The 246,328-nt window shown below is 42.8% G+C and overlaps 3 protein-coding genes across 4 annotated transcripts; all 3 read left to right on the top strand.

Annotated features, from left to right (window-relative positions):
• Window positions 1–3,121: 3,121 nt before the first annotated feature.
• BCO1 (beta-carotene oxygenase 1) lies at window positions 3,122–19,685 on the top strand. Of its 2 annotated transcripts, XM_027684998.1 has the most exons (11): window positions 3,124–3,306; window positions 6,466–6,594; window positions 7,874–8,003; window positions 9,314–9,461; window positions 10,308–10,455; window positions 11,441–11,661; window positions 12,521–12,778; window positions 13,918–14,017; window positions 14,827–14,921; window positions 16,508–16,619; window positions 17,259–19,685. In XM_027684998.1, exons 1-11 carry the CDS (start codon window positions 3,231–3,233, stop codon window positions 17,429–17,431), a joined length of 1,590 nt encoding a protein of 529 aa, XP_027540799.1. In that variant the 5' UTR covers window positions 3,124–3,230; the 3' UTR covers window positions 17,432–19,685. The 2 variants fall into 2 exon arrangements, with proteins under 2 accessions (XP_027540800.1, XP_027540799.1); XM_027684999.1 differs by lacking the exon at window positions 16,508–16,619 and having other exon boundaries at window positions 3,122–3,306; window positions 17,259–17,383.
• Window positions 19,686–22,439: 2,754 nt separating this feature from the next.
• GAN (gigaxonin) lies at window positions 22,440–63,491 on the top strand. Its single transcript, XM_027684985.1, has 11 exons — window positions 22,440–22,650; window positions 36,086–36,200; window positions 37,060–37,410; window positions 37,878–38,095; window positions 38,930–39,051; window positions 39,533–39,645; window positions 40,739–40,888; window positions 41,190–41,326; window positions 41,810–41,938; window positions 48,673–48,782; window positions 49,950–63,491. Exons 1-11 carry the CDS (start codon window positions 22,484–22,486, stop codon window positions 50,129–50,131), a joined length of 1,794 nt encoding a protein of 597 aa, XP_027540786.1. The 5' UTR covers window positions 22,440–22,483; the 3' UTR covers window positions 50,132–63,491.
• A 22,049-nt stretch (window positions 63,492–85,540) lies between these two features.
• Window positions 85,541–218,445, top strand: CMIP (c-Maf inducing protein). Its single transcript, XM_027685012.1, has 21 exons — window positions 85,541–86,327; window positions 156,110–156,235; window positions 166,407–166,457; window positions 183,764–183,925; window positions 185,057–185,098; window positions 187,528–187,590; window positions 189,001–189,081; window positions 192,205–192,308; window positions 192,877–192,981; window positions 193,838–194,191; window positions 202,072–202,137; window positions 203,218–203,244; window positions 203,709–203,757; window positions 205,230–205,337; window positions 207,873–207,989; window positions 209,403–209,543; window positions 210,475–210,522; window positions 211,256–211,402; window positions 212,883–212,988; window positions 214,089–214,159; window positions 216,447–218,445. Exons 1-21 carry the CDS (start codon window positions 86,031–86,033, stop codon window positions 216,498–216,500), a joined length of 2,319 nt encoding a protein of 772 aa, XP_027540813.1. The 5' UTR covers window positions 85,541–86,030; the 3' UTR covers window positions 216,501–218,445.
• The last annotated feature ends 27,883 nt before the right edge of the window (window positions 218,446–246,328 follow it).

Here is a 246,328-nt window from a genome sequence, read left to right as displayed (position 1 = left end):
ATTTTAATGAACAAATCAGTATTTGTGGTGATATGTATTAAAACTATGACTGTATATAAAAGAATGTAGTATTTTTATCAAAGAAATTGTGAAATCTCACAAAAATCTACTCCCCCCAAAAATTAAAAATCTCATAGAGGACATTAAAATCTCACAAAAATAGTTATTTTGGTCCAAACAATACCGATCAAAATAGTGTATGATCAAAACTGGTTTGATCCAAATACAATCTGGTTGAAATAATATATGGAAACTATTGTTATTTAAATTTGAACAAACTACATTATTCATTCGTGTTTGCAATTATATTGGGATAGTGCAAGAGACACATTCCTAAATAGTCTGGTGGTAGTTTTGTGAAATGAGATCATGCCAATTAAACAGTATTTAACAAAGATAAGAGCCTGCGTCTCCAGCAGATGCGATAGCAATCAGTGTGATTTCAGCAAGAACAACTCCTAAGTTCATATCAGGTTTGCTGTTGGAATTTTATTTGGTAGTAGGAGATAACAGTTGTAGTTGAAAGTTCTTAGCACCACTGAAAGTTGTATTTATCAAGTCAATTTGACCTTTGTTAATGGGCTTTAATTAGAACTCAGACTTTACAAGCAGAAGATTGAGATTAAAATAAATTAAGTACTATAGAGATAAGGAATTATATTGGTCTCTGAGTGATTTTTAAGGCAATGATATGCTTCTTGTTAAGTGAACCAAAAGTACAAAGGTGACACACAGCAATGACATTGTTGTACCAGAAATGTGGTTAACCAGCTTTGCTGTCCCTGGGAAGTACCACCAGACTGATGCTGGGCAGGGTAATTCTTTGCTCCAAAAATGTCTTCATGGCACTTTTAAAGTTCGGGAGAGAAGCTCGAGGCACACAGAGACTGGAGGGAAGTGAAAGTGAGAAAGAAGTAAAGAGGAAACAGCTTGTGGCCTTCACCACAGTTGTTTGGAGCAGAAAGAAACACAGTGAAGCAAACCTGCCCATGGTGGGGAGCTGATGACTTCAAAAATGTTGCCATGAGGGGTGAACAGAGAGAGGAAACTGGAGAGAAAGGCTAGAATTGGTTGGGGGAAGTTTTATAGTCAAAGGGGTTTGCAACAAGAAGAAATATTGTGAAATAATAAAATTAGACAAGTCACCTGATCCACATCTTCTGCTGGTGATAATTGCATATAATTGTAAATCAGTGCTTTGATATTTCTCCATTTCAATGTAAAAAGGGGGAAATTACATAGTTGGCAAGAAAATTCATCTCTCCATACCTTACTAAACTGCTTATTTGTCATTCGTGTGAGGAAAACAACAACAGAAGTGTTTTGTTGGTAAATGAAGTATCTTTTACCAACAAGCAGGAAAAATGAACTCTGCAAAGCTTCCTTATTTAAGCTGTACAAAATATGAGACAACACTTTCAGGCATAGACATTTGAAATTAGCTACCAAACACATTTAGATTGATTTCAGAAGCTGTTGGATATCTATAGCTCCTTGTTCTTCCATCCAAACATTTAACAGGTTTCCAGCTATCTCATCTTGTCTGACCTTTAAACTACATGAACAGTCATGGTGGAGAAGTCAAAAGAGGTTTGAATTAATCTTTTTATTTCTTGCTTGCTCTATGGAAATCTTAATACCACTACAGATAAGACAACTCACAGGTCAGATAATGAAAACTGCAGCATCAAGAGCTGCACTCAGCAATGGATGAGGATAATGAACACATTAAAGCAAAGCAGAACATCGTGGGCAGAGAAAATGTCCTCATGGCTTAGGGAAAGCAGAGTTGGGCAGCTCTGGTTTTTTGCCAGATCCTTTTCAGTCTCTAACACTGCTGAAAAATCCCTTACTTGACTTTGTGTATAAAGTAAGTCAACATCTCAATGCACACACACTCACTCTTTCTCTCACCTATATGCAAATCCCCACTTGCACATATATGGTGTACATGTGCATTTATGTGTATGTATCTGCATATGTGGATTTTAGTCCTTCCTCTCCTACAGCCTTCTGGTTCATTCCTGCTGTTTATTAATATTACTAATTCCAACAAGGTCTTATATTTTCTTTTTTAATCTTCTTTCTTATTTTGTTATCTGCTGCTCCTTCAGTGCTTTCCAAAGATGGACCAAGACATTGTCCTAGTGATCCCCTGGAGTGAAGATCAGCCATTGGACAGGCAGTGGGTTAGGAGGACAATGTATAATGAGTGTATCAGAGCAGTCTGCAGCACAAATTGTGTTTTGAATAGAATAAATATGTATATTTCTAAGAGCTCAGTCAGCTTTAAGAAGTGATGTTAAAACATTTTGGGAACAATGGTGATTTAGCTGACAAAATCAGATTTTAGGGTAACCCCATAGGAAATTGCATAATATATAATTGTGCAAAGAATCTCTTTATCCTTCATGGTCAATGGAGCCTATGATTTGCTCTGCAATCACATGCTTTATATTGAAATAATTCTCTTCCCAGAGGATTTTAAAATTAACAACATTGGACTCAGTTAAGTACCTTATCTAGAAACAAAAGCATGAAGTTAAAAATCTGCCTTAATTTAAATGAATCCTGCCATGCTTTCAGAGTGGTTTCAGGTCACATACGGGTGAATATGGTAGAGTGACTATTTGTGAAGAGATATTTAATTCAAAGATGTGCCACTCAGTTGACTCTGGAATAGCTTGGATGTTAAGAAATACATCCCATGACTGTTCAGCGATGATAATTTCTTAACTCATAGAATAGCCCAGTTCAAATCCACAGAATGAAAGGAAAGGATGATCCCCTGTTGTGAAGTGTTTGTCACTCCCAAAGAGCCAAACCCAGAACGGTGGGTAGAGATTTTTTTTTCTTCTCCTCTCCTTACCTGCCAGACAGGACAAGCATCACAGGCAGTGTCCAACATTTCCCTGGAAAGCTGCAGGGATGTTTCATCCCCCCTGCCTGTGCCTCAGCCCCGTTCATCGGGAGCAAACAGGCGAGTTACGTTTTTCTCACTTTCCCCTTTGAACCGATAAAAGAGTTAATTTTCATGCGAACGTGCAAGAATTACGGTGTGTGTGCAAGGGATTAAAGATCAGCTATTATAAATTGTCAATCTATAAGCCACCGGCCACCGGTTGCACTTTGACCTTATCTTTATATGTAACAGGAAAAAGCTGTTCTGAGGCCAGACAGGGGGGGAACCACGGCGGCGACTGGAGCGCCGGGCACAGCAAGAACCGGGAATGTCATCAGCCATGGAGGCACTGTACGGCAGGAATAAAGAAGAACACCCGGAGCCCATAAAAGCCGAGGTGCGGGGTAAGTGAAGGAAAATCTGTTCTAAAACGCGCCGCTGTTTTGGTGTTTTCCGACCCGTAAAAACTGCGACGCTTGTTCACCCCAGGCAGCGCTGGAAAGGGAAACCGAGCGAGGGAGATACGCGAGGGAATTTTGTTTAAAGGACTGATCTCAGATAATGTTTGTGAGTCTGCTGGGGGCTTTTTCTCACTTCACGGGCAATTCTGTGTACTTTTCAAAAGTCTATTTGAACAGGGCTCACCGAAGTTGGTGGTGAGGGACGAGAGCGGGATTTGATCTCGGCCGCTCCCTCCCCCATGGCGCTGCTCCGGCTTTCGGTTTCTTTCTCTGGAACTCTTCCCTCCCTCTGTCCGCTCCCACTCTTCCCTGGCTCCTGGGGAGGCTCACTAAAATTCGGGCTCGTCGTCAAGCAGCAGCACTGGCTGCCACCGGGTAGCGTTAAAAAGAGGGTTGAGAAGTTAATCCAGTAAAAACTGAGGAGTTTCCCTCAGCGGGACAGTTTAAAGTGGCTCTCTAGGGAGGAACGCTTGACCGGCCTGTTATTTGTCCTGGTTTCTTTTACTTTACAGAAGACTTTTTTGCTACAGCTACAGAAGAGGTTTGTTGCCGAGAACCCCTGTTTAATAAATCTCTGCTGTATTGTTTGCGATATGTAGTCCAAGAAATGTAAGGAATCTTACACTGATTGTGAAGTCACTTCCCAAGTACAACACTTAAAAAGGTGACAATTAAAACTTGCACGACTTTGTTGTTGTTCAGTTTGGTGGCTGAATGGGAAAAGATTTTGTGTCAAGTCAGACAAAGTGCTTTGCTATAATGGCCTTTCAATTATTTTATGCCTTTATGGGTTTACGCCTTTCAATTATTTTTTTCTCAAGATAACTACTTATTGAAACATTTGAAGTTGTTTGCAAACAAGCCATTTATCAGATCTGATCTCTATTATGCAATAGTTTATTTGAACAAAGACTGCATATTTCAGAAAATAAAGTTATGTATACAAAATATTCCTATATATAAAATTTCATCGCTAAAGAAAACTCAGAGAAAACCTTGACCTCTTTAAATATTTTGCTAGTCCTCAGCTCTGCCAATATTTTGGCTCCTTGTTACTCAATATGTACACTGTAAATATCAACTAGTACTTTTAAGATCAGCTGCAATTTAACCCATGCTCTCCATGGCAGTCATGTACAGCTGTGTCTGAGACTCTGTTGCTACAATAGTTAATAAATATCCAAATATTTGAGGGTTTCCCTGTGTCCTCACGTGGCAGGGAAAAGAATAAAGTCTAGATTTCTAAAGCAGTATAACACTTTAGGATGCTGACTGGGACCAAGTGTGATTTACCAAGTGATTGGTACCAAGTGTGAAATGGTTAATTCCCACTAAGATGAATTTTCATCTGAAAACTTCACTAGCTGACCCTTTGCTCCATGTTTTCCATACTGAAAATATGCCAGAAATTACACTGAATTGCTCCAGAAGTTTCAGAAGCTGTATTAAATCCAAAGTGCCTTAAAAAGAAGATCCTCTTTTCCCTCCGTTTATCTCTTCCAGCAAAATTATTTTATTGGCCTGTCCTGAAACTTTTTGAGCATCATTACTCTAATACATAGGAATAATCTCTAAACAAAATTTTTAGCCCTAGGAGCTGCAGGATGTTGCCTGAATTGCCCATAACATGGGAGAAATAGCAAAGCTTCAACCTGCTACTGCCAGATAACAGGAAGTATAGAAAGGGAAGTGGCAAGAAGAGAAACACTTGTATCTTAGGCACGTAAAAAGACAACTTGTTCAGCAGTTAATGGTCAGTAGTCAGCCAAATGAAAATCATGGATCTATTTTGAATATATGCTTTCTTAAGATCATAATCCTATTCTCTCTGAAGGATTTTTTTTCTTTTGCTAACTGGTGATTTCTCACTGTCTTCCCACCAGCTGTTTTTAGTTACTCAGGTTTTGTGCAATTACCTGTATTAAGGGTTAAACCACGTTCGTCATACACAAAAAATGTACTATAATTGTTGCTTTGGAATTTCTTGTGTCAGAGAGGGAAGTAAGGTTTGGTTTTCCAGGATCTTCTAGGGGTAAAAAAGAAAAAAAACCAGAAAATGAGGAAAAAAAATTCTTCATCTGTTGTGTCAACAATTTTTTATCTTCCTCATGTATTCCAGAACTGTAACCCTAATGAAGTTATGCCCTAATGATGGATGATGGCTGCCCAATCCCTGGAATTGTTCAAGGCCAGGCTGGATGGGGCTTTGAGCAACCTGGTCTAGTGGAAGGTGCCCCTGCCCAAGGCAGGGGGTGGAACTAAATAATCTTTAAAGTCCCTTCCAACCCAAACTATCCTATGAATCTATGATTCTAACTGTGTGGAGAAGCAGTATGTAATTTTAAATGTTCCCTCAGGAGGCATACACAAAGAGAAACAAGTGAGGCTTTTCATTTAATATCTGTTGTGCTTTTGTTCATCTCTTTAACCCCAATGACATTCTTTAATTGTTGTCATTCTGTGAGTCAAATGGTAGGTAATATTTTTCTTGCAGGGATTTGATGAGGAGCATTTCTGATTCAAAGCTCAACAGTACTTACATATTTTCAGTATAATATTCCTGCACTTTATTTGTGTACGAAGCACCACATTATGACTAATGTCACAAAAGTACTCCCAAAATGACACTACATTATGCTGTGTAATTTAATTAATGGGATTTTTACTGGAATTAATTTAGCCTGAAGTCTAAATTGATATCTTGAAGGCCAGTGCAAGTCATCTAACCCATAAAATATGTTTCTTTCTGATAAGCTCTAGCTTTTCCTGGCACGAATAAAGGGGTTGAAATGTATCGCTGTAAAATCTGAGTGCAGCAAAGAAAAGTCCAACTTTATTTGCATCCTGATAATTAACAAATTACATTCCAGCAATCTCATCTTCTTACAGCAATCTCATATAGCAATAGTCATGCAGAATGTTACATTTGTGAGCAGAGGAAATTTTGGTGAACCCAAACTCCAACATAATTGTATAGTACTGCAAATCTTAACACACCGGTAGTCTGTGTGACTATATGAAACCTTTGCCCTTCAGAAAAGTGTCCTGGAACAGGCCCCTCACCTAAATGAATGGCTACTGGTAACTCCTTTCTGTTTATAGGTCAGCTGCCCACTTGGTTGCAAGGGATCCTTCTGCGGAATGGCCCAGGGATGCACACCATAGGGGACACCAAGTACAACCACTGGTTTGATGGCTTGGCTCTGCTGCACAGCTTTACGTTCAAAAATGGTGAGTTGTTGCACATCACACTAAAAACAGCCCCACAACTCATATTTTGGTGCCTTACGTTGCTAATTCTGTTTTGAGCTGGATTAGAGCGTTTGAGGTTTTTTTCTGCAGAGTGGCTTGTGTGGGAACTGCTGTGGGGAAAGTGTCTCCAAGCAGCCTCCCACCTCCCTGTCTGGAGCAGGAGTGTCTCTGCAGGGCTGTTATCAGGGAGATGTTATATTGTCCTTTTTTCAAGAGTGCCAAAGTTCAGTGTTGACAGCACAAAACCAGCTCTGGGCAGGTCACTGCAGGGCAGCCTTTGCCTTCCACCCAGAGCAAGAAAACCTCTGCTGTTTTAAAATGGATCAGCCCTGTAATATCTGGAGATTTTCTGTTGTGGATGAACAGCCTAATTTCAGGGAAGACTGACATCCCCTTTGGGGATTTGGTTGCAGCTATAACAGCTGCCAGCAGAATAACTGGGCCACTGTGTCACTTCACACATCAAACCTCACTTAGGTATATTTGACACCCCTACAGTCCATCCTCCTGCTTGTCATCTTTATGGGGAAAACAGGCAGCTCCTCTATCCTAAACAATCACATTTTTTTGTTTTCTGTTAGAGCATTTTTCATTCATTCAACTGTTTTACAGTGTGTTTTACACCTAGATTCTTGTGGCAAAAAGTATGTATCTATAAAAAAAAAAAGGGATTTACTCTTGCCATCCTCCAATCCTAGTGCTTACTTTTTAGTTTTCATTTCTGTGATTGGAAGCATTAAATGCAACTGCAGGATCTCCTTGCCTGTCCAGATCTACATCCTTAACAAAATAACCTATAAAGAAATGGTCAGTGTTTTTTAAATTACCAGTATGTTTTAATTATCTAAAGCAAACAGAGCTCACTTAGTTCAAGTGTAAGGGGCCATTAAATATTTTAGGGCAGACATTGATTCCTTCAAGCAATTTGTTACTCTCTCATAACTAGATTTTGCCAAAACAGGAGATTTATCACACCTATATATGGATTGTATAATTAATCATTTTTGCACAGAGTGTTTTATTTTACTGGAACAATTTATCCAAATCCTTTCTTTCCCCTCAAAATCCCCCCAGTACTGCCCAAAAGTGTTGGGAGTCAGGGCATCTTGACAAATTGCTACCAATCTCACAAAGCCTGTGAGATTGTTCCAAACTGTTGTCAGCTAAAGGACAGCTGCTCGAGAAACTTTACCTAATTTGCTAATTTTCTGAAGAACTAAGTATAAAATGTGATGGAAACCTGTTTGTTGTTCTTCAGGTGAAGTTTACTACAGAAGTAAGTACCTCCGAAGCGACACGTACAACTGCAACGTAGAAGCAAACAGAATCGTGGTGTCTGAGTTTGGGACTATGGCTTATCCAGATCCATGTAAAAACATCTTTGCCAAGTAAGCAACACTTTCCCCAACCAGATTCTTCTGTCTGCTTCTCTCCCTGTTTACCCTGACACATCTGTACAGTAATAAAATTTGTTGGGCAAATTTACAGTTACTAAATATTGAGAAGGCCTCTGTGGATCAGTCTAAGGCAAACACTGTAAATTGATTTTGTCACCAATATTGGCTGGTTTATTCACTCAGTGCAAACAGATTCTGTAAAAAACAAACATTTTCTGTAAAAAACAAACATTTTCTTTCTCGAGCGTTTCGCAAAACTTATGATCCTCTGTAAGAGGAGAAGCAGCAAGAGAGGAAAAGATCACAGAATCACAGAATATGCTGAGTTGGAAGGGGCCCACAAGGGTCATCAAGCCCAACCCTCAGCCCTGCCCAGGACTAAGAGATGGGGAAGGAATTAATGCAGAGTCTATTCAACAAAAAGAAGAGAAGCATCAATAACTGCAAAAAATCAGAAAAGCTTTTTGGTTAAAGCTGATTTTACAGGGAGGCGAGGTGTGAGCCATCACGTTATCCTTGGTCTTGTAAGATTGGCTGTAGGTATTCCCTAACAAATGCCAATAGCTCACCCCTCTCTACTTCCTGGCTGAACCTCAAACATGATATTTGGTAAGAAAACATGCAGGAACAGTTCTTGCAAAACAGCTGATATGTTGCAAGTTGTTCCCCTGAGATCAGATGATTTTCTTCCCTCTTCCAGCAGTAATTGAGTAACTGGCATTTTAAGTTCAAAAGGGATATAAGCAAGTTTGTCTTGGCTTCCAGGGACTATGATAAAATCCTACACTAATAAGAAAAACTTTGGAGCCCACGTGTGAAGTTTGATCTTTGAAATCATGATTGTGATATGGGATAACACTGGGAACAAAAATATTCCTTCAGGGAGTATATGACTATCTATTTATGAAAGCATGCACTGAAAAACCTTCCAGATTTTAGGTAGGAACTGCTAGGCCAAATTTTCCCAAGGAAGGCACAGGGGAGTGTGTAATTAGCCCATCCTGCTAAAGCAGTGCCTGTGTTAGAGCTGACAGCAGGGATGGGCCTGGATGCCCATTTGTGCATGGAAAAACATTTGCTTGCATGTCCTTAACCCTCCCCCAGGCCAAGGGCATTGGAGAAGTCCATCTCCTTTTCTTTTCCACCCTTTCCACCGAGGCAGTGTGGGAGCTGCCAGGAGAGGGCACAGCAAAGGGAGACAGCCCCAGGTCACACTGCCCGGGGGACTTGTGCTCTGTGCAGGGGAAAGCAGCTCCAGCTTCCAGCTCTAACGAACCCATTGGGAATTTCCCTCTGTACAGGGCATTCTGCTATTTGTCTCACACCATTCCTGAGTTCACAGACAACTGCCTGATCAACATTATGAAAGCTGGGGAGGATTTTTATGCTACCAGCGAGACCAACTTCATCAGGAAAATTAATCCGCAGACTCTGGAGACGTTGGACAAGGTATAAACCTCTGCCTGTCCTTTTAGTTCCTTGTCTGCTAGTGAATAAAGTTTCCAGCTGACTGATAAGGATCCCTGAACACATGCAGGACACAAAGTATTTTTCTTCTGCTGTTGCCTTGCTTTTGAAATCACGGCAAAGTGAAATAGTGAAGGTACCAGATCTTTCAAGGACTCGTGAAATCAAATTTAAATCCCATGTGGTTTAGGAAAAGCGGGGCTTTGAGCAAGTTCACTTGTACATAATCTAGCAAGGTTGCAGGAATAATACCACAATCACATGATTATTTTGGATAATTGCCATTATTATGTATCTCAGTTATAAAATTATTTACATAATTATCAAGTCAGTAGGTCAGTTATATGACTACTTTTCAAGAACCTTATGCAAGATATTACTTAATTATCAAAATGGAATCTTGATATATAGAAATATACAGTGAGGTTTTTTCTAGCATGCAGTACAGTTTGAGTACAACTTCCAAAATTTAAATCAAACAGAAATCTCCAGCAGGTTGCCAGACCCACAGCCCTGTTAAATAAACTGATTCCAGGGTGAAATGGGAATTCACACAGGAATTTCTTTAGCTGATCCTCCCCTGGTGTTATGTGGCTGCAAGGGAGGTGTGACTGTTATTCAGATTCTGTAACTTAGTTTTAGCCTTGAATTAGGAAATCATTTAACTTAAGCCATTTGGTTTAAATATTTAAATTTCAAGGTCATTTGAAAATGGGGTGCCAATAAAAGGCTGCCGGTGCTAAAAAGCTGGTGGATTTGTGGTGTTAGCTGAGATCAATTTTAATTCTCTTACACTTCTCTCAGATCTCTTATTGTATCATTTTCCAGGTTGACTACAACAAATACGTAGCTGTAAATGTGACAACATCTCACCCACACTATGACAGTGCTGGAAATATTCTCAACATGGGCACTTCAATAGTTGATAAAGGGAAGACAAAATATGTTCTATTTAAGATTCCTTCCTCTGTGCCAGGTAAGATATGTCTTTTATTGGTATTTTCTAGAAACTTGTTAGCAATTTCTTTTCTTCTGAGGGTAAGGAGGAGGGATACAGCTCATCTAGCTACCAGTGGTATTCATTTTCTTAATTTCAATTTATTGTGAACTTCATGTTAACTGCTTAGCCTGTCTGGGCATGTGCTCTTACAAAGGTTCATCTTGAGTCCTGTACAAACAGGGTATTTCAGTAGGAAGGACCTTACTTTCAGATGAAGATTTTAAAACCAGTTTTCTCTATAGGGCAGTATATATAATTGGAAGTTGTAAATTTTAATTTCTTCATAGATGAAAATTCTCACAAAATGCTGATACCGTGATGATAGGGAAGCAAATCATACCTAATATAGAGCAAATTCCTCTCTAACCTGGCCTACCCTGGGCCTTGCTGAAACACCATCCTTTGTTCACAGAGCAAATCCTTTACTCTGTTTCCTTCAAATAATATTTTGTGTGTGTGTGGTGTTGTTTAAAATCAGCTGCTAATGGGATGCCTGTCCCTTGCTGAACAATCAAGAGGCCTCCAACAGCTGCAAGATCAGTTTGTATTTTCTAGCTGGGGCTCAAACAAAGTCAATATAGGTCAAGCAGGAACACCTCCTTAGCAGTTAAAAAATGTGGGGACTCCTTTTTGAACTCCTTTTAAAAGCTACTGATTTAAGTGAACACCTTTCTCCTCTATGCTGGAAATTCTGAAGGCAGTAACCAGTGGAATCAAATCCCAAGACAAGGGAGCTCTGCCTGAATGCATCTGGCATTGTGATTTCACTGTGTTGCTTCACTGGGATGCAAACTTCTATGTTAATTATACAGTAGTAAACAAACCACTTTCTTAACAGGAAAATGCAACTAAAAGTGAGAGGAACCTGTTCTTCTATGCATGGAAGAAATCCAAGCGCAAGTTTGGATAGGAACTTATTATAAATATATTTTTATTTTTGACCATTTTTGTTTCTATTCAGAACAAGAAAAGAAGAAATCTTGTTTCAAACACCTGGAAGTGGTTTGCTCCATCCCTTCTCGCTCTCTGCTCCACCCCAGCTACTACCACAGCTTTGGCATCACAGAAAATTACATCATCTTCGTAGAGCAGCCCTTCAGGCTGGATATTGTCAAAATGGCAACTGCTTACATCCGAGGGGTGACCTGGGCTTCCTGCCTTGCCTTCAATAAGGATGACAAGGTATTTTTCCTGATGCTGAGCAAGGGAATCAGGCAGGCCAGTGACCTCTTCCATGCTGTTCTGTTTCATCTGGTTCATTCATTTCAGTAGTCCCTCGTTTTTTTAAACCCTTGGCTTTCGTGTTGCACAGTTTGTTTAGAAGTTGTCTTTTTTTGAATGCTATCTCCCATGTCCAGAAATTTCACAAATAAATATGCTGAAGCTCTTGAGAAAGAGGGTAGTTTAGAAAGTAGGTACTGTTAGAAATACTGTGTTCTAGCAGAGAAATTCCAACCTGCACCAGCATCTGAGACACATCCAGTTGCTCCTGGCCCAGACAAAATGCTGTGGATGAGATCTGCTCTGGGGGCATTGCATGTGATAGAACCAAATTGGTGGAGCAGCCTGCACTGAACAAAAGGAGAGTCTTTCACTGTGGCAACTGAGGGAAAAAAACCTGTTTTCTGAGGACCATGTTTCCACTTATTGATGCTCTGGCCATCAATAAATGGGACTTGCTGGGGTACAGGGCATCAGCACAGAGCAGTACAGAGACCCTCGACCAAGGCAGATTTATTTAACTTAAAAAGAGAGCAGGGGATTTTCCAGGTTTTACTGGAAAATTTCAATCCTCAGCCTAGCCCAAAAGTAATTTGCAATAGTAAAAGGAGCTTAAAGCTCTTCCACACTCATTTTATTCCAGCATTTTTTGGCCTTCAGGTTGGAACCTCTTGTCTCCCAGCAGCAAACCCCGAGCTCTTACTGTGCTTCAGTAGAGAGACAGTGATTAGAATGGTGATGGTTACCATTAGAAAACAGTTTTCTAAATAGCTATTTGCTGACTATGAACAGTTTTCAATAATGTTTTTTTATCTTTCAGACTTGGTTTCACTTTGTAGACAGGAGGACTAAAAAAGAACTGTCCACCAAGTTTTATACTGATGCCATGGTGTTTTTCCACCATGTAAATGCTTATGAAGAGGATGGCCACATTATTTTTGATATTATTTCCTATACAGACAATAGCTTATATGACATGTTCTATTTAAAAAACATGAACAAAGACTTTGAAGAGAACACCAAGCTCACCTCCATCCCGACCTGCAAACGATTTGTTGTTCCTCTACAGTTTGACAAGGTAGAAAGAAAATGGCTGTTTAACGTGTTCTTTGATCAGTACTTTAAAATACATCAGTGTGATCAATGGGTGAATTACTAGTTGCCAGCCTTTATGTGCAAATTTCTGATTCTGGGATACACAAAATGGGCAGGAGGTTTGTTTTGTGTGTGTATTGTGAGAAATGGCAGCAAACAGCTGGACACAGTTACGTGGATCCAGGTGCTGACACCATCCCTTGTGGAGAACAGGGCTATTGGGAACGTGGCATTCTCTTACCAGGGAGATTATTTGTTAAATGCCATCAAACACAAGCAGATATATCACCTTGGCTGCTGGCTGCAAGGGCATGTGTGAGGTTTTTCACAGTCTGTTCACTGCACTTTACTGGAAGCCTGCATTTAATACACACACGCTCCCAACCATTGCGGTGGTTATATTAAAGTAAGAAGATTTCATTTAAGTGTGAGATACACCAGGAAGAGAAAAGATTTTATCTTTCAGTTTAATTTAAAACATCATTTTACATCATTGTTTGCACAGAAGATCTTATACTGCCCAGCAACTTGGGCAAGTTTCTGCCTGATACTTTTGGAATGGATATTACTTTTTCTTTCTACATCCTGGAATCTTGCTGCTTTGTTCATGTTTCAGAAACAGCTCTGCAGCACTGACAAAGGATGTGTTGGATCACACCAGCTGTTCAAACTACCCTGTGCAACCTTAAGAATTCAGCAGTAGCATATTAAAAGAGTGTATTACACCTATTTTTGCACTTGATTTTTAGCAGGTGCAAAAACCTAACATTGGTGACTTCTAGTGGGAATTTGATACCCAGTTCTTTGAAACCCATCTTCATTCATTTAATTCACAAATTTGTTGTACTTTTGGAACATAGCCACATGTATCTAAACCTTTCTAAGGACTCAGTGTGATTCAAAATGATTATTCTATGATATATTAAAATACTCTGAGTATAACAGGATTTCTCATGAAAACCTCACAATGTTACAAGATAAACACCATAAGAAGGATCTTCTTGAAAGCTGATTATTTGTTTACTCCCCACATTGTTTATATTAATATCAAACACGATGAAAAATCTAAATTAGAAGCATATCCTTACAGACACAAGGGTTTTCAGTGTATATCTCTTTCAGGACGCTGGAGTAGGTTCTAATTTAGTCACAATTCCCTCTACTGCAACTGCTGTAAAGGAGAAAGATGGGATCTACTGCCAGCCTGAAATACTGTGTGAAGGTGAGACATAACCATCGTACAGATCTCAAATACATTCTCCTACACACACAGAAGTGCACTCTAATAATGCCTGAGAGCTGTTCATATATGGAAAATCTTTATAAAGCAAAGGGAAATGACACACTTAATGACCATGCTTAGTGTAGATATTGACAGTATCTTTTTCTTCTTTACTGCCTTCCTCTGGGTCTATCCAGTAATACATGACCCTGAACATTTAAATGCCTGATGTTACATCAGTTTTGTGTTAATACAGGATCCCAAGTCTGATCTCACATCTATTAATAGGGCTTGCAAATCTACCTGTTACAAGAGTCATTTTAGTTAAATGGGTCTGTTATAAATAGCACCTTCAGTTTTTACTGTATTTTATAAAGATTGCCTTGAAAAGCGGATTTTTAACCTTTTTTCAGGGGATAATAACAGGAATATGCAAATAGCATATATTTACCTAAAGTGAAAGTAATGTCTTAGAATGGTAGCCTCCAGTTTTATCTCAGTTGTTCAGGTCATATATTTATGAAGAAATTAAAAAACCCACACCAAAAAAAACCTTCATGAATTCCAGTATAATGAATCCCTAAGAATGAAATATTGTCAGTTTTTGAACTAACAACCCTGGCTTAATTTTATTAACACCCGTCTTCTGCTTCTTAGAAATTCAGACATACAAACTCTATGCAACATCTTTATTAAATAGTGTCAGGGTTTTCCACAGGGCAAAACTTTCTGGAGATTGGTATATGTAAATGTACATTTCAGTTATTTTTCTTTTCTTGTTCCTAACTCTTGAACTTTATTTTACCCAGGGATAGAACTGCCTCGCATCAACTATGACTACAATGGCAAAAAATACAAGTATGTCTTTGCAACAGAAGTGCAGTGGAGTCCAGTTCCTACAAAGGTAAAATTAACATTTACAAAGTCAGTGTTTTCCCATTTGTGGGTCATTCACACGCAAAGAAACATGAAAAGCCTGAATTCTTATGAGGGTAAGCTCATGTTGTACCATTTCCCTGATAAAGTATTAATAAACTCAGGCTTCTTTCTCCAGCTTTCAATTCCCACAAAGACTCTTGAATAGTTACTGAGACCCTCAGTTTTCTGCTCTGTTGGGCTGAACCTTCTGTAATGTGCCAAGAGCTACAAAGGAGAGAGTAGGAAGAAGTACTGATAGATGTACATATTTAATACTTTTTTACCTTTACAAAAGCTAACAAAAAATAAGACATTGCAACACTACCTAATAAACTTTAAATATTAAAACAATATCTAATTTTTCAGAAAGCTTTCTATTTTATTGGCTGGTTCTCTATTAGAGGGTAGCAAATGCTTTGTTTACCTGTGCATGATGCCAGCTTTTCAGGAGACAGCCTTTAGTGTTAATATTTGAAGGTAAGAATGTTACACAGACAAACTCACTCTTTACAGTTCTTGTTCTGTGACTACAAGGCAGCACAAATTGAGGTCACTGTTGGTTCTTGTATATAATTACCACAACTGATTACAAAATAAAGCTGGATTTCTGCATGATGCAAGAAAATTTATTGCAGCATATTTGACAGAAGCTCAAACAGATCTGCAAGTTTGTGATTTCCAGTGTAGATAATCCCTGATTGACTTAAACATAACAAAAGAAGCTGTTAGGAGATTTTCTTTTTTACATCAGTTGCACTTTAATGAATGCAAGCACAACCACCACCACATATAATCCACATATAATCCAATATAATAAGGTAAAGTCTGTCAGTGAAATTGCTGTAATCTTGAAGTTAGACAAGAGAATTCTTCCAAATTCTTCCTCCACTAATCAGAATAGTTTCACTTTTGTGTAAACATATTTTTTTGGCTTAAGATCAAAAGGGAAAAGAATAGAACTGCATCTGTGTGGGTAGAGAAGAGGCCTTAATGGAATTGAACTGAAAATGCCAGGCATCCTCTCTGGCAATTGGTTTGGCCACTCAGTGAGATGAAAATCCACACTCTGCTCCTTCAGTAAATTCCAGTGTCTGCCCCACTGGTTTAATCTTTACCCCTCACTATGAATAGCCTTGGTTCTGGCACATGTACCCTACTGCACAATAGAAGGCCTTGAGAAATAGGGAAAATAATTCACAGGATTAGAAAATGTTTTCTGCTCTACTGCAGAATCTCAGTGAATTGGCACAAGGACTTAAATGTTCTGGGCCTTGGACTCTGTATAGTGAGGGCATTATTTACACTGAAGATCTCATGATCTGTTAGTATTTGTAAACTATAAATGGAAGGTGCAATTGTAATCTAACGAAATGAAAAGAACGTTGTGTGATTATGCAGCCACTAAATATGACTCCAAAATGTAACATTTTCCAGGTGTTTCCTTCTTGTGCCTTGTTGCTCCTCAACCCTTAGCACTGGTGCCCCCTGCCAGCTGTGTGTTCACATTGTACCTTTGGAAAAAGCTACTGTTGGGGTCACTGACGTTTTTCTTTTCTGGTCACAACAATTTAGATTGCAAAATTTAATACCCAGACAAAGGAAATGCTCCACTGGGGAGGGGAGGACTGCTGGCCATCAGAGCCCGTCTTTGTTCCCAGCCCTGATGCAAGAGAAGAGGATGACGGTAAAATAACGACAACATTCCGAAAGCTGGGGTTACATGAGTTTTGTATTAAATCTTACAAGTTTCATTGTTCTTAGTCAAGAAAGCTGGGTTCATGCTTCCACTGGGAGATTAAAATTAGCACCAGCCATTTTATTCCTGCAGACAGAAAACCAAAGTAACAATAGAGCAAAATCAGCTTCGTAATGTCTCAACGGAGCCATAAACAATAAAACCCGTGCTTAGGACTTTCCAGAGAGCCACTCAAAGATGGATTCATCAACAGTGGGAAGTCAGTGATGTTACCAGTGAGAACCAGTGGCACTGCAAGTATTCCTGTAATCTCCATCCAGTTCTGTTCTCAGCTGAGCCCTTGCAAAGGCAAATGGCAAACAGCTGAGAGGATGAGCCCAAAAAATACCAGGAACAGTTCGGTGTTGGTTTGCTTGTTTTCCTTCCCAATGAACTGCAGGCAGACCAGCAGAAAGCACAGAAGAGAAGCATCCATTAGTTCTTGAGCCCTCTCAGTAAACTACTGGATCTAGCAAAGCACTTAGTATTCTAAAACTCTCAGGAAATAAGACCTGTTTCCTGACAGTGTTCTCTTTCCTGCTTGCTGTAACTATTATATGCTTCTAATTCTTCATTTGTACATCACAGGTGTTGTTCTGAGCTGTGTTGTGAGGACTGATCCAAAGAAAGCACCCTTCCTAGTTGTCTTGGATGCTAAAACGTTCACAGAAGTGGGACGAGCCACAGTAGATGTAGAAATGCATCTGGACCTGCATGGAGTGTTTATACCAGAGCAAGATTTGAAGACTGAGACTGAATAAAATGCTGTTTGTCTTATTGCACAGACCGAGACAACCTTCTACTGAATGGGGGATAATATCCTTCAGGAACAACCTTCTCTTATGACAAGAAATGACTAATTATAATCTCTTCAATATCCATATATAATCTCTTATAAGAGATAGCAATGACTTTTGTTACAAATTATTATATGCACAACTGGTCTATCACTATTCCAAAAGAAGAATTACGAGTATGAAGTGCTAATGTTTTATACAACTCACGGGGCAGGGAATAGGAGACAAAGGTAGCAAGAAATGTTTTATTTGAGCAGGCTCAAGCTTTGTGAGGCAATGAAGTACTGTATTTATAGGGTGACGCATGGCATGAGTCACAGATGGCTGCAGGTCATGGAACTTCCATGGACTGTTGCAAGACTGCAGCTGACAATGAAAGTTGTCTCCTGCCAGAAGAACCTCATGTTAAACTATCTACTATATTAATAATTCATGACAGTGTATTCTCTTGGTGCTTGATTTCTTAAATTCCACCATAACCAAAGTATTATGTCGAGGTGCTACATTTTTCTTATCCAGAATCCACAATACTGCAGCTTTGCTAGTCATTTCATGGTGTATTTCGCACTTTTATGTTGACAAAACCAAGTAACTTTATTGAAATAGAGTATATATTTTTATGTATCATTCAATTATACTTTAGTGATACTCAGTCTTAAGCACTTTGTATTTAAATCAGTTTTCCTTGAGGACAGTATCTGACATTTCATGTAACTAGATGATTACGTTGTGTAAAAGATAAAAAAGAATTGTAGTATTTATTAATATTGCTACTCGTGTCTGTTAATAACAGTATGTATGTGAATGAGGGCAGTGTATTTCTAGCAGAATTCAATACATATGAACAACAAACTGTTTAGGGAAAGAGTGAAAGATCTAATCTAGTCTCATCTGAACCACACAGAAGCTGAAACTATATACAAGCTGTTGGTGCCAGAGCTGAGCATTTGCTTTATGTCTGCTTAGGAGCATCCCTGTTCTCACATGGGTTTATCATTGCCTGTACCTGATGCTTCCTAATAAAAGTGCCCAACTCTCACTAACAGGCACAATTAAAAAGTACATTTCAACATCAAGTTCATAAAGTGCCAAGTACAGTGGGACTGGTTTTTGTTACAGGAATGGCATTTCCTAATCCCCTGAGTGTATTTCTGTTTCCCTGTTCGGGGCATTGATTTTTCTTTAAATTGGAGCTTTTTTGCTTTGAATTGTATTTTCCTGTTGTAGATACCTTTACTGTTGGAGGCATCTTTACTGATGGAGAAAACCAGGTGTACATCCATCCATTTAGGTGTTCATCTGGTCTGTCCATATCACCACACTGCTCAGGTATCCCTCACTTTTATACACACATTCTCACAGTGTCTGTGCTGCTCATGCTGTTTTACAGGTAGGAAGCAGAATGAAATCGTTGTCATTTATTATCTCCCAAACACATGAGAATCTGGGCCTTGGTGACTTGTCCATGGTTACCTAAGATGTTTAGAGCAGAGCAGGAACTGCACCAACATCAGCCACGGTTCCTGTCTGCTCTGTAACAACTACAACTCCGTTTCTCTGCTTAAGTCTTTGCACTTTATAAGTATAAAGAATATACAGGCTATTTTTAATGTTAAAAAAAAAGTCACTGTGGTCAGGTTTAGTTAAAATATGCAGTTTTGGGCATTCAGAGGTTTACATGTTCCACAGAATGGAAATAAATACTTCAGTAAGGTGTGTCTGCAGGAATAGTCACCTTTAGTGTTTCCAAGGCATGTTAACACTAGTATCTAAGAGAACTTTATCTTCTATAGAAGAAATTGAATTCCATTTTTGTATGTAATATGGAACTGGTATGGAAGGAAAGATTTGTGATATTGGCAAAAGACACCAGCTCTGGAGTTGTTTCTTTTAATCTGAAAAAGTTTGGATTTAACAAGTGCCCACAAATATTTCTGAAACTCTAAGATGGCAATGAATCAAAAGTCTAGCTATTATTATAGATTGTATTTTAAGAATTTTTATTCAGAATTTCTTCTGTAGAACTCATAGGGTTATGGTTTTGGATGATCATGAGTTTGGACACGGGAATTAATTGACTTCTGAGGAACTAATTCTTACTGGTAGAGATGACATGATAGGGGAACACTCACCATAAAAGCAACCTGTAGTCTAAGAAAGTAAACCTGTTATTTACATTCATGCAGAAATAATGTAGAAAATAAATTGTAAGAACTTGTCTTGGGTATGATTTTTTAAACAAAATGGGCCATATTCCCTTGGTCAGCATTACACAGGACTTGATTAGCATCAACTCTGTAGTCAACCTGAAGGGAAAAACAGTGATGTAAATCTGGATTTGCCAATCCCAGTATCCTCCTGCAGCAGAGACAAGAGGGATAAAACCACGTGGCTAATCACAAATTTGTTCAAGAATGTTTTTAGTGGTTGCAATACTAATCTGATGAAACATTTACCCTGAATATGGTAACACACCATATCATTTCCAGGCTGACAGCAGCACGGGGAATGTAGATACGCTTTGCCAAGTGGCTGCATGGCTTGTGGGTTTTTTTGATGTGGCAACATGGCACGTGTTAATGAGTGTCATTTGGTTTGCTGCTGACAAACTGTATGAAATCTCAAGGGCAGAAAGGTTTGAGTCTTCTTTTGCACCAATTTAAGCCATAAATTAGCCCAGTAAAGCTCATGGAGTTATTGGAATGACTTAAAACAAATCTAGATTGAGTGACTGCAAATAAAACTAGTAAGGGTAGGTATCTCAACTGAAAAAAGTATATACTAGAGTGATAGAATCAGGCCATGGGTATGAATCATATCATTACTTCAGAGCTGTTACAAGTGGACCTCGGTAGAGTGGTTTGGTTTGTTGTTGTTTTGGTTTTGTTTTTTTTTACCGCGACTTTCATTAAATCGAACAAATAACAAGGTATAATAAATAATTTGTTCTCTAGAAGTGGGTATTATCTGTTACACCTTGTCCTGTTGCCCCACATACGCAGCAGGAGGAAGCAGAAACACTGTTTACTAGGACGAGTCAAAAACCAGAAATACAACAATGTTTTCCTGTGTAACAGGAGGCACGGAAACACACCAGTGTCTTTTCTTTTTAAATAACCAGGCCACTCAATGACAGCTTTTGCAATAATTCAAACCACTGTTCCCCTGGGTATGCAATTACCACAGTATTAATAACAAGCAGTCAAGGTGCAGCATGCTCTCTGCCTTCATTACCCTCAAAGAGAGCTGGGAATGTGTCCTCTGGATCTGTTGTGCTCCTCCTCATTCTACACTTGACATCCTGGGTAATTATACCCAAGCCAGAAGAAGTGGCCTTCTAATATCTGTAAATGGGTAGTATAACAATAAGTGTTGCAAAGTTGCTGGTGTTTCATGCACATTAGCATGAGTTTAGGCCTCCATGAAACATCCTCTGCTCCTAAAACTCTTGTTCAGAGCTGCACAGCAAACCTGGAGCCTGGTGCTCAGGTAAGCACTGTAAGCACTGGCTCAAAGGGGGCTGTGCCCACTCCCCACCCAGGCACTGAGAGCAGGGTTTGCACTGCGGGATCTCCACGTGTGGATGTCCCAGCTGCAACCTCCATCTGGACAACAAACCAGCATTGTGTCTAGCTGGGGAAGAACAAGGCTGCCTTTGTGAAGGCATTCATTTGGGGTCACTTCCAGATACCTTAATTCATTTTCCAAGTGGTAAAATGGAGACAGCATCAAACTGAACGGAGGGATAACATTTTGTCACATTTCACAGAAATGCAAGTAATAAAAGCACGTGACCCACCACAGCTTTGCTAGATCAGGCCCTCTGAAAATGTTACTGTCCCAGTGGAGCAATGGACAGTGTGATGTCCATCTGGGTGTTCCACAGCCTGAGAAATGCCAGTCCAGCTGTGCCCAGCAGCACACGGAATGAAGTGAGCTGCTGTGCTGGGTCCCTCCTGGCAGCACCGGCTGGGTGTGTGTTTTAGAGATCACAGCTTTTGAAACACTTTCACTCAGTGCAAATAGTTTCACTGCTTAAATACTGAATGCTGTTAAGAAAGCAGATGGAATCAAGTCATCTCTTAATGTGCAATTAAGTGTGTTAATCAACAGCCTAAAATTTAGCATGTGAACAGTCTTGAAGGAGATCTCCTTTGCTGGAACAGGCCGTGTTTCCAGCGGGCAGCTGTGGAAGGCGGCACTATCGCAATGAGTCTCGCTGTACTTAAATCTGATTCTCTTACTTTTCCTCATGCTAATGCCAGTCATGTTCATCTCCAGCATGCAAAAGGGAACAAATAAATAAATGTAAGACCAGTTTTACAGAATAACAGAATCAACTGGGTTGGAAAAGAACTCGGAAATCATCAAGTCCAACCTATGACTGAACACCACCCTGCCAACTAGACCATGGCACTGAGTGCCACGTCCAGTCTTTCCCTAGACACCTGCAGGGCGTCTAATCCAATGTCTAATCACCCTCTATGTGAAAAAATTCCTCCTGACGCCCAAGCTAAACCTCCCCTGGCGCAGCTTAGGACCGAGTCCTCTTGTCCTGTCCCCTGTTCCCTGGGAGCAGAGCCCGACCCCCTCGGCCCTACCCTCCTGTCAGGGAGCTGTGGAGTGACAAGGTCCCCCCGAGCCTCCTTTCCTCCAGGCTGAGCCCCCCCAGCTCCCTCAGCCGCTCCTCACTGGACTTGTGCTCCAGACCCTTCACCGGCTCCCCTGCCCTTCTCCGGACCTCCTTTAGCCACATTTCAAAGCCGAGAGGGGACAACACAGACACTTTCAGGGATAACACCCACACCCTCGCGGCCGCGCAGAGCTCAGGGTCCCTGCCCCGCCCCGGCGGAGGGGCGGAGGTGCCGGGGCCGGCGGGCCGGGCCGCCCCCGCGGGGCGGCGCGGGGAGATGATGCCGGCGGATGATGTCAGCGGCGGGCGGGCGCTCAGCCATGGTGTGAGGGCAGGGACTGAGCCGGCCCGGCCCGGCCCGGCTCGGCGGCGGCAGCAGCACCATGTCGGGGCCGAGCGCCGTGTCGGACCCGCAGCACCCGGCGCGGCTGCTGCGGGCGCTCAGCTCGTTCCGGGAGGAGACGCGGTTCTGCGACGCGCACCTGGTGCTGGAGGGCGAGGAGATCCCAGTGCAGAAGAACATCCTGGCGGCCGCCAGCCCCTACATCAGGTACGGCCGGGCCGGGCCCGCGGCCCCCGGCGGCCGCTCGGAGCGGGGCAGAGCCGGGGTTACATAAGGAGCGGGATCCGCGGCTGGGCAGGACGGAGCAGCCCGGGAAGGCCGGCGGGGGCTCTGCGGACCCTGCGGCGCCTCGGCCCGGAGTTGGCCCGAGCGCCCCGGGAGGGCGTGGGGTGTCCCCCTGTGGGGACATTCAAACCCTCCTGGACGCGTTCCTGCTCCAGGTGACCCTGCCTGGGCAGCGGACTTGGACTGGGATGATCTCCAGAGGTCCCTTCCAACCCTAACAATCCTGTGTTTCTGTGGGAGCAGCAGCTGGGCCGGCTCCTTCCCTCCTTTCCTCCTTCCCTCCCTCAGGCCGGTGCCGCCGGGCTCCTCCGCAGGAGCCGCCGTGTTCTCGGCATCGAACCGCTGCTTTTTCCAGGTCCCAGAGGCTCTGTCACCCACCGGGGAAAAAAATCCCCCCCCCAGCACCTGAATTGCTGCCAAGTGCCTGGCGCGAACAAGCGACCCATAAAGAACGAGCTGTGCGGATGGTCGGGGAGGTGTCCGAGGGGCAGCATCCCAGGGGATGCCGTGAGGAGCTGGGCCGAGTCAGCACTTTAGCATCATTTTTTTTTCTCCTTAATGCCTTTTAGCAAGACAGGGTGCTAGGTGGTGGTTATGTGTCCTGAAGTACATCGGCTTTTAAATTAAAAAAAAACAAAGAAACGGGTCTGTCTCCCCATCGCTTTTGCCCCTACACCATCCAAGAACATCCCTCGGAAATTGCCAGAGGGACAAAGCCCGGCCGTGCCAGGATCGCTGGCAGCTCTTGGCAGCGGGAGTCACCAGCATGTGCTGTCAGAACTGTGCCACTTGACAGCGAGTGCTGGGGAGGACGAGCTGCATTAGCACAGTCATGGTTTCTGATTTCTGAGCTGCTCCTGGGCTGTGTGTGCAGGGAAACCCAGATCCTGGGAAGTCCTGCTGCAGCCACTGACAGCGGTTTGAACCCTGTCACGCTCAGTGCTGACAAGCCCAGTCACATCAGGTAAAGAGAATATACCTGCCATGAGATGTTTATGATGCATATCTGCGTGTCAGAGAGGGTAAACAAAATGCACGAGTGGTTAGTTTCAAAGGGTTTTTGTTTTTAAGTCCTCTCATTTGCAGGTAATAAAGACATAAATTTTGTCTTCATGTGTAAAGTAGGAGCAGACCTTCAGTACCAGTTAAACACAGGATTATCATAAATCTTTAGCAGACTATTTGTAATGGTTGGGCATTTCTTCCAGGTGCTGCTTCCTGTGAAGTTGTCATAAAATCTGCATTTTTGCCCTAGGTGAGGATGGGGATTCTGTATGCTACTCTCCAAAAAAAAAAGCAACTTTCTGCAGTGTCATATTATCATCTGCTTCTAGGCAGTGTGGTATTTTAGGTGACCATCGTAGTACAACTTCAACGTTCACAAATACAAAAATAAACTAGAATAGGAAGCTGGCAAATAACTTCTAAATGGTGCTGACTGTGGACAGACTTAATGAAACAGTTCTCTGCATCAACTGAGCTGGCAGAATTGAGATATAAAATAAAATAAAATTCACAGAGAAGGAAGATCAGCAAGAATTTGCAAGAAAAGAAATAGTGGAGCCTGTGTACTAACAATAATTTTTTGCCAGTGCTTGTTTTGAGAAACAGGTTTGGAAGACTGTAGTGGAAGGGAAATCAAAGATGTGAAATTGAAATGAACCATTGATTGAATACTCTTCAAAAGACCTGAATGCTTTTTAGGTTGTTGGCCATCATGTTTTAGATGACCATATGCCTGACATTAAGTTTCAGAAAAGCTGCTGTAGGTGGTAAGAGGTCGTGTCCTTGGGAAATCTGCTGTTCTACTGTTACAGCAGGATGAATTTACAGGAAATGTGCTTTTTTTTTTTTTTAACTGTGAAAAAAAAATGCTTAATGAAAAGTTTTTGTAAATTATTCTGTGGGGAAGTAGCTCTTCACAGAATTTCGTCTTAAAGTGTTGCATTTTGTTGATCTCTGGAAAATGTACTGGGGAAACACGAGTTAATTGTGTGTGAGGAATAAGAGGGCCAGACACAACTACATTAGCAACAAAACTTGTAGTCATTAGAGTCGTGGTTTTTTTAAACTCAGAATTCTTCAGGTTCAAATCCCATGAAGGAACTCATTAACTATGTGTGAAAGTAGGTTACATGCATTAATATATAAATATGATTAAGTGTGGGGTGGTTTGTGTTTTTTTTTAAAGCTAACTCATGTCTTCTCCTCGGGCTTTCAAGATGTAAAGAACCAAAAATACACGGACCTAGTTCTTGTAGGGCACATTAAGGAACACATTTGTATTACCTACCTTTGCAGAGCCTAATTTTTACCTGCTGCCTGTCTCTCTTCTTTTTATCACTCCAGGATCTCTCTCTTAGTCCAGCTGGTCTTCACATTGGGTAGAATTGGTCAGGTAGGTTGCCAATGTTGGAGCATTATGTTTCCAGACAAGGGTAATGTTTCAGTGGATTTTTTTTGAGATAAAATTAATCTCCACCTTGTACCTAGTCTATACAAGTCCCATTTATTTTGAGTGTTGGTTTTGCAAAGGAAATCTGTGTAGGTTTCTATATAAAGAGTTATTGCAGGAGACTCAAGAATTTCCTGCCCTTGTATTTTAAGGGTAGCAGATTCCAAAGCGTGCTCTGGTACCACAGGCTGTTACAGACTCCAAATGCCAATTGATTCAGGTTGCTCTCATTTGAAAAATTCCAATACAAAGCTCAGAAAAATCCATTAACTAATTTCAGAAGTAAAAATTGGAAGAAAAGTGAGTGGTTATATGAAACTTGTAAGTGAAGCAGTGGGAAGTATGAGTTGATGTTGTGTTTTCAGTGTCTGGCTGTGTCATTATGTGCTGTGGCTGTGGGCAAGTTGGTGGGCGAGTTCAGAAACTGTAGGGTTTGCATGAGTGCTTAGTTTAGGGTGTGAGTAGGAAAATAAGTAGGCATGGACCTTGTGAGGGGGTGGTTGGGTGTGAGCAGAGTCTGTGTGTGCTGAAGGATTTGTGCAGCCACAGAGAGAGGAGCGTTACCTGTTTTTTAGTTTTGCATGGAAGCTGTTTGGCTGACTGGTTATGAGTAGGACACTTGTAAATTACAGTGATGTGTTTTCCCTCTAGTTATTTGGCAACTGGGTTATCCATGCAGCTCAAAGATGGCAGCTTCAGTGGGAAGGGACCACAGAAACACATGGAATGTTGCTGGTGTCGTGGGTCCCATCTGCCTGTCTGGTCCTTAGGGTGGCTTCTGCAAGTACAGAAAAACAATAAATGCCTGTTTAATTTTTAAATGTTCAGTCTGTGGGACCAGTAAGACTTTTAATTTTTGTGGTGGTTTGATTCTTGAGGTCTTGCCTCAGCTGCCTAATGCCAAGTGGCTCTTAGCCCTCCAAGGGCAGTAAGGTCTGGGGTGGTTGTGTGAATTCCTACAGAACTGCCTTATGTATACAGGTTTATCTAATCCCTCACTGTGCCCCTGGAGCAAATCCTGTCATTTGCAAAACACAGAAGTCTTCCTGCATATCTCTAACATCTTGTGGTATGTTCCTGAGCCTGAGAAAAGCAGGGTTCCTCGGGAGGAAAGTGCCATAGGACAAAGCGTGGTTTGGCTCAAAGTGCATCCCAGAGGAGTTAAACTGGAGCCAGGTTAGCTCTTGGTTTTCTCTTCTGGAACAAGTCAGCCAGAAGCCTGCACTTCTTTTGTAGCACTCTTTGTCCTGGCACTTGCCCTAATGTAGATCCAGTTCTATTGCCTTGGCTTAATTTATTTAGTTTGAGAGCCCGGTGTAAATTGCAGTGGCGTAAGAGGGCTTTTACCAGAACAAACCATGCTCGCACTAGTAAGTTTGGCCTAAGTTGTAGCACATATCCGCCAACCTTTTATAGGATAGACTTGGTCCAAGTATTCCTGGTATCCTCAGCAGTAGCAGCAGATGTTCCCATCCCAACAGATCTGTCACTGTCTGGCATGACTCGTTCCTGGCCAGCTGAAACTTGCAACTCTTAATATTTTGCTCGCTTACTGTCTGCCTGCCTGGATCACGGGGAGCATGTGGGAGCTACCTGAACAAAGAGGATATTTAAGCTCATATTCTTAGACAAACTTAGTTAAGCAGGGATTGTGCTGCTCTGTTAGAAATTAAATTAGGACGTTTTTGTTACCTCAGCGAGTTTTGTCTTTGATTTTCACGCATCTGCGTGAACAGATTACAGATGGCTGTTTGTGTTCTATACTGTTCCCCAAGGCTTTTTGAACTCAGTAATGGACCAGTAATCATATTTTCATCTTTTTCGAGATGAGCATAATGTAGCTAAAGGAGAATGTAAATGCAAGGTTAAGTTCACGTTATTTTCCATGCACTTGTAAATAACTGTAAATTGTAAATGGATTATGGTCAGAAATAACCCTACAGCATTTGCATCTTCTCACTTGTGCTGTTCAACCTTCTGACACCTCTAAAACATTGCAGGCCTTGTGAGACTCTGCACAGCCTCAAAATCATAACCTCTTTGCCAATGCCAAAATAGATTTCCATGGAGATGTGGTGGGATGTGCCCCCATCACTGAACTCCTGCCCTTTCCTCTGTGTGCTGGCACTTGGAGCATTTGGAATTGTCCTGAAGGCATCCTGCTGAGACACCATCCCTGTGTGAGTGTGTTTGGGAGCATCCTTGAGTGCTGGTGTGAGAAGTGGGACAGGGCAGTTCTTGTTACACCTGTTGAACAATAAATATTATAGAGCAAGGTCAGCTGGAAGCCAGTGCATGCCAGTAGCTTCTGCTGCCGATTTCCTGGTAGCTGTTTTGTTTTTATTGACATCCATAGAGACGTTTTGGGGTGTTTTAAAACTTTGTTTCAATTTGGGACAAGTACTGAAGTCAGGAACACAATCAGCAGCTGGAGCTGGGAGGTGTTTGATTGTCAGGACCCAGTGCTCCCAAGTCCTGGTTTAGCTGAATCGCTCTGTGCTTGTGCCAGGGCTGGTTCCCTCTTCACTGGGTGTGCAGGGCAATGTTGTGGTAACTGCACTCTCAAGGAGGGCTTTAAAGCCATGTTGCCTTCAAGGTTTCTTAAGAGAAGTTTGTTTCTGGCAGTCTCCTGGGAGCTTTGCAGCTTGACCTGGCAGTAGGAAGTCAGGAACAGATCAAGCCAGAATTTGCTTCCAGACTTTCAAAGCTGTTTTTCAAATTAGGCATAGCTTTGGTTTGGTTTTGATTTTTAAAAAATTGAACTGCAATGCTACCTATTATGTTTTAGTGATAACTGAGTTGTAAAGTCTCTGTAACTTTGAGGGGCAATAAATCAAAATAGTTGCCTTGGCCAGAAACTCTGCCTGGCACAAGCCAGAAGTGCCTACACACGTGTTATGTTTGGATAAGCAGTTGAGGGGCAACAGTGATAAAGGTGTGTTAAAAGTTTATGGTTTCAAAAGGGATTTAGAAGTCACTGTACCAGGCTTGAGTGGGGAGTTGTTAATTTTATTCCTGCTCCAACAAGCCCCTAAAGATGGCCTGAAGGGAGGAAGCCATAAGGCTCTTACCCAGCCCCAAATAGTAAAAAAAAAATACAGTGGGGCTGCTGCTACACGTCAGGCAAAGGGAGAACTGGGAATGAGAGCACCTTGTTTACCCAGGAGAACTTGAGATGAAATTTCTCGTCCTTTCTTTGTATCCGTGTGCCTGATGTAAGAGGCGAGTTGGGATAGAAGGTGTGGCAGGATGGAGCTGCTTGGGATGTCTGGGTAATTCATACTCTGTAGCTTGCCTTTACACCTGCATTAATTGCCTTGTTTGGCAGAACTTTTATTATTAAAAGAACCTTTTTTTATTAGTATTTTTCCTTGCTTGATTTAAAATGTGTTTTTATGGCTCTGAAGTTGCCGATGCGTCTGGAGTTGATGAGTCTGAACTGCTTGATTTGCGTTTTGATTTTTTTTTTCTTGGTGGGTCTTTTTTCTTCGAGCCTGTTTTGTTTGTTTTGGTCTCATCTGCAGTTACAAAAGGAACTTCTTCCTGGTGTAGACCGACAAAAACAAAAAATAACCAAAGGTTTGAAAGGATTTGTTTCTTCACACTCTGTTCAGGCTCTTATTCCATATATTGTACAGAGCTTTTTCTCTGTCCTGGTGCTGAGTACCAGCGTAGTGTTACCTGTGCACGGAGGAGTCTCCAGTCCTGTCTTTGTCTCCTGTATTTTATCTTTTCCCCTGCTTAATATTTATTTTGTTATGGGCAGCTTGCTTGTTGCCTATCAAGGAAGTATCTTCTTAATACCATGTGGTTGGTGGCTGGTTTATGTCCTCAGGGTGTTGGTTTACATCCCCTGAACAATGCAGGCTGCCTAGTGCAGCTCTTGTTTATGGACACAGTTCATACTCTGCATGGGAGACTCCTGTGCTGGTGAAATCCTGGGTCCTTTTTCCTCTTGGCTGTGTCATCACATTCTGTGATAGTCTTGTAGATCTGTGTTTTCCAGCTCTCAGCATATCCAGAGTTCAGGTGCCTCCCTCATTTGGATTCCAAACATCTTCCAGCTGTCCCACAATACTACTCATGCTCTAATTTTGTCCATTCGACTTCATACTTATCAGCAATTATGGAAATCTTCCTCTGATGTGGTGCTAATTTCTCCCATGTGCTGTAAGGATGACTGAGGTATAAAAACCTGGCTAATACAAGTTTTCTCAGCAGGTTCATTGGTGTTCTTTCAAATAATTATATTAGTAAGTCACAGGAATGTTTGGGTTATTAGAGACACACATTGCATTTCTTAAATGTTTAATTATAAGCTTAACAGCATGGGTATGGTCCTGCACTTGTTTCTTCTAAAAAGCATTTTTAACAAGTTTAAAAGCAGAGTTAATTTGAGAGAAGATGTATTTTCAAGTAAGACACTGTTCATTTCTCGGTTTAAAACTGTGTTCCGGAAATGTCTTCCTTTGCTATTCCAAGGAAGTCTTGCCTAATAGATGTAACACTGCTGGAAATCATTAGTTTGGTGAATGAACTCGAGTGTCATGTGGAGCAGAAAAATGCCATCAGTGTGATACAGGTTTAGTTCAGGAGGGGCTCTGATGAGTGATCCATGTGAACCAGCCTGCTGCCCACAGAGGAACAGGGATTAGATGTTTTTTTCCCACCTTTTAAAAACGAAGGGAAAAAAAAAACCTCAAACCCACCTTTTTAAATCCAGTGGCAGGTGTTTCTAACACAGGAAGGTACATCTTAGATGAACAGCCACTGCTGAACCAGTTCTGCTCAACCACATGCACAGGTGAGCCTGAGCTGTGCTTTGTGCTGTGACATGAGCCATGGGTGCCCAGCAGCTCATCTGTGTTGCTCGTGTTCGACTTGTTTGTGAGCTCAGCTGGTGCAGTTGCTTGGTTGTTTTCCAGCTTGGCTAAAGAAACTCAAAGTGAAATGAAAAGGCAGGTCCTTGGTGCTGCTGAGAAGCTCCCAGGGTCCGTTCTTGGGCACTGTTTGTCGGGTGTGTGTTCTGTCTACTTAGGGCTAACTCACATGTTTAGGCAAGACACACTGGTTGAGGGTAGATTTCCAATTTAGATTACAATCTAACTCTGGATGAGCTCAGTGTAATCAGAGTAATTTCAGATTTTCAGGGTAAACAAGCTCTTCACTGAGCAAAGCCTGTGAGCCCTGTACATATCCCCTGTGCTGCTGCTGCTGCTGAAGGAATTGCCTTGTTCCCTTTCTTATGGAGAGAAGGGGAAGCCACATTTTTGCCTGACTTAAACTTTCCAATAGATGAAAAAATTAGGTTATTCCTGGTTTTTGTTTCTCTTCAAGCAAAGCAACTTCTGCAGGTTTTTGTGCTGAGCTGTTAGGTGGATTACTTTGCCTTGAGATGTGATGTTGCAGTTACAGATAATCTTAAGGAGAGAGACATAGGAAAGACACAGAAGAGGCAGAGCCAAAATCCTCTGAGAGCTGGCACCCTTTGCAGGGTGTGGTGAAGACTGGCTTTTATGTGTGGTGCTAAAGGCCAGGGTGCGACCTCAAAGGAAACCTTCTGATTTGGTTGTAAAATATCTTTTTGGAGGGTGGCAAGTGGGTGGAGTGAACTGCTGCATCATGTTTTTATGTCTGACCTGTTTAATAGTGTGATTATTAAGGGGGGTTTTTTGCACGTAGAGAGACCAGCTTTCATGGGAGAAAATATTGCAAGGAGAAAGGCAGAGAAATGGAAAACTTCACCATTAAAATGGTCAGTCCTGAGTGGGACTTAATTAGATTTAACATGGAAAGCTTATACTTGAAAGACTTAAACCTACATAAGGAAGCCCAGACCAGGAGGAGACTGAATTGACCTTCTGTTTGCATCAAAAGCAGATTTTTTAAGTTTTCTCCTTACTGATGCAAAATCTCCAAGTACTCACTTGCCACTTTGGGGACTGAGTCATCCTTGTGAGTGTGTTTTAGGTTCGGTGCATGTCTTTGCTGGAAACATTTGTTGGAGGTACAGCTTCATTTTAGAACGCTAATGCTCTCTAGAGAAGGCCAAAACACTGGTGCAGGTAAAGGATATATCATCCAACCCCAATTTTATTACTCTTTGGTTTGGAAGGACGGCTCTGCTGCTTCACTATTGAGGTTTGTTGGTGTGGCAATACTGGCAAGGCTTGTGCAGACTGGCCCTTACGGTTAATCTGGAGCAAAATCATTAATTTGGCAAGACAGCTGCTTCCCAAAAGCCGAGTGTCTCCCTTGGCTCCTGCAGTCTGGTTCCTGACACCCTGCTCTGGCTGTGGAAGTAGGTCAGGGAACTGCGTTCGCGGCGCGATGACGTGAGAGCAGGTAAAAGTTTTGTGTCGCAAAGCATCAAACCCAAAGCGTCTGTCTCTTGTTTCCCAGATTTTTAGGTTGCTGCTCACTGTAAATATAAACCTGCTTGAGGTGGCTGTGGTCTGGAGCACTCTCACAGGCACAGTCTTTGCAGACAGGTGTTTGCTTTACCTGTTTAAGTACCAAAATACCAGCGCTCTAAGATTAAAGCGTTCCAAGGGTTGTGCTGTTGTTCTCTTTATAACTTATACCACCATTGTAAAAACACACCAGTTACCTTTTCTTAACAGTTCACAAATAAGGCAGAGATTTTAAAGATAAAAATATTCCCAGAGAATTATGTCTGACTCAGGAAAACAAGCGCAATTGGTGGCAGCTTTGAGTTCTTTGTTTGAATTTTCATTTTGTTTGCTGTTTGGTCTGGCTGGATTTTTAAAAATTATTTTTTTAAAAATTATTATTCCCCTCCTGTAAAATTTCATCTGTAAAATGTAAGAAAATCAAGTTTTCAGACACATGGACTCTTTTTTCAATGTGCTTGTCATTCATCTTAACTGTCCCACTGTCTGTCACAGGGATTTGGCTATGAGGTCGAAAGGATGATTGTGTTTTTCTTTGTTTTGCTCTTTTAAAATGACAGTAAGTTGGAAGAGCCATCTGAATTTTAACAAGAACTGTGGACAGTCTTAATTTACCTGTTGGTTTGCTTTTTGTTTGTTTTGTGGGGGGTTTTATTACTGTTTGAATTCGTTTTATGCAATTAGATGTGAATTGTCACTCTGGCAATATCAGCATCTGTCCTTAAGCCCTCTTTTAATTTTGAGAATTCACCTTGTTTATATTGCTTACACGTACAGAAGAGGTACTGGAATTTTTTTCCTCGTTCTGCCTTATGTAGTGTCATTTGAGATGACTCATTAGGATTGTATCCCTTAAGTGATGTGGAACAGCACATTCTAAATTTGTCACACAGACAACATCAAAACACAACATCAACCCAGTTGTTCTGATGCCACTTGCCCAAGGTGTTATGTGTGCCAAGCAGTTTTCCTGAGGAGGTACAAGAGTTTGGGGTGGATGTTGAACATTTATAGAACACTGTTTATGTTACTGGAAGCAATTTCAGCTTATGGTGATGATCTTAATTAAAAAATGGAAAATATTGGTTTAAAGCATGTTTGGAGTCAAGCTGTTCAAAATTAAATTACTTGATAGAACAGGATGGAGAAGTTGCCATGTTTTATTTCCCCCAGCTCTGTGTGTGTTTCAGTTGTGCTCCACTCCCAGCTCAAGGGTTTTCTGGTTGGCTGGGGGGGTTATTTCCTTCTAAATCTTGATGTTCTGGTCTTCCATCTGAATTAAGGAAGACCGAGGCAGCCTCTTCTGCTGTGGTTTGGCAGCTCGGAGTGCTTTTAAAGTAATTAGGAATGTTGTCCACAGGAGGCAGCTGTCACATGCATGTGTCAGAAGCAGCTGGGCTGCAGCTGGGCCCATCTCTGCACCTTGGGTTGCTGATTGCCACTTCCAGCTTTCAGCCTCACAAATCAGAGGCTGAGTAAATCACCCTGAGGAAGAGTGTGGTGGAAAGCAAGCATCCTCCTCCCAGGATGCTGACAGATTGGGAAGCCTCTGCTTAAGCATATCTAGTAACTTATTTTCTAAAGTGGAATTTGATAGAGGACCAGGGTTAAATGTTTCTCCATGTGCCCACTGTCTTTCTGAACTGGGAGCAAACATGTTCTTGTTCTGTCTGTGTTATGACAGGGGTGCCCAGGCCTCAGTTTGCTGGTGAGATGTGGGTGCAGGTCACAGCTGGTGCTGGGTGATGCAAGAGGAGACAGAGCTCCTTGCCCTCCAATTCATACCTCCTACTCTTCTCTCCTCATTCAGCTTTCTTTCCATTAGACTCACAATTTTCTTTCTTACCTTTTTCCAGCCCCAAACCTGGTTATAATATGCCCTTGCATCATGTTTTCCCTCCCCTCTTCCCAACAGGCAGTAGCTGTCCTGCAGTGCGTGACGTGAATGACAAGGAGCACCTCCAGCTGCCTTTGGGAATGGCTCCCATGTCATAGCTCAGAAATATTTGTACCAAAATAAATAACCTTGTAGCTTATTAACCAACAAATTAAAGTCATGTGACAGATGGATAACTATTGCTTCCCATGACACATGATAGGAGCAAAACTTAGTCTGAACATTTGCATAAGGTGAATGTTTGCCTCCATACGAGTGTCTGTAGCTGAAATCGTTTGATTTGTTTTCAAGTTTATTTTCCTGCTTTGGCTTTATGTTTTGGCCTGCATCAGGGGCTGAGCCCTTTCTTTTCAGATTACCAACTGTTGATGCCTGAAAAAATACACATTAATTAGAACAACTAGCCTGATAAGACCCAAAAACTCTGAACAACACTTTCTTGTTACCAGGAAGCGTCAGTGTAAAGTCCACGCAATGAGGTGATTTAGCTTGGGTGTGTGCAGGTGATGCTAAGATGAAAGTTAGATAAACAGCACTAGTCCTTTCCCTAATCTCCTTATTAATGCTGGCATCAACATGTTTATTATATACCTTGGGTTTTAAGCCCCACGGTGTGTTGGACTGTCCAGGTTCTGGGTAGATACTGCTCTGTGTTTGACCATACCAGCTACTCACCTGACACATATGAGATCCAGGTGCCATCCAACTGCCTCTCTTTTCTGCTGAAAGAAGCCACGTGCTGCAAACCTTGATATATTTTATGTTAAATGAAAAGAAAAAACAGTTTAATCCCAGGAAACAAGATACAGCTTTTGTTACAAACCAGGAAACCTAAAACTTGAGTGTAAATGGAGGTGGTAGTAGTAGTAAAATTGAGGTAGTTTGAATAGATTTGAAAACGTGTGTGAAGAAGCCTTTTGCTCTGTGTTGGAGTATAAAAGCCCTTTTAACCTGTGTTATATGCTCTGTAATTTCTTTGAAGTTTGTAGGCAGGAAAAGTGCACATTCCACATGGGCAAGGATGGCTCGAGCTGAGGTTCACGTTGTTCATGTTGCTGGAGATGTACATTTGGGTTAGAAATTTTCAACTGACAAGTTGTAAATCGGTGTCTGCTATTGCAGCATGTGCTTTAGTGGGAGTCACCTAATTTTCCTAATCTCTTTCCAAGTGTTAGGAAATAAACAATTTCCTAATCCATACCATGTTGTTGTTGTTATTTGTATTGTAACTTGTGCCCTACAAACACTGAGAGGAGCCGAGCACTGCTGTCTGCAGTGTAGGAGAGGGATGTGAAGGCAAGACCACAGACATGATTAAGTAAAGGGCTAAAATTACCATCCTTATTCACACTTAAAAATAGCTCCTTACAGACCAAGGTTTTATTTGATGTGAGTTGTAGCTTATTTTGTGAGAAACTAATTTGTTCTGATATGAGTAAGTAAAGCAGAATCTGCCCTGAGCTAAGTCCTATTTATGTATTAGTGTGAGCATGGATAGCAGAACACTGTGACAAACTGGTCACTTCCAGCTTAGCAAAGCCACAGCTTTTCACATTAAGAAACTAATTCTATCTAAGAATATATTCAAATGAATGTAAAAATGCTTTTAAGGCTTTTGTGTGCTGGGATTTAGATGTAGATATATAAATATACACAGAGGTAATGAAACAAGTTTTCTGGTCTTTGTATAATGTATTCTTCATTGCCTAAAGTGTGGAGAAGAGACATTCAGAATGATCTTTTATTAGCTCTTGTGGCTGTTTGCACCAGACTGGTGGATGCTGCTCACTTTTGAACTCTTCAAGTTATCTTTCCTGGAAAAAGTGTTTGCACAAACAGCTGATGGAAAGCAAAGTGTCTGCTGTGTTGTTATTATTAGTTCCCCATCTTTTCCCCCAGTCCCTCTCCTTGCTATTCAAAGGCACATCACAGTGCTCCTGGTATTTTTAAAGGAATTGCTCACAAGTGAGGTGTCCACTGATGCAGATGAATATTTAAAGCTCTGCTGAGCAGCACATGGGCTGTTTCCTGCAACTATGAGCACATGGCTTGGTTACAGCCAGGCATAGCATTAGGCTGATAACATCATAAACTACACAAAATGGTAATGTAGTCCAAATATTTGTGCTGCCAGTGAATATTCTGATCGCATCTGCTCACTCTAATTATTTCTTTCTTGGTAAAATGTTTGGGGGTTTTTCTTTTGTTTTGGGTTTTTTTCCCCACCTTTAGCAAAGCAAATTCTTGTCTTTCATCTGTCAGCAGAGCTGCTGTTCTGTTGGAAGGTCTGAGTGAAGTTTTTGAATGCTTGTGATGAATGAGCTGGGATAAAAAATACTTTGGCTCTTTGATGCCCTGGGTGGTTTGCAAGCCTAAAGTATTTGCTCAGTTTGGAAATGTGATGAACAATATCAGAGACCAGACCTACATCCTTTCCATGCTGATTCAAGGGACAGTTTTCACATCACATTGGAAGGTTTTAACACCCCTGCTCTGGCTCAAGTGACCCACAGCTAGTCTTTGTTTCTTCAGAAACAAATGCCACAATGCCCAGATTTTGAGCTTTTCTCTTTTTCTTGTCTCTTCTCTTAGAACAAAATTGAATTACAATCCTCCAAAGGATGATGGCTCAACGTACAAGATTGAACTCGAAGGGATATCTGTTGATATCATGAAAGAGATCCTAGATTACATCTTCAGCGGGCAGGTATGGTATTAAAAAGAACTAGACAGCAGCTGGACTGTTTGTCAAAATAACTGGGGTTTTAACACTGTCCTGAAAGATAAACCTGCTGAGGTTTAAAGCTTTGTGATGAAACTTCTGCAAAGTGGGGCTGTGCATGTGAAGTAGAGGCTCTGCAGTTGTGTCTGCTCTTCTCGTGCAGCCAGGGAGAACTTTAAAATTTAGAGTCAATGTCAAATGCTTGTATTAAAATTGGTGGCTGCTTTCAATAACCTGCCTTAAGGCATGCAGTCTGTGTCAGGTGTGAAAGAGAACTGGTTTGGTGGTAGCTGTAGAGATTGAGACCCCATCACTGGCCATTACAGTACATCAGGTGTCCTCCCTCAGTGCCCCTCGTGCCCACCTGTCTGGCCTCTTGTTGCTGCCACTGTGCCCCTCCAGATCTGTGTGCCAGGAGCCTCAGCAGGAGTTAAAGTTGGTGTGTCCAGTTTATTTGGAACCAGACTGACATTGCTGAACGAGTTTTAATTTTCAGCAGAAAAAGAAAAGGCAGATGTGGCTTGAAATTCTTTTCTGGACATGCATTTTTAAAAACATTATTTATGTATTGCAGCAAAACTCATTTTAGGCTCCCAGATGAGATGAACAATTTTATGGTTGGTTTCTTCGGGCGCAAAATTCTGCTCGACACCTTCTGCCAAGCAAATGCCTTTCCATCCCTGTGTTCATTTATAAAGGGGTAGCAGTCATATCAGTTTCTCCTAATTTTTACACTGGCATTAATGCTCCATTTTTCAGCCACTGAGATTGAGGGTAATGAATGCGGGCATGTCATGGAACAAATGAGTGATAGTAGCTATAACTTCTAAATTAATTCTTGCAGATCAGGCTAAATGAAGAAACTATCCAAGATGTGGTACAGGCAGCTGATCTCCTGCTGCTTACAGACTTAAAAACTCTCTGCTGTGAGTTTTTAGAAGGTTGCATAGCTGCTGAGAACTGTATTGGTATTCGGGACTTTGCACTGCACTATTGTTTGCATCATGTTCACTACCTTGCCTCAGAGTATCTGGAAACTCACTTTCGAGATGTCAGCAGCACAGAGGAATTCTTGGAACTGACTCCTCAAAAACTGAAAGAAGTGCTGTCGATGGAAAAGCTCAATGTTGGAAACGAAAGATACGTCTTTGAAGCGGTGATTAGGTGGATTTCTCATGATTCAGATTCCAGAAAGGTCAGGACATCCAAATGTTTGTATTTTGAATGTGGTGCAGATTGGAGTGTTTATTCTAATCAGCGGGAACTTGAAATAGAACTGTTTCTTTCAGGACTAATCTTGCACTTATGGAATTAATTGAATTTTGGCTGGAATGCAGACCATGGGATTGCAGTGAAAGGGTGAAAGCACTGTGGGTGATACATCGTTTGCTGCCTTTATTATTTGATAGGCAATAAGAAAAAAAAGTACCATTTTGGTATTTGATGATATAATCTGGTTTTTGTGAAGAGAAAGCAAGTAGCATGTTTATGGAGAAATTTTGTGGACTTGATGCATTTTGTTAGTAACATTGTACTGTATAGTTTATTACTTCTAAATATCAAAAACTCTTAAGTATTTGATAAATATAGAAGCATGTATGGGTGCCTCAGTGCTGTTGTGTTAAAGGTGGGTGATTCCCTGGCATCCCTGTCTCCCCTCAGGTTCACATGAAGGATGTCATGTCAGCAGTGTGGGTGTCGGGCCTGGACGCAGCGTATTTACGGGAGCAGATGATGAGCGAGCCGCTGGTGCGGGAGATCGTCAAGGAATGCAACAACATCCCCCTGACACCCCCCCAGCAGGGAGAGGCCATGCTGGCCTCCTTCAAGCCCCGGGGCTACTCTGAGTGCATCGTGACTGTTGGGGGGGAGGAACGAGTGTAAGTGTGCGGTGGCATCACAGTGCTCGCAGCTGGTGCCAGAGCCAGCGCCTGGAGTTCATGGCAGTGGAGAGAACATGTGCACCTGCTACTCTGTCATTTGGTTTAAGTTGGTCAGATGCACCTGAAATACCTCTGGGAATGATTCAGCAATAAATGGCTATTTTGTTTCTGACATTCCACATGTAGTAAACTAAGGGTAGGATGTGTTGTTTGTTCAGCACAGAACGTTGGAGAAACACCTTTCTGAAGGTCTGAAAAGAATCTGTAACAAAACTGAAATGCAGTGAACGTGTGCTTTTACTGTTTTGTTTATGATAGCTGTGAGTCAAAAAACCAAGTCATTATTGGTGCATCTGAGCTGCCAGATGAAAATTCCTGTTCTGCACAATAATCCCTTTCTCTTCTTGAGTACCCCCTTCAGCAGGGGGGAAGGTTCTGTCCTGTTTAAATAAATTTACCATTTAGATGTTAGCTCCTATAGAAGTGTAGTAAACCACTCATATAACATTTTGCATGTCAGTTTGTGAATCACTTTACTCAAACATTACTAATACACTCTGTGAGTTATTTTTAGCTGTTCAAAGTTCATAAGAAAGGGTACAGGAAGGTACAGTAGGAGTGAAGTGCAGCTGCTTTTTGTCTCCAGTCTGTACAAACTCAATTTACATGTTTGGTTTGTGGGTCTTCTCCTTACCAGGGCAATGCCACACGTGATGAATATACATGAAAATGTGAACAAACAAACTTTGGACACAAGTTGTTAACAGTGAACTTGTAAAACTCTGTCTTGTCTTTCTGTTTTTGTTTGTTCCCTCCCCACCCTGTGTTCAGATCACGGAAACCAACCTCAGTGATGCGGTGTATGTGTCCTCTTTATGATCCCAATAGACAGCTCTGGATTGAACTTGCTCCTATGAGTATTCCAAGGATCAATCATGGAGTATTGTCAGCAGGTAAAGGGGAACTTTGTATTTTTAAAGTCAATATTATGAAAACTTACCAGTGCCTCAAAATCTGAGATACAGCTTATAATAATAGATTTTCTGTAAGATTGACTGCACTGGGGTTATTTCATGCTTCCCCTTTGTCTGCCCAAAACTGTACTTGATTCTGTGAAAATCCCTGTCATCCGAGTGTCTTAAAATCACTATTCCCGCAACATTTTGTGGGAATCTGCTACATCTGTCTCTCCAGGAGTATTTCGTGTTTTAAGTAAATTCTGGTTGCTGCATCACTGAATATGTTGAACAGTATCTGCAGGGGTAGACTGGAGTCAGATATAAGTATGGGCTTTGCCTTCTCCAGTCCAGTCTGACCTGTGACTGGTGTGAATCTGTCAGTGAATTCCAGGATACAGCTCACCAGTCACGTTGTCTTGCTCAGTGTACAGGTGTGAGTCCTGTTCTTAAGATCATGTTACATTTTGTTTTACAGAGGGATTTTTATTTGTGCTTGGTGGTCAGGATGAAAACAAGGGAACGCTAAGCTCTGGAGAGAAATATGATCCAGACACCAATTCATGGAGTTCCTTACCACCAATGCATGAGGCAAGATCTCTATCTAACTGTTGGGATTTAAGTTTTTACTTTGGCAAAATGTTCCTTTTCTTCTGCAAAATTTTATTCTGAATCTTCAGTCGCATCTTACACATTCGAAATCATGCTGCAGACTGACTTCCTTTTATATCCTGTTGTTGTTCTTGTGGTCTGATTGCTGACTGCTGGATCTGGAAAAACTAAACAGTTGGTGAAGAGCTAACTGTAAGATGAACTACAAAATTTCAGGAGTTTCATAATGCATCAGTCATATAGTGTACTTAATGTTCTGCGTGTACTGGCCTTCTAAAACAAGAGAACTCTGAGATGGACAAAGGGATCGGACTGTGCAGAAAACATGGACAGAGGACTGGCCAACATACAGAACTTGGCTTGCACAGACATACTTAGGTTTGGTTTGAGTTAATGCTTCCTTCTTCATACTTGCATTCCATCAGAAAGTTAACAGTTTGTTGTTTGTAAACATATATCCTTAATACACCTGTGGTTTTATCTCTGTAAATCAGCACAGGGTGTTTGTTAAGAAATTGTTTGCCCCAGGATTTTCCTCTTTGCAGCCTCTGGTTGGCAAAGGCTTGTAGTTTTGGCTACATCTGTAGTTATGATGCATTAAGTTTCCTGCTTCCTAAGAGTAGGACTATGATTGTGATGTTCCCTGTTTGCTGTGAGACTGAGGGGAGTGTGCCCAAACATACAAAATAGAGGAGCTGCCTTTGCACAGATAATGAGTCTGAGTTTGGCTGCTATAGAGACCTGAAAGCAACAGCTTCATCGTGGAGACCATCACTGTGCAAACTGAAATAGAGCCAAGCTCTGTTCTTAGATTTCTGTGTGGTCTCTTTGGCTTCTGCTGCTCTGCTTTTTTTTTTTTTTCTTTTAATACCCTTTGTTTAGTTTAGTTGATTAAACTAATAATCTTATACTGGTGTTTAGGGCTTCACCATTAAAAAAACCAAACCAAAACAAACCCCAGGCATAATACCAATAGCACTTTGCAGACAGATATGCTGTAAAATAAGATTGTATTGATTTGTTCACAGTGGCTGTTACATTTTACAGTGTTGACTTTATTGGTATTCCTTAGGCACGACACAATTTTGGTGTGGTAGAGATTGATGGAATTCTATATATTCTGGGAGGTGAGGATGGTGAAAGGGAGCTGATCTCTATGGAGAGCTATGATATTTATAGCCGGACCTGGACCAAGCAGCCAGACTTGACCATGGTTAGGAAGGTAAGAGCTACATTGTGTAGTATTGCATTACTTATGGTTAAACAGGCAATTATATGTATATATATATAAATATGTATATTTTAACTTTTTTCTTCAAGTAGAAGCTGTAACAATCTCAAAATGAAAAGAGAGACAGCAGCTTCTTTATTAATATACCAAAACAAAACTCTGGCTGAGGATTGTTATGCCTGGCATTGTTTGACATGTGCTACAGGCAACCCAAATGCCTGCATGTGTATAGTTAGTTTTGAGCCTCTCAGTACTGTGTCATTTTGGATATGCTTTTTCTCTTTTCCATAAGATTGGCTGCTATGCAGCTATGAAGAAGAAAATCTATGCAATGGGTGGAGGCTCCTATGGAAAACTCTTTGAATCTGTGGAGTGTTACGACCCCAGAACTCAGCAGTGGACAGCAATCTGTCCTCTCAAAGAGAGGAGGTGAGTGAAAATGGAAGGGGGAACTAGATTGCTGTGTACAACCTTTTCTAACTCTGATGAGAGGAAATTGTCCTTTTGCTGATGAATCCCTGAAGATGGCCCATGAACTTCCCCATGACTTCCTGAGTCATGGTGGCTTGTAGTTAACACATGGCTGAGGAAAAGAGAAGCATCCAAGCAATAAATACAAATTTTGTAGAAATGCACTCCTGATGTTACAAGCAATACTTCCTTGATGCAAGATGAAAACTAGAAATTGTAGTTCAGTTGAAACCTCAGAATTTTTTTCAGAGATAAATACTTTTCTGTTTTATATGGTCTGAATTAGGTGCTTACAATTCAAATCTGTGACTCATCTCGTCTTCTTGGATATATAAGGAATCTGTGTGTGTGTGTGTGTATAAATAAAAAAGTAAGAAATGGTGGAAGTTCAGATGGTTTTGATATATTACATTAATATTTTCTTTTCATTTGGGTTTTCAGGTTTGGGGCAGTGGCCTGTGGAGTTGCCTCTGAGCTTTATGTCTTTGGTGGAGTCAGGAGTCGTGATGACAGTCAAGCCAGTGAGATGGTGACGTGCAAATCTGAATTTTATCATGACGAGTTTAAAAGGTAACTGGCTGCAGCTCTAAACATGGAAAATACGTGCCTTACAATCCTCTGCTTGTTCCCCCACTGTTGCTCCAGCACTTAAAAGCATATTAGGTCTGTGCTATGCTCATTTAATTTTTTTGATCCAGTTTGGCTGTTACTGAAGGTCCATCAGTGGCTTTACCCTCTAACATACCGAGCCTAAAGCCCTGGGCCACCATGTCAGTCTTGAGTGCCCCTGAACAGGACAAGCCCCTTGGTCATACAGGTAGTTTGTGGTTCTTCCCCTACACTCTGCAATTCCCCCAAGTGCAGGGTACTGCTGCCCCTACCTGTGCTCATGCCCAAGGCTTCTTGTGAGTGCTTATTAAAGGTGTTTTCCAGCCTAAATGATTCTAAGCAGGAGGGTATGTATGTACAGCGATATTTCTTCATGATCCAGTCCTTTGCAGCTTAGGGAATTCCTAAGGTAGGGATAAGAAATTTTGTGCATTTTTGCTCCACGCATTTATGGCTGATGTAGGTTTTTGCCCTAGGAAAGACACTATGGGTGCTATACATTCCACAGCCCCCTCTACATACTGTGTGGCTGATCTCCTTCTCTCTGTTTTGAATCTGCTTCCAATTGCTTCATTTGTTATCTCTTGGCTCTGGTAGTGGAATCCACCTTATTACACGTGGTAACTATTCAAAATGTTACCTTAGGCAGATTTTTTTTGTATAGTCACCTTACTCTCCAGTCATAAGACAAGCTTTGGTTCCTTCAGCAACTTTTTTCTTGCATATGACTATAAATTGGATGATTCTCTTTTATAAACTAAATTGAAAAAAGACTTTGTGGTCAGATGTTTCAAGTCTTGTTGACAGTGGAGAAGATTAGCATGTCTTTATTGGAAGATCAAGACTGATTTATGACAGTGACCTGTATAAAAGGACACAAAAATAGAATAGTAGATGTAAATTCATTATGTAATTTTCTTGCAAGATGTGGTTGTAAAGAGACTAATTTCTGCATGAAGAGGTCTTCTGTGCTGTTCAAAGTGATGTCTAAACTAGGTATAATCAAATGAGGCTGGAGAAAAACATCCTTTCAAGTGGATATAGGAAGCAGACAGATAAGAGGGGCTATTGCTGCTGATGCTCCCTCGTGTTTTCTAGACCTGTGGGGGTGGGGAAATGCTAAAAGTTTATTAACATTTTTGAAAGAGGTCTTTGAAAGGAAAAGAATTCTGGAAAGAAGTGCTCTCCTCTCTCCTACTTGCTGTTTTTAGCTGATTCACTTGAAATATTTCCAGGCTGATCCTCACGATTCCTCACCAGTGACTGTAAACCTGTCCCACTGGTTGGTAGAGGGTGAGCTTTCATGGATTTTGGAATCCTCGGAGGTTGCAGCCTTGGTGCTGCAGGTGAGTCCGGGGTGCCACCTGCTGCCAGCAGCACCCACAGCGTGTGCTGTGCTTGTGGCCGTGCTTGGAGGCATCCCCGAGCTGTTACAGGATTCAAATAAAACCGTAGTAAAAACCCAGTTGCTCCAGGTCTTGCTCTGCCCCCCGTGTGTGCTGGGTGTGTGGAGTGAGGGCTGTGCCGGGGCAGGGGCCATGAGGGAGCAGCAGGAGGAGCTGCTGGAAGAGGCACAGGGTGAGGGCTGCCCAGATACTCACATTTGCCTTTTTGCTCTGCCACTGCAGAGTCTGAGCCTAGAAATTTAACTCAGCTTTAGTGTGTGCTTGTGCTGCAGGCAAGGCACGGGTTGTGGGTGTTCCTTTGGAGACTGGGTGCCAGGGAAGGCTGGGATGACTCTGCTGCCTGGGGATCGTGCTCCCAAAGTTTGGAAGGTCTCGGTTCAGCCCCGGGAGGCACAAGGGGAGCTGTAACCAGAAGAGGGTGCAGTGTCCCTGTGTTATGTTCCAGCACTCAGCTCCAGGGGTCTGTCAGTTATCTCTGTGCAGGTGGGTGCTTTTCAGGGGGCCTGTGGCAGGGGCTGTGACACCTGAGCAGTTGTAACTATGTGGAAAAGGGAGAAAATGGCCATAAAGGGAATTCCCTTCAAACTGCAGTTAGCAAATATTTCTGCCTGCCCAATGCTGAGAGAAAGTACGTTGTTGTCCACTATTCTTTTCTGAAGTAACATTGCATCTGGAAAATGATCATAATTTCATTAAAATAGTGTTTCACGAACATCAAATGAAAGTGAATCGACTCTCTGGAAAATGTGAGGGTGTTATTTCCTGGGCTGATTGAGAAATAGCAGAAAACAAATCTAAATCACTTACTTCACTCAAAAGAAATAATATGCTTTTCTTAAGTCTGTGAAAACCTTATGCTAAGTAATGATGTGTGTTTGATGAGTTTAGCAATTGCACTTGCACGTGCTCTGCTGTGCATCAGCACTCAGGAGTAAAGCATAAGTGATACCATAGGCATTACCACAGGTGGACAATCTCTCTCAGTTCCTTAGTGCATAGTTACTGTGATGGATGTACAAAGGCAGGTTCTTCAACATTATGCAGTTGCTACAAGGTGATCGATTTATAATTGAAAAGTGCATTTGTTTCCTCAGCAAGGTTCTGAGACAAATACAGGGTGATTAGTGCCCCTTCAAACCAGCAGCTTCAAAAAGTCATTGTGAGGGATCTGAACCCTCAGACTTCACAGCACACAGACTTTTTGTAGTTATAGTGATGGAATAATACTGGAGCTGTCAGAGCTGAAATATCACATCAACAATGTATGTGTATGTTATTGGCAGAAATTTAAAAGTGTTGGGTTAACAGATTTGGGGAAAGGAGGAATATGTTTGCAAGGTGGTTTAGCAGCAGTGGGTCAGAGTCACAGCACATCAATTCTAGCAGTCTCCAACCAAAACTCACAGTGGTTTTTTAATGGTTACATATCAGTGTTCTGTGCTTTGTAACAAGCTACGGGCTTTCCCAGCTGTTTTTAAGTGCAGAACTCCATCATGTTCGCTTTCCCTTTGAATGGAGAGAACTTTTTGTGCTGTGAGTTGAACCATTGGATACTGCTGGGTTCCAGGTACGTGCAGCAGTGCACACCTGGGTCATCTGCATGAATTTCCATGTGTGCCTCAGGTCTCCTTCCCAGGGAGCACGGGGTCAGCACCACCCCAGGCACCCAGAGGCTGTGAGTGTCTGACTTGCAGGTTTTACTCCAGTGTGTATGTCTAAGTATGTACTTACAGCAGTATATAAACATATTAATTCCTGTAAGCTGCCATAATTCTGGCTTAAATTGGATTAAAGGACTGAACTTGTTTAATATTGTTTACTTTGACAGTAACTTACTCCAGGATAACTCACGGCGCGCAGTCTTTCAAAATTGTTATTCTAAACTATGACACAGAGTTTTCTAAAGACTGGGGATGTGCTGAGGTCTTCACACTACCAAAAAAATAAACATTGAGACTCCTGTTAAGCTGTGCTGTATAAACAAGTAATAAAATAAATGAAGTGAGACAGAATAGTAACATCCACATGAAATGTGGAACAGGATAATAGAGAAAATAATTCTCATATTTGAAGTACTGCTGTAACCGAGGTTTTTCAGTTAATAAATGTTTTGTCAGCCTGTCTTTGGAGTCATGTGCATGAGTGAATGTAAGTGAACCAAAGATAGAAAATACATCAGACTGCAGGGCTTTTGCAGGATGTGGATTTTTTTTTTCAAAGGCTATAGATTGAGCTTTGTTTGCATTGTATCCTGTTTTTTTAAAATATTGATCAAGCTAAAAACAGACTTAATAAATGTGAAAGTGGAGGATGGAGATGTAAAGGTATCCTTCACTCAGTGGTCCAGTGTTTTTACTCCATAAAAAGCAGGAAATCTTAACTATATATTCAAGACCTTGGTGGGTCAGTCTTTACTTCTACCAGAGTTCCCTATTCATAATATACTTTTTTGCATCACGTAGGTGTGTGGAGAATTGGATGATGTCTGTACACACTTGGGTTTTTTCTTTTTAATGTAGATAATTGGAAATATTTAACAGAACCCAAACTGGCTTTAGGATTCTTTGCAAGAGCTGCTGGTGGAGCTCTGTCCCTAGGAATAGTCCAACTGCCTTTTGCTGGTGGTCTGTAAGTGAGGTAGGATTTCTTCCTTCTTTTCATGATTCAAAAAAAGAATTATGAAAATTTGCAGGTATTAAGGGGGATAAAAGTGAAAGATACCTGTTCAGAAGCAGTACTTGGCAAAAACTCCTTTAAAACGTTCTTTTTGCTACCGGAACATTGTAAAAATAAGGAAGAGCTTTCAGCAGTATATAAGTAGTAAACTAAATAATCTTGTAACATAGTATGTGTAATTAGCAAGATTCTTCCATTCAGTGTGCAGGAATTTCATTAAAAGCAAGTGCTTATTAAAATGTGATGAGAACACTGCCTGATGCACTGTCAGAGGAGAGGAACATGGCTTTCCATTCCTTTGCAGGCCTCCTTTCCCAGCTGGGATGAGTTTGAGGTTATATATCTAGAATATGTTTGTTCTGTATCACATCTTTACTTACTTCCCACATGGACATAGAGCAGTTACCATCCTGCCTGTTCATTACAGCAGTGTGGATGGATCATTTGGCTTATATCACTTGAAGAGTGGAAAAAATCAAGATTCCTTCTCTCTTTTTTTTTTTTTTAAATTTAAGTGGAAGCACATTTCAGTTCCTGAGCAATCACTTCTGTCCATGGTTACTGTGGTACTTGCCTTCCCCCTGCTCCTCTTGGACTCGGTTTGAGCGGAGCCATCCCGGGGAAGTACGCAAGAGTTCTGTTCCAAGGACTGTTTGCAGATTCCTGAAGATTGTGAATTTTTGGTCGTGGTGTTTTTTCCATACTGTTCAAAAGGCAGGCACAGCCCACATTAAGCTGGAGCTTAGTCAAATTCTGATGAAACGTGATCCCTTGCCCTTCCTGTCTTTGTTCCTTCCTAGTTCTAACTGCTAAAGCTGCTGTGAGTGTTCCTGAAAAGTGGTGCCTGTTTTTTAAAGTGTACGTGTTGAGAAAGCTTCAGAATGAATTTTCACAAGCAACTGCAGATACTTTAATATTGTCCTTTGGTGCTGTGCTTGGACCTCACACTGTGGGTTTAGGTATTTTTATTTAAGCTCCAAAACCTTGAATATCTAGTGCAGATAAACCTCTGAACTGTTTTTTTTTTCCCCTTCCTTAACATGGTCCTGTGTTTACTAAAAAAAAGAAATTCCAGTCTTCCTTCTGCATTTCTCTGCCACTTACTCAGTTTTCATAGTTCTAGGTCACTTGCTGCTAAAAAGCAGTGAAAACACTGACTGTGCCCTCTTCCCACAGTAAGGAAGCTAATGAAATATGGTGCAAGATGTTTTGCTCTGTAAGAGAGTTTCTGAATCAGTGTAGAGAACTTCTCTTTTGTTCTGCTCTTAGTTCATCTCTCATCCTCTGTGACAGCTACAAACCATTGCCTCGCTTTCTGCAGGATGTTAATCCTTCAGTGTACAGCACAGACAAAATCATGGACAGCTAATCCTTTCATTTGCCCTTTAAAAATTGATTTCTGTCTCCAAGATAATTGATATGGAGCAGCATCTCCTTCAGTGCCAGAAGAGAGGTTTTCTTCTGAATCAGGAGTTCAGAGGATGCAGAATTTTTCATGGTCAGCAGGCATCTGTGAGGGCATTTCTGAACTTTTTCCCTCAAATTAACCTGGTATGGCCATAAAATACATGGGGTGATTTTCAGAGGTTTCTCAGACTTTCCTGTTCTCTGTAAATTATTTAATAAAAGGTGTAGGAGCAGTCACCTAAAATGGCCTTGATTTGTATGTCTCAGGGTCTGTACCTGGGAACTGTGAGAGCCTCTGCGAAAGTGCAGCAGCATTTTGTAGGAATTTGTTTCAGAACCAAAGAGGATGCTGACAACTCTAGGCAAGTGGGACACCTTTATAAACCAGTGTCCCATGTGGGTGATGAGTACATGCTTACCTGCTTTCCAAAGGCTTCAACATGGAAAACTGCTTTTCACTGGGTGGGATGATCAGGCTGCTGTAGTGTTGCAATGAGACTGTGCTTACAGTGAACACAGGAGACTTTTAAGATTACAGTAGGAGCTGTAAAGGGATTGAAAAGAGCCTGATATATGATTGGGAATATCAGATAATGGACATTTTTCTTTTCCAGATTCCCTTACCATTTTGATCTCCAGTCTTCTGTCCCTTGTTTGAAGCTGAGCATTGCCGAGTGCTGCATTCTTCTTAGCAGGCCCTTATAAAGCAAAATTAGAGAAGTTAAGGAATTATATGGGAGAAGGCACTGCTTAATAACAAGGTTCTGCCATAGCAATTTGTTATTTCCCCTAGTGTGGGTCATTAAGACTTATATGTGTTTATGATTTTACTGATTTTAAGAAAAAACAGCCTAAAATTTTCTCTGTAGGGAAAATTGACTGGCATAGCTGTTGGCTCTGACATGCCTGGTCGCTTCCAGAAGGTCACACTGGGTGGCTGCAAGAGGAATTTATTATAGGTAGATTACACAGATGAGTGGAGCAATTCTGAAATAAAGCAAATCCAGGATACAGCAGTACCAGTTGATTTTCCTGGCTAGGAGAAGCCAGGACTATTACAGTCTAAACAACATTCCCAGTACTTTTTACATAACAAATTAACACGTGCTCTCTGCTTTCGAGTCGAAGATTACAGTTACAAAAAGAATCTGGATTTATTTTTTTTTTTAATAATCACATCCTGTTTTTTAATTATTGTTTTTACAGGTGGATTTATCTAAATGACCAGAACCTCTGTATCCCAACTAGTTCTTCTTTCGTGTATGGAGCTGTGCCCATCGGAGCCAGCATATACGTGATTGGAGATCTCGACACAGGTCAGAAATACAACTAAAAACCTCTTGCTGCTTATTTTCTTCCAGTCTTTTAAATACTTGGCACTAAACATTTTAAGGATAAGAGGCTGGGATTCTGTTCTAAGTTGCTGTGGTTCACGGGGATTATGCTGGACATACAGAAACGTGCAGGTTGCTTTTGGAGTTCTTCAGAAACAAGTTCAGTGCAATGAGCATTGGGTGGTTTGGTTGATTAGTTTGAAGATCAGAAAAGAAGACTAGGAGTGTGTTAGTGCTTTTATCTAAATGTAAGGAAAACTATTACTGCCTGAGGTTGTGGCTTCTGGCTTTGTAGCAGTAAGCAGGCAGTTCTGCATTTTGGGGACATCACCTGGTGGCTCATATGGATGTGAGAGTGACTCTGGGCTCTAAATCCTGACTGAATAAATATGTGCTAACAAACACAGTCAGTCCTCAGCTTTCAGCATTTGGCCACGTACTGTAAAAGAGGTTTGGAAGACTACATGCTTTTGTGGCCATGTGTACATATGTAAGTCATGTAACAGGGCTTTCTGCAAAATGTAAATGAGGAAAATTCCAAGTGTGGTGGGTTTAAGTGGATCAGAGACATCACAGTAGTTCCCTTTTGACAATAACTTCAACCACCCCTCCAGCAACTGATCTGTGTTCCTGTGCATGCTCTCCTTCACGTGTTTGCTGGTAAAGGAACTCAAGCACAAGTCCTATGAGGAGAGGCTGAGGGAGCTGGGGCTGTTCAGCCTGGAGAAGAGGAGGCTCAGGGGAGACCTCCTCACTCTCTACAACTCCCTGAAAGGAGGTTGTAGCCAGGTGGGGGTTGGTCTCTTTTCCCAGACAACTGTCAGCAAGACAAGAGGGCATGGTCTCAAGTTGTGCCAGGGGAGGTTTAGATTGGGTATTAGGAAGACATTTTTTACAGAGAGAGTAATCAGCCATTGGAATGGGCTGCCCAGGGAGGTGGTGGATTCACCATCCCTGGAGGTTTTTAAGATAAGACTGGATGTGGCATCAGTGCCATGATCTGGTAACCACGGCGGTGTTGGATCAAGGGTTGGGCTTGATGATCTCAGAGGTCTTTTCCAACCAGGTCGATTCTGTGATTATCAGAGGTTAAACGCGGTGGTACCTACAGCACGTTTTAGGCATTTCCTCTCTTTTTTGTGAACTCAGGCACAAACTATGACTATGTCAGAGAGTTTAAGAGGAGCACGGGCACCTGGCAGCGCACGAAGCCCCTGTTCCCGTCGGACCTGCGGCGCACCGGCTGTGCCGCCCTGCGGATCGCCAACTGCAAACTCTTCCGGCTGCAGCTTCAGCAGGGGCTGTTCCGCATCCGCGTCCCTTCTCCGTGATCCGTGTGCTGGCAGGGGAGGAGACTGGAAGAATTCTGCGCAGCCCACCATAATCTAGCTCTATATAAAGGAAAAAAGCTGAGAAATTACAGCTGAAACTTACACTGTATGCTGTGCTTTGGTATGGTAACTGTTTTTGTTTTAAATGCTTAAAAAGCTTGAGTCTCAGTTCTTGTTTGGGAACAAATAACTTAAGTATACATTAAAAAAAGAAGAGAGGGGGGAAATAAAAGGGGAGAGCAAGGAAACACCTTCAGTCGTAACCATTTGGAGTTTAAACCATATTATTGAAGAAGGTTTTTTTTTTGTGTCTGGAACTGTGGGAATTGGTTTCCTTTGGCGAAGCTTATTGGAAAGCGGAACAGATTTCAGGTGCATTTCCCCTGAGGGGAACTGGTCCGAATAAAAGTGCTATCTGGGACTGGATAGCTGTAATACACAGGAGCTGTACAATAACCAACCTCCCTGGTGTGCTGCCAAGACTGCTGCTGGAGCCTGATGCCATAGGAGACGTTGGTCGTTGCACCTTTTATTTCTAGTCCTTCCTCAAAAAAGATTAAGGTCTGTGCCTAAAAATGGTGGAGGTGTGTACATACGGTTTTTCATTCATTTGCAATGGTTTCATTCCTACAAATACTTTTAATATATTTAAAAATGGACTAATCTGAAATGGATACAGTACATTACAGAGAAGTAAACTGTTTTTTTCTACGCTGTCATTCGAGTAGCCCGACGAACTGGTCTGCAGGTGGGTGGCATGTGCTTCTGGGTGGGCTTTGGTGGCTGTTTGCTTGAAGTGAAAAGGGAAGCGGTGTTTGGAACGGTTAGTGGTGATTGCTGCTTTTGGCAAAAGCAAAAAAAAAAAAACACAAATAGGTTGTGTTCCTTTTTACTTCAGATCACTTGCAAACTCAGAATGGTTTTTAAGCCTGAGGATCGTAGAACGGTGTGTTTTGTCTCTCTCAGAACAAAGGTGACAAAGTATGACAAGGATATATTTCTTTTGCAGAAAACCTGATTTTTGGATTAAGAGTTCAGGGAAATTTGAACAGCGACTTTAAATTGGGATCAAAAGTTTGTTTACTAATGGTTTCCGTGCTAAGGTACAGTCTTGTTTATTGCTGTCTGACTTGGAAAGCTGGGTTTTATGGCGTGGTTATAGTGAAGAACTTAGTATCTTGCATTTTTTTTCTTACTAAGCCTTGTTCACATCAGTAGCGATATTTAATTGCCTTTTTTTCGTAGTCAAGGTCAGCTGGTAGAACACTTTTACCTCAGTTTTTGATTTCATTATTGTTGTGATGGGTGGGACGTGACCTCTATTTATTTAAAAGGAATAAAATGGGAGAGATGGGAAATAGAAATAAGACCTCCTGCCCTTCAGAAAAAGAGATTTTGTATAACCAGTATTATAACTACACACAAGACTTTCCACTCTGCACCTTTGTGGACCTCAGACAAGCCAACCTCTGCCCTCAGTTGTGTTAGTGTAAACCTTTGTCATCTTCACTGAATCATCTTAGACATGCTGAACTACAATCCCAAACTCCTACAAAATAGTGATATTTCACTAAATAGTCCTTGAAGAGACATTCTGAAACTTCTGCTCGGTCCTTCCATAGCACTGATGCGTGGTTGGAATTACTCTGATTTCTGAGCAAAGGGGTGGGGGGGAAAAGAAAAGGGCAGCAGCCAATCCATTCACCATTATTTATTTTTTTATTATTTTTTACAATGCTGAAGTGCTGCAAAACTTGAACTATATACATCAATTTTCTGACCTATATTAGTTGACATATTAAAAAGTTTATATATTTATGCATTGCAGTAAACTTGGTGTGTGTATATATATGTCTTTAGATTTTAAATTTATATATAATGCTTTACTACAGAAATGTGAACCACTATTTCCATCCTTGGCTGTCTTGTGAAATAAATCAAGTGCTGTTAGTTTATCTATAAAACTTCCCTTTTTTGAAAAATCTTACATGGATCAATTTTTTTTTTTCTCAGACAAAGTGCCAAGATCCCATATTCAAAAGTGATGAATGTTCCTAAGTACCTATTTCACTTTTGAGCTCAGTTTTCTAAGTGGCTTGGAAAACTTCCGAAAACGTTATTCCGAATATTGCCGGCTGCTATCTCCCAAGTCCCTGTAGCTTCCCAGTACCCTTGAGGGCATTCAGCACCCAGAAAACATAAGTGATAAATGCACATATTAAATCCAAATCCTCTGTACTCAAGCAGTGTTTTGCAGTTAAAATTACTGAACAAAATGTTTACATTTAAAGTAGGATTAACAGTAGATATTCTTACTTTTTCTTTTTTTTTTTTTAACATAAATAAACAAATCTCTTGTGATTGGAGCGTGTTGCGAATGCACTTGGTGAGATTTGACCAAGAAGTTTAAGCCTCTTCAGCTGAACCAGTTGCAAACTGAATTTCTTAGCACGCGTGTGCTCGTGTCACGTTCTGTGCAGCCCAGGGACTGAGTCTCCAGGGACACTGGCTCCTGGAGTTTGGGGTGCATGCTCAGGCTGAAGATTTGAGCACTCCTGAGCTCTCAAAATTGGCTTCCTTGGTCTTGCTTAAGTGAATGGGGATCATTCCCCATCTGTGTTGTGTGTGGCTGATCCAGGAGCTGTTCCAGGCCCTGTGTGTGTAGGAGGGAAGTGATGTGTCCTTTGGGGTCTGACTCCTGTCTGTCTGCCCTGGTCTGATCTGCGAGTGCATCTCTTGGGATGTGCAATAACCAGGTTTCATTTCTCTCTGCATTTAAGGCAAGGCTTTGATGCCAAGACTCCCCTTTCTCCAGGGATTGTCCCGGGGATGGTGCAGGAGACAAGAGGCAGAGCTGACCTCTGATTTTCCTTTTGCTTTTCAGAAGAGATGGTCGACTTCAGTAGGGGAGGGAGGCTGTGATTCCAGAGGTGCTGAGTGGAGGGAGGTCACCAGTCTCCTGAGGCATTGAACATGTGAACAGCCACAGATTGGACTGGGCTCACTGGTAAATGCCACCACCCCAGCTGTCCCTGCACCCTGGTGTTGTGTACCCCTGGTGCTGTGAACCCCTGCGTACAATGGCTGAACCACATGGGAAACAACTCAGGAATTTTATGAGGTGCAGTCCAGGGGTTTTAGGTGGTTTGGCAGTTTAGAAACTTGTTTAAGTTGTCCTTGCTTGGCACAGTGGCCTTAATTCCTTCCAGCTCCTGAATCGGCTCTCTCCTTCAGCCAGGTCCTCCACAGGTGACTTTGTGAATGTTTCTCCTGGCCCTCTATCCCTGCTGTCTGAGGCTTCACCACCAGGCTTTAGGCACTTCCCTGGGGCTGAGAGTTCATCTCAGCATTGAAATGCTGATGGTTTTAGACCAACATTTGTATTTCTGCAAAGTGCCACTGACTCGGTGCCCGGCACACCTTGGACCAGGGCTGGGTCCTTGGGTGCACCTTGAGTCAAGCTCAGCACAATCTCAAACCAGGACTGGCTGGGCCACCTTGAGCTTGAGGAACTTGGGCTGGGCCTCTGTGTCCTTTTTCCTTCCCCTGCTGAGGAATTGGACAAACCCCAGCCACTGTCATCAGAAAATCACCACAATATGGGGTAGGAATTGTGGAAGATGGGAAGAGAGGTGGCTTTTTCTTCTCCCCTCACTCCATCTCTTACCACAGTTCCCCCCCCAAAAAAATTCCCTCTTCCTTTTTTTTTTTCATGTGACACAGGTAGTTTTTGGAAAAACTTTGGAATTGCTAATTTTAGGTTAAATCAGAAGTTTTGAGTGTACAAATAGGGGAAAAAAAAGAGATACTATTGTAAGCACACAAGCAGCATCCTCTGTGCTTGTTTTATATGTGTAGTCTTGTGGCTGCTCTGTACAGCAGAGAGAAAGATTTACAGAAGCAAAGGTGTAAAGTGCTGTTGCTCTCAGAAAATAAATCCCTCGGGTTCCTGAGGGAGGCACACACCTGGCCTTGGGAGATGCTCATATTCCTAAAGAGTCAGGATTGGATTTCAAATTCTTTCTGTTTTTATAACCTGAAGAAGAGGCGTCCTAAAGAGTCTTCTGTTTTGCTGTACCACAGCGAGGTCTGTCTGTGCTCAAATGTTTGATCAGCTAGTCCTTAAGTTTTAGTTGTTGTGAAAATGCTGTATCAACCCAGCTGCTCCTGGTCGAGGGGCTCTCCACAGCTTTGGGGGTACCTTGTCTGTGAGTTGAAGGCAAATGGATATGAGATTATGCAGCAGGATAGTGGTTGAGTCTGAAAACAAAGCAGATTCACCACCTCAGCTCACTGATAGCTGTGGGCAGGCTGTGCTTGGACTGCACAGCACGTGCCTGGCACACAGCCTGCCCTCTGGGGCAGAGATCTGGGTGAAAATAAGAGGTTTTTATCAAAGCTGCTGAGGCGCCTGGTTTACGAACTCCCCTCACAGAACACACCAGGCAGCTTAGTTTCTTTGCAATATTTCTTGTGCCTGCATGACTCAGTAAATGCACAAGTACACTCCTGAGGGATTTAGGGATGTCTTTCCCTGTTTTAACTGCAGTTCCTCTGGTTGTTCCATAAATACTGTGGCCATACAGCCTGCATGGGCTCTGCTAACGTGCGTGTGCCGTGCGAAGTGGAGGATGCAATAACAAATGCAAGTTGATACAAGTGCCAAAATTTTGGTTTACTCTGTGTATAACAATAATTCAGCTGATCTACTAAAATACAGAGATGCTTACAATTCACTGTGTTCCAAAAAAGAGCAGTGGTTTGGGGTTTTTTTTGGTTTGGTTTTGTTTTGTTTTTTAAATGAATGCTGTTGAAAACACTGTAAATTTTTAATTTTTTTTTAAATACTGTTCTGCAGGTTTGTGTTACTCTTCACAGCTGCCTTGAATATCACTCCATGTGATGGATATGGACACTTTGCTCTTTATTAGAGCACTGGTGCCATGCAAGTATATAATAAGTGGCAGCTGACAACAGGTTTTAGTATTTAAAATTCTAGGTAGTTGGATGAAGTGCAATTCGTTTGCATTACTCAGCCTGCAGTATCTTGGGAAGTGTGGCTGTGCCCAGGGACACAGACAGACCAAGGGCTGGTTTGGTGCCACTCACAGCCATGCTGTCAAAGGAGTTACATTTAATTTAGGGTATGGATCCTTCCTGCCTCTAATTTAGCATTGAGGATGGGGAGGGTTGTGTTCTCTGAGCTCTTTGGAGTACTTAAACAGCTCCTCCAGGTGGGTGGGAGGGGTGTTAATGACATCCGTGTGTGCAGGAGCTGCTATTTCCATCTTCTCTTGGAGTGTTTCCTTTTCCTGTCCCGGAACAAGTGCAGGGCTGCGTTTCGCTCGTCGCTGCTGCAGCCTTTTGACGTTTGCCATTTTCTGCTGCTCTTCCTTGTCTTTTCTTGGAGCTGGGAGCTGCACCTGTAGGTTCTGTGTTTCTGTGGCACACCACTTGTGAAGGGAAAGCACAGAGATCACTCTGATCCCTTGGGACTGGGAAGGTGACCCAGTAAAAGCTGAAGGCAGTGAGATTTGGGGGCAGCTCCACTCATTTTCTGTGGGGGTCACATCCACATGCTCTGAAGTTAATTGATAAGTTGGGCAGCTGCTCTCCATTATTCCTGTGGTTTCTGATGTGGTTTTTTTTTTCCTGTGAAATTCCTTGCTGTAGGAAGGATTGCAGCCAGGGTTTAAGGTGACACCTCTGATCAGCCATGCCCAGCATGACTCTGCAGCCTGACTGCTGTTGTACTCCAGTAATCAATTGCCTCAAAATTTTGATTAACAGGTAATCTAAAAACATGGACTAAAGCCATGTGAAGTGCCCAACTTGATAAACACCTGCTCAAAAGGATTAAAGGTAATAGGAGAATTAAACTATGAACTGCTACCAACGGGTGATTATGTTTTAAATTTGTTGGTGATACAGAATCATAGATTTTTTTTAAGTAGCTTATTCTAGGTAGCTGCTTCTTAGTTGTAGAAATATTTGAAATACATAAAGGGGTTGTTTAGAATGACATTTGAAGGTTATTGTCTTGAAAAGTGAGCTGGAAGATTGAAGCTTTTCAATGGCAAAGGCTAAATCTTGTTTGCCCGGTGCTTTTGCAGGGTTTCTGGTGAACAGAGAACACCTGCCAGGGCACATCAGTGCATGAGGGTGCTCAATGCCACTGCCTACCTGTGCCCTTGAATTTGCATAATGAAATGAGGCTGTTCCGAGCCCTGGTAAAAGCTGAGGATCTGATTACAATAATAAGATAGAAAGAAATATCCCCAATGGCAATAATTTTATTGATAAAACACGAAAATGCAATTATTTTTTTTTTTCAGATACTGGGTGCTTTTGAATCACCACCTAATGCCCTTGATTATTTTTTTTCTTCTTTGCCTTTCCTCCTTTTCACTTAATGCTAAAATATCCTCAGTTCTTGTCAAGGGCAGGTTTCTCTCCTCTGTATTTCCAACTCCAGGAGCCTGACAGACCCCCTGTCACAGGCTGTGCAATGGGCTGTCTCACCACTGCAATTTCTGTGCATTCTCTGTGCTGCCACCTCTGCCAACTTCAGAACATTAAAAAAAGAACCTGTAGAACAGTTTTGCACCAGAAGAAAGCAAGAGCTTTTTGGAAAGTCTAAATGTCAGTCTGCAGTAATTAGTGTGCTTTGAAAACCTGATCCCTGGCTGGGCTTGAGGTTCTCTCCTGAATGGTCTCACACTGATTAATCTGCTTTATCAATTTTATTAACCTGCTTTATCAATTCACACGTGACAGCAGGAAAGGATTATCATCCTTGTCACTTGTTTCACTGTTTTTAACTCTTAAAAAGCAAATTCTGCTTATTTATTAGAGTGTGTAAACCAGTACACCGGGGTATCTGCCAAGGTGGTCGGATTGAACAGAGCTGACATTCTGTAAAGCTCTTGTTAAAGTTTCTTTCTGAAGGGAAGCCAGGGAGTGCCCTCTTAAGAAATACTTTCAAACTCTTTCAGAACTGGTCTTAAACTGGTCCAAAGGACTCCTCTGGGTTGCTCAGAGTACCCGGGGTCTGTTGGAGCTTTTGTTTGCTTTGGGAAACAGCTGCTAAGTCAATTTTAAGCATTTTTTTTTCATCTCTGACTTCCCAAACCGAAATAGGCAAATAAAAATTGCTTCTTTTAATAGAAACATTTTTGTATTTAAGGGTTGGAGGCTGCATTTTTGCAATGTATGGTGAGTTTGTATTGCACCTTAGTTTAGTGGCTGTAAACAGCCATCTGTGTCCTGGTGGACTCCTGACAGGTACTTTTCAGTGCTTGGAGCAGAGGAGAAGTATCAGTAAAGCAAGATTTTCTGGGGGGGAAAGTCCCTATTCCCAGCTACCTCATTTTTTTTCCCTCGCACTTTGTCAAATCTTTTTGTTTTGTTTTAAATCGCATTTTGCCCTTCAATAAAATAAAAAACAAACTAAAAGCAGACAAGAAGCAGGACAGAATGGTCCCATTGCCCAAGGACAGTTTACTTTAATTTCATTTTAAATTAATGTTTCTGTACAAAAAGACCAAGGTTGACCTGCAGCTGCTGTAAAAAGTAAATAAAAATGTATATTCCTTGAAAGTAATTATTATACTTGGAAATGAGAGTAGCAATTGAAAGACTGTCCTGATGATTTTTAAATAGGAAAAGATCTGTTTAAAAAAATGGAAGTCTCTGCTCTTTTAAGGACAGATCAGATAGTTTTCTCTCTGCCTCTACTCTGCACTGTTTTGCCTGTGATCCATTATCTCAGTGGAGAGATTCACTGATTTTTCTGTGAAGTCTAATTGGGTGTTTTTCTGTGGAGTTCCCCATTTACTCACCTACAGAGGAAAAACTGTCGAAAATCAATACCCACCTTCTGTACCTGAACTCATCTAATTGCCCCTTTCTTTGGGATCTTCAAGTATGTGGGGTTTTGCTTAGCTTGAAGAAGTGTTTTCTTCTGCTTCTAAAGGTGCTATTTTGACATAGTTTTGAACTCCTTACACTGTGCTTGACTTCTCAAAGGACCGATATAAGCTGATAATCAGCTCGTGTTTATTCTTTGGGGTTTTTCTTTTGACTATTCAGTCTGTTTTTTAAAATACATCCCTTTTCATAAAGATGGCTCCCGAACTGTCAGAGGCCTTAATAATACAAAATGTAACGGGGAAATGCTGCCTTTTTCCTTTCTCTGTAAAGGCAAAACCAAGAAATGCTTCACGGGGAACATTTTCCTCTAAAATTTTAAGGAGCAGCTCATGCTTTGAGTTCAATGTAGCAAACATTCTACTGGCCACGCACGAATAGTAGGGACAAAACAAGGAGCTATTCATGCCCCTGCAGACTGAACCAATTAGCTGCTAATTCCAGAGCCTTCCATTGGCATCATGGTGGCTATTCTGTAAATATTAACGTTCCTGGGCTCGGTCCCAGGACCTGGCTCTGTGTTTGGGACACGCTGACCAGCGTGGCTGTCAGAGCACTGGGATGTTGGGCCGGGGGTGGGGTTTGACTCAGACCTCACCTGCTCAGCCCCCCGAGGGTGTGGGTGCCACAGAGGGTCAGGAGGTAGAAGGAGAGAAGCTCCCAAGAGCAGAGACATCAGCTTAGCAGGTCTGAGGAGAGGCTCTTGTAGATGCAAGCCATGGAGTAGAGAGATGAATTTTAGTCCTGTGTAGGAACTCTTTTGTTGTCCTTATTGTGCTGTTTTTTATTTGTATGTAATCTGTATCATCAGTTTGGTTTAGGGGTTTGGTAACTGCTACAAGTTTTTCATTCTGTGGAGGACATAAGTCCTACTCCTGCCCTGTGTGAAGCAGCAGAGAGGATCAAGGGTTGGTGTTTGAACCTGTCCCCTCTCCAGACAGCAGGTTATTGTCTTCCCGTAGGCTTCACAGTCCCAGTGCTGTAGCATTTCTCAGTTAATGTAAGAGCCCTTCAGCCTTTTGAGAAGAGTCCAGAGACTGCCTTGTCCTTCTCCTCCTTCCCATCTTGGGTGCTGCCCTCTGGACCATCCGAACTCATCCAGGCTGTCCAGGAGCCACGGGCTGTGGCCTCATGAGGAGCACCTGTGTTATCTGCAGTGCTGTCTGAAAAACAGCTGATAAATGAGGGACCCAGGAGAACCCCACTGCACTTGCAAGTCCCTGATCCTCTCACTTTAGGGAAGGCTGAAGAGCAGCATCATCCACTGCCTGTGCAGAGCCTGAGCTTTGCAGCTGCATTCTGGCAGCACAGGTAAGGACGAGCCCACCCTGCCCCCTCCATAAGGGTAACATATAAAGGATTATGGGCTGGGTGTTATAGGACAACCAATATTTTGCATTGCTTCTATTTAAATCTGAAAATACTGGGGTCTCTGGAACCATGTCTGCAGGCTGGAACCGCAGCTATTGGCCTAAATAACCGGGGAGCTCCCGGCTGCCTGGTTTTCCCCTCCACTTTTTTTTTTCTGAGAAACCAGAGATATGGAACTGCATCCCAGTTTGTCTGGTCACTGCTTTGTAATCTGAAGTGGAGCCTGACAAGCTGAGACTGTTCTAATTTTGCCTTCAAAGGGAAAAAGCAAAATTTCTTCACGTTAGGTGCTCTACCTTCAGAGTTTTCCCTCTGTAAACCATGTTTATTGAGTAGCATGAATCTTGTAGGATTGGGCTAAAGAATATAAATACGTATTATATGAATGATGACTAATGTATTTAGTCTGACTTTGTACGGTACAAATACTTTATTTTAGCCTAAGAGAATGAAATAACTACATTGAATAATCCAATTATGATGTTCCACGAATAGGAGGGTGTTGCAATGTGATGCCACATTGCTGCTGCTCTCGTAAAGGTTCGGTGTTCTGTAAAATCTAAGATCTTGATAATGACCAGGATATTGTCAGAATATATTGACACTTTTCCTACAAAAAATACGCTGGTGTGGTGTGGTAGAAACACTCACCTGGTCTTGTTTACTGTTGCTGGCATGCAGCTTGACAGCAAGGTTTGTTCCCATCATCCAGCTGTCATGCTTTGACTTCTGTGTTACAGATGTGTTTACTGCTACAGGCTCTTTGTGTGTGTACGTGTTCTGTGGGTCTGTCTGTGCTTTGTGTGGGAATGAAGTTTTTGCTTTTATTTATGTGTCCACCCCAAAAGTCTTCACGTGTTGCTTTAGAAATGAATTGGTGAATCACTTGGGACCAGGCTTTGGAATGCTCTGATTTGAGTATGTTGAGTTACTTCTGTTAAAAACAGGGAAAAATAAGATGTAAATGCTCTTTGGCCTCAATCAAACTATGCAATACAGCACACCAGAGAGCTGAATTCCTTGTGATACAGAAGATGTGCGGCTCCTGTGTCCTTCCAAGTCCAGTCCTTGGTCCAAGGTTAGGAGAACTTGTACTCAGTGGCTGCCCAAGAATCTTGTGTCCAAACCCACTCCAGTTTCCCTCCTGCCCCCTTGCCTGGCCCAGCAGTTTATCTGGGTCAGTTTATGGGTGTTTGACCTGGAATGATGTCCTGTCCAAGTGTGTCCCTCCTGTCCTCTCGTGGTGTTGTCGATCGGAGCTCGTCCCATGATCCCACCAGCGCGGCTTTTCCCGCTGGAGCGAGTTGGTGCCACTTCACAACATTTGCCTGTCTCAACTCTAGAGCAGGTCGGGTGTTTGGGGTTTGCTGTGCCCCTCTGGGTTGATGTTGTCTTGCTTTTATGTTCCTGTGTCGTTCAGTTGTGAGTCTGGTCCTGACGGCAAAGAATCCCCGTGACATCCCAAACCCAGTCCGAGTACGTTTTCATTTCCAACGCTTCTCTGTGTCTGATTTTGCTGCTTCCGTGGCAATTCAGGGATAAATGCCCACGTGGTCAGGACTGCTGGCAAAGGTTCTTTGTTCTCCCATTGATTCGTTTTTTCCAGTGAAATTTGTTCCTTGTGTTCCTCTCCCTCCCCCTGTTCACTGTCAGTAAAACGGGTACGCTGTTTTCCCTGCTCCTGCATCCCGTGAGGAGCTTTCATCTCCCAGGTGCTCTTGTCTTTTCACCTTCACATCATTCTCCATTTACTTAACCCACCCTGCACCTCACACTGCTCCTCCCTCCTGACTCCCTTTCCTATTTCACCTTTCTCTAATTCAGATGAACCTTGATTTCTTTTTCTGATTCCAAAAAGGGATTTCGGTGCATAACCTGGGAGACAGAAAAGCTCTCTCTGCAGGTGTCTGTGTGTATCCATTCCCTCCCCAACACACGCAGTGTGAAGGGTTCAGCCTGTTCCATTCCTATCCCCAGGTTTTCCCTAGTGTGAGGCAGAACACAGGCTGAAGCCATTTCTTATTTCTTTTGGTAGTTGAAAATATTTGGAGATTTTCTTCTTTGGAAATAGCTGCTGCAGATGAGCAGCTGGCAGAAGAGAGGGTTGTTATGCTTCCATATTCAGTATTTTTAATTGAGGAACAAATAATTTATTTTGGGAAAAAAATGTAAATTTTTTTGTATTTGTATGTCAAAGTGGCCTTTATAGGAAAAGCACATAAAATATTTAGATTAAAATTGCTTAGTTGTGTAATTTTAGTGGGGATTTTTGTATTGACAGGGTTTCTATGCATTTTTCAAAATATACTTGCTGTTTTGTGTTAGAATTATTGGAAATCTTTTTAAAAACATGTATTAACACATTTTCCATGGTTGATCCCTTTACTATCATTCCTTTTGAATACTACAAAGGTTTTAATTAACCCTGTAAATTAATTTTCCCCCACAAGTGTTTGCATTAAGTCAATACAATGAGTTATAGCATGGGTATGTAGCTTTAAGGGAATAAGCCTAATTAGTGCAGCTTAATTATGGAGAGATCTGATTGGAGAAGGGCGGAACGCGGGGTTTCAATTGCACTTAAACCACTGAATTAGGAAATTTAGGTTTTTGCTGTACCTCACTAGGATTTTATTAAACTGTTTCCATCCTGTATTGTTTACACTTGAGCATTGTTTAACTATGCACTGTTTGTGCAGTTTGCAGTTCTCCTTCATTCTGGTGGGATTATATGAACGTTATCAGATATGAAAAGTTTTGGAGTGTGTGGTATCCTCGTGGGTTTGACACGAGTTTGGGGAGGGAGGAGAGGAGAGTTAGATCCATTAGTGTATTTTTCCATTTCATTATGTACAAGTCTTCACATTGGCTGAGACTAAATAACTGAACTTACAGTTGAACTGTAAGTACAGTCAATGGTTTGGGGATGGGGGGAAGTGAAGGGGTTGCAGAACTCCAGGCAAAAAATACCCTTTAGTTGCACTGGGGTGCAACTGCCTCAACTGCCTGTGCAAAGCAGAACCCGAGGGGACACATCAGCCCCTGCTGTCACTGCTTGGATTTTCCTTTCTTTGCTCGAGGTGTTCCTGCAAGGTTTGCTAAGTGGACCCTTCCCGGGAACATCTGTCAACTGACACTTCAGTTTTACCATTTTATGTTTGTCCTTTTAGTTGTTGTTTCTCTTTCCCGAGAGATCCCCCATTGTCCATAGGTTAGTGTAGGTGCAAGCTTTCAGGTGTAGCACCAGACAAACATTGCATGGTACGATGTAGAAAAATGTGCAATTCTAATGGCACTTTGACCCATTGCTGAAACACTGGGTTTTGCCACTGAACAAATTCTCAACAATTGAAAACACTCTGTGTCTACATTAGATGTCTTGAAGGTGAAGCAAAGGGCAGTTACTCCAGTTGTACCCACGGATAATTTGGTATTGATTCTTTTTTTAATAGTTTTGTGATCCGTTTTTAGAAGAACACACATTTCTTGGTTTACTTTAGTTGCCATAAATTGCCCAGTGCAGAGCCTGGTCCACCTCCATCCATTTATTTTCATGGAGTAGTTGCACAAAAAAAGCGGGAACAGCAAAGCAGGAAAGCTGTTTGGTTACTCAGCAGTAACCTCCCTTGCAGATTTGTGGCTCACACACGGTACAAAAAGGGACACAGGAATTTTCCTGGATTCAGTAGCACTCGCTTTGTTTACGTGTTCTGTAGAACGTTGGGTGACTAAAGGGAGGTTCCCTTTTTAAAGTATTTGACTTGTGCTTTGAGGACTTAGTTGCCACTGTGCAAATTGTGCTGTAATATTGTACCAAGGATCAGTGAAAGTGTTTTATCTTTTTTAATGTTGTTTGTATTTGATCGGGTTTTATAAATGTAAGAAAACAGAGTGTTGTATTTTGATCTGAAATTTGCGTATGGTAAAAGTAACTTTGCTTTATGTATTGGAGGTTTGCTCAGAACTTGAATAATTTTATAGAAGGGTACAGACCAAAATTAATTGTCTTAAAGGTGTTTAATAAATTAACCAAATAAAACATTGATTGTTTGAAAACTTGTTAACTGCTCCTTCTGCTTTTTCTTTCTACTTTTGAAAGGAAGAACGTAGTTCAAGATTTTCTCTCAAGGTCTTATGAAAAGTGAAGAAAAAAAAAAAGGAGCAGTGGATTTTATAAATATCATCTCCCATGAGTTGTCTGTTTTATTATTAAACATTCCTACATGCCAGAAGTTTAATCAAAGGGGAAAGCCCAAAGGAAATAAATGAGGAGGAAGGGCTAAGGAAGCGAGGGGAGGCGGGAGCAGTCCCTCTCCAGCTCTGTCCAGGCAGTGAGTGCTGGTGATGGTCACTCTGGGAGAGATGGGAGTGGGAAGGAGCCTCTGCTCACCTGGAAAAGGTCTCGTGGTTGTTTGAAGGTCTCCGTTCTCCCCAGCAGTCACCTTCACTCGTCCCCTTCACAAATGCTGCTGCTTCCATGTGACCTTTCTGAGCAGAGGAGAAAAATCTGTGGAGTGTAACTGCTCCCAAGGGCGGGTACAAACTGCTCCTTCCAGGGCTGCCTGATATCCCGGCCCTCGGATGCTCCGTGGTGTGCAGATGTGACCTCTGCAAGTTCAGAGCCCTGCATGGTTTTAAGTTGCCAAGCAGCTGCAACTGCAGTTGAACAATATTCTTCCTTTGTGGCTGCTCCCTTCTTCTGATGTCCCAGCCTTGCCTCTGCTGGGGCTGCCTCCACTGGGACCAAGGAGCTGGAGCGAGGGTTTGACCTCCAGGAAAGTACCCTGAGCTCTGCCTACCTGTTCTTAAACAAAAGGACACTGAGGCAAGGCCAAATGCAAGGTAGGAGAAAAGGAAAAGCTGAGGTTTGGGGTAGCTTGGGCAAGGGGAGTGAAGGGGGAAGGCAGCAGCACACGTTCAAAGCAGAACCAGGTGCTGTAAACACGTGTTCTAAAAGAGATGGTGGGTACTAGGACAGAAAAAATGGATACTTGCTGCATAAACCCCTTTCCTTGCTTAGTTTCGCAGCCATACCAAGGTTCTGAACTGCCAGCCAGGTTGGTGCCTCCAGTGTAAACAGGGACTGATGATAGGGAATCTCATGTTGATTTACCCTTGTTGCTGGGGTTCCCATGGTTATGGCTGCGTAGATGGGCTCTGCCGTATCTCCCCTGTCTTACTGAGTCTTGGAAACAAAGACAGGAGGGTGAACTTGGATTTATCTTTATTCCATAGCCTGGAATCCTAACAGAAAGGGAAGAGGGCTGCTGCCTGGTTTCCTTTACCTTTTATGCACAGAGATATAACTTCTAAAGTTTCCATTTGTGCCTCTTTTTACCCCCTCGATTTTTTTCAAAAGCATCGCAGGAGAAATCCGAAAATGGTTCCTTAAAACAGGATTTCCAGTTGAGGCTCTTGATGCCTGGGAGCAAGGCCTCCCTGTGCCTTCTTATCTGCAAGGGACTTGCCAAGAAGGCAAGTTTGGGTTTGTGCAACCACACTTGTGACTCTGGTGCTGTCAGGGAGTCACAGCTGTTCGCTGGCTTCCACCAGCTTTCTCCTGGCAGGAATGTGCCAGGAGAGGCGTGCAGCTGGCAAACCTCCCTGCAGATTGGAGCTGCTCTGGAGGCATCTGGGTGTGTGAGCAGCCCCAGCTTTGCTGAGCCAGGTTCTTCCCAGGGCTGGTGCCTCCTAGGTAAGAGGTGGCATCTGTGTCCTTTGCACGGCCCAAGTCTTGGAGCCAGCTTTCAACAGGCTGAGTTTTCCAGGTGAAGAAGAGAGAGGAGGTGATGTGGGAAGGATCAGAAGCTTTGCAGAGCAGGTACCTGGCTCCTGGCCTCCAGAATCTCAAACCAAGCAGCGAGCCTTGCTGTTCCATGTTACTAAGTCAGCCCTTTGCACAATGATCACTGGAAACAGTAAAATTACCTGAGGAATAAATTGCTGTTCAGAATTCAATACAATCCATTGCTTTTTGCCTGGGAGCAGCTGTAAAGTCAGAGACAAAAATTAATGTGGAGTCTGTGGGGGCTTAGGAAAGGTGGAAGTCATTTGACCTGAATGTTGTTGCCACTCCCCAGGTTTTGCTGCTCCAGATGAGGCAGCAGGATCAGAGCTGTTACTTTTGCTTTTTCTCCAGTGCATTTGGACACGCACAGGCCAAGCTCTGTCACGTGTGGCCTCTGAGGAATCGTGAACCCCAACACCGTGGGCTGGGCTGAAGGAGTTGGCTAATGGAGAATTTACGGTAAGAGCAAAACGTATTTTTAACCACCAGGATATGCTTATCGTCAGGAAAGGGCAAGCAGCACTCCTATCTCTCCAGGGAAGGGGAAGTGTTGAGCGTGACTTTATTTTTTTCCAACTCCTTTTCAAACTCTGAAAGGGTTTTTTTTTCTTGCTGAGACATGTCGTTGGATTAAATCAGGGAGTTACACAGACATCAATCCTGGGTCACAGGTGAAAAATATTAAATGCCAGGCATGCAGTGTTTTTCCATTGCATGTGATGTACATTCAGGAAAGACCTTTGGAAAGAGTGCTTTGAAACGGGTCTGTTTTGCTTTTTAAAATACACCAAGAGCCTGTCCAGAAGCTTTTAATTTTTCAGGAGAACTTTGATGTTTTCTATGTTGAAGAGGAAAGCAGATTCTCCTCGTGGTACCCCACCCTGCTGCCTCTGGAACAAGCAGCACGTCAGGTGCCTGTGATCCTGGGCTGCTTTTTGGCTTGGGTGCTTTTCTCAGAAGGGGCCTGGATATGTCCCCTTGGTTGTCACTGAGCCTGTTTGAACTCTGCCACCCCGGGAGAGCACCCAGGGCCACCTTCCCTGGGCTCCTGAAGCGAGTCCAGGGTTCACCTTACTGGGCCCTGACATTGTCTACAGCCTGTGCTGTTCTCCCATTCCTTAATCCTGCCCTCAGACTAGAAAAGCTTTTGAATGAGACGCTGTGATTTCCTTGCAGGACAGGGTGACGATGCCTTTCAGGCCACCGAGGCAGGAGGGGTTCGGCTGATCCAGTAAATACCTGCTTGCCTGTTTTAGTCAGTGGTTGGAGTAACAAAGAAAAGAAACGCTTTGAAATGCTAAAAGCCGCCTGACCAAAGAGCCGGGCTGAGGGTGGTGCCGCCCTGCCCTGCCTCCTTCCATTCCCACGTGCACTGCCCACCTCCCCAAAACCAGTCCCGCCTGTCCTCCCGCTGTTCCTCATCAGCTGCGAGGCCTCCCTCTCCCCCCTTCTCCAGGCTCACTCCTGCCCTTCCTCAGTGCCCCCTTCTCTAAGGTGGCCGAGCCCTTCGTGCTCCTGCTCACACTCTTTTCTGCAGTCTCAGGTTTAAAAGCTGTAGCCCCCACACTGAAACAATCCCACAGTGCTGGAGTCTCCCGGGCAGTGGGTGCCATCAGTGCCCGATTCCAGTTGTCCTCAGGTTTTCCTTCAGTGACCTGGCAGGGATGGGGAGGGCAGTGCTGTGCTGCTCCTCCCCACGGAGTGGCTGGGTGGGTTTGTCCTAGATTTCTTCCCCTTGATATGCCTGTGTCTAAGGGTGAGTCATGCCAAGCCTGGGCAGAGGGTGATGCTCCCCCAGGAACTGCTCCCTCTGAGATCTGAATGCCTCCTTGGGAAGGGCTTATCTCTTCCCATCAGCTGCCTGTGGAGCTGAGGGCAATGCTCTCCTTCGTGAAGGGCTTGGACATCAGGTGGGGTGATTCTTTGCTTCTTGCTATCTGTGCTTCAGCAGGTTTCGCTGATTTGCAATTAAATCTTCTTTCATGTTGGTTTTAATTGCCTCCTCAGTTCCCCGTACTACAGAGTAATGCTGAAGAATCCATTTTCAACCCTTTCGGTTCATCTCCTCCTCATTTCAGCTGCGTCTGTGCTTTTCTCCTTGCTGTTGTAGTGTGAAATACTCAGGGAGAAATGCTTAAATTCCCTCATCTGAAAGTCATGTACCACATCTTACAGCTTGCTATGAGGCACGGCAATGTTCCTGGCTCTACCTGCTTTGAAGAGCAAACAAAGGAAAGCTGCAAGCACCACAGTGTCTGGTCTTGGCAGAGGCTTTGGAGACCAGCCCATTTTCATGGAAATTAGGCTGTTGCTATTAGTTTATTTTTTTGTCAGGACCTGAGCGATTCCTCAATCACTTTTCCATTTTCATAAAGCAGTTTATGAATCACATACACGTAAAATGAAGGAGTTAGCAAATGCTGCTTCCCTTTGATGTACAGTAATCTGGCCTTCTCGTTTTCAACTGCTCCCTGGAATTTTCCATCTTACTGTGCAGATTTCAATGAAAGGTAGCAAAGAAACCCCCCACTACCTTCTACTTGTTTAAAGAGAACAGGAAGGTCGTGCAAGCTAAAATGAAAACAAATCTGGTTTGCAGCTGAATGACACGTTAAGAAAGGAGGAAAGGGCTGAGGAAGAACATTCAGAGATGAACCCTTCAGGTGTGGGGCAGTGGAGAAGGTTAAATAGTCCCTGCTCAGAGACATGTGCTGGACTCACTTCTTGATATAGGAGTAACATCATGCCATTGTAGTATTTTCCTGTGTTGACTGTGTTCACTTTTGTGTCTTTAAACACAGGGATGTTCCATTTGTCTCCAGTTGGAGACACAGCATCAGCTATGCCACAGTATCAGTGCACCACAAACTCCATTCAATGTTTACAGCTTTTCCCAACTTTTTTCCTCATGCTGAATGGCATTTTATATCCTTGAGATATTAGTCTGGTGGTTGGCATAACCTAATATCTAACAATTTCCTACTACCTGCTGTTAACTGCTCCAGCTTTCTGGGCTCCTTTTCCCCCATAACCTAACCTGTTCCTTGTGTAGTTCAAATGGCACCACCCTCAGACCCTCTTTTGAGATGACAGATGCTCCTTGGAATTGCTTTTCATTGTACAAACATGTTGTTATAAAAGTCCTAAAGATTAACTTTTTCTTGCCTAAACAGAAGCTGGGAATAATTTGGGGGTAGCATAGGTCTTGCCTACTTTATCCTTGAGTTTGAAAAAGAATTTTTCATCTGTAGAAGTGAATTTGAACTGGAAGTCTTTTCTGTTTCCACTCTTTCACTGCCATTGATGGTGTGGTCAGAGAACATCTTCCTACAGGATTTCCCTGGCACGTTCAGTTCTATGGATGTACTTTGGATTTGTGGTTAAATGGAGAGGTGTCCTCTCTTTCTTTATGGTTGCATTTACCCATTGGGAAAAGACAGTTGTGTGAGTTGGAGAACACTAGAAGGATGTAGTTTGCTAGAGGAAACAGCCATCACCACAGGCACAGGCATCTCTGCCCCTGTGCTGTTTCTGGAGTAGTCTGGAAGGAAGGAACGTTCCACAATATTTCTTGGGCTGAATCAACACCCTGTTTCCAACAAGCGATGTCAGCGTTGCTCTTGTGGTTGACCCTGGGTTATGAGCAGCGTTAAGATTGCAAAGTAAGGCCCCAATCCAACAAATACTTAAAGCTCTGCTGAGGCTTTTATTTGCAAAATCTTTGCTCTGACATTGCAAGGCACCTGTGAACGTAGCAGACTGCCAGACAGGGAAGTGTTGCTTGGACCTAGAATGGCGCGTGGTTGAGAGCAGAACAGATTGGGAAATCTGAAAATCTGGAGGACCAAGGGAGCGTGTTCTCAGCAGAGCTTCTCACAGGATCTTCCACCACTCCCCCACGGTACCAGTTTATTAAAGAGACCTGAAAAAAACCCTAGTTCTTGCCAGCCTGGGTGACTCCTATCACAGCTATGACAGGTTTATTCCAGTTGCAAGTCTAAACAAGTTTCTCCCTCTCTCTTGAAGGTACATAATTACCAAGATCGTCCTTATTGCTACACCCGTTACCATTGCCTATAATCTTTGGGTATTTGCACTTTCCTGGCACGGTCCTGATTGGCAAAACAAAGCCTGCACGTGTGATAAGTTTAGGGTAAGAGACTCTTCTCATTAGCACTGGATGCCAGGAATCAGAATGATTAAGTGATTTGTCCAAAGCACAGAGTAGATTTAGTGTTTCTGCACTGCAGTCCTACTAAATCATAAATGTTACCAATTTCACAAATATTACCTAAAAATACCAAATCCTAATCTTGTAAGCGTGATCAGTTTCTATTTATAACTGAGGCCTCAAACCTTAACCATTTATTTCTTCCTATTAAAAATAGCTCCTAGAAACGTGAAATTATGGTAATTTAAAATTCCTTTGTGCCAAAAAAGTGTTGTTTGGCACCAGAAAAACATGTAAAATTTTATCTGCTTCCCTCAGTCAACTGTCCTTGGTTTGGCCAGCTGGGAGTAGCATACCTGCTGGTCTTCAGTGAGAGAGCTGCAGGTAACTGTCAGGAGAGACAGTGCTGGTGAACAATTACAAAAAACTAAGCAGAGATGAGGACAAATGGTCCAGCAATGAGAATTGGTTCTGGTGGCCTCAGTTCCTTGCCCATTGCACCTCTGCATGACTGGCAGGCCAGAGAGAGGCAGATCTTTGAACACGCCAGAAAGTCATCCAAGATCATCCTCTGATCTCTTGAATTCAAAGTCAGTTCATACCTTGGAGGAGATGCTCCTGGCAGGGGAGAACAGAACTGGTCTGCAGCGCTAATTCATGATGCCTAAGAGGCTCCCACCCCTCCTGTACAGGGACTGTTCCAGTACCTGCTGTAGTTCCAGATTATTTGGGGAGCAGAGCCGTCTCCACAGGGTGTAGACATGGGAAAGGGGGAGGAAAGGCTGCCCACGCAGTTGGCTGATACCATCAGGACCGAAAGGACTTTGCTTAGAGCTTCTGACACACAGAAGAGCCTGCTGTCAGCTGACTGAAAGTGAGACAAGTGTAATTTTTTGCACTGCTCCTGCTCTGAAACTCTCCCGTAGCTGTAGGGGCAGAGAGATATCTCCTCTTGCCACAGGGCCCGGCAAGATGCAAAGAGATCTCGCCTTTAATGCTCCAGTGCACAGCAATGCTGCTGGAAGGAGGAAGTTTGAACAAGATGAAACTGCTCCAGCACCTTTTGGCCTCCCTGCTCATACTCTTTGCTTTTCAGGTCATCTTAATCCTACCTTAAATCTACCACTCAGCAGGAACAATATTCTCCAGGGAAATGAGCCTGATGTGAATGCCCCTGAGCTTGTGATGACTAGAGGAATGCCGGGTCCCTTCCCTTTCTAAACAAGCCTCTCCAGGAGATTCACACATTTCAATTTGCTTTCACAAGACTACTTGGTGACAAGTGGCACCATAACCTTCTCTGAGGCTTTGCACCCAAAGCTTTATGCAAATTGCATGTAAACTTACTCTCCCCATGTGAGATAAGTGGTGCCTAAATGACATGTTTGTTGATGAATGTCCTGGGGCTCAGAGTGCCTTGTCCTAGCAGGGGTCCTCTGAGGCATGCACCAAATCTGGAGCATCCCCAAGGGATAGAGAATTTAGGAGTGCTGGTGACTCGTGAAACTTTCTGGGCCCCAACATACACTCTGAAAGTCCTCCTGCGGCAGCATCCAGTCCTCCCATATGGGGTTGTTCTGCCACATCAACATCATCATGGCTCTGTCCAGAAAGGAGCTGCCCTCACCCAGCACACAGGGAAACCCACAGCAACCCCTCAGTGGGAGAATTCCGTATGTGGCTGCTGTCACAGGCAGAGATGGCCTTGCTCCCAAAGCAGGAGAGCCCCACATGTCCTTTCTCTCTGGTGCTGGCAGGTGGTGCTGGCCAAGCCCCAGCCTGCACCCCAGAGCTAACACAGCCAGGGCCACGGCTTCTGGGGGTGCCACGGTGCTGCAAACACACATGCACTTGGTTATCTACTATGGAACAAGCACAGCCAGCTCCCCAGTGCTTGCACATGGTGCCAAATCCCACTTCCTCTGATGCTGTTTCAGTATTAGCAAGTCAGGTCATACATCTGATGGGTACAGGGACAGGGAAGTCTGATCAGAGCCTTTAACTCCATGTACGTCTGATGGGGGTCTGTTCCCTTTCTGTGGCTCCTCCTGGGCCCTGTTCTAGTCTTTTCTTCCTTCCTTTCATATTTTTTTAATCCTTTAAAAGGGAGCTGTACCTACAAATCACCATCAATGAGCAGCCCCTAGGACTGACTTCATCTGCTTTCCCCAAGCTCATCCCTGCTTGTGTTGCCATGTTGGAAAGGGAGACTGAGGTGTCACCCAGACCGGTGACTTTTGGGAATGAAGACTGGTTCATTGGGATTTATAGCCTAAGCTGTAAATAACAGGACCTGAATCCACGCTTCATTTATGCCTGGTGGTTTACACTGAGAGACCTGTGCAGGCTACTCATCTTGTTTTTTCATCCCAACTTTGGTGCAGCTTTCATGTCGTTCCGTGTCACGCCAGCAGAGAAAGGCTGGAGGGCCTGAAGAGCTGGGAAAGATTGGCCTCTCCTGTTCCTGTTACAGAGGCAGTAACTTCTGCAAGGGGTGAGGGAACAGGCAACATCTACATTCACTGCTCAAACCCGGGTGTCAGGCTATGGGCAGAAGAAGGAAGTGGCTGTGTCCTCTCCTCAGGTATTGGGGACCTCTGCTCTAGAACCACCAGAAAAGCCACAGGCAGCTCTCATTCACTACCCTGAGAACAACTGGACTGTTTACACCACCTTTGTCTGGAATGGGATTACATGCCACCCATTCAAACCTTAGTTTGCTTTGTCCCAACCTCCCTGTGCAGGCAATCCCCAAGTTACCATGTTGCCCAAAATGACTTGCCCACTTCAATTTGGATAAGTACTTGCTTTCCCAGCTGGCTCATTGTTCTGCTGCTAAATATTGCTCAGATATCCCACCCATGCCAAGCCTGATTTTTATCTGTGGATTCTGCAAGACAAGCTGTGGAATGCAAATAATTCCGGAGTATTTGCAGGTCTGTGCTGAGGAGGAGATCCCTGGAGCTCGATCCTTCTGTTTCCCAGTGAGTCATTATTGTTATGTAGGTTGTATTGCCCCACCACTTTGAGGTAAGAAATGCTGGGGTTTTACAGGCCACTTGTAAAAGAACACAGGGTCACAAAATCTCTGTGTGTGTCTAGCAGGAAACCAGCATTCCAGCGGCGATCACACTGTATACAAACCTTTCTTCCAAAATCTCACCCAAAATCTGTCTCTAGGCAAAGGCAGTGTCCCCTCAAGGCTTCAGGGTGCTCAAGTGCTTCGGGAAGGAATTCTGACTGCAGACAGCAACTGTTAGCTTAGCAAAGTCTAACAAAAGGCAGGCAGCTTTCTGCAGGCTCTTTTGTCTCAGGTGAGTAGTATAAAACTTTGCTTTCACTTAATAACCCCAACAACCAGGAAGGGGTGGGAGAATCATTTGATAATTATGTTCATTTGATAGAGCGCACAGAAATGTCTGCAAGTGCCTGCAAATTTTACTAACTCCTGAAGTTACATTCCAGTTGCTCTGGTTATGTGTCCTTTCTGCTCTTCTGCTGAACAAAGGAGGCAACTTTATCAGCTGCCTCTGCGAGAGGGATTTTGTGGCTTCCTTACACAGAACAAGGCAAGAATAGGTTAAAAAGCCTTCCCCCCCACGGTGCTCCTTCCCAAACAGCCAGCTATCTCTCTGCAGGCAGGCTGGGTGCATTAGGTGCTGTGCCAGGAAAGAATGATGATCCTCTTGCACCCACTCGCCCCGTGGGGAGGGCTGACCCAGAAGGGAGCTGTGAGAGGGCAGGGAGTGCTGGGTGAGAGGAGGCACTTCTGCCTTGTGAACAAAGTAAAACGTGTCTGATCACTGCATGGATCCAGGGCATCCCCACAGAGCTCAGCCCTGCATGGGAATTCTTATGTCTGGATCCAGGGACCTGAACGTTTATGGCTGCCTCGTCCTTGCTTTGAGTTTACTCCCGAGCTAATACACACCACACTGAAGTCTAGGCCTATTTTGCCACGGGGTTGGGTTTTTGCAAGGAAACATCCAAGTTTGCTCTGTTTGTCCATGCTTCATCCAACTTGCCTTATCCATAGCTGCTGCAGCAGGGATTGGTGTGAACACTTGTCCCTGGAAAGGACATGTGAGGTGCCACAGAGGTGGTGATCTGGCAGGACAAAGGGCACAGGTTTTGTGTTTGCCACTGATGATCTTACGCGTAGAGTGAGGGTTTTTCAGACTGTTCTGGAATTCCAAGCCAGGCAGTTTAGGTGATTTCAGCAGAATGAGGACCAGGATTTGACTTTAGGTACTTTTTCTTGCATTCACAACTAGTTTTAAAAGCGCTGGCAATAAAGAGCAAAATGTTGCTCACTTTAGAAAATGCAAAACCCATCCTGAGTACAGACTCTTCTATTTTCTCTATTTTCGTGCTCTGTTTGACAGTGGTTTCTGACTGACTTCCAGCAGGGCAATAGTCAACCTGACTATTATTTGTCACCTCCTATGAGCTAAATATAATTTGGATTTTATTTACCTCATAGTATTTCTTTAACAAGATGTGTAACTCACTCTCTGATGTAGTTTTTCCTGGAAAAAAGAACTCCCCACATTGCTGTCTTTACGCAAAATAAATAAAATCTTTCTGTCTTCTTGCCACATTTAGATCTATCTATATATATATCTCCCCGGTACACTGAGGAGATATCAGCTTGGGAATTGGCACTCTGAGGGTAAATAAATGAATTTACAGTAAAGCCTGGTTATTGTTTTTAAAGACCTATTGAAAGGAGAAGACTGTTCTTAATTTTCTCTCGTAATCACATTTCAAGATGTTTAGCTCATAAAGGTCTGTCAGAACATGGGGCCTGGACTTTTATCTTTGCTCTCCAGTTGAAAACCTGGAGGACACTCTGGTTTTTCACTCCTGGCTGTGGTCACGAGGAGAAGCCGTAGCCAATACGGGACAGGATCCTGTGGGCTGCTGCCACAGATTCCTTGTCCAGAAGTGAAAAGAGCTGTTAATCCTGCCTTGTTTGCTTTGCACACCACACCCTTGCTTATTGCCTACAATCTAAATTACAGAGGCGGCCAAACTTGCTTCCTGTTCAAAACAATAGCCCTGGCTGACACATCCCCTCGAAATGCACGGAGCAAAGTGCCAGGGAACGGCCTGGTGGGTTGGATGGGCCCCGGGGCTGGGGCTGCAGGCACCGGTGGTCCCCACAGAAGGGTCACACCTGCACCCCAGGCAGGCTGGGGAAAGACATAGGGGCTGCTGATAGTGTGCTGTGGAAAGAAATTACTTTATGGAGGGTGTTAATTAAGGGAAACATATCTGGAAATATGGGGAAAACTTCCTGAAAAGAACAAGCATGAACAGGATCATCAAAGGCTTATGAATTTAGTAGGAATTTCTATAGGGAAGCTAGTTTGTGAGTGTCCAGCTGTCTCAAAGTCTGAGTCATGCTTTTCTCTATAAGAAGGATGATATTGGTTTATTGCAGAAAATATTTTCATTAGGTAGTTTTCATTTGAAGGACTGTACATGGGGATATAAGTTCTAATTTCCTCCGTTTGTTTTACCTTTCCTAGGAAATGTGTGCAACAGTCTGAGCAGACGTTACTCGTGCTTGATAGCACTTATTGGGAAGAGCTGTGCTGCATTGGAGTCCCTCTGCAAACAGAGGATGGATAGAAAATAGCCCCAGGTATTTCTGAGGAACTACGCTGGATCACAGCCAGGATGTCATGGAGGATATAGGTGACATACTCAGCACTTCCATGGGCAAACACTGTTGTGTTCACAGTGTCTGGCTAAAGAAGGGCAGGACAAGCTGGTGAGGGCACATTTGCTGTCCTCTGAGTGCCCGGCTACCAGTGCCAAAAACTTCTGATTCTGGTCTATCACCACACGTCCAGTGGCAGTGTCTGTGGTCGTGGGACGTGTAGCAGCTTCTGAAATAGGGACTCCCTTCCTCTTGTTTGAAACAGAGGGTGTCACAGTGGGTGTGCAGGGCACTGCTGCTCCTGTGTTCCCCGGTGAGGTGCTGCTGGGCTCAGTTGTTTACTGAGCTGAACTGGCTGCACAGGGCAGTGAAGGGGCAGTGAGTCAGGCCCACGATTGTTCAAGTGCAGGAAAACAAGCTGTGTGTGTGCAAAGTGATCTGGGCACCGGAGCTGGAAAATCCGTCCGACCCCTTGTGCTGTTGGTTTGAGGAGACTCGTGTTATGAAAGTGTTCCTGGGCCATTATTAAGGCTTATTTTTCCAGGGATGCTGGCATGTTGGGAAACTTCGCGTTTACTTCGGTTTTAATGTTCTTTTGTTCTGCATTCTGACTCAGAATAATACCTTCCCCTGCAAGCTGGAATTACAGCTGGAGCCAGGTTACAGGTTCCAAATCAATCTGGTATCCTAGAGATCTACCTCACTAATAGCAGTTAGAAATCATTTCCCCTATCTCTACCCCCAGTGTCTCAGGGAATCCTGGGCATACCTTGTGAAGGCTGTCTCTCCCTGTTTTTATCCTCACTTCGGGATCAGATGACATCTGGCTCCATCGCTTTGTGAGCCTGTGGATAATTCACTGTTTCCATTTCTCTCCCAGCATGATCTATACGATCCTCCCCTGAGACATTTTAATGTCTGGAATGAACTCCCCCGTCTCCTCCAGAGAAGACTGAGGCAGATGATTAACTGTAGCCAAATCTACCCCTTTTTCTGTCTAAATTATCCCTTACTGTCTCCTCCTTCCTCCCCTTGGTTTTAACTAAGAACCTCATGAAACATCTGACTTCTTGGTTTTTCTAGGGGAAAATTTTAAACAAAACCACATTCAGACACACAGACATACACACACCAGGCAGACAATGAATGCTCACAGACAACCAGCAGCATGCTCACAGAGGCAGGCTTATACACAGATACAATGACGTAAATCAACACCCAGAAGCATTTATTAAATTACCCAGATATATACACAGAGGGACAGGCAGATGGGTTAAGGCTGCGTTTTTACTGGTGGATAAATGAAAACATCACTTTAATGCCCACAGGAGAGTATTTTGGAAAAGCGGTGGCAGCAGCAGCAGCACCAGATATTAGAGGTGATAATATCTCTTTATTCACTCTTGCAGACTAATTGGCTTATCCTAGGAAAGGGCAAAAACTGCTGCATAGCAAGTGAAAAACCATAAGCTGATTTTTTTTTTGATTCATAATGAAAATCAGTGCAAAAGCAGCATAGCAGTCATCCCCAAAATCGACCCCTGTTCCCAGGCAAGGAATGGTTCCTGGGACTTGCATCCCTAAACTCCCACTTTTGATTGCTCAGGGCAGCCCTGTCTTCCTTTTTTCTTGCTCAAAGATGAAAGCAAACTGAATTCCCTCTGTACAATCATGGGAAGAATTATTCCCAGAATCCAGCTACACAGCTCTTAGTGTATTAAATAGACTTTTTCTTGAATGCCCATCATCCTCAGGGTATGGAATATTAGGAAATACTGTAGTTCATGAACACCTGGTGCTTGGTTACCCCCACACCCACTTAAGGAGGCATTTTAGCCACAGATATAAGTTATCTGAAACAACTGCATGAATTAAACTGGCCAAATGTCTGTCTTTTCTGGCCCATATGCAGGTTTTCTCATTAAAAACTACTGCTAAGCTAACTGCAATCTCCTTAGATGACCTTGAACCATGGGATTCGCTTGTATCTTCAATATGCTTATAGTGAGATATGAGTCACACAATATGAGACCTCTAAACATGGTAACTCAGCCCCATCACCCCTACTTACACCTTCCTACCCAGTGCCCCAGCCCTGCTAACCTCACCCAACATTTTCTTTATTGCTTGTTTCGCTGTTAAAATGTGGATGGTGTTTAGGACTGCAATGATCTTCTTTGCTCTTGACTGCAGGACAAACAAGAGGCCAACCCCTGGCTGCCTGCACTCACAAACAGCACCTGGGACACACAATGCCTTCATTCTCCTGCTGTTGATAATGATAACCCAGCCCCACTCCAAGCTGCCCACGTTGCACCCACTCCCTTTTCTCCTATCACCTGTGTGGCTGTGGTAAACAAATGTAAATTGATATCTGCCTTGGTGCAATTCGCTGATGGACTTAACCAATTCACAAGGTGTTTTGCAGCAACAGCTGTACCATCCCTAGCGCTCTCAAGGTCTTACTAAAGGCTCAAGAGTGCTGGATAGCTGGTATTTTCCTACAATGTCTCGTTCTGTGTTTGTATCTTAAAGCTTTCCATGGTATTAGTGAAGAGCTTAATCCAAATGTACTCTTTTCAGCTTATCTTTTTCATGTTCTGAAAACACAGCCTTATGTACTGGAAGCCAATATATAGAATCTATTGAAAGTGCCTCCATTTTGCAATATTATAGTAGTTCAGAAACTCTGATTTCGATGGTCAGCTGCAGCCTTGGGTGCTATCAAAGTTATAGCCGTGATTTTTTTCCTTTTTATGCCTTTTTTTTTCCTGGTTATGATGTGTGATGCATTTCTTCTAGGAATATGGTACAGTTTGTCCATTACTGACCATCTGTTCTTTTCAGGGAATTCTATGGATTGTCATCTTCTTGCTCTGTTGCATGTGAAGTGGAGACTGTCCTAAGCAAATCACTGCCATTTCTCTGTTTTCTTTTCCACTTGGACTGTAAAGGTTCCAAAGATATTATACTTTCAAGAAATCGTCTATGCTCAGCTGATGGACAGGTAAAAATGACAAGGTGTGTATTTACCAAAGCATTCCTTTAGTTGTATCTGTGAATCTATAAATCATGAAAGACAACCATGTTGTCTCTGTCCTTCGTATTTATTCTCTTAGGCTTCTTAGACTAAGGTCTGTGTTACATGTATTTACAAGCACAACAAAACCTCCAGCACTGGATGATGTGCACTGTCATCAGATGGGAGTTCATACTTCACTTTGTAACCCAGCTCATATTAAGGTAAGGAAAGGACTGAGGACAAACGGGAGAGTTTCAGCTGCCTTTTGTATAATGTTGTTTTGAAACGATCATGATACAGGAATTTCATGATAAAAACAATGATTAAAGATGTTGTTTTATTGACTCTTTCTATGACACCTCTTCACCAGAGAACCTGTGGATACTAGTCCTGCTAATACTTGGCACTCTTACCCATTCTGCTTTTTTTCTCTCCCTGGTCTTTCAAAAACTAATCCAAGTCTTTCAGCATTTCATCCACTTCTAATTTCACTTCCCCATTGTGTTGGCTCAGTGAGCAAAGATATACTTCCCTAATGTGGAGACTACTTTTTTAGTTATTCTTCCTCTGTTTTGGGGAAACTTCACTTTATTGTGACAAGCTCAGAGCTCTGCATCATATCCCCTTTCCCTCTGACTTTTAATGCTTGGCTGTGTTACAGTGATGTTTTATCTGTGTTAAGAGCTAATAGAGCATTTCAGATTGAGGAGCACTCACAGCTTGGAATGACTGGTAGGATGTGACCTATTGATGAAATAGGAAATATTAGTTGGGGGTGGGAACAATAACGCAGACAGTGTAACAGAAATAGTGACTTTTCACTGCCTCCTGCCAAAGGACAGTTTTTTACGTACATCTTGATGGCAGTAAGCACTAAAGGAAACAGAGACAGCAGCCTGATGAGGGCTTTTCCAAGTTTTTTTCCATGCCTGAGCATGTGGGTGGCCCTGGAAGAAAGTAGATGCTTGTGGGGAAGAAGTTTACTGCTCAGGGCTCCTGTCACTTAGAAGGGTGAATGTGGGGGATACCTTATCTGCACTATCTGGTTGGGTGCAGCAAAGCAGAAAAGAAATTTCAGGCTCTTTTCACTCTTTTTTGTATCTTCTGCTTATTTCCTTCCTATCAACTTGTTTGTTTATTTTAGTTGCCTCTTAGTTTCTATTTGGCCAATTCAGATTTAGACCCGAGATTGTAAGAGTTGAGACTTCCTCTTTCCACTTAAATAAATCCCTTCACCACAGCAACTCTGTTAATGCTGCTTCTGTTCTGAAACATTTAATCTACTTTGTATAGTGCTCCATCCTACTCTATCAGATCTGGGAAAAGTCAGATTGGAGTACTGCTCAGATCAGCAGATGGCAGGCTCCTTCTAGCAATTGATACCACCAGCTTCATCCTACATCCCCCAACATCAGAGCATCTGATGATGACAGGCAGCAAAAAAAGTATTTCTGCATCATGCACTCAAGTGTGTGCATTATGTCAGTGAGGAATCAGAGATATATTTGTCCCCAGGGTCTGCACAGCTCAGAGTTAGCCCTGTGCTGTAATGTGCATCAGCTGGGGAAACAAGAACCCAGTGCCTTAGTAAACTGGAGAAATAACAGAAATCTGAATGTCAGAGATGTCAGAGAATTACAAGTTCATATCAGAGCCTGATTTCCCACTTACTACTCCACCTGTGAGGTGTCTTCCAAAATTACTTTTAGGCTCAGGAGTGGGTGATAAGATATTTAAGGAAAAGAAAGAGATGCTTGCAATCCAATCTTTATTTTGTGTACCTATGATCAATGGTGCCCTAATCCAGCCCTTCCTTCCCTTCTGGCGACTGCTCCTTGCAGGGTGGGTTTCTTTAATCTAGTTAGTTTTTAAATGCCCATCACCTCTTTTGGGAAACAATTCAGTTTCCCGTAGTTTTATGACACTGAATCCTCTTAACATCACCATGCTGATTAATTCAAACACACTTCAAATGCAGGACTTTCAGCATTACTGATACAGCATCTCTTTTATGTTTCAGGTGTTTGCTTGAATGTGTTGTATTCCTGATTTTCAGTAAAGAATGGTTTAAAAGTATTTTTTAACAATACAGTATTGTTATGAAAATGAGCTGACTAGTGAGTCTGATAGCAGGAATTTGCTCTGAGTCAACAGTGGCAATTTGCAAGCATTGACTAATGAATTCCATAATCCAGGCAGCACCTCTGCGAATAAGGGAAGAAAGCTCCATTATCTCTAATAGGCATCGAGGATTCAAACATGAGAGGAGCAGCTGCTGTGAAAGAGTCTAAAGGAATACTGAATACAAGTTGGGAATTCCTGGTCTTTGCTGCTTGGAAAAACTGTATCTCACATCTCTGAACAGACAACTCCCAGGAATGTGTTAAGCAGACAAGAGCAGGAGAGTTTTTTTGTTGCAGAAAGCATGAATGTGTTAGACCCTTATAGCCTCTGACAGAAAATTTCAGTGACAGTAAAAGGAGATTTATTTTTTTCTTCCTTCTTTGATTGACTGGGGAAAGGGTTTGCCAAGTCATGTGTTAATATCATAACACTGTAAAATGAATCAGGGATAATTAAAAGATGTAGTAAGCAGTTATTATTCCTTTTCCTTGTTTTCTCTTTTAAAGTGTACTACTAATCCTGCAAAGCCCCTCTAGGGACAGTGGTCAGCACATCCCCTGTTGGGGCATCTCATTGTCTGTATCTGGTCCTTGCCACTGCTGCTTCTTTACTCCCCTCATAGCTTGTCAGGCATCCACTTGCATGAATTTACTCTCAGACAAGGTGACTTTAGGCAATTTTTTCCCCCTGTGTAGGTTTTGGCATCTCAAGTGTTTTCTCAAGGGTTTTCCAAGGCTCCCACTACTATGAAACCGGTGTTAGTGGCACTAAGCACTGTACATAAAATGCCATCTTCTTTTCCTTTGGAATATCACATTGGTTTTGTTTTAACACATTATTATAGGTGGGTGTTACTAAGCCGAAGAAGGTATGCTGAGACAGTGCTTCTGTTTTGGCACCCAGGAATGACCTCTGCAGAACACCTGATTGAATTGAGAGTAGTCAGAAAGAGACCAAATGTTGGGAATGCATAAAAAGTGGTTTTTTTTCCTTAAGACTGGAATCCCAGGTATTTGTGAATGATTGTGTCAATGAGCTTTCCTGGTTTTACAGACATACAACTGAGGAGATGAATATTCTGAATAATACACCTCACAACAGAACTGGTTTTGAAAAAGGGAAAAAGAAAGTCTGTTGTTGACCCAGAAGCCTGGGTCAGTGCCCTAAACTGCATGGTGAGTATAACCCAGGTTTCCAGGGTGCAGTGTCTTTCAGGAAGTGATGCTTCTGTTTACAAAGCCTATTATGAAACGGTGGTGAATAATAAAAAGAGAGCAAGATACAAAGAAGTGCAAAGGAAAGGGCAGAGTTCAGGAGTAAGATGGAAGTGAGTGAGCAAAGCTCAAGAGTAGGGTACAGGACTGGCAGGTGGGTCTGCATTGCCCTTCTGCCACTGAACTCTCTTTTGGAGAAAGCGTCTTTACCTCTGCTGCTTCCCTGCCAGCCCCACTCTCATTTTGGTTCAATTGCACTGATATTTCTGCAGAGTAGAACAAGTCTCTCTTGGACTGTCTCCTTTCCCCTTCAAATTTGACCTGTATCTAGGCACCCTGAATTAAAAGAGCTTCTACTCAGTAGTAATATCAACAATAATAAATAAGCCATTTGATTTTCATTTTGAAAGCTTGTGTTTCTCTTCTAGCAGAGAAAGGAAGTATTTCATAGAAAACCTTGTGAATTCTTGAATTATTCAAAACTGATAGCATGCCCAGGAGCACCTTGTGAGTAGCTAGAGGTATGTGCTTTTTATTATGAATTATTTGCTCAGTGTTTCTTATATGAATGATTATGACTCATGCTCATGATAAATTTGTGGTTGGATTTGCTCATAAAAATTAGATTTTTAGTGAAAAAAACAAAACTTACAGCAATTCCCAAATGCCACCTTGAAATACTGCCAGGCGTGTATACCTGAGATGTCTGTTGTGCTGCATGGAGCCAGAAGAGGAAGTCTGGAAGAACAAAAAAAGCCAGGATTGCAATTGATCCAACTTTTGATTGCTATAATAGATATGAGGAAGGGTGTTAGTTTTAATGTGCTCAGCCTTGGGTGACATACCAGCTCTTTATTGCAGGTTGGATGGCTAACGTGTGTTCCAGCAAGCTGTGCAGCACCAGCGTGTTTCAATTTCACTTGTCTAGACAGGGTTTTCAGTTGCCCTGTTCTGGCAGGCAATGGGAGATTTCATACCTTGATCTTATCGTGCTGTGCCGAGTTTACCTCACTGAGAACACCTGCAGGCCGAGAACAGGGATTCAGGGGAGCTGCAGACACACAGCACGTCTGAGGATTTGGACCTCTGTCCTTGACAGGGGTTGCCACGAGTGGCTTTTGCAATATCTCAGTGGATTTCAGCACTTTGGAATGGTGGATTTCCAGGCTTGGATCCTTTCAGGTAACTCGTGGGTCGACTGCTACAGACCAGCCTTCGTTTTTTTGGCTGCCTTCCGTGGAACACAAGTGGAGAACCTCTGCTCTAATTTGCCAGAAAATTCACTTAAGAACACCAGACTCTTACATAACATCCTCCCTTGGTGAGCAGCTCTCAGAGATTTACAGTACATTTAAAGCAGTATATTTAAATTACAGTAGATTTAAAGCAGTGGTTTGGGCAGGTGAATGGTTTGCACAAACTAGAATAGTCGCACTGGCTGTATTTCTGGGTGAAGTGTTGGTGCAGGTGAGTGTATGTGAGTAGTCCTACTATCGACATGATTATCATTTGTACCAGAACAGCGCCTCGGGTCAAACAAGAACAGGTCTCCCTTGTACCAGACACTCTGGGAACTCCTGGAAACAGACAGTTCCTGTAGTGAAAGGCTTACATCTACACAAAGCTGTCCTTTCCCAGTTTGGTTTGCAAATATTTTTTTGTTATTATTTTTATTGCTGTTCCACGGAGATTTACAGGTGTGAGTAGATCTGGCTGTATTTCAGGGTAAATGCCTGCGTCACTCACTCCTCGCAGTATGTGGTGTACAAAGCCCTGTGGGAACTGCCTGTAATGTTTAGTGCACAATGACCAGTCAGTTTGTTTAAGTTCAGGAGGTAAGTCATTGCCAGGGCTACAAGATACTGACAATCTGAACCTCTATAAAAGAGATTTTTGTCTTCCTGTTGGTTGTATTATTCATGTCATTAAACAAGTGGCTTTCTTCTGACCTTTGCCAAGTCATATAATTCTGCGTCGTTCTATCAACTGGTACTTGGGAATATTCTGGAGACTTCCTTGCTTTCTATAAATAATTTTGAGGCTGATACGCAACAAAAGTATCTCCTGAATTTGCTAGCAATTGATAGGTTAAAAAATCGTCCCTTCCGAAAGTGTTTAGGCAGCAATACTCCTGTCAAATGCAAGCCTATTTCAACACAACAGCTCTGTAACGACACACATCACTGTAATTGTGGTCCAGCTGGTCATGTATTGTCTTTGACAGCAGCCACTACAAAAGGTTTTATGCCAAAGGCTCTCAAACCTTTCCAGTAGAAGCTCGCCTCTCCAACAGATAATCTGTGTGACTCATGATGCGAACAGATCAGATGAAAGAGCTTTCTCTTGGGCAGGCTGGTGATGCTGCTCACAACTGCTGGCACCTCTCTTGGCGTGGTGACCTATCTGAGAAATATTGCAGCAGAAGATGCCACCAGAAACCAAGTCACGGGCACACACTGTAGAATAGTCATCTCATCACAGAACAGGTCTTCTCTTTCCCAAACTCCTTCAATTAGAGGCAAGCTTAAATTTTTAAGTATGAAGGTTTATACTTTCTCTGCATATTTTGCAAGCACCAAGTAAAACAGCCCTTTAAATTTCTTCTGGAATCTGGACCTTGGTAATATCCATCGCAATGAGCCCCACAGTTTAACAGCATGTGCACATATTATATAAAATGGGTGTTTTTGTTTGTTTGTCCCAACCTTGTTGTGCAGATGAGGAAACTGGAAATGAGATCCAAGCTCTCCCACTGAAAATTTAAACTGCTGAGAAAAAAGTACCAATGGTACCATTTCTCTGGGCACGACATCCATATCACACACAGCATCCCTGAGCCATTAAGCAGTTTAGAGGGCTTAGGAGGGAGTTCATTTTTTTATTCATTTTTCCCCCCCTTTTTTTTTTTTGATAAACAATTGTTCTGCTTTGTGGACAATCAGAGGACATTCCACATCCTTCTCAGCACAGTCTGAGGAGGTGCTGCTCTTCCTGGGCTTCTAAGGGCTGGTGTGTTGGGGAACGAAGCCGAAGCCTTTCCCAGTCCCCTCATAAAGCCAGAGGAAATGGAACAACAGTGGGATCCACGGGTGAAGTGCCAGCAGCCAGGCACAGGCTTCCCTGGCAGTTCCTCGCAGTGGCTATACAAGATTTTAATGCAGACTGAGGATGCTCAAAACACAACCTGCCTGAGGAGAAGAAGCAAAGGGGGTGTGTGTGTGTTGTGATTTTAAGCAATTTTTCCCAGGTACTCTGGCACTGGTGAGGCCACACCTCGAATGCTGTGTCCAGTTCTGGGCCCCTAAATTCTGGAAGGACATTGAGGTGCTGCAGTGGGTCCGAAAAGGGCAAGGAAGCTGGCGAAGGGTCTGGAGCCCAAGTCCAGTGAGGAGCAGCTGAGGGAGCTGGGGGGGCTCAGCCCGGAGGAAAGGAGGCTCGGGGGGACCTTGTCACTCTACAGCTCCCTGACAGGAGAGGGGAGCCGGGGGGGCGGTCAGGCTCTTCTCTCAGGCAACCAGCGCCCAGACGAGTGGACATATGCCCAAGCTGTGCCGGGGAGGTTCAGGTTGGACATCAGGAGGAATTTCTTCACATACAGGGGGATTAGACATTGGAACGGGCTGCCCAGGGAGGTGGTGGAGTCACCACCCTCGAGAGCGCTCAAGGAACGACTGGACGTGGCACTCGGCGCTCTGGTCTGTCGGACGCGGCGGTGGTGCTGGGTCGCGGGTTGGGCTCGATGGCCCTCAGAGGTCTTTTCCAACCCCGTCCATTCCGCCCCTCCGTGAGGGGCGCGGCGGCCGCGCGCGCGGGTCTCCCCGCGCGCCTCCCGCGGCCGGCGCTGCCCCGAGCGGCCATTGACGTCAGGGAGGGCGGCACGTGACCGCGGCGGAGCCAATCGGCGGCGGCCGGAGCCGCTCCGGCGAGAAGGGGCCGTGTCGGCAGCGCCCGCCGCTCCCACCGCCCCCGCCCCCTCCTCCTGCCGCGGCGGCGGCGCGTGGGGACCCGCGCACGGCGACACACACACAGAGACGCACACACACACACACTTACACACATACATACATACATACACACACACACACACACACACGCTCCCGCACCCACGGGCGCGCACCCGCACCCACATACATGCACGCGCGCCGCCGCACGCTCCCGCGCACACGCCCCGGGGGGAAGGAAGGAGCCGCGGCCGGACGCCCCGCAGCCCCCGCCGCCGCCGCCGCCAGGAGCAGCCCCCCGCACCGCTACCACCGCCGGCTTTTGTCCGCCGCCCCCGCGGGAGCCCACCCTGCGCCCGGCCGGCGGCAGCATGGACGCGGCGCTGTGACCCGCCGGGGGCGGATTGGGAAGTTTGAATAAGGATTTTATCGCTTCCCTTTCCCTGTTCTCCCCCTCGGTGCGGCTCGGTCCCTGCCCCCATCTTCCCCGACAGGTTTTTTTTTTTTCAGCATTTTTTTCTTTTAATCAGCCGCGCGGGGTTGGATTTTTTTATTATTATTATTATTATTTGTGCTTTTATTTGATTTGGTTGTACCCGTCTCTACCGGCCGTAGAGACCGGTCCCCGCGGGCGGCCGAGCGCCACCCCCGACCCGGCCCGCGGGGCTGCCATGGATCGCACCGGCGGCTCCGGCGGGGGCAGCGACCGCAGGCAGCCCGAGGAGAGCAAGCCGCTGCTGGGCGAGATGTCCGCTCCCGAGGGGAATAAAATGGGTGCCGCGCCGTGCCGGAGAGCCCTGCTCCACTGCAACGGCATGAGGTACAAGCTGCTGCAGGAGGGGGACATCCAGGTGTGTGTCATCCGGCACCCCCGGACGTTTCTCAGCAAGATCCTCACCTCCAAGTTCCTGCGGCGGTGGGAGCCGCACCACTTGACCCTGGCGGACAACAGCGTCGCCTCGGCCACGGTAAGAGCCCTCCCGGGTCCGCCCGGCACCGGCATCGGCACCGCCGCGGGGCATCCGCGGGGTGCGGGGGGATGCCCGCGCCTTGGGGCCGCGGCCCCCGCGCTGCCCGACCTGGGGGGACCCCCCTCGGGGGGTCAGTGGAGGGTCGGCTCGAGTGGGTCCCGGAATGCCGGCGGAAAACCCTGTAAGGATTTTTTTTTCCTTTGTAACCCTATGGATATTTAATTTTGCATTTTTTTTTTTTTTTGAGAAAGACTATTATTGGTATTACTGTTACTGAATTTTCCCCCCCCATTTTTAAAAAAAATTCCTCCTTTCCCAACATGACCGACGTGCAGTCGCCACACCGAGCCGTTTCTGTCCGAAACCAAAGTCGGCAGATACCTGCTGGCACCTCGGGCAAGTTGGAGGTGAGGGAGGTGGAGGATGCTTTGAATTCGAGAGCGAAGGCTGTGCGCGGTCTTTGCTGTGGTTCAGGCCTGCTCTGGGGGCTCTGGTTTGGCGGTCACATACCCTGCCCAGACACAGGCGATGTGATTGGAAAATATGGAGATTCCTTCAGGGTTTTCTTCTGGCTGGAAAATGATGCAGGAGAAAAATGCGAGGTGGTGATATCAACGTTACAGAAGATGTACAGTAGACAGATACAGTATTGAAAAATACGATTTTTATGTTCATGTACAATTTAAAATTTCATGGCCATTATTATTTGAACATTTGTGTAGCATGTGATGTGATTACACCCATATTTTGGCGATTAGCGCAGCTCACAAAACATGTTTTACACTGATCTTTAATCATTCAGTACTTGGATCATGTCTTTTTTTGATTTATATGTAAATGCCTCATTTTTCTCAATGGCTTCGTTCTGGCCTTCCTATAGGACACTGTGAATCGAGAGAGTGGATTGGCTTTTGTGTGGATTTCTGTTAATGGTGTATTTCAGTGGGTTTCATCCAGCCTGTGCTGTGCTCGGAGGTTGGATTTTGTCACACTTTGGTACACAGACATAATGTGTGTAAATATCCCTCCTGCATCATGCTCTGCTGTGAAGTATTCAGAGCAGGTTTTCAGTGGGAGCTCCTTTAACCTTCAGGTAGGCCAGCTGCCTGTTCTCACAGAGCTCTTTTTTGTGCCACAATGACATCTCTCCTCACGGTTTCCACGGGGCTCTCGAGGATGTTTCCAAGGGAATATTTTTCTTTCTTTGATAGAGCTACTGTCTAAAGGGAGAAGGAAGACTTGATCGAGCATTGCTGGAGAAAACCCCCAAAAGACACACGAGCTCGAGGAGTTTTTGCAGCTCTTCATTTTGTTAAGATACCATCAGTGTGGAGGGGGAGTTGAATATCAGTGGAGATGAGGCATTTTCCTGGCAGTATCCATAGCTGACTATTTCTGAGCAGAGCAGGATACCGGCAGAGAGAGGCATGATTGTGCTTCAGATGTTGATCTCTGCAGTGTGGCAATACCAGGCATGAAGTTGTATTTGTGCAGGAGACGTCAAACTCTGCTTGCTGGCAGAGCTGTCACCAAAGAGACCATCTCTGAAAAGGTTTCTGAAGTCCTGTGGGGTTGTGCTTTAATTACTGTTGAGGTGTTCTCATTCCTAATTATTTTATGCATATAAATAGCAAGAAGACACTAAAACATTGTGCGTACCATTGCAGGCTCCATTTTGTTGAGCAGTGCTCTTCGTGCTTGGTCTTGCGCCTTATCATTTTTTTCCAGTGCTAACTCACCAAGTAAATACCGTTGTTCACAGAAATATCTGTGCTTTATTATTTCGAGTAGTGTCTTTGGTTTCCAGGGAGCAATTAGGGCACAGGGATAAGATCTACATTCACTTGTTGCCTGACTCTATGGGTAGGTTTAGGAGGTATCTTACAGGTTCTATGATATCTCTGTTTTATTCTTTGTTTTTTAAGCTGGGAAGATTTGATTTAAGCAAAATCCGTGGTGGTTTAACTCCCACCCCCTATGGAAATGTGGTGTAGGCACAATGCCAAAACCACCTCAAACTGGAGGTAGATATTTGAATGCGACTAATTTGGTTTTCAAGAGCTGTAGGAAAATATCCATTCTGTCCATTGAAAGTGAGCGTTGGGAGCACTCAACAGCTTTGATAACGAGGTCATTTTTACACATGGGGCTTTCCACAGGCAGGGTGCTTTATGAGCAGCCAGTAATTAATCTTCACATCATCTCTTTGCAAATCCTCTGGCATGACGAGTTTTACTGCATTCTATATAACATGAATAAAATTGAGCAGGAAAATAACATCACTTTGTTTTGCATTTGAAAGCAAAAGTTGTAATGACAGCTAAATCCAGATCTGGCAAATTATGTCCCTGAGTACAGTGGATAGGTTATTTGTTGATTCCAGGCACTTTATATCCTTTTTATTGTCACTTGAGACACATATTTGAATTAAAATCTTCTCCTCACAAGCTCTTACTTGTCAGTCCCTGGGCTGCAATATAGGAGTTAGCATTAGTTTGTGTATGGATTATTCATCTGTAGTTTATTCCATGAGTAGACACAGTATGTGCACACATCTATAAGTCTGAATAATGAGACCCTATCTACATTTCTTTTTTGGTGAGAGATAAGTAGTTTTGTTGTTTATTTAGGCAGCTACATGTTTTGTGCTGACAAGATAGTTTTCGGTAGCAGAAGCACTATGCATGAATGCAGTGGAACAACTGTTAGGCCATCTTATTTTAGCAGAATTTAGGGAGAAAAAACAATGTTGTCTACAAGTGCGTTTTCTGACATTATCACAAGCAACTGTTTCAACTAAAGTCCATGTTAATAAAAAAATAATTATAATAATAGTATTCTGATTTGGTACATGCACTCAGTTAAGAAATGGAAAGGTATTAGCTTGTGGAGAGTCCCATAACTGTAGGTGTTGGGGCTTTATGTGATTAATATGTTGTTTCCATTACTTGTTTCATGTTTTTATTTCTCAAAGAATTGGTTAAATATAGTTACAGTTTCACCATTACAGTTCCACTCGCATCATGTCCAGGCTTTCCTTCTTTTTTGAAGACAGTGAATACAGATCTGTAGCTTTTTTTAATTATTGTTTTGTTTTGTTACTGTAAATATTAAAGCCCCAGTAGGAAATTTTGATACTTAAAAACTTTGTTTGTCAGACAGCAGCTTGCCTGGGAATGAATCTGACTTTCTCCCCCATGGGAGGAATAATGTTTATTTTATAAACACCTACCAAACTCAGATGTAGCACCCTTACTAATTTTTTTCGCCAGTGAGATCTGTCCTTTCACAGCTTGAGGGGCAGTGATAGTAAAAACAAAGACAGAAATAAAATCCAATTTAATATTTCTTGAGTGATTCTTTTTGGGGGGGTGAAGAATAACCCTATGGCTGTCTTCAGCAGAAATGTTAAAATTTAATTTTCAATAGGTTAAATGTAGGTGTCATGACTGAACTTCTGTGTCTTTCTGTTCTGCATTGTCCCTTTCATGTCTCTGCCCTGCTTTTTTTCTTTCATTCTTTCTCTTGAATCGGTTGGGATTGGGTGTTGAGGACAATGAGTTTTAAAGTCCTGGGTTGCAAGGAAGACTTGTGATACATATGTATGTGCAGCAGACAAGGAAAGAATAAATAAGTGATTCATTTTTGCTGGATAGGGATGACCTCTCTAGTTCCCATCTGGGAAGATAAGACATTATTGAAACCATGAAGTTATTCATTAATATCCCTCAAGGAGAGGTGGAAGCTTTGGGTTTTCGTGCCTGTTTCACATTTCTTGACTTTGCCTTGGCAGGTAAGTTGAGTGTAATGTAAGTGTTTTGCTCAAAGCTGGTGACAATCCTGGAAAGACTTTAGTTTCTTTTAAACATCTTTCATTTTTCTCTACAGAAGGAATGTGTGAGGACAATAGTTTATTGACAGACTGGCTAATCGGAAATGCATTTGAAACAAGAATGTGAGTGGATTAGGGAACTGCATTTGTATTTTCTTCTAGAGACAAGAACATACCCAATTAATATTAAATGAGGCAGGCTAGGATTATCTGCTTCAAATAGGAGAACTGGAGTAGAAAATTGTCTTCTAATTGTTTTTTAAAATTCAACAATTCTGCTACTGCATGTGATTCAGCATGCTATTACATGTCTTTCCTGGTAAAGATAGAGCAAAAATTCCTATCAAGCTGGACTCATTGTTTAGTTTAGCACAGGTTCCCATTAGTTAGAAAAACATACTTTTAAAAATTAAATTTCCCTTGAAAAACAATTAGCTCAAGTGGGAAGTATTATGCAGAGCTCAGAAATTTCAAAACAATCTTACAATGAGAATTTTTGTAAAGCTTTCATGGAAAAGGAATATTGTAGCATTATCCAGATTGGAAACAGAATAAATATGAATTTGCTGTAGTACTACTACTACTAACTAAAGTTTAAACAGTCTGTTGAGTAAACCGGGTGCTGCCCTTAAGTCCTGTACTCTTGATGAGGCTCTACCTATTTAACCCACCAAGCCAAATTATCTTGGAGGGCCTGCCATCATTACGTGCATAAGTGAGTGTGAACACATAAATAACAAAGCAATTTAGGATAATTTTTTATCTGTTATAACAATGGAATGATAAATTACTATTTATATTTAATATTTCCCGTTGTTTACTGTTGCAGATGATTGCTTTCATTTGATAAGAAGTGGTACCAACAGGTTTCAGATGTACATGTTTTTGCCTATTCTGGGTTACCTGTTGCTAAATACCAGGTATTTTGTTCAGGTGCATCAGAAAGGGCATTGAATCTCATAATTTACAGAAAACCCATGACAATTTAGAGTTCTCTGCAAATTGAGAAGAAATTGCTCCATGTTATCTGTGCTGTTGAAATTGAGATGCTGTTTCAGAAGTGAAGGCAGGCATGTACCTGTGTTAACGAAACCCAGATTTTTCTGAAGACTGGGTGATTTAATGTCTGCTGTGACAAACTTCTTTTATTGCTGTATTAGTTGGTAGCACGACATAAGGAAACCTAAATGATATTTCTTTAAAGTTGTTTAATGCCTATCAAACATATCTTTGCATATATAGTTCCTGCAGTGGTTAAAAAGCATATTTATAAGTCAGTAGTGTTAAGGTATGTGTTTATATGTCACAGAGCTTATATAAAATATGAAAACAGAAGGTATATTCATTGGCAGAGTGAAAGCTCTCAAGGCTATTAGTGTTAACACCCAGCCAGTAAATTTTACATGTTCAGGAACATAAATAAAAAGGATACTCAGAAATACTTGTGCCTCATTTTTCGTTTTGGCTGGGGAGTAAAGATGTGGTGCTAGTCACTACATGGTGGTAATAGTCCCCCTGGGAAAACTTGGAAATTGCCTCTGGTCCTCAGTGGGACCTGATCCTGCATCAGAGCAGGGCCTGGAGGAGCTCTGGATCCCTCACAGGGCCGGGCCTTTGTGGAGCTGTAAGATCAAATATTTTTTTTGTTGAAGTGGATTATTGTAAGTAGTGATATTCCCAGAAGAGTGTGGATCATCCACGTTGGGGTGTAGCCCTTCTAGAAAAGGACGTGCTGCCCAGAGAAGCTGTGGCTGCCCCATCCCTGGAAATGTTCAAGGCCAGGTTGGACGGGGCTTGGAGCAACCTGGTCTAGTGGAAGGTGTCCCTGCCCATGGCAGGAGGGTGGAACGAGATGATCTGTAAAGGTCCCTTCCAACTCAAGCCATTTCATGATTCTGTGAAACTCAAAAGTGCCATGTGGATTTTTGGAGGTGAAAGGCCCTGGTGAGTGTCCTGTCTGCATTGATGGTCCGATATGCAAGGTTGGGTTTGCCTTGTTAGCAGGAGTGGGAGAACAGAGGCCACAGCCTTGGTCCCACCAAAATCACTGACAGAACTGTATACACTGAGAGACCTTTTTGGAAGAAAAAGGTGGTAGATTTAGTACATAGAAAGGAGTGATTTCTTTATAACTGTTTAATTTATTGCATATAATTTGTTTGTACTTTTGAAGTTGATTAGTAACAGGTGAGTTTAACACAATACAATAAAAAGGCTTCCCTCATTTCCTTCTATGTTAGTAAGCATGGCTGGCCTAATAGGGTTTTACTCATCTCTCCACATAGGATTTATGAGAGAAGAGACCTACCTCAAACAGTTCAAGCCTTTTGGAGTCTTTAGCAGTAATTAGATTGTGGGTTGCATGGGTAGATTGCGGCTTGTTTGTTAGTGTTTTGAGCAGTGCTAGTTGCATCAGTTCTGTTTTGTGTCTGCATGTGTTTATAGATACGTAGGGCTTAATTCCACAAACAGTCACGTGTTTGAAGATGATTGATACTTGAGCATGTATAATCCATTCAGAGAGCTTGTGCATGCATGTGCACTCAGTAAAATAACTTTTTTTGCCCATCTGATGATGCAGAGTCATTGGCAGCAGTGCTGGCTGGGGCAGCCTGGCCTGTACCATTCTGCGTCTGTGCCGTGCCCTGTCAATCTGCCTTTTGTACACACCTAACAGTTTGCAGGGTCAGGTTGAGAAAATCTCTGTGAGCTGGCTGGGGAACACCTTCTCTGCTTGAACCTTTTGCAGATTTGTTGTCTTTTAACTGCGTCAGGGAGCTGATGTGTTTCAGCCTATAGTCCGCCAGACTGCTGAGGAAGAAGAGAGCGGGAAACATAGTAGGCTGGAATTGCTGCCAAAAAAAATGTATTATTAAATCATTGCGTAAAATTTTCCTGTTTTGCACAATATTTAAGAATGCAGGGACAACACCAGGAAAGGGAAAAGACAATTGAAAAGCATACATTATAACTGATCACGTCAGTGGTGAGTGAAGTTGTAGCGCTTGCGGTTGTGGAGGAAAACATGAAGAAGTCAGAACCAGATGCTAAGTTAAAAGGCCTTTACTTCATAGGCTTAAAAATTAAGAGGATTTAACAATACTCTTTAGGTTTTGGAGGAGGGGAGTCTTGTTCCAGGATTTGTTGTTACCAGTACTGGCATTTCCAGTGCTTAAAGTGATTTGTTGACTTTGCCCCTTGGGCTGTCCCATGACTGATGGGACAGGGCCAATAGAGTGGGGAATACAAAAGCAGGTAACAATGCCAGGTCACAGACTGTGGTGTCCAGGGCACGAGTTTATGGTGTAGGCAATTTTCTACTACTTTAATCTGAGATTTCAGTACATTTTTAGATAATTTTAAGTCTTTTTCCTATTTTTGAGAAACTCGGGAAAAAGGCATCTGTTTTTTCTGGACTCGAGTGTTTCTGCTAGATGTGTGCCATTACTACTTGAGCTCAAGAAACTCATCGAGTTGCAGTGACTTAAATCTGAACTGGAAGTACACTCGGTCACGTACATTCTTGGTCTCGCTCTGCTGAAATCAGTAGGGTAATTTGAGGAGAGGGATTACCATTCATTGCCTGTAACGTGAATGGCAGGATGTGCTGTTCAGACAGCCAGGAAGGTTCAGGGAGAGATCACCGTGCAGGTTGGCTGCTGGCTGGGGGAGATGGCTGACTCTGCTCAGCCTCGTGCAGCTCTCCACAAACACAGCCACAATTCCTCCCTCTGCTTGAGGCAGATCTTGAGGTGCTGAGACACTGGCAGGAGTGGCTTTCCCAAGAACGAGAGGATTGCTGGAAACTTCCATGTTAGACAGAACCGGTATAGAAACTGCTGCTCTTTCACCCATTTTATGCCAACATTTATACAACACTGTCCTGGTGGAAAGTGAGTTTGTGACATTATTTTCTTCTGTGGGGAAAACTTTCTCATTCAGAATTCTTGGAAAGTTCCTGCCAGCTGTCGCCGCTGCTCTGTGGGGCATGTGCCAGCTCCCTCCTGTCTCTCTTCCCCGGACAATAGAGTTTTATTAAGAAAAAAAAATGCTGCTTGATGCAAGTTGATCTCTTTTCCCCCATTTGGGCTTGAAATTTGCTGAAATGCTGCTGTGGGATGTGGTCCTGGCTGAAGTTTGCATGAGGGTGGGTCCTCTACAGGGGCAGCTGCCCCCAATTCCTTTAAGGTGTAGGAAGATGATGCTGCTGCTTCTGCCATTGTCTTGCTTGATATTTGCACCTGTGGCCATTTTCACTTCTGGGGCAGTGGCAAAAAGGTTTAAAATGGAGTAAGGCTTTCCTGGGCCCTTAGAGAGCCTCTCCCTTGTCTGCTCAGAATTACCACTTGTTTCAGGGGGTAAGAGCTCTTGCACTTTTCAAAGTATGCTGCAGTTTCTGTGAAGTTCATGTTCCTGTGAATGAGGGATTGCATGATTTTCTCATTGAATGAAAAATTTAAAAGGAATAATTGCTTTCGTTGATGAAAAGAGTAATAACCAGGGCTTCAAAAAAGATGACTTAAAAATGAATATCCAGTGCTTCTCAAACTCCAGACTGCTAATTTCTTGGTATTAAGAATGGAGATGTTGAATGCTTGGCACTGTCTACAAAGGACTTTTCCTTCTTGGGTTTCCAGTGCTTAAAGAAATACTGAATAAAATAAAATCTTTTTATCCTTTTGAAAAATTTAAAACTAAAACCTTAGAGCACACAGAAATGGATTTAGATTTTGTAAGACTTTATTTTCAAAGATGCCATATGTGGTACAATAAATGTTGCCTGAAGAAAGCTGAGATTAGCTAAATCAGAGGGGTTTGTGGAGAATAGGTAATTGTATTCCCAAATATAATTATTTTATAGTTATCTTTTGCATAATATTTTTCTTAGGCCTAAAGAGAAACTCTGTTTGCAAGTGAGAGTCAGAAATAATATTTTTTTCTTAGAAATAAGGTGTATGTAATTTGAAGTGTACAGATATCTATGTATATTTCATGGATGAGGTTTCTGGTGCTGTTAACCCAAAGGTAAGGCAAGAATTTTGTAAACAAAAAAGTTGCCTCGTTCTTTATTTATGTATAGACAATTAACATTACCTGAGCAACATTAGGCAGTTGCATGTGCAGGTAGACAGTTTGGATAAGTTTTAAGAGAAAGCCTTTTTTCCCTCTAAACCTCCCGAAGATACCCCATGGTATGTTCCCAATGGTACATTTCAAACAGTACAGAGCAGATATTCCTCTATGGTAAAGCTGTGCTATTGCTATTGTTTTTTCCTCCCAGTCTTTGTCTGTTTTGGCTATTTGAATATAAGCTTTTGGGATTGGCAGGTGTCTCTTAGCATGTCTGGTTCCTGTTGTAATGGGATTCTGTTATAGCACAGAGTTTTTTGTTTGCTGCTGTAATACAATTAGTGCGTATTGTGAGCAGGCTGTGTTTTTGCTCTGTCTGAAATAAAACTGAATGAGTTTGTTATCCGTTTTCAGGGATGGGCATTATTAATAGTAATGTAGAAACTGCTTAACAAAAAGTTTCTGAAATTTGCCAAGTGGACTCCAACTTTTTTAAACAAAATACTAAGGGTGTGTAGGCTTTTGCCATAAATATGAATGTCTGTTTGACCCACTGTGAACAAAAAAGAAAGAGAGATTATTTTTAGCTTCTGAAATGATCAGACAAAAATGATTTTTGGATGACAGTATAATGTCTTCATTCTACAAGTTCTTGGGTTTCAACTTCACTGTGCTTCAACCACCTCAAAGTGCTTCATGGTCAGTGTTTTTATGTGTGTGGAAAACAGAGACAAATAAATGTAGATGAGACTTTTCAGACATGTCTGTTGGTTCATGCTTAGTTTGCAGTTCCGTCACGTCTGTGGTTCACTCTGGATAGTCTAAGGTTGGACACCAAGGATCAGTCATGCCTTGCCCTAATGTTCATGATAAATCAGTGGTGGGAGCTGGAGCAGAAGTGATGTTCCCTTGCTTTGTCTGCTGGGCTGCATCTTCCCTCCTAATTTGGATGGCTGTCCGTTTTCTTAATGGTTGTAAATCTCATTAAAAATCAGTGGAAGTGTGGGAGAGTGACTGACAGCAGAACATGGCCCACAGTGTCGTGCTCTTCTTGCTACCCTTCAATCTTCCTGCAAAGAAAGTACCTGTCGGGGAACCAGGTGCCAATCAGTTCAAGTCTCTTGCCTTCTGCAGCGTGCGTGCTTTGTGTGTTCTCCTAACAGTCATGCTGACAACCTACCACTTTACTTTTGCTTTAGAGGCTGTTAAGATTGAATTCAGAAGAAAAGAGTAAGGCAGGGAAACCTTGACTGCTTTGAAATTTTCAGGATGAGAGTGATCTTGCAAAATTACTATAGAAGCAGGGTGTTGCAATCCGTTTTTGTAAAAAGATTGACAGTTCTCTCTCCCTTCTCAAACCTTGGGTTTACTATACAAGCTTTTTGATGTTGAGCTCTTAAATTTAGGAATCCCTTGAGAAGAGTATGATTGCAGAGGCATCTCAGAACACCACGTTTCTCTGTGTTGCAATGTGAGCTGTAAGAAGGTATGAAACTGAAAGTAGAATGTTATGTGGACTCTTAAATTGTGGATCTTTGAGCCACTGGTGTCAGCTAACGCAGTTCTGCAGATTTTTTTTTTCTGGCGGCTGCGTGGTTATTGTAGTTGGGGACCTGAGTGTTGAGTTGTTCCTGGCAGCTTGAAAAGTTGTACAGTGAGAGATTTCTTTGCCCTGGCTGTTCTGACACCAGGCAGGGCACTGGATGTCAGTGATGGAGAGTTGTGAGCGTGTCCCTGCCTTGAATGCTGTGGCTCCACGGTGCTCTCACGATAGCTGTGGTGCTCTGTCATCTGAACAGTTTGCTCGGTATCTTGGCTCTGAGGAGGAAGGTGGGAGGAGGGGAACGAAACTGTAAAAGGCCCAGTGATTCTTGAAGAACAGCACTGACTTTTGCAGGAGTGATTTCCATCTCCTTTGATGGGCTGTGTTGGGTGAGATCCGTGTCCTTGTCTTACTGCTCAGTGGTGAAATGCCTGGAGTTTGAGTACCTGTTCATTCCTTGTGGAAGATGAATCATGTTCAATGAAGCAATTGTGTTCCTTACCCACCAGTAACGTAGAACAGAGAGGTTTATTTGGATGTCTGGAGGAAGAGAAAATAGCGTCATGTTACAGATGTCGTTCAGTCATTGTTTAAACCAGGAGAAAATCTATGCAATTGCTGTAAACCTCTGCCTTTAGTAAATAGGTTATAGTAGCAAGATTATTGAATTGGAAGAGGAGCTTCAGCTTATTATTTCGGTGCAGGAGCACTGATGCTTCTTCAGATATTCCTTTAAAAACGAATAGCCACTCTAGCTGTGTAGTAAGAACTCGAAGTAGTATTCCCAATCATTTTTGTTATGAAATGCAGCCCCTATATGGAAGTGAAGAGTGTTGATGAAAGATACTATGCAAGTGCAAATTATTAGTTGTTGCTTTAGTTTTTCTTTCAACTCTTCATGGTTCTTTTAGATCCTTTGGTGTTTGTTTTTTTTTTTCTCCTTTCCCCTCCGCTGATATTATGTTGACTTTTGAGGAAAGTGTTTTAATTTTTAACTAAAAAATAGCCTGACATCCAGAGGCATGGAACAGGCTCTTCTATCCCAGAGGAGCAAATGGCTTGAGTGGAGTTCTGGCACTGAAAATCTCATCTACTTTGCAACCAAATAATGTGGACATTGTAGAAAGCATAAAACTTGTGCTGGCACAGAACTTAGTTGCTGAAGGTGAAAGTACGGACACAGTCAACATGTCTCGTCTGACTGAAAACACATTTTCTAAGGTTGGATAATTCGTCTTTTGTGATTGCTGTGAATGAAACAGGAAATCAAGCTGGAAAAGCTTGAAATTTAAATGAAATGTGCAGGACCAGGCATGCACTTTGTTATTAAATATTGACATACCCCGTGTAGGTAACCACTTTGCCTTTGGAGCCCAGCATTTGCCTGAAGACTGCAATGTCTTCTTGCTCTTATGGTGAAAAATTTATCGGCATTGAGAAATACTGCTAATGGCTGCTTTCCTAACACCAGTGTACACTGTGTTTGGTGCCATGTCACTGCCTCCCTTGAAATTAATCTCCTGATTTATTGTAAGTTATTTCAAATGTCCCTGGTGACTTGGGTTGACTAATGTACTTTAAATATGGCGAAATCAAATCATCTGTTGTGGGAGTTGACCGTGTATCAAGCTGCTCCCTCGTGGAGATAGATGACATGGGAAAGTACTGAACCCTCCTTGGTGCTTACCCAAATACAGGACCAGTCCTCTGTTGCTGTCAGCCTGTGGATTGGTCAGTTTTAAACCTGGAGTGAACTGGGATCAAGACATGACTAACCATCTGCATTATCTGTATATTGTGTGTTTCTGGTACCACAGCATGGCCTAAGTGGGCTTGGAGGGGGAAAGGAAGGAAAGGAGGTGATGAGAGGAAAAAATTAAACAAGGCAGCTTCAAGCGTGAGGTCGGATGGGTCTGTGTGCTCCAGAAGAAAAGGGAAGCCTGCGAGTGCAGTGTGCCTGTGACTGGAACTTCTTGACTCATCTCAAAGGGATGTTGTCCACAGTGCAGCTTCTTCACATGAGGTGGTGATGAGTCCACAGTGTGTGAGGCCTGTGCTGTTGTATCTTCCCTTCTGAATGCCATTTAAAAATAAAGGGAATGTTTATATTTGGTGGGTTATGTGTTTCCTAATGCATCTTCATTTATCATACCCGCTGTAATTGAGACAAAGATGTAATTCTCTGTTGCATATCTAGGTTTAACGTCAAAGGTTTGGGAGGTTGTGTCTCTACTTGTCAGATTTTCTTAAGAGAAATAGGAGAACAAACTTACCCGGTGCATCTTCTTGCCTGTACAGTCTGTACCTGGAGATCTGAGAGCGGCTGCCTTGAGACCTTTGTGTCTGATCCGAGGCTCTTGCTGTGCTCAGATTTCATGTTACCCGTTTTTTTATTTTGGAATTGTAAGAAAAGCCTGTACAAACAATGCTCTGCTGTTTCCAAACACTGTGAAGTTTTCCCCATTGCTTCCTGTTTTTGTAGCCTGTTTGTGAAAAGACCTTGCCTGCTTTGCACTGCAGCTATCCTTAATGTGAATGCATTCTGCATTAGCTACTGTGTGTTCCAGCATGCAGGGACCCAAGCTTCTCCTCAGCAAGTGTCATTACTCTTTATTTATGGCAAGACTAGATTAAAAAAGTCTTGTGCATGTAAAAGTGAAAGCACAGGCGGTGTTAAATTGTGCAGTCATGAGCTTGTTATTTCCCTTCCCCCCAGTATGCAAGGCAGTTAGTAACCCAGTGATCTATACATGAGGCTTTAATTGGATATATGCCCAGAGAGCAGATTAATATGGAAAAGCTATAAAGGCATGGGTTCACAAACTTTGTTTGACCACAGGAGGACTGTCTGCATGATCCCACGTGGAATGTGCCAGGGATTCTCAAAACAAAGAAATACCTTCATGTATCTGTGTGTAAACCACGGGATACAGAGGTGATGTCTCTGCCTTAAAGTCAACAGACTGTTGATTAAATAGGACTTCTTCAGCCTAGGAGTGCTTTAGGTGGGGCTTAGGTGCATCTGTGGCCTCTGTGTAATTTACTCGAGTTCTTAAGTTTTAGTTTTGGTAATTGTTCAGGCTTCTCTGTGCGATTGGATATAATCTTTGGCTGCCTTTAGAGATAAGAGGGGGGGCTTGAATCTCTCTGTAGTGAAATGAAAACAAGCAGATGTCCGACTGCAGCTGGCTAGAGATAAATCATTTCATATAAACTTGCCTGGAGAACATGATCTGATTCCTCTATAAACCTACACTCCAGAGGGAAGGGAGAACCCCCATTAGTCAATGACACCCTCCTAGCCTAAAATTCCAGTGTTTCTAGTTTGCAAATCACATGAAACACATACAGACTAGTAGCTGTATTCAGCAAAGGCTTTCTCAATTTTGAAAACACTTGTAACACAGATTTTGTGTCTCTTCTGGGGATTTTTTTTCCCCCTAAATTAAAATTGCAGCATCCCTAAATGTGTAAAACCAGCCACAGTCACATCCCTATGTTCTCCAAACCAATTTAATATTGATAAAATCTCTTTTAAATTGGCATAGGACTGCAATAAAGAGTTTTGTGGCTTAGGAGAGCCCTGTTGCAGACAAAGCTGACCTTCCTGACCCTTCACATGATGGAGAGCAGTAAAGCATACCACCTATTTCACAACTCTGTTTTTCCTCTTTGCCATCCTCTGCATGGTTTTATGGCACATTTTTCCCTGAAGATGGAAATGTTATCTCCTGTGGCATAAGCCTTAATCAACATGAAGAGCGGGGAGCTGTGGTAAATATACTCAAATAGTTGCAAAAAATAAGGTAACCCTAATTAAAGTTTCGTGCAAGTAGTGTAAGTGTTTGATTCCAACCATTTGCCTAACGAAGGCAGGGAATAGTCCTTAGCTCCCTGCCTGCAGCAAGAATATGGGAATTGCAGTGACTCATTCTCAGGGACACGGCAATGGGAATGAGGCACTGCTGTGGTTGCAGATAATTCCCTGGAAGTCTCTGTTGTGCAGAATGCATTAATTGAAGAGATTCATGAGCTGCTTAATGTCACATCACTTCACTTCCTCATCAGGGAACTGAAAGTCTCATTGGTATGGGAAAAAACCAGAATATCTCTGGTTGCGAGTAAATCTTGACCTCTGTAAAAAGGGGTTGTGTGTGTTGTCCATCACAGTGCCCTGGGTTAAACCTGTTGCCATGTAGCTTGAATTTTTCCTTACCATGTTGTCAGCTGTGGGGACAAGAGGCAGCAGTGTAAAGACTTGGATTTCTGAGTGCCCAGAAGTGAGCAGTGGGGGTGAGGAGGGGACTGTTTGCTGCTGGTTTCTTCAGCGCAGTGCAGCAGAAGGATGGACGGTTCCTGTTTGTAACTCATCACCATCTGCAACCGTTGCACTGCTCTCAGAAGTAGAGGCATATCTTTATATTCAAGGGAGAGGATGTGGCAGAGGATACCCCTGCAGAGAGCTGGAAATACAACATGGGACCGTGTGGCCCGTTCTGGAGGGGATGGGTGCATATCTCGGGGGAACACGCTCTGCAGACAGTGATGTGTTCCAAGTAGGCAGATCTGATGCCTCGTGTAGGCAGCAGAAAATAAACAGTGCAGCTCACCGTTTGCAGATTTAAACTGGAGAAGGGAATGTGCTGCACTTATGGAAATCAGTCTTGCTGTGTGTGATATCGCAGTTCTCAGAAGCAGATGTACCCTAATTCTGGTTTTCCCCAAGTGCCTGTGTTTCTGACTGTCTTGCCCATTTGCAGGCTCAGGTGAGAGCTAGTACAGAATGAGTCCCATAGTATTTCCCATAGTTTTATCATGTGGCCACCCCAGACACTGCTTCAGCCTGAGTTTTTTATCCCTCTATTACATTTATGGCATGGCAAACATTGCACGGAAAAAGTTTAACACTCTAACAGCTACTTGTTAAAAAAAATTGCTATTCTTACTTTTTTGACCAGAAATTAGTCAAGATTTCTGCGTCTTGATTGACTTTCTGAGTGTAAAGCATTTCTGAAGGGGTTGTATCTTACAACTTTTGATTTGGCCAAGGAGAGCTGGTCAGTGAGACGAAATTCCCTTTCCTATGGCTGTGTGTACCACTGCTATCCAGAGTTTTGGGAGTATCAGTGAGACCTTAGAGCTGGACTTGGGACACTTTTTGTCTTTCTAGCATCTAATTCCACCAGGTGATCACAGTAGTTTCAGTTGCACGACTCAAACTCACATCTGCCACGAACAGCCATAATGCTCTAGCTATGCTCTTCTGTGCAGTCTGTGGCAGGCTGGTTAAGTAATAAAAAGTACCTTTTAGATCCACTAATAATTGAGTTTTCCTTCATCTATGCCTTTGGGAACATTTCAGTACTTTGCCTGGCAGTGTATCACTACTCTTGAATCGTGTGTGGAAAAATGTCTGAAGCAAATTAAACAAAATTACTTGTGAGTAAAAGATCAAGTCACAACATTGTCGAGATGAAAATCATTGAGTTGATGGGTGCAGTCTATCTGTGAGTGGGAAACCTTCAGTGGTGCCAGGAGAAAAAATTGACCGTAGTAGAAAAAGTTGCACTTGAGGTTTCTGTGACCTAAAAAGAAAAAAAAATCAGTCTCTTTATTCCTGTGATTTATTATTTCTCTGGTCACATGACACGAGGTATTGCGAACACATGGAGTTTTAGCAGGAGCCACAACAGGTTGCCTACTTCAGCAAAGTCTGGCTTGAGACTGAATCTCAAAAAATTAACATGGAGAGAATGAGAGAAAAAAATTGAAATTATTTTTCTGGCATTATATTTGTGGCTTGGCACGTCTAGATCCTGGGAGTCCATTCCATTGTTTTTACTCATAGCATCTTTCTCTCTTGCTGGGAATCACTAAGAGTGATTTGGCATCTGTGCCATACTAGTAAAAACAATCTTAACTACTTATAATTAATGAATTGTGTAAGCTGCCAGTCACTGGTTTGAGGGAATGGAATAACAAACATAAGGACAATGTGAATTCTGCATTGACTGGCAGAGTATGTCAGAGAAAGTGCTGCTTTATTTTTCTGGTGCTGAATTGCTTTAGTATATGGACTTATTTAAATAAGTAGTGCTTTAAGAAAGTGTATCAGTTGCTGGAGCTGAAGCTCATATGTTCATAAGCTGAAAAGTGGCATAATTTTATATCATTGTGTGTACCATGACATGAAATCCCTGTGAAGGGAAGATGCTGTCCTGTTTTCCCTGTTGTATCTGTCTGGGTTCACTAGGTGGGAAAATAAACCACTGACCTGAACTGGTGACACTGAAATAACCTTCCTGTGCTCTGTTGCCATTTAAAAAAAAAAAAAAATTAGGATGTCGTAGTGTAAAAGCAAAAAAACCATATTGAGGTCCAGCAAGGGAAAGAAGGACGTTTTCAAGCGATGAAGCTTGTTCTTGGAGAGAAAATGGTACTTTAGTTTTCCTGATGAAGAGTTAACCCACAGCAAGATCTTTTTAAACAAAACAAGCAAGTTGGACTCATTTTTAAGGAGAGGATTTTTTTTGGGGAACACTTTTTCAGGCTTTTTGGTCCCTCTTTGAGCTGTGTCTTTAGGATGGATATGTATGTCTAGTTCAGTCAAGAGCTGATAGAACAGCATCGCTCCTCACATGGAAGTCTTACAAAATACTTCAATTTCCCTATGGAAAGAGGATCGTTTTAGGGAGAGCTGATGTTCTGGGCAGTATATCCAAGATAGCTATAGATGCTGGAGGAAGAGAAAGCAGCCTCATGAACAATAGGGAGGATTTAAAAAGCTGTTTAATTTGTGCCAAGCTGCTTTTTTTTTTTTTTTGGTTGTCATAGAAATGTGCCAGCCCGTGTCTCTCACAGATGAGCTCACTAAATGAATGGCTGTGCAGGATGAGTCTGGTTTCAATGAAGATGTTTATACTTGAAGAACACAGATGGACTTAAACCACAGCCCAGAATCTAAACACCCCTGAGCTCCTGGGGGAGGGGAGTGATAGGAAATGAAATCTGGATTTTATAGCTCAGGCCTGCATCTGTCCTCCTTGATTTGGCTTTCTGAGTTGTTATGGGGAAACAGGAGAGGAATATTAACTGCAATAAAGAGGGTTTGTTGGGTGTTGGAGAGGAGGATGATTTTATGTCTGGCCCAACTCTGTTGGGCTGGAAGGGCTTTCCTGCCTCAATGTCTTTGCAGGACTGAGGTTAATTGGTTGCAGAGGTGTCACTTTAAGGTGCAGTCTGTAGCAGGTATTTTGTAATTTCTATGCTCCTGCTCCTCTTTGTCTTTTGAAATAAAATATTTTGAACGAGGCAATTTTGTCTCCCGCGCCGCCTGCGAAATGCTGTGGTGCAGGTTTGGTAAAAGCTCAGGAGTTGGTGCAAATAACTACAAATGCTGCACCAGACCTGTGAAACACCGAAGAACTCGCAGACGACACAACTAACAATCCTCAGTGAGGTGTGTCACTGAGCCTTGGACAAACAGCCAACAAACACCGTGTCCTGTGGCGAGTGGGGCGTGTTCAGTGAGCCCAAAAATGTCCTTTGCAGGATTTAGTCTCTGGATTGTTTGCTTATGAGCATAGTTTTTTGTGAATTCCTCTTGCTTCCAAGAAGCCCATTAATTCTTTATTTTCATCTGCATTTGGCACCGTCAGAATGCCTCAGAGGAGCTTAGGTGTAAAATGACAATAGCTACAGCATCTCCAGGGTTTTCAGGTATCCGAGTGATTTGTTTATCTGCCTGTCTTGCTTTCCTTGGTTTTCTATTCCTGGAGCTGGGCTGCCGGAAATGATGCATGTTGCTGAATGCAGAATAGTCCTTGCTGTGCCAAGGCATGTACTTGGAAAAATGGGATGCTATGTCCTATTAATTGGTATAAATAATCAAGAATATGGAATAAATGAAGTACTGGCTCCCTTTTTATTCCTTTATTTCTTTTTTTTTTAAATGTATTCCCAAGAAGCGGAAGGTAGCATGTTTTTAGATGAAATACACCTTTACATGAAATTTTCACTGGTGGAGAATACTTTAAGGACTTGCCACTCAAACCTGTTTGAATATATTTGAGCCTCAGCTTTGGTCATAGTGTTGAGTTCAGCTGTGCAGACTTTTCTCTTGGTGCTCTGCTTTTGCTTGTTTTTTGCTCTTAAGTCACCTACTTGAACTTGTATTGGAAGACAAGGTAGGCTAGAATTATCTTGCCTTTTAATGAAAAATATTTTTTTAAGCTAAAATGAGTTTTTCACATGCTGCAAGCTTTGGGAAATGCAGTTTCTGTGCAGAGTAATTCCTCTTCTGCATGCCTGACCCAAGTTTTGTGGGATATTAAAGGGTCCCAGCACTCTGTTAAAGACTTTGGTCTGTCGACTCATCTCATGCTCAGAGCTGTGAATAGGCTTTCTTACTCTATGGATTTATTTTAAGGGTTAATCAATTAGGCATCAGCAACTGGAATTTTTGAGACATTAATTTATTAAACTGCTTGCTTTTTTGATAGAGCTGTTTGAATTATCTGTTGTGTATGTCTTCTACTTTTGAAATAAATACCAAAAATTGACCGTAGCTGTTTTTTTTTTTTTTTTCTCAAATTCACCTCCTTCATTCATTTTTGTAACAGCCTTTCTGGAAAGGGAGTGCACAACCTATTACATTGCATTTGAGGAACTATGAAGTGATCAGCATGACTGCTGCCAAATGCACGGAATTAAGATGGAAACAATTAAGTGACCATTTAAAAATATTTTTTCTAGTTATAACCTAGAACCCAGACCACAAGAAGTTTTTTTGGGTAATGCCACTGTTTTCAGTGTGCCCTGGATAGACTAAAACAATGTGTCAAAGCAGGAATACTAAGTGATCAGAGAGGCCATGTTTTGATAGGACACATTTGCTTTCCTATTTGCGTGAGAAGTTTGCAGTGATGCAATAATATTGAAAATTATCACTTTCACTGTGGGAGCATTGATGCACTGCTATTGGAAATTACCACTTTCACTGCAGGAGCGTTCATTTTTCTTCTGAGATCATTAAAATCATCTTGTTTTTGCTTTTGTAATTGGCTTAGGTTTGCCCTTCTTGGGGGAGGGGAGGCCCTGGGGTTTTGTTGTTGGCGGGTTTTTTGTCTTTTCGCTTTTAATTTGAAACACAGTTTTAACATTTGGATTGTTTGAAACAAAAACAAGAGAAGTCCCAACATGAGCAGAGAATATTTTTAAAGGACTTTATGGCTCTAAGTTCCTAACACAGTCCAGATGTCTCCTATCTCTGCTCTTTCCATAGCATTTTCTGGCGCAGTGTCACTGGATTTTGAACGTGGTCCAAGCTGTGTGCCAAGTCCTGAAATAAAGTAAATCAGTGAGTTGTTCTTGGACGTTTCTCCTTAATCCAAACCAACCCAAATCAAACTTCAGCTCTGACCTCAGGACTGCACATTCAAATATTTTCCTTTGCCTCCTCAGTTTCAAAGTAGCAAAAGCAGGAGATTACCACTTTGCAGTATTTAAACAGAGGCTTGTGTGACATCCGTGCAGCTGAAGCAACTGCATTCCTTGGGACCTGGTGTGTGTTAAAACACCAGTGATGTTCAGCAGCGCTGTGATCCTTCACCGTGATTCCCTTTGTTGGGTCAGGATGCATGTTAAGACCACACCGAAGCAGGATTTGTTTGTAGGCAGTTGTGTCAACAATTAGATGGCAATTAAAGGAAATATTCTGTAGTGCTCTTTTGCAAATACTTCTGTCTAGGTGTCTTGTAGCAGTTACTGATAGGACAAACCCGGTGACCCCCGAAACAGCATCAGAACTAAGTTTTAGGATAAGTGGATGTCTTTTATCTTTCCTTGTGCTGCAAGCACTGGTTTCCTTTGTATTGAAGCACTCCATTGAAGTTGGCCTCTCATGCAAACAGATTGTGACTGAAGGGGCCACCTATTGTCATTTAACATTCTAGTGGCATCCCAACAGGGAAGGTGGTATTTTTAACAGCAGTTTAATTGCTGGACCGAAGGAGACTGAACAGTGTGTGACACAAACTCTTTGCAGAACATCAGCATGTTTGAGACCTGCTGGTTGAATTCTTAGCTTTTATCTGGCCAAGTTGAGGTAAATTTAATTAAACTTTATCTGTTATCCAACCCTTTTTTAGACCCAGATTCCACTGAAATGGATGGGAAGCTTTCCTTTGGCTTTGCACTGGTTCCTCAAATGTGTGTGATCTACCGGGTGTTTTGATAAAACTGATCATCCTTGGTACAGACAGTGGTCAGCAGAGGTGGGATGCAGGAATCTGGAGGTATTTTTTCACACAGTACTGTCTTACAGTGGGGAATGAGAGTTTTCAGTGTGCTCTGTGTTCAGGTTTTTGGGATTCCCATTACAGTTGTACCTACGTCTTTATCCGCTCAGGGAATACTAAGATAAAGGTCCTTTTTAAATAAGGGAGTATCATATTGCATGTTATCAGGGCTGGTAGGATTACTTTATTTTTATTAGTCAGTTTTGTTCCCTCTGGTCTTCAAGACAGTGTCTGTCCTTCTGTCTTAGTTCTGTATAAACTTGAAATGGGTAACTAATGGATCCTGCTTTGGGGCCAGAGAGTGTAAAACTTACCTTTCAGAAGTAGCCAAAACAGCCATGTGCATAAAAATAACTCATGATTTTTGTGTTGGATTCTCTAACTTGAGCTAGATGTTCACCAGCACGTTCATGTGCTATGTGGAGGCAGTGGGACGTGCCATTACCAAGTTGTTATGCAACAATAAATACAAGGGACAGCAAGTAAATGAGTTTTTTACAGAGAAATGCCATTAAAAAGGAAGATTTTAGCCCTGGCATGTCTTGTAATTCTTTCATCGCTTGACAGAGCTTTTGTATACACACGACTTCATGTTTCCTGTGAGATGTCCTGTTTGGTGCTCAACTCTTGGACGTTCAGGACTTGTGCTTTCTGTGTGGAACATCAGGCATGGACTGACCAGTCACCCTGAGCTTCCCTTGCTTGTGCACCGTGCAGGGCTGTTTCCCCCGGGTGTGGACCTCCTCTGAACTCCATGTCAGAGCCTCTCTGCTCTGTCTGTTGGCTCCTTGCACAGAGGCTGGACCTGATTGTTTTGAAGAGTGACCTTTCTATCAGGGCCGACCTGCTGAGCTTGCTGGCATGGGATCAGGAAGCCAATTTCTGGCTCAGTCTGGGCTTCTGCTGCTGCTAAATTGCTTTAACACCCTCACCCTAAACACTGTGATCTGCATGATATACCCCACATCAAAAATCACCTGCATATATGAAACTAGGTTCCATTCCTTGTCCTATCAGGACAGACCTAAAGGTAAAGGTGGATTTTGTGCTCTGCCCTGTAGGAACTGGGAGTGAACCTGCCAGAGCAGGAGGTATATGACAGAGTATAGAGTGTGAGAGGTTTTCTTTCCTTCAAAGCTTGTCATGGGAAGCAGTTTAGCAAAGACCCTGGGAGAAAGGCTGCAGTGGGCACAACCTTCATATGTGTGTTTGCAGATAGATAAAAACTCCTCAGGAGATCTTATGGCTTTCACAAAGGGATGATGCGAGATAAAACTCTGTCAGGGGACAATGATTAAAGAACCCATGCTGAAAATGAAAGAGCTGTTGGGTGATAAGAGGAAATGCCTGTGTTTTGAGAGCTGGACTTCAGCTAGATAAAAATCTTAAAAGCCCTGTGCAGATCAGCAGAGTGTTGCCTGGGTTTCGCTTAATTTTCTCTCTACCACCCAGGCTGGAGGAAGCAGTTTTCATGCTTCCCTGGCAGCAGGATTTTTGAATGTGGGAAACCTGATAGTGTGTCTGCTTAACTACCAGACTTTGGCCTGGTGCCCTTCCTGGTTTCCTTATGGAGTAAGTGCAGTGATGGGAAGAATGTGCTCCTTACACGTGTAGTCATCTCGGTGATAGTAAACTGTGACACTGATACCCTGTTAGCTACCTCTGCCTGCAGAGCCACCGCCACGGGCCTGGGGTCACCAACAGGATAACGAGAAGTCTGCTTTAGATTTGGAGTGCAAAAGAGAAACTACAAGTGAAATTAGTTTTTTTTTTTGTCTGATTTGTCTTTTTTTTGTTTTTTTTTTTTTTTTTTGAGGAACTGTAGATGTTTGTTCTAAACTGCCAACCTAATGCACATTAATCTAATTTGCTCTGTTGAGACTTTTGCAGCGGCTGCTGGTGTGCAAACAGAGAGCCTCCACTATGTGCTAGCAGCAGTTTTCTCAAATTAGTCCATTTTAGCTGAATTTAATGTGGCCAGTTTGCCTGCAAAACATAAGGAGAATTTGTTTGGGTGGTTAAAAAGTTGCGCTACAACCATTTGAATGGTTTGGAGCAGATACAGAAAGAACCCCGTGAGTTTTGCAGGGTTCCACTTACAATTTTACGTTTGTAAAATTGCTTTAGTATCATTTCGTATGATGTTTAGGTCAATGGAATGGGATTTAAATAATGCAACTTAAAACAGCCACCCCTAGGAAGCCCCAGCCTGAATGTGACTGTTGGCCTACTGAACTGGATTTGTAAATCTTGCCAAACAAAAGCAAAATGTTTTGAATTGTAAAAATGTAAACTGAAAATATTAAGGCAATGAATTTGTCCTGGAGACAAAAGGCTCCTAAAATGATGAGGAAATAGTTTTATTTCTTTGAATTTTACTGTTTGCATTTTGTTTGTTTTTATTTGGGGTATGTGTTTAGAAAATCAGCTTGCTGGGGACGTTGCTCGTTTCAGACTTTGCTTTCTGGCAGTGCCAATTGGAAATGAAGCTGTAGGTGTCAAGCACATTAAAAATGAATTTAAGATCCTGAGGACTCAACAGCTAGGACTTGTAGGTCTCAATATGGCAAAATACTGCATACCCTGAAATCCTGTTGGGAATGGAGTGCTCTGCAATGTGCAGGGTTGGAGCCAAGGAGCAACCGAGCCAGGTAGTAGACGTGTACTAGGAAGTGATTTGGCAAACACTCATTTCATCATGACAGAGCTGTTTGTGATGGTAAATGCTTACAGGATCCTTGAGCCCTGGGCCTGAGCTACAGCCACGCACAACTGCAGTGTAGGAGCTTGATGCAAAGCCCAATTAAATTGGGGGATGTTTGGATTGGCTGCAATGGCCTTTGGATTAAATCTTAAGACTTCAGTTCAGAAGACTTTTGCTTGGTGTGTAAGTAATGTATACACCAAAAAGCATGATTTCTAACAGTTGTTATTATTGGAGAGTGCTTTGTTTTTCTGCTGGGAAGTGTAATTTACAAGGAAGAATATTTCTCAAATATTTTAGAAGTTTCATATATAGTACACGTCAAACGACAAATTGTTTATTCATGTTGTGTCACAAAAGGGCATTTATTAGCACTCATTAACACTGTCTGGTGTAGTTCTGCCACTTCTTAAGTTACCTATTGTGGGCTGTATCCCAGTGAATCTGACAAATCACAATGTGGTTTCTCATGGTACACTTTATAATTGGGCAGTATTTATTACCTGAGTATCTTTGGCAGGGCAGTGGAGCCATATACTGTTGTCCCAAACCAAATCCAAAGTCTGTGTCAGAGGCAGAAGTGAAAAAGAACTTCAGAAGCTTAGGTTAAACAAAGAATTGAATGAAATTTTTTTTTTTAAAAAAGGTTGTTTTGAATACAGACATTTCTAACCCCCATACAACCTTCTCTTAAAATAGCAGGCCAGTTGTTATTTCAGACACTTTTGGCGATTGAGGTTTTTCAACTCAAATTGGATTCAAGTCATACAAAGATTAAAAAAACCCCACAACTGATGAGCTGTTCTTAAAGGAATATTCCCTCCTGGAAATGCTCAAGAAATTGCACACCCCCTGCATCATTAGGGTTTTTCGAGAAATTATATTTCTAATACTTGGTGACAGGTTTACATCTTCAGATCCTTGTACAAACACGAAGTAAAGCGTTTAACTATGTGCTACTGGAAAATAAGGTTTAATGTTCAAGTGTAGTGCCTCATTCAGCCTTTTTTCAGTTTCATTCACCAAGAAATTTCTAATAAAAGGATATTTCTTAGTCACAGGTTACTTGTTCTGCAGTCATGAAGGTGTTTTCTTATCCTCTGTCTGTATCTTACGTGTCATTATTAATCTGTTTTCCCAGTCATATGTATGAATGTATAATAAAGGCCAGGAAAATAGGTCAACATCAGTCAGTATCTCTATCTCCAATACTGCTAAAACACCTCACTTGTTCCTGCATTTTTAACTTTCTTGTTGCTGCTTCATGGTTTCTTTATCTTTGAAGGTCAGAGGTGAATTTTAGAGAGCAGGTTTTCAGCTTGTCTGATGAATATGTTGGTACTAATTTCCATATGGCACCAGACAAGTGTTTCTTCCATTTTATTAGCATTGTTGTTGATGGTTTGCTAAAGAGTTGTATTGGTAGAGTCTCCATTTCTGCAGGGGAATGACTGGAAACCCCCTACTAACAGCTACAGGGAAATTATTAGTGCACCTCCCAGTGTCAAAGGAAAACTAAGAAAGCAGCTGTTGGAGATTTAGCTGAAATTACCTATTTTGGAGGGACTACTGCAAAGAATGAAAGCAAAGAGAATAATTCTGGTTGGAAAAGTTCTTTTAACTTACAGCATCAGTATGATGTCAGGCGTGATGTTTTCTGCATTTCACTGAGTCAGATTTTTGTTCTATTTGTCTGGGTCTTTCAAACAGCAGCAGAGGAATGTTAAACACTGGGACTAGAACCTTCTGAAAACAAAGCCATTTTTTCCTCAAAAAGAGTTTTACTGCACATGGGGAACTGACTTTCTCTAGAATTGCAAACATTCATTGGTGCTGTATTATTTGAAAAATTGAGGGCCTTCATTCTCTCTCACCATAAACAGGGTTTTGCTGTACTTGTGGCCATCCTGAGCAAATCCTGGTGTCTTTGTTTTTTTTTACTGCATTAGGCCAGTTAGCATCCAATAAACAATGTTAACTTTATGTAGCTGTTAAATACACTGACCTTTAGTATTGGTTTGCACAAGCTGTGCACGATGCGAGTCCCACTGAAATACCAGGGCTGATTTAAGCAAGTTGCTGTCCTGCAATCAAAATATGACATTTCTGCTGCTGAACAGATGCTTCAACAGCGAGAGTGCAACTATTTCCCAGAGCTAGTTCTCTCTTTCTGTTTCTTGATGCTCTGTCAGTCTTGGTTTCCCCTCCTGGAAAACAGAAATAAAAATCCTGCGTCCTCGGGAATAACCAGGTTAATATTTGCTGAGTGCTTTGCAGCTCTGTGGTCCCATGATACACCGGACGGGGCCAACGTGACTGTTGCTAAATCGCACTCTAGTCAGAATTACAGTCATTAATAGCTCCGAGTCTGGGGAAAGAGTCACTGCAGATACTGTAACAGCTCCTTTAACTGTTTCCTTTTAAGCAAACAAAACCTCTTGACGTTTCTGCTGAGCAAGTTATAATGGCTTAACTTATTAAAATGCTGCAGAGTGTCTTGTTCCTCACTAGCCTCAGTAGCCTTTTTGCTTTTCGTTTAGCCAACTGATTAGGGAAATTCCACCAAAAATGATGGCAGTTCTTCAGCTCAGTGGATTTAGAGAATGGCTTTCTTGCTGTTACTCAAGTTTATGTCCTGGGAACATGCAAGTTACAGCAATTCAGCAACAAGAGAAAAGGGGAACCTAAAAATCAGTGACGCACGTTCTGTAATTCTACTTCCCATTCTCAGTGTCTCGGCTTCGGGTTTTCAGCACATGAATCAGCTTTGTGGAGGGGAATGCCCTGTTTGAACAAAATTTAACTCTGTATTTCCCAGTGGGTCAATGCTGCTGTACCAGGTATCCTTTAGGAGATCAGGAACAGGGAGAGGCTGCTTTCTGGATACATTCAGGCAGCTGTAGTAGGGGCTCAGTTCATCATGACAAATATTGTAGAAGAATTGTTTTTGGTTTCCAGACCTCCCTGTGCAATGTTCGTTGTGCCTCCTTGAGATGAGAAGTGTGAGACTACATGTGCATTAACGTTCTGCAAGGTGAATGAAAAAGATGGGAGAGGGGGCATGCACAACATCCAAGGAGTTCTTGGCTATAAAAATTACTTGACATAAACTTTCAATATCTTGGATTTGCCTCCTGTAAAATGAAGGCAATTTTTCAGTGCTTAATCACCTATTAAACAGTGATCAAATAATGGACAATCAAAAGCAAAACCATAAGCTAAAAGAAATAGAGTAGAGTGAGAGTGAGGTTGGAGAAGCTATTAAGCTTTTTTCTCAGGTATGAACTGGTCAGAAATAATTCTGTCAGTCCTTTCATTTGATTTTTTACAATACAGTATTTCCTTAGGGAAAATGAATGAAAATGTTGCAAATAGAAATACAGCACTAGAGGAGAGAACTGAAATATTCTAATATAGTTAAAATCTGTGTGAAAGTGTGGGATTATGTTCTCTGTGGACAGCTAAGAGAAGGAGTCTGCTTGCCAGCTGAATGTATGTTTGGATAAGTGTGTGCTTGCAAGTGACAGGTGTCAGGAGAGGGGAAGTGGGTTAGTCCTTTCATATAATTCTCATTTTGTAGGTCTTGGCTTTCTGATTTGTGAACTGTTATGAGAGATGTGCAAGGTGAAAGGGTTATTAGTCAAAAGATTCAGGAAGTAGATTCAAACTGAAAGACTACCACTAACCTCATTCACAGCCATGTATTTTTTCACTGACTTAAAAACAAAAAAGAAAGAAGAAACTCCCAACGACCAAACTTCCTACTTAGCTGAAGCAGCTCCATTTTGTTTTGCTTTTTCTCTCAACTGGAGTTCTGATGTTGTTCAGGCCTTTAATTAGGAGGGCTCCTCTCCCAGATTCACACTGGGACTATGATGAGCTTGAGATAGAGGGGTGAATCTTACCTCATTTATTAATTTCAGTAGTTGTTCATAACCAGGGCCAAATATTTTATTTCTAGGATCAGTGCTGCCTTCTTTTTTATCCTTTTTTTAATCTTATTTTGTCCTGTTGTGATGATTCTGATTCAATAGGCAAATAAAAATAACCAGAAACATCAGGAGTTACTGGTACTGAGCTGAACATTTACAGCTAAAGCTCGATTTCTCTCACATGTTGTCAAAGCTTGAGAACTGCAAAAGTTCCTGAGAATGCTGTTTCATGGTTTGTTTGAAGGCTGATTTATTCTGTACTGGAAACAGCAGGGTTGTATCCCCCAAAATTGCCATCCAGTCCCATCCCTCTTGTACAGCTGCTTGGCTTGTGTGGCTGTGTAGTTTGATTAAGGATTTGATCAACCTGCAGATTTTTTTTTTTAAATAATTTTATTTACTGTAGGGCTCATTTTTATCCCTCAGTTCTCAGTTTAAACTGCAAAATGTATGCTTCTCATATTCCCTTGAGAGTGGGTTGGAGTTGAGGGTACTCAGCCCTTACGGGAAGCCCTCGGCATTTTGCTGGATTGGACCACAAAGTGCTCTGGTGCTTTGCACAGTGTACATATTTAGAAACACCCTGAGATATTTTGGGTAGAGGATTATTTGGGGAAAACTGGGGGAGTTCCTGCTTTTCTGGTACAGAAAAAAAAAAAGTCACATAATCCTCATAACTTCAGGCTGTGAAGGTTTTGTTTTAGCAGTTTGCCTGTGATGGGCGTATCCTGCGAGGGAAGAAATGGTGTTTATCTAAGATGCGTGGCAGTGAATGACAGGACAAAGGTTAGGTGTGTGTTGAAAAGGCTGGGCATTGATTTTCTAAAGATGTTTTTTTCCAAGCTGTCTGCTATCAGGGAGCAGAGACCTCCCTCTACACAGTTAGACATGTTTTGATCAAAAGTCACTGAAAAAGATATGTCAGTCTCACTCTTAATCTCTTATGCAGAGATGATAATATTGTCAGCTCTCTCATACTTCACTGAAATAAGGTTACATTAAAGTCTGGCTCAGTGATTTTGCATGGACTTCACCCCATATTTAAGATAATTGCTGCAATACACTTCTGCCTGAGAATAAATTGATTTCTGAATGGCATAATTATTTCTTCACTGCTTATCAAACTGGTCTCTCCAGGCAGTTTGTTTAAAGATCAGATTCTTTACGCTCATGGGGGCACTGCGGGAAGGTTTGTTGATGGATTGGTAAACAATTAAAAAAATCCCAAATCAGAAAACACTAGGCTTCACAAAATAGAGCCTGGTAGCTGTATGATTGTCAGGTTTAATTAAGCTTTGTGTTCCCTCAATTTTTAAGAAATTAATTGGTCTTAAGAGGTAACTTAAGAGCATTGAACGTGCCTGTAACACAAAAGCATTGCTTCAGTCCTGCTAAAAAGCCCCAGTATCCCCTTGCTTTGTCCATGCACGTTTCCTTGCAGGCTTTCTGAGCTGCCTTAGATAAAAACAAAAGGGAGAAGCAAGAAGTGGATCTGTTGACAGCTATGACAGAGATCAAATTCCAAGCCAGGCCATGGGATTCCTGAGAAGGGGCTACTTAAACAGGACTCTCCTTTGATTAATTGGAGATAGGGTGACACCTTGGACGTCAGAACTGTCAGAACTGTATTTGAGCTTGGAATCAGACGCAGAGGGTCAAAGAGATGAGATGCTTGAGGGCTGAAATGTGATCCCTGCCTCTTCCCTCTCTCCTTTCTCCCCTTCTTGGCTGTGGTACAGACCTGCAGGTCCTGCTCATATGGCTTCATTTTACGTTCAGCAGTAGCTCTGCTAATCATCAGTTCAGAAACTTGTGGCACACTTGGTGGCTTTTCTGCACTGCCTGGTGTTCTCTGGCATTGCCACCCTAGAAATCAAACTTTTTCACAACCTTAGAGCCCCCTTGGTTCAACCTTTGGAAACTTCCACCCCTTGCCTAACTAGCCTTTGAATATTTGCTAATTTTACCCCAAGCAAGTTTTATCAACAAGGATAATGTTTTTTGAGTGGTTAATCACTTTTCTTCCCTGAAAAGTTAATCACTTATCTTCCTTAATAGCAGCTCTTCTGCTTGTTCTTGGGTGGTTTTTTTGTTTGTTTTGTTTTTTTACAAGTATAGATATTAAGAAAAAAGGTAGGTCTATTGAATTTGAGATTTACTGCATTCAGTTCCTTATTAGTGGATGCTGTGGAGAAATGCAAGGAAATAGTGTAGAGTATATGTAAATTTAGTTTCAAAATAAAAATTTCCTGTGTGTTTTCTTGATATCTCCACTAGAAGAATATTTAGTCTCTTCTTCCCATCAGTCTTTCCATGGGCTCTGGACAGGTTTACTTTAGCCACAGTGCTGACCCAAGATGAAAGACTTGGGATGGAATTCAAGCTTACTCAAATTCAGCAGTATAAAGCTCATTGTAAATGCATCTAATTAAATCAGTTTGCTGAAAAACTTTTGTTGTCAGCTGAATTCAGAGGCTGCTGAGAGTAATTCAGACTCCTCAGGTTCAGTCATTTAGTGTCCAAAGGGCAGTTCTGTAGTCAGGACTCGTGTCAGGCATTTATGGAGCAGGGATACTCTTGGCCACCTTTCTGTAGCCATTTTGTGGGCTCTTGGTGACAGTCCCAAGTGTGTGTAACCTGTAGATTTAGATGCTACAGGGCTTTTTGACTTGGATCTGTGTGTTGAGTCCTCTTTGTCCCCAGTGCACGCACAGGTTGGACATCACTGTCAATAAATGCTTGGGGGTAGCAGGCAGCTCCTGCACTGGTTTGCTCAGGAGTTGCTTGTGTGTCACACTGAAGTCCAGGCATCTTAGGGAGACCAGCTGAAAGAACAATTAAAATATCCAGGGCCATTCTTTGTAATGCAAGTATGCTTTAAAAGTATTTAAAGAGGCAGTTTGAAACTGTATGAAAACCTCCGGAGATGAGGAAATTACTAATTATCGAAGCTTTTAAACTGTATCCCATTTTGAGTCTGGCCTGCTTTGACTGTGACCAGCAACTCTTGCTATGTAAAGACTTCTCAACTGTTCCCAACACTGTTTGGAAGTGTTTTTCCAATTTTTGATATTTTGATTATAGAGATGTCCCAAAAGCATTGCCTTTCACTAAGCTCCTCTGCAGGCTGATGAATTTTCTCCTGGGCAGACCTGAGAAACATTTCCAGGGGTACTGTGAGATGATGACAGTCCTTTGGCAGGTGTTTCTCCCCATAGCTGCTGGTTTGGCTCCTTTTTGAGTGTTTTGTTTTTCTAAGTTCAGATTAGTAATACCTAAAATATCCTATAGAACTTCCCATAAGCAAACACTTGAAGGCTTGACTGTTGGGGGAACATAAATTATTACATGGTATGTTTTGGAGCAGTGTCTTGGGGAGTCTTGGCTATGTTTTTGTTAACAGAAGAATTATAAATACAGTTCTACACTAAACTTCGTCAAAATGCTGGGAAGTGATTTAGTGAAGCGATTTAGTAAAATTAATAGTGCTGCTCCCATATCACAGGGTCACTAAACGATGGGGTGCTTTCAGTCCATTCCAGTGTCCTTGGTTTTAAAGCCTGCTTCTTATTTGAGGTGATCCTGCATTGAGAACTGGCAAAGAGGAACCACCTCTTTGGGAAAAAGAGGCAAGTGGTGGTTGTGTTTTGGCCAGAAGGGCTCTCTGTGGTAGCGTAGTCTTTACAAAAGAAATAATTATGCGAAAACACACGCTAAGAACAACATGCTTGAGGAATTTGATTTACTATCTGAGCATAATGACCAAAGTTTGAACCCAACATGCAACCAAGAGGCCATTTAAAACAATTATGTAGTTTAAATGGGGAGGCATAAAAGGCAGCAGAAGTGTAACTTTCTTGTAGTTTCCCTGTGGCCAAAGGCCTTTTCACCTTTCTGGAGGCCATACATGAGGGATCGTGGAAGTTGCACAGGGTTTTCCTGGTCAGGACCAATCTTTAAAAGCCCATGCCAAACCCCCAGAGTTTTGTCAGCCAGTTTACAGCCTTCATTTAAGTAGGGTTTGAATCAGACGAGCAGAAAGTTGCGGTCCTGCCTGTTGTGTGATAATGACTCTCTTGCTGCTGGTGTTCTCAGATGAGTGGCAGATGACCAGGACCTTAGCAGGAGGCTCTGTTTGGGTGTACTGGCTGAGAAGAGATTATTAACTCTATAAACTTGTTTGTTCTGTTTTTGAGGATCCTTATAGTTTTCACTGATGATGCTGAACAATATAAAGTTGTCAGTCCTGGACTTTACTGGTTTTCTTTTGCTCTTTTTTCTTTCCTCAACTTTCATGGCTTTTGAGACTGGCCTTAGCATAAGCCTCGAGTGGCTGCTCTTTTTGTGGCTGGATCATTATTTGTAAAAATGAGCAGAACTGCAGAGTTACCATGGAAGCCATGCAAATGGCATTTCTGGAGCACAAGTCACAGTGACAAGGAGACAGGACTTTTTAAAATAAAAACCTCTTTTTAGCCACTCTTCCTTGTTTATAGACGACAGATGTTTTTGTTTACATAAATGGTCTCCATAAATAATCCATTTTTGTATGTTCTGTACATTGAGCAATCTATTTTACAGACAATTGAAAATCTAACATTCATTACATGAGTTTTTTTTGGACTGTTGGGAAGATCTCAAAACTGGAGTGGTTTCATAATCCCTCAGCCTCCCACAAAATTATTTCACCAAAACTTTGGCTTTCTCTAGTGTTTCTCAGGTTTGGCAGCACAGCAGTGCTTTTGTTGTCCAACTCATGCAACAGTAGATTAAAGCGAGGCAGACCTGCGTGCTAGAAATAACCAATTTACTTGTAGCTCTGGAGCCTTTGAGATTCTCATACCCTTCTGAGACAGAGTCGCTTGTCTTCAGTGCAGTGCTGTAAATTAGGATGTTTCAACACCTTCTGTTTGTATTTGCTGTCCCACGGTGTGAGCCTCAGTCCTGGAGCTGGTGACTGTGCAGGTGCAGAGCCCCACGAGACCCTCTGCCTTGCAGTCGGGGGGTAAGTGATACCCTGGTCAGTTCGGGCCAAGGGTCAGAGAGGGGTTTCTTCCTTAATCCCTTGTAATGGATCAGTCTGATACAATGGCCTTGTAGTATTTTCACTACTATTTTAATCCTGCTTCTTCTCACGACCCGTTTTGACACCGCTGAGCCCGGCTTTTCTTCAGCTGCTCACACTCCCTTCCCGGCCTCGTCCGAGTGCTCATGGTTTGCTTCAGGTGTTGTATTTATGGTAAGACATGAGCAAACCATGAAGAATGCTTGCTTGAATGCTGTTGGAAGAATATGCTGCCCTTTTCTTCCCTTCATCTTGGAACAGCAATAGACTTTGGGTGGGCGTCTTCCCATATTTAGGCGAGGTGTTGTGGTAATTACACAATTTAGGTGTATCCCAGATGAAAATATTGTATTACCTAATATAGAACAGGTCAGGAAACAATATGATGCTGACATTGCATTTTTTCCACTTGTGTTTTGACGTTGGTTGTTTCCTTCTAGAGGAATATGTGTCCTCGGATAAGGTTGTTTGTGCCACGTAAGTAACCAAGTGTTTCACCTTCTTGGGTTAGTTCTCTGATCAGAACAGAAGATAGTCCGGATTATTCCTATTTTACTGGAAAAGCCACACCAACTTAACATCACTGTAGGATACAGTTATAGTTAGTTAACCAGCCTGTGAAATGAAAACAGAGTAGGGGTTTTTTTTGTATGAGAAGTGAACACAAGACTGCTAAATCCTTTTCAGGCATGCTGTATTCCTGTATTGTATTGATTACTGACCAGGTTTTACCTGACATCTCAGAATATGATTCATAGATATTGATCTGCACAGAAACTTGGCAGGAGGTTGAAAAACAAATAAGCAATGTTGCCTGGGCCCCCACCCTTATGTACTGTCTCAGTTTGGACCTTCTACCACCCAAATCCTGACTTGTTCATGGGGCTGGTGCTCACTGAGCACTGTGGTTTCCTCTTAAATTAGCCTTTTGTACAAGCAATGTTCACACAGGGTGGAATTGGGTCCCAAAAAGCTCCAACCTTGGTGATAGCTTTTAACTCCAGCATGTGCTCCTCAGGCACTGAAGGGTCTGTTACAGACACACGTTTTCATTATTTCCTGTTTGATGTAATTCTAGATGAACCAGAAATGGGGTATGATTTCAATAAAAAACAATGCCAGAGGGGTCAAGAAGGAGCTGTTGAGATGCATGAGGAAAAACAATGTCATATCAAGTCCTCAATAAGTAAGAAGACTTAGTCATGATTCCTGAAAAATAGGCAGTGACTGTGTTCACCTTTCTAATTAATCAATTTTAGGTTAATGAGTTATTAATTGTTCTTGAACGTGAAACCTTTGAATGGGTGTTTCCTTTTGGTCCCTTGCAGTTGATCTCTTGTAGTGTAAAGTTTGCATGTCTTATGGTTATAACTGTGTGTGTAGCTGAGTGATACACCAGGAATTTTTGATTTAGTCGTCAGAATGGTATTTATTTTCTCATTCCACCTTAGTTTCTTCCCCTGTAAAACAGTATTAATCTTTAACTCTTTGCACAATAGATTAGGAAAGCATTAATCATCTAATGTTCTTGCACTGGGCTTGTCTTCAGTGCAACAGTCACAGAAATGAGCAGACTCGTGTCGTAGAACTGGGATGGACACAGGAGTGACTGTGGGGTGAGACATCAGGAGCTGTGTGAGGAACTGGCCGAGCACAGGCTGGTTCAGCAGGAAGTGGTTGATGAGTTAACTGGTGTTACGAGGTGAAGATGAAACCTGAGTTACAGTGTGAGCTCACAAATACGATAAAGTCTTTACAGGTGGAACTGTAACATGACTTATTTTTACTCCACAGAACTTGACTTGTCCCTGTGCCCAAAAAGAGACCTTACCTGAAATGTAATAATGCAGTCAGCTGTTCCTGAGGAATTAATTATACTTTGTATTAAAACCAGCTTCTCTTGGTCAATATTGACATATTCATTTGAAATCTACCACTCCAAACACCAAGCCCTGTGCTGGGAGTGGAAATATAAAAGCAAAATGGTCCCATTCCATGTGCTGTCTAAACTCATTCAATAGCTGTAGCCTGTTGCTTTGAGTCTGTGGTACACAGGTTGTGCCAGGGTTACTGTAGTTCTGGCCTTGAAAAGGATTTTAGTGTGGAAGAAGGAAAAAGGACCTTACAACTGGACTGTGATAGAAGTCTCTTCAAAGCTGAAAACTTACTTTTTGGACCTTGACTTTTATTGCCTACTTCTTTCTGAAATTTTATTTTTATTTGAATGTAGTTTATGGGATTTTGTAGTGGAACTGACCTGCATGGTATTTCTTTCTCTCCAGAGGAGCCATGAATTGCTGGAGGCTGGAAAATTATTACAGGGGAAATCACTGTTTGCCTGTTAGATTCTTTGCTAGAGGTACAGTGATGGACAGTGCTGGACGTTTGAGCTCATCAATAGGAGTTTCTTACGTTCCCTCTCTGCCAGAGGGCAGTTCTAGCAGTGGATGCTGGGAAAAATGTCATCTAAAAAAAAAGGCATTTAGTTTCGTCAGGGTATTCCTGTGGACAGAGAGAGCCTGGGTTTCGAGTCTCTGCATGAGGACATTTCTACATACCTAAGTTTATTGCAAGGTAAGCAGCAGTGAGAAAGTACAGCTAATTAGGTCCTTCTGCGTGATCTCATTTGTGCACTGCTGAACTTTTATAAAAGGTAGGAGATGGGGCGGAGCAGAGCTTGAAGCTGAATCTCCATGTTTTCACCTGAAAACCTTGGCTTTGTAGCTGGGCAGGGCTTGCTTCTCTTCTTTCCATTGGTGTCTGAGAGAAGGAAACGTGGATTGCATGTTTGTTTGCTTTTCTTCTTATTTTATTTATATTTATTTGGAACACTAAAAAGCTTGCCACAGAATCGTTTAAAAATGAAAAGAGGGACTGTTTGCGGTGAAAATAATATCACTTGTTACCTCCCAGTTAAATGTCTTGGATGAATCAAAATTGTCCTGCAGGATAAGAATAAGAAACAAACAGAAAATCCTTAGTTAAGTGCTGTGGTTGTATGGGAAGGCAAAAGGAGATTTACAGGGAGGTGCTGGCTCATAACTCAAAATTCAGTTTTAACTTGGAGATTTTTCTGCGAGTAAAACAGTCGCCAAACGTTTGATCCAGATGGAGTCCTGACAGTAATTACTTGTACGTATGGTACAGTCACTGCTGCTGCTCTCACAGCTATTCTTGAAGAGAGCTGGGTGGTTTTGTGTTAGATATCCCTTACTGCTCCCTCTGCTTTCTAGGCATAGCATAACACTATTTTGTGGGAGTATTGATCTCTGCTGGCATTGATACTGCCTGCCTGGTGTCTGGAGTATCTCAGAATCCAGTAAAGTTGGGTTTTATTTTTGTACTTCCTTTGGATTTTTTTTCTTTTTGTTTATAGTCTCTCCTGTAACTGCCCAGAAGATGTTGAAGCATTAAGGGTGTAAGTGAATTAACTGATTTTACAGGAAAACTGCCAGCATGTTCCCACATCTGTGTACCTCTGGTCACATCTGATGCAGGTTGTTCTCTCTGGAAATGCCTCTTCTGCTCACAAGCACCTTTTGGTGACTGTGCTGTGGCCAGGTGGCAAAGTCCTGGCCAGGTGCTGGGTGCATTACTGGGGGAGCTGTGCACCTGGAATTTAAATACTGCAGAGTTGTATCACCTCTATCCCTTTGTGAATCTCTCCCCGAGTATTTGTGCCATCTAAAAAATCAAACAAAACATCAGGTTAACTGTGGTTCCACAGCAACTATCAATATTCTCGTTGGAGGACTTGGATCAGAGGCCAAAGAACAAAGTGGTGATGGAGGTTCAAATATCACTTCTTGGATGCAGGACTCAGTCCAGAAGTGACTAAAGGACGTAATCTGTATTGCTGTGTGTGCAGGGGCTGCCCTGTGGTGAAATGGGGTGGTGACCTCATCGTGACACCTTTCACCTGCTCATATCTGTTGTTCAAGTTCACCTTTGAAACCAAGTCACCGGTCTAAACTCTGTTGTGACAACTGGAGTGCAAACTGGCTTTGTTAATCTGTGTCCCATGGGGATGCCAGACGGCTCTTTCACGTCAAAGGTGATTGTTTAACAGCTCCTCTCTTACTTTGTCAAATTGTGGCACGAGTCGAACGCAGCAAAGTTAATAAGTAGTTCAGCAGCTGAGGAGACCAGAGGAAGAACCTCTGTGACAAGTGTTTTAGATGCCCTCCATGTCCAGTGTCACCAGCAGAACTTGTCCCATGGAGAGAGTACCAACACCTTGCCTTGGAGTGCATGAGTGAACTGTTGGGCCAGGAGCTGCTGACGCTGTGGGCTTCTCTCTAAAAGGTGGAGATGTAGCAGTGTGAGTGAAGGAAGTGAAGGAAAAGCAGTAGTTAGGAAAAGAAATATTCCAGGAACTGAGCTGAGAGCTCTCTCCTTTCCTCCCCCTTGCCCTCACAGAAGAAATGTAAAAGAAGGGGTTTATACAACCATAGGTCAAAGAAGTTTTGTGAAAAGATGGTTTAAAAAAACCTGTCACTAATTTTAAATGTATTTAATTAAATGCTGTGCTGAGTAATGTGCTGAAATTGAGCCGTTTTGATCAGAAGCACGAAATACTGGGATAATAATACATGGGCCTATAAAAAACTGGTTGTGTTGTAGATGTTTAAGTGATGCCAAAATGTGGCAGCCTGTCACTTGTGCCTCCCGTTGAAATTCATTGCAAAAGTTGAGTTAAATTTCATCGAACATCCTGACACATAAAATTTTATGATGATTAGCGATCCAAAACTACTACACTCTATGCAGTTACCCATATTCCTCTTGTTGTTCTCTGCCTTCCAACAGCCTACCTTTCAGCTTGTGGGCTACAAGGTCTTTTACCATTTTGAACTTGAAACATTATATTTGAGCTAATTTAACAGCTGGGGCCAAAACACACAGAACTCTGCATCCATTGCCAGTTTATCTTGATCATCATAAACAGTAAAATGTGTGCAAATGTGTGGCCTCTGACAGCCCTTTATATGTGTGACTGAAGTTTATGCATTTAAGTGCTGCCACTGAAGTCAAGAAGAAAATCCTTTTTAATAACTTGGGTCCTCATTGCTTTGGGTTGATTTGCCCAGCATGACCACTGGAATGTTTTATTCTTTGGTTTCTTTACATCGTAGGCTTGCAGGGGATATCGGATTTCTGATATTTGGGTATCAATGTGGAGACAGAATTTTCTTCAGTTACCACATATTTAGTCTTCCATAGTTGGATATAAAATTGCGAAACTGATAATTGCAGTAGCAATTGGTCTTGTAGTTCAGATTTAAAATAACAGATCTTAAAATACCTCTGATCGCTCCCTCATCCTGTTTATCTTTCTTTTGGAAAGATATTTCTAAATATCAGTATCTGATTTATGCAGTGGAGAGGTTACTCGTTTTAAATCTGAACACTGAACTGAGTTTATAGAGTTATGTGCCAGCAGAAATTGAAACGCTGGTTTGCTGCTGCTGTGGTATTTGCAGCTAATTGAATTGTGGATACTAAGAAATGAGTAGCTCAGCTTGACTTCTTGGCACTGCAGAATTTTTACCCTGGTTAGTAATTTTGAAGACTTGCTTGCAAACAATGGTTCAATGGGCGCCCTCACAAAATTGTGTGGGTAGTGATGTCAGAAAAATTTACCAGCTGCATGTTACCCAGAAGGCTAAATCTTCTGCCTCAGAAACATAAGGAGAATGGGAACGAGACTTGAATTGATCTATGGGCTTTGTAAGAATGCCAGTTAGGAGAAACCGGAGATACTAATTTGACTTTTTGCTAACGAAAAGCTAATGGTAGAAAATGGAGTGATTTGATGTATTTTTAATAGTTCTCTAAATCTTGACCAGTACATTATATTCTATGAAAGGGACATCTGAAATGATTTGGCTTGCTATTAAGTTCTATAAATTTGAGTAAGTGCACTAGTAGTTAGCTAACACAAATAAAACAGATAAGAGTATAGTCTAGTAAAAGCATTGCCAAAGGAAAAACAGAAGAGAAAGGAAGAATTGGAAGTAAATAACTTTAAAAGTACTAGGAGGTATTATCTTCAAACGTCATTAACTGCTTTCCTTTTTCCCCCCTATTTAGAAGTATCTCACCTCAAAGGTAATTTGTTTCATGCTCATCCAACATTAATGGTATTAATTTTTAATTAATTTAACAGTAGCATTGTCCATCTGTCAGTGCAACCCTAATCTGTTAAACAGATGAAATCAACATGTCTGCAGGTTCATTGTAGGTCGGCAGGCAGCAGTTGCGTGTCTGCATTCAGGGTTCTCTATTAAATAATGCAGAGGCTTTATACAAATACACAAGTGCAGAGACTTCTGAAAACAAATGTGATAATACAGAAGGACAGATAAAGTGTCCTAGCTCGTGGTTCAAGTGTTCTAAAGGTGGTGATCTCCTTGGCCAAAATCTGGAGTTAGTCTCTTACACAAATACTCAGCTTTTCACTAGAGTGGAGCCCTTTGGAGGTGCTGATGGAGAACACAACAGAACGCTGGATGTTTCTCAAATTTGGCCTCTATTTTGACATCCTTATTTGGAAACCCCATCTCCTCCATATGCACCACCCCCAAATTGGGATTACAAAAGCAGTTTGAATGGGAACAATTGCTGGATGTGCTTTGCTTCTGCACTTTCTAGAGCTGGCTGGGTAGTTGTGGAGAGAGGAGCCTGTTTGTGTGTCTGTGCTTATAGATATGTTACTTGTGCTACTAGGGGTTGAGAACTGCTCTCTGTTAAAAGAGTTTGAAGAAAGACAAGTGTTTTAAAACTATTCTAGTTTCCTGTTTGTATGCTGAAATGTGCTTTTGAACAACAGTTAAATTTAACACTGTGTTTTTGGTTTGGACAGAGATAAGCATCAGCAGCATGAGGAGAGCAGTTTCCTTGGCTACACTTGAAACAGTGTCTAAATGGCCTTTATGAAATACCAGATAGTGTGTCTGTTTGGTACAGGGGTACCTGACTGATGGGAGCCAGAGCAATGCTGTCTCTAAAAAATAGGCAGATGCAAGCTTAGATTCCCCAGGAATTTTTAGTTTTGCCATAAGCTGCTCTCACAGGAGTTTAAAGCAGGCTCTTGCATCTCACCACACTGATCCAGGTTTGAACGGTGTTGACTAACCCAGCAATAATTCAATAGAGAGTTTACTCATCTTTATCACTTGGGTGGCACAGGTCTTGTGTTCTTGGGTTTGGAAAGGACAAAACACTGAAATAGGTTGTTGCTGCTTGAAATTCTTTAACAGCCAGGCCTGACTGGAGAGGAGAACAACTGCTTTTCCACATTTTATATGGAAGTTTATGGTTGGACTCTATGCTCTTGAAGGTCTTTTCCAACCTAAATGTTCTATGATTCTGTGGTTTTATGACTCTGCTCTGGTTTCAACTTTAACTTGCTTTTCATCATTTACCTAAGCAAGGCTCTTCACAGCGGTGAGGAGGAGCAGGCAGCTTTAGAGAAGAAAATGGATGAATCGAGGTATTTCTGAGCTGGTGGAAAAGGCCATAGCTGCACTGACAAAAGCTGTCAGCTGAAAAGTTGTCTCTGTAAGAGCTGGCTGGGGCTCCTCAGGCCTCCTGTCCTGTCATTCCCGCCCCCACACCATCCTTTGCTTGGGTGGTCCAGCTGTTTACAGGCAGCCTGGTGAGTGAGGTCAAGAAATTCATCAGCACTGGAAAAAAGGAGGGGGGATTATTTTTGGCCTGGATCAGTTCCCTGGTCCCCTTTACCTTCCAAGGCTGCAAATGGTTGAAGTAGCCCAGCTGAGGGGACAATGGTAAAGCAGAAATGGGCTGCAGGAGGAGGTAAAGGGTTAGATCACAACTCTGCCCAAGAGAAGCAGCCCATTTTCACTGACTGTAGGTTAAATAAAGAATTTCAAGGTTGGCTTCTCAGCCACAGGTTTATTTTACGTTGTACTGACTCACGTAGGCTCTAGAAGCAGTTCTTACCATATTCATTTTCCAAGCACCAAATTCTCTTTAAAAATAAAACTGATTTGATCAGCCCAGTGAATCTCAGTGCTAAGCTTTTTGGCAGGGATAGGGCTTTGGTTACCTCGTGTTCATCCAGTTCTGACTGCGTTAGGACACATTCAACCATATAAACTTCAATACAGGTGTATGTTCTTGCCACGCTGTTCCTGTAAAGATTATAGATTAACTAGAGTTCTGTGATAACTATGGTTTTATTGGGAATTTTTAGAACTAAAACTTTGCTTGAAATCTCCCTTTAAAAAAAAAAAAGAAGTTCAACCAGGGATGACTGGAAACTGAAGCAGAGGGTTTATGCTCCTTGCTCTGTCACTGTTTCAGCTTTTTGCCATTGGGGCCCAAACAGCAATGAAAGACATGGAACTGCCAAGCCACCCACCAGTCTGCTCCTGAAAGGCATGACTCTTCAATTGTGTGCTGAAACGCCTGATACCTTAAAATGCACGTCTCCTCCCAGCACTGAGCTGCTGGGAAAGATGTGGTGCAATCTCTGTGCGTGTGAGAAGGTTTTTTTTTTTTCCTTTCCTTCATCAGGTAATATATTAAATTTTGGAGGCAACGCTGCAATTAGAGAAGATAAACTTGCTGATGTCAGATCGGCTTTCAGGGTTGCTGTTTTGTCAAGCCTTGAGTTATGAAAGTAAAATGTAAAGGTGGGTCAATGACCTTGTATCCCAAGGAGTATCTCTTTGAGCTCGTGTCAGGCTAAGGATTCCTCTCTGGACTGCAGAGGAGAAAGGCAGATTCTGCCAGCCTCTATAGCCATAAATCATAGTGACAGTTGTAGATTCACCCTAAAATACCCTACATGATTCCCAGGACCTTCTGACATGTTGTACTAGCCTTTTAGCTAGAAAGCTAAAAGTTTGGTTTTAAATCTGAATTTTTCTTATCGAGAGTATTGCCAAACCCTTCTAACTATTCTACTTCTATTCAAAAGAGAAATAACTGCAGTTACTGGAGCGGTGGTTACTGTTACAGAACTGACTTCATTTGGAGGAGTTCTTTCCACCATTCATCTAATTCAACATTCATTCAACTAATTGCTCCTTGTTGCAATCTCCAGTGAGAGTACCTACACTGAGATCAGCAAAGTTTCACTAATATGTGTGTCTGACACCAGTAATCTCATATTCGAGCTCACTGACTTGCTAACATGGGTGCTGTATTGCTTTTCCAAGCCTGGTATCATGTACCACACAAGGGTTTTTACCATAAATAGATAAATGATTGGCCAGTAAAAGCATGTTGAGAAGGGAGATTTTTCTTGTTGCCTTTCCCCAAATGGCTGTTCTGAGCCAGTTGAGAAGAATCTGCAGATATTTGTAGAGTTTGGGCCCCAAATATTCTTCATCAGCCAGTATAAATATCTGCAGTCATGTGGAAAGGGAATGTGTGGTGAATCTCTCCCTGGTTGAGTGTCTGTGATGAGGCAACATTATAAAGTTTATTCCGCAGAGAAGTGATTTTATTTATTTTCTAAACATCGCTCTGCTGGAGGTGAAATGTTTTGCCTGATGGCAGTGGACCTGTGGTGGGAAGAGACCTTGCATGGGAACATCCAGAGAAAGACCGCTCAATTTATCTGGCTCTCTCACCGTCTTTCACTGAGCTGAGAAATTGGCATCTGTATTATTTGCTTTCAGTGCCAGCACTGGCTGCCAGGAACTGCTGCCTCACTGGGTAGGGCTCTCTGATGAGTGGAAAACCAAAGGAGCACAGAAGAGTTGTTAATTACTGCAGATAGACAAATCAGCTTCTGAAGGGCCACCCATGGCCTGAGCACACTAGTAAAAATGTGCTGGGGCAGGAAGAGTTTTACTGTGTCTTTGACCTGATCTAGGTACTTTTTGGGCTTTTTTGACACAATAACACATATGTCTGACTGTGGCACCTATCTATCTACAAGAATGGCTGGAAGGAGGATTTGGGGAACTCCAGGCCTCTCAACCTGAACTTGGTGCCTGGGAAGCTCATGGAGCAGCTCATCCCCAGTGCCATCACACAGCAGGTACAGGACAGCCAGAGGATCAGGCCCAGCCAGCAGGGACATAGGAAAGGCAGGTCCTGCTTGACCAGCCTGATCCCCTTCTGTGACAGGGTGATCTGCTTAGTGGATGAGGGGAGAACTGTGGATATTGTCTACCTAAACTTCAGTAAAATCTTTGTCACTGTCTCCCACAGCATTTTCCTGAGAAACTGGGTGCTCAAGTCTTCTTGCATTCATGCAAATCCTCGCAGCAGAGCCGGAGAGGGGTGGTGAATGAAGCTAAATCCAGTTGGTGGCAGGTCACTAGTGGTGTTCTCCAGGGCCAGTTCTCTTTAGTATCTTTATCAATAATGACGAGGGGATCAAGTGCACTCTTGGTCAATTTGCAGGGTGACAGCAGGTGGGACAGGAGTGTTGTTCTGTTTGAAGGCAGGAAGGCTCTGCACAGGGATTTGGAGAGGCTGGATCAGTGGACTGAGGTCAGTTGTATGAGGTTCAACAAGGCAAAGTGTCGGGTCCTGCCCTTGGGTCACAACAACCCCACACAACACTCCAGGCTGGGGGAAGAGTGGTTGAAAAGCTGCCCAGTGGGAAGGGACCTGGAGGTTCTGGCCAACAGCAGCTGAACACGATTCAGAATGTTCCCAGTGGCCAAGAAGGCCAGTGGCATCAGTTGTACCAGCAGCAGTGTGGTCAGCAGGACCAGGGCAGTGACTATCCCCATGTACTGGGTACTAGTGAGGCTGCACCTTGAATCTTGTGTTCAGTTCTGGGCCCCTCATGACAAGAAAGACACTGAGGTGCTGGAGCGTGTCCAGAGAAGGGCAACGGGGCTGAGGAAGGGTCTGGAGCACAGGTCTTATGAGGAGCAGCTGAGGGAGCTGGGGTTGTTTAGCCTGGAGAGAAGTAGGCTCAGGGGGGATCTTCTCATTCTCTACAACTACCTGAAAGGAGGTTGCAGCGAGGTGGTGGTCAGTCTCCCAATTAATAAGTGATACGACAGGAAGAAGGGAGGTTTAAGTTGGATATTAGGAAAAATTTCTTGACTGAAAGCCTTGTCAAACAGTGGGACAGACTGCCCAGAGAAGCGGTGGAGCCATTGTTCCTGGAGGGATTTAAAAGATGGGCTTGAGGACATGGTTTAGTGGTGGCATTTAGTGGTAGTGCTGGGTTAATGGTTGTACTCAGTGATCTTAGAGATCTTTTTCCAACCTAAACGATTCTGTGATTCTATCTCCTGGGAACTCAGGGGAATCTTTCCCTAGAAATACGAGCAGAAAATTTGTTCTCTGTATTCCAGTGTGTGCTGGACTATAGATGTATTCACAGTCTTTTCAGCTCTGTCTGAAGTTTCAATTTTCGAGAGAGTGAGAGAAGCAAAGAGAATGGACTTGATGTGAATGCTGCAATGTGGTGTGGCATTCTGACATTCTCATACAATGGCTTTTGATAACAGTCTGGGCCGATGAAGGTCACAACCTGCGTAATAGATTTTGCAGCAAACTCATGTACTGGGGCTGTTAAACTCTTCAGTCAGCTGCATTCAAAACACTGCATCGCTCCCAGTGCAGTCCCTCCTCCTGCTCCTCTCGCTCCGTGTCACGCGCCGTCAACCAGTTCAGGACAGATGGAGATGAATTTGGCCATCACACTGTGGGTCTGTCCATGTCCAGGGAAGGTTCTTGGATTTGCAAAAACATTGCACATCATCAAGTTGCACTTTTTTTAGGGAATGGTACCTCTGTTTTAGTATGTGGGTTGTGTTTGACTCCAGCGAATACTAATGTGAATAATCTGCAAAATACCAAGCAAAGAGCAGAGAAGATTGAAGGGCATGAAGAGGAATGCATGGTGTTCTCTATGATTGCCAAAGACATAATTTGTTCAAGTTTGTCAGGAAATTTCGTGATTGTGACTTTTGTTGGTCATTAAAAGAAAGTGTTAGCATTTAGAAGTAGGCGTGTTTACCAGAAAATACGATGGTAAAGTACATTTACTGTGGGAGAAAAAAGTACTTTGTGATCGTTGGGAACATACTGAATTCAGTCCTTTGAAGTACAACAAATTGTCGTGACCTGTCATTACAAAATTAGATGTATTTAATATTTTGTTTTCACATAACTCTCCAGTAGTAATTTTTGTAAATTATACTCTGTACGCTTCTCGTTCAAAAGAATGTCTATATTTATACCATTTCCACTCACTTTTATCCAGTTCTGAACATTGACTCTGGATGAAGTATAGTAAAAGTAAACTTGGGAAGAATTATTCCTTGTTTCCCACACACCTGGGGTGTGTGGCCTTTGTTATGACGTGTGTTATGTACAGGAGTTGGGTGGAGGTTATAATCCTTTTACTGTTTAGTGTGGAACTTGAACATCTAGTAATTTCTAACAATATTTGACTAAGAGTAATCTGCTTTTGTGATTGCAAGGGTGCAAACTGCTGAAGATCCTCTCTTCTTTAAGAATCCTCTGTGTGCATATATTTGTCCATATGTATATGTGTGTGTATATATATATGCATGAATACTTGGCCTGTGTACGTAGGAGAGAAAATTGCTTGCTGAGGTCTAATCTTATGTTCTTGGTGTTAATATTCTTGTGCACTCTATTTGTTCATTGTTTTGCTAACAGCTGCCATCCTCTGAAAAGGGAGCACTGGAGCATGAAGGAAGGTGGGAGGAGGGGGGATCTCTCTTACTGTGTGCAAATGCACCATAATTGTTTATGTTCGGATTTGGTTCAGTTGTGAGCGCAAATGTTGTAACTCTTCGCATCTGCTTGGGGCATTTTCATCCAAGGATGTGACAAAACTTTAATGAATAGCTTCTTTTACAGTTAAGTTTTAATAGCCTGGTTTAATTGAGGGGAAACTGATACGCTGGGAGATAAACTCTGAAAGCAACGGGCTGGTTGGGTGACTAGGTTAAGATACTTGTGAGTTTTCAGAGGAGCTACATAGCTTTTTCTAAGCCTGCTTGTGACAGGGGTTTCAGGAGTCTGTATCCTGGATGGCTGGGTCTTGGCTGAAATGAGCACAAATGTGTAGTCACCAAGAAATAATGGGAAATTCCAAAAATGTTTGACTGCGAGAAACTTGGTCATATCTCAAGTATTTGGTAGAGCAGAGAGTGGAACATGCTCTGTGCATTAAATATAAATGAGTCTTTCTGCTTTCCTTTTGACTGTTTAGTCTTTGTTTTACAAGACTGAATGAACAAGGTAATCAATGTCACTGGCTGTTTACCCTGAGGTGGCTTCTTTATTCTTCTCTACTCCCCTTTTCCCCCCCTTTTCTTCTTTTACAGGCTAATGGTAATTTTTCTGACCAAAGTTAATTTAGGAGTTATGATGAGGTTTTGATTATTTGCAGGCCTTAGAAATCTGGTGTTCTGAGATGTCTAACCTGTCAGTCACACTCATTGCTCATTTGATTGTTCTTTGTCAACTCCTTGCAATTCCTACTGGGATTTTTGACAAATCTTTATCTTTCACACAGAAAACTTAGTTAACATTTTGCTAGAGGCTGACAGCAAGGCAAACACCACAAATAATTTCCAATCAACAACTTTTTACCGCAAGTTGGACAGGAAGCAACACCCATGCTGTGCATTTGCCGCCTGGCCCTGGGACCAGGCAGGGGCCTTTTCCAATCACACAGCAATCGATTTTTGTTAGAGGCAGCACCTGTGCCTGAGTGGGAATCTTGATCATGTCTCAGCCTCCTGGTCTGGGTCTCTCTGCCTTTGTTTACTTACCAGCAGTGCTGACCTTCAGATCATTCTTCTCCTCTTGACGCTGACCTATTGAGACAACAGCGATTCATAATACAGGCACACCAAAAACGTAGAGACAGACCTAAAAGTGTATCACCCATGTTTCAGGCCTGAATCTTTGCTGGGAGAATCGGTCATTTCTTAGGTGATCAGTGGGATTTGACCGTTCACCTGCCCATCCCTGCTCCACGCACACTGCGGTGCTTGTTTTCATAGGTGAAGTGGGCAAGACTCTTTCATGGTGTGTCTTTCTTTAGGTTTCTATTTATTTATTTAATTTATCTTTGCTCTGGTGCTCCTCTGTGTGGGTACTTTGTACTTTTAAAAACCGAAGCAAACACGCTGTATTAGCTACAGGAGATAAAGCAAGTGTGTAAATACATAGTAACCACACTTTAGAGCCCCTTTGTTGAGCCACTTTTATGAGTGATTCCTGTGTTCCTCAGCAACCGGCCTTGGTGTGGGCTCTGCTTTTCGGTTCTGTGTGTGGGCCCACCTCTGCCTTTCTGGGTCAGGTGGAGGAGGAGAGGTTTCTGCCCTCTGTTTTTTACCTCCCCTCCTTTCTCAGGTGGAAGGATTTCTCTGGGATAACCGTATTGCTGACTGATATTTGTAGATCAGAACTGGATAGTAGGGAAGTGCCCCATCCTTGTGGCGTTCACCATTGAACCTGCAGGTTCAGACGTGCGTGGGGATGGTCAGAGTTGGTTCCTTACTGCAGCTGTAGCTGTGGTGTTCCTTCCCAGTTGTGTAGTTTTGCTTTTCAGACTCATCTTTTCGGTACAGCAGTGAAGGCTGGGCAGAGACAGGAGTCCTGGGTGTAGGCTCTGCCACGGGGATTTGCATGAATGCAAGAAGCCTTTTTCTATTTATCTTTTTCCTTGAAATAAAATCAATGTTTAGGACATCAGGTAGCTGTCTTAAGCAATTAATCAGAGTGTGACTGCAAGATTCCTGCAGCCCTCCCTGATAGCATCCTGGTGCCTCTGTCCAGGTCAGCCAGTCGCTGGTGTTACCGGCAGCAAACCAGTGTGTCCCTCGCCTTGCCCTGCCCCAAGTCAGAAGGAGACATTAAGAGAGAGCACTGGTTTGGCTGTGTATGAAGCAGAATACCACCTTTAATGCCTGCTGGCTCCTGGGACCCAGCCACAGTGGGCTGCACCGCAGGCTCCAGCACACAGGGAAGCTGCTGGGACAGCGGAGACTTCTTGACGTTGGAGCTCTTCAGAGTAGCTGGTCTTGCGTGGTGCTTTCGGCAGCCCAGTGCCCTTTCATCTCCTCCACAAGGAATGTGTAAGTGCACCACAGTCACACACATGATAATGTGTGGGTTACCCATGTTTGCAAGAGCTGCAAGTTTTTTGTTGTTGTTTCTCATATAAACACTAGCAGATGTAACCAGCGGTCTCCATGAAAGATCGGCATGAGGAAGGGAGCCTTTGCTTTTAAAACCCATCTAAATATATCAATGCAAATAAACATTTTAACAAGAGGCAGGCCATAAACAGCCTTGGGAGAGTGCTCTGTCCTTTAAAGACTCTGCTTTTTCATTTTCCCTATTTTGTTCTCTGACAGATGCCAAATATACAAAAGGAGAATTTCAATGGTGGCTTGTGCAGCTGGTGTGCGTGGCTGCATCTCGAACAGGTTGTTTTTCCTTTCCTCACTGCCAGCTTCATTTTAGTTTAATGTTCTTTGGAGTTCAATGCTGGTGAAATAGGGAGGAGAAAAGAGGGGAAGTGCAGTCTTAGAGAACTTTTTGTGGAACAGTAGTTACAAAGGGTGTGATTCAGTTACCTGTACGTAAGAGTGAGGGGCCACTTATATACTTAATGATATCTAGAGCATACACAGGCTCACAGATGCAACAGCCTGCAGTAGACCTGAGACCTTCTACAAAGGCCACTGGTTCCTGTTGTGTCCCAAATGGCACTAGACATCTGGGCTCTTGGCAAACAAATGTTTTGGGAAGAGGTCTTGGGGATCTGTGGGCAAGGCATTGCTTTGTCCTTACTGATCTACTGTGTCAAAAGAGATGACTGTTTCATGCCTTAGTTTTTCTGACAAAAAAAGGAGGGATAATACCATAACTCTATTAGAGTTGCTACCAGGAAAGGGCACATGGCTCAGAAGTGAAACAGGCCTTTTCAGTTTCTTCTAGATTTATATACTCTTTGTCCTTCCAGTGAGGGTAAATTAGGTTTGATTTGATTGTTTAAAGTGGTTGGCAGGATTTGCACCTCGTTGCAAATCATAAAATAAATTCTCTTGTGGTTATGTTGCTTCTTTTTACTTAAATGGTCCCTGCTGCCATTTAACCAATAAATTCCAGTAACAGCTGACATATTTGAGATAGAGGAGGAAAAAAACCCTTAACATTTCTAGGGCTGCAACAGAGCCTTTTACATAGCCTTTTCATTTTGAGTATATCATCTTGATGCAGTTGGAGACCATCCAGACTAGCATTAACCCTTTAGGTTTAAAGAAAGGTGATGCAATTATCTGTGTCCTTTTTCCTGCATTTTCACTACATTGCCAGTCTGTAGAATGTCCCTTACCTATGGTTTTGTCTGTATAGTAGACAAGATAGAAGAGCTCTGGGTGGGTGTTGCTTCACAGTTCGTTGTGTCACCCAGTAAATTCAACCTACTGGAATTAATAACTTCTGGGAGGATTCACTGAGATTTAGTTGCTTTCTTTGTGTTTTAAATTAATGTCTAGAAACATCAAAAAACTTGCGCCACAAGTATTAAGACCAGCTTTAAAAAAAGAAAGATCACTAACATCAGTTTCTGCTCCGTTTGTTGTGTCCTTCCCTTCTGCAATCCGGGGAGCTGGGATGGAGGAACAGATGGGGAATCCATCACTTCTACAGAAGAGTAGGTGAAGGAACACTTGCCCCATCATACCTCCAGTGAGCAACCAGAGCCCTTAGTAAACATACCAGCTCCCTGTGTGCAAAGGTATGTGAGCGGGGGAGACCAAGAGCTGAGCTGAATCAAACGTCAGACCTCCCCAGCCAGGCATTTCTTCCCTCATTCCTGTCCCCTCTTCCAGGAAACCAAGGCCGCCTCTGTTTATCCGCACCCTCATCACACAGTCAAAAAGCCCAGGGCTTCAGTTTCCACTTCAAAGGCGGTGTTGGCTGCTGTGTTGGAGATGGAGCCTGATAATTTTGGTTATGAGTGGCTGGTATGTTCCTACGGCTGGAATTACCGCTGGTGGAGGCAGCCTTGCCGAGTGAGGTCATCTGCGTGTAGCAAGGGCAGAGGGCTGGAAAAAAGGTTTCCTTGCAGTGCTCTGCCCTTGTGGTGAGACCACCTCTAAGAGATCCCGTGCCAGTCATTTCTGGGTTTCTCCACAGATGCTCTTTGAAAAGGTGCCAGCTGCTGCCAACTGTGATGGTGGTTTCTGTGCTGTGTCTACTAGTAATTGAAATCAGGGAAACCTGTGGGATTTGGTTCTATAAGAAGAGAAAAGAAGAAAAGTGTGCGTTGCATTGCACTACACACCACTTGTATGCATCTTTCAAGAGAAACCATTTTGCCCAGTCTGACTGGTACGTGCAACCATATTTTTAGATTTACAGTGGGGTAGCCCTGGAAGAAACTTGGGATTTGGGTTTTAGGTGTTGTGTGCAGTGGCTTGTGCAATAGTACAGCTACGCAGAGGATCTCTTGAAGTGTAACGGTGCTTGCTCATTCAGTGGTTAGAGTACAGGAAGTTTGTGTCGGTGTGTGTGGTGTTTTTTTTTTTTTAAAGGTTTTGGTAAAGTAATGGATAGGTCATAGGAAATGACGCGGCTCTCACTAATCCCTAGATTTGTCCTCTGCTTTCTTCTGAACTACAGCATTTACTTAGAAAAGCTGTTATGCAGCTTTATAAACCAAAGTGCAAATGTGTGTCTTACATTTTGGAATCAAACCCACCCTGTCTTGTTTTGAACCTTTGAGAAAAGTGATCTAGAGTTTTAATTACACTTTCCAACCACGTAAATTGTAGAGTTAATTGTATATATCAGCATTGTCTGACCTAGTTCTGCTGCTGTGCCTTTCATCTATGGATCTCCAAAGTGCCTTACAAAGAAAAATCCTTCATATTAGAATATGGGGAACCTGGGACACAAAGAAACAAAGCAGATATTCAGCCTGACAGTGACTGAACCCCAAGGGGAAGAAAGGGCTTCTGAGTCCCAGTGGACTAAGTGGCACTTACTCTTTGTACAAGTGCCTTCCATTCCTGACTTTACATACCCTTGTTCTACACACTGTAACTGCATTCCCATCTTTTTCTAGATTAGTCTTAAATTTCTTCTCCTAACTCATTGGATGTTGTAGGTAATTTCCTTTCAGATTTTGTTACAATTTGTAGTTCTGAAGGTTGCTGTTGCATGTAAGTTAGGTGTGTGTTTTCTGTTGGGTTTTATATTTCCTTTGGTGCCTGTAACACCTCCTGTTTTCTCTAGGGTTGGAAGCAGGACAGTAGGAACAACGAGAGTTGTGCTGCATTTCGTTTTTGGCCTCTTTTTTGCAGAAATTGACTGGTGAAATAGTGGTTTTGCTGACATACAGATATGTGACGCAGGTAAATAATCCCACATACGGTTAGCCAAGGCTTTGCCTGTCTACGTGGAGAGCGGTTTTTAGCTGCAGTGGGTAAGCTGATCTTTTTCTGAAATCAAAATCGAAAGGGAACTTTCTGATAGGGATCAGTGGCAGTTGCACATTGCTCTGAAATGTATCTGTTTTAGCCCCGATGAAAGATGTTTGCTTATCTGCTTCCAGAATCAAATCTTTTTGTTTATCTACAGAGCTGGAGTATCAACAATACAGACTCCCACCACTGCACATCCCATCCCTTGCTCACTGGGGACAGCCTGGGAGGTCAGAGGTGCTTTAACACTCCTGACCCAATTTTTCCTATGGCCTTTGTTATGACTTTGCTTATGACTGACAGTCCATGCCAAGCACAGTTGTGCTGAATAGTGTTTTTTACCAGGCTTTTTCCTACAGAAGCAAATGTGTGGTGGCTTTGTATTTGCTGTGTTTCAAGATTTTAGCATAAATAAATTAAGTGGGATAGACAAAGAGATTTGGAGGCTGAATGACGTTGCTTTCCTTCTGTTCATTGATAGCCAGCTGTCACTTTGCAAAGCCCCTGTGCTGTGTTCATAACAAGAGCTTTCAGATCAAGAGCCGGAATGGGAATGCTGTCCCCTGGCCTAGGGAACATGTCCCTTCTGTATTTCTCCACCAGTTTATGTAACTCACAGTGATAAGTCCTTCATGCTCTCTCTGTCTGAAGCACCCACAGTCAGTATTGCTGTGCATGTTTGGTGGTTGGGATGTGCATCTTCTGTGGTCCCGGGGTCTTGTAGCCTGTGCTTCATCAAAAGCTGACACCACTGCAATATATGGATTGATTGCTGTTGAATTAAATGAACTATTAACATTGTTTGAACAAGTTTGCATTTAAAACTGGTCAAAACAAGGGGTTCTGTTTGCTGGCATAAGGTAGTAAGTGGCCTATAGAAATATTAGCAATAGTGGCATGTGGGCTGTGTGGGTGTGAGCTGGGAGCCCTATGCTCAGGATATAGCTGGAATCTGCACTTTAATATCCAAACTGTGCTCTGACATCATGCCACTGTCATAGACAGCTGATCCCAGGAGCTCCTGTGATTTATTAAGGACACATTCTCTTTGCAGTAAGAAAATAATGTTAGCGAGAAGCTTAAGGTTTGCTGTGCCTGCAAGGATGTGGAACTTGCAGCTGGATGGTTGCTTTGTAAAACTGGCACATAGTGTGGGCTTGTGCCATGCCACATTGTGAGTGGTGCTGTCCTTGCTTTTGGCAAGTTAATTTAGGCAGTTTAGGAAAACAAACTACGCTCAGCTGTTCCGTGCTACTTTGCGATAAGGCATCTTATGTGTGAGATGATTTCATTTTGACAGATGAAGTCTTCAAGTTTAGGGCTGTGCCTTTTTCACTACTTTCTACAAAATAAAACAGATAACTCTCTGTGGCAGCAAATGAATGGGTTTGGCAGATTTTGTTTGTTTGTTTGTTTGGGTGGTTTTGTTTTGTGTTTTTTTTTTTATTTGATATTCTTCATTTTCTTTGGATGAGAATTAAAGTAACTCTTTGAGGAGAGAAGGCAGATTCTGAGCGTGAGATATTTCAAAATGAGCTAAGCAACAAATTCTGCAGGTAGCTGGTGAAACAGTCTAAGGCACAGCTTAAAGGAAGGTGTGTGAAACCTAGAAACCCTCAAGAGCCTTAAAGGTCAAAGCAACCTGTTAAAATCAGCTGAATAGATTGCTGGAAGCTGGGGCAAAGCTGCCAGTAACAAACATGCTGGTCAAACTTAGCAGCTGATCGGCTCCTCTCCCTTGTCGTGCAATTAAAACACTTCTGATTTTTCAGGTTTGATTGTTTGGAAGGTCTGCCTTGCTCCCTGGGACGAGTTTAGCTGCAGATGTTGGTGAGATTACAGTAGCACTCTCAGTGCATTCCCCGCTGCCTTTGGGCTTGCTGGAGTAACCCTTGCTGAGCCCTGGTCAGGGAGCACAGCTCGGAGCACACAAGGTCAGCCTTTATCTTCCCTGCATGGCTGACCAAAGATCAGGCTTTTCACACCAAACCTGCCACGGGAGGCTTGCTCTCTGCAGATTTTTCCTCTGCTTTCTCAGGGAATAGGGAGCAGAAAGTCCAGTTGCTGACGTCTTTCGGCTTCTGCTGAAGCAATTAGGGAGTGCTCGGGGCAGGGTTCATCTCCCCTCGCTGGTCCTGGAAGGCCGTGTGAGGGAGGAAGCTCTTTGGTTCAGAGTGGTTTCATAATCTTCGGTGGGAAGGCAGAGCACGTCACTGCGGAGAAACGGCTTCAAAAGTGGCGCATCACGGTGCTGATACGGGGCAGTAAATACAATTCTCCCTCCACTCTGGGCTGCTTGGTGTGCTGAGAAGGTGATACTGCTGGAATGTGGAGACTTGGGTGTGTAAAATGTACAGGATTTCTCCCCAGAAGGGGATTTGCCCCTGGGGCTGAGGCTGGTGGAGTCTCTGCCTGTTGCTGAGGCTGTCTCACTGTGACAGATGTCTCTGTGAGGGTGTCTCTGTGCAGTAGTACCTGGGAGCCAGGAGCTCACTGACACCTGAGCTTGCTGGGGAAGCCAAAAGCTGAATGCACTGAGCCAACCACTGGTAACACCCCAAAGAAAACACGAGGGGTCTCTTGTCCCCAGCCAGATTGCCAACCACACAGGTTTTGTCTATTGTCAACCACACAGGCTTTGTCTGGTATTCAGTGGAAAATGAGAAAACCCACCTTGCCTTCAGTAGATGTATTATAGCCATATATAGAAATTATTTGACTTCTTTTTATTCACCCTCAATGTAAGAATTTGAGAAAAAGCAGTTCTTTTTGTGTTATGTATTCCTTACCTTAGTTTTTCTTTGCAGTTCAGAGTCTCCAACATATATGTGTCATCAGAGCTTGCAGTCCAAATATTAACATTATGCTACCTGCTGTCATTATGGAACACAGCACAAAAAGCTGAGGAATAACATGAATGAGAGCTAGTGAATCAAAGTAGTAAAGACAAAATACTACTCATGAGAAGGATTTGTGTCAGTTGTAAAAAATCATTTTTCCCTCAGGTTGAAAAAGAGAAATAGATGTCAGAATTCAGGAAAAAAAAAAGAACCTTTTATTGAACAAAAATAAAGCTACTGTTTAAGTGTTAGTTTTAAATGGGAAGCAAAGCATGAAACCACAGGCAATTTGTGTGTGCGCAGTGTTGCAAAAGACACAAAAGAGATTGCCAAGCACAGCAAACCTGAGCTTGAGAGGAGAGTGTCCAGAAAGGGTGTCCAAAAATGTACATCAAAATCTGAAAAGAATGCTGTGCTTTTCTCCCCGTTCTTCTTAAGCATGCAGAGAGTGGATGTTTAAACTCCCCTTGCGTGTATTTAAGGTCACTGTCTCAAACTCACAGCCTTGTGTACAGGCACATTCTGGTTAGAAGTGGAAGCATTAACTGGAACACATTCAGAGAGCCCAGATCCTGACTGGGTGTTGCTGAAATTTCCTCACTGATTTTTAAATAGTTTCTCATCTGCACAAATTAAGTTCTGTTGTTACTTGTCTTTTGACATTGTAGACGTCAAACTTCAAAGGCTTTCTTGACTGCCAGATAAAATATTGGCATCCTCTAATTTCTAATAGTCCCTAAAATGAAAGAGTGTTACACATTCTGAGCTGGAAGGAGTAAGTCTTGATCACATTGGAATACAGTTGGAATGAGAAATCTCGTTTGCTCTTTGAGAATAATTTACAAAGAAGTTGAGTGGAGCAGGAAAGATGACTCTGATTTTCTGTTCTCAGTATTCAAATAATTAGCTCATAATTGAAAAAGGAGCCTGATTCTTCAGACACATAACTTGTTATTTAGCATTATGGAAACACATTGTTTTCACAGAAGGGATTAAAACGTTGAAAAAGGGACTATTTTCAGTTCTTCTCCTTCTCACTGTATGGTGGGTTTACTCTTCAGGTTTCTGTGAATATGAGTTATGCATGAGTTATGAAGTGCAGAGTTGTAGAATGAGAGCACAAAAGACCTGTCACTACATTTCCCAGATCAGTGCTTTGAGTTTTTCAGTGTTCTTGCTCTATTCAGGAATTTAACGCTTATATTTTAGCAGTGGCTCTAGAAAGTTGTCCTAGATTTCCTTCTTCTGATAGAAGAGATATTGGTACATGTTTTTGATGAATTCTTGCCAACGTCTGAGAAGATGTAATTTCTGGTCAGTCTCACTGGGTTTGCAAAGTTACTGTTCTGTTTGCTGGAGGTAGAAAAAAGATGAACAACATGGCAAATTTTCTGTTTGATTGGGGGTTTTGTGCTTTTTTTTAGCCTTTGCTTTTCCATTTCTGATGGGTGGTGGTAAACTCATCTCTAAATACTGTTTCAGATAAACAGTAGTGAAAGAAGAGACTTGTGAAAACTGGCAGGTTTACTCAGTAAGGTTTCATATTTTGTGAACTGCAGAGCTTTGGTGAGAGCAGCAGAGCGACTGTGTCGCCTCAGCTGTGATTGCCATTAGCTTTGGGTCTCTGGTGCATTATACAGCACTAATTAATACTAAAAACCAACCAGCCAAACAAAACCACACACAAAAAACCCATATAAGAAAACCCTGTAATATTTCCATGGGGTATTTCTAAGAGTTGTATAAAGTGTAGACTTTAGCATAGACTTAGTTTTGTCTCAGGTGCTCCGGAGAATCAGGGTTCTGGGGAGAAGACAGGGCCCCTGTTAGCACTGGGAGAGGTGACTTCTGCTGCTGCTGCTGTCTGCCAGTTCTGTAAGCCCCATTTTAAATTCTGCTAAAACCCACTTGATCTCAAAACTTTGAGATTCTGCATTCTCAGAGCTTTTTCTGTTGGCATCAAAACATGAGCACAGAGGAACCTGTGCCTGGGTGACACTGGATGTTGGCACGATGTGCACGAGCCTGGCCAGATGAGCAAGTTAGATCAGAAGTGCAGCTTTTGCCACATGGATGTCTGTTTTCTGGGCAGTGATCTGGCTGGGTTTGGCTCTGGAAACGTGCTGAAATGCGAGGACTGGAATACAGTACAGAAACCAGGACACCTGATTTGGGTCTCGGCACTTGATTCACTGGGGGCTGGATTTTCCTGGGCTTGATTTGTTTGCTCATGGGAATTGGGGAAACAAAGACTCAGACTTATTAAATTCTCAGGTTTCACATGTTTTAAATAATATCCCTAGAGCATTTTGGGGCCATTCAGGGGAAAAAGGAAGATGCAAGAGTGTGTACTTCTTATTTTCCATAATGCAGTTGCATATGGCTGTACTAGATTTACTTCAGTATTTACATAACTCAGAGGGACATTTTTTAGCCTCTTGAATTCTGTCTGTAGTCTGAATTCACACCTTTGATGCTTTGTGGAGAGCATTAGGCTTGGTTACAGGTCAGGACAAAAGTGTCAGCCTCTGATTAGTCGTACAGGGCATCACCCAAGTCATCTCCATCCTCAGCCTGGTTCAGTCTCAGCCTTCTTAAAGGTGTGCTGATGGTTCAGCTGCTGATTTCTGTCTGCAGATAATGTCAGTCCATATTAATAAATGTCATTAATTGATTGAAATGATTCATGAGAAAGCTGAGGTCTCAAGGAGTCCAAACTTCAAGTATAATGGTGTAGAAACTGCTGATCATCTGTATCTGACTTGGGTAATGGCTGGAGTAATTTCTGGGAATGGCCTGATAACTTGCATCCAAGATTTCTGTAGAACTGTCATTTCGAAGGCATTTTAATTAGATGCCGTGGAGAGCAATTGTGTGATGTGGATTATTAGGGAAAAAGTAAATTCCATAAAGCTTCAGTCACTGTGGGTTTTCTTTTTCTCCCTCGACCTTCAGCACCTGTGAAGTGCAGGTACTCAGAGCAGGTTTGAATGCTGTTAAGAGGACCAACAGAGTCAAGGGCTGCACTCACCCTGCTGCAACTGGTGACATGAATGAATTTTTGTGTGTGTGTGTGTGTGTGTGTGTATGTATGCCTAAACACCATTTTTTGGCACTAAAAATGTCATCTTCAGCTCTTCTCATCCAACATTTTAATGGTCTGTCATGGCTATTTATGCATTTGTAAGGCTGATGGACGGTTCTCATAACGTGCCTCGTCAGTAGCTCTGTTTATTTGTCGTGGCAGAGTTGTGAGCCTGTGCTACTTAGTTCTCAGCAAAAACAATACAGTTTCCATTATTCTTTGTCCTAGGATGGTTTTTCCTGCTAGGAAAACAGAATGGGCGCAGCATTAGTCAGGGACCGTAGTTTTTAACGCCTGAGAAGAAACATTGTGATTGTCTGGTCTGACGTCTTCAAAACCTCATCCAGCGAGTTTGGCATTGGCTTGTAATTTGCAGTTCACTAGCTTTTCATTCTGTTCATGAATGTGTGAGGGAATAAATGACAAGTTTAGGGGTTGAATCTCAGCTCTTTACTTGTGTGATGAAGGTTGTTGCAGCCACTGGTTGCTTGTCTCAAACTGTGCCTGCAGTACCTGGACTTCTAAATAAGCGCACTAACTGTTTTCTGATGACTTTCTCAAGGTGCTCTTAGTTACTGAAGAGTTATGTTTCCCTTTCTTCACATGAGTAAAGCCTAGTGCAGCTACTGAAAGAACCAATTTGGTCCTTCATGATGCAACCTTTGTTCTTGAAAGTACCAGGCCTTGTGTTCATCCTGAAGACAGTGCGATGTTGTCGACTCTTGTGTGCATCTGCAGCTGTATATTTAGAGCCGGATGTAATACTTCTGGGCAGACAACAATATATTTACTTTAGTGCTAGATTACTGCCAGGATTAGACGTGTGGGCCATGTTTTTAGGAAATGCTGTTAGAATTCAGTGACATCTTCAGTGCATCTGCTGCCATCGAGGCATTACTGCTGTGTTGCTGCCTCTGGCAGGGGTCACAGCAGCAGGCTGGAACATTGTGTTTCCACCTCCGTGTCATAACCTCTCGAATGATATACTGGAAAGAAACTGAAAAAAATAATGAAAATATTAACTAAAATAAAATAACAGAGGGGCTGATGACTAGGTATATCTTCCTTGTAGTTGGGCATGTAGAGACAGTGAGCTTAGATGAGATAAAAAGAAAATGGGAGACCAGACAAGAATTTCAGAGGTGTGGTTTGTCTGGCACTGGCGTTTGTGGCTGAGCTTGTAACGCTCTGATATGCACTAGATACGCTCATAGGCAGTTGCACCTTTGAAAATACTATACTCTTTCTTCATCCCTAATCCTTGCATCACAGGAATGGCTCCAAATGTACAGTAAAGCCTTTGATCCTGTAGTTTGAGAGTGGTACTGACAGAAAATTATTAGGATTGGCTGCGGAGGTGTTAGGATGTGGGTCAAACTGAAACTTTATATCAGTACTTTGGATCTCAGTCTGATTTTTTTTTTTTTTTACTTTCCAAAGAACAAGAGTTGAGGTTTAAGTATTGAACTTAAATCTGAATCAGAGAAGCATATTCCTCAGTTGTTCTCTGAACTTTTGATTTGGATTAAGGGATCCAAAATGTTGGAGTATTTGGAAATAATCTGCTACGCTGTTTACAGTGTTGAATTTGGTTTTGGTTTCTGTTTTATTAATTTCCAGTAAGAGCTGGTAATTTGTTGCAAGAAAAAAGAACAGAATCTGATTTGGAATTCAAAGATCTATATTTTTAAATTACGTATTTTTCAGAAACAGAAAGCAAAAAGGTCCCTCTCAGCAGGATGCAGGCTAGAGAAAAAGGCAGAGGTTACTTATTATGCAAGCTTTGTGTTTCCTTTCTAATAATAATACTTCCCTAAAATGTCTTGATAACATCTAGTTGAAGCTTGCTGAGCACTTGGGCCTTTTTCAGAGGTTAACACGGATGCTGCACCTTATTTTAAGATGCTTTATATTTAACCTGTTTCTTTGTCTCTGGGGAAATAATTGATAAACAATCTCTATATTAAGGATTCTTCTATAAAAGATATCTGGGAAGATGTAGGTAAGAAAATGAAGCTAATTATTCTTGATGCTCAGCCCTTCATACTAATTCTGCTCTGGTTGTTTTGCTGGTAAGCCAGATTTTTCAACATAATAGTGCCATGAGGTTCTGTTAATGCTATAGGAACGTGTACCAAGGCAATTCCTTGGTCACATGTGAGCTGTGCAGCAGCACTGTCACACAGTGACGTGGTGGCATTTGTGGATTTTAATTACACAGGGGAGGGCAGGAACGCTTACCCGTTTTTTCCATTCCTGCTTTGGGTGAAGCTGATGCAAGCAGGAGTGGGCAAAACCCATGGTGTGTGTTCAGGTGTAGAGTTCAAACATATGTCTAATTTGGAAGCTTTTGTACTCTGCTAAAACCAAAATGCCACAGAGAGGAAGCGACTCGTGTTTTCATCAATGTTCAGAGTCCCCGTCATTCCACTCCGTGGTGGTTGTAAGTCTGTGGTGGTCTGAATCCAGATTTACCAGTAAATGCTCATGTACTTTGGTGGCATTGGCTTTCTTTTGGAAAATCTGTTCGCCCAACTTAACTTTGGGCAAATAGTTCACTGAAGACCATTCAGATTTCCTTGGTAGAAATTCCTTGGGCTAATAGCAGTACCTGGTTGTTGAGGTCAAAGCTCTGAATGGGTGCACTTTTCTTGCCCTTTCCTCCCATGAATGGAAAACTTAGTCCACAAAGTTGTGTTCGCAATATTTAAGGTTTTTTAGAAATGAGCCATTTCCTTTAGAGATAGTAAATAAATTAATACAATAATCTTGACAGAGGACAAGGATGTTGCTGCAGAATTGTGCACAGGAAAGCAGACTTGACAATGTCATTGAGCTTGAAAAACAAAACATAATTGTGAAGGGTGGGAGTGAAACTTGCAGCCATTGTGCTGACACAACCTGAAGGTCCAGCTTGCCTGAAAGGCTGGAATTATTTTAAAGCAGATTTTTGATATGAAACTGGAAGGGAGTTGGGGAGTCAACCTAGTCTAGTATGCAAAGCTGGGTTTTTGGGAGGGTGTTCTTTCGCTGACTGTGGAACTCTGAAGTCTATAACACATCTCTGTGTCGATAGATTGTGTGCTATACAATTTTTCCCAGCAGCATTGTGGCCATCTTTATGGTCTGAGAACATAAGTAAGGCCAAGTGAACAGGCAGAAGAAATCCAGAAAGCTGTCTGATTTTTCCTGCAGCCTGGGAAGCACCTGTATATTGCTTTTCACCTTCAGATGTGCATCACTTGCTGCTGGCCCTTTAAGTATCTGTTTTTTTTCAAAATTGCATCACCTAGAGACACATCTGGGTAATCTGGTGTGTGTGTTGTGTGAGCCCCTGCCTGGTCTCTCAAAAGAGTAGCAGGGAGGGCCTGTACCTCTGTTTCTTTGCCCACGTGTGAGCCCTGTATCAGAGCGTGCAGAGGAAACGAGCATGTCTTGTTGAGGGCTGAATCATCCTGTTGGAACAGAAAATACTATTGGAGGGCTAAGGTGGTTTGGTTTTCCAAAACACACTGTGAGAGAGAAGAGCAGTGCGTGATGCATTAAGATCTGACAAACAAGGCTTGTGTGGAAAGCCTCTTCAGAGCCCTGCGCATTGCAATACCTGGGGGAACTACTGCAATTCCTTGGAATTCTTCTCCAGCCTTTTGGGAGCCACCTAGATGAAAGGGTTTCCCAGTTTCACAGTGCTTGATTGCAGGGCTGCTCTCTGTTTTGCTTTTCAAAGTGTGTCTGTTAAGATGATGGCAGGGACACCTTTCTTGAAGAAGTGACTTGCTAGGCTAATAAATGTTGTAGTGAAACAAAAAGTTTGCTAGTTGGGTATGGCAGTTTCGTACCAGTCCATTCTACGTGAGCACAATGCCGTTATGATTTTAGCTAAATATTTATTTTTTTCAAAACAAAGAGAAAGTGTCACTTTCCTTTGCATAGTATCCTTTGCATTTTATCCTTTTGCATAGTAAGGGAGCTTACAAAGGTAATTTAGGTGCTAACTGGTGTTCTGTGTCCTCTCCATTATGCATTTCCCAGCCAACTGACACTTTTCTCAAATATTTACCCTGATATTTCACTGCAGTTGCCCTCCTTCTCCGTTCTCTCACCATCTCCCTTCCACGGAGGTATCACACATACTTCAGTCACCTCTGTTTAAACAGCAGCACTCCCTCCCAGCACAAACAGTCACACGTTAAACAATGAGGAAGACCAGCAGTGCAGGAGGTGCCGGGTGGGACCTGGAGTGCACAAGCACAGCTTTGGAAAGAGTTCCTGCTGAAGGGAAGGAAAGGACACCTTCTGTTAGTGTCATTCTGTAGTGCTGAGAGACACAGAGTCAAGAGGAAATCACTGCTGCAGACGTGAGAGCTGCATCTCACTTAACATTACCTAGAACTGTCCAAATTATTGCAGAAGGTAAGACAGGTGAAACAAAACACTGTCACTTTAACCACGTTCTCCCACCTCCTCCTGTAGCAGAAGTTGATTCCAAGTGGCTCTGACGCATCCTCAGGAGGTCCCTGTTGTTTTTTTTTTCCTAGTAACAGTGAGAGTTTAGTGATACTGTCATTAGCAGGATATCTATAGCTTTTCTGAAAGCTCTGCTATGTGTCCTTTCTTTTCTCTATGTACAGCAGAGAGCTGTGTTAATATTTTTCCTGGGAACTCAAGACCTGCTCATCTTTTCTCCAGAAAACATGAGATAAGAGCATTCCCTGTTGGGAATTCAGAAGAATAGTTGGTTTACTGCATTCCCGGTCCTGTACTTGCTCATCAGATTGAGGTTGGATGTGGTGTCCTGGGAATTGCAGGACTAAAAGTGCATTAAAAAGAAAAGGAAAAAAATTGTTAATGGAATCCTATTAATTTACTGAATTTAACTATTACAGTGTCTGAGTGTTTCACGGCTCAACAGGTGAAAGGTGTGGATATAAGTGGTGTTGGAGAATGCTTCTTTAAATGAAGAACAGAACTTAATATATAGCATATTTATGCTATGTTTAGTTTTGCAACAATTTAATTTCTTGTAAATAAATTGTAGTAAGAAACGAGCTGGTCCGTGTGCATTGAGGAGGTGGTGAGAACTGTCAGGATTGCAGAGTCCATGAGTCAAATTCGGTATTTCTGATGGGATATGGCATCAGCTTCTTACTAATTCAGTAATTTATACTTGTGTGGCCTTTCAGGTTCATACAGACGGGTGACAGAGGTGAATGTGTCGCTTCCCTTTTTGGCTTGTAGAACCCTAAAATTTTCCATGGGAGGAGCAGGTCCTTGCACAGCGGATGTGACCCTACTGAGAACAAATGTGGTTTCCTTCTTCACCTTTTGTTGACCTGATAGAGATAGTGAACAACAGGCCTTTGGGGATCTATAAACCAGAAGTAAAAACCACTGCAAGTGCAAGGATGATATGCAATAGGAACATGCTACTGCCAGTACCTAAACCAGCTCTAACACAACTGCAGGAGATCTCCTGTTTACAGTCAGTTTGGCCACCTTTCCAGTTATTCAACAGGCTGATTATTTTCCAGGTGCCACCTTTGTATTTGAAACGAGCTGATGATCTTTCATTCCCAGCACTCAGGGCTGCCCCTGGTTGAAATAGTCATTAAAGGGTGACATTTCAGTCTAGCATACATTGTGTCTGCTTGGTCTGAAATCCTTACACCCAACCCTTTCTCCTCTCTCTGGTTTAGCAGCACTTGATACATTTCATGGAGTGTGACACAGCTGATTTGTTGAAAGGCAATTGAAAACAGAGAGCAGCCTTGAACAAGGATGCGGTTTTGTTTTCTGTCACATCATCGTTGCTATGGTGACTTAGCGAAGATCTGTTTAGCACTCACTAGGTATATCATGTTCTGGGCAAAAGTTAGGGATTTTTCAATATTCCTCAAGCAGTTGTTTTACAGAAGTAGGTGTGTGTCTAGTCTTCTGCAGTAAGTCCCTAGTTCTCTTATTGCTTATTGATGCTTCTGTGAGGAGGTGTGTACTCGCTGTATTTTGGCTGCTGCTGTCCCTGCCTCGCTGAAGTAATTTCAAGGAAGGTGGATAAGTAACACACCCAGCTCATCAAGGAGTATTTCTTCCCCAGGAAGTGCATGGAGTGCAGTGGTAGATGCAAATGGATGGAGAGCATGAGGCCTGCTAAGGAGCGGTCGTTCTTATGAATCGGTCACGCAGTTTTGGAGGAGGAGGAGAAGGAGAAGGAGGATGCTTTTGGAGCTGATTCACGTAGTTGGAGTCAGGAAGTCTGAGCTCTTTTCCCACGTCTCTCAGGCTTCTCATGTCACCTAAGGCATGATCAAGAGCATGGAGCAGCTGCAACCTTAACTGAGATTTTATAGGTTGGTAAGTGTGGGATAGTAATTCTGCTCTTTGAGTTCCATACATTCATTGGGAGGGTCTGAAGGCTGCAGCTTGTGCTTGGAGAATTGCTGCTGCAACTAGAGATGCTCCAACCAGAGATGCTTCACCTGTGGCAGGGGAGTCAAGCCAGTGTCTGTGGAAGTCTCACTGTGTCTGGGTGGTTGTGTCAAACACCCCCTTCCTGCTCCCCGTTGTGGCCTGGGAGCCACGTTCCTACCTGTGGGCAATGGTCTGGCAGATTTGGTCACCACCTCGTTGGCAGGCTGTGGTCAGACTCTAGCTCTGCACTGGGGCAGCTGCACCTTGCAGCATGTCCTCATCCCTGTCAGCAGAGGTCTGAAAGCAGGAAACAGGGTTTCTTATATCGGCTTGACCTCAGAGAGAGCATTTTGGGCATCAGCACTGCAATCAATTTATTGTTCAGTACTACTGGAAGTGTCAGTGGAATTCTTTGTTATACTAAGCTGGCCAGAGAGAAAGGGTTGATTTCTTACAGGCTGCTTAGACAGGGTCATCTTGATAATGGGCATCTTCAGAAAGTCTTCAAGATGTGTGTGTTATTTTACTCCCAGAAATTCAAACAAACAAACCTTCAGAAGTGCTCCTTCACCTGGGTTTGAAAATGAAAGAGAAGAATGTCCTCATTTAAAAAGAAAGTTATATGAATTGCAGCTAAATAATACAGTTTTCCTGCTTATTTGACTCTCCTGTCATGGTACATATCCCATAATATGACCTTATTTTCCCTTTTTCTTAATAATGAACTTCCGTGCTTTTAACTTATTTCATATCTGAATTAATATGAAGTTCTTCCCTCTCTTAAAATGCTGGACATTTTAAGCTCATATATCTTAATGTTGGGACCACTTTTTCTTGTCAGCTCTTTGATGGACAGTTTTGGCCTGTCCCTTTGCTATACCTTGACACAACTGATACTTGAGCCCCACTGCAGATTGGAAGGTTTTTTTCCTGCACAGTATGGGGTAAATTGTTTCTCACTGGCAACTCTTACATTTTTATCAGTTTTGTAAGGTTAACTAATGCAACAGCCTCCAGTCTTGGTTGTCTTAAATATTTAGAGGAAAGAAAGAGGTTTATGCACATTTTTGCTGCTGAGCTTGATTTAGTTGAAATTCTGTTGAGTTTCTGACTTAGTTTCCCACCTGGTACAAATCAGTGAAGTTCCACTGATGTATTTTGGATGACCAGCTCTGTGGAAGATTAAATCCTGTCATTTACTGAACCTGAGCTACTTTGTTCAGTGGCTGCTGTATTTTGGTGTAGAGAAATAGGTGTTATATTTCTACTGTCTTTTATCTAGGAAGACAGGAGTGTGTGTGTACATTTATACACATGTGGGTGTTTATACACACAGTCACCCACACACAAAGAAATGTGGTAGGAAACCCCCTCCCTCTTTTTCTTGTCATCACTACTGCACTAGGACACCCTAGACGTTGGCTGCCATGGATGGGGAGAGCCTCACTGAAGATTTGTGTCCAAATTTGTTTCCACGTACCAAAAAGCCCCAAAACCAAACAACCAGACCCCGCCAACCATCACTCCCCAACTTGGAGACACTTAGGAACAAAGCAACTCCAAGCAGAAATAATTTAGATTCACCTCATGAGGAGACCCTTCCCCACGGGTCCCTGGGTTAAGCTCCTACACAGAGCAGGTGAAATCTTTTCTTATGGTCCCAATATATGAAACCACCTCCTGAGAAGTGTGATGGACTAGGAGACAGTGTTGTTCCAAGAAGGCTCAGAAATTCCTTTGTGCAGTTTTGGGGGCAGAGTTGGGTGTTTCCCCACTGTTAGTCTTTTTGTCTGTTTTCTTACCATGTTAATCTCTGTGAGATTAAAGTTGACTTTAAACTCTTTCAAGTCATTATGACAAGTGAGCATGGCAGTACATTCTTCCATATCAAGAAAAAGACAAATTGCACTGCGCTGTATATTATGCCATAGTACTACTAATTGCTGAACTTGATAAATGGCTTCTGATAGGTTATGTAGTTAATGAACAAAGATGTTAATTGCCCTTATCTGAAATAGCTGCATTTGCAGGGACGTTCTCTGGAGCCATGGATGTCTTCTAGCAGAGATTTATTTCAAATCATCCATTGTTTTCAGCAGTTTCAGAGTCCATTACCCTTCAGTGTGCCAGTGGAATAGTCTCCACCCCCATCAAAGTTTTGAGAGCAATCACCTCTTCCTACATGTTATTCAGCAGGTCTGAATTTTATTTGGATGTAGAAAACTTATATATAGTTGAGATGCTCAGCATTCTGGGCTACAGCAGGAGTGTGGCTCATTCTTAAAAGTATCCAAGAGAGAAATAAGTACCTGACAGTGGAAGAGCAAGGGTCTGGAATAGCCCCATTTCCCCCCACCATCTGGAGTATTTAATTGGGAAAATCATTCTTTGTTGTTGTTGTGTTGGTGGGAGCTGTCAGTCTAAATATGTTTTAATGCAAATAACTATCTCTGTTTGTAGAATTCATCTTTTCCAGACGCTTTCTTTGGAAAATATGCAGCTGAAGCTTTAGTACATTATTATATGAGTAAGTGCATACAAGCCTCGTATTAACAATGGACGTCATGTTTATTCTTTCCCTTTTAGAATTTCCCATGGAAACAAGTGGGCAGATTTTTGCATTATTGAGTAGTTTGCTGCTGCCGACTTTTCCCAGAAACAAGAAGAGAAAACTAGTCTTGTGCGGGAGCCTACATGTTCTTCCAGTTTTGGGAGCACTGGATCCCCCTAGGATTTGATTTGTAGTAGGTTTTGGTGTGTGGCTATTCTGGTGCAAAGTTGTTTCAAAGCTGTATGATAAATAAATCTTTATGGAATTGAAAAAAACCCCAAAGTTCTCACTGAGGTTAAAACATACCTGATTTCCCAATGGAGAAGATGAATGTTTCATTAGAGGGCTAAAGGCTAATGTGAAGAGAAAAGTATTTCCTTGACTTGGGGTTTTTGTTTGTTGAAATAAATTGCATTTTCACTTATGAGTCTTTTAAAGTTTTTCAGAATGTGTTCAACAGCAAACAGCCAGAAGTTCAAACTGTAACTGTAAATCTGTAAGCTGACACTTGTAGATTCTCTGGCCAAAGTTTCCTAAGTCAGGATTAATTTTGTAGAGTGAAGGAGAAAAGTCCATTATCTTGCTTCGTTTGATACATTTCTGACTTTGCCAAGAAATATAAATCTCCTTTCAAAAATGACAGCTATAAAAATAAGAGTTACTATTTTCTTAAATAAAGGCATTTTCAACTGAACTTGATGTATTGCTGCTCAAAGATGCTGTGGCTTTAGACTATCTCATACCAATAATAAGACTGAAGTATTCAGGTCCTCAGCTCCCCCTTCCCCATGATGTGCTGCCCCTAAGTTATATTAACATAGTATTTTCTGTTTCATGTTAGAAACAGGGTTAAAGGAGCTAAAAAGTAATCTGGCAAAAGCTGGATGTGTTCCCTGCTCTGCCTGACGCCACAGCCAGACAAATATTTGTACGGGCAGAGACAAAGTGGGTGGATGGAGGTGGGAATGCTGCTTAAGACTAGTATTGATGCCACATGCTTCGTGGTGACCCACTGAGGATCTGTCTTGTTTTAGGTATTTTCAAATCTCTGAATCCACATTTCTGGTCTTGTGTTGTTCTAGTTTGAATTTCCCATGGAGTGACCTGGGGGTGAGGATGCAGCTTCTGGGGGTGGGTGCAAACAAGACCAGCTGCAACATGAGAAGGTGCAACACTTGCACTGCTTATTTATCAACCACAATGATTCACTGTGATTGACATTTACATACCTGAATGTCAAAATAACCTGTGTTTTAAGAGGAACCAGTGACTCAGGCTGTGGTTTTACCCCAGGCCATTTCCTGGTAAATGGCTGAACTGTGCTTGGTCTTGAGAAAACACAAGTGGGGAACACGGCTCCGTCCTCGTGTCTGTGTGTGCGGAGAGATTAGGGAAAGGACACCTTTGTGTGGGGCTGACCTTCACCTCATGAGTGCCGTGGTCTCTGTGAGGAGCACCACAGCCTTGTGAGCTCTGGGAATCCTCAGATCTGATGACAGCTCTGTTTCAGTGCTTCCTCAGAGCATTTCTGCTCAGCCCTGATGTGGGAGCATGGTCTTCAGTGTTTGACAGCACCTAGAAACACAATTTCAAGGAACCCTAAATAGTGATAAATCACTTTGCAACCAAAAAAGTGTAGAGCAAAACAGGTGAAGCTGCCTATGGTTGGTGTTTTCAGAACTGAAAATATTTCACTTCTTAGAACATTGGTGGTTTTAGTGAAGCAGGAAAAATGCATGTTGCTTACAGGGATCAAAGTATATCTGGGCTACTCATTTTTTGAGTAAGATAGCAAACAACTGTAGTGAAGCTCTGTGTGCAGTATGGCTGGATAGAGTGTATGGAAATGGGATCATATAATGCTGTATAAACTACCTCATTGGCATAGCTGTCATTGGGAGAGATTAACCATCTGTGTAATTCCATGTTATGGTTTAGGTAGTCTTCCCATCCTTTGCAAACTGAAGAACTCTGTGTTCCTCCATTTTCCATAAGGAAAAGGACTGTCCTGTGAGAAGAGGTGTGGCCATACTTTTGTATGGCTACAGAGCTGTGGTTGAACTGGATCAGTTGTCTTTAATGCTGTTTAAGTGGATGGGTTAAGGTAGAGAGGAGGCTTCTCTTGGGAACAGATTCTGTGAGAATTCTTCAAATCCTCTTTGAAGTTAATGGAGGGTATTAAGGGCAGCGAGCACCTTCTTAAAAGAGAAATTTAAATTGCTTTGATTCATTTCACTTTATATTTGCATCAACTGGTCCTGGATTTCTCCCTTCTCCAGTCTTCCCGAGCATGTTTTTGATAACTTTGCCCCCCTGAGCATACTAGATTTTATGTTGGCTGTTTTGATATTTTTCCCTGAGTGTTGTAATGCTGATTACTGAAGGATCTTGGGCCTTTGGCTTCCTGTGAGAATGAGATAATTACCCTCCAGTAGGCAACGCTTGACGTACAGTATCAGCATTAAGCCACTGGGATTCCAGTCACTAGTGTAGAACAATATTGTGGGTAAATGAATAAGCAGAAGTTTATCATACTTCCTGCATAACAAGGTTTTCGTTAAAGAGACAGTGAAAATTGTTTTCACCCAGGGCTGGTATGAAACGAACGCCGCCGCAAGAGCCGTTACTGAGACAGATATTGAGGTTGAGTTCTGTGCCTCGCTGGGTTATTCTTGCTGAAAAGGCAACTGAATTCTTGTAGCAGCAAAGGTGGATGACAGGGCTGTCACCACGTTTTTGGCGGATGACGTTCATGGGCTTATGAACATGTATGAAGTGTATAACTTCAAAGGACGGTTCCCAGATGCACCACCTACTTAACTTATGGAAGAATGTTGGTACCAATTAGAAGTAGAGACGTTCCAAATGCAATTTGCTTATTTCACACTCGCCCCCAGGAATCCTGTGTTGTGATTTTAGGAGCTGGCCCCGTTTGACCCTGAAATAGATGTGGTTTCTCCCTTGTCTTCTTTATTTCAAGGCTGTCAGTTAAAAATATCTTATATATTGGGCGCGATGGGAGTAAGTTTGAGAAGCTGAAGTTATATGTAAAGCAGAAATAGTGAGAAAATAATTCATAAATGTAATGAGCTCTATTCTCTAGCAAGACATGCTCAAGCCAGTGGTTTATTCATGAGGTGGGGTTAATTTTTTTCATTTGAAAATAGTTTCTCAACCATAGCAATACTGATCAATTTGCTTATGCTATAACAAAGTGAAGTAAATGATATCTTTGAGGATCTCTGTTAAATACTCAGCTACTTTAAAAATTCCTTGCATAAAGTACAGTGTATGTACACATACTCAATAGATACACAGCTATAGATCTGTGTACTAACTTACATTTAGGACATAATTTTACATGTGCTTGCATAGATACACTTATATTTCAGCTTATCTCAGAGATAATTGTGCTTCTGCAATGCCTAAGAATTACAGGGATACTAATAAGGAGTTTGTTTTCTTGCAACTATCAGTTTATGTTGTACGTGTAATTGCAAAACTCAGTTGCTTATTTATGTTTTAATTGTGGCTTCCACTTTAAACTGGGCATCAGCACACAGTGCAGGAAACCAGGAGTTACATATAGGCCGAGATGAGTAGGTTGGTTGCTCTGCTTTGCTTGAGTCTAAAACCTGAGGGCTGGATCTTTGGAGCCCCAAGAATGTAGGAGTCTAGATCTTGACTATGTGCTTGATCAGACGTGCAGCTGGGGAGAAGAACAAGAATGTGTGGAGTAAAACTACCTTGCTGTAGTACAGTGCTGTGTGATTGAGATGGTTCTTCATACTTTGAGAGCATGTTCATGGCCAGACTCCTCCATAGCTCAATTCAACTTGAAATTAGATTCCATTGATTTTTGGGTCCGGGACAAATTTTGCTTTCCAATTAGATTTTGCAGATATTTTCAACACCAAGAGAAATTTTTATAGTGCTGTTCTTACTTTGAAATTGTGAAACCTCTGGTGACTAAGTAAACTTTTCTTTTTTTCCCCCCCCTTCTCCTTTCTTTTCTTGCAGCCAACTGGGTACATGGAAAACTCCATTTCCTACAGTGCTATTGAAGATGTTCAACTGCTCTCCTGGGAGAATGCCCCTAAGTACTGTTTACAGCTCACGATCCCGGGGGGTACTGTCTTACTGCAGGTACAGTAAACACAGAATTACAACTTTCTTTCTCTCTTACTATAAATCTCCTTTAACTTCTGTTTCCTATGCGTGAAATCTTAATTAGATGGACTCAGAAAAGGCAGAGAACTCAGTACTGTCAAATTATCTAACCACCAGAAAATTTGCTCAGCATGATAGCTCTGAAGCTCTTTGTGTTGTTCAACAGCGAGAATGGAAATTTTGGGCCACAGTGATTAAATCTTGTGGCTGATTTTATGCAGCAAAATAGTGCTCTGTGGAAAGGCACATTGATGGAGACCTGGAACAATTGTATTTTTACATATAGTCCTATTCCTGCATGGCCAAAGTTACAAATGTCATCCTTCAGTTCATATAGGAAACCCAAAACTTGCACTGGAACTGATAGATATATCTATTTTTAAAATATATTTAATCTCCATGGAAAGATTTCAGTGTATTTGTATGGATATCTATATATGTTACTTCTCTAAGTGTTGTTTTCAAACAGAAGACACTCTGTTTACATGATTCCAGATTTCTCCATCCACTTATGAGGCTTTATAGGCCTTCTTAGGTCACTGCAAGTTTTAATGACAGAAAAGCACTCCACTGAACTTTGGAAATACTTTAGAGTAAGTAGGAAAAGCAACTCAAAACCCAGCCACATGGCCCCCAAAGAACTTTGAAAGGTCATAACTTAAAAAGAGTGACTTGGCTTCAACTTAACTCTTACGTGGTTCTCTCTCATATTTCTCAATGTCATTTCAAAGATAGTTTGTTATCTGTTACCCTTTGGGATTTTAATTTTTCAGTTACACAATAGTCATGGCTGCATAAGTATCTGTATTTCATGCAAGTAGCACTGTAGACAGACTGGGTGAGCAATTTCTGCAGAAAATTTGAACAAAAAAGATCAATTTAAACTGTGGATAACTCATAAAAAAATTAAAAAATTTTTTTTTCTTAAAAAAATATGAGCAACTTGAAATGAGTAATCATAATAAGGCCTGTGCATTTGGGTTTGTACACACACACACTTTAACTGTCCCACTTTTACAGAAAATATAGTCCAGCATATAAAAAGATGGGAATATATGGAGTGATACACTTTGATGACTATGTCTACTGGATCATTTGTCCAAGAGGCTCATGGCACACATTGCACTGATCCATGGTGCACGGGCCAGCATTTCATTATTTGGTGGTGCTGGATTGTTTGCTGAAGCCCCTGGAGGGCCACAAACAGGTGACACCCCCTGTGTCCAGGGAGGGTTTTGTTGAAGCTCTTCTGGAATGGCTCTGCCTGCAGATCCAGAGAAAAATAACCCAAGTGGTATCATTCCATAACCCAAGGCAGGGTGCCAAGCTGATCTGTTTTCCAAACCGTAGACTTCTGTAGGGATGTGAACAGCAAAATGGACTCTGAGCTGGGAAGTCAGTGTGACTAACACCAGGCTGGGCTAATATTAGGTCCAGCTCAGCCCAGCTCTGCTTTGCCTGCATTTCAGACAGGCTGATGTGCCTGGCCCTGCACGGAGCTGTTCAGCAGAATCCCAGAGAACACAGTCCTTGACTTTAGGCCTTCACAGGGTGCCTGTGCTTGGCATTTGGGATAGTTTTGGAATGTCGTAAAAATATCACAAGGTTTTGATGAGTTTTGACATGGCAAATGTGCTTTCACTCTGAAATGGCTGGAGATGTACGTGGAAACATTCATGGCCACATCCTTTGTGGAGTGTATTTCTGGAGCTCCCTTTCCTGTGGTGTAATCCTGGGGGTTGTAGCCCTGTCAAAGGGGGCTGCAGCCATTCCCTCTTTCTGATCTGAAAGTGGTGCAGTTAAGTAAGTTTGGGGTGACCTGAGAACATCAACTTTGTGGACTCTCTTAGTGCATAGGTGGGATTTGTGTGTCTTTTCTCATGTCCTTGAAGTGCAGGCACGTGTCCCATTGCACATGGAGCATATGGAAGTGCCTCTGCTCAGTGAATTTCTGTGGCTCAGAATGACTTACTGATTTTAGATGTTACTGTAGGGAATTTGAATTTCAAACAGGCTGCTGCAAGTCCACCAACATCCTCATTCTGTGGTTTGAAAAACCTCCAATGTACATGACATCAGGGAGGGCAGGGAGACAAGCCATGGCTTCCCATCAGCTAGATTAGGGTCGTCATTATTGATGAAATCTTCCTTGCCTAATCTGTTAATTGAATTAATTAGACAGAAAATAATTTATGAAGTTGATTCTTTTTCCTGTGATAATTTTAAGTCTGTTTTTTTTTTCCTTAATGGTGCTAGCCTTTATGTCTGTATCTGTTTGAATAGATGGAATAGTTACACCTGCCTTTCCAAATTCTGTTTCTAAGTCTTTATTCTGTAGTTTATGGCAGCTGCCTTTATGGGACTGCTTATTGGGAAACGAGATAAAGCTTGAACCCACAGCTCCCTGCTGAGTTGAAAGGAAATTGGTAGGGTGGACAGACTGTCATCTGCAGCAGCCTGCCATTTGATTTTGTAGAAAAACAAACCCAAAAAACAACCAACAAGCCAAACACAAAAATAATTGGGTTTGTGAAAAAGTGACATCTTAGCATGGATACTTTGGTATTTTCTACAAAAAGACTGATGTCTTTATGTAACCTCATAGGAACTGATAAAGAAGTGGAGTGAGCTGGACTTCTGTTTGTTGCTGACTGGCTGAGCAGACAGGATCAGGTTACATTAGAACTATGGGAATTTCAACATAATTGAAAATACAAACTTTAAAAATGTTTTCAGTATGACTTGGTCCTTGGTACTGTTTCGGTTCATCAAATGTGGTCAGATCAGAGGGAGTATAAAATTAGATTTCCCTTATACAGTTGTAATGCATGTTCACCAACCCAAAACAGTTCTCAAAGTTATGTTTAGTCTGCTCAAGAAATCAAGATGCAAAAACTGAATCTATCAAGTAGTTGAGTTCGGTAGAAATTCTCTAGAATACGCGATAAAGAGCAGAGGTGTCCCAAAAGACCCATTCACTGAGGAGCTGGGAAATGGAGGTGCTGAGAGAGCAGCCCTTGCACAGTTCAGCTATTTCTGAGAGACTTCCATACTTCTACGGGAAATTATGGCTTCCAGTTTTTTATAAAATCATTCTGCCTTGCTAATCTGAGCAACATCATGTTCTGATGTCATGTCCAGCTCTAGTATCAGGAAGTGTATGATAGTGGAACAAGTCAAACTAGTCCAAAACATGTTCCCCACTACTGTTTATTCTGAAGTGCACTTTTGGTAAAATTTGTATTTTTTTTTTTCCCCCCAAAGATTTAATGTAAATTAGGTGTATGTGTATGTGTGTGCGTGTGTGAATAATGTTTAAATGTCTTGTGTACCCCAAATTATTTCATATTTCTGATTAATATAAATTTTATATTATGATCTGTGTTTTTGCCCATGCTGCATTGCAAATTCTTTAATAGCATGGGATATTATTGGCATGATTTGACATAAAAAGAAGCATTTTAGTACTTCTGAATCACACGTTTTTCCCAATTTTTCATTTTAAGAAAAGCTTAAGATTCAACTTCTGCTTCACTGCAGGCAGCATGGATTTATGACAGGCTGGTCCTACTTGACTAACCTGATCTTCTGTGACAAGGTGACCTGCTTAGTGGATGAGGGAAAGGCTGTGAAGGTTTATATTGGCTATTAGGAAAAATTTCTTCACCGAGAGTGTTGTCAAGGCACAGACTACCCAGGGAGGTGATCGAGGTATTTAAAAGACCTGTAGATGTGGCACTTGGGAACATGGTTTAGAGGTGGGCTTGGCAGTGCTGGGCTAATGGTTGGGCTTGATCTTAGAGATCTTTTCTAACCTAAACAATCCTATGATTGTGTGAGAAATGCCCCACGAGAGTCCTAGTCCGTGTTCAAGTGCTCGTCCCCTCTCTGCTGTCACCAGGGTCTATTTGTGGCTCATTACTGCACGGTAATGAGTCAGAGAGGGAAGAGTGCCATCACCCTTCCTTACATCATCCTGATGCACTCCCATAGCAATACTGACCCATCCCAACCTATTTTAGCACATGACACCTGACAAGCAGGGCCGGAGGTGATGCAGCTCCTTTCAGGAAATGGGATCCTGATAACAGGACGTGTCTACCTGGGTTTCACAGGAAGACTTGGTTCTCAGGCAGCAAACAGCTTAATCCACTCTAGGTTCACGTTGAAAAGTCATCTCCATATATGATATGTTTCCCACTCAGTGTCTGTTGCATGAGTACAACTGTCTTAGCACAGGCACATTTTACCAGCCAGCATTTGGGGATTCTCATTGTTCCCTGTGGGAGTCCTGGACAGTCAGGTTTCTGAGGATCATGGACTGTCAGTTTTTTAGATACGCCGGGGGCTTATGTTTTCTTTCCTCCTGCCAAATGATGTGGTCCCTAGGTCCTTTTTTGTGAGGAGCAATCAGCTCTCACAGATTTTCTTTCTTTCCTGCAGCTGGGGTAGCAGGTGTGAAAGAAGGTGTTGCTGAAGCTGGCTCATAGGCCATAAGCTCTTCAGGCCAGGAAATGGGAGCTAAATTTAGCATTTGATGAAGTGTGAGCTCTTTAGTATCAGTAATAGCTGGGCCTCCTTGAGCTGGGCTAGACTTTTGCTCTTCTGCTTTCCCTTTGTAAAGCACAGGGTGTGATTATGGTATTGTGTGGATGATTATGAGGAGGATGCTGCCACTGATAGTGAAATAACTGGAATAACCTTTTGAGAGAGATTGAAAAAAAACCCTCTTACAGTATAATTTCATGAGCTGCTTAGCACCAAATGTAGGAAGAGTCCCAGGAAAAAGGCTTTGGTATTTGAGTCATGACAGCACTGTCTGCTTTCCCGTGGTGTCCTTTCAGCCTTAAAGCCACCACCTCCATGCCTATCGCTCGTGTTGTTTTATTCATTTCTTGGCAATCGAGTGTAGTCAGAAGGAAAAACAAACAGAACAGGAAGCCTTGACAAGCACAACAGTCACACGTTTCAGCTCGGTGCTTGAACACGCTGTTTGTGCCAGGGAGTCCCCACGATAAGTGTTTCCACTGGGTTTTTAGTAACATTTTATTTTAGTCTCCTTGGAGAACCTGGCTTTTGTTTGAAGTGCCAGGCCGGCCAGAACTGCCGGTGTGGAGAGGTCATGCAAGGACCGGAGTCCAGCAGAGACAGGGAATATTTTAAGGAGGAAAACAGCATTTCTAACAATTACCAGCAACTCTCTCTGTACCCTGGGTTAAGCCAGAAGAGTGGCAGGTTTCACTTGAAGGCTTGCCCGAGTCCTGGAGGTGCAACACTGGATTTGCATCAGCAGTGTAAAGGTTTTGTACAGTCTGCATGAGGCAGTGTGTGCGTGCCATGGGGCTTGGCTTCCTGCAGCCCTGGGCCGCTCTGCTCCGCTGATAATAAACTGGTGCACAGAATCCTGCAGCATTTTATGAGTCCCAGTAATGAATATCAGCTGGAAAAAAGCATAACAAAACCCCATCCTGCTGACCACAAAGCAAGCAAGGGAGAGAGAGGGAATCACAGAATAGACCCATGAAGAGTCAAAACCAGAATCTGGATCAATAAGTCCCACTTATTGCCACACCTTTTTGGATGGCAAAATCCCCTGGAAGGGTATGCGGGAAGGACGCTCCTGCAAGGAGAAACTTGGGAACGTTTTGCTGCGTTGACAAGCCTGTTCTTGTATTCTTCTGAACAACACACATGCCAGTAACAAGGGGTGCTGTGGTGATAACTTACTGTTAAAGGAATGGGAAAGGTCTTCCCCGTCATTTCTGGTTTCTTGCAGAGTTTCAAGTGTTCTGTTTCTCAGCAGCACACAGGTTCCTAGGTTGTCTCCTCCTTGCCTGGGTGAAAATTACTGCAGGGGCTGTAATGCTGCCATGAAACAAGTGTTCAGTTTCCTATTTTTGTGAGCAAAAAGAAAATCTGCTTTTAAAATGTTCACTGCTTTTTAATAAAAATGCGTGTTCCTACCCACTGACTAAGAAATGAGGCAGTTTGGGTGCAGGGAAAATACTTCTCTTTTTGAGCAGAGGTGTAAATTTACTCATGTTGACCAAAGCTTTGCATATGCAGGCATTTAATCTCTAGCACAGTTTTCCTGTGAGCATTTTAAAGCTGATGAGATTAATCCTGTGAGTAAAGTTTGTACTGCTGGTGATTCCAGGTGGCTTTTCCTCTCTGACTGAACATTTACACCCCAAAAATGAGAGTATAAAATCCTTCAGAACACAGTTCCAGCATCAGTTAATCTTAAAAAAAATACTGCCAACAGTAGGCTTTCTTAAAGTAGATATTCTTCCTCATTGGAATAGTAAATAAGCTACAAGTAGTTTGAATCTTCTTGTGCCTTTAAGAGTTTTACTCCCACATTTTCCTGTTTTTTAAGTATTTTTCTGCTATGTTGTGGTTGTGCAAAACCAACATGAGACCTTGATTGTGCAAGAAGCTCAGTTGGACTGTGTGCCACCCAGAACCCTGTTAAAGTCACTGCATTTGAGAACAAAATTCTTAGCAGAATTGGGGCCTTAACTTATAGAACACACAGGGGGCCTAAACTATTATTTTACATAGATAATTTAAAAAAAAAATCCATTGTACTCCAGTTCTATCTCATTTACTATTTATGACAATAGCAGGCAAAACATTTCCAGGTTGAAGCTTTTTTAAGTTGGAAAGGTGTGAGATGAGTGGTACAGGACTGGACCAGCTGCGTGGGCAAGGCTGAGAGTAAGGAAAACTTTCCCTGTGCGGTCAGAATGCCTAAGGAAAGCCTGGTTTAAAGTCTTTTGTGTCTCATTTTCTCCTTTTTATTGTACCCTAGAGCTGCATAAATATAGTAGGTGATGCCCACAGCTGGAGTAAAAAAACCTAGGTGTCAGTTCTCAGGATATACATGAATTCAGTGTAGAAGAGCTGGGCTCCATCAGTGCACAGCAGATGAACCTGTAAATGAGTATGTGCAGCCCCATAAATGAGTTGTAGTTCCCTCCACTGCTTTACACTTCGGTGCTCATTGCTCCAAACTTCAGGAGTGTTCTGCCCAGTAACCCAGGTGCTTGAGTAGGTCAGTGCATGCAGAGTTGGCCATCAGCTGGACAGCTGAGCACCCCCAAGAGCCTGGGGGCTCTTCTGTCGTCCTGGCATGCTGTGAGCTCACTGTTCTTTTGGTAAGAAAGAAATATTCCCTGTAGTCCTTTCTCAGTGTAAGCCTGAAAATGAGGAGGGAGGACCAAGGGACCCAAGAGGGAGCTCCTTGTTGTCCTTTGCAGAAGATCCAGTGTTTCCTGCATATTGCTGCGGTTTTGCAGCTTGCTGGAAGGCGGAAGGGTGCATTGGGAGGATAGTCCCTGCTCCCTGGGAGAAGTGGGGGATGCTGGTGTCAGACAGCTCCCTCCAGATAACAGTGGTTGGGTTAAAGCACTCAGTCCATCCGTGTTGAACACGGTGGAAGGAGTGCTGGTGAAATGGTCACTGACTTTCCAAGTTCCTCTTACCATTGAGTCCTGACCATTAACGGAAGTGTGGGGATTCCCTTAAGGTTTGGTTTTTCATTTTCTGTTCCCTTTTTCTCCTGTATTTTCATTTTCCTTGGCCTTGAATGACAGCCTGAGCTCTGAGTGTTTCTAATTTTAGAGTGGTTCAGAGTCCTAACTTGGATCCAGGTGCAAGTTTGCTTGATCACTTCTCTATACTAATACAACAGTTAATACAAATGCTGGCAGTGCTTAGTCCCGCACTTGGAACCCGGTCACTTTGCTAATTTTACTTTTAAAATCGTTTTCATGTATTGCTGCCATCAAGTTATACAAGTCTTTCCTTTGCCAGTTTTGCTTTTGTGTCTTACAGCGTTCTTCATTTCTGTTCTTCTCCAGTATTTGCAATCCACTTGTGTCTCCTGCTCTGCATGATGCTGTTGACCTCATTAACAGTTAAGGCTGCAGTTGGTTGCACAAGCTACCTACACATAATATTTTCTAATTATTTGCAGTGGTCTTACAATCTGTAGCTACTGACGTCCCTGAAGCAGGAGAATAATTAACACTTCTCAACAGTCCCCATTTTGGGCTTCAGTATTTGCTCTTACTTTCAACTTCAGTGTCAGACCAGTCCAGGGACTGAATCAGGTTGACATTTTGCCTCTTTGAGTGAAGTGCTTCATCCCCCTAGAATATGTTGGGTTTTATAAATGTAAATAACAGTATCTTAGTTTGCATAGCTCCTATAAACTCAATCTGCCTAGTTTTTTTAAAGAAGTAATGGATGTGTACCTTGCAATATTATTGGTGCTATTGCTTGGTATACAGCAAGCCTACAAAAACTTTCAGTTTGACTTATTCTTTAAAGGGTTTGATGCAGCAACTGAAGAGGAGGTTTTTTTGTTCTCCTTCATGAACCAGTTTTGTCCTTTAAAAGAAAAAAAAAAGGAAAAAGAAAAAAGTTTCAATTTGAAATTGAATCCTTTGAAGAAGTCGGGTGGGGTTTTAAAGCATTTTATCTTAGATAAGAAATATCTAAGCATATTTACTTCATGCTTTTTTAATTATGTTAAAAATGTTCTTCCAGCTTTTGGTGGCAAATTATTTTTGACCTTTTTATTATATTAAAATACACTACAAAGTATATTGAATTGAAATTCAATTCCATAACATATATAAGTAAAAAGTCTATCTTGTGTTATAATGCACACATATACATAAAATACTGTGTAAATAACAGAAAGAAAAACATTAAATATTGACTGACTGAAATGTCCTGAAGATCTGCACTCTAAATGGTTTTATAGTTTCTCATTGCATGCAAAGAAAACAAAAAAAAAAAGAAAAGGAAGTTGTTTTATGTTTCCATTTGTAGCAGTTTCATCTTCTGATATATCAGCATTATTCTTGAAATGGAAAGTTTTCGATAAACTCTGTGGTCAGCCAAGATTATTTATGATATATTTGTTCCTGCTTTATTGCCCTGACATCTACTGCAGGAGCAATTGATTCTCATTAATATATAAATAAATAATATGCGATACATATATAAAAGGACATTACTCCATTTAATTCAGAGTAATCAGTCCAAATTTATGTCACCAAGCCATCAGTATCTGACCTTGAGAGTAAACATGTTTTTGGTAACCATGCAGCGTTTTTATTTCTAGTATTCCTGCCATTATCAGTGAACTGAACCAGTGTCAGGAGATGAAATACATTCTGTGGTGTGGATTTTGAATACTTACCTGTAAAGGTGTTTGGGAGTGAAACTTCTTAAATGTTGCTTTAATTTGCAAGAAGTATGTGGTTTTTTAGCTGGTGAAGAACCTCACTTTTTCTTTTTTTATTTTTTTAAACATGGATTTATAGGCTATCCTGTAATTTTCAGTGTTTGTGTAAAACATTTTAAATGGTGAGTAAAAAATTGCCCACTGGCAGTGCTGAGGTGGAATTGGAAAAGCCAAAGGGCATCTCTACCCACTCAAATATTTCAGACTCATGTCACCTTGTTAAGGCATGCACGTTTACGTCACTGTAGAGGCTTTTATATTTTTTGATATGGAGCCTTTTGACCTTTGGGAGTGTTGAACTATTCCTCCATTGGCTACGACCTGGCTTCACACTGGGAATTTCTGGCAGCTGTGCTTAATACGGACAAAACTGGGTGATGGCTGGGAGTGATTATTGCAACATTTCTGCCCTTGCTGCAAACAGCCTGTGCAAGTGTCTGCACGTCTGCCCGTGTCGTGCTTTTCGCTGTTTCAATATCGCTGAGAGAGCGAAGGCATTATTTGGATTGCTTTGGGGCCAGCTGAGGAACAGGACAAGAAGAGAAACCAGAGCATGGAAAAAACCCACCCCTCCTAGTAAAATGTCAACCCATCTTCTTACTCTGCTCCCAGTGATTAATGGCAGAGGCAAATGCCCTGCAGACATTAAAGATCTGACACAAACCTGATTGAAATCAGGGAGGACTTTTCACAGTCTTTGGGTTGGACACCATTTCATAGGAGGTTAATATTTTGTAAGGTTTTGGTTCAGTGTTTCACATTTGCAGCAAGGTCTTCGTGTCGCTGCTTTCTGTGAAAATAAACTGGTTATAATGTAAAATGGCTGAGTGACCTGAAGCACTGGTAGAAACTAATGATTCTGTCTGTAAATTTTCTTTATTGCAGGCTGCAAACAGTTACCTGAGGGATCAGTGGTTCCATTCTTTGCAGTGGAAGGTAAGTTCTACCCTTCATTGTCTTCTTTCTCTGCCTTTAAGAGTACTTTTTAGAATTCCCTGTTCCTTCATTGTAAGAAGAACTTTATGCACCAAATGGGTAAAGCCCTTCTGTTACAGAAACCCTAAATAAGAACATGTATGCAGTCTCCAGTTGTTCACGTCATGAATGAAGTGGAAATTCTATTACACAGCCCAACTTTATCAACATATGACTGTCTTCAAAAAGTAGATAGCCAGTAAATTCACATTTTGACAGAATAGAGATTGGATGGTTTTAGTTTTGTACTATGAAGTGCAATATGTTATAGAGTGAGTTCACCTATCATATCCTTTGCACTCTTGGGATATTTTGAGGTTTTTTGTTTGTTTGCCTTTTCTTTTCCTGAGAAATTAGGGAGAAAGAGTGTCTTTTAGAGTTGCTTACTGTACGTAGCATCAATCTGTTATGCATCAGTCTATGTTTATGCTTTAGATGATTTGGAATTAAAGGCAGTTTCCATTTCAGAGACCTCAAGCCCTTTCTCATTTCCAGTGGGAACAGTGGACTGATTGCCTTGAGTAGGGAAAGTGGATCACAGTGACAACATTGTCTCTCAAAAGCAGCACATTCCTTATCAAAAACCGTAGCTGCTGACCTTTGGATGGAATCTGTATGGATCTTTGATGCAGCTGGAAATAAGTTTTGGCCAGATGTTGAATATAGTTGTCCTCCCTTGTCTTGTGGTGGGAAACACAAGCAGTAGCTTTTCAGCTCAGGACTTGTCTCCAGCAGGGTTTCAGTGAAGTCAGCCAAGCTGGCTGTGTAGCTTATCAGCATTTCAGCCTGCTGACAGCAACCACATGTGAAAATATACGGAAGCCCCTCCCACCAAACTGGTTTTGTTGTAGGTGTGTATTTGATAGTTGCAAAATAGTTGTGTGGCAAAACTACAGTGTTGGTGTGCTTTGTGTAGCCATCAGCGTTTGGCAGAGTCGTGTTCTGAGCGGATCCAGGTTCTTATCAGCAAAAGCCAAGTGTTGAGATCTCCTTTTCCAGACCACTGGCATATTCTCCAGCCCGTTACCCTGATTGCCTAAATGAGCGTGGGACAGTAGTGCTGATAGCAGAAGGCTGGGCTGTGGTGTAGCACTTTTATTTTGGCCTCTTGACAGTATCATTAACACAATGCCCGGCCAGCCTTGCTTTGCCTGCGACTCCTGAGGATAACAAAGCACTTAAGGCGTGCACAGACAGGGGCTCCGTGTGGCCCGTTATTTTCCCTCCTGCTTTGGCAGGCAAGGATGATCAGAGAAAGCATGGACAGAAATTTTGATGGCATTTCTTTTTCTACCTCACCCCCAGCTGGGATGGCTGTGGTGCCAACGTGCTGGTGGCTTATGCCCACTTTGTTGCTGCAGTGAGGGGAAAATTGGGGTCAGAGATGCAACTGTAAAAAAACCCAAGTAAGACGAGGTAAAGATGCAACCTGGCCACTACCATTCACTCTATCCATTAAATTATTTAAAAAAAAAAAAAAGAAAGAAAGAAAGAAAGGAAAAAAAAGCCTAGACAGAATGACCTGGCTTGCTCACATGCCTTTCGGTCATGGAGAGGGAGCTTTGCTCTGTGGGAGTTGTTTTTAAAGGAGTATTTCTTAAACTTTCCAATGCTTCTGACCAAGCCTCTCATTTTGGGAAACTCTGAGTAATTTAACGTGGTGCAAAGTAGAATTTATTTTTGCTTCCTTGCTTCCCTCCACGCCCCCATTAAGTTTGTTTCTGAAAAACAAGTGAAATATTATCTTGATTTGAAAGACCTTCCCTTTACCAAGAATAGCAAGTAGCTTTTTCCCATAAGAACAGTGAAAGGGTTTAGTCACTGCCCAGGTACTTGACACTAAGAAATTCCTCTTTGCTAAAATGGAGGTAGTTTAGGTGGGTTTTGTTGCTTAATAATTCAGAGGAAGAGCACCTGGTAGCTTTCTGCTCTTTGGCAGGTTTAAGTGAGATCACAATGGGACAAAGACAGAGGACAAGGTGACTAGAAGGACTAGAAGGAGAGTGAAGTGCAGTTATGTGTCTACCTTAGTGAAGTTTATCACTTTCCTGGTACCACAGCTTTAAGAGCCAGGTGCCAAAGTTCATCTCACTCCATAATTTGTATGGTTTGATGATTAAGCAGGTAGTGAGGGAACCCACAAAAAACAGGAAGCCTATTCTTCTGGAATGGGTCATTTACACAAAGCACCAGCTGGCAGAGAGATCACTGCAGCTGTATTGTAATTGGGTGGTTGTGCTGATGAATGATATATTTGTCCAGTGGTCTTACAAATAATAGGTCAAAACATTTCTGCGGGCATGTGGAACACAGATGCAAACTGGTGCAGAGAGCTGGTCAGGGGAAAACATTTAACAGAGATGAGCTTGCTGTTGTTTGTACTTGTGTGGTGGGAGCATTCAGGGGGTCCAGCTGAACCCAGGGCCCCACTGCATTAGCCATTAGATATAAGTGGAGCAGGAGACCTTGGCTTCCCCTGCCCTACCCAAACAAGGCTGGAGGAAAATTTTACAGAGGCAAACTGATGGTCTGAGAACTCCAAGCAGTGGGGATTTCCCCTCCTTTAATTACAATTGTGGGAGCAGATTGATACTCTGTCAGTGTCCTTCTGGCTCCTTTTCCTGTGCTTCAAGCCTTGGGAGTCAGATGCTGTGTTTACTCCGAGCCACTTGGAAAATGGCTGGATCCAGTGGATAGCTGTAGATAAATATTTGGGGAAATGCTTTAGGTTCAAGCACATACTCGTTATCTCTTGGTCTTGCATGAAGGTGCAGGGTCTGTGAGGGGGCTTTTATGTGGTGCAGTTTTAAGGTTTATGAACGCTGTGGGAATTCAGTTTGCCAACCAGCACCCTGGAAATCATTTTTGTTCTAGAGACAAACACTGAAATAAAAATCAAGAATAATTTCTTTCTGCAGCCCAGAGAATAATAGAAGAGATGCTAAAGATAAACAGAAATAAAAGAAAACCAAACACGTAATTATCCATGTTTTAGATCCAGCTCCAAGAGGTTTTATGTGTCATCCAGCTAACTAGCTGTCAAATGCTTACACAGCTTTTTAGATGCATCTTTCTCCTTGAATTCTGTGCTCATTGGAGAGTCAGCAGGGATGTAGGGACAGAGTGAGTGTTCCTTATGTAGTCATCTTCTCCTTGGGTTTTCCATTTCAAACCCTCCCACTAAGGTTACTCATAATTCCTCATTTAATCTGGATATCAGTGAGTATCACAACTCCTAAAGGATTATTGGCCACCTCAACCTATTTTTAGAAATCCTGATTTCCTTTGGGTTATAGCTAAGCCAGACTTTGTCCAGAGAGTAAACAGAACATGCTAACAGCTCTCCAACTCCTCAAACATAAACAAGTCAATAATCCATTGTGCAAGAAACGTTCCTTTCAACCAAGGAGGTTGGATTGAAACCATGATACATAATCTTTGGTATTTGGAAGCTGATAAGTCATAACATTGTATCAATAAAGATAACAACACTTTCTGTGAATATACAAAAGAGAATAACACATGCAGTTATTGCCCTCTCTGGATCTGGGCTGGATCTGGATACAGTGGTGACCAACCACTGCTGTAGGGGATGGATACAGCTAAGCTTGGCTTTGAGGGATACTGGGACTAGTAATTTTGGGACACACACAAATAAGCAAGTATGTACCCCTGGCGTTCCCCCAGCCAGCATCCATCTGCTTTGTTGCCTGTTTATGTGTTGCTGTCTTTGGGCTTAAGACTTGCAGTGTATTTGTTGTGCTGAGCACAGAGAGGTACCATCCTCTGTAGAAAATGTGGAGCCCTTCTACACCTCATGCTTAAAGTATTAGTCATTAAAAGGAACACTTGACTAATTTAGTACCATGTAGCCCTTGAATTAGAAAGATGTCAGAGAGGTCTCTTCACAGGGGTCTTTAGGTCTTCTCTTGTGGTGCCAAGTACAGGTCTAGATTTACATTTGTTGGGGGAAATACACCTGAGGTCACACAGGGCGTGTTGCATTTTGTATCATGCTTGATAGTAAGCTCTGAACACTGCCCTCATTGTGGGATGAGTGCCTCTTGTTTTCTAGTTAGCTGAGTGATGCAGCAGTGAAACACGTCAGTTGACAGCCTTTGGGGGAATGTCCTGAATTGACACAATACAGAAAGAACAGACCTGGGTCCACAGGAAAACACGAAGCGTGACTCAAGCTGAGCTTTGTGTGACCTGGATCTTCTAGAAAGGCTTGCCTATACCTTGTGTTTCCCACTGATGCTTTTAACCAGTGCTCCTGTGTCCCCTAATGAGTACTGCTGCTTGGTTAGGGGGTTTACAAATGTCTTAGCAGGGACAGTCCAAATGTGTTACTTGTGGAATTGTTTAGGTTGGAAGGCACCTTTGAACATCACCTGGTCCCCTCCCTACCCACACCATGTTTCTCCTCACGCAGTCCAGGGTTTACTTTGAGGCTGTGTGAGGTTGCTGAGAGCCTGTACAGCCAAGCTGTGAAGCCCCAAACAAGTTTGCAAGTAGACTCACAAGTGCTGAGCTGAGGGGAGCAGCCCTGTCCCTCATCCTGCTGACCATGCTCGTGCAGCCCAGCATGCAAACACAACCCTGACTTGCAGTCAACAGTTACATTACCTTTGTTTCTGAGTTCATTTTCTACCCCAACTCCATGTTTTGAATCCCATGAATTAGGAAACTGGAACAATGTTGTCACCTGGGATTTGCAAGCACTTTGCATTGAATACTAAAACAAGCAGTGTTGGCCTTCATTCAAAAACTTTAATTTTGGATTAATATTTCCCTGGTTCTCATAGGGATTGTTCTATCTGTGTCTTCAGGAAACAGATACTTCCATGCACAAGCAGCCTTATTAATTGCAAAGGGATTGGCTGTCAAATAAAGTCATACTTGACCTGAATGACGATACTGTGTCCAGGTTATGAGTTCCTTGTCCATTAGTATTGAATATTTTTTATACAATAGCCATGGGTGAATATCAGTTTTTGTATCTAAAAGTGAAAGTTAAGAGTGAGTTACTTTTCTGTGCTTTAAAACTGCAAAAAATGAAGTTGAGAGCAACCATTCTTGAAAGTGTGGTAAAGCCTTCCTAGTGTAAAGCACCTTTACGGCTTTGTCACCATGGTAATGATTAAAAATAGTGCTGATACAGGAGTGGGGCTTATACAGAATTTAAATTATGACATTAAAGAAATTTACAGCCTTAAATCTTGGTAAATCATGCCTTAAAACTGTGAGATCAGGGAAAAATTGTGTTGGTTAAAGTTAAAAGGGCCAATGTATTTAGTCACCTAATTTATGGTCTGAGAGAGGCTGGTTTGATACCCTGTGGCAGTTCAATAGCCCTGTGCTCTACTGCACAGTGAAAATATTGTTGGAAGAGCTCAGCAGTTCTTTGGAGTGGTAGTTCCTGGACTTCAGACCCTCTCTTTGGTGGTTACACAGCACACACAACTGTGTGTCTAATTGTTGTGGCTGTTTCTTTGCTTCTTTATCTGAAAAACTGAGGTATTTTCACAGAACACAAAAGTTTTCATTTTTCTGCTGCTTTGAGGTGAAACAATAATTATCATACAATTAGGCCAACAATGGCTTTCTTTTCTTTGTATTTTTTCTTTTTCCTTTTGTGTCTGTGTACAGGTCAATAATATATGGATAAGAACCAAAACTGTGGAATTAAGTTTTGCCTTTCAAAGCCTCAGGGCTTTGGAAGCACTGGGGGCTTTGATGACACGCTGGTTTTGGAGGAGCTTGTTTCTTGCTTGGACAGATAAAAGGCAGCCCACAGGTTTTTGGCTGGTGATTGTGCTCTTCCCATGAAATGCACGGGTGCCAGTTATGGGAGACCATGAACAGGTTTTTAAGATAACCAGAGCCTCTCCCCTGCAGGACTTTGAGCATCATGATGGCATTTTAGGCCAGACTTTGTAGGGAACAGATGCCATGTCCAAGTTGTGTGTTGATGGTACCAGTTTGAGCTTTCTGGTGAACACAGTGAGACTAAAGATATATCTTGATATTTTTCTGGTTTCTGATGCCCCCTCTCATGGTGAAGTTCATTCTTGCTGGCATGGTTTGTTCTCCTTTTGTATTTGAAAGGTAATGTGAAATGCAGCTGTGTCTGCCTGCATGGGGCTCTCCAGTGGCATCCCCTTGCTCTTCACCTGGTGATTGATAATTCTACTCTGTAATCTGTAATCTGAACAACCTCACTGCTAATTCAGGAGCAGCATCATGAAAATCTTACATGGAATACTTACAGCCTTTTATTCCCATAATGGTTACTTTTTATAGGTAAGTTGGGGAGGTGCCTTTTTATTTTTTTTTTTTTACTTTCTTTTTGGCTTAAGACATATTCATGAAGTCTATTGCCTCTCATTTTCTGCTCAAGTCTCAGGCCATCTGTTATCAGAAGTCACTTGAAAAGTCTTGGCCTTGTTTTCTGTTTCTGGGATCTCAGTTTGCTCGAGGTAGCTGTGCTGTCACACCAGAAGGGCATTGATCTCACTTCGGGAAGTGGAAACGAACAGATGAGGAACAGACAAGATGTTGACAGAAAGTTTTTTTCTTTTATTTGTTTCATGAAACACACTGGTGACGTTTTAAGAACCAGAACAGGTGAAGTGGTGCTGCCTTTGCATTGGGGAAAATACCTCTCTCTTTCTGGGGGCACATTGGAGCAGGTTCCTCCCATAAGGTACATCTGCAGCAGTGGCAGCTCTTTGCCATCTGTGCTCTCTCTGCGTTGGCTTCACATGAATCACTTCAAATGTGGGAGCTGCATATCCATGTCAGCTCAGCACTTTGTCCAACCCAAAGAGGCTCTCAGCACCATGCTGAGATGCCAGCCTGGCTCTGAGCTGCTGCCCTGGGCTGCTCTGCCCTCACCCAGCCATATGTGCACAGGAGGCCATAGCTGCCTCCTGCATTGCCAAAACAGCCTTTTCTAAGGAGACAGAACCCAAGCCAATTAGTGGCCTAGTGGTGAAATTTGAGTAGAAACTAGATAGTTATTTTCTGTCTCGCTTTAGCTAAGTCAGGACCAGCTCTAAATTTTCCCCTCTAGACTTGGATGCTATCCTATTCAAACTAATATTAGGTCTGAAGATAGAGGGGTGTCAAAAACAGCTGAATAAACAGGTCAGTTTGTTATTGTGTGCTTGGGTCTCTGCTCTGAAGAGGAGCAGATACAACTGCTGGAGTATGTTGTTTCTCAGGAATGCTGAACTACTGGCCAAGAGGGATCCTTGAGTTTTGTGCTAGAGAATTGCTCCTCCGCATTGTTCCAGGGCTGACCTTATGACTAATTCTTTGCAATTTGGGACTTTGAGGTCATGGTGACCATGAATTTCACCAAATCACAACTTCTCATCTGTAGCTGTCATAACATAGAGCTGCACCAAAATTATTCTCTTTTTCAGGTTTCTAGCTGCAGAAAAAAAATCTTTTTAGGAGATCTCTTATGAAGGCAGGACAAGACTGGTAGTCTTTCCCAGGAGTGTAATTATCCTCCTGGCATGATGCATTGGGTGTGAAAAGCTAACTCTGGGAGCTGACACATGCTAAGTGAGTGCCTTGTTAAACTGCTGCCATGGGGCCCAATTCTGCATTCTGGATGTTACTAGAATTCTTGATGTCAGAAGACCTGAAGGAGCAAACAGGATCAAGGTGGTGTTTTAAATGTTTCTTTCATTTCTTGCTCACTTTTATCCTTACATTTATTTTTTCCAATATAATTAGTGTGTTAAATATCCATAATGTATTAGAGGATTATAAAACTGCTGCTGATGTCCACGAAAGAACCTGAAACAGTGTATTGCAAGTGTCACAGCCTGTAGCATCTCCTCCTGTAAGTCTCATGTTTATCTTGTCTATCACACCTCTTATTTTTTTTTTCCCAGAACACTGATAGTTTCAAAATTAGGAGAAGAAAATATCAGAGAGCAATGCTAGTAAAAGTATGTTCTTTTTTCCCCTCTCTTCATTCAGAAGTCATTGCATTGCAGCTACTTACCATAGCCTGGTCTCTGGTTCTCTTTACTGGAATATTTAAGATGGAAGCAGTAGATTAGGCTGTGTGACCAGAGGCAAGATCCATCAAGGACACCAGGGTTGTTGTGAGTGACTCTGAACGGGAGGTGGGCAGTGGTTTTGGGAGCACCCTGGTGATCTCTGGCCTCTCTGAGGAGTCTTGGGATCAGAAAGCTGAATGCTGTGAGACTTAATTCAGTCTTGCACGTCACGCAGCAGTTGTCCAAAAGAGAAAGAAAACAAGGAAATTGCAGAGATTCTGTGGCATTTTGGTAGGCTGAAGAGTTGCAGGAGGTTTGGGGGTTTTGTGCTGATGTGGCACAATAAGATGAGATAGAAAAACATGGAACAAAGCAATGGGAATGTTTCAGATGCAAATGCTGCTCTGAAATTGGGTATCTCCCTGTGAGAAACTGCAAAATTCAGTGCTCCAAAGCCCAGTGATCTGAAGACAGAAATACCCTGCTTTTCTGAAGTCCCTTTTTAAGATGCTTGCAAGCATCACATCAGCATCCAGTCCCTGCTCTCCCTAAGGCTCTGCAGCAGCTTTCTGACACAAACATGTTCCTCGAGCCGTGCACATCTCTCTTGCTGACGACATTGATGATGCAGGTGCACAAGAGAGAAGCCAATTCCAAAGCCATTTATGGTGCTGAAGTGCTAGAAAATCAGCAAGATAATACATTTGCCAAGGAGGAGAAAGTGAAACAGGTGTGTAAACGTCCATTTGGAAGGTTTTGCTGACTGGTGAGAGGGGAGGAGGGCAGGAAAAGCCGAGGGTGTCCACTGCCAGCAGTAGAGAGTGATAAGGAAAAGGGATGACGTGGCTTTTTAATCCATTTTGCATATTTGGGAAAAAATAATTGCCTTGTGTGCTACTCAGTGCTGCCTAAGCTTACTGGAATTTCCAGTAGAAATAGAAAGGAGATAGATTATCTTTCAGAGGTTATCTTCTGTTGGCAGTTACTACAATGTGTAGCGATAGTAGCTGCTTAGTCCCAGTCTGAGGTGGTTTCTCGGGTGGTGAGTTCTTCCGATCAGAGTTCCTACGTGCCTGAATTTACGGGCACATGTTTTGCAGCCTTGCAGATGAGGCAACGTCCTGTTTTCCCGGTGATGACCGGCTCTCTCGTGCCTGAGTGGGATCTGAAGGGTGCAGTGCCAGAGCTGGGGGGTTCTGCACAGCAGGTATGCCTGGCTGTGCTCCAGGGTAGCCTTGTGCACAGCTTTTTCTTTGGCGGACCTGGTCAAAGTGCAATGACGATAAGATTGTGCCTTATACTTTTTTTTTTCCTACACACTATCTCTTCTCTGCAGTGGCAAAGTCACTTATTCCCACCACAGGCTGAGAGGTGGTGGATGCCAAGGGCCAGGCTCCACAGACACAGCCATCATGTGTGGAACATAAAGGTGTTAGGGGCCTGGATCAGTTCAGCTGGGTGTCAGGGGCGTTCTGTAATGCAGTGATGGTAGGTCTCTGCACAGAGAAGCTCACAGCAAGGACCACACCTAGGTGGCAGGTTATGTCACAGTGCTTTGTGTCATCTGCTTTCTGTTTGCTGCATGTCAAACTCCACAGTCATACAGTGTCTCCTGTAGTTTATTTATTTAATACTACGGTTTTTTTCCCCCTGTGCACTGCAATGCAGTTAGTTCACTGAAAGTTACGGGAAGCGTGGAGTGTATATGGTACATGTATTCCTGCTTTTTGTCTAGTAGTCTGCTCTTTTTTTCTTTTGTAATTGAACATAATTTTGCTGACTCCAGCTCATGCTGCATGATCTCAAATACAGGAGCATGTCAGACTTGCACCTCTCTGGAAACTGTGGGTTGTGCCAGAACACCGAGATCCCGATGTCCAGACAGTGTCCGTGTGGAGCATTTGCTGCTCTGGAGAGAAGGGCCAAATATGCTGCAGCAGGCAGGTCCTGCAGGAGGAGGAGGCAGTTGTGTCTAAACATGTTTGAAACCTTCCCTCTGCTGATGAGTCAGAGGCTGTTAAATTGCTGTAGATCAAGCAGGGTGTCTGCCTCCTGCTCTGATTGTCTGAGTCCAGCAAACCCTTGGTGGAGATTTTTCTCACTCATTCTGCATTAGAGATTAAAGCAACCAAGGATGGTTTGTAAGCCCCCCCCCCAGCCTGTAGTTAGGGCAAACCTTTTCTGTACATATGGGACAACTTGTGTTGATGACCTGTCTTGAAGTTTTTCCTCCTGCCCAGGATAGGAGAAAAAGGCGTTATGTTATTTTTTTTTTTTACGTAATAAAAAACCCCCAAACCAAAACACCCAAACGCTCATGGGACGGCACATTTTAAAAGATTTCTTCATTTGTGGAGATGTCACATGAAATTTTGAACCCAAGATATCAGCTTTGTCTCTACCAAGGCTTTTTGTGAGCAGGGAGTGGCTTCTGCTTCTGCTGGAGACGTATCTGCAGTCATAGTGAAATTCCGCATAGCCAAAGCAACATTAAAAACAAACCCCAACTTGGCTCCGGTGCGAAAAATACGGAACAGCAGTTGCTGTGTGCAGGATGAAAGCTGATGTTTTGCCAACCTGAAGTGTAAAGCTGGTGCTGGAACTGGGGCCTGAAGAATGGGAGTGTTTGCCAAAAGGAAATGGAAGCAGGGATGGAGGGTTTTGGGGAATGCATCAGTGTCGGCCATGCCAAAAAACGTCTCCCCTGTGGACAGGTCTGATTACAGGAGTAACCGCATTAGCCCGGGCGAAGTGCAGCTGGAGCCACAGTTGGCCTTTTGCGTTTTCTAGCTGGGGAAATGGCATCTCAAATGCAGGAATAAGGTAGAGCTGGGTTTGGCTTGGCCAGCTGTGTTTGTGCATCTCAGAGACCCGAGGGCTGTGCAGGGATTTGAGAGGAAGACAAGAACACCAGCAGAAGCAAAGCCCAGTTTCTCTGCTTGGTGTGGTGGGAAGGTCTGCCAAAGATGACCTCTTCCCTCCCTGCCTAGGGGGCACGATTTTTGAGTTGCTTTCAGGTTTTGGAGGCACACACAGTGTATTTGCATGTAGGTTTGCCTTCAGCGTAGCTCATGAATTTCATATCTGTTTGCCCATTTTTTTTATTTTTTTTTTCCCTTGGATGGAATATCCTTCCCTTTCCATCATCTCGTCCCCCTGGTTACTGAAGGATATCCTTGCAGTAGTCCTGAGCACATCAGAGAGCAGAAGCCCGTGATGGTCAGTCAGGTGACAGCTGTGTGCAAAGGAGGTGGAGATATATATATATAGATAGATAAGATATGTAATATGCTTTGGGAGCAAGTTCATTCAGTGCATTAATGTTGCAGCTGCCCAGTGTCATGCTGGGAGGTGAGTGAGGAGCCTGCCCTGTGAACCCCCTCGTCCCACTTTGTGCTTCTCGTGCTCCAAGCAGAAATGCATTTTGTCTCTGTTTCATCCTTTTAAAATTCTGTTTATTTCAGCATTCCTTCACTTTGCAGTGGTACTGTCCCAGTGGTACCTGAGCAAAGGACAAACTGAGCTTCTGGGAAGTATCTGTGTGGTTGTTCCAGCTTGTGCATTAGTAACAGCTGAACCCATGTCACCGCTGGCTGAACCCGCTGAACTCTGTCAGCTCTGGGACAGCGCTGACCTGAGCCTCTGGGGCTCCTTGCCTGGGTCAGTGAGATCTGGAGCAAGGTGGTAAGACACTGGTGGAAAGAACCAGGTGGAGGAATGTGAGCTGAAAAAAGGGGTTGTGAAAGATGTGGCGAAGGGGAAGCACAGCAACAGGGTGTCAACACTGACTGGCTGTGAGCACAGTGCATGCCAGTGGTGCTTCTCCTTAGGGGTGCCTTGGTCTAGCAGTTGCCTCATAGGCCTGAAGATCGGAAGACCTCAGTTCTGCTCTGGTCCTGGCTTGCATTATGACCTCAAGGAAATCACCTTGGTTTTCTTGTTCTTTCTCTCCTTCTTGCTTTCAGTCATCAAGACTGATCTCTGCTCAGGGCAGAGATTGTCACTGGGTGTATTTATTCAGGGCACAGATTCATGGTTGCCAGTTTCAGTGTAATAAATAATGGCGATTTTGCCAGGATCTTTTTTATATGAATTGGCAAAAAAAGAAGTGCTTTTTAGACCTTAACTGAGTGAGAATCAGAAGTGCCTAGCTTAAAACATTTCCCTTCAGCTCTCTGGCCTGTGGTGAGGAGCTGGTGGGAAAGTGAGCCTTGATGAAGGCGATTGCATTCAGAGAAGCAACTGAAGCAGAGAAGTTGATGCACTTCAGCATTTAGCACTGGGTAGAACGAAAAATGCAGAAAATGCCTTGACCTGAAAACATGATAGAGAGCAAAAGTTTGCTGCTGCTGTTTTGCATCTGTTTCAGAGAGCAGCACGTTAGTCTTTCTGTACAGAACTTTAGGAAGGTCATGAAGAGTTCAATTATTGCAGCATGAGCAGTTTGAAGTCCCTGATTTGGAAAAGGTTCCATAATCTCATTCTGGGCCCAACCCTTTGCCAGGACTGGGACTTTTTATAGACTTAGTCTTTTCAGGTAAGTTATTTTTTTTTCTTCATAATGGTAAATGTTGCAGGTAGGAACTTAGTTCCAAAGGCTTTCAACTGATCCAGCCCGTTTCCAGCTGTCAGGGAAACTTCTGCTAGCAACAAGTTAACCTTACAAGTTAACATCACTTATGAAGTAAGTGATGCCTGCTAGTATTAAAAGCAGAATATGGATCTAGCTGAGTCCTGGGGATGTCGTGCCCTCTTGTTTGCATGAAGATAAGGGGTTAATAGAAAAAAATGCCAGCAGGTGGTGCTTCAGAACACATGGTGCACTTGGACTTTGTAGGACAGGCCAACATGAGTGTTGGACATCACAAGCAATCTTCCTGTTCCTTGTTACGCAGCGTTTTAACAAAATGTTCTGCTGCAGTGGGGAAAACCATTCCGCTCTGTCTCTCTCTGTTTTGTTTTTTCCTCTGTACATTTGCATCTAGCAAGAAGCACCTCCACTTTACATAAACACCCTCAACATTAGAGTGTAACACAAGCTCGTGTCAGCCGTCCCCGCAATGAGCTGGGGAGGAACCTCCATGCGGGAGCTTGACCTTTTCCCTCTTGCTGGGACTGCCCTCGTTGCTCAGCAAGAAATAAACAATTGCTGGCACATACACAGCCCTCAAAGGCAGCACCCGCTCCTGCAGTGGCTCCAGCTTCTCCCCTAAAGAAGCGACCACTTCGTGGGCTGGTGCGTGGCAAAGGGTGAAGAGAGCTAGAATTTAGCAGGCTTTAGGAATTAGGGTTGGCCATTAATTTTTTTAATGTAATGAAGATAGTATTTGCTGACAGGGAGACAGGTTCTCAAGAGTACAGAACGTTCCCTGTCCAGCAGTAGCAAAGCAGGGATGAAATTTTGTCATCAAGAAGGCTAACTTCATTTTTCCCTTTTTGGATCAGGTGTGCTGCCTGTTTTAAGATGTTCCTAATGTGAAAGGTCTTCCTAGGGCTGAAAAAGGCAAATGTTCCACGCTAACCAATTTTGTGCATTAGAGTCCATTTTTCTTAGCTGTTGACTACATCAGTATTATCATTCTTGTCCAAGAAAGTGATGTAGGAGCAAGGGCTACAGGATGAGGCCATTATAGGAGAGAAAAACATAGGAAAATCTTACTTTAAAAAGCTGAGGGTTTCCTAGGCTCTCCTGAACTGTCTGTTCAGAGCAGTGTTCAGGAGCTTTTGAGTACTGATGGTAAAACACACAGCTTATAGATTTTTGTCACTCTGGTAAAGTAATTTTTCACTTGTGGACTTCAATTCTCTCTCCTCTAAAAGAGGATTGAGGCTTAGCTCTTTGAGTTTCTGCAAGACTTAATTAATTAGAGTGATTTGAGAATGAAGGATGCCCTGTCAGTGTCACTTATTCCTCGTGCTGCATCTTCTGGGTACTTATTACATTCCGTGGTTTTGCATTTAAAATCAGCATTGCAGGATTTTGGAATGACACTGGCGGTGTGGTACTGGCTGGTCAGTAACTAGGAGGGTCAAATTCCATGTTGGCATGTGTTATTTTCACTCACATAAATTTTCACAGGAGCTGCTGCTTTTATTGAAGTCCCAGTGAAACTGGATCCCTCCCTTGCCCCCCAGTATTTTTCTTGCACAGGCCATTAATGATAAATGTTGTGTGAATATTTTCAGCAACTGAAGGCATCTTTTACACCTACATGCAGGGGGGACGAACTCCTTGCACGTGTTGACGTGTCTGTTCTCCCCTACAGGTCTTTACCAGGCAGCTTTGTTTTTAAGCTCTTGAGTGATTGTTGCTCCTTGCTCTGGAGTCAGCGCAGGTAGAAAGGAGCAGATGGCTCAGTGCTGGCTAAGTGCTTGCTGATACACAGCAAATTGCTTCTGTAACCCACTGATAGGTTTCAGGCTTTAATTGGGGCTTTCAGCAAGGCGCTCAACAGTGAAAAGCGTTCTGCTGAGAAAAACATCAGCGTAACCATGGGCAAAGGTTCAGGATAGCAGAGTTCAATCCCCTTGGGGATGGCTCCTCTATTTATTTATTTATTTTCTGCTGCTTTCCCACCATCATTCAAGGCTTCTGTAACGTTGTCTGAGGCTTCTGTAACGTTGTCTGCAGTTTACAGCTCAGTCTGTCAGCGCTGCACAATCCTTTGTGCTGGAAACGTGAAGCAGAGACTGATAAGTTTGGATTTCGTGCTTGCAGCAGGCTCGGTGTGTCTGCAAAGGTAGCTGTCCCCTGATGCTCCCTTTGAGTCCCTGTGTGCCTGCTCTGAGCAGCAGCTTTCGTAGATCTCCCTTGCGTGGCAGGGAGCACAGTCCCCACTGTCTTCCCTCTTATGTACGTCAGCATCATCAGAATTTCAACTTTTAATGGACGTCTTTAAAAGGGAAAGGAAAACTCCCTTGCTCCTTCCTCACCCCAAGCAAGAGTGGATTTGACAGCGGAAGAAAGATATTTGTGGTGGAGTTGTCTGAGCAGCGTCCTGTTGGGCAAGAGTTTCCTCCAGCAGCTGCCCCTGAGGCTGAAGGAGCTGCTCTGAAATCGAGTTGTAACTCGCCCAAGTGAAGGGTCAGTCCAGGCCAGGCAAGGAGGCAATAACCCAGTGGTCGAGCTCTTATCCTCCCCCTGTATCCACTCCTTGTCAGCTTTCAATTCTGCTTTGAATTGGATTTCTTCACAGTACAGGACCAAGGAATAAATTTCAGCATGGAAATTGTATCTTTTGAGCCAGCTTGGTTTAGTGTCCTCAATTAGTCTGAAAGGACTTTCTTCAAGTTAAAAAGCTGTCTGGTTGTCTTAGAAGTTTAGATTTTATTTAGTGCTGGAGTGGGTCTAACAAAAAGATCCTAAATAAAGGCACTACCTGAATAAGAGAAATTAAATTCTATGATTCAAGTTTCCTAAAGAGTCCAAGAAATCTCTGATGATGGCAGAAGTAGTGCTGGTAGCTTAAAATTACTGCTGGGCTGTCTCTGCCCCAAGGAGCTCTGAAGAACAAAGATTTTTTTTCTCTGTTCCGAAATCTCAGACACATTTGATAATGTCTGCAGCATGTTTTTATGTTCCTTTAGCTTTTCAGTGGCTTAAAATGCACTGGAAGTGTGAACTACACTGCCAATGTGCTTTTGTACTTGCATGAATTTAATTAAAAAGATAATTGGATTGCTTTATCAGCCTTTACATGTCAGCCCAGTGCTGCCCTCCTCTCCCCCCTCTTAACAACACTGACAAACCCAAGGCATCTGAAGTCTGTATTTTTCTGCATTGTTCTCTTCTCTCTTGTTTTGGATAGGGTACAGAGGTGACTGTTTGCTGTTGAGCATTAGATCTGCTCCATGGGGGGAAGGAAGTGGCTGATAAGCAGAGAGCCAGCCTGGTCAGATGGTTCCTGCTGGGGCTGCCCTGGGCGAGTGCAGGGGGAAATGCCCTGGAGCCACAAAGCTCCACAACAAAACAAAGCAGACCAACCCTTTGCAAAGTCCTCTGCTTTATTGCACCCAAAACGAGCAGCTGAACCTGCAGGCTGCACACACAGCGCGGGCAGTTCTTGTGATTTTCCGGAAAATGCTGCTGAGGAATGTTAAGATCCATTTTTAGTGCAAAACACCGATGTTTTCACGTAAACAGAGAAGTGCCCAGCCTGTGCTGTAAATAAACCTGAGGATGTGTCCAAACTTCTTGACATCCCTTTGAACAGAGCACCAGGCTCACACACAGAGAGGAGCAGAAGGGCACGTGAATGAAACACAAGTGGGGGTCTGTCAGTGCAGAGCTCCTTCTCTGTACAGGGGCCGTGAGGAGCCTCCAGCACTGCCCTCCACACTGCCCACCTTGGCAAGCCCCTCCTGGTTCTGGTGAGCCCTTCCTTTTTTTTTTTTTCAGGAGTAGCATTTTAACACTCATCATTGTTTCCCTGCACTTCTGGAGTACCATCAAGCCACCTCTGGGAATTTGGGAGGGTGTGTTTTCTCTAGAGAATACCATTTATAATACAAAGCAGCCTCTGTTTCAGTTGTTTGTGGCAGCATTGCTGCTGAGGAATAAGAGTTGCCCTTTGCTTATCCAGCTGGTCTGTGCATGGGGCAGTCGGTGAAACAGGTTGGGCATGGCCAGCAATAGTGCAGGGGCAGGCAGAGGACTGGGGCAGACGGAGTTACACAGTCAGGAAATGGTGTTGCATGGAAGATTTGGAGACTTCACAAGTTGGTGTCTGTTAAAACTGGAGGGTGACAGCACGACTATTCAGGGTACTTGAAGAAAAAAGAAAGCCTGTGGGTCTGCTGGAAATTTGCACTTTGATAAAATTGATTTTATTAAATTTTGAATGTAAATTCACCAATTAGCAATGTAGAATAAAGTATCTTTGCAGTGATGTTTTGGTGGCCTCTCTCTCTGCCCCTTTCTTAATGACTCCCTTTAAAAGAACCTACAGCTTTAGAAACAGTGCAGTAGCAGGTATCTGTTATTAGCCCAAGGAATAAAGTGTTTGCAAGAGGAGATGGTGAAAAGAAAGATGCTCTGGAGTTAAAAGAAAAAAAAATAAAAATAAAAAGAATCATGGTTTCACATTGCTTCCACAGAAGAAATAGGTTCAGACGTACAAGGTTTTCTTGTCTGTTTTAAAGTTTTAAGTACAGCCTCTCAGCAACCAGAAAAGGCAAAACTCAAAATTCAGTGCAACCCACTTGGCAGATGCATTATAGGAAACCCTTTCCTGTTTCTTGCAGAAGAAGATTTACAAGTACAAGAAGGTGCTCAGTAACCCCAGCCGCTGGGAGGTGGTGCTGAAGGAGATCCGGACGCTGGTGGACATGGCGCTGACGTCCCCGCTGCAGGACGACTCCATCCACCAAGCACCTCTGGAGATTGTCTCCAAACTGCTCTCAGAGGTATGACCTCAGCAGGGCTCCTGCAAGACACTGTCACGTGTGGATGAGAGACAGTTGAAAGCTTGTGAGTGGGTTTTATTTTAACTTGGGCTGTCAAAATTCTGCCCGTGAGTCTACTCGTGACTTCTGCTGACTTGAGTGGAATTTGCACTTGCTGGGGAGAAGGGAAATTTGACCCATGCTGTTAGGTAGATTCCTAAAAACAAAACAAACCACATTTCTCTTGAGTTTGTTGGTTTGGGGTTTTTTGTTTGTTTAATTGCTTGGTTTAATATTTATGGTAAATTTATTATGGGTCTGATTCTTGTCTAATTTCAAGTCAGTGGTAAAATTCCCCTTGACTTCTATTCCATTGGCTTTGCTTCCATGACCAGTAATTCTTATATACACACACCAATAAATTAATCATGCAGCTATTTTATTATCACTAGTTCTGTTTCAAATATCCAACTTTTCATTAACAGGAAATGTAATGCCAAACAAGTTTTTCAAGTCTTAGTTTTGATTTACAAAGATTTGATATAAGCCAAAAAAGTTGCTGTCTGTTTTTCTTACAGTAGTCAAAAGTCTTAGCAACTCAGAACTTGGTGAGTTCTGGATGGATTATGCTGCTGAAAAAGCCCAAAGCAAACTCTTCTGCATAGGTGACTTCCAGTCAATTTATTGGCTTTTACTGGTACCATATTTAAAGAAGGGATTTCAGGAAAACTGCAGCAGTTAGTTTATTACCCACAAGTGGTAACCAACACCACAACAATCCTTTTATTAATTTTTGTAGAAACATGCAGCTTACCTTAAAACATTTTTAAGAAATGTATCACTAGCTTTAGTTTTCTAGCTGACTGAGACCTCCTCGGGCATCCTGGTGATTGTACGCTCAGCTTTGGTGGCTGGGGTGACTGGAATCTCAGTGGGCTGAGGGAGAAATGGAAGCTTGCACCACTGCTCATAGCAGACAGTTTACCACCTTCTTTAGGAGAGTGATTTTAATTCAATGATTTTTTATTCAGAAAATAAGCAATTTCAGTCTTGAACCTTTCTGTTTATGTCCGTGGTAGCTGAGAACTGTGTGTGCTGATATGCCAGCTGAGAGTACTCTTTTCTCATTCATTTTCTATTCAACTCTTCCAGAACAACAACTTAACCACTCAAGACCAGGAGAGCATTATTGTGGTGAGTATCCTTCTGTTGAAATCTGAGGATAAATTGGTATTGTTTCATGACACTTCTGTTAGTGCTTGTCTCTGCCCCAGTGAAGTCTCTGCCCCAGTGAAAGCATTTCCACCAATGCTGGTAAACTTGGGCAGCAATCAAAACCATTTGTCCATTTTTTGTGTGGCTTTATCATTCCTCTTGTTTCATAGAGGAATCACAATAAAGCTTTCTCATCAGCTTATATGAAAGAGCACAGGATGTGAGTGTTAATAGTCTCCCCAAATGGCCCCCTTACTAGGCTGCATAGAGCAGTGTTCATGTCTATATATGTACTTTAAATAGTCAAAACCCATCATTTGCAGATGTGCCCTATAAAACCCTGAGGCTTAGTAGTTTCCTGAGGGGCTGATGCTACCATATACAGAATGTCTCCATTGCTAATAGTACGTGAGCAAGTGACTGTTGTTGTAAGTGTGGATATGTATCACTACAGTTTAACCCCCTGCTTACTTGATTTGTAAAAATAGCCTCCTCAAAATTTTTCTTTTCTGTAGGTCATGTTTATTTAGACATAGAAATAAGTGAGTCAAATAGCAGCTCTGTTCCTTGTGAAACAAAATACAAAATCTCAGTAATTTATCTGAGATGGAACTTGGTTCCCCATCACTGTAATTTAATTTCATTCTCTCGAAATTTCCAGATTTTCCCAGTAATCTAATCTAGAGCCCCACCACCACCTGATTGTATCACATCTCCATGGCTCTTTCTGCAAAATGACACGGTAGCAGGTACCTGCCAGTAGGTGTTAGTTGTCTTTATCTGCTGCCTAAGATACCATTTTAGATGGAATCAGTCACCGAGATAGGTGTCTGAAGTGGCATTTGCTTTTCTTTGTAGGTTGTGCCCGAGCTATTAAGGAGGTGGCAGTTCCTGGGCATTCAGAGCTCCCTGCCATTACACAGATAACCAGGCTATTCTTGGAAAGTATTGCTAATACTGTGTATTTATGTGAAAAGTACACAGTGATTTGCCGTGCAGATGGAGCCAGCTTGCCTTCTCTAGATGGTGCTGGAACAGATCAATATTCCAGCCAATCCCTTCCTGCTCAGGACAGGGAGGCACATGTTGCCATAGCTGCTCCTGACCACGGCACTCATAAGGAAAATACAGGAAAAGGTGCTTTCAGGCTGTTGCTCTTCCACACTGTATGTACAGACAGAGCCATGACTTGCTTGAGCATCTGTCTTGTGGTTTGGCAGGTCCCATAGCAAACACTCCAAAAGATGGATTCAGGGAAGATCTGGAGCTCAGGTGTTGGATAGGGAGTGAGGATATTCTACTCTAACTGGATTGGTGTTGTGTTCTCCATCAGCCCACCGTTGCTGGGCCACCACCAGAGAAGGATTGAACAGTTGCAGGAGGATGGCACACAGTAATGAACAGAAAGTTCAAAGTTCTTGTGCATAACCAAAACAGAGCTTTGCAGATGCGTTGGGTTTCGTTGTTGAAATTCCCACTAATCTTGACTTGTGTGTGTGAGAGTGGCTGTTGTGAAACACAGCCACTGCAAGCAGACTCACAGGGCTGAAACCCTTAAGGAGATGAGAGGGAGAGCACAAACCAAAGCAGTAAAACTCCGGATGCCATCCAGATAAAGTATCTGGTGTTCAGTTGCTTAATACAAAATGTCCTGGCTGCTGTGTTTAGTGCCTTACTTTTAAATGGGTATTGGGAATCCCTTTAGCTGAAGACTGGAAAAGCCCAAAGGCACCATCACATAGAGACAATATAATATTCTAGTACCATTTTCTGATTTACAAAGGAAGTAGCAACAACATAAATTCATTACACCCTCAGTGGCAGGTATGACCTCTAATGTATTTACCCAGCATAAGCACATTGGTTTGCGTAGCAACAAAGGAGGAATAATGATCTCAACTTTCACAAAGTTAAATGCTTGATTTGGATGAATAGGGTCCTCCCAGGTGAGAACAGGGCTAGGTCACTTTTAGTGGGCTGTTTCTCATAAAAAAGAACTCAAAGTCTTCCATAAAAGATATGTGTGTGTGTGTGTGGTGTTTTTCATTTTTTTCTTTTAGGGAAGTGTTCTAATTGAAGTAGTGAGCCAGATTCATCCTTGCTTTATTACATCCTAAAACAATTGGTCTGCTTCTGTTTTTATTGAAACAATTATAAAATTCTCTCTCCTTTGCTGTGGTTTACGTATTTACGCTGGTGCAGTTAAAGGCCAAGTTTTCCAGAGAACTCATGGCAGAGGTGTTCTTGAGTTTACTTGTAAAATAAACACATAACCCACCTCTAGTTTCTCTGGTTATGCTTTTGTCCTTTTCTAAAATTGAGTTCCCCTCCTCACCCTGAAAAATAGTTGTTTGCAATATGCAGTTGCAGTCCTTTAATTGAATTTTTCTCTCTTTTTCCTTTTAAAGGCAATTGCACCTTTGCTGGAAAACAACCATCCTCCTCCTGACCTCTGTGAATTCTTCTGCAAGGTATCACAACAGTTTTGCTTTCTGAAATCTCATAGTTGCAGATGAGCGTAGTTCTTTGAGGGGGTGGTTGTTTTTTCTTTAACTCCTTGCCTCCTGCCCGAATTGATTTCAGTTTTTTGGTCAGCCTCCAGTGATAGTGGAATAGTTAACAGCACCATTATGATAAATAGAACCATGTGCCTTAGCACATCAGACTGTTTTGTCCTGATACTGTGTGAGAGTTAAAGGTTTCAGACTCCCACACCTCAGTCTGGGTACAGGAGGTGTCCTACTGCATGTTCTGTTTGGCTAATGCAGAGATCATTGGATCTGTGTTCAGATGAGGTTGTGATGTGATGTGTAACTCAGCCCTAATGGTATTATGTCACTGGGACTTAATAAGGACCTATCCTCTTCTCTGGTAAATCCATGCTTGTGCTGCATTTTGCATCTTTTCCATAAACTTCTGGGTACTTTGGATTGCAGACCTTGTGGATTTGAAAGTACTACTTTTCCTCTAGGCCTGTTTGTGTTTCAGTTTCAAGTCTGCTTAAATTTGCTTGCTGATGACTGTGTATGCATCTGTCAAACATTCTGGATGCTGCTTGTAATTCCCATCCAGAGTTACTAATCAGCTGCTTCTTCCTACAGAAATTAAGTCAAGTTTCAGAAACTCCTCTTACTGTTGCATTTTTATAAGCCACTTGTAGGGTCATATCCAGCCTTGGACTCAGGGCATTTTTATTCCTGGTTTGGGTCTTTTTTTTTGCCTATGGTCTCCATCAGAGATGGGCACCTGATTGTCTGTAAATGTGTGGGATGGGCTGTGTAGAGTTGCAGGAATGGAAACAGGTTATGGACTTTTCAGAACTGAAGTGGACAAGACTAATGAGACTAACAAGAGGGCAAATTTATCTTCAAAATTGACCTTGCCTTGAGCAAGGGTTTGGACCAGATGACCTTCAAAGGTCCTGCCCAATCCAAATTACCCTGACTGATACATTTGGATTGTATATTTTATTCTGTGATGGGAGAGTGGGTTGTTAGTACCCTCCAAGATCCACCACAGGTTTTTAGCCTGGATGCCAAGGAAAGGAGGTTTGTGCCATTACACTGCCTGTGTGTACATATCTTCTTGCCCCCCAACCCGTTTCAAAACTGTTGGCAAGCTTCAACCAAATTTGACAAAAGGGATATGAGTCCCCAAAATGCTACATTCCAGTGAGTTTTGGGAAGAATGGGAGCTCTTGAACCTGTATAGTCTATTAGATGCCAGCAAATTCATAGAAGAGAGCAGTGTAACCCAGGAAAGGTTAATTTAGCCCTTGAATCTTGTTAGTCTTGGGGTAGTCCATGCATGGGGTGTGAAGCCAGGGGAGACCCATCTTCATAATTTCTGCAGCTCACAAAATGACCTGTTGCTCGTTCCAGCACTGCCGAGAGCGCCCGCGGTCCATGGTCGTGATCGAAGTGTTCACACCAGTGGTACAGAGGATTCTCAAACACAACATGGTGAGTGCACAAGAGACCTGGTCCCCCAGACTGTGAATGCTGCATGTGATCGTGTGTTACTTTGCACTCAGTGGGATTTTCGAGAGCATCTAAGCAAAGTATTGTTTTGAGGGACATTTCTTTTGGCAGCAGTGCCAGCATATGAAGCTCCAGCTCTCTCTCACCTGGCTCTTGGTGCCTTGTTTACTCCCCACATGCCATCCTTGCAGTTAAAATAGTTTAAAATCAAAGAAATAACAAAATCAGAACAGAGACTTTGTTGATTTTGAGCTAGGGCTCTCAACATTTTTTCTTTAAGACACCTCCAGCTCTCTGGATTTCCATTTTTCTTTAGGCTCATGTCCAGTGAGTTCTTACCTAGCTTTCCTGAATTTCTTTATGCTTTCCTACTGTTATTCTTCCTTTTCATTGCAGGATTCATGTAGTCATTTTATAACTGTTCTCACCCAGGCTTTTCTCTTTTCATTGCCAATCAATTCCTTGTTAGTGTTTGAAATAATTGCCAGAAGATCGTCCTGCCCTGTGGAGCAGATTTTCCCTCCCCCTCCACAAACTCTGAAGATATTCTTACATGATCAGTATTTCTTCCCTAAGAGAGTTCTGGGTTATTTACCAGCTCTCCAGCCTTTGTGGCATATTAAATTTCCTGCCATGATTTTTAAGTTGCATAAAGAAGTCTTACTTCATAATGCCGTGGCAAAGACTAAACAAATAAGTAAAATAAAATATTTAAGACAGTTAACTTGGCAGTGATCTCAAGGATGAACCTCTGTAACTACATAATCAACTTCTTTTCACTAACTGATGTAATTTTAGAGACCATCTGCTGTCGTGCTGTGTGCAGCATAAACCCAGTAGAAAACAGTTCATATTTCTTATTTTTACAATCTTATTATTTAACTCCCCGAGTTTACAGAACTAGGTAGAAAGCCCAAGATGGCAAAAAGGTCGTATTCCTGGCTCTGTGCCTGCACTCTGCAGACATGTAAACATTTTTGAATATTCTGTAGCATTCAATGAAATATTCTGTAAATGTTATTCTTGGATTCCAGACTGATTTTTTTAAAGCATCCAGAGCTCTTGAGGGGTCTCAAATAAAATCTAAATGCATAGTGTAATGCTTGTATTTGGTTAGCTTCAGAGAATTGGGTATATTTACCATACTTAACATTTGCAGATTGAAAATCAACATGTCTGTACCGCAGCGTGTAGTCAGGGAATTTATGGTGTCATGTATTAATTGGAGTGGATTTGGGCACTTTACCACTCTCCAGGGACTTCTGTACTGAATAGTCCTTTAGAGAATGTGTGTGTGTGTGTGTGTACGCACGTAACTGAAGTTACATTTTAGGGGGACAGTATTGTTGGCAGGAAACTTCACCATCTGTGCGGCTCAGCGTCCTTAGAGTTGAGCCAGATCTCTCCACCTTTGCCTCTCATTTGTTCTGTGGCCTTTGAAAATTCCCAACAAGTTTCGTTCCACAGTTTCCTACCTATAAATGGGGAAGGGGTGTCTCATTTGTCTGTGATTTTGAGATCTCAAAAGAACAAGGATGGCTTTTTGTCTTGCTGATACTGCTGGTTACGTGCAGGACCGGAGGCTGTTGCGTGTTGAGTTGTTTGGGGAATGCTCAGCAACCTCCTAAACCTTTGGATTTCAGCTGTTTGTAGGCTCAGACCAAATGTTTGAATATAAGCACTCTTCTTTTTTTTTTTTTTTTCCAGCAAACAATATCAACAGTGTGTATTGTTCTGTACTTGTTATGCTGACAGGGCATTGTATTATATTTAGAGAGATATTTTATTTTACAGGGGTCAGCAATGACATCCTTTTCACGACCTCTTGGACTTGCATTCTAACTTCAGTTAAGACACCCACATGGGTTGAAAAATTTCACAGGCAAATTGCAACTGCAAGAGCTGTTTTGCAAGGCATATTCATGGAATTATTCAAATGTTGTGTGAAGCACACATGGTCTCATGCCCTTGGACCAAGTCAATTTGCTCCTGCCAGAAGGAATTGTTGGAAGTTTAATAATTTTAGTTGTAATACCAAGTGTGGAATCACCCACAGTCCCTTTGCTGGGTGAAGTTACCAGGTAGACATTCAGTACTAGCAGAGTGACACTTAAGGTTGAAGGAGACATTGTTCAGCCTAGGCTCGTTTTCACATTTTTGGTAATTTTCTCTAGCTGTAAAATTTAGGAGATGTTAATACAGGTTGTGCTATAGAAGTGCCTGAAATCAAAATGAGTTAGCAGGACGTGTCAGTGCTCTGGGAATGTATCATCCCTTTTGTAGACCACCACCAGTTCATTACCACTGTGGCATTTCTTTAAGTTGCCATGAAGTTTGTCCACAGGCAGCTGCTGGAGGGATAACTGGGGGTGCTTGTTTGTCCTCAGAGGACCTTGTTCACCCCTTGGAAATTCAGTTCTGCAACACCTGTGTAATAAGGTTACACCTGTGCAAATGTGAAGAAATGTGCTGTGGAATAACACTCACCAGACAGCAGAACTTACTCCTTTCACATCTAAAAATAGCAGGTGATGTGAGGAGATGCAGGATTTCGGTTTGCAGGTGCCTTTCTGACTGCAGGATTTAAAGAAAGTGGCTGTTGAGCTCACCTGTCAAATCCACGTTGTAGCTGGAGTAAAATCCCTGGAGAAAAAGCTGGTCTCTGGTTTTACATTTGACTGCTTATTGATTGCATGCCCAAAAGATTTTCTCTAAAACCAGGGTAGATATGATGCCAAACATAGAAGTATAATATTGAGTTTTCTAAAAATGTGCAGTGATGAGTGGAAGCAAAAATGCAAACCAACAAAAATGTTAAAAATGAAGGTATAAAGTGAAACGTACAAAAGAAACGTAAATGCAGGTGGGATGTTTTGTTCTTGTTTCATTAAACATCTTTTTTTTTTTAAAGTGGGGATGGGGAAAGAAGAGATTGGAAAGCATGTCACTATTAGTGGGCAGAACATTACATCAGCATGCAGCAATATTGTCCTCTTGAAGCATAATAACAAAGTGAATTCAGTTGTGTTTGAGTTGATTTCTTCTGAAAACCCATGGTTTGGACATACGTTCACCATCTTCATTGGGTCTCTCCTTTTTGGACAGGATTTTGGGAAGTGCCCTCGGTTGCGGCTGTTTACTCAGGAGTATATTCTGTCTTTGAACGAGCTGAATGCTGGAATGGAGGTGGTGAAGAAGTTTATTCACAGGTTAGTTGCATTTAATTTATGGCATATGTCCAATCCTATGTACATGCCTTGGTGTGTTGCTTCTCCCACATCTGCTTGTCCCCTTACTGGCTGTTAAGAGTAGCTGCTGCTTTTTTGGGACTGGCAAACAGCAAATAAATTGAGTCCACCAGGCAATGTTGCTGAATGCTCTTTTTAAAAAACCTAAATTCTCAAATATGGCTGGGGCTTCTGCCTAGTTCCACACTGGAAGCAGACTTTGCCTCGTGTACATTATTCCTATATATTTAGACTCAAAGCCTCTACAGAGAGATTTTCATTAACATTCACCCTCATAATGCTCAATTATATGAGCGTTTTTTGGAGGTCTGTAGGGCTACCACATCAATTAAACTCATGCTGCAGTTTAACCTTGATCATAAATAGGGCAATTGGTAGGGATTTACAGAGTTAAAGTATCTCTCTGTTATGGCCCTTCTGAAAGATTCCCCAAGGATGCTTATCCAGGTCTGACACCTCGTTCTGTCTGGCTGGTTTTACCCACAGAAATCTTCCTGGCAATGATGTCATCTTGGTTTTTGTTTTTCAGCATGCATGGTCCTACGGGACAGTGCCCACATCCCAGAGTCCTGCCAAATCTTGTAGCTGTGTGCTTAGCGGCCATTTATTCGTGTTACGAGGAATTTATCAACAGGTCAGTATGAATTCCCAGCTGCTCGCTTCCAAACCCAAGGCATCAGTAAACAAGATGGGTGTGGGTCTGTGGGAGGGTGTCTTCGTTCTCACCTGCTCATTGCTGGTGTTCTGGTCAGTCACATCTGTGTTTTTGTAGATACGTGGTTATATTTGTTATACTCTGTACTGGCAAGGTGTTGAACCTTCAGTCACTGGTACTCACCAAAGGGAAGGGTGAGACCTTGAAGAAGGGGGTTGTGTGTAAATCCCTGTGTATCTACAGCTTTGAACCTGAGCTGGTTTCACAGCACTGTCTCCATTATTGCGGAAAATTTGATTCCTGACTTGCCGCAAAATAGACGCTGCAGTTCTTGACACACGAGCCAGTTTCCAGTAGGCACTGAGGGTTCCCCTCTGCTATGTTTCCTGTTTGTTTATGCCTATCTGACTTTCCTCATGGTAGAGCACGGACAGGGACTGCTTAGTGTCCGACACAAATTCCAGACGTGAGGGCTGCAGACAAATGTCTGGGCATGTACTGTAGCCAGATGCATACTTGGGCATGGATTCTGTTACGGCTTTGCACAACTTGGATGGGAAAGTTCACCTTTATACTAAACTGGCATGTCAATTAGAGTAATGAAAAGCTCAAATCTTTGTAGAATAGGGACTGCAGAACAGTCCTATTGGAGCCTTTTAATGTTTTTAATTGATTTCAGTAATCCGATTACACAGAGGAAAGCCGTCCGGTGGGCTGGGGTGAAATACGGTGGGAAATTGCAGAAAGTCTTGGCTCCTCAGCGTTGCACTCTCTCTCCTGCTCTCTGCTGGTATGTCTGTCTATTGAAATGACTTGTTTATTTTTTCAAATTCAGTCGGGACAATTCGCCAAGCCTGAAGGAAATTCGGAATGGCTGCCAGCAGCAGTGCGACCGAAAGCCTAATCTCCCCCTCCGCCTTCTGCACACAAGTCCTGACCTGGTCTCTCAGGAGGCCACCTTGACTGAATCCCGTCTCAAACCAGTTATTGTCACTGCAAACGAGATCCACGTGGAAGTGGAGCGCAACAACACGGCGAACCAGAAGATGACGGCCAGCGTGGGCAACGACAGCGAGCCCAACCTCATCGACTGCCTGATGGTCAGCCCCACCTGCAGCACCATGAGCATCGAGCTGAGCACCCAGGCAGACAGGATCCTGGGCTGCTATGTTGAAATACTCAAGATGCTGTGAGTAACTATTTTCCAACAGCTTTTTGAGCAATGTCATCTTAACAATGGGGGGCTTTTCCCACAGTCCTGTTGGCTTCAAACATCTGTGGCGAGCAAGCACATGGTTATAAATCTTAACTCCAGCTCGAGAGTGTCCAGCCTTTGAAAGAGACATCTGGCACTGCCAATATGTTCTAAAAATAGCATTAGGAAGATGAAAATGGAAAGCTCATTTGTACAGTGAACCTCAGGCATTTTACAGAAGACGGGATGTTGCTGCCAGTGGTTTCTGTTTTTGTTCTTGCCCACCAAAAATAAATAAAAAAATCCATTTGTCTTCTCCGGGGCTCTTGGGATTGCCTTAGACAGAGCTAGAAAAGGCAGGTCTGTTCTAGGCTCAGAGCCTGTGCAGTGATAGGCAGCACCACTCCTCTGACTTCAGCAGGAGTTGGATGAGGTTATTGTTCTTTACTTAGTTGTTCTCCCTTCACGTGTTTGTAGAAGTTTTATGATTCATTCAGATTTACTTGTATTAGAATGGAGTCTCTATTTGTTGACCAGTTGCTTTGGTACAGTGGACCTGTGTTAGGAACAGGTGCTCAAATAATCTTTACAAAATGATGGCTCCAGGGTTTCCTGAGAGGCAAATACTCTGAATACCTTCAAAAGGAATATAAAGGAAAATGTTCCTCAGAAAAAGCTTGTTTTTCTCCTGGGTAAATAAATGAAATACAATAACACAAAAGGTGGACTACAGAATAGAAGCTTGTAATAAAAGCACAGTAAAACAACATCATTAACTTTGACAGCCAGCTCTGGTACTGAATTGCAGTATGTCTTTGGGCAAACTGTTAAATTTCCTCACTAATTATTTTTAAACAATGTAAGGCTTAATTAAGTAATAGTTGAGTTTTTTAGAATCCAAGATATGGTGGTTGAAATTTGGACTCCACTGTAAACCATGAACATGCAGCTACACTTTAGTCAAATCTGGGGGTTTGCTCTCAAGGAATTAAATTAAGTCAAACTGCTGTGATGGAGGTTTCTGTGAAGGTTTTGTCCCACATTTTCATTTTATTCAAAATACATGGTACAAATTTGCAACACAGCTCTTTCACTCAGTGCAGATCTGGCTTGCAAATACTTAAGCACACATTCAAAACTGGAGACAGGACAGGTGAATCCAAGGTATTGTTCCCATTAGATTCTTGAGCAGGAAGTTACTGTGAAGGCTGATTTTATATTTTTTTCCCCTGTGGCCTAGGCTCTTCTGCCTTTAAAAATGTGCATTAAAAAGCACAGCATCTGAGTTTGCTTCATCTGAGGGCTACTAAGTCTTCACCCACCCAGGTGCTTCATTGAACACGTCGTGTATTTATTCCCATCCCCTTGACTGTCGCTGTTTTCCATAAACACTGAACTCTCTCAGTCCTGATGCTGGCTTGGATGCTGACTCACTAAGCATTGACGGTTTTGGTTTCATCATGCAGCTGACACACACTTATAAACAAATTCACGAATGGGCATGTTCTTCCTCACAGCCTCTCCACATTTTAAACATTTGATATGCCAGGTCTCAATCCCCCTATAATTTCCTACGCAAAGAACTCTTATTTCACGCCATACCTTAAAATAATCTATTTTTTTTTAATTTGTTTGGCGTCTCTTTAAAAATCAAGCTGTTCAACAGCAACAGTGAAAATGGGAATCTGTTCCTGTTATGGGCATTGAAGGTGTGGAGCAGCTTTGGGGCCTTTCTTGGGTTGTATGATGGGAGTTCTGAAGGGTGAAAACCACAGGATGTGAAGGCCCAGCAGCAGTACAAAGCTGGTGCAACTCTCCTCAGATTGACCTGCCAGAGTCCACAACCTATGACAACACAGGACAGCTTCCAAGGCAGAGCCATGGCTGTACAGATTGTAGCTCCACTGGTTAGAGTTCCCTTCCATTTCTGTTCATCCCTTGTTTTTTTTATGAACCTGAAAGTGGAGGACTGAGTTCTGCTGATTCTGCCACTGGCTTAGGAGATTTTAGATAAGTCACTTATAAGTGCCTCATTTTCCTTATCTGTAAAATATAGTAAAGATTTTTAATGTTGTTTTTTAAATGCTGAAACCAGTGATGGAAAAGCATTGTAGAAGGGCTTGTAGTTATTACAAAAATACATGCTGTTATGATGCTGATTCCTTTCATGCTCAAACTTTTCTTGAACAAAGGCTTTCTGCTGCACAAAGTACTACTACTGTACTTTGAGAATCTGAGAATATGAACAAAGAGTTGAAGAACATGCCAGTAGGAAGAAAACATTAATTATAAAACAACTGCTATCCAGGAGGTGAGCTCTCAGCAGGCAGTCACTAAAATAATGTTCTTATTAATAACAGTGGTAAGCCAAACATAAATAAGTTGCTTAGCATTGAGTTCGATTGTTCTTTTAGGTGTCTGACTCAGTATCATCATCAAAACAAGAGAGTCACCAGAAATGATATCTTTTTTACATAATTAGCTTAGGGCAGCAGGCAGTAAATCATTTAGGCAGATTTTAATTATTGAAAGTCTAGCAAATAAGAATTCTCAACAGTAGCTTCAGCAGAGCACGTTTATTGTTCACCTGATTCCTACACATACTTACTTTTTGGGGAAAAAACTCACTTCTAACCTTGATAAAAATGTTATTTAATAATTACTGTAATACCTCACTTTTTGCACAGAAGGCTAAAAGGGCAGTTGGCAAGTTCATCTGTGGGGCTGTTATAGCACCCAGAACATCTTTGACCCTCTTTCTAATGTAGTTGAGTAACAAAACACAACTATTGCATACTAAAGGAAAACAGAAAATCATGATTTTAAAGACGTTGGCAGATGACCCAAAGTCTGGGCAGATGTTAAAGGAGACGGTCTCTAGTGGAACATGATATTTTTGTCCTGCACTCAAAAGTGGATCAAACTTCTGTGTCAATATTATCTAACACAGTCTGGACTCTGACAGTGTTACTGATGCCAGTCAGTGCCTCCTGAATGCTACAAGTCTTAAACTGGTGCATAGAAAATGCACTAAATTAATTGAAAACTTTCTGTTCATCACATTAAATTAGAGGCTCTCAGAACAGCTCAGCATTGCCCAGCTCTTACTTGCATGTTAACGTCTCCATGACTTAGGGAACGTCTCGTACAGCCAAACTTGTGCTTGAACTGTGGTTAGAGGAAGTTGTGGTAGAAGGACCTTGTGTCCTCTTCCTTGGTCTGGATGACTTCAAAATCTGTGTTTCACCGGAACGATCCCACTGGCAGCACCCAGAGTTAGGCGGGGGGACACTTAAACTCCTTTAGTGAAATCTGGATCAACAAGTAGCAAACTAAACTGGCTGTGAGAACAGACCCCTCTTAGGGAAGCTGTGATGGTGTTGTATCCTAAGCTGTTACCCTTTGTCTGTGTTATTTTTTTGTTTCCATGGCTGCCTGCAGTGACAAGGGTCCTTCCAGATGTCCAGACGCTTGTACCCCTCTCTGGGGCCAATGTGACCAGGGCAGTGTCACCTCCTTTGAGCAACCTTGTGTTGCTGTTCCCTGGTGCTTCCATGCCAACTGTGAGCAGTGGAGCCCGTTTCTGTTCTCAGCAGCCAGGGCAGGACCTTTGTAGGGTGTTTCAATGGTGCTGAATTTTCTTCTTTTGGAAAAACCACAAACCCAGCTCAGAAGAGGGCTGAACATGAAATGGTACCTCACTGTTTTGTAGATAGCAGGTTTGTGCCTTACGTGACAGAGGGTCTGATGGGGCTTTTTCTCAGCCTGCCCTGGAGCCCTGAGCTAAACCTTGTGTCAGGGAGTTGGACCTAGAGCCAGGGAAAGAAGGGATCAGGAACATGACAGGGGGACTTGGTCATCTTATTGTCTGACATCAGAGGTTATCTAAAAGATTTTTAAGCTGCTCAAGCTGCTCAGTTTGGAGAACAAGCTGCTTCCAAGTAATTGGTCTTGTCTCTTCATTGTCCTCCCAAAACTGAGGATTTGGGGCTTGTGCTCTCTCAAAGAGCAACGGCTTTCCAAACACAGGCACCCACTGGAGCTTCCCCTGCCTGCTCTGCATTCCCCAATAGGTCAGTGGCATGCTCTGAATATCCCAAGTGGATTCTCTTATGTCATGTTTATCGGGGTTGCCCTGGGCTGCTAGTATGTTTTGGATTGTTTGTGCCGCACATGACATATGGGCAGGTTTTCACTTTGGTGAAAGGTGATCCCGGGGAAGGAAAATGTATTATGTTGGCAGGCCGAGAGCGACGATGGCCCAGAGGCAAAGTCACTGCAGTTGGGGATTATTTAATTAATGTGGTTGTTCTATGTTTTGGCCAATCCCCTTGAAAACGTGTGCAGCAGCAGGTGATGGCTCTGAGGAGCTGTCACAGCCTGGCTTTCTGACCTCCAGCCCTCCACACACTTCCAGGAACCTGTAGGTCGGGCTGCAGCTTGGCTGCTGTGCTGCTCACCTAAAATTGCAAATCCTGCAACAAAAAACAGAGCCAGGGAGTCTTTCTGCCCCTTTGCTTCTATAAGGCTAGTCCTGGGATTTGAGCTGTGTGATGAGTGTGAGCGTTGAGCCCAGCACCCTTTGAAGAGCTCCAAAGGGAGTTTGTCACAGGTGCTCTCCCTGGAGCTCTGTGCTCCCTCCTCCTCCTGTTCTGGCCGCTTTGTCTGGCTCATTGCAGTGGTTGTTAACTGCAGCCAGAGATAATCCATCTCCCTTTCTTTCCCTGCTTCAAACACTTCTGTCTTGTGTTAGAGCTTTGAATGGGCTGGGGAAAAAAAAAAAAGAAAGGAAAAGAAAAAAGCAACTGTCTGAAATGAAAGAAGAGTGAAGATGAGATGAGCACAGACAGAAGGAAAATGTTTTTGAAAAGGGAATAGGTGGGAGGAGGAGAAACACCGTAGGCTTTTAATAAGTAGTTTAGTTTTATTCTCGTGCTATGTTTGTTTCATGTTTCCTAGCTCCGATTGAAGGGATTACATTCTGTGCAGATTTTATGTTCAGGCCCCACTCATGTGACCAAATTTTATATATTTCATTGGAAATGGTTGTCTTTCTTTCTTCTCCTCCTAGGGAAGCAGGCTATGGTTTATTTTCACTGCCCTCTCACAGACCTGCTCTGCAAATGGAGGCTCCCCAGCTTCAAAAGTCAGAGTGATACTGTCCAATTCTGCTGCAGTTTCACTTGGTTTTAGTCCGTTACAAAACATCTCTCTTCTTACTCTTGCAATTTCCTTTGAAGATCAGCCATGAAAAATTGATTGGTTCATATTATTACTAATCACAGCTCTCCAGATTGCAAAAGAAGGAACTTCAGTGGTGTAACACTGAACCTGAGATACCACAGGAGCTAAACCTCCGAGTGGGTCTCAGCTTTTAAGCTTCTGTTAGGGAAGATCTGTGGATGCTGTATCTCGTGGGATGTGAAGCACCTTTAACACCTTTGATTTCCTGACTCAGCCTTTTGCCTTCTGAGTCTCGCCTGCTCAAAAATCTGCGTTTGAAGTTGTTTGCATGTACCGATAAAAATGTGTCATTTTTAGAGTAAAATCATCTAGGACTTTCCAGAGGGTGTGTATATTTAAATTTAAAAAAAAAAAGTCTGTGTTTCATTCTCACACCTAACAAACATAGCGAAACCCAGGCTGTGTGGGTCAGAGACCTCTGGCAGTTCTCATGGCTGCAGCTCTAGATGTGTTGCATCAACTGTCTCCTACAGAGACCTGGTAGGTAAACAAGAGACTTTCAGCTGAACCTGAACACAGGTCAGAGTTCTGTGTCGCTGACCCTTTGTGTCTGTAGGTCAGAAACAACAAATAGTCATGTAGAGAGCCCTAATGAATCAAAGCTTTGTTGAAAGAACCCACAGAGCTCATCTTAGAGACGCTGTGTCAGAGGTTTCCTTGCCTTATTTCAGTTTCTGTGACAAGCCCCATCCTCAGGTGTTTCATGTTATTCGCTTTACACTGACTAAGTGGAAAAACAACCCCTGTAATGAAGTCCTGTTTCATGTCTTGCTTTTCCGAGACACTAAAAAATTGATAATCTTCCTTATTTGTTCAATGTCTAAGCAGGTAAGGGACTTTTTGTCTCTGGAAATAACCTTATGAATGGGTGATCACAAAGTCCTCTCCCTGCAACTGACTCACACTCACTTTAGATTTGTTTAACCCTTGTCCCAGAGTTGCTCCTAATTTAGACCCAAGAACAGAATTTTTGATGGAGGAGAAAATTAGGCTCGCTGGCTTCTAGTGCAATTGGCATGGGCATGAGGTTTTCTTCTGTTTTTTAATATGTTACACTACTTTCAGACCACAGTGGGTTGGTTACTTGTGTGAGATACTATACATTTTTGTAACCTGAACTCATGCTGCTCTTGGGCAAGTCATAACTGCTTCCCTGGTTGATTTTTACATCATGATCCTCCCTTCAAGTAAAATTTTTCTGCATGTTGCTTCTTAAGAATCCCCTGCTCATGCATGTACATTTTCTTTGTGTCCATGAACACGTCTTTGTGGACTGTCCATATCATGTGTGTTACTAGTTTGTGGAAATTTCTGGGTTATGTGGTTCAAAAGATGGATGAGACTTTCTCTTTGCAAAATTGCGTTCTTTTGGAATGGTTCCTGTGCATATGTTGTCTGTCTCTAATGCTATCAGTAGATACTGTCCATTTGAGAACATTACACTTCGTTCCTTCCTAAAGACACACCATATTTTTGTGCCAAGTTTCCAGTAAGCTGCAGTCAATAATCTGTTTTTTAACACTGAAATCTGAAAGGTAGCAGCAGTAAGAGGAGGTGGTAGGCTCTTGAACATTGCTTCTACAAACATCCCAAGGTGTTCCACTCCATATGAGATTTACTTCTGTGTGTACCAGTGGCTACTAATGGGAGTGAGGGTGGCCTGGCTGGCAGTGCCAAGGGCTGGGCTTTGGCTGTGGATTCTGTGCCCTTTGTGCAGTGCCTTGGTTCAGCAGTTCATCAGTGCTAACTAGCCACTAGATGTTTGAGATCATTGGAAGGGTAGGGGTGGCAGTGTGTAAGTGCTGTTCCTACATGAGGAGCCTTCCCCAGGTGTGGTCAAGCAGCTGGAATTTGGCAACAAGTTGGGATGATGTTGCTGCCAGATTAGTTTGCCTTGACCAGTGCATGCTGTAAAGCAAAATATCCTTTATATCCTGGTTCACATGAGCATCCGCTTATGGATGGCTCCTTGTAGGACTGTTCTGTGTGTTGATAGCAGAGATGAAAACCAAGTGCATCAGCTGAGAGCTGATGTGGTGCTGACACAACAGAGAGGTTGTGGGTGCACTGGGCTGAGCTCTCTGCTGTGGTTGTCCTCATTTGTCCTCTTCCACTCAATAATTCTGACAGTGCTTCCTTCTCTAGTCTCTCACCTCTTAAACCAAAGACTTTGTACTGTTTGAATTGACCCATTCCTTTCTGCCAAGGTCAGAAATGGATTGAGGGGTATCTTTGTTTTTGCAAATGGGTTTATGTCTTATAGCAAATAAAAATTCCAATTACATGCAGAGCAGAGCTGTAAATAGCAATGGCCTGGTAATTGCTGTACCAACTTAGATGAAAGTATTACTTAGTGATTAAATGTCAACAGGTTTCATAAACAGCAAATGTCTTTAAGTTGACATAAAGAAGGCCTCTCTGGAGGTCACTGTAAATACCAGATTTATTGTGCCTCAGTGGAGAATGTGCTGCAAATGGAAAGGGAAATGTCACTGTAGATCTTTAGAGTGTTTCAGTAAAACAGAAAGGTTGTTAATGCCTGCAGTAAAAAGCTTTTAACTCCTTGAACTAACTATTGTCAAACCATATTTAAAACCTGGTAACCTATTAATAAAATGTTCATTTTTCAGGTCAGACTATGATGACTGGAGACCAGCCCTGGCCAGCTTGCTTCAACCTATCCCATTTCCCAAGGAGTGAGTTTGCACTGGCTTAGTATTTACTGGATTATTCTTGTTACTGTTGTTTTATGGTGAAATGGAACATCAAGTAAAAACTGATGGTGATAGGAACTTTGTGCCTCTAGTATTGATTTAGAAACTAGAGCTGATTTTGGCTGATGCAGAGGGACGTGAAGACCTCCCCGTCTGCAACTTCCTTCCCCGTTTCTCTAAGATGATCCTGAATAGAAATACGGTTAACTAGAGACAGGCAGACAGGAAAGGAAGGAAAGCTGGTGAGGAGGAGAGCAAAGCGAGAGATTTAGTGGAGGAGGATGCTTTACTGGCGTCACAGAGACTCACATCATTTGTATTTTGCGTTAAATGAAGAAGTTACCCTACGGATCAGCCAGGCTCCCTCGGAAACCTATTAATGAGCAGTAGTGTTCATGAAATGCAGACCTCCACGGACAAAAATTACAACCTGTAATTGTACAATTTGCTGGCTTATCACATCCCCTAATGACCCGGTGTCTTGAATCAGAGAGGTCTAATCCTCCACGCCAGGTTACCTGGGCTACAGTGAGAGCTTGGAGATAGGCAACAGAGACAGCATTACCTAAGTCCCACGTGAGTCCTGGGGGAGATGTAAACCATACCATGATGCAAGGCACTGCACAAAATCACCATTAATTGCTTTACTGATGTTAATTAGCTGTGACCATACCCTAATTGCATTGCAATTAAAGAATTCACCTGGCTCTTGGAGGTAGCCAAAACTCTGTTTGTAATTATATAACTATATTGTAAGTCTTTTGCTCCCTTTCTTCTGACCCAAAGCTCCCATTGACGTTACTCAGAGCCTTGTCTAAGACAGACTCAGGAAAAGCTAGAAGATTTGTTCCAAGTGATTTTTTTCCCCCCCTAGGTTGATAAAAGAGGCTTTATCTGATTTTTTTGAAAGATTTTTTTTTTTTGTCTCATGTGCTGCAGTTGCTTAGCAAATCCTTTTATTATCTGGAAAGAACTGAAAAGTGGTTGTTTGGTTTTTTGGGCTTTTTTTCCCTCCCTTCTCCCAGATCCTCATACTCTTTTGTTTTCTGTTTTAAATTTCAGGGCTCTTGCACATGAGAAATTCACAAAGTAAGTCCGTGGGGCTCGTTTTTTGTACTGAAGGGGGGCAAATTACTTAAAATACTCGTACTAGTCAATAATAGCAATGATGCATTATTCAGTATTGTGTCTCTAATGTTTTTTATGTGTGAAGGGCTGTAAGCATGTTCAGTTAGCAATAAGAAGCTTTCTTTGTAATTTACTGTGCTAGCAGGAGCCCAAGGACTAAAGCCACTGGGTGCTGATAGAATTTACAAATGAGTTTGTCAGTGCACATCTCTGAAACCTTTTCTGGGCTATTGTGAATAGATACTGTCCTTGGTAATCACTTTTTAGACGTCATATTTCCTTCCTGTGGAAGGAGTTCAACTTGTTTCTCTCTAAAGTGCATGAATATATATCGTTTAAAGTGTAAATCAAGAGAAATGTGACACTTGTGTGAATGCTGCAACCAGCCACTGCTTATTCCTGTCCTTCTTACTGTTTTTTTTCAGAGAGCTGAAATATGTGATTCAGAGATTTGCAGAAGACCCGAGGCAAGAAGTGAGTTTGTTGGCAGTTTACACAGAGTATTAATTGGAGGGATTGCAAGTGTACTTGTTCAGATCTCTGCTTAAGTAGTTTGTTTCAGAACATGGTGTGGTTTTGCTCTGCTTAAGTCTCTTAAGGAGTAATGACCACTCAGGACATCCACTGTTAAGGGTTTCTGGCCTTATGTGTAAGCATGTGTTGTCACCTCCTGTCTGGCATCAGTTGATGTCCTTGTTCTGCAGTGACCTGTAGGCAGAAAGATTCTCCTGCTCTCTGGAATCTCTCAGAGCTTTTCATCTTTCTTACCAAAAAAGTGAAGCAGAATCCATGGATCCTTACAGCCTACAACATGACAGGTTCCATTTAACTGTGTTTCAGCCACGCTGTGTGCAAATGACCCTAATTCTCGTGGATTGGCAGGAGAAAGGGGGTGGGAGGTGTGTTACTGGAGTGAGTGTGTCGTGGTGGCTGCTGCTTCATAGCTGCACTCGTAGCTTGTTCAACATCATCAGCTTTGGCTGAGTCAGAGGGAACCTCTCATCCACAATAATCCTTGCTTTTGATATAAAGGAAACAAAGCTCCCTCAAACTGTGGGTGAGGCTGTGTCATCATCATTGCCCAGAACTCCTGGTTTTCATGATTTTACCCCTTGTGAGCAGTAGTTACCCTTGCCAGATAAAACCTTGTCCTAGAATGGCACCAGGATTTCATCTGTCACTCGTGTTGCATCCCTAAAGGAAAGAGCATGGACTTTACCTCCCCCAACACAGACCTCAAAAATTGAAATGGAACATCTGTGTCTTCAAGGGTAGAAAAAAAAAGGAAAAAAAAAGCTTAATTATGACTGTTCTATTAAACTGTGGGACTAAATATAGTAATCTCTACAGTGGGACAAATTTAGACTAATGGTTGCTCACTGGTGCCAGTTCTTCAGTGCAGCTTCTGTGTTACGTATCCCTGTTGAGTTTTCCCTGTGGACTTCCTTCACCCTGACTCTGGTCAAATTTTATTAGAGCAGGAGCAATAAGAATTTTTAATGATTGGAATGAGCAAACCATCAGCCCCTGCATTTGGTATGCAGCTCACATCAGATGTGTAGACACACGTGCTGGGAGGACGTGGGGAAATGGCAGAAGCTCAGAAATTTGTGAGGGTTTTTTGGTTGGTTTTTTTTTTTTTTTTGGTGGCATTTTTTTCCCAAGTGGAAGGAACTATTCTAAATTAGAGCCATTTTGTGTTTGATTTGTGTAAAGGGAATGAAAAAGGCCAACCATTTAGTGATGATACAGCTTCCCTCCTTGTTTATACTGAAAAAATGGGTTCTGTGAGTAGAGACAGGCCTGCAGCTCTGTAGGTTGGGATATTAACCACGAAATTTCCAGCAGTCCCTGGTTTTGCAGTTACCTCTTTCAGCCCAGTGTGGGAGATGCTGGTGATTATTGGCAGGAATTTTAACCTTCCCAATGTCTTCACTTTTTGGCAGGTCCACTCCTGTTTGCTGAGTGTGCGGGCTGGCAAAGACGGCTGGTTCCAGCTCTACAGCCCTGGAGGGGTGGCCTGTGATGATGATGGAGAGCTGTTTGCCAGTATGGTACGTGTCTGCAATAATGTGAGTTTAGAAACCTCCTTTCACTAAGTAGCTAATGCCTACTTGGCAGTAACAAGATTTATTTGTCTTTGTAAAAAAAAGAAAATTTCAAAATCATGATTCTGTAAACCATGAGCATTCACCAGGAAATCTGGATCTTTCTATCCCCAAATCCATTGACCTCCCTTGCAGTCACAGTTTGTTCAGCGTGTTATTCTTCTCTTTTTGGACCTTGGCATGTTTTCCCACTGATAGTGTAATGCACAAACCATGCCTGTGCATATGTATGTATGTTTGTATTGATAAATATGTGTGTTTGTGTGTCCGTATAAAAAACTCTCTCGGGGAACATGGAATACTGGGAGACAGGGGAGACAGGCTGTTCTGTACATACACACCTATAGTTTTCATACATAGGCTACCCTGGAATTTAAAACCAGTAACATTGACTTAACCAAAAAGATAGATAGATAGACAGACAGAAAAAAGATGTGACTCTGCTCAATTACATTGGTGTGGGGAGGTGTAATTAGAAACCAGTATTCCATTTCCAGCAGTTATTTGTTTTGTGACTCTGAGAAGGACTAGACAGAAAATAACAGGTTTTAATCAGTGATGTGATTTAAGCACTGTCTTCCTGTGCAACCTGGGTCAAGTCACGTAGGTCTCGCTCTGTATTAATTCTCCATATAGCAAGTAAGATGGAAATGATATTACTGCCTTTCCCTGGTAAGGGGAAAAACATTTGGTGCAGTTGGCTGTTGGGTACACAGTGAAGTGACTTTCAGGGAGAGCTACACTTCTGTACATCTCCCACATGCTGAACATTTTGGGACATAAAGAACATGCATGTCTGTCTGTACTCTTAAATTCAGATGGATCAGATACCTTTGAAACAGATAATGAACACAGACTGTTCGCAAAAGGTTTCATCCCTCTTCACTGTTTATGTCTTTTATCTTTTGAAAAGAAAATTTCTTCAGAACTGTATAATTTCTCCTGAGAGCTGGTTCGGTTCAAGAAATTTATGAGCATCAGGAGATGGTGTGCATGAGAAAGCACAATGCTAACACACATTAATATGCAGTACACTGTGCCCTTTGCAAGGATGTTGATAAATACTTAAAGAGCTGCTAACGACTAACCATAAGTTTGAAAAACATCCTGTTCTGAGATGCACCCAATGTTACATTAGTGTGAGTGTCAGTATTTTCTGTCGCTCAAGAAAACCTCTAAAAAAGCTTAACGAAAACTGCATGAAATGAAATCCATTTTGGCTTGAAGATTAATGTTTGTAAAGGCCACCTGAGCTGATGGATGCTTAAGAAAAAAAGATTTTCTGTATCCCTGAAGACCTTGGTGGTAATGAAGCCATGAGGGAGCACAATTGTGTGGTAGCACATGATTCACATAGAATTGACCTCATCATGGCATGGTTGTGATACTTTCAGCAGTACTGAACATAGCCCAGGCAATGCCATGAACCAGGGGTACCAAAGAACGAATTTATAGGGTCATTGTAGAGTGGTGCTGATGCTGAGTCTACAATAATGGAGCTCTTCCTGCCCAGGCCATTGGAAAATATGAATTCTCACACAGTGCTCTCCAGCAAATGGGGAATCAGCCATCTGGGCTATGAAATAAGACTCAGCTAGGAACCCAAAATTCTCTACATCTTTAAATGGGCAGTAATGTGGCCAAACCTCTTTTTTGAGAAGAGACTTTGATTTGATTTGTACGAGTGGCTTTGCATTTCTGCCATAGGTGTTACTGTGTGATGTCACACGATGCTTTCTGGAGCTCGGAGAGAGTCTGCAGGACACCTTTGTTAACTAGTGGGCTCGAAGGAGTCTTACTCAGGGGATGTTCTCAGCATTGCTTTCCTTTTGGGGAAAACTGAGCAAAAGAGAAAGCAAGATAATGAATGACTCAAGCACATGAAAGCACATGAAGTCATCTCTGACTTTGGGCTCAGGACTGCTGGATTTTCTTAAAGCAGTCATTCCTTCCCCAGTCAGCTCCTGTCTGTTCATCCTGCACAGGTGATTTTATCCGCCACCACCCCTTAACCAAGGCCAGCAGATTGCCAGCACCACTGCCTTTTACCCAGACACAAACCCCTTGCTCACCAGCTGGCATTTCCAGGGAAACCGAACTGCAAACAGATGCGAAAGCAAAATCTCCGGTGGTTCCCCTGGGGCTGGTTCATCATGTTACTGGGAATGGGGGCAGTTGCACAGCTGCTCTGGTGTTTCCTGGGAAGCCTATATCAGGCCTGTGGGCTGTCAGCTGAGCTCCCTTGTGGAGAAAAACTTCCCACTCCCTCAGATCTCGCTAGGCATCACCTTCTTCAGAAAGTCGCTTCCATTCAGCAATAAGGCTGTTGAGAGTCTGCAACCATTAATTGTAATGAGGGCCTCTGTTCCTTTTGGTTTGCTGCAAATACTTAATATTTTTTGACTGCATAACAATGTCCCTTCAGAGGTATATGTATTTTCTGAGCTTACACTTCTAATTTTACCTCTGTTTCTCAAATAGGTTCATATTTTAATGGGATCCTGCTATAAAACAAAGAAGTTCCTGCTTTCACTGGCTGAAAATAAATTAGGACCTTGCATGCTACTGGCTTTGAGGGGTAACCAGACGATGGTAGAGGTAAGCCCTAAACATTTGTGGTCATACAGGTTTATGAGTAGTGTTCAGATTTGACCTCACACTGCCTTTCCCAGCAGAGTTGGGATTTGTGCTGTGTCAAACCACCAGCATTTTGCAGTTGTGTTTCTCACAGTTAAGTGGAACAGAATATTGTTGTTCTGCAGATATGGATGTGAATTACATGAAGTTTTGTTGCAAGAATTTTTGGAGAAAGAAATTGTTTGCTGTAATGCAGTGGGAGAGGTTAAGATGGGAAATAAATGGCCATGATGGTATTGGCTGGGGTGAGGGATTAGAATTCACAACCATGAGCCTTTTCCATGACAAAATGCTTGATGCTTGTCTTGCCACCTGCAAAATGAGCAGTGCACAGAAGTACATTTACAAAACCTTATTTGCTTACATCAATAACGCATTTTTTGTGCTTATGATTGGTCATTATTATTGCACTAATAGTTTATATGTATTTTTCTGGGTTTCTTGATAAATGTCATATTTTAAGTGGAGTTAGAGGGTGGATAAATAGGTGGAAGGCGTTACAAATTTTCATTGACTTAGATCTGTCCATGCTAATTCAATCCAGTAAATTAAGGAGAATGCTGCATGCATTTGAATATAATATTGCTGGATTTTTTTTTCATTAAAAATAATTGAAATTATGGAGGGAATAAGACATTTGCATTTTAACTGCAATGGTACGATACATAGCTGAAAAGGAAAGGCAGCATGGAGGGGCAGCTTGTGTCCTAAGTCTGGAATCAGCCTCTGAGGTCTAACTTGTTCCTGGCAGTCCCTTTCCCAGGGGTGAGTCAGGTGTGTTCCCAATGAGCTGGAGAGTGTCCTGGCCCCAGCAGTGAGCTCCCAGCATCATCCTCTCTCAGAGCCTCTCAGGCTTTTCCCATCCTGCCTCATGGACTGGATACACCTCACACATGTTCTGCTTGCTCAGAAACCTCAGCACTTAGGGACAGAAAATCCAGCACTTAAGGAGCTGCTTGGCTCTGCTGCTGGAGTGTAATGTCCCAGCTCTGCCAATCCACAACCTGTCCAGTGTACGTGGGAAATACTGGGTCGATTGTACCTGTTCTGAAGAGAGCTGTGGCATGGAGCCATCTTCCAGGTCTGAGGCAAAGTAATTGCACCTCTCAGTCAGAAGGAATGAGCACTAATGGAAGACAGGATGGACAGGCAGACTTTTAGAGGTTACACTTCATTCTTTAGGAACAAAAAATTGGTTTCTTGTCTTGGAAGGTCAGTAAATGTTGCTACAATCCTCTAATCTAACCTACATAATGCATGCTCTGAAAATGTAGCCAGGAATTTAAACTACCATGCCCAGTGTAATTAGGATATTTGAAAGATATGGAATGTAAGCCCTGCAGTGGCCACTCTTCTTTCGTTCTGCTCTGCCAGATTTTGTGTTTGATGCTGGAATACAACATCATTGATAACAACGACACCCAGCTCCAGATCATCTCCACCCTGGAAAGCACAGACGTGGGAAAGAGAATGTATGAACAGCTGTGTGAGAGGCAGAGGGAGCTGAAGGAGCTGGTATGTCCCCTGCACGCGGTATTGCCATAGCACGGTGGGGTCTGCGCCCTCCAGAAATGGAGCTTCAAAAGAAAGACAAGCAGGGTGTGAAATTCCCAGTTAACAACAGGATGGGAGCAGTCCTAGGAGGATTTTACTGTGAAAATGTATACTGTGTGGTATTTAGTGATGTGACTAATCCCCTACTATGTTTATGAATGATATTCAATCACCTGCTTAGGATCTGTGTGAAAGAATAAAGGTGAAACCCTGCTGTCTCAAGATCTTACAAGTCAGCTTGTCAAATTCTGCCACCTTTTGACATATGAGTAGCAAATATTTCTAGAGCTGGCCAGCATTTCTGAATGCTCTGACATTCGCAGCATTTCACTGAGATGGTCCTTAGGTCTAGTTCTCAGAGCTAGAGCCTATTGAAAAAGTTTTTTCCTGGTTTTAAAGACAGGATCTACAGACTGAAACCAGATCTGCTCTCATTAGCACTTTTTTACCTATGCAAACATAGCCCTGCACAACCTTCCTCTTCCTTCTTTCACATTTATATTTGTCTTTAACCTCTGCTCCCAGCCTGAAAAATAGATGCTTTTTTTGAAGTCAAACAAAAGATTTTATCAGCTGCACAGTCTCAACTCCTTTGCTTTCTTAGTCCAGCATTTTAAAGCTATTTCCTTTAAAGTGAAAGTATCTAAATACTGGCAGGCTGGAGCAGGCAAGTGGCATGAGAAGACCCACTTAGCTGTGGTTAGTGGGTGTCCCCTGGGTAGCAACAGGCACACTCAGAAAAAAATCTGTCAGTGCAGAAAAAGCAGGGATGAGGTGGCAGGAAGCTTTGAAATCAGAGCAGGGTTTGTTCTAGTGAAGAGCTTGCTGTACTTCCGTGGGTCTGAAATGTAGAATGGCAACTTGTTTGACCAAAATACCTTCTCTTTTACAGCAAAGAAAAGGTGGCCCCACAAGGTTAACACTGCCATCCAAGTCCACGGTAAGTTAATCATGTCAACAGAAAAACAAGCTTTGTCTTTCCATATTTAAACACTTGATTTATGTTTACCATGTGGCACGGTGGTTTTGGGCAGTTGAGTGGGGAGCCATTCCACTTGCTCTGTCAGCACAACTGGAGTTTACACAAGTAAGGGCACATTTCTCCTCTTGGGCCTGTGCAGCAGTTTCCAACCCCAGCACAAGCATCAGGCTGTCAGGTTTATACTGCTGTGCAGATTTGGAATGGTAGATTTAGGGACAGAATTTTGCGTTAAAAAGGCAGCAGTTCTGAATCTCAGACGTGGAAGTCTCAAAAGAGACCCAGCACTGTTGCAGCTAAGCCTGGTGAAAAGCCAGACTAACTTCACTGAGACCAGGTAACAGTCCTGAACACAGTTGGGATCTGGACCTTGTGGTTAAATCTTCACGAAGTTTAAAGACCCAGCTTCAGCATTTGTCCCGGCACTGAAGCCTTCGTGTCTCATAAGGATACACACGCAGAGAACATTTTTGTCCTAATGTTTGGACAAATTTTTCCCAGGGTGTGTGAAGCAACGCTGCCACAAGAGCCCAGCTGCTTGCCAAACAAACAGAAACTTCTCTGTGTGGTTCTCTGTTACTGTAAACAAGTGGAGTAATTGTGCAACTCCCGCTGGTTACCAGTATCGGTGACACGGACGGTTACGGGCTGGGGAGTCCATGATCCTGATTATCGATCCGTTGCCTCCTTTCAGGATGCAGACCTGGCCCGCTTGCTAAGCTCGGGATCTTTTGGGAATCTGGAAAACCTCAGCCTGGCCTTCACCAACGTGACAAGTGCTTGTGCTGAGCACCTCATTAAACTGCCTTCGCTCAAGCAGCTGAACCTGTGGTCGACTCAGGTAAGTGCTTTGCAGTCTGAGACTCAGAGCAGGAACCAGCACTGACTAATTCTGAAATTTCACATTACGTCAGCACAGGAAGAGTGTGTGAAGAGGCTTGCTTAGATGATTTTGTCCTCATGCTATTTTTACGAGGTCTTCCTGTGGCCTTGCCTATCTGGGCGACTGATTTGTATCTTTGCCTTTTTTTTTTCTAATTTAATTTTTATATTTTATTTTATTTTTAATTATAAAAGGGTTGCTGCTATCTTGAGTTGAATGGTCCAGTTGGTCATTGTTGCTGCTGTGTACTGTACCTGTGCTGTTCATCTGAGAAGTGCTAATGTTTTCATGCATTTAGGACAAAAACATGATGCTGTGCATCTTTTCTGGTCAAGCAAAGCACAGAGTCTGTGCAGTTTAGGCAGTGAATTGCTTTGAATGCTGATCAACCTGACAGCAACAAAAAGAAACTCAAATAATGAATAAGTAGAAGGAAAATGTTATTTTGTAAGCAAAAAGAGACCAAGTTAAATGAATAAATTATTCAGCTGTTAATCGAAAGAAGTTTTAAAATTAAATTTTTCTTCTATGTTTTGCCCCTGCTTTTGGTCTCTGAGGTTCTGCACTGAATAGGTTTTCCCCATTTTCTGTTAGCAACTATTTGTAGTGTTCCTTGAAAATATGATTATTCTCAGTGCAACTACAAAAAGCAGCATTTTTTTACCCAAATGTCACGTAAATATTTTGTTTTGTGTTCCTAACTACTTTGTATCCCAAAAATTTCCTTTTTTTTTTTTTTGTATGGGGAGTATGAACTAGAAATTGATTGCTTGCTTTTTTTAAGACTCTTTGTATCTCCTCCAAATTAGTCTTAACAATATGACTTTTAGATTTGAAAATTTTGATGCTTATTACTCAAAATGAGTTTGATTTCACTGGACAAAGATTTTGTGTGGAGGCGTTTATTAAAAAAGAAAAAAAAGGTTTAGATTCCATTTTATTTTGCGATATCCTGGTTTCCATTAATCTTAGAATTTAGAAACAGCAGAAACCAAGTGGGTCAATAGAACAATTACCAATCAATAGTACATTGTTCTTGAGACCAAAATAGCTAATTAATACCACTTGCATTGTGCTTTTTCTGTGTGATGTGGTTGGGAACTGGCTGAGGCTGCTGCAACCATCATGTATAACCATCATGTGTAGCCTGGGTGGGAGCCCGCTCGTACAAAGCCCGGGCTTCAAAGGCACCACTCTAATTAAGTGATGGGCTGTGGTTAAGTGTGCACAAGTCACTTAATTTCTCTGTTCCCCGCCCGCAAAACAGGGATAAAACTATTTGCTTTCCCTCCTGTCATTTGCGATTGTGGTGAGCGAGCAGAGCATGGCTTTGAGGGCTCGTCTGCAAACGCCGTTTCCACGTGCCCGGTTTGCACTGAGGGCCCTGCACAAGGTGCTGGTGCATTGTTTGAAACACAACTCTGCTTGTGCCCCACAGTTTGGAGACGCGGGGCTGCGGCTCCTGTCCGAGCACCTCACGATGCTGCAGGTGCTCAACCTGTGCGAGACGCCGGTGACGGACGCGGGGCTGCTGGCGCTGAGCTGTGAGTGACCGTGGCGGGAAGGTCCTGTGGGTTCTGAGGGATTCACGTGGGTTCACACGGAAGGCTGAACTTTTGGCTGCCACAGCGATGCTTCCGCAGGGATTTTAGGACAGGCCTTGGTTGTGGTTGGGTTTAAACTTCCCTCCTTCCTGCCCACGCACGCGGCCGTTCAGGTGTGGGCAGGGGAGGTGGGATGGCGCCCTGAGCCTGATGGCGCTTGGTGGCTTCGTGTGGGCTTTGTTAGCCTGGACCATACTCTGGCTCTTGCCTCTGCCTTTACTGATGTCACCTGTCTCCATCTCACGTGGTGACCTGTTGCCCTGGGACTTCCCAGCTTTCTTCCCGCACCCTCCCATGGGCATCCCCTCTGGGTGGGACCTGACCTTGTGGTGCAGGAGGGGAAGATTGCAAAGCCATGTGGCAGCTTATCAGTCAGTTTAGCAACTGTGCACAGCAGGTTCCATACTCTTTCTGGCATTTTTTGTTCCTTCTTTTCTGGGAAGGTGAAACTCTCCCTATTCTTAGGTTAAACACAGCAAGGCAGAGGGAGGCATTCAGGATTCCCTGAGCACTGAAACCTGCTCGATGTGCCAGAATGAAACCCTCTCCTGCATCCAGCAGTGTATTATAAGCTTTGCTGTTGGGTTTACAGGGCTACTTTAATAGGCTTGATCCTACGCAGACGTGCCAGACAGGCCAGTAGTTTTGGCTCGTCTTAGGAAATTATTCTGCTAAGAACTGGAGCCTGAAATGGGTATGAGGGGAGGAGAGGGAGCACTGCTAGATCAGCATGGCCCCTGGGCACTAAGAACAGGCACTATTCAGAATAATGTGCAGGAAAGCGATTATGAGAAGTTGACTGAACTCCTTTGAAGTCAGTGGACTTGAGCATGTGCTTAATGCCCTGTCCTAAATAGGGACTTTTTCCTGGATGAGGGCCCAAACAGCTGTTTATCCATTTGTACTTCTATATTTTACACTATTCAGCGTTTTCCTGAGAGTGCTGCACATACATCTTGTTTATGCTTTGGCCTACTGTACGTTGATTATTTTAAGAAAATGCAGAATGATCGTAAATAATTGCCTGTTTTCTCTTTTAGCCATGAAGAGCCTGTGTAGTTTAAATATGAACAGCACCAAACTTTCAGCAGATACCTATGAAGATCTCAAGGTATTTGTGAATTGCATCCACTAAAGATGAGAAGTAGATTTAGCATGTGCATGGTGCTGATACCTAGTGCAGAGAGAACTGGCCCCATGGAGTGGGTGGAAAGTTATCCAAAGAGGGTGAAGTGGATTATTTTGGGGAGAAAATGACTGAAAACAGCATTGGGAGGTTGCTGGCTTTGATGGACACAGGAAACATTTAGTATACTGAATGGAGAAGTATGAGATAGAATCAGAAACTGAATCTTTTTGCCAATGCTGTCAACAGTAAAGGTTTTGTCAGTAAAGGTTTCATAAATAGGAGCATATTGATGTTTCTGATGAAGGATACAGAAACAGGTAAAATCTAGTGCACACAATGTCCTGTAGTGTTAACAGGACCAGAAGCAACATGGCTGAACAGTGTTAGAGAGCTTTGTTTTGGAATGCAAAGGGAGAATTAAAATCATTGAGGAGGGTGCAGGTTTATCTTGGCATCTCTAGGACTGGACTTTAAGCAGAAATGCCTGCACAATGCCCAGTTCCCAAATGTGACATGTAAGATGTCTGGTGTTGCTGTGAATTCACAACATTTTGTCAAAATGTTGTAAAGAACTAGAATGTAGCTGTGGGAGGGGAACAGCCCCAGGTGGTTTCAGACAAAACCTGCCTGAGATACGTCAGCTTTCATGACTTCATGTGGACTTTGCCTTCACTCTGGTGTTGTGTGGGTCTCATCTCTCAAAATCTTACCTTAGAAACCCAAGCACTCAAGATGAAACTTGTCATTAGGTTGTCTTCTATGTTGAAACCTTGGATTGAGGCAGGTTTGCTCAGAGGGTCACAATCTTGGGTTGAGTTTCTAACTTGAGGCAAGCCCTGAAACTGCTCTGCTTTCAAAATCCACTGCAAACGTCTCTCTTTGGTTCTGGCTGTGGAGCCAGGGCTTCCCCAGGGACTCAGCTGCAATCCTGCTAGCATGGATTTTTCAAGATCAAGTTTTCAAAACTCGTGTCACAATTGTATATGCAAAGAAGTCGTCCTTGGAATCAACAGCTGGCTTGCAGATGAGTTCACACAATGGGGCTTGTATCAGGCCCCAGGCATTTACAGACAATCAAGGTCAATGATGATTTTGGCCCTGGGCTCTGAAATCACATCTATTGAAAGGCTCTCCCAGTCCCACCCTGCTTTTGAGCCCCTTAGCCACTAAATTCTTACTGAAACTCATATTTTCCTAACCAGTTCCCTCTGCTCTGGTATTGCATTAACAGTCCCTAGCAGCAACACAAGAAAGTGACTTGCCAGGGCAAACAGCAAAGCTGGCTGTGAGCAGGGTCCCGATGGCTGCAAAGAATTCAAAAAGCTGAGAAAACACGCAGGCGTCACTTTTTCCCCTTTCACCTCTTCCGCTGAGATTTATCTTGGTGGCCATTTTTTACTGCTCTGTTCAAGGGAGGGTAATAGTTTCTTTCCCTGGGGCACGTGGTTGTAGGTCTTTTGAGAACAGCTCAGACTTCAAAGAATGTATTTTTGATACAAATCTTTCCTTCTTCTCCCCTTGGTCTGCGAGAGCATTTGGGGCACAAGCCAGTGATGACATTTCCTCTCGGCTCCATCCCCCACCCCACTAAACACACTTGCACACACACAGACACCCACATATGTACCAGGCAGGCTGAACCAGACAATAAATAAACACCCACTACTGAAGTCATTATTGCCTAACTGAAAAATTATTTGCTGGCAGTGTCTGTAGGATTATGACTAGCTCTTATCAAAATATGCGTGCACATAAATCAAGGAGTGAGGTAATAATGACTCCTAGAAACTTCCAAGTCCTCAATTATGCCCTAGCCTAATTAAACGTGTTTATTTGTTTTGAGAGAATTAGCCATGCAGTTATGGTCAGAGAGCACGGAAACGGGATCGACAAGTAGGAACAGCACAAGCAGCCGATCCCCGTCTGCCTCGCGCAGGGTAATTCAGGAACGACACGGAAGTTATGGAAGGGAGACCACAAAAACACCAAAAAGATGCTAAACTCTCCAACTTTTTTAGTGCATGGAGGGAGAAATCAAGCAGTGCCTTAGTGTGGAGGCTAAAGGAGGAACACGTGGCTGTGCGCTCGGTTTGAGTCCACTGCCTTCTCGGCGGGAGTTTGACAAACACATTTTCCTAAGCATTTGTATAAAAAATGAAGATCAGGGTCTGATCTGGATCTGATTGCTGGCACAGATTTGACAGGAACTTTTTACCCGAGTCCTGAACCCATGTCATTAATCCTGACCTTTTCCTCCCTTCCCACACAGGCTAAACTACCCAACCTGAAAGAGGTGGACGTCCGCTACACCGAAGCGTGGTGAACTTTCCCTGCCTCCGACTCTTCTCTTTTGCTTCTCGTGAGAAGGAAAAGATTTTTAAAACAAACAGAGAAAAAAAAAAAAAAACAAAAACCAAACCGGAAAATAACTTTTGGCTAATACCTGTAGAGCAGTGAGTCCGGGGACTTGGTGGCAGGAGTTGTGGTTGTGGGGTAGCGGAGTGGCGTTGTGTGTGTCGGGGGGACGGGGCAAGCCTGGACCCCGTTGGATTCCTTCAGCTTTGTGATTTCAGAATCAACATAATTTAAATTGAAAAGGAAGCAAACAAACAAACAAAAAAAGGACTTTGTAGCAGCAAGAGGATTATAAAGAGGAAAAAAAAACCACCTTTGTGGATTTTATTTGCCTTTGTGTTTTATGCCGTGTGGAGAAAAAAAAAATATATTCATTTGTCATTATTTACCTGGGTTTCCTTGGCTGGGACCCAGCCAGCCAGAACTCCTCTTTCACCAGTTTTGCTCCAGAAAATCAAACTTACAAAAATCTCAAGAGAAGAAAACCAAAACCAATATGATTTTCACCTCCCCCCCGTGTCCTTGCAGTTGTTATGCAAAGTAATTTTGTTGTACATAAGATTTACATAATGCACCTATTTAAGAAAATGGTTCACAAATAACAGGTCTGGGACCTGTCTTTTATTTATGAATTGTTAATTCTTTTACCCTTTTTTTTGCGTTTAGTACTGTATAAACTAGTTTGCTGTCTTGTGGTTATTATTATTTTTTTTAAGGAAATGTCCTCCTTGAAGAATCGCCTTTTAGTAATGCAGACTGTATTATACTCCCTCTCTGTCAACATTCATCGCGTTGTCTTTTTGATTTCAAAATGCCTCAAACGTTATCAAATAGGAAGGAAAATATCAAAGGGGGGGTGTGGTCGTTGGGGGAGGGGATACAGGGATTAATAAAAGTCACATTTCCTTCCAAAGTCTGAAAACTTTCTTTAGTCTTTTAAACCACGTCAGGTTTAAACGCGGGAGACGGGGACGAGACGTCGTTCATTTTGCCAATGGGGTGTTCTCAAAACTGTAGATTTTACAAGTTGCCTCCGTTGTTTTCTGTTTACGTCCGATATTTCAAAAAGAGAAAAAAAACTTCTCCCTCCACTTCATGCATCAGCTTTTTCTGGTTTTGTTTTTTTCTGGTTTTTTTCCTCCCTCCCTCCCCTCCCTCCCTCACCTGTTCTGTGCACGCATTGTTCTGCATGTTCCTCTGGGGACTCTGAGGAAGTCGCGGTGTTGCTGATCCGATAGCCCTGACCTGTCTGTAAATGTGACTGCTACATTTTTCAAATTCCACAGTTGCTTAGAAGATGATTTTTTAAAAATTGTGGTTTCTTTTATAACTATGCTGTTGACTTTTTTTTTCATGATGAGCCTTCATTGTACAGAGCTGCTTATTTAAAAAAAACAAACAAACAAAAACAAAACAAAAAGAAGTTTTTCCTCTGTTTAACACCTTTATTTTATTCTTCAGCACCTCGAGGTTTCACATACAGCCAATGTAATTTTTTATATATAAATATATATATATATTTAATCTTATTCAATGGAAGCCAATCTTTTGTTCAGGTTTTTTTTGTTTTGTTTTGTTTTGTTTTTTAAGTTTGTTGCTATGTAGACTACCCCATCCCAAATAATGTTGTTTTTTCTCTTTTTTCTTTTTTTTTCTTTTTTTAATAATGAAACAGAAATTGAGTCTTAACTCATGTAGTGCGTCAGGTTTTTTTCCCCCCCCTTCAAATCCCAAACTGTACGAGGATGCAGTATGGGAAGAAAGAAGGAAAAAAAAAAGAAGAAGAAAATATGCCAACATTTTCCTTAGCACTGTTGCTTTTACCAATGGTTTACTACTACTGTTCTGTAGCTGTGTACAAAGAGATGTGAAATAATTTCAGGCAAAAATAAACTGTAAGTGAATATCTTTTAGCTGCGTGCTTTGTGTTTTCTTTGAAGGAGGCTTTGGCCGGATGGTGACGTGGGGACGCTGTGGGAGGTGCAGACGCCAGAGCCCTTTGCAGAGCGGGGGTGTTTTCCACCAGTCACCAGGTTTTGAGGTACTATCACCTAGAAGGGATGAGGAGGAGGAGGAGGAGAAGGACAACTGAGTCTCTGTGTGTCCGGTTCTTGCATCCCTCCCCAAGGCTGTTGATCTCTGCACCATCCCCAGTCCTTCAAAGGCTTAAGGAGTCCTTGCGCTGGCCATGGAAGGAGTTGCGTTGGTGGGATGGTTTCTTGCACTGCTTGCCTGATGTAGGCAGTGCTGGAAACACTGGGGCATTTCCAGACTCCAGAGGGGTTCCTGTGTATTAAGGTGCATCTCAGGGCGGCATCCAAGGAGGGGGAATGTGCTGTGTTTGTGTTCTGCTGTCCCTGATGAAGCTCCCTGGTGTGTGATGCCAGCAGGAGATCCGGCTGGAGCTTCACAACTCTGCCTCTGTTGTCTAGATGGTTACTGAACTTCTTTAGCCTTCAGACAAATGGGCCCCACTCGAAACCAATTCCCACAGATGTTCTGAGAGCTGCCCTCATCACTTGTATTCCTATACTCTCATTTTTATCTGTATTTCTATTATATTCTACAAATGAGACTTCAGGACACGGAGAAACACAAGGGTTTGTACTGTGCTTCCAGCCAAGCTAAGAAGTGCTCACTGGATGGCTCTTGATAAAGGCAATAAGCTGTGCCTTTGTTTTTTTTTCTTCAGTGAAACCAGAGAGCTGTAGCTGAGGCTGTCAGGCTTTTTGGGTCTTTTCCCCTTGATGAGTCACTGCTGCCTATGGGCTGTCCTCCCCTGGCAATAGCAAGGACTTCACAAAGCCTTTCTGGACCCTGAATAGCCAGAAATATTCCTGTGATGTTGCATGAGAGACTGAGAGATTGCCCAAGGAAGGAGAGTTTTGGGCCTTGGTCAGATGAAGGCACGTGTTGGACACAGCTGCTTGTCCTGCTGTGGGCAATGACTCCATCCCTGAGTTCCTGCCTTTGAGGGAACCAGCGACAGCAGTTGGGCTCTGCAACCTCAGCTGGATCATCGGCAGCGGGAGGAGCCTGAACATCCATGGTGCACTGGTTCACCAAGATGCCACATGGGTGACTTGAGCAGGAGATGGATGTGTGTGAGATCCCCCTTCAACACCTGCCCAGGTCCTGCCTTCTGCAACAGCTTCCAAGAAATTCCTCCTTTGTGCTTCTTCCCTGCTCCCAAACCAGCGTAATCTCACCCCTGCGACGGGCAGCAGGCTGAACAAAATCTGAGCAAGCCTGAAGATGATCAATGTGTTGTTCAGTAAAGTGATACTCGGGATCTGTCTCACCTGGCACAGAAGTCATCGCTGTGCCAAGGCAGCTGCCTTTGGTCCCCACCCTGTGGCTGTTACAGAGCAGCATTGTTAGAATCCTTCAGGATTGCGTTGGACCGAGGATTCTCCCGTCGGTTACAAAAGGTGGGGATTAGACATGCTATAATGGAGTTGCTGTATCTCAGCTTGCACTTGGAAAGGTTTTCCTGAGTTTTTTCTGTGAGAGCACTGGGCCTTGTAGAGGGCTCTGGTGGTTTCCTCTGGATAATGATGCCTTTCTGACTGTGCCCAGCTGCTGCTCGCTGATAATGGAGCCACTGAAAAGCTGCCTGGTTCCATTTGGGAGGTGATTCCTGCCCGTCTTCCCGGGGACTCTGAATGCCAGGGGCTTGTCCAACCTACAGCTTTCAGCTTTCAACCTGAACTAGTGCAGTAGCTCTGATGCAAGTCCAAAAAGCACAAAGCCGCAGCACTGCCGAGTTTCAGGAGCAATTTTCTCATGGCCTCATTAAAACCCTGCAGTTGTCTTACCTTCCTACTGCTGCTTTCACTGCTCACAGCTACGTTTTGAGTTTCAGAAGACCAAGCACAGAGATGAATCTCACAAAGTACCGGTTGCCTCCAGTTTCCCAGCTCTGTGGGTATGGCTTGTTTGTCGCTCAGAGAGTAAAATATGTGCCTGAAATCCTGACAATTCAACATGGATTTGCTTGTAGGGGAGTGCTGAAACAGCTGCTGGCCTGAAGTGTTGTCTGGTCTTATTTGTACCAGGTAAGAGCTTGGTATATCTTGTTCATATGATCCTTTCACACCAGGTGGAGGCTGAGTTATCCCCAAGTCCCATCCATGAGGGACTGAGGCTCCTTTCCTAACACTGAGGGAACTCATGGGGAGATGTGGCAGATGGTGTCTCAGGGGTGGGTGTGGAGCATCTGGACTGTCCTCGGGGCAGATCTGCAGGTTGCTCAGAGCCCTCCCGAGGTCTGTGGGTGTCTGATCCCTCTCAGGGCTGGCTGCGTGTCCCGGGAGCAGCCAGGCCTTGTCCCGGGGCTGTGACCCGCCCTGGTCCACAGGGCAGGGAGAGGCTCCATCTCTGAGCCTCAGCACTGAGAACAGGAAGTGTCTCTGACAGTCTTCATTCCTTATCCTTCCCAGAGAACATCAAGCCTGTATTCAGGTAAAGTCTTCTTGGAAACAGAGCAGACTCTGGACCAGAAATCCCTAAATGCAGTAAGGGAATAAAATAGTAATGAGCTAAGAGCAAAGCAGGGAAATGCCAGCTCCACCCAGGACTGCTGCCTTCTGGAAAACAGCACCAGCTGGGCCTGTTCCCATCTTTGGGATTTCCACTCCCCTGATGGCTGGGAGCTGCAGTGCCCTCCTCTCTCATATGTACAGGGATTTTTAATCTGGAGAAGGAGCTCCTTTAAACTTCGTACACATCTCTAAGCAGTCGGCAGTAATGCTGCCATCGTTCTCAGGCTAAAGGCAGCGCTGACCTCTCCCAGTCCCTGTAACAACAACCAGCTGTGCCTGTTAGAACACATCACTCAGTTATATTGCTGTGTCTTGAATTTTTAATGATTTTTTCCAACTAAATAGAGTACTCATCTCAAAATACTTGTTTTAAGTGGATGTTACAATGCAGGTTTTTTCCATTTTCTTTTCTATTGACTGGGGAACAGTTTAAATAAATATTTGAGATAAGCCATTTTTATTAATAACAGATTTTGGAATACCCTTTTTGCCAGTAATATCAAATATGCAGATATTTTTCCTGCTAGCCTGATACTTGCTTTTTTTAATTTTTTTTTTAGGTGATTCACTTTCACGCTTTTCACCAACCAGCTAGAACAAGTATTGTAATACATTTGTAATGTTCAGATAGGCTCAATCAGATTTTAAAAATATACATACCCAAACCTCACAGAGATCTGCTGGTCATGGATGAACCTGGTTGATACAGCACTGCTGATATAAATACGTGTCTTTTTTCTACCTCCATCTACAAAGATCCAAACACAGCTCTGTGTAACAGAATATAGTTCATGTTCAGACTATTAAATTGGTCTCAACACCTCACACTGGTCTCAGCACCAGTTTGCTTCACAGATCTGGCAGTTGATATAGTAACCAGTTTCTTGTTAATTTTTCTTCCAGCTGGGATAGGATATCAAACATTAATCCTTTAATTCTAATGCAGGATACATTTGAAGCTGACTTGTTCACTGTAGCTGAGGTACTTTTAAATCTTAGCAGTCTCTCCCACCCAGAATCTCCCATTTTTACATAAGCCTTTGCTATGAAATCAGTGTCTTTGTATTAAATTACATGAAGTTCTTTTAAAAAGAGAAGTTTGCTTTGAATATGGGATCAGAGACCCACTGACTATCTCACTGTAATGAAAGTGTTGCTGCTGTCTTTGGTGTGCAGTGTACCTCGTTACATTGAAATACAGAAACCTTGGCTTAGAGATACTTTTCTTTCTATATTTTACCAATTATGATGACATTAAGGATAACTAAAGTTAGTGACTCATTTGCCAGGTGCTTTGAGATCTTGGGGCTACGTTTGGTTATTTACTGCTCCAGAGAGGCAGAGTGTGATCCTTGAAGGTTGCAAAAACACATTTATCAGGAACACTTTGAATTTCAGTTTAGGCCATAATGTTAGAAACACACAGGTTGTGGTTGATTGTTGTTTATAAAAGAGAAAAAGTATTGCAAACCTGTCTATTAACTGGGATTTTATGTTGTTCTCTGATTCTGTTTTACCAGCTGCCTCCCTTCCACATGATTCTCTCTCCAGCCCTGATATGGATGAGGTGAGGCGTGGTGGTGCTGGGGGAGCATCCCTGTGCCTGCGTGCCTGGATCCAGGCGGATGGGCCCCATCAAGATCCCTTTCCTGGTAAGGAAAAGAGCAGATGTGGCTCTGCACAATGACCTAGTGTAGAAGCAGAGTTTGTCCAGTGTAACAACAAAAAAATAAATTAGGCTTTTATAAAAATCCCAGCTACAGCTAAAACAAACCTCCCTGTGACTCAGGGCTGTGTGAGAGGGGCAGCCAGGACAGCCGAGCTCTGCCCTAGCGCTGCTCCTGCCCTGTCACTGAGGTGAAAGGCTTGTTTTAACGTTGCAGTGAACTCGGTAACATGTATTTTTGGCTGGAACAGTCTGACCCAGACTTGTGCAACAGTCCACTATTAATGGCAGTAGCCCTGATAAGTTAAAGCAGGCTCCAGGGAAATCAAGGATTTGTCTAATGGGATCGTATCCATCCCTGGAGCTGGGGCCAGCAGAGATCTGAGTCTCCATGCTCAAGCCTGGTGAAGATGCCAGGTTCCACTCCTTCATGATTCTTTTCTTCAGGGAATGTGCTGGGTGTTGTTTTCAAAGGGATTTTTGGTTTATTGCTGGGGGGACTCTGTCCTGGTGCATGGGGGAACCTCACTGAGCACTGAGGGCAAAGCTCCATCAGCAGCCATCTGGTGCTCACCCAGGCATTATGTCCCTCATGGAGACATGGAATTTCCTCTTTGGTGAGTCTGTCTGGCTCCTCCTGACAGGAGAGTGAGTGGTGGTGGCTCTGCCATAATGCAAGTGGCAGCGAGCTCGTGGTGCTCCTGCACAGTGAGAGCTGTAGGTGCCATGCACAGCAGGTCCCCCAGTGTGAGGTATCTCCTTGGGTGTGAAACCTCTACCCAGGTCACCTCCTTCACATTTTGGGAGCTTCCAAACTATCTTCCTTGGAAATACTGTCAATTTATGAGGACGGGGAAAATGGGTCAGTGTGTGCAGGGCAGAACACAGCCCTGGTGGGTGTTTCCAAAATACAGCCCCATCCCACAGCTACCAGTGACGGGCTCCTCAATACCCCCAGGTGATGTGAGGAGGGGTTTGGGCTGCTGGACATCCCTGGATGCTGCGGCGGGGTCACCCCCTGTGAGAAACGTACAAATAAATAAACAAAAACCCCAAACCAGGGTGGGAGGAAAAAGAGAAAAAAAGTTGCAGTTGAGGTTGAAGCTGCTGCAGAGCCGATGACATCAATGTTTCCATGGCAACAAAATCTTCACTTAGGTATGGTGAGTGCCCTGAGCTTGCGGCTGCCAAGGAAACCTGCCTGAGCGCCGGCACAGAGCCACTGCGGTCCTGGGGCCTTCCTCCTCCTCCTCTTCCCCCTGCCCTGCCACTGAGGGGCTCTGAGCTGCACCCTGCTCCCTGTTCCTCATGGAAGTTAGTTGGCGAAATTGTCAATTTTTCATCCCCACTGCTGTCCCAACAGCTCCAGCGTGTCCCGGGAACGATGAGGGAGAACTGCCATCAGCAGTGACATGGGGATGTGGCAGCTCTGCAACCAACCATTGCTGCACCACGAGTCACCTCCTGTCCATTGATCAGTCTGACATCTTTATGGGGCCAAACAGAGCTGTTGGCCTGCTCCAGCTCATGAGTGAAGTTACTTTGGTTTTGGGGGCCTGGTTTAGACTGATGCCCTGCTCAGGGGCCACAGGGAGCCCAGCCCGGCGTGGGGCCCATTCCTGTCCCAGGGTATGTTGTGGTGTGGCCCCAGGGCAGCAGGTGGCTGGAGGGGTGACCCATGGAGGAGCAGGTGGATGGGACATTTCCCATTCCTCCATGCCTTGAAATGCAGCATGAAGCAAACCCATCTACAGCCACTCCTTTGCTGGGAGGCTGTACCAGCACAGTATGGGCCAGGGCTGGCTCATTTTGTTCCCTGTGATTCAGGTTAAAAACCTGTGAGTACCCACAGCACTGGGGGACTTACCCCCAAGGAGAAGTAGGGAAATTCATGAGATGACAACCATGTTTATCGTCCCCCACCACCATGTCTTCCCTCCTCTTCATTAGTACCAATAAGAAGCTTCTCCTGAAGTTTGGTTATTCTCTTGAAATGCACTGAATTCAGACAAGAGCAGTGACTAATGAGTCACCAGGGTAAACCCATGGGCTAACAAACACTGAATGACACGAGGAAAAATATTTGACGTGAGGTTTGGGTCTGAATAAAGTCCCAGTTTCAGTGCTGTGCTCAGCTGAAGCCATGCCATCACTGGCCAAGTGTGAGCATCCTGATCAGTGCTCCCACAGGAGCTTTGGCAGCCTAGAAGGACCCCAAAAGCCTCTCCAGCATGGTGGCAGGTCGTTTAGTGGCTGCTGGCTGAGAGGCCTTTTCTGTCATGAATTCATCTCCAGTGAAAAAACATAATCCAAATCCCACGAAAGTTGATGGGAAAGGTTCTTTTTTTAGCTCGTTTTAAGGCAGACCTCAGTGATTAATAAGTAGTCTGGGGACTTTTGTTTGGATTTGTGTTTTTAAGTGGATATTGAGTACAGGCTTAAAAGCTCCAGTGACTGATCATGGCAAACGATGCTACTACATCACTTCACGTGTGGCCTTGGCCAGCCCTGTGTGACCCCAACAGGGACTGTCTGGTTGGCTGTTTGCACTCCAAGGTACGGCTTTAGCTTTGATTTTGGAAGTTGGGCATTTGGTCTTGGTAAAGCTGTTGTTATTTCAGAAAAAAAAAAAAAAAAGGAGGCGAAGAACTAATCTGTCTAAAAGAAAAATGTCTGCTGGCATAAGAGACACTGCTGGCATTCAGGCGTCGGGGTCTGCGATTAATCAGGCTCCGAGTCGCGCCCAGAGTGTGGCTGAGTTGAGCCAGTTCCTGGAAAGGAAAGGGAAAAGCTCGACAGTGGCACAGAGCTGCCAAATCCCACACGGCACGTGGGAGTCAGCCTGGTAACCCCCACCCAGGGTGCCTCAGCGGCTGTAGAGCGGGTGCCCAGGGGTGTGAATCACCTCATGCCACTTCTATTTTGGGGGGAAAGGGCACAATTTACCCAGAGGCAGAACTATGGTTCAAGGAAAGCTGAACCTGCTGCTTGAGTGCTAAAAGAAGCTTTAGAAGAACTCCAGCAGTTTTGCAGTAAAATTACTCAGTTTTATCTCACAGCTGTAATAGGAGCAAAGGTGATTAACAGTAAACTCTGGAGACAATGAAGGATTTTTTTTAGGCCTGAATTTTTTGAGAATAATTATCAATTTGTTGATATCCTTTCAAAATAATTATGAATTTTACACAGTACCAGATCTCTGGTCACAAGAGAGGATTCCAGTCAAAGGGAAATGACTCATGGCTGCCTGTGGTTGAAATTAATGAGATGTTTATCTGGAAATATTCTTGTCAGTGGCTTTTCCTTGTATTCCAAGCCAGGACAACTGCTTGGAAATCATTGCTGAAGATGGCGGTGCCCTCGCTGTGGTGGCTGCAGGGAGTGGAGGATCAGCTCTGGTAAGTGGAGGATCAGAGGAGTGGTGGGCTTTAAGGCCAAGAAACCTCTGTCAGACTGTTCCAGCTGACCTGCTGCAGAAAGCAGCCTGTGATAACCCCACAAGTGGTATTTATTGAGGACAGAAGAGAGAAAGGAGATGATGGGGAAAACCAGAAATCAGCTGTGAGACCTTGGGATGAGGCTAGTTCTTTTTTAAAATTTTTCTTTGCCTGTGAACAGAAAGCCCTTTCACATCATGCATTATACTTTCTGTAAGCAGCAGCTCTTCCAGGAGATTTAAATAGACATGGAAGAGAAATCCTTCCCCTGCCTGTGCCTGGGGTTACCCCTCACGTCATCTTCCCGGGAGAGAAACGGCAGTGGCCGTGTGAGCAGAAGGCTGTGCTTTCTGGATTGCTTCAAAGCCCCGCTCTGCCAACCAGATTATTGATCAAGAGGAAACGTCGGCGTTTCAGAAGCTTCCCCAAAAAGGCTCGGAGCCTACTCGGCTCCCGTGCGTCACTGGGGATGTTTTTATCCGCGGATTTTCCGGCGTGTTTAACACAGCCGGGTTGTCCAGGAGGGACCCTGGCAGAATCTCCCTGCCGAGTGACTCACGCTCGCACATCATGGGAATATGGGTTGACTTCAACATACTGCACTTTTCAACTCTGATTCACGCCACCCCAGGAGAGTAAATAAGGCAACTCCATACACATCTCGGCCGTGACAAGTTGCCTTCCCACTGAAAAGGTGTCAGGGTGAATGACGCTGCCAGGGAATGGTGTCACCTATAACTTAGCCAGCCGTTTCCCAAATAGGGCAAAAGGTCTCTTTGCACATATGCCACAAGTCCCGTTGCAGCCTGGGGTACCTGCCCTCTTGCATGATGCAGGAGGTCTTTACTAAACCGAAGATGCTGGGCTAATTCCAATGAGTTTTTTGGCAGGTTTCCTAAAGCCTGGGGGCATTTATTAGCAGTCTGGGGTTGTCACTTCTCAGGCAGATTGTTTCTCCACAGATCACTTCAGAAGGGTGATTCAAAAAAGCAAAGAGCTTTGCTTGTCTGGATGATTCCCACATGCAGGGTAAGCCAGGTCACTGCTGCAGAAGGCGTTACTTGATGCGTTTTGCACCATAGAGACAAAAGTCAGGACCAGATTTTTTAAATGGGATCTAAATGAATTATGTATCTGAAATCAGTTGTTTGGGGAAAAACTCCAACTGTTCTTACTGGTACCTGGATGGTGGTGAGTCACCAAATTACATCCTCAGGTAGGGGAAATGGGTAGCTGGATAACTAGATGTCTAGTTGCCTACTAAACCAGCGAAGAAATTCAGCTGAAAAGCCTCATGTACCAGTCAGATGATTTTTTCAGTACAATTTCCCTCCAATCCTGGCTTGCAGGTTAGCCAAGAAAGCCCATGGAAAGTGCCCAGGTGCTTCTTTCAGCTCTCGTTCAGCCTCTGCAGGCAGTGGCAGCCCCTGTCCCGGGTCAGCTCTGGCAGCTCCTGCCAGCACATGGCACTGCAAACCCAGTGACTCAGCACGAATATCTTGACAGAAATTATCAAAAGAGGGAAGCCTTAGACACCTCCTGATAGCAGATTGTGGATTTGTGCTTTTTGTTTAGCCTGATCTGTCATTAAGACCATGTAGCTCTCGGTCTGTGCCTGGAGGCAGCTGGATTACAGGTGATTTTTCTGATTGCAGGTTGCTGATGTGAAGAGGTGAATGTGTTCTTAGGCAGGTTAGCCAAATGGAGGGGCAGAGGCTATTGAATAAGTATTAAGTGAACTGGGGGCTTAATTCCCAGTGAAAGCCAGCTCCTCCAGTTCTTTTCTCCCTGAGGCTTTAATAAAAGTCTCAGTCTTATCCTCAAACCTGCAAGACAGAAATAACCCCAGCAGCATAATTAGCGCATGCTATGCCACCTCTTACAGTGCTGTAATACTGTCTTTCTTTAAAATAAATAAATAAATAAAGAACCCCCCCTCATTTGATTACATGTTCTGTTCTTTCCTTCAGCCTTGTCAACATGAAGCACAGAGATTGCCTAATCTGTTCTCGTTATTCAATTATGTGACTGTGGTAGCAGCGCTGGCTTCTGGCCGTATCCCATCATGGCTGGCACCACATTCCTGCCCAGCCTCCAAGCACTTCAGACTCAGGTGGGTAAGGGAAGTGTGTCCCCGCATTTGGAAGTGTGTCCTCACATTCTCTGCCCATCAGGTGCTGCAAGTGGTCAGCAAACACCGGAGTAAGGACATGACTTGGATCCAGCTGAGGGCTTGGTGAGTGGTCCCCAGCATCCAGGTTTGTGGCTCAGGGGGATGTCAGCCAAGCCCTTGAGGAGGAGGCAAGTGGAGGCGTTGGATGCCCACACCCTCCCTGGCATGCCTGCTCCCTGGGTGTGCAAGCTGGGATTTGTGCTCTGGCGTCCTCCCTGTGCTCCCGGGATTGCTCCCGGCCCCGGGGTGCAGGGCAGCCAGGCTACACAGTGTGCTGAGGCTGGGTCCAGCTGCAGGGTGCTGGCAGCTCCCAGTGGGAGCTGAGCTCCAGCCCTGGCACAAGTCCTCCTCTGGCCAGCCAACCTCTCCTGCCCTCAGGGGACAGCTGCAGCCCACGTGTATCTGGGGGTGGTGTCTTAATCCAGCCACTTAAAAATCCCAATTAAAAAGTGTTTTTGCTAAAATGCTGCTCAAGGAAGGACAGAGAAGCCCAGCTGTATGGCTCAACAGCACAGAGGATTGTTGAGCTTCAGTGATGTTATACCAGATGAATTTATCCTCTCAGCCTTAGTCAAACTGTCTGCATACCTGGTCCCTAAATCACTGTCTTTATTGTCTTGTTATTTATCTGTCTCCCTCACAGAACTATTAAAGTCCAAGGATTAAGAACATAAAATGTCTTTCCAAGACAGAGTCTGTGCCCTCTGCTGTTGACAGTTTCCCCATGTGAGCCCTCCGTGGCATAGCTGTGTACAGCAGAGAAGGAAATAAGAAGAACTTGGTCCCCATGGCTTAAGCCCTGAGACACAAGGTGCTTTTGTTCCTCTGCCACCTGCAAGGAAATGAATCACCATCAGGATGGCATCTTCTGTGTGAGGTTGGTGTAGCTCTGGGAAATTGTCCCTGGCAGAGTGTTGGAGGTTTGATGGGGCTTAGAAAGAGCCACTTGCATCAATAGCTTTGCCCAAGCACTTCAGTTCTCTATAGTTTTCATTAGGTAAAGACCTGCAGAGGCACAGAGTGATGCATTTTCTACTGAGTCAGTCCCCTTTGACTGCATCTGAGCAGCTTTGCCTTGGGGGTAACATGGACCTTGTGGGACTCCTGCTCTGAGGCTGAATTCTTCCAGCACTAGGACTGTAACAGGGACTGTAGCTGTAACCAGGATTGCAACTGAGAGAACTTTGAAAAAGAAGGGAATTCAGCTGGAATTTGGTGCTTGTGTTTCTTAGGCTTTGAGCATCCCCACCTAAATTCACAGGGTGCTGAAGGATAAGGCGCCTGTTTTCCTCTGTTCTCATTTTGTTTGCTTTGTTTGGGCCCTGTCATAGCAGCTCTTGGGCCCAGGCCCAGCACTTAGCAGCAGTAGCACAGGAATTGATTTCAGCAGAAGCAGGCAATTTCCTAAATTATTAATGTTAATAGTGGACAAACCACAGGACACAAGCAAAAATATACAGAACAAAGAGCTGAAGGAAAGCAAGAGGATGGCAGCCGGAACCATCAGGGCAATGAGAGGCAAAGCAGGGAGAGTTGTCCCAGGTGACTGGGACCAAGATGGAGCACGCACGAAAAAGGTTTTGGGAAAATCCCAAAGCAAAGCAGTGCACCCCTTGGAGATGTTCCCAATTGCTATGGATACATTCACTGTTATTATCAGGGTTTTATAACCAGCAACAAGCAGCTCACACTCAGAAATTTGTACGTGACAAAAAATATGTGCCCCATGCCTGTATCAGAAACCAGCTGGGGGGCAGGGGACACTACTGTGTTGTCCCCATCCCCTGTGTGGGGTTAGTCCTTGAGGTTGCCTGGTCCATACAACACCGGGTAGGTCTCTGGCAGCCTGCCTGGCGCGTCCTAGTTGTGTTTCTCAGAACCCCTTCGTGTTTTCAGCTGATTTGCTTTGACATCAGCAGCCGGCAAGAAGTTCTCTGTGTCGGGGTGCGTGGGAGTGCTATGTGACACCTTAATCATGCTAAACAGGAACACACATTCAGATTTCCTCGGCGTTTCAAAGAAATGTGATTTCCTTTGTGCTGCAAAGAAAGACTTGACTTGATTGCGGCTCTCTGTGGAGATCAGCTCTGGTGGCTGTGAATTAGGGTGCCAGGATCTCATTCAGGGAAAAAAAGGGAGATAAAACACACCGAGCTTTGGAGCTGCAACCACCAGGGTTAGATTTCTTGCTGGTAACTGGGGGTCATTTTGAGGAGAGCTGTTTAATTTAATTGGCCAATTTATCAAGAAATCAGATTTTGTTCAGAAATAAAAAAATCTGTATACAGTCAAAGTATCAGGAAATATCATATTGAATCCCAACTTTGGAAACAGTTGTTAGTCATTTAGCACAGGCATTAGAAACTAATGCAAAATCCAAATGAGTGACTCACTTGTTAACTTATTTCTCCTCCCTGTATGGGTAACGAACAATTCCAATCCCAGTGAAAACTCAACTAGGGATGCGTATAGATCAGTGCAGATATAACTGAGCATTTGCTGACCCAGATGAGATGAAATAATGGCAGGGAAGGGTTGTGAGAGCCCTGCTAGTACAGGGCTGGGCAAAGAATGATGGTGACGTAGGGTGGGATTTTATAGCTAGTGTTATTTGTGATATGTGGCAAGGCCATTGGGAAAGCTGGATTTGCTGGTGTGTTCATCCTGCTGCCAGCCTTGCTCATCCCAATGCACAGGACTGCTTGGATGCTCAACACGAAAATGCTTTTAATTTTTTTCTGATTTGAGAGATACCATTAAAAACATTACATTTAGTAAATTACCATGCATGGTAGTAAGAAAAGCTCCTGTTAGATCTGATAAATGAATTTGAATGATTATGCTCAATTTAGCAAAGGTCTGTGTTCCTGCTAGATATGCACCCAAAACTTTGGGCTGAAACGGGGTGTTGCCCAGGAATCCCTGTCAGGGGCAGTGAGGTTTGCCATGGGTTTCACCAGACATGTGATAATTGTTGCTGCCCAACAGTTTTAGTTTTCAGCACTGGATTAGCTGTTGCCTAACCCTGTTCTCATAGCGTGCAGAAAAAGTAGGTCACTCAAGACAGCAGGTATTGCTCGGTTTGGAAATCCACTTCTGCACAACACAGTTCAGCAGCTCCTCTAGAGGAAGGATCACATCTGTTGCCACCAGGCTCCTACCCAAGCTGCCACTTCAAAAGAGCAGTGACGTGCATTCTTCTCCCCAGTGTAATGTGAGGATGCTCTCTCCTTTTCCCAGGTGGACTGCTCTGAGACAGGGAATGTGCCCTTCTATCTTCAGTGGCAATGATCTTGCTGTTTTAATTGAGAGTAATGATAGGCTCGCCTTGCTCTCTGAGTAGGGGTCTGGATTTCAGTCTCAGGCTGGGAAATGACATCTCTGCTCAAGGGCAAGCTGAATGCAGGATGAATTCCTCCTCCCATGCCTTGGTCTCTCTGCAATATCCAAAAGCCAGGCACTGCCCAGGGGCAGGATAAGCCCTGCTCCCTGTGGCTGCTGAGGGCCCCTGGGCTGCACAGTGGTGTCCAGGGCCCAGGGACAGCAGGATAGTCCACCATGGGGACTGCTGGTGGATCAGCACTGCCCTGGAAAGCAGGACAGTACAGATGGGCAGAAGCAGGGTGGGCTTGTCCTATCAGCCTCTTAAGAGGAGTTCAACACTGGACTGACAGCGTTGGATGTTTTTCCATGACGAGCTGCTCTTTCCCACGGTGCTCAGGCGCTCTCCTTCGCCTTGCTCAGGGGGATTAAGGCAGATTGCAGACCCAGGCAGGAGCTTTCCACAGCCCCTTTGCTGTGTTGCCACACAGTCCCACACCCAAATGGGTTTTCTCTCCCCTCCTGCTCTTGCTGTATTTAAGCTCTTCACATTGTTGGCCCATATAACAGGAGGCAAACCCGTGATGGCATGTTTTGGAGCAATTGCAAACAGCAAAGGGTTCTTAGTCCCTCAGCTAAAACACATCTTGCATTTTTGTATGGGTTGGAGGGCAGTGCTGGCATCAGGCCAGTGTCCATCACTGCTCTTTCTCCCTGGATAGAGCAAGGGGCTCTCTCTCTACCCATTTGACAGAGCTTGGGGATCAGTGTAATTTTAGAGCTGGGGTTAGGCAGTCACACAGAATTACCTGTGTAAAAATACAGTGCAGGGAATGTTAGCTAAGCTTCACTTAGATCACTGCAGATGTGTTATTTTGGGACACATTCATACTGTGCAGTCCTTATTCAGACAAAACTGCAATTGACGTAATTTTTTCCATAATGTTGCTTTTATTTGAAATCATATCTATACATCTTGTACAAATCAAACTAATAATAAGCATTTCCATGTCAGACTCTACTTATGGATTAATTTTGGAATTTACTTTATAGACATGATTTGACTTCAGTGGGATTTGTGTCCTTAAAAGGACTGCAGCAACAGGGGACAAATGCTAGAAAGTGGCTTTCTGTCTATAATTCAACATATTTGTTTGTGGAACCCTGAACAATGTTCTAATCTTCCATCTGAAAACTGCCTTGTCACCTCTTGATTTACAGCATTTTCCTTTGCCTTTTCTCTCTACGACTCATTTGGTATTTCTTACAAGGCAGGTATTGTCAAATCTCTTTCTTGAAACATATAATAACCACCTTTTGTATTGAACAGGCATATAAATTACTCAGCTTATATGACAGAACAGAAAATAAAGAGTTGAGTATCTGGCAGAGATGCCGAAGAGTGATGTTATTATAACCTTGCTGTGAAAGATTTGCCAACAGAAAGTTACATATCAGTGAGGTAACCAATGACAATATTCCCTTTATTGCACCAAATACCAGAAAATATTATTGTAGGATGTATTTCCAGACAAATCCCAACTCTCTTATTGGGATGTTCAGTAGCCATCCTTGTGCATAACAGATGGGATTCATAACTTAAATAGACCCCAGGCATTGAAAGACACATGATCACAGGGGCTGCGCCTGTCAGCGTTGCAGACGTATTATTCAGATCTTCTTGGGAATTTTTCCAAGATGTTTGTTTTTAAGTGGGAAATAGTGTTCCTGCAAAATTGAAATCTCACAGATTTTCAGATTTTCCTTCATGAAAATTTTACCAGGAATAGAATAGCTATTTCAAGGGAGAGTGGTCAAAATGAAACCAAATCACAGTGCTTGGCTTGGAGCATTTTCACACATCCATCCATCCATCCATCCTTGCCTGTGCTGCCGACAGATGTATGGGATTTATGTTCAGATGCTTTGTCCCTCCAGTTTCTGTGAACGGGCTCATCTTCTGGGTAGAAGCAATGCATCCACCCTGGCAGCCAGGAAACACCACGACCCTGGGCAAAGAGGCAAAAGGAAACAGAATGTACAGTTGGAGAAAAAGCTGAAGATTTCAGTTTATAGGGGAAAAGAAGATTATAGGGTTGAGAGGCAGCTTAGAGAAAAGCACCTGTAGCTGCCTCTCCATGCCAAGCCTCTCACTCAAAGTGCTCAGCCCTCTTTAAGCCTCAGAATCAAGTGCAAGAGTAATCAGGACAGCACAGCACAGACACGGAAACAGAACCCCAAAGCATGATCTAACCAGCTCTGTTCTCCGTGGCTGACTGCATCCCAAGGCAACCCCGTTACCTGGGAATGGTGGGAATGGCTAACATCACCTGCTGCACCCGAGCAGCATTACCATCAGCACTTTCTGCTTGATTTATTGGAGCTTGTAAACATCACCTGACTTTGGATGGAGGCTTGGGATCAGCCTGGCTAAAGTGGAAAAAAAAAAGAGCTAAAACTCCTCGGTCGCTGTTGATTCGCGGTTGGGATTTGGTGCACGGCTCCACCTCATGGCAACTGCACAAATATGCAAGGAAAGAGTCAGAGCTGTGGTTTGGCCTCGGAGGGTGAGAAATGACAACGTTTCCTTCTTTGTAAAATAATCGCTGAGTGTCACCAAATCAAACAGACTTAACCAAGACTCTGGAAATCAGGGTCAGGTGCAGCCGAAATCTCGGTGTTGAGCTTTTACTGCTCAAGGCATGAAGTCGCATACAGGCTTTGGCTGCACTGTATCCTTTCCTCCCCTGCATTGGAGGTGAGTATCACAGGATCATTTAGGTTGAAAAAGCCCTCTAAGATCATCGAGTCCAGCTATTTACCCAGCACTGCCAAGCCCACCACTAAACCACACCCCCAAGTGCCTACACACCTTTCAAATCCCTCCAGGGATGGGGACTGCTTCGCAAAAGTTTGTGTTAGGGACTCAATAATTGAGACTTGTTTATCGTCCGATTCCTCGCAGGCTCCGCATCCCATGGGATGTCCAGCACCGATTGCAGGAGTTCCTGTGGCTGGTCCCCAGCAGCCCGAGGGTTGCCGAGGCAGGAGCCGGGTGGCCGGGGACACCTCCGGGCACCCCTCCCGAGCAGTGCCACTGTGCCCGCAGAGCCCGCACACCAGCTCCGCGTTCCTCAATCTCTGCTGCCCTCGCATGGCACGTCTAGGAAAGAAAATGAGCCTGTTTTGGGCAAATCCAAAGGCAGGGTTTGAACAGGACATCTGCCACAGTGACCACCACTGCGGGCTCCAGGCAGTTGGGCAAGTGCTGATGGTCGTGACCCTTTCTGCAGTAATAACGCTGAAACATTGATCGTCGCAGCACTTGGGCACATTCAAAGCCATGTTCAGTAATAAATGTGAGCTTCTCTAAAAAAGATCTTGAAATACGGACCTAACAAACCACCCCATCGATCTGCACGTGTCCTTGTCTGCTCTTTGGTAAGTGGTTTTTTTTTCCCCTTTATAATGTCATTTTGCTCTTCACTAATGATCTCTGTTCAAGGTTATCAGGAAGCTAATCAGCTAGACCTCCCAAGAGCAAATCATTACCTAGGAAAATATTACTCATCCTGAAGACCAAACACAGCCTCGAGCCCTGCCTTGAATAGATATTAAAGAAGGCTCTTCCAACCTGATGGTAATAACAAAAATTTCTTTTGCATTTGGGTCTTCTTACTGCTGTTACTAGTAAACATTGTATTTTATAAAATTATCAAATTATGGAGCTAACTATCAAGAAAGTCTGAACTGAGTCTGTTTCTCAGCTTTGAGAAACTTTGGTGCTCTGAGTGCGGTCATACACTATCCCAGCTCCATTTCTAGTTATAAATTGTGGAGTTTTGTTTTCATTTTATTTAAGCTTAATTTTAGTGCAAGGCTGTTGTTACTGCTCTCCTCTCCCTGTGGTTAAATCCCAAGGTAATATTTGCAGCATGATGCACACCTGTGTGTGTGCTCTTGTAGCAATTATTAAACCTGAAGAAAACTCGATGTACAATGGATAGTAATGCACAGCGTGCAAAGGACTGAACCTGCTGTCCCATGGGATATGTGCCATATGCAAATATAGGTCACATGTGCAAGAGCAGATTTGAGAAGATAAGCTGCTAAACTGGCCTATCTCTGGGAGAAAGTCAAGCTGGCAGACTAAAACAGCTGAGCTAATAGCTAAACTGATCTTTAATCCATCTTTGTTGTAAACTACCTAAAAAGAGATCACTAGGCACTAAGCAGCTTGTGCGGATGAGTTAAATGATAAAACCTGAGAAAAATCCCTGGGAAGCTGGGAAAGCCAAAATTTTGAGGCGTCAAAACTACTGGAATGGCATAATTGTATCCAGTGCAAGGCAGAAAAAAGGCAGCCTTCTTTCCTTGGTGCCAGGCAAACAAAACGTCTGGAGTTACTCTGGATTAGTTCCTTGATCTGGTTTACTGTGTGCCCATTCAAATGCAGCAGCCCTGGGAAGAGAAGATGTAACTGGTGATGGTGGGATGGAAGTGTTGTGCACAGACAGAAAGGGAGCATCTTCTCTGGTTGTTGTAAGGTTTCATATCTGTCAGAGGGCTGGAGTAGACCTTGTGCTAGTGGCTGTTGGGGTGTCTTTGGTGTTGGAGGTGACTTTGCTGATGCAGATAGATTTTTTTAATGTGTCCCCTTTGAAAGAGACCAGTCAAAAAGGTCCAGTGTGTGTGCAGCATGAAAAGAGGTACTTAAAGCCAAGCCAGAAACTTGCACAGTCCTGCTGAGGTAGCAACATTTCTACTAAATAAATCCTGAGCAGAAAGTCTGCTAATACTGGATGTAGGCAGTGAGTGGCATTGTGGTATCACAGAAGAAGCAGCAGAGCAACAAACTGAGATGATTAGACACAGCTGAGAGGCTGAGGAGAGGTTATTCTCAGGATGGGGATCCTACCTGTGTTCAGTGTTGTGTTCATACACCCCCGCACGATAAGCTGTTACACTCCAGCTTTTGGAAATAAGTACCATTTGCCAGTGAATCTTGTGTTACTCCTTCATCTCTGCCCTGCAGCCCCCAGGGATATGGAAAGCAGGCATATCTCTCCTCTCTCCCTGTGGACTGATGTGCCTCCCTCGTGTCCCGTAGGAACGCACTGCACAAGTGACAGATCTTGGTGATGGAAACGTTGGGACTGGTACGTTTGGACTCACTGAACCATGACTGGTTTATCATTAAAAGGGACGATGGCATAGATGGCACTAGAAGAAAGCACACAGGTCCTGGTATGTGTAGCAAAGCAAGTGTCAGAATGCTGACAAATATCGTGGGTGGTATTTTAACCTCCTGGGAGAGGAGAATTTTAGGAATTTGAATCATGCAAAGCTGCTCACTGGTGTTTCTGGGTCACTGGCTTGAAACCAGGGCAGCCAGGAGCTCCTGGAAGGCTTGCTGAGGGCTCTAGACAGGAGGAATGGAACTGGAGCTGGAGCAAGTTTGATGTCTGAGGCTCACAGTCCACACAGCACAACCTTCCAGCTTGAGGAAATGCAGCAGAAGAGACATATAAATGTAATGTGACATATATGAATAGGAATATTACTTTGGCAGTCTCCTCCTGTGTTATATTCTCAGTGGCAGAACCTATAAATCACCAGCTCTCTTATGTTTTATTGTCTGTAAGTACAGGATAGGGCCAATATTGTTTTAAAATTCAATTTATCACATTAATTTTAAACCTCAGTGCTGTAACATTGACTTTCTCTTTACTACACAATCCTTTGCCTTCAGGAAATCACTATAGAAGATGTTAAAGTTGCCATAAACAACTGATGCTTTTAAATACATTTCTTTTTTTTGATAACATGATTGTATCATATGGTGGCTGAAAAAAGAGAAGTATAAATAAGTAAAGTTGGCATATTGGCCTCAGAATTACAAATAGTTTTTTTCAGTGCTACACTCACACAGATTTAGTTTTTAAATACAGCAACGTAATTTTTGATAGCACAGATTCCATCTGTGGTAACATAATAACAGTGCTGGTTGTAATGATAAGCTGCAGTAGTGGTGTTATCTCACTGATAAATGCTGTATCACAAATACTGCCTCCTGCACTCCTGAAGCAAGAAGATCTCAGCAAAGTGAAGTATCCTCCTCTCCATTTTACAGCTGGGGAAACTGAGGCACAGAGGGTTTGCCCAGAGTCCCCAGGGAGCAGTTGTGGAGCTGGGGACAGGAGAGCGCAGCTGTGGCTGCCATCCCAGGAGGAAGCCTGTCCTGACATGCAAATCCCGTGCTGTGCAGACCACCTGCCCCCTTGCAGGGACTCTGGTGAGGGGACTGGGAAGCTCATGTTGCAGTGAGATGTTCTGAGTGCCTTGAAAAAGGCTCTCAGTCCTTTGGAGTGACGCTGCTCTCCCAGGATGTCTGCGCAGTGCTTTCTGAAGAAAGTTCTCCCCGTCCTCTTTGCCGTACCAACCTCCGTCATATTTGCCATCCAAACAATTTGAGGACAAGGAAGGAAAGAAAATGAGCAGCCAACTGCTTTCCATCGAGTACACTGGTTTCTCCTGGACACTCTGCAAAGAGTTTTGTTTAGCCCAGCTCTGGCTTCTGCCCACAGAGATATGAATGAGCAAATGAGCCGCCGCCGCTCTCCTGTGAGGGTAAATGGCCTGACAGTGATCACACAACGGCAGCTCAGGTGGTGGGGTTTGAAATGTGACCTGGTGCTACAAAACCACAGCACGGCCTCAGTGATCTCCTTTGGTTTGTCATTCTGCTCTTCGCTCTCAAGGGCCTGTGAGAAACCCTACAGAAATAAGTAGTGCCTGTGTTTGGGATTTTAGGGTGTTTTTCGAACAAGTCATTGCACCTCAGGTGGTAAAAATGTGTCTGTCATTTCTTTAAAAAACATTTCCTATAAAATCAGCTGGGATTGTTACCCTGCCTGGGCTTTCTTCTGCTCTGCAGTAACCCAGGACTTCAGTACAAGAAGTATGGCCAGTTTTATCTTGTTTTTTCTTATTAGAGCATATCCAGAGAGACTGCTGGTCTTCTCCACTTCGAGGGAAGACTAATTTAAAAACATCTTCATTATGCTGGTAGAACCAGCCTATCCCTCAAACATTCATCTATCTTTCCTTAGAACAGTAAAAATGAAAAGGAGGTAGAGTTGAACTAATGTGGTGCAGGGGCTCCACACACACAGGGGAGCAACTGCAGATTGCTTTCTCTTCAGCTGATCCAAATTTTTCTGCAGAGCCTGATTTTTGATAGTATGATTAAATACCATTTTTTAACAGGCCTGGGAAGGCAGCAAATTTGCTCTCAGTACACACATAAATAAAGCCATGATGTCTGAAAGTCTAAAAAATATCTGTAAAACATGTATCAGCAAGAAATAGCATTTCCAAGGCATCCTGGATCTCAACTTCTCTGTTTGAATATTTCAACAGAAATCATTTGTGAGGATTTTTTTTTTTAATCATCATGGATGTTTTCAAAAAACTTGGTGGTTCTTTTCCTGTTTGCAAAATGCTTTTGTTTTTAGTGTATCATTTACACATTTCTTACTCTATTTTATTATTTTTTTTTTCATATCAACCATGTTAACTCTTAATGTCTTTTAAGGTGGTCGTAGATGTTTTGGCACAGGAGATTTTTGCCTTTTCTCTTTGTCCTCACAGGAATCAGTTGTTTGCTGGCTGGGTGGATTTTTCCTTAGCAAATTTCAAAACACTATATTGCTTTGCTTAATTACAGAGTCTCTTTTTTCAGCTTCCTCATCAGAAGACAGACGTAACTGTGTAACATGCAGATTGAATTCCAGGACTTTTAGCAACTATGCTGTGCAAGGCCTACTCTTGTGAGCTTCTGAGTGGTTCTGTAGCATTAATTTTTCATGACCATTTGCAGCAGCAAAGATTATCAGGTAGTTTACTGCTAATAAGTAACAACCGTGAAAGGCCAAATTAAAAGCTCTTTTGTAGCTTAAAGAGCTCTACCTCCAGCTGATTCTATCTTTTCCATTACTTGCCCTATTCACAATGTCAGTTTTGGACTCATGTGTTCAGATTTCTTTCTTGTCTTCGTGGTTCGAGCCAAGGCAGAGACAGCAAGAGGCAGATGAGGACAGCAGAAGCAGGCACAGCCTTTTATCACTGTAAGTGCTTGATGAAAATGTATGTGAAACTTCAGCTTGAAACCAATTATGCCTCAGCTCTTCACCTGTGGGAATAGAGTTAATAATCTCTCATTGTCTTCCTGTCCTGTCTTCTGCTATTATCTGCGCTACAATCCAAAGGAGCACTGGTTTTAGCTATTTAGCATTTCTATAATAATTGCAGCCACAAATGCAAAGAATTCTACTTAAAGTAGAATTCTTTAGAGTGAAACACATTGTTGATACCTCATCTAACTATAGGTGAACTCGAACTTTGCATTTTTTAACTAAAAAAAAAGCTTTCTTGTATGCTTTTGTTCTCTGAGAGAACCACAAAACAAAAATACCTGTCTTTTAAATACCCAGCCCCACACTTCCTGGCTGACCCGGTATGAACCACTGCTGCTCTGCACACATATTTCCTCTCTTTGAAAAAAAATGTAAAAAAAAAAAAAAAATTAGCCACAATCTGGCAATAATGTGCTTTCCCATTGACTTTATCTCTCACCTTCTGGGGGCAGCAAGCTGCTCTGCACGAGAAGGTAGCTAAAGGCAGAGTAGAGCATCTGTGTGGTGAGAGGGGTTGGAGACTTTGGCTTCTCCCGCCCTGGTCTTTTCTGATTCTGTTGACTGGTCTTCTCCCTGACATCAAAGCACCTCACTGGTGTCCACCGTAGTAGGAGGCTGAAAACCTTTTGTTTTCTCTCTTTCTGTATTACCAAGGATGTTCTTTTCCTGCCTTTTTAGTTCGGCTTTTTCCTTAGCAAAATACATCCTTGCTGCAAGGCTACTGCTGTCGTGCTGCCCGGTGCTAAAGCCTGGCTGTTGTCAGACCACAGAAATCATCAAAAAGCAACTTTAGCTCTTGTCTTCGTGTGTGACTGAGGCTTTCCTGCCACAGCAGTAGCCAAGGTCTTCTCAGCCCACTGAAGATGTCTGTCATCAAGTCAGCAGCTCTGTGTGTTACCTCCATCTGTGCTGCCACACCAGGGGAAAGCCGGTGACTGGCTCATGCAGGGAGCAGGATTTTCTAACTTTTCCTTAGAGGTCCTGTGAGGAGCCACTTCTTTAGTTATATTTCTGCATGATTTTTTTTTAAATTTTTATTTACATATTTGTTTATTTTAGTTGTAGTTTTGTATGTTTTCTTTTGGGTCAAATAGTGTCACATTTTGTCTTGTTTTCATAAAATGCCTCAAAAAATTTGTTTTGCCCTATTGAAACCCTGTTTTGATATAAATATTTGGATTTCATTTTAATCTGTTAACATTATATTTATTTCTAAATAACTTATCTATAGATCTAGTCATAAATTCCTCTTATTAGTTGCATATAAATCAATAGAAAAAGTGGTATTATTCAGCTTCACTATTTTTAAAACAAAAAAACAAAATTGATGCCAGTTATCAGTTGTTGACAAAGCGAATCTTCTTTTAATCTATTTCCTGCCAGGGTATCAAACCAGGAGTTGTCTTCTGGTCTAACCTTTAAATCCTTGATTCCACGCTTAAGCCATTTTTGTTCTGACAGCACGTGGCTGAACACAGGCTGCCTGTGTGTATATATATTATACATGCATATCTCAAAACAGACGTGAGTGCTTTCGGTTCTCATGGTTTTGATTTTTTTTTCTTCCTAAGGATTAAAGGTATTAGATGTTTTCCTTAAAGCCCAGCTGTTGGAATCAGCAGAGTCCCTGAGACTCCTAGTGTTTGTTAAAAGAAAGTAAATTTTGAACAACCCTTTGGTTACAGAGAAAACTTAAATCAGGAGGAGAGGTCAAAGCCCAAAGGCTTAGCAACCAGAAGGCAACGAATTCAAAATTTGCCTAAGAAAACCAGAAGCTGTTACAATTGTTGGTTGATCTCAGGTGGGGGCATTATTAACACATTACTGAGTTATTAATGTGTGATGCATGTGAGACAGTGTGAAAAGAGCTGAGCCCATGAGGAGAGGAGAGTCCTGCTGGTTGGAAGTGACATATTTCAGAATTAGTGTTCCACTTTCTTTCTTAGGACTTCCTTTTTTTTTCCCCTCCTGCTAGCAACAGCCATAACAAAATCTGTCCTTGTGAAGAAGAGAGTGTCATCAAAGGTGACAACTTTTTTTCTTTTAAATTTTAAATTAACTAAAAGGTCCAGGGTGTTGAAAACTTGATTAGAGATTTTGTATGCTTAAGGGGTCTTAACAGTGAGCTTTCACCCAGGTGGAATCAGAGTACAAAGAGGAAGAAACCTCCGTTTGACACTGCTCATCTCAGCAGTATATCACTCATTATTCCGCACAGGATTAAAGGTAAGCTCTGTATTGCTGCCTTTGAGACTCAGCAGGGCAGCTGTCCTTTGCAAAAATGGGGTTAAATAATTCCTGATGTGTGGCAGAAAGGTTCTGCAGAGAAGACAGTTGGGTTTAAATTATCTGGCAGAGCCTTCTGTGCTCCAGCCTTTGTCTTTGTGAAATATTCTGTAGCCTAGCTCTAGGATAAAAGGAGTTTCTTAACCATAAAGGAAATTTAAAAAGCATTTACTTTGAAAGAGGAGATGGTATTTTAAAGTCTAAGAAAAAAATAGGAAACATTTTTGTGTGTGTGAAGTTTTTAAAATCATTACAAACACACACGAGTCCTGGGAGCTCATCTGAAGCTAACCAGGCTATTTTTATTTCATTCCAATTTGGAGATCAGGCCAAGTAAGCATTTGCAAATTCACTTTGTTAGGGTCTTTATTCTAGACCTTGTCTCCTGTTAAATGAGGGACATGTTAGAAATTTTCCATTGAAATAAGTTTGGTTGGTTTTTGTTGTTTTCTTCTCTTTTGGTAAAGTTCAAATTTTGTGTTTACTTTTAAAACATCTCATGGAGTGTCCAAGATCAGATTTTCAGTCAAATATTACTGACTGAGAGGTGTTGGCAGCTGGTACTTGCAAACGTATTGTGAAGTTTCTGAATTTTGTAGCACAAATATATTCTGTTTTGGAGATATGAAAGGCTTCTCATATATATTTTTAATATGATAAGTGAAATAATAGGACTCTACCTATATATATAAATACACATGAGTTTGAGATCAGCAACCACATGTGTTTTTTGGTACCTGCCTGAATTTCTGAAAAATGATCCTTTGCCAACAGAGGCCCTTCTGAAGCTGCAAAGTTAAAATTGCTCCCCATGGTACTCAGCAGTGTCATGTTTTCTCCACCTGCCTGCCCCACAGCACAGTCCCCCCAGATTCTGACACAGATTTGTTCTGCAAGCTGGAAGGCAGTTTGAGAGACTAGAAAACTTAAGCAGCCTATCTCAAATATCTAATTTAGTCAGGATTTTAGTAATTAGAGCATACATTATCCCAATTTCCTCCCCCTTCATTTATTCCCTCTTTTAAATTGCTAACAAATATGTTACTAAGGTTGGGTCCCTGTGCCAGGGTCTGTCGTAGATCACCCAATACCAACTCCAACCTTGATCTGTCGATGCACAGGATTTCTAACACTGTATGTTAAAAAGATGCTTATTATAAAAAGTAGAACAGAAGGTTTTGACCTTTAATATGACTCACTCAGTTATGACTACAGTGCATAAAGATAACAGCAGTTGCAATAAAGATTTGCATTCTATACAAATATGCTGATCCTGGAGATACACCAGATGGATGCTCTTCCAAGGCACAGGCATCTGCAAGGCGTATTCCTGAAGAGCATCTATCATTCTACCCCTTTTCAGAAATCATCACTCAAGAACATCATTAATTTTTCAATCCTATTTTGATTTCAGTGAGATTTTGACGTGTTTTTTCATGATTACATGTTTATCTGCATTAGGACCAGCATGCTCTCTCCATCCCCAGAGAATTCTAGTGCTTTAATTAGCTAGAGGGCTTTTCAAAACTTTTGTGATGTAGCATGTATCACATTAAAGCTGATTTTTGCATGAGTGAGGACAGATGCAAGGAACTTCTCCTCCCTTCCTGTGTGCCCTGAGGGAAGGCCTTAGACAATAATAAATCCCTGCAATCAGCCATGTAGAAAGTAGAGAGACCTGGGCTACCGCTGTTTTATGGTCACAGAAGAGCTTCCACCAGCAGAAGCAAAATCAGTGTTAGGAAGACTTCAGCAGAATGGGAGGAAAATGGAAAATAAGCAGGGAGAGAGCACTTGGTGTGTGTTCCTCCCGCAAGTGCAGCACACTGTGAGACCCCACTGCAGCTCCCCATGAGGAGCTCGGAGCAGTGGCTAAATGCTCTATTCAGCCTTGCTCATCGCTGTGCCCAGCCTGGCTTAAGTTACCCTTCCTAAGCCTCTCTGAGCTTACAGGGATAATGAGTGAGAGCGGGAGGCTAAAGCAGACGGTAACAGAGCCTTTTCTCTCCTCAACTTGCCTGTGGTGCTGCTCTGCAGCGGGAAAGAAATGAAAGGTTGAAAGTTACCCAGGGGGAAGAGCCAGACTGGTTCTTGCTGAGTTGCAACTCACTTCATTTGAAACTGTTGTTAAATGCTGTTTTTTTCCAGTCTTTCCCACTCAAAATCGCATTTTTTTTTTTATGACAGATTTTCATGTACTGGGCTTAAAAAGCACAGGAGGAAAATTTTCCAGGTTCCCTGCGGAGCCTCCTGCAGTTTTCCTGTTCTGCTGAGGCCTTGGTAACATTGGTATCAACTCACTGTTGATAGTACCGGTAATGAGCTGCTGGCATTTTATCACTGTGCATGTAGTGGCTGTAGTATTTAACATTTCATCTGAAGGTGTGATTGCTGACCTTCTAAATACACTGGTGTTGTATGTAGCCAAAACTGGCTCAAGACACTGAGTAAATAGCTAGATAGCGTGTGTATAAAAAAGCACGTTTTGACAACTTTGTTCAAATGTTTTTGCACGTATGTTTGAAAAGGCTTTTATTGATCATCCCAAAGCACACAGCAGAGTTTTTGCTCAACTGAAACTTCTGAAAAAATAATTCTGACAAATGAAAAGTTTTCTTCTACTATGCTGAGCTTTGTTATGAGAAAATGCCATTCCAAAGTCTGGACATTAGATATAAAACATGGAAGCTGTGTTCTGCCCAAGGCGTGTAACTGCTGTGAGATCTTTGGCAAACCTCCTCATTCTCTGGGCTTGATGCCTTGAAAATGGGAAATAATGATTTCCATTCTTTTTTAAAAATTGTTGTGACATCTACAGATGCAAATTGTTACAGAAGTTGTAAGGGATAGTACTACATTTTGTGTATGAGGCCAGTGGGCAGGAACTCCTTGGAATTTTTTTTAAGTCAGTGCTTGCAAATAGCAAGGGAGTGGGTGACTGGACTAGGAGAAGCTGAACATTTGAGGCCTCACAAACATTTCAGCAGGCAACAGGCCAGCAACTTAGGAGTACAACCTCCCTTCCTTCGTGTCAGCTTTTCCACTAGTGACTTGAGTGGTTTACTTTAAGTCAATATTTACTTTTAAATATTATGAGTAAGTGACAAAAATTTACCAAGATTAAAATGAAACTCTGATAAGAATGGAGCCAAGTATACATCAGAACACTTTCTAAAAGAAACACGCTTTTCAAGGAGCCTGAACTCTGTTATGCTGAGAAGATATGCTGGGGGTGTTGGACCTGTCACACAGCATGATAGTGTTTGAGGGTGAGTCCCACGTGAACTTCATTACTTGATCTGGACAATGTTCTTAAAGATCAGCATCACATCACAGAGGCCCTTTGAGGTATTAAAGGTGAGCACTAAAAGCTGATCAAGGCTTCCCAGAGTAGCTGAAGCAATGCCACGAGGAGCTGGGGTGGTACAGGAGTGCTCTGCCAGTGACAACAGCCACTGGGAGGGCCGTCCTTGCCCCCTCCCTCCAGACTGTAGCAGTTATCTCTAAAATATTTGTTCCTCCTCCCTAATGACTCTTAAACACTTCTTACAATTGAGGGGATAAAGCTATGCAACTTTTAGCTTCTCCACAAAAGCTGTATTTTCTTGGTAGGTCCTGTGAGGAGCTTTGTGACCATTATTTATTATATATATTATTTATTACATACACAGGACTGCCTGGCCAGTCCTGTGATTCTCTTTTGTGCCTTGCTTTATTCTTCAGGGGAAGCAATCAACACTTCATTACCACATACAAGACAGGGCTGAACTTTCCGGTACTGTAATTAAGAAAGTGTCCGTGTCAACACTATAAACTGCCTTTCTGAGGGATTTATGACCTAAACATAAAAATGTACTTCCAGCTGAAAAACTCGCTTTCGGATCTTATAATATGAATTGTGATTATATTTTTTAACAATTCAAGAAGCCTTTTAAAATTATAAGAAGAAAGTCAAACTGATAAAAAGAAGAGAAAAAAAAGAAAAAAGGAAGAAAGATTTTATTCTAGTAGCTAACCTTGTCCTCTTTAAACACACAGGCTTTGCTGGGGCCAGATTCTTCGACTCAGATGGAGAACTAATTTCCCCACATCTCTTCTCAGCATACATATACGGGATTTTTTGCTACAAAAAGAGAACTGAAGATGTCACCTGATAATTATCTGTGACTAT

This window comes from Neopelma chrysocephalum, unplaced genomic scaffold, assembly GCF_003984885.1.
Source record: "Neopelma chrysocephalum unplaced genomic scaffold, ASM398488v2 Primary Assembly neopelma1_68, whole genome shotgun sequence".
Lineage (NCBI taxonomy): Eukaryota > Metazoa > Chordata > Aves > Passeriformes > Pipridae > Neopelma > Neopelma chrysocephalum.
The sequence above is the reverse complement of the archived record's forward strand: the minus strand, read 5'-3'. Positions and strand labels throughout refer to the sequence as shown.

Bases quoted from the DNA above. Each gene is read 5' to 3' on its own strand.
- GAN (XM_027684985.1), top strand. From the start codon at position 22,484: ATGTCGGGGCCGAGCGCCGTGTCGGACCCGCAGCACCCGGCGCGGCTG. The intron at 22,651-36,085 runs GTACGGCCGGGC...CTCTTCTCTTAG, and splicing joins GCCGCCAGCCCCTACATCAG to AACAAAATTGAATTACAATC. The intron at 38,096-38,929 runs GTAAGTGTGCGG...CCCTGTGTTCAG, and splicing joins GTTGGGGGGGAGGAACGAGT to ATCACGGAAACCAACCTCAG.
- CMIP (XM_027685012.1), top strand. From the start codon at position 86,031: ATGGATCGCACCGGCGGCTCCGGCGGGGGCAGCGACCGCAGGCAGCCC. The intron at 203,245-203,708 runs GTAAGTCCGTGG...GTTTTTTTTCAG, and splicing joins GCACATGAGAAATTCACAAA to AGAGCTGAAATATGTGATTC. The intron at 203,758-205,229 runs GTGAGTTTGTTG...ACTTTTTGGCAG, and splicing joins CAGAAGACCCGAGGCAAGAA to GTCCACTCCTGTTTGCTGAG.
- BCO1 (XM_027684998.1), top strand. From the start codon at position 3,231: ATGTCATCAGCCATGGAGGCACTGTACGGCAGGAATAAAGAAGAACAC. The intron at 6,595-7,873 runs GTGAGTTGTTGC...GTTGTTCTTCAG, and splicing joins CAGCTTTACGTTCAAAAATG to GTGAAGTTTACTACAGAAGT. The intron at 8,004-9,313 runs GTAAGCAACACT...CCCTCTGTACAG, and splicing joins TGTAAAAACATCTTTGCCAA to GGCATTCTGCTATTTGTCTC.